General features: G+C 40.8%; 8 protein-coding genes, 1 long non-coding RNA gene and 23 other non-coding genes across 33 annotated transcripts; 4 read left to right on the forward strand and 28 right to left on the reverse strand.

Moving 5' to 3' along the window:
* Positions 1–24,044: 24,044 nt before the first annotated feature.
* On the reverse strand, positions 24,045–121,421 carry LOC119479656 (ras-related protein Rab-26). The gene is made up of 9 exons (XM_037755484.1): positions 119,736–121,421; positions 115,790–115,900; positions 77,542–77,583; positions 75,908–75,974; positions 63,363–63,415; positions 31,489–31,554; positions 30,077–30,133; positions 29,176–29,252; positions 24,045–24,181 (listed from the first exon to the last, which is right to left on the reverse strand). The coding sequence occupies exons 1-9, from the start codon at positions 119,910–119,912 to the stop codon at positions 24,079–24,081; spliced, it is 753 nt and encodes a 250-aa protein (XP_037611412.1). The 5' UTR covers positions 119,913–121,421; the 3' UTR covers positions 24,045–24,078.
* Positions 39,119–43,678, forward strand: LOC119479655 (serine/arginine repetitive matrix protein 1-like). Of its 2 annotated transcripts, none has more exons than XM_037755482.1 (3): positions 39,119–39,257; positions 39,866–40,964; positions 43,279–43,678. In XM_037755482.1, exons 1-3 carry the CDS (start codon positions 39,228–39,230, stop codon positions 43,338–43,340), a joined length of 1,191 nt encoding a protein of 396 aa, XP_037611410.1. In that variant the 5' UTR covers positions 39,119–39,227; the 3' UTR covers positions 43,341–43,678. The 2 variants fall into 2 exon arrangements, with proteins under 2 accessions (XP_037611410.1, XP_037611411.1); XM_037755483.1 differs by having other exon boundaries at positions 43,282–43,678.
* A 6,134-nt stretch (positions 121,422–127,555) lies between the features above and the next one.
* lmf1 (lipase maturation factor 1) lies at positions 127,556–156,119 on the reverse strand. Its single transcript, XM_037755478.1, is given in 12 exon segments — positions 127,556–128,077; positions 129,019–129,131; positions 130,397–130,580; positions 130,714–130,867; positions 133,227–133,407; positions 133,932–134,099; positions 139,711–139,776; positions 150,010–150,158; positions 152,827–152,837; positions 154,266–154,302; positions 154,305–154,574; positions 155,881–156,119. Coding segments are annotated over 12 exon segments (1,743 nt in total). The 5' UTR covers positions 156,104–156,119; the 3' UTR covers positions 127,556–127,890.
* A 243-nt stretch (positions 156,120–156,362) lies between these two features.
* sox8a (SRY-box transcription factor 8a) lies at positions 156,363–161,112 on the forward strand. Its single transcript, XM_037755479.1, has 3 exons — positions 156,363–157,601; positions 158,877–159,124; positions 159,224–161,112. Exons 1-3 carry the CDS (start codon positions 157,216–157,218, stop codon positions 159,967–159,969), a joined length of 1,380 nt encoding a protein of 459 aa, XP_037611407.1. The 5' UTR covers positions 156,363–157,215; the 3' UTR covers positions 159,970–161,112.
* Positions 161,113–165,478: 4,366 nt separating this feature from the next.
* LOC119479893 (arf-GAP with dual PH domain-containing protein 1-like) lies at positions 165,479–211,372 on the reverse strand. Its single transcript, XM_037755868.1, has 11 exons — positions 211,065–211,372; positions 197,156–197,283; positions 192,570–192,661; positions 188,292–188,374; positions 183,778–183,890; positions 183,531–183,677; positions 180,642–180,725; positions 180,357–180,419; positions 179,637–179,708; positions 179,308–179,536; positions 165,479–166,523 (listed from the first exon to the last, which is right to left on the reverse strand). The coding sequence occupies exons 1-11, from the start codon at positions 211,153–211,155 to the stop codon at positions 166,495–166,497; spliced, it is 1,131 nt and encodes a 376-aa protein (XP_037611796.1). The 5' UTR covers positions 211,156–211,372; the 3' UTR covers positions 165,479–166,494.
* trnar-ccu lies at positions 167,150–167,222 on the reverse strand. Its single transcript has one exon. It is a non-coding gene; the product is annotated as a tRNA-Arg (tRNA).
* On the reverse strand, positions 167,584–167,655 carry trnam-cau. Its single transcript has one exon. It is a non-coding gene; the product is annotated as a tRNA-Met (tRNA).
* Positions 167,662–167,734, reverse strand: trnar-ccu. The gene has a single exon. It is a non-coding gene; the product is annotated as a tRNA-Arg (tRNA).
* trnar-ccu lies at positions 168,385–168,457 on the reverse strand. The gene has a single exon. It is a non-coding gene; the product is annotated as a tRNA-Arg (tRNA).
* trnam-cau lies at positions 169,053–169,124 on the reverse strand. The gene has a single exon. It is a non-coding gene; the product is annotated as a tRNA-Met (tRNA).
* On the reverse strand, positions 169,131–169,203 carry trnar-ccu. Its single transcript has one exon. It is a non-coding gene; the product is annotated as a tRNA-Arg (tRNA).
* On the reverse strand, positions 169,877–169,949 carry trnar-ccu. Its single transcript has one exon. It is a non-coding gene; the product is annotated as a tRNA-Arg (tRNA).
* trnar-ccu lies at positions 170,390–170,462 on the reverse strand. The gene has a single exon. It is a non-coding gene; the product is annotated as a tRNA-Arg (tRNA).
* On the reverse strand, positions 171,528–171,600 carry trnar-ccu. The gene has a single exon. It is a non-coding gene; the product is annotated as a tRNA-Arg (tRNA).
* trnam-cau lies at positions 171,911–171,982 on the reverse strand. The gene has a single exon. It is a non-coding gene; the product is annotated as a tRNA-Met (tRNA).
* trnar-ccu lies at positions 171,989–172,061 on the reverse strand. Its single transcript has one exon. It is a non-coding gene; the product is annotated as a tRNA-Arg (tRNA).
* Positions 172,641–172,712, reverse strand: trnam-cau. Its single transcript has one exon. It is a non-coding gene; the product is annotated as a tRNA-Met (tRNA).
* trnar-ccu lies at positions 172,719–172,791 on the reverse strand. Its single transcript has one exon. It is a non-coding gene; the product is annotated as a tRNA-Arg (tRNA).
* trnar-ccu lies at positions 173,232–173,304 on the reverse strand. Its single transcript has one exon. It is a non-coding gene; the product is annotated as a tRNA-Arg (tRNA).
* On the reverse strand, positions 173,962–174,034 carry trnar-ccu. The gene has a single exon. It is a non-coding gene; the product is annotated as a tRNA-Arg (tRNA).
* Positions 174,475–174,547, reverse strand: trnar-ccu. The gene has a single exon. It is a non-coding gene; the product is annotated as a tRNA-Arg (tRNA).
* On the reverse strand, positions 174,876–174,948 carry trnar-ccu. The gene has a single exon. It is a non-coding gene; the product is annotated as a tRNA-Arg (tRNA).
* On the reverse strand, positions 175,127–175,198 carry trnam-cau. Its single transcript has one exon. It is a non-coding gene; the product is annotated as a tRNA-Met (tRNA).
* Positions 175,205–175,277, reverse strand: trnar-ccu. Its single transcript has one exon. It is a non-coding gene; the product is annotated as a tRNA-Arg (tRNA).
* trnam-cau lies at positions 178,068–178,139 on the reverse strand. The gene has a single exon. It is a non-coding gene; the product is annotated as a tRNA-Met (tRNA).
* trnar-ccu lies at positions 178,146–178,218 on the reverse strand. The gene has a single exon. It is a non-coding gene; the product is annotated as a tRNA-Arg (tRNA).
* trnam-cau lies at positions 178,529–178,600 on the reverse strand. The gene has a single exon. It is a non-coding gene; the product is annotated as a tRNA-Met (tRNA).
* On the reverse strand, positions 178,607–178,679 carry trnar-ccu. The gene has a single exon. It is a non-coding gene; the product is annotated as a tRNA-Arg (tRNA).
* A 2,464-nt stretch (positions 211,373–213,836) lies between the features above and the next one.
* LOC119478968 (cytochrome c oxidase assembly protein COX19) lies at positions 213,837–217,012 on the forward strand. Its single transcript, XM_037754067.1, has 3 exons — positions 213,837–214,029; positions 215,833–215,944; positions 216,625–217,012. The coding sequence occupies exons 1-3, from the start codon at positions 213,948–213,950 to the stop codon at positions 216,716–216,718; spliced, it is 288 nt and encodes a 95-aa protein (XP_037609995.1). The 5' UTR covers positions 213,837–213,947; the 3' UTR covers positions 216,719–217,012.
* Positions 217,013–217,696: 684 nt separating this feature from the next.
* On the reverse strand, positions 217,697–221,790 carry LOC119479089. The gene is made up of 4 exons (XR_005204604.1): positions 221,614–221,790; positions 219,786–219,942; positions 218,385–218,466; positions 217,697–217,868 (listed from the first exon to the last, which is right to left on the reverse strand). It is a non-coding gene; the product is annotated as an uncharacterized LOC119479089 (long non-coding RNA).
* Positions 221,791–224,804: 3,014 nt separating this feature from the next.
* LOC119479573 (RNA-binding protein with serine-rich domain 1-like) lies at positions 224,805–231,301 on the reverse strand. Its single transcript, XM_037755338.1, has 7 exons — positions 231,166–231,301; positions 229,339–229,485; positions 228,894–229,070; positions 228,610–228,712; positions 226,492–226,645; positions 226,179–226,320; positions 224,805–225,721 (listed from the first exon to the last, which is right to left on the reverse strand). Coding segments are annotated over exons 1-7 (825 nt in total). The 5' UTR covers positions 231,168–231,301; the 3' UTR covers positions 224,805–225,621.
* A 214-nt stretch (positions 231,302–231,515) lies between these two features.
* Positions 231,516–236,668, forward strand: LOC119479572 (solute carrier family 2, facilitated glucose transporter member 11-like). Its single transcript, XM_037755337.1, has 3 exons — positions 231,516–233,274; positions 236,189–236,327; positions 236,441–236,668. Exons 1-3 carry the CDS (start codon positions 231,726–231,728, stop codon positions 236,442–236,444), a joined length of 1,692 nt encoding a protein of 563 aa, XP_037611265.1. The 5' UTR covers positions 231,516–231,725; the 3' UTR covers positions 236,445–236,668.
* Positions 236,669–284,703: the final 48,035 nt, after the last annotated feature.

Genomic DNA, 284,703 nt, shown 5'->3' on the forward strand with positions numbered 1-284,703 from the left:
GCGTGTCCAAATCGCACCAAATCCCACCAAATCCGACACTGCATGTCCTTGACTCCCCAGCAATATACCAGCCAAGTGTGAAGTAAATCGGAAATACGGTTCTGAAGATATGTGAAGGACACACAGACAGACAGACAGACAGACAGACAGACAGACAGACAGACAGACAGACAGACAGAGATTCCTTGCTTTGTAGTTACATTCACCCATACAACTGGGATCTACTGTCCATGACTGCCTTCAAAACACAAAACAGAAAAAGAAAGGAGAAGCTCAAGATGAGAGATAAGAGGAAAGAGAAGAAGGTGCTGATTCTTAAGAAAAATCACACTACAGAGGAACACACACATACAGCCTCTATAATCACCACCTGTACAGATGTTGCTATGACAACTGTCTATATTTATACCTGCAGCTGGATCCAGGCCGGAGATTTTGGAGAGGAGCACTGTCTCATTACCAGACATCTGCAGCCATACTGTCTGCATATGAAGTGATTCATGCCTTCTCTCACACCAGATCATACGTTCAGACCTGCACCCCGAGGTGGGACCTCACCAGCAGACTCTCCCTTTGATTTTCGTTAAAATAACGTACAATCCATTCTCTTGTTCAGCAGCACCCTGCTTCACACTCATAGATACATTGTGTATGGACAAGTACTGCCTGAAGACAACTGTGTGGACAAATGGGATTCTTCAAAGCAAAGTTCCAACATGTTTTCACAGTTGAATGTGCTGTATCTCATGATTGGAATGTAACATTTTATTGTTTATCTTAGTTTTTCCTGTATGTTTCATTTCCAACAAATCGGATACGTATATAGAGAAAAGTCTGTAACGTTAGTTTCTGTACACATTACATGTTTGGGTTGTTTTTAATTACTTAAGTTTACAAATACTAATTCATGTTGCTTATTAAGTTGCAAAATATACTGTGGTGCGTTATATGTATATCCCCTTACCACTCTAAAGGCCTGCCAGCGGGCTGACCGCTATCCAGTCTTTCAGCGGTAGTGGGCTCACTTTTCAAGATAGAGTGAAGATACTGGGATCATATGAAACTAGAAAACCCAATGAACCATGGTACCGACCATGTCATACTAGCTTGTCGGAAAGATCGCTAAATAACGCTACGAAGTTACAATAAATTTTGGCGAGGAAATACTTGCATGGCCATTTTCAAAGGGGTCCCTTGACCTCTGACCACAAGATATGTGACTGAAAATGGGTCCTATGGATACGAGGTCGTGAGTCTCCCTTTTACAGGCATGTCCACTTTATGATAATCACATGCTGTTTGCCATTTGCACATGCAAATCTGCATGTAGACATCTGACACTACATGTAGGTATGCATGGGTAGTCATCCATCTGCAGAATCCCATCTGCAGGTAGACATCCATAAAAAATATCATAGTATAGTATGCCATAAAAAATTTTTAAAAAATTGAAAAATACAGTATATTATACCATAACTAATATCATAGTATAATATGCCATAAAAAGATCATTGTATAGTATGCCATAAAAACTTTAAATATCATAGCATAGTATGCGATAACATATCATAGTATAATTTGCCATAAAAATGCCATAAAAGTTTTTTAATATCATCTTACATCCATCTGCAGAATCCCATCTGCAGATAGTCATCCATAAAAAATATCATATCATATCATAAATATCATAGTATAGTATGCCATAATAATATTCTAAAAAATAAAAAATATAGTATATTATACAATAAATAATATCGTAGTATAATGTGCCATTAAAAAGATCATTGTATATTATGCCATACAAAATCAAAGTATTGTATGCCATAAAAATGTCACAGTATTGTATGCCATAAAAATGGTATAAAAAAATATCACATCATATCATAAATATCATAGTATAGTATGCCATAAAAATATTCTAAAAAATAAAAAATATAGTATAGTATACAATAAATAATATCGTAGTATAATGTGCCATTAAAAAGATCATTGTATATTATGCCATAAAAAATCAAAGTATTGTATGCTATAAAAATGGTATAAAAAATAAAAAAAACATAGTATATTATACCATAAAAAATATCACAGTATAGTTTGCAATAAAAAATATCACAGTATAGTATTCCATAAATTCTTTTAAATATCACCCTATACTATGCGATAAAAATATCATAAAAGTGTTTTAATATCATCAGTATCAGTACATCCATCTGCAGAATCCATCTGCAGATAGACATCCATCTGCAGATAAACATCCATATGCAGAATTCATCTGCAGGTAGACATCCATCTGCAGAATCCCTTCTGTAAATGCCCCATGTCTGTAAAGGGGAGACTCGTGGGTATCCATAGAACCCATTTTCATTCACATATCTTGAGGTAAGAGGTCAAGGGACCCCTTTGAAAATGGCCATGCCAGTTTTTCCTAGCCAAAATTTTGCGTAAGTTTGGAGCGTTATTTAACCTCCTTCTTGACAAGCTATGACATGGCTGTTACCAATGGATTCAGGTTTTCTAGTTTCATATGATACCAGTATCATCACTAAAAATCGCAAGTTGCGTTAATGCGTTCTTATCATGTTAACTTTGACAGCCCTGATAAGAAGTCTACTCCAGCATCAGAAACTTGATCAATTGAATGTGCTTCTAATGGGGATCCTTAAATAAACAATAAACAATTTTAGGCTCTCAAGCAGACCCAGATATTTTGTCTTTTACAGAAACTTGGCTTAAGAAGAGCATTAGTAATTCTGAGATGGCCTTAAAAGCACACGTTGTAGAAAGTCTTGCTGAGCGTCAAATAAAAAAAGGGAAATTTGTGTCTATGTACACACAAAAATCCTAGAGTCACTTGTAAATTATCATCTCGGGGAATTTCTCACCACAAACTATGTTCTCTACAAAGTTTGGCAGACCCGTTCTGCATCTAGAGATGATATAATCCTTGTAACTTCAAATAATCATTCCAAAGTGTATTGAAAATGTGGCATATTCTAGTCAGGAATTCAAACTGGCAACTTTCCATGGACAACACACTTCTCTATCAACTAAATCACGCCTGATTTGTAAAGCTTTTGAGCTGGTAACTTCCCGCATGTCCCTCTGGGAATTCACCTAGAAGTCATTAGTGAAGTAAAAGGCCCCTGGAGACCTTTGACAAACCCAGGCTGATGAGATTTTTGTCTGCAAACAGCAACTTGTTCCAGTCTGTGACTCAGATTCCAACATTTCCCCGAGGCTGTGTCCACATCTAACTTTAGGCCGCATTGTGAGTGACGAATGCAACGAACTTGCCTGTGCACGACTGTAAGACGTTGCTCCATACTGGATCCCCTGAGTGTTTCTCCTGGTCTAACTTTAGCTGCTGAGTCATGTGGCTGCAGGTAGCGTTTTTTTGGCTTTTGGAAAGCAGGTAACGAGGTCCCTGCGGTTTTGTTTCCTGCTGTTGGGAAATACCTTAAAAGGATAATTTCGGTGCTTTGAAGTGGGGCTGTTTGAGGTACTCATCCATAATCAGTGTATTACATACAGTAGATGACGGTCGCCACACCCCCAGTTTGGTGAATCAGACAGGAGTTACCAGTACGGAAGCTAAGGAATGTACTGCTGCGGACGGGACCAGCAGCAAAACACATTTTAGACACCTAAAAGAAAAACAAAATTAATAAATATCAGTTTAAGTGTACACTATATTTAGAATAATTTTGCCGGTTTACCTTGCCCTGAGACAGCTACTGTATACAGTCTATGTTTTCCTATGTTGCCCTTATCTATGCTCTCACCAAACTCCATTGAAAAGAACGGTAATTTTGCACACAGAACACAGGATTTGCTGTTCTACCGGCTTTGATTAGTTTGGATTCACCAAAGTCACATAATAGCACAAACTATCAAGGCAGTGGTAGACCAGCAACCCCCGTGTTCTGCTGGGTAAAATTACTAGGTTTTTTAATGTAGTCTGGTGGCTTTGGTGAGAGCATAGATGGATACAACATTTGTCTGACAACAAGGTGAAGCGGTGAAAATATTCTAAATATAGCGTACAGTTGATACCTCATACAACCCCACTTCAAAACACCCAAACTATCCCTTGAAAGTATTTCCCAACAGTAGGTAATACACTGACTATGGATCAGTACCTCATACAACCCCTCTTCAAAACACCTGAACTATTCCTTTAAATCCACATGCTGACCTAGGTGATTACCATGTTCACTATCTTAGTTTAGTGTGTTAGCATACCAAACACAAAGTACAGCTGAGGCTGATGGGAAAAGCATTAGTTTTGCAGGATTTTGATCATAAACCAAAGTATATTGGACAGATGAAAACTTTGTTATATGGCAACCACAAATGTGACCTCAAGGTGGTGACAGAAGAAAAAGTCAGAGGATCACCAAAGTCAGTAGGATTCATTCGATGTGGACCATAAATGTTTGTACATTTTATGGTAATTTGTCCGACAGTTATTTCAGTCTGGGCTAAAGTGGTGACTGAAATTGTCAGGCTATTAAATAGACGTTATCTGTCACTATAAGCCCCATAGATGTGGGTCAATGGGGGCCTACTAGTAGGTTTTATCATCTACTCACAGGGTAGTTCACCGAAAGAAGGTATAAAAGAAGACGACAACGACCTCTAGCGACCGTCGTAATCGTGACTTTCACTTTCACTTTTACAACGTAGTAGGCTCCATACTGACCCACTTCTATGATGCTTATAGCGACTGATAGCACCTATTTAATGGCCTGATAATAGACAAATGATGCTAACATGGCTAAAAATAGGATTTTTGGAAGCAAACAGAAGAAAAGTTAAAAGCTTGTGACGATAGAGCCATTGTTATAGTTTTGTGCCAATAGCTCCAAACATTTAGAAGTGTCAAACTGAAATATCCCTTTGAGACAAATCAAAGGCCTCCAGTATGTGTGTAGAGTCCAAGCTTTTCCTGACGTTTGGTAGAAGTCAGGGAATGATGAGTCTTTCTGAAAATAACCCAACAAGGATGAAAAACAGCAGATCTGGGTCATATTGGCAAAAACTGTAAAGGAATTCCACAGGGACTGAAATGGGCGAAGATAAATACCTCACCTCAAATTGAGAGAAAAAAAACAATAGTGCATCTATTCAGTATTCTCTTTTCTGAATCATTTTGATCCCAACAGATACACCAGAATCCCCCCCCCAAAGCAATCATTCCTAAATCTGCTCCTTCATCAACTACAGACAAAGACGCATCATGACTCCAGTCATCAAGGGACCAAATCAACGTTCAAATGCGTACAGCGTATACAGTCCTCACCAAACGCAGGGCTAAAAATACTGGCCATGAAATCATTCCCCATTATCTCTGCTCTGAGCGATCATGCATTCCCCTCTGGAATCACGGCAGGATTGAGGCCCCACAATGGCACAACAGGGATTTGGAGGAGCAGCAGCAGAGACTGGACATGGCAGCATCGGCTGGACACAGCAGGTTTGCTGAATCCCTCTCTCTAAAGAAGGCATGAAAGAGAGAAGTGATGGAAGGAGCCGACGGGAGCTCGTTTTTGTAGCTGATTTGAAATGCAGGGCAGCAGCTGTGATTACATCATTCAACCTTAAGGCAGGACCAATTATTTATCCCTATTCTCCTGTCCCACACTTTTCCAACCTCATCTACATACACAGGTACACACTTTTCTGCCTAAAGATAAGATAACCTGCATCCATAAATCCTCCACCGGTGTTGAAGATGCAGACAGCAAATGCAGCCAATCTGGTGATTGATTTTTCATTCTCCTGATGTTTGCTGTACATTTAACTTGGCTGGCCTTTCTCTACCTGCTGATTCCACCGTTGCAGTTGTTGCAGTGACTGTTATGTAGTGGCCTCGCCCGCAATAAGTTATATAACAAAATGTCTTCAACATCATTTACAAGAATTAGCTGGAAACATATGATTGGATATATTGATTGTTTGGTCATTGTGCTCAATTGTAGCCAAATTGTTACACCGATAGTCTGCGGTGTCTATAATGTGATTCCTGGATATTAAACCTGCAGTAGGCAGAATGTTTTTGTCATCATTGGGCAAAACCTCCATAATAACCTTTCAGCATATTGTAATTCAAGTGTTCTGAGAGAAAACTAGACTTCTGCACCTCCTCATGGCTCTGTTTTCAGGCTTTAGAAAATCTAGCCCGTGACGGGAGACTTTGACCAATCACAGGTCATTTCAGAGAGAGAGAGCATTCCTATTGGCTGCTCATTCAACGGAGGGAGCTGTCAATCACTCGCAACCTATCAAACGGTCAAACTAAGCAGCGCTGATCAAATATGAATCAATATTCTGTTACTGTAATGCCTATTTCTCTCCTCAAATGTTTTCAGAAACATCTTGTAGTGTACAGTTTAGCTGTAAAATGAGAACGTTTGCTCCGGCTGGTTGGCGATGCTTGGTATTTCCTCAACTGATCTCAACATGGCAGCCGGGTCAGAAAAACAAACTAAACAGTACACTACAAGATGTTTCTGTTTTCATGAAGCCAAGTGGCCCGACTGCCGAGTTATAAAGTACCCGGATCATCCGGAAATCTTCCGCATCCATTGGGCCCGTAGAGCAGGCGCAGTAGTGTTTCCTTTGACTCCGCCTCCCAGCCCTCATTCACATGAACGGAGGAAGGGAAATAACGCTGGTTTCGGCTTTTAGTGGATTTTACAACTTTTAGGACCTAATGATTTGAATAGGGGCTATTCATGTTGGTATTCGTATTGGGAAGTTGATTTACCTTGTATTATCAGCTGATACACGGATGTCTTTTTCCCAATGTAAGTCTATGGGAAAAAGTTCCCATAGAAGTTCTCCCTGGGGGCTTGGATTATATACAATGTAGCAACTGTAAGGTACTTTCTCTTCCATCATGTGTGTGTTTTAGGTAATCAGTGACTCAGTGTCACATGGATCAAAGCAGAGGATGGGAGGGAGGAACATGTTTTCCTTTTGTCTGCATGGTTATCTCTCACGTTGCTCTGCATTCCCCCCCCCCCCCCCTAACAAAACATTCTCTGAGTACAGCCATTGTCAAACAATAAGACGACCACGTGAAGTGCCTCCTCCACATCATTTCGCTCCGAGCGTTCATTGTGTGCCTCTTCCACCTCTCCGTTTGTTGCCTCATCTTATCAGGTAAATGTCAGCGATCGAGGGTGGAATCTGTGGATGAACACACACAATACAGTAGACACACGTGGCAAGGCCAGACTACTCCGCAGTAAAGTAAACAAGCCGAGCCGAGCCCGTGTGTGTCGCAGCAGGAGGTCTTCCTCGCGGTTTGTTGACGTTCTCCGGCTGAGTGGAGAGGAGGCTTATCTTAATGGGACCGCATAGCTGGAAGGCCGGCCGTCTCCACAACAGAAGCCATAAACGCATGCGCGCGCACACAAATATGGAAACCGCTGTTGCTCCATTCACATGTGCAAACAATTACTTCAGCTCCCACATTACTGTCAGCCCCGTCGCACACCGGTAAAGATTAAGGAAGTGTTTATTTCCCAGTATTGATAATCAATCTGTTTAAATGAGGCCATTAGGCTTTGTATACAAATACTGGAACACGTTTCCCACATCACCACATTACGAAGAAACAGGAAGGGTCAGAATCGATGCACTGTGACAACACGAAGGCCAAAATATTCCCGCAAGAGATCCCAGAGGAGTCATTTACTGTAAAAATTTGAGAATTATGGATCACATTGAAACCAAACTATCAATATATTGTAGTACATCTCTCTCTCTTTTGTCTTTTTTTCCTGTGTTGGACAGTCTTTCCACAGATCCACTCACTTCCCGCCTAGTCCAGTCTATTTTAATCTTATCCAATACAATTTAATCCAATACAACCCATTACAATCCAAATATAGCCCAGTCCGGTACAATCCAATCAAATCAATTCAATACCAGTCCAGTCCCTTACAATCCAATATAGTCCAGTCCATTCTAATCTTATCCAATCCAACCGAATCTATTACAACCCATTACAATCCAATATAGCCCAGTCCGGTACAATTCAATCCAATCAATTCCAGACCAGTCCAGTCCTTTACAATCCAATATAGTCCAGTCCAATGTGACTTAATCCATTCTAGCCCTGTTCAGTCCAGCAAATCCAATATAGTCCAACCCAATCACGGCCCAATGAAATCCAGTTCATCCAGGTCTAGACCAATCCAGTACAATTCATCCCAATCCAATCTAGTCCAGACCAGTCCAGTGCAGTTCATTCCATTCTAATCCAATCCAGTCAAGTCCAGTAAAATCCTGTCCAGTCCAGTCTGAAATCCAGTCTGATGCAATCCAGTCTAATCCAGCCAGTCTAGTACAATTCATTCAAATCTAATTTAATTGTATGTCCTGTGCATTTCAGTCCATTCAAATCTAACCAAATCAGGTCAAATCTGTAACAGGCCATTCAAATCCAGTTCAATCCAGTCTAGTCCAATCCAATCACGTCCAGTACAATCTAACCCAATCTATCAACCCAGTCCAGTTTAATGTAGTTAAAATCAGTCTCATCCAGTCAAGTGAATTCCAGCCTGGTCTAATCAAATAGTCTATTGTAGTCCAGTCCAATCTAATCCATTCCAATCAAGTCCAGTCAAATCCAGTCCAGTTCAGTCTAGCCCAATCCAGTCTAGTCCTGTGTGGTCCATTCTGCTCTAATCCAATCCAGTCAAGTCCAGTTCAATCCAGTACAACCTAATCCAATCCACTCCAGTCTAGTTCAACCCAGTCCAATATAATCTATAACATGATGTGATTACAAACATGATAAATACAGCAAATAAATTACACCAAAAAAAAAAAAGAAAGTATTTTGGAATACATCAACACAGTCCCTGACATGCTGTGATATGACATGTGGTCACTATTACGTACAGTGTTCAGACTACGATGGAAATTAACCTAGGCTGTTGCGTTATTAATCCTCAAGGGAAGCCGCGCCTTTTATTATTGTATCAACAGATGATAATTATGCTGCTGACTTCACTGAGTGTCATTACAATAAGGTCCAGTGACTCAGAAGGAGACCGCCGCCGACGACAACGACAAGGACAACAACAATAACAACAACAAGCCAAGACATTAAGACCAATAAGACCAGCCTCCTCCTCACTTTGTACTCATTCTCTGGTCACCGTCTCATCCTAAAATAACCCAGAGCTCTGTCTGGTGGTGTTACAACATGTGGTGCTACTGCTCCAGGCCATTGCACTCACTGTGAGGTGGGATCGTTTTAAATAGCATAGACAGGCTGCTGTGTGTGCATGGTGAGTGTACACAGTTAGTACGGAACATTTAAAGGGATGGTTTGGGTGTTTTTAAGTGGGGTTGTATGAGGTACTTGTCCATAGTCAGTGTATTACCCACAGTAGATGACGGTCGGCACACTCCTAGTTTGGAGAAGCAGACAGGAGTTACTGCACAGGAGGAAAAGAAATGTACTGCCCACCTAAAAAAAAAATAAAAATCAGTTTAGGTGTACGCTATATTTAGAATATTTTCACCGCTTTACCTTGCTGTCAGACAGCCCTTTCCAATGGGGGACTGAAGACATTGTTTCCATCTATGCTCTTGCCAAAGTCACCAGACTCCACTGAAAAAAATGCAATTTTAAGTTGCAGAACAAGTGGGGTTGCTGGTCTGCAGCGGCCTCAATCGTTTAGTTTGTTTGTGTTATTGTGTGACTTTGGTGAATCAGAACTAACCAAAGTCACACAATAACACAAACAAACTAACCGATCAATGCAGCGGTAGACCAGCAGCCCCCATGTTCTAAGAGGCAAAATAGCTGTTTTTTTCAATGGAGTCTGGTTGCTTTGAATAGATGATGAATTCAGTTCCCCGTCAGAAACATAGACTGCATAGCTGTCTCACGGCAAGGTAAATCGGTGAAAATATTGTAAGTATAGCGTACATTTAAACTGATATTGATTTTTTTTAGGTGGTTAAAATACGTTTGGCTGTCGGCCCCGTCCCCAGCAGTACATTGCTTTGCTTCTGTGCAGTAACTCCCGTCTGTTTCTCCAAACTGGGTGTGCGCCGATCGCCAGCTACTGTAGGTAATGCACTGACTATGGATAATAACCTCATACAACCCCACTTCAAAACACCCGAACTATCCCTTTAAGGATTTTCCAGAAAGTGATAATACCTTCTCGACAAACTGTAGCTAAAGAAACCAGCTACACTACATTTCTACACGCACACACACAAATACACACACCACATGGCTTTGTTTGGGGTTCCAGGTCACTTTAGCCCAGTAGAGTGGACTGCTTGGCAACTAGTGATGGATGAGCACACACGCACATACAATCAGACACACATACACAGACCACTACAGGAGAGCCACCGGGGTTATGGTGCCCTCAGGTAGGGTTAATGACACGGAGAGCAACTGGTGCAACAGATGGCCCTCGCTAAGTCATCTGAGGGCCTCCGTGAGCAAAAGGCATGACTATGACTGTCTATTATTTACTTATTCACACCATTGCACACATTTACACATATAATCTGGCAGCACGGCCACTCCTGGACTCATTCTCGGTCTTGTGCTTGCCTCTCTGTTTCTGTGGATGGATGGAAATACAAATTGGGGAGCATTTATGTTCATATGATAAGGATCTATATATGAATAAATCATCATAAAAATGTAACAGTAAACCAAGACTTTCAGCAGAAAGACTGTTGAGACTAAGTCAGTGTGGAATCTGCTGGTGTGATTTACGCATGTTGGGGATCCAGGGGGGAAAAAATTGCTTCGAGGCCTATTGTGATTGACAAGTCGCTGCTACGGCGTTGTCCGGTGTGGGAGTTGTCCATGTTTTCGTCTTACAACTTTAACCCTTTCACAGTGTGTTTTCAGTTCATGTTACATTTTGGTCGCCTAAAAATGTCTTCAGTTGTAGCCTACAGCTTGTTCGTGTCTAGAAGGTAACACCCAAGTTGGGAAACTGTTGTGAGATGGTTAAGGTTAGGCATTGACCCCTTGGTTAAGGTTAGGATAGGTTGTCGGGCAACGAGTCTCGTGAGAGTTTTCAGACGTTTTCGCAACTTGGGGGTTAACTTCTAGACAGGACCATTTAGCTCCACCCTCTTGTATGACTTCTGGTTGCAAAAAAACAAGATGTTGACGGACAAAATCCAAGATGGCAACGGACAAAATCCAAGATGGCAATGGACAAAAACCAAAATGGCGACGTACAAAAACCAAGATGTTGACGGACAAAATCCAAGATGGCAACGGACAAAATCCAAGATGGCAAAGGACAAAAACCAAGATGGCGACGTACAAAAACCAAGATGTTGACGGACAAAAACCAAGATGGCAACGGACAAAATCCAAGATGGCAACGGACAAAAAACAAGATGTCGACGTACAAAAAACAAGATGGCAACGGACAAAATCCAAGATGGCAACGGACAAAAAACAAGATGTCGACGTACAAAAAACAAGATGGCGACGGACAAAAAACAAGATGTCGACGTACAAAAACCAAGATGGCAACGGACAAAAACCAAGATGGCAACGGACAAAACCAAGATGGCAACAGACAAAAAACAAGACGGCAAAGGACAAAAACCAAGATGGCAACGTCACGGTGACTACGTCCACTTCTTATATACAGTCTATGGGAGGTACCCTCCAAGTTTCCGTGCACACAGTAGACAACACATAGCAGCTTCATTATCCAAGAGAGCAACCACTATTCCTAAACTTGAGTAATGGTACCGGGCCCCAGGCTCTCTGTGTGCCAGCTTGATTGTGATCATTTCATTAATCACAGCACTATTTATGAAAATGCACCATGTGAGCACAAACTAGATATTGTTACAAGGCACGTCTACGACAGCGATCCCCAACCTTTATGGTTTATGACCCCTTTAAAAAGAAGCCATGTCTACTCGTGACCCCCTCATCATTACATAAACCTGACATAACATCACCTGACAGCTTGGGAACCACTGCTCTATTGTATACGATACATGGCCACGAAAGTAGGTAATGCAGGATCTCTCCTAGTTGTATGGTAATGTCACGAATTCTGTAACCAATTTGCAATTATTGAAATGACCAAAACGAAGCCAAAAACAGAGAGAGGTTGCCGCTAATTCAGATCTTAAACTTATAAAACGTCCAGCACATAGAGGAGACACATGAAAAAGTGAATGCAGACAGAGGAAAAAACGGCATTACGCCCTGCGAATGAGAACAGGCTGATACTTTAGTAGTAGGGCTGTAACGATACATCGATCTTGATCGATATATCAATTCAATGATCGACGATCCAATATCATCGATGCAAAGTGAAAACATCGATACTTATCATCACCTTTAACGCACACCTTTATTTTGAAATTCCCACTTTATTTTTTATTCTTTTTATTAAAAAAGAGAAGATTGGTTTTCATTTAAAATGTCTGGAAGAGCCAAGCAATAAAATTGCCAAATCATTTGACAGGATGAAATCATTTTCTGAGGTGATATAAATGTAACTGATTGAGTTGAATGGGTATATGATACCGTCTCATATCGATCGCAGCTCCCTGAATTTCATCAAATTGAAATCGTATCGTGGCAGACTTGACATATCAGCAAATATTGTATCGTTGTCCAAAGAATCAATATAATATTGTATCGTGATAAAACTTGTGATTTACACCCCTATTTAGCAGTCTCTTTTTCTCTGCAACATGGCCCTAACACGAACACTGAAAAAGGGTATAAAATGACACACTTTTACAGACGTAGGCAAAATCGTTGGTACCCTTCCGTCAAAGAAAGAAAAACCAACAATGGTCACTGAAATAACTTGAAACTGACAAAAGTAATAATAAATAAAAATTCACTGAAAATTAACTAATGAAAATCAGATATTGTTTTTGAATTATGGTTCAGCAGAATCATTTAAAAAAACAAACTAATGAAACTGGCCTAGACAAAAATGATGGTACCCTTAACTTAATATTTTGTTGCACAACCTTTTGAGGCAATCACTGCAATCAAGTGATTTCTATAACTCTCAATGAGACTTCTGCACCTGTCGACAGGTATGTTGGCCCACTCCTCGTGAGCAAACTGCTCCAGCTGTCTCAGGTTTGAAGGGTGCCTTCTCCAGACTGCATGTTTCAGCTCCTTCCACAGATGTTCAATAGGATTTAGATCAGGGCTCATAGAAGGCTACTTCAGAATAGTCCAATGTTTTGTTCTTAGCCATTCTTGGGTATTTTTAGCTGTGTTTTGGGTCATTATCCTGTTTGAGGACCCATGACCTGCAAATGAGACCAAGCTTTCTGACACTGGGCAGCACATTTCGCTCCAGAATGCCTTGATAGTCTTGAGATTTCATTGCACCCTGCACAGATTCAAGACACCCTATGCCAGATGCAACAAAGCAGCCCCATAACATAACCGAGCCTCCTCCATGTTTCACATTAGGTACAGTGTTCTTTTCTTTGGATGCTTCATTTTTGCGTCTGTGAACATAGAGCTGATGTGACTTGCCAAAAAAGCTCCAGTTTTGTCTCATCTGTCCAAAGGACATTCTCCCAGAAGCTTTGTGGCTTGTCAATATGCATTTTGGCAAATTCCAGTCTTGCTTTTTTATGATTTGGTGTCCTCCTGGGTCGTCTTCCATTAAGTCCACTTTGGCTCAAACAGTGACGGATGGTGCGATCTGACACTGATGTACCTTGACCTTGGAGTTCACCTCTAATCTCTTTGGAAGTTGTTCTGGGCTCTTTGGTTACCATTCGTATTATCCGTCTCTTCAATATGTCATCAATTTTCCTCTTGCGGCCACGTCCAGGGAGGTTGGCTACAGTCCCATGGACCTTAAACTTCTGAATAATATGTCCAGCTGTAGTCACAGGAACATAAAGCTGCTTGGAGATGGTCTTATAGCCTTTACCTTTAACATGAAGGTCTATAATGTTCTTTCTGATCTCCTGAGACAACTCTCTCCTTAGCTTTCTGTGGTCCATGTTCAGTGTGGTACACACCATGATACTAAACAGCACAGTGACTACTTTTCACCCTTTAAATAGGCAGACTGACTGATTACAAGTTTGAAGATACCTGTGATGCTATTTACAGGACACACCTTAGTTTAATATGTCCCTATGGTCAAATTATTTTACATCTTTTCTAGGGGTACCATCATTTTTTGTCCAGGTCAGTTTCATTAGTTTGTTTTTTAAAATGATTCTGTTGAACCACAATTCAAAAACAATGTCTGATTTTCATTAGTTCATTTTCAGTAAATTTTTATTTATTATTACTTTTGTCAGTTTCAAGTTATTTCAGTGACCATTGTAGGTTTTTCTCTCTTTAACGGAAGGGTACCAACAACTTTGCCTACGTCTGTAACATGACATAGCAGAGATAGCAGGACAGGACAGGACAGGACGTAACTTAACCATACTGTATGATGCATTTTGTGGTTTCAGAAATAATTGAACTTAAAACTCTGTCCAGACAAGAAAATGAATGCTCCTCCTGTCCTTGTTAATTAATCTTTTTCTCTTCATCTCTTACATCAGCTCATTCTTCGGCAGTGAGCAACAAGTGCTGCCTGTGGCGACTGAGCAAATCTGTGATACAAGTGTGACCCCTGCTGAGCATAACAGGCATTGCAGCTTGAGTTCACTGTTGACCAGATCACAGTGCTGGAAGACATATTCAGATCCTTTACTTAAGTAAAAGTTCTAATATCACACCGTAAAAAATACTCTGTTACAAGTAAATGTCCTGAGACTTTGACCAATCACAGGTCATTTCAGAGAGAGAGTGTTCCTATTGGCTGTGCTCCGGTTATGTGAGCGGTGCTTGGTATTTCCTCAACTGATCTCAACATGGCTGCCAGATCACAAACATTTTATAATTTTACAGCAAAACAGTACACTACAATATGATTCTGAAAACATTTGAGATGGGAAATAGGCATTAACGTAACAGAATACTGATTCATATTTGATCAGCGCTGCCTAGTTTGACCATTTGATCGGAGTTTGCGAGTGATTGACAGCTGCTCAGAGACGGCAAGGCTCCAGCTCGGCTCTGATTGGTTGTTTTCCTCCGGTCTGTGAAATCTTGCAGATGCCGTTAGAAGCATCGGAGGAGGACACAGAGGAACATGATTTTTTTTGTTTTGATTACCTGTCTCATGCACTACTGTCAGGATATAGTGACCGTTTTATAAAAATAACTTTTTTAATCATATTTGCTCCAACTTGCCTACTTCAGCTTTAATGGAGTAAGTGCGTATTTCCTAGTATTATGTCCTTTGAACAGAAATCAGGGTATTGCGCACATTTTGCAAATTTATGAGATCGTACTGTGGCAGAAAATATAAAGTATACGCTCATTTTGTGGCAGACTAGAGGTTTCTGGCAGCTTTAAAACAGCATGTGAAATGTTGGTGATGAAAGTGAATGATTAATGATTCACACTTTAAGAATTCAAGTTTAGTCAAAGTTTAGTTACAGTGCAGTTAGGTCAGCATGCCTGTAATTCACATTTAATAATTAAAGTCCTTGTTCCATGATACAATATGTGACGAAACTTCACATCATCAGGTCACCGTGTGCTTCACATCGCCCACCTTTTCTACTGAGTGCCACTGAATCTAGTAAACAAGAGAGACAGAGAGAGGGGAAATATTTGTGGGTGTCACTGTCATACTGTTCCAGACTGGGACATTTTAAGGAAATTGGAATAACTATTAGTCAGAGTCTGAGTCACGGTGTTGATCATGTATGTGTGGTAATGTATTTTCCACTCGCAACGAGGGACACGGACAGAAAGATGAGAACACTAGATTCATCAAAAGTGGACAGAATACAATGGAGATTCATTGTGTCTCCTTCACCATCAGCAGCAGCACATTATCTAAACTGAACGCCTGAAGAAATGCAAGCTTATTCAAATTTCTGGTGTCGAAAACTGAGCTCAAGACAAAACAGTTGGAAGATGGAAGTTACTATCAAAATTAAAAAATTGGCATATGAAACAAGGCATAATGTAATATGGATTTGTACAAATTAAAAAAGATATGATATTAAAACATTATTTATCTTAAAGGGACTGTTTGTAACTTTTTACACGTATAAATCTACCGGGTCGGGATCCCATGCGCACGCTCGCGTGTGGCCGGAGTCTCTCCTCCTCTGCCTGCCTGCTTGCCTTCACTCACACAGCGCGAGCGTTCTCGCTCTCTCGCTCTCTCGCTCTCTCGCTCTCTCGCTCTCTCGCTCTCTCGCTCCACCTCTACACGTGCATGCGTGCTCACTCCACACTACAGAAGAGTTAGTTTAGCTCTGAGAATATCTAGTAAATGTACAGTGGACGTTTGTGCAGAAATAAATGCTGCAGCTCCTCCAGACCAACAGAGGTTTCCAGTGTCTTGTGAAGTGACGGGGCTCTGCAGAGAGAAACATTATCATCTCTGACCGGGTGCCGGTGTCTCCCTGCGGGCGCAGTTGGGAGACGATAACATTTCTCTTCCTGCTTCAGCACGGCACCGATCCGCTTTTCCTGCAGTGATTCATGGAGAGACCTTCGTCTGGTCAGCTAACATTACTGCCAAGCAGGTGAAATATACGCTGACTTTCGTTGACTTAGCAGCCACAGGTGTCGCTGTTAACAAGCAATTTCTGATTCTTACAAACAGTCCCTTTAAGTTCAATACATTTTTCAATAAGATATATAGTGACATAAAATGCACTCTACCAAACAGTCGAGCAGAACATTAAAGTGTTATTGAAAATATTTAAAAAATGATTCAAATGTGCATGTTCTGTATCGCACTATGTCACTAGAGATGAGAAACAGTGACCTCCTTCATCTATGGTTGAATGAAAATACTGTTGTATATTGTTGTAAATACACAATGCTGTTTTGGTCAAACTGTGGAATTTAAACTTTGTTTGAATTCATAGGTTCTATATATGTACAGTATATATTTATTTATTAAAGTTCATTAAGCATATTAGAATTAATTTTAGCACCATGCACTGTTATATCTAAACTAAACATCCTTGCGCGGAATGAGATGCAGCATCCACGGTTTCCATGTCTCTCTTCATGGGGGGTTTAGTATTAGATGTTTCGAGGTCATATTTATTGTGATTTAAATGAGGCATGTATTTATTGTTATCTACAGTCGATATGTATTTAAACTTGACATTTTGACCTGATGATGGCGCTAGATGTAAAGTCAGAGGATCACCAGTTATTACAATTTACAATCTTCTATGTCTAGGCAAAAATTTTGAGCCAATCCATTTAGTAAATGTGAGATATTTCACAGGATACCTGAGAACTGCTGCTAGCGTGGCTGAAAACCTCATTATGGGGTCTGCATTCCCCTCTGATTAAAGCTTCAAGACTCTTTACCATTTCCAACTGCTTTTTTTCAGCTGCAGGCCGATGCTGTGAGCGTGCAAAAGAATTCAAGAATTTTCATCTGCAAAGGCTTAGAAAATAAAGGCTTAGAAAATAGATATATCAAAAAGATAAATTCCCTTCTTGCAGCGGGTCATGATGTTCTCTTGCTTACCTGTATGACATCTGCTTGTGTCATACTGTGTGACGTTGACCTGCTCCATTCTGTCTCCTCCTCCTCCACATTCTTCCATTTCCTTTCACTTTCTTCTAATCTGTTGCAGAACGTCATGGCGGATTAGTCATTGACCGATAATAAAGAGAGGCTCTCAGGTTAAGGTGCCCCTGCACCTGCACTGAGTCCTGCATTTGAAAAACAGGGCTTTTCCCTATGTTCCACACCCACACTGTTCCACACCATACCTCCAGGTTAATACGTCCTGGTCTCACAGTCTCTCCACTCTCCCTCCCACCTCCCTGCACATTTACGTTTCAGGCATCATACATATTTTTTGGAGGCAGAAATGATCTTACTGATTGTGTCACAGGGTGAAGTAACATGTAAATAGTAAGCAGGGCACATCAATTACAGCTATTACTCAAAGGACCAGTGTGTAGGATTTACTCTGTCATTAATACTGCATTTATACTGTACATTTCAAGAAATATTCTCATTTAAACCATTCTGGCATTAATATTTAACACACTTAATAGATCCCACTTCTCAGCATTTTGTATTTATGTTATATATTGCATGTCTTAATGTAAATATTTGTACATATTTCTTATATTCTCATTTCTTGTTTTTATTTTTTACCTATGTTTCCCTACATACAGTATATTGGGTTTATATTGTAGCATTATTTACAATATTGTAGCATCATTTACATAATTTACATGTTACATACTCCTTTATTTCTATTTTCTTACATTACTTTATGTTTATATAAGAGCAACTGTAAAGCCCCAAATTCCAATTTTCAAAAGTATTTTTGATTCTGATTAGGGGGATCTATTAGCAGAAATGGAATATAATATTTATAACTATGTTTATTTACTGTATAATCACCTGAAATTAAGAATCATTGTGTCTTCGTTAGCTTAGAATGAGGGGTAGGGTTAAAACTACATATGAAGCGGGGTCCTCCTCACGCAATCTGCAACCTCACCACTAGATGCCACTAAATCCTACACACCTGTGCTTTAAATAAGCACAATAAGCAATTTAACAAATAAGCAAACACCAATCCTAAATCTCTGTGAAACCTGGCATCCACTGGTGTAGACAGGTTCAGGTATGATTTCAGTGTTTGTACACATTTTTATTTCTATTTAGGGGTGATTAATCTTAACTCTTATTTTGCTAGCTATATCAAATTACTACAGATTTAGTAAAAAAAAAAAAATGGAAATCTCCACATGAATGATTTTGTTTATTTATATATGTATATATATATATATATATATATATATAGAGAGAGAGAGAGAGAGAGAGAGAGAGAGAGATTTTTGAAATGTTCATGGACAAATGTCAAGTTATGTCAATCCTGAATGAGATTCTATACACATCAGAGGCTCTGGCTGTATTGCCTTTTGAGTAGCATTATGCTGCCTTCAGGTGGTCCAGTCAAATGTTGAAATAAAAGTATATACTGTACGTCCAGTGTACTGGCATTCATAATGTCTTGTTTAAATTGCAGCAGGTTAATGCAGCATTGAGCAGTCATGTCAAGGCTATAAAGACTCAAAAGGTTAACAGAAAACTGTGAATGCACAAACTAGTTTCATAAAACATCAAATTAATTAATAATGTGGTTTGAAACTGTGAATAAAGAAAAGTGAATACACATTTAACTTCCAAAAGCTGTGGCACTCAGTATGAAAGACATCTGCACACACATGATAAACTACTTCTTCTTCCTATGTTTTCAATACACCCACCTGTATTCAAGCCACGAGTTTCATGTCCCAGTGCTGATGGTAAGACGTGCTGACCAGTGTGTCTATTCTCTGCTGATCCACAGTCAGTGTTTTGGTAGGGAGCTTTCCAAGAGCTGCAGGTTAACACCATTCAGGAGCTGAGACCATGAGGGAGTACGAGAGCTTGGAGAAAAAATGAGAGAAGGTGAGGGCAGCAAAGCAGGTCATTTGTTGAGTGTAAAATAACTTTCAAAGCACCACAAGAAGTTCCATTACATTTTACAAACCGGTCTTGATGTTCCAAGGCTCTGTAAAGAGATGGTGCTACATCAGATATCATTGTATTGCACAAATACAGTCAAGCTGTAATAACAAGACCCCGCCAATTGGTGGTGGTGTAGATACATGTGAGAGGTAAGAACAACTCATTCACTGTTGATTGATTTATTTATTGTGAACACTGGAGATTGATACAATACAAATAATTTCAGTTAAAGATACAGTATACAGATTACAAGTCAACAATAAAATTAATGACTTCTGATTCATACTGAAAATCTATTGTAAAATCTGTATATCAGTGTCGCCATTTAATGTACGCAAATTTAATCTGTATTTATAGTAATTCATGATAGAATTTATGGTATTTTTTAACGTAAGCAGAAAGCAGTATGAAACCATCTCTGATGAAACATCTCACAAAAAAGATTAAAATGCCAGCAAAGATCCAATAACAATGGCTACATATACCTACGCAACAACGGGTACTACAAAACAGAAACAGATTCAGTCAAACCTTCTTCTAGGTTTCACAAATGCTTCAAGCGCAAACACTTCTGGGAGTTTCAGTTTTCTACATTTTGTGACCTTGATTGAAAAGCACAAGACTGGCACTCTACGTATCTGCTGTGCTCATGTTTATTTGATCTTGTTTTGACATGTTTAAGCATTGAAATTAAGCCTGGCAAAGTAGAGGAAAAGAATCAAGATGTCTGCTGTAGCAGTTTTAAACATTTATACAATATTATGTATACTTGAAAATTCACTGTGTACGTACAAAAATTGGAGAATAACAGATCCTCTATACTCTATAGAACCGCTATCTCAAACCAGCAATATACAACTTCTTCGAATTTTAAAGGGGAAGTAAACCCATTTTCAAAATTCCTACATGTTATTCCTATGGTCTAAGATATCCAAAAAATATTAGTAAACATGAACAACTCTCTCCCAAATCCAAAAACTAGAGTGCTAAAACTGAAACTTGTGTTGTCATAGAGTATAAAGTGTGGAACCGCTCCATAGACAATGAATGGAGAAATATGTTATAGATGACAGTGAGATCACCCAGGGGAATGTTCTGAGTATATGGGGACATTTTCTGTTTCACAATTGACAACACTACAATAGAATAAAGCTGATTTAGGTACAAAAAAGAAAACAAACAAATAGTCCCATTCATTATCTATGGAGCAGCTCCAGATTTTAAACACTATGACATCATAAGTTTGAGACTTACTTCTCTGGTTTCTGGCTTTGAGAAAGAGTAGCTCATGTTCACAAATATTGATTGAACTTTACTAGGCCATGGAACTAACATATAGGAATTCTCAATTCAGGTGGTGTTCCCCTTTAACTCAAAGTCCACTTATTAGCTTTATCTGGATCTTTCAACCACATCTTGCTGTCTTCATCTGGGAATGGAGTAGATCTGTTAAATATCACATAGCTCAATATTGTTTAGTTTTGTCAAAACTGACAGAGTTGATGTTTTGATCTTCATCAGAAGATTGACTCTATAAAGAGAGTGAGATGTGGTGGAAAGCTCCAAAAAAATTTGGAGAAAAAAAAGTGGACCTTGAATCAAGATTGTTTTTTTCAATTTCTGTTTCCAAAGTCAAGAATGAACTTCACACTCAATATCTGACTTTTAAAAATCCCAGTTAGACCAGAATTCACAAGAACCTTGTTGCTTTGTGTCACAAAAAATATATTATTTGTCTCCCTTTCCCTTACTCAAAAAGGATTGAGTGCTACAAGTGATTTCTATAGAAGAGCAGCAACCTGCTCTTGTTTTGTGCCATAAAGCAATACAACTGATTACTCCCCAAATCTATAAAACGCAGAGTAGAGTCACTCTCTTTTGCCTATGATCTTGTCTTTTACATTTAATATGGTCTCATACAGGGGTCATCAACTACATTTCTCCAAGGGCCAGAATTTTTCTAAGCAGACACTGTGGGGGCCGGACTTTTAAATAAAAAAAATAAATACATTTATTTAGGCCTAATTAGCCTATCATTGTTTCATATTTTCACTTTCTTACAAAAATTCTTATTTTTATTAGCCTATATCAGTGTGAACACTCTCCATAATGATGGTTCAAATCTGAAATTACAGAAACGTAATTGTAGAATGCAGTCCTGATTGGCAGGATATATTAATCAACTTTAACTGGTTTTGATGCTATTATGCTAAAGTGTTAAAGGAACAGTGTGCAGCATTTAGGGGGATCTATTTGCAGAAATGGAATATAATTAGTATGTTTTCTTTAGGGTATAATCACCTGAAATTAAGAATTTGTGTGTTTTCGTTACCTTAGAATGACCCGTTTATATCAACACATGGAGCCGGCCGCCATGTTTCTACAGTAGCCCAGAATGGACAAACCAAACTATGGCTCTAGATAAGGCCATTCGTGTTTTCACGTTTTTGCGTCAGCCACCATAGTTGTCCTACACGCTAGGCACATGGGAGAAGTTTCAGTTGGTTGCAATCTGCAACCTCACCGCTAGGTGCCGCCAAATCCGGCACACTGCACCTTTAAATGACAGCTATGAGTTTGTCCCCATTCTTACATGAAAATATGGCACAACCATTTATAAAAGGAATTTGTTCCAGCTTCACCCATCCTAGGCGACTGCTATTCAGTGTACAACCAGCGAAGCAAGCACAGTTTTGTGAGTGAGGTAGGCCTGACTCCTGCATCGGGTTGTGTAGGCTACTCATTAATAATAATCTAACTGATGGATTTATAACATCTTTAGTACCTGTGGGTCAAACGCACATATTTGGGGTTGGTAAATCATTCCTAATAAGATCATTTTCATCTCAGTTGTTTTAGGGGTTGCTTTAATGTAGGAAGAGAAACATGCCAGAATACCAGAACGCATTTTTTTTCCTTCTCACATTTTCTGAATTCATAAATATTCTGCAGGCTGGATGGGAAGCTTTGGTGGGCAGTATGTGACGATGACGACCAGTTGACGATTTAGTAATCACTAAGGGAGATTTCTTAAAGGGCGAGTCCATCTACGTTCTGTTTTCCATTTTTTCAAATGGAAACACAAGCTACCAAAGTAAGCAATAAGGTTATGAATACTGTGAACGTTAGCACTAGTTGAGTCAAAGTTAGCTGTGCTAAGTTTGGAAATAACTGAAAGGGTTAGATTGGATTTTCTGAAGTGGGGTTGTATGTACACTCCCGTGTTCTGAGGCAAATTTACTGCTTTTGTGAATGTAGTCTGATGAGATATAATGGCTTCAGTCCCCCGGCAGCGAGGTAAAGCAGCTGTGAATGGGAGCAGCAGAAAAACGCTGTCTTCAAAGCCACCAGACTCCATTCACAAAAACAGTAATTTTGCCTCGTAGAACACGGGAGTTGCTGGTCTACCGCCGCATCGATCGGTTAGTTTGTTTGTGTTATTGTGTGACTTTTGGATCTGAACTAACGTGGCGTCCACACAGCAGTACATTGCTTTGCTTCCGTGTCGGTTCCCCTGTCTGCTTCTCCAAACTGGGAGCATGCCGACCTCCATCTTAATTACTGTATGTAATACACTGACTATAAGGATATATATATACGGTATACTGTACATGTAGCAGCGTCATCATTCAGAAATCAAAAGTTTTTAGAAGGACTTGGGAAAATAGCATTTTGAAGCTAAAACGTACGTACCAAAATTTGAATATTTGGATTTGAAAACATACGGAACACCACTGAGAAGCTACAGTACATAAAAAAAAACAAATAATGGACCCGCCCTTAAATGTTAAAATGCTTCACATAACAGCTTTAACCTCAAACTGAACAATCTGTGTATAAAAGGTAAAGAGCTCAAATTAAATTCCACACATCAGTATGATAATAGTCATGATCACAAGTATTAAAAACAGTTAGCATATGATATCCTGTACATAAACAGCACACAGTGCCATTTGGCAGCTTACATTAGGGTGCAACGGTGTATCTGTACAAAATGTGTTCATAAGATCTATTCATTTCTATTACTTTGACGGGATGGATTTAATATTCAACAAATTTGTGTCCATGTTCTTCTGTTTCAACAAGACGGGCATTTACAAACTACAAAGCTTCAGAGCACAGGATTTAAATTACATTTAAAAATATGTACATCACATCATCATCTTATGGAAAAAATGGACCGAACGGGCTGTGAAGTCAACTTAGCCGTGTGTGTGTGTGTCTATGTGTGTGTACATGCATGTGTATGTGCAAGCATGTAGATAGGAGTTATATTACATTCACAGTTGCAGAGGATAGGTGGGTTGGGAGAGAGCATATCACCACTGATAGAAATATTACCGTCAGTGAGAATTTCATGATAATTCCCAGACATACCAGATTAATTACCACTTTAATATATTGTACCTGTTCTTTTTTTCTCTTTCTTTCTCTCACACACACACGTATACACACACATAGGATAGGTCTACGTGCGGCAGCAGCCAGCAGTCCTCATTTCTTTGTCGACGTACTCCTGCAGCTGAAACTTTGGCTCGTCGGGCTCCTTCATGGTCCTGTGCTTCAGTTCTCTGAGAGAGAGACAGTATAAACATGAGGCCGTAATAACTCTGCTACCAACAGGTGGCGACAGAGCACAGCAGTATAAGGATGTCACGAGAACCGATACTTCGGTCGATGCCAAAATTCTGAAAATGTGACGGTATTCGTTTTTCTACAGTACCTCAGGCACCATTGGTACTTTCAGGGTTTCGAGACTAATGGCGACCCATTGTGCCGGGGAAAATATAAATGTTCCCTGATAATGCTACATTGTGAACAACAAATCTGTGTTGAAATCAGCAGGAGGCGAGTAACCTTAGCTGTTAGCAGCTGGGGGGAAGTACAGTCCTGCTTGGCTAAATAACGGAGCTAACAGCTAACGTTAACGGAGGTTGCATTGATGGTGCCTTCAAATGGGGTCGTGTTTACCGTGTTCACGAGAAGAGTCCATATGAATGACCCCCTCTTGTGGTTTTCAAGACCTCGTAAGTGGAAAGTTTCTGAAAGCTCAGAGTTTACGAGTTGTGCCGTGTTTGTTGCCGTTGTCAGAAATGGTGGAGGCCTTGGAAGTTCATTTTTCGGTGCATAATAAGTTAAAAAACAGTATTGTAATTTTAGTCATCTATCGTTTTTCTTCGTAATTTTATAATATGTCTAAGGGAAATGTTGATATTCCCAACGGCCTTATCTTTTCCCTCTGTCATTAAGCCTTTGCATTTCCTGCATTATGCTACCCACTTGCTAGCTTGCTAAATTGTTATCCTCTGTGGCTTCTAGACGCCGACAGTAACGTTAATATTGCCATTGCTTAGCAGCGGTGTTCTCACGACTTCTTGAACGCAAAGCATATTGTGTAAACTTCCCATGTTGTAAACACCAGCTCACACATTTGAAGGCACCATAAGTCAATGCCAAAATTCTGAAAAGATGACTCTTTTTTTCTACACTACCGAAGGTACAGTAGGTATTGTCAGGGCTTGAGGCTAATGGCGTCCCGTTGTCCCGGGGACTATAGAAAATGTCCCTGATAATGCTACACAATGTTCCCACAGTGAACAACACATCCATGTTGAAAACAGCAGGATGCGAGTAACCTTGTTACATTATGATGAATGTGTAATGTGAAGCTTTATTCAGTTAAATTCAGCAAATATTGGGCAGAGGTAAATTAGAACGTTATCATGTTTCAAATGTATTAAAAACAAGAAACTTGAGGGCGGATCATCAGGGATTAATAATAAATTCGCAAAAAACAATATGCAAACGGTAATAAAGGAGTGTATGCTGAAGTACATGGGATTTATTGTTTTGTTTTTGTTTTTTACCATGGTATCAAATTGGGTATCGAGAATCGTGGAATTTCACAGCTATTGGTATCGACTACTAAATTTCTGGTATCGTGATATCTCTAGACAAGGTGTCATGTGAAAGCACCATTGCATGTTTTAGACATAGACTGAGTCCATTCATTCTAAATTGAGAGCATGTTAAGCAGAATATTTTCCAAAGCATATACCTCTAGGTTTTAGCTCAACAAATGTGAAATTCCAGGCAGCCACAGTTTTCCATTACTTTCAGTGAACTTTGAAAAACCGACTTGAAGCTCTTTGAAACCTGATTGAGATAGTTACTGTACCAATGTGGGGTAATGCAGCTGCAAGTTGGTACTAAAACCATGTTTGGTGCACATTGTTGATGAATTCCAGGCTTTCATTTCAGCGAGAGGAAACTCCCAACTGTGAATTTGTAATTAAGTAGGTGTTAATTGTGTTGCCGTCTCTGCCATCAGCTTCAAATAAGTTCATCAATAACTGTTAATTGCTTCGTTAATGTGTGATCGACAGTTCATATACAGTATATCTACATATATGTACATACATACACTAAAAAATCCAAGCAACAAATAAAGACAAATAAAATAAATAAAAACAAATAATTACAGAGAACACTTAAAGCACATAAATATGATGCCCGTGTTCGTTAGTGATTCAATATCACAATTATGACCATTTGCTGTTGTCATGCCATCATTATCATTTCCATGTGACTCATGTTTTTATCTGTTTTTAGATGCTTTTCCTTTAAGCACTCGTGTGTTTTATGCAAATAAAGCACTCCCGAAATGAAATGAACAAAGCATGATGGCGTGGAAGAGATGAGAAAGTGGAAGAGTGGCAGACGAGAGGCGATGGAGAAGTTTGGAGAGATCAGAAAAAAAGTAAAAAAACTGAAAAGGTGCTAACACGAGCTGGAGGACGGCAACAAGAGACGAGCTGGTCTCATGCTCTGTATCTGCGCGGTGTTATGTGCCAGACTGTCATGCTATTCTTGGTAACACCCCACCATGCCAGCCTGTTACCATAACGAGGCTATAAATGTAAAGCAACTCCCACACAAACTGTCCGACACTACATCTAAGCCGGACACACAGTTAAAATAGCATCCTCATTATAAGGAAAGAAAACACAACCACAACTAATAGATGTGTTGCAGTCAAGATAAACTTTGGTTGAAATAAACAGCTGAATCTGTAATTATGTATCACTGTCTATTTGAATACTTAAGTTTGCATTATCATACCACGGCCGTAGGGAATAAATGCAAATGCACATCATAAAAATAAATCTTAATAACCCTGCCATCCTCTATAATTACCAGACTGGCCTTGTTTTGTAAAGACAAGTGCTTTTAAACTTGTTCAAATGGAGTAGGTGTTGCAAAAAAGTCCTCCATCCGCACCTGCCCTCCATTAGTGATGCAGAGTTTTTGAAAACAGAATATAAAAGATTTCAAATAGCTCCACACAAATATGTGATGCCTGTTCAGAAGTGTCGGGTGTTAGAGTAACAATGGAGGAGTGGTTCAGCTGTGAAGACCTCTACATCTGTGCAGCTGATGAAGCCATCGTTCTGTATTCTGTGTTTACGGAGTTTATCTGCTTTAGTATTGATAGCTCAGCTGGATATTTTCCACCAGATATATTCTGCAAGACAGGAGGTATTGTCCTTTCTTTAACAGTTTAAGGCATTCAGCTGATGATCTCAACTCAGACTCAAAATGCCCTACACATCTCACTCTAGCATCAGTTTGCACTTGTCAATTTCCGCTTGTTACACGCATACACCGTCTTTTCAAAATAAACTTGCGCGTTCACAGGAAACAATTTAGTTACGTTTAGAAAAAAATTGTGGTTTGGGTTAAAATAAGTATGTTTGTTACGTAATTAAAAGCAAATGGAAAACACAAATAAGTTAGTTTTTTTTAGATTTTGTTTTATTTGGCTTTATTTGATAGTGACAGTTATGAAAGGGGGAGAGAGAGGGGATGAAATGCAGCAAAGGGCCGCGGATCGGATTCAAGCCCCGGGATACTGATATCATATGAAACTAGAATGAACCTAAGGAATCCATTGGTACCAACCGTGTCATACTAGCTTGTCGCAAATAATTCTAAATAACGTTAAATTTTGGCAAGGAAAAACTGTCATAGCCATTTTCAAAGGGGTCTCTCAACCTCTGACCTCAAGATATGTGAATGTAAATGGGTTCTATGGGTACCCACGAGTCTCCCCTTTACAGACATGCCCACTTTATGATAATCACATGCAGTTTGGGGTTAAGTCATAGTCAAGTCAGCACACTGACACACTGACAGCTGTTGTTGTCTGTTGGGCTGCAGTTTGCCATGTTATGATTGGAGCATATTATTATGCTAAATGCAGTACCTGTGAGAGTCTCTGGACAATATTTGTCATTGTTTTGTGTTGGTAATTGATTTCCAGTAATAAATATATACATACATTTGCATAAAGCAGCATATTTGAGTATTAAATACTTGACAAATCTCCCATATAAGGTACATTTTGAACAGATAAATAATGAGAGATAAAAAGTACCTTTTTATTACTTCATGTTTTACTTCTGTGATAAAACCATTGAAATGTTTATCTGTGACTTGCTAAAGGCAGCAAAAGTAGAGAATTGTCACACCGACTCTGGAATGTTAGTTACACAATGATATCTATCTAGAGTTTGCTGACATTGGTTTTACATTGTAGTAGCTTGTGTTCCAGCCAGGTCAAGTAAGACTATAAGGTGCATAACCCCTGAGTGTAATGAAACTGAGGAGGGGTGTGTTTTAAAGGCACAGTGTGTAGCATTTAAGGGGATCTATTAGCCGAAATGGAAAATAATATTAACACGTATTTTTTCTTTAGTGTATAATCACCTGAAAATAAGAATTGTTTCTAAGAATCGTGCTTTCGTTAACTTAGAATCAGCCGTTTATACATCCGACAGAGTAGGCTCGCATTACCATGCCCCAATTTGGGGGAAAAACAATCCCGTGTCCAATCATATACGGTAACAGAGTAAAAAGTTGAAACATGTCTCCAAACTTCTACTTTAAACAAACCGGTAATAGTAATAATGTTATGCTGAAGAGTTGCTGTGTAGTTGGTGGCACAAACAATAAATAAAAAAGAACTGATCTACAATTTGTTCCTCTGCCATGTCCTAAAAAAGATATAATAGAGGGGCTTTATGGCTCCAAGCTATAGACCAGACGAGCATCGCGTCATCGCTGAGGCTGCGCTCCCTTTTGTGGGAAAGAAACTTGCTGTCACAGGAGAGAAAATGATGAAAAGCTGTTGTGTAGCGAGTTAACCAAGGCTTTCACACTGAGATTTGAGGCTCATACGAGACGTGAATATTCACTGTCGGTGTGGTAAATCGCTAAATGATGCCGGTGACAATGACTAGCTTGAGAAGGAGGCTGCTGCAGTAATACAGTCATACATTAACATCATAGCAGGTTGTGTAAGTGCTTCTCTCAAAAGTTACATATTCTTCAACACAATACTTGTCGCCTATACTGTTCATCATGGAACACTGGAGCTATTGAACTACGGGGGGACAGCACTGTTCCGGTTCTCATCACTTGGAGGTTTTTGAGAGTTTGTGTTGCTCTGCTATTGTGTGCTCCTTCACACTGTGGTGGTGTTGTGTGTGTGTGTGTGACTCACTTGGCCACTGCAGTGAAGGCCAGCTCCACATTCAGTCCAGATTTAGCACTCGTCTCCATGAAGGGCACTCCAAACTCCTGCACAGAGAAACATCTGTTATTCCGGGTACTCTTGTATGTCTGACGCTGACAGAAAAATAAGGTTTAATATTAATTTCAGGTTTGGGAGTTTATAGGTTCAAAGTACCAGGGGGGGGATGAGAGGGCTGGTGATCAATACCAGTAATTCAACAATAATTTTGACGGGTGCTGAGATTTCTGGCTCTCAAAAACTAATTTACTCCCCTCTTTGTTGTAACTTATAAGACAGAAAATGAACACAGTGTGTAGTCGATGAAAGATGCTCCCAGGTAATAGCAGTCTCATTCTGTGTATGTGTGTGTGTGTGTGTGTGTGTGTGCGTGTCAATATTCCCGCTGTGTGTGTCTCTACCTTGACAGCTGCAGTGCTTCATGCTTCTCCCTACCACTTCTGTTCGTATTTACTCTAACACGCCTCTCAGAGCTTATCTGAGCGAAACGGCCTGGAAAATTGAGTTAGCGAGCCCCCGTCATTTATTCCAAACAATAACAACATTATGCGCCTCCATGAATACGTAATTACACACACTAATCAAGACGCAGCAGCTACATGGGAGGGGGGGAGTTTTAGAGTCCACGTGGCTGCGTGGGCAGAGCACAGCATGTCTTCTATGCTTGTTACATATGTCAAATTGAATGTGTGTGTGTGTGTGTGTGTGTGTGTGTGTGTGTGTGTGTGTGTGTGTGTGTGTGTGTGTGTGTGTGTGTGTGCATGCGTGCGTGCGTGCGTGCGTGCGTGCGTGTGTGTGTGTGAGTGCGTGTGTGTGCGTGTGTGTGTGAGTGCGTGTGTGTGCGTGTGTGTGCGTGTATCATGAAGCTCACCTTTGCCAGTTTCTCTCCTTCCTCTCTCTTCACCATCCTGTCATGTGTGGAGTCGACCTGGAACACATCGGACGCACGGTATCAAGTTAGAAACTGTCGCTCACATCCCAAGTCCTGACACACACAGTGTCTGGAGAGTTCTTAATGAGGGAATTCACAGTAGGTTGTTGTCCATGTTGGACATATACATGGAAATCACTTTCATGTTTTACCAGCTGCTTTACATAAATTTTTAATTTTTGGTTTAGAATTTCACCACCACCTCTCCTGAAAAATTATATAAGTAGGGAGGATGATTTGGGCATAAATGTCACAGAAATAAGATGTATAGATGTATGAAATGTTGACTAAAGCTGCATTAATTGCATTTTTTTTGTTCACTTGGAGGCAGAGGAGCTCCATAGCATGCTAAAAACACAACATCTGACATTTCATCGCCTTGCAAAGCTGGTATGAATAATGTGCTAGCAAACAGTTACCTGTTCTCACTTTTAATAGACGCGGAGCAACATGTGGATTCATTTGGAGCAGTGTTTCTGGCTAACTTGTAAATGTAAGAGCAATATTCTCTCTTCTTTTAGCTCTGCTTTGGTCTCCACCAACCCCTGAGAAAAATATGTGGCTTTTTAGCCTGCTAACTTGGGATGGGGTAAAAATTCGATACAGCATAGTATCGCAATATTTTGCTTGGCAATACTGTATCGATACACGGACTAAATTATTAACCTCTTAACAATTTCTTCGACCCGCCGGCACGCCCGGCCACTATTCTTCTATTAGAGACCAGTGCTTAACTTTAACTATTAGAGGACAATGCTTAACTTTAACCATTAGAGATCAATGCTTAACTTTAACCATTAGAGGTCAGTGCTTAACTTTAACTATTAGAGGTCAATGCTTAACCTCAACTATTAGAGGTCAATACCTCAACTATTGGAGCTCAATACTTAACCTCAACTATTAGAAGTCAATGCCTAACCTCAACTATTAGAGGTCAATGCCTAATCTTAACCATTGGAGGTCAATGTTTAACTTTAACTATTAGAGGTCAATGCTTAACTTTAACCATTCAAGGTCAATGCTTAACTTTAACCATTAGAGGTCACTGCCTAACCTTAACCATCTTGTGAGAGTTTTCTCAATTTGCATGTTACCTTCTAGCCACTACCTTTGATAACTTTATTGCCACTTCTCCAACAGGTACTGTTGAAATGACCAGTAATCACTACCAAGACATGTTTTGTGATGTTTGCAATACATATAAAGTACAACTCTTTCCCTGCTTCCAGACACATCCATAAATCCGTCTTTAAACTCCGGCTCCCGCCATACCTCCCTCCATGATCCCTCCCTCCCTCCCTCTATGAGTCCATCTGTCCATCCATCCCCCAGTGTTGGCAACAAGGTCTCACCTTGTTGCCCAGCAGCATGACGACCACGTCCTGCTGGCCGTACTCATGGATCTCTGTCAGCCATGCCTGGAGACGAAAAGAGAGCACAGAGTGGTGAAGAAATCCAAAAACGAGGAAAGGAAAGAAGGGGAAGAGTACAGAGGAGATAGGCTCGATACAGGGGAGGGATTGGAGATAGATAGTGGTGACAGAGGAGATGGATGAATCCGCAGAGAAGGAGAGGGGGAGAAAGACAAAAGATTAATTTTTTGTTCACTGGCTGCAGTCCATCTTGTCCTCCCCTTCTCCCTCCAGATCCCCTTTTCCACCCTTCTTCTCTCCTTCTGCCTCTCTATCCATCCATCTTCTTACAATTACAGGCCAGTAGTGTCTTGTCTCTATTACCTGACTTGGTTAAAAAGCATTAAATGTCTCTGAGGGTCTTTGATGCTCTGATACTCTACTCACATGCACTTTCTTCATTGTTAGTTCATTACATGCAGCACACATGAAAACGGAAGCTGAGACAAAGAGCGTTTCCATCCCACTTTCAGACAACCTTTATGCAAACTTTAGAAATCCCCAATGACCAGTGATGCCAATGAGAAGAAACCAACAAGATGAGGATGATGTAGCTCAAAAAGGAGAGAGACAGAGAGAGAGAAATGGTTGCAGTCCTTCCAGTCCAGACCTGATTAGTATTGGACAGCAGTGTAACATCATTGTGATCGGCACCAGTGCAAATATTTTTCCTTGGGCCCTCCCTCGACCCAAACACGAGTGCACTCCTGTGCTTATGCACGGACACACAGCCATTCAACTCAGACAATTGCAAAGCAGACAATGCTATATCACCATGGAGAGGCTCACGAATCATCTCCCATCCTGCATAGCAGTCTTTGATCAGCACCACGGACAGCAGCCGAAGCGCCATATTTATCAACGCTAATTTAACAGCCTGCCCTGGATTCAAAGCACCACAGCCTGATTTCTCCTACTATCAAACATCTGAAATGACTTTAGCCAGCCTACAGTACACTAACAAATTAACACAAAGGTAGGTTACACAGTATGTCGATACGCATACATTACGAATGAATGGATGACGGTACCTGATCACAAAACCGCTTGCATTTATAGATTTTATCATGCATCATCAGCATAACAATTAACAGCTACATTGCTATAGATTTAAATCCTTGATCCCACTCCATAACTAAAAAAACTTGTACTCACACGTTAGAAAGTTCATCCTACGGGCCTTGTGCTGAGCAAAGTCATTAACAACACTGCTCAAGTCCAAATTCCTGGCTCTGCTGTTCTCTATTGAGAGTATAGCCAGTCCACTCAGTCTTTCTCGTTCCATGCTGCCTTAATCAATTTGAGCTTGGAGAATGAGTGCTCTGCAGTCACAACCGTGACAGGTATAGTGAGGTATAACAGCAATACTGTGCAAACATCAATAAACGTCGCCGCCATTGAGCTGTGATCCACAATGAGTCATCTGGGCCAGATCCTTTACAGTTGTCTCTTTTGCTATTTCTGTCTTAAAAAAACAGGCTCTGAATGCAAGGAGTTGGTCAGAGAAAGGATGAATCCCTGCTGTAGTGGTCCGCAAGGCAGTGTGCGTACTGGTAAACTGCGTCATTCACTGTACCGACTGTTCGGTGCTCCCAGTTGGATAGCCTGGAAATGTGTGTTAGTTTCATACACAGAAGTGAACCTCTGTGAAAGCTGGCCGATAATGATGTCCAGGCTGGCGTTAAAGACATTCATTCTGAAATGGCTTTTGCCATCACTAATCCTTTCCTGAATGTGAGAGGGCCTGCCTACATTATAAAAGTGGCAAAAAAAAATGCCATCCTACATGAGCCTCTGACAGCTTCAGGGCCATGGTGCGCCAATGATATGTTTGAGTTGATTTAGAAACGGTCACCATTACATTGTTTGTCTACCATGGAGCACTGACAAGTTTATTTTTCAACAGTAAAATTTCCTCCTCAGCACTTATCTCTTTACAATATAAAAATCATATTCACAATTCACAAACAAAAAGGGGGTTGCATTGACCTCTCATTCAGGAAATATTGTTGAAGCTGTTGAATTTGCAACTTTTTGGACTGCTGTTGTTAGCCTGCTAGCCAAGCTAGTTCCCACAGTTTATGCTTATAACCCTGCCCACGCTACTTCCTGTCCTGCCTGGCTTTACCACGAAATGTGGTTTGACTGCATCTTTAGACTGTGTTCAGACCAATTTTAGCCTTGCACGAAAAAACTCAGGCCAGTCCAGGGGACGCAGCAGCAGAAGCGTCAACGCAGGAGGCTCCAACGTAACAATGTAAACTAGAATTACTTCCTCGCCGTTGTAAGCCTCCGCCAACAAGTCAGTTGAAGTATACATCCATGTCTCTCCAAAATATCATCAATTCATTATTTCATCCTTTTAGACATTTCTGTGAAATTGTCAAAATTAGCATATGTATTCTTGGGTTATGGCCAAAAAAAATTGTTTTGTGAGGTCACAGTGACCTTTGACCAGCAAAATTGAATCAGTTCATCCTTGAGTCCAAATGGACGTTTGTGCCAAATTTTAAGAAATTCCCTCCATCTCGTCCTGAGATATCGTGTTCATGATAATGAAATGGACAAACAGACGGATGGACGGATGGACGGATGGACGGATGGACGGATGGACAGACGGACAACCCAAAAACATAATGCCTGATTCCATCCGGCAAGGCATTGGCCAACCAAATACATGCTGGAGTGGGAGATTACTTTGTAACATCAATACTGTATTTCTACTGGTTACCTCACAATCACAGTGACGCCATCCTTTGTACAGAGTCAGATTACAAAATGAAGTCTTCCAGAAGACAACTTTAAGTGTGAAAGCCTCCAACATGGAACACGAACAATCTCCACCGTCATCCAGACTAATACAATTCATTCAAATTAGCATTTGCTTAATGCCGTTAAAGAAGAATACAAACATGTAGCTTAACATTGTGGCTGTGATGATGACCATGTGTCAATATTAGAACAGGAATATTAATGCAGGCTACAATAATTTACATTACAGCCAAGTAGCTTGCCTACTTTCATGTTTCTGATTAACCCAGATGATTATGGAAATCATTTCAGTTATGGTAATTACTGTCCCTTTAACATTCTCTGAGCAGACACTGTATTGTGTGTGTGCTTTTGTGTGTGTGATTGAATCTAAATCCAATCTCACTTTCAACCACTATACATTAAAAAATCCTGAAAAGACGCATTTTTTTTGCAGTAAAATGAATTTCCAGAGAGTGAAGGTACTAAACAATAAGCCACAGAGGATCACAGGATTTGTATTAACTTTCCAGCCTGCCTCATATTTTGTTCACAGGATATCGTGAAGGACAGAGATTGTGCTACTAAGCCTGGATAAGAGTGAGAAGAAGAAGATGGAGGTAGGTGTAATGAAATGGGAGAGCTTATGCAAGAGTGAAGTCAGTGTTAGAGGTTCAAGGTTGTGTCAGAACACCTCTGCTCTAAGGGAGGAGAACAGGAAGGTTACGCTCTTATGACAGAGGACAATGGACATTTCATCAGTATTACAGTTGTTTACAGGAAGCTGGAAAAATATATCCGTTATATTAGAGGGTTATATCAGATTATAAAGACTGTAGTACAACTTGGCTGGTGATGTCACTGACAACCACATAGAAAGGTCTTATCATTGATGATTCACTATTTCCGCACGTATTTTAACCCAGACATTGACTTATTTTTCACGTAACTTCCGTATTTAAATAACCACTCCCGTACGTATTTTAACCCAAACGTTGACTTATTTGTCACGTAACTTCCGTATTTAATTAACGCTACTTCCGTACGTATTTAGACCCAAACGTTGATTTATTTGTCATGTAACTTCCGTACTTAAGTAACGTCAATTCCATAGTTATTTTAACCCAGACATTGACTTAATTGTCACGTAACTTCCGTATATGAGTCACGCCACTTCCGGAGTTATTTTAACCTAAACGTTGACGTATTTGTCACGCAACATCCATACTTAAGTAACACCACTTCCATTTTTGTTTTAACCCAAACGTTGACTTATTTGTCACAGAACATGCATACTTAATTAACGCCACTTCCGTAGTAATTTTAACCCAAACGTTGACTTATTTGTCACGTAACATCTGTACTTAAGTAACGCCACTTCCGTAAATATTTTAATCCAGGTGTTGACTTATTTGTCAGGTAACATTCATACATAATTAACGCCACATCCATAGTTAGCCTACCGCAATCTTTTCCTAACCCTAACCAAGTAGTTTTGTTGCCTAAACCTAACCAAGTTTTTTCCTGTGAAGACGGAAGTTTATTTTGAAAAGACTGTATCCATGTAACGAGCGGAAATTGACACTGCTGGTGAAATTGTTGGACATTCAAAGGAGAACGCACGAAAATTAGAAATATTGTACCTTCCTTGTATTTTTCAGTGTAGAATTACGCAAAATCTGGGACATTTCACACTTTCAGGAATCCTCCAAACTCTAAGCGTGTGACTAGCTATTATACACGGATCTCTGAGTCCTTCCTCAAAAAGAAAAAAAAAAATCTGAAGGATTTCTTTAATCATTTTTCTAGCAAACCTGAGGGATCAGGCTTCAAAGTTCTCCATTTTCCACAGAGCTATATTGTACATCTCTGCCGATCACTGCACTTTCCCATTGTGAGCAAATCTCTCTGTCAACTTCTGATTTAAAAAAAAAAAAAAAAAAAAAAAAGAAATCCTCCTCCTGCTTTTCAGACACTATTCCCACCCGATTTCTGAAACTTTACACCTCATATTCTTTCCATTATAAACCATTTTCCTTCCTTCTTTTAGACACATTGTTTTCATTTTTCCAAGATTGTAGAAATAAAGTAAATCTATACATCTTTTACAGCCATTTTCTAATAGAGCAAAATGAGTTGAAAAGTTCCCATGGGTTATAACAGTGATGTGGTATACAGAAGATACAGTATAACCCCAAACATAACATACATAGAGAGGGCCAGGTGGGCAGACAGCTGCTGTTAACATGTCAAGCATTAATAAGCACATATTGATCACTTCTGACTGGCAAGGAGCAGAGGAACAGTAAATATATCTCATTGCTATCTAGAGAAACAGCGAGAGAAAGGTCAGGTCTCTCTCACACTCACACACATGCTGTACAGTACACACATATTTCCTCCTGCCGCCCTCCATGCCTCCTCTCTCTGAGCGTATCATAACACGAGTAGCGCTCGGATCAGCTGTAATCCCCTCCCCTTCGTCTACAGGTTTACAGTATTCTGCGCTCCCTCCCCGAGGGTTTACATCACTTCATTACACAGAGATTAATGTACCGAGCCCTCACCTAGCAGATCCGGCTCTCAACAACATGCAAACCTGCCAATTACTCGCACAGCCTTGAAAGATCTCTGCGGTCTGTGGGTGGATTACGAGGAATTGAAAGCAGAAACGAAGCCTCGGTGCTGATCAAACTTCAAAAGCATCGCTGTCGACACTGAGCGTTAGAAGTCATACCCTATGTGGGAGCATGAGAGGAGCACACGTGAACGTGTTGGTCTACATGTGATAGGTTGCGACACGCGACCAGATTAACGGCTTTGGTGCAGCTTTTGATTGACACTTTGACTGTGGGAGACTGACGAAAGAGACTTAACGTCATGGCCGTGGGCTTCTAAAGGGGGCTACTGCTGAGTCACGTCATCAGTTTACTGGGTGCTTATTAAACATCCAAACAATTTAGGGTGAAAAAGTTCTATCGAACCAATTACAGACCGTGTTTGCGGCGGTCACCAGAAGTCACGAGAGAATGTCACATCCTAATTTGCATAGTTGCTACAGCTCTCTGAACTGTGTGGTTTTCTTCAAAACAGATAAGCGAGAAGTGTGAATCAGTCATGAATCTCCAAATGCCACAGAAGTCAACAAATAAATCTAGCTCGCCCTGGTTTAAAAAAGTTTCAACGAGAAAAAGTTCTCAAGAGATAATGTCATGAGGGTGGGCTGTAACTTCAGAAATTGAAAAGAGCATTTTCAGCATCTAAGTTGGTATTAAATGTTATATATGGTGAATAAAATATAAATTTAAAACTATAAAACTGTATCATAAAATAAACCAAGTAACATTTTCTAAATATTAACACAACTATTGCCCATTGTCTTTCAAAGTATTCTCATACATTTTTGAGTAAATTAGATGATCTGAATGAAAATACCACTTTGAGTCACCAGAGTCAGACAGACATTCAAATTGAAATCATACAAATAGCAGCTTTATGTCTGAATTAATTATCATGGTTATGCTTTCATCTTTGAGAACATCCAAATGGAAAATGCAGTTACATTCTACTTGCAGGTTGCCTATCTAGTAACAAGACTTGCACAATGTCTATACAAAAATACATTAGCAGAGCAGCAGCTAAAGGATGTGTTCAGGCACTGACTGTAGGTCACCCACGTTTTGGCAGAACTAACGTACTGCATACTAAGATTATGCATACGAACGTACTGCATACTAATGTACTGCATACTAATGTACTGCATACTAATGTACTTCATACTAACGTACTGCATACTAATGTACTGCATACTAACATACTGTATGCTAACATACTGCATACTAACATACTGCATACTAACATACTGCATACTAACATACTGCATAGCCTACTAACATACTGCATGCTAACATACTGCATGCTAACATACTGCATACTAACATACTGCATATTAACATACTGCATAGCCTACTAACATACTGCATGCTAACATACTGTATGCTAACATACTGCATACTAATGTACTGCATACTAACATACTGCATGCTAACATACTGTATGCTAACATACTGCATACTAACATACTGCATACTAACATACTGCATAGCCTACTAACATACTGCATGCTAACGTACTACATACTGACGTACTGTATACTAACGTACTGCATACTGACGTACTGTATACTAACATACTGCATGCTAACGTACTGCATACTGACGTACTGCATACTAATGTACTGCATACGACCGTACTGCATACTAACGTACTGCATGCTGACGTACTGCATACTAATGTACTTCATACAACATACTCAATCAGTATGTACTGCATTTTACCTACTAAAGTAACGATTAAGCAGACTGTTTACACTGAAGTATACTCAAGTACTTAGTACTTCTCCTCGGCACCACATGACTGTCGATCACGGCAGTATCAGTCCAAGCTACCGTTGAAGGAAAATTGTTCATCACAAATCAAAATCAACATTACCTCTTCCACTCAATTTAATATTTTCCTGTATTACCTTATAAGTCATTATAAAATGCTACTAAATGGCTACTCAGCCTGGGCAAAGTGGAAGAATAATGTTCTTTCATTATTTGGTGAACTACCCCTTTAATGAACTGGCTACACACTAAACACTGGTTAAACACTGCTGTTCATACCTGAAATAAGTTTCTCAAGAACAAATATCTACTTTCACATACTGCTCTTACTTCATGCTGTTGTGAAAGCAGCTGTTAATCAACCCTGACTGGTGTGCAGGTGTGTGTGTGTGTGTGTGTGAAATGGGGACTCTGGGTTTCTGGGCGTTAGAGTTTGAGGAAGCTGTGGTCAGACATGAGTGAGTTGCTGGGTGGGGAAATACAGAGAGAGAGAGAGTGATATCAAGAAAGAGATGTTAGAAAGGGATTAGTCCAGCTTGGATGAGAACTGAGATCAACACAGCTCTGCAGGTAAGGTTCTTCAGTCTTTGGGGTATAATCATTTCAGGTTTCAAGTTTTTAAGTAGCCAACTACATTTTAAGTTATTGACTGTTTTGAGAGTTCATGTTTAGTTATTTGGTTAGCATGTTTATTGATGAGTGAGCAATACATCATGGCAACTATTTTATGTAATTTGAAGCGAGGCTGTAATTTCCTCTCTCAAAATTTACATAATGTTCCTCTTACAAATGAAAAGCTGAATTCATAATACGTAATGAAATTCAATGCTCAAATGCAATGCTGCTACAGCCTTACTTGGTTCCATAGCTTATGTTATGTTAGGCTATTTTATAAAGAACATAACTGTCAGTTTGGGCTCGTGTCCACTTATGTTACAGTTACAATAGCTTAGCATTTTAGACAGGGGGTTTTCAGTTGATCAACCACCTTCACACGACTGCTGGGTGTTGACCGAGCAGCTAGTATCTCTGTTGTGAAAATACATTGGTTGTGAAACCTCTATTTGGGCGTCTCCTGTTCCTCTTTTTTTCCTGTTCCCCCCCCCCCCCCCCCCCCCCCCCCCCCCCACCCCCCTCCCCTTCGTCCTCTCACTTTCTACATGTTTCTCTTGTTTCAGGGTTGCTTATGCTCATCAGACCTGACAAACACTTCAAGCAAGATGAAGAAATGTTCCGCTGCTGTTAACGGCACTGCTAGCCCAGCTAGTGCCAACGGTAGCTACCTGTATGCCAAGTGCGGCCAGCTGAGTGCAAAAATGTCTGAAGCAAATTGCGTTAGCCTCGGAGCACAGAACAGAGACTGCAAGAACAGACGAGGACCGGGACGTGTCACAACACACAGCCAGGAGCCATCGGTCTCCACCTCGAATGTGACACCACGTTCTCATCAGCGGCGGTGGTCGGCCGACTTCTGCAAGTGTGGGACCTCCCCCATCATAACTGTGAAGAAGAACAAGAAGGAACCACCGCCTCCTCAGCGTGAAGTATCCCTCCTCCTACCCCACGCGGCAGCCCATTCTCCATCCAAACGCTACTCCTGCCCCCCCATTGGGGTCTTTAACTCGCCAACTCACTCCTCTTCTTCCTCATCATCCTCCACTTCTTCCTGCTCCTCTCCTCCTCCTGTCCCGACATCTGTCATCACCGGCCCCGATCCTCTTGGCTGGAAGTTGCGTCCCAAGTCCAGCTCCGCCTCCCGCCGGGCTCGAGCGAACAGGCTGTCTCTGCAGATTCCCATCCCCGTCATCTTGCCTGGACCAAAATCTAGTCCTGCTGCTAACTCTCAATCGGCCAATGCTAATCCAGATCCCTCTCCTAAAACCAAACCTCCTCTCATATCCAAACCACCCCGCCGCCGCCACTCCGACTCCTCGGCCTACCTCAGAACCCTGACGGCCCCTCTACCTGTGGTGACGCTCGAGGATCTCTGCGGCGTGCATCTCCGTCCGCTCACCCTGTTGGATGAGTCTGATGATGTCTTCAGTGGGGGGGATGAAGAGGAGGCAAATGTGACCGCTCGGCCTCGCAAAATACCACCGCCCGTTCCGGAAAAAACTTCCGTGGCGAGACAGATAGCACAGCTGCTGGCTCATTCACACCAACGCTGTGGGCCTGGTACAGCTGATGGGGAAATCATTTACAGCAGGGTTATAAAGCCAAGACCTAAACATTCCCAGCAGAGTGAGGACCACAACAGGCTGAATGCTGGAATAACTGGTAAGCACTCATGAAAATCTCCTAATAGTTACCTGAGATGAAAGAATAATGATTGATTAACACCGAAACAAAACAACAAAGCACACTGTAGCCAACTTCCATACAGCAATTTAGCATTGCATGTCTATAAAGTAAGAGAAGGGAAACTTCTCTAATGTGCAGACTCAGACACAAAATCATAACTCACATATTTTGGTGCAGCCCTCCAGTGGCACAGCTCTGAACCAAATACAAATACAGCTAAGGGAGTGTAGCCTAAAGGTACAACTGGACACACAGACTGTGCTAATGGCTGATTTTAAAAGTGTAAACGCAGTGTTGAGCATGACCATCCTGCTTGGAAAAATATTTATTTTCAACACAAACATGGAGAATGACTTCCATATTGAACTATTTAAACCTGTTATAAAACATAGACTGTTATATAGGAAGCAAACATAGTCACTATGACATCACCCATTGGTTTGTGGACTACGGTTTTGAAGCCTCGAAATCGTCATTTTGGCCAACGCCATCTTGTTTTTTTGGAACCAGAAGTGACACAAAAGGGTAGGCAATGCATAATCATGATAAATACTTCAGATCTAAAGTTGCTATTTGTAGGATTTAATAATGTCTGACTCTGATGACATAAAGTGGTATTTTCATCGGGATTATGTCATTTTCCCAAAAACTTATGCTGTGAAAATATTTTTGAAAGATAAAGGGTCATAGCTGCTTTAATATTGAGAAATGTTTTTGGTTCATTCATTTCATAATACCGTTTTTATATTTTTTCATTTCAATTTTATTCACCATATGTATTTAATCATAGACTGTATATAAGAAGTGGACGTAGTCACCGTGACGTCACCCATTGGTTTGTGGACTGCCGTTTTGAAGTCTCGAGTTCGACATTTAGGCCGTCGCCATCTTGGTTTTTTTAAACCAGAAGTGACACGAGAGGGTGGAGCTAAGTTCAACCGAACGCTGAATAAGACAATTTTAGGTGACCACATTGTTATAAATAACTTTCATGAACTGAAAACACACTGTGAAAGGGTTAAAGTTTTAAAACACAGACAACTCCCAGACCGGACAACGCTGTGGTAGCGACCTGTCAATCACAAGGTAGCCACGCCCCAAATCATACCCTTCTTTATGGTCTATGTGACTCTAAATGGGACCATAATCTTCTAAATGAACATCATGCTGTATTAAAAAAGACTTGAAACTAGCGATTGAGACCATAAACTCATGTTTACAATGTTTACTGAGGTAATAAATCAAGTGAGAAGTAGGCTCATTTTCTCATGGACTTCTATACAATCAGACTTCTTTTTGCAACTAGAGGAGTCGCCTCCTGCTGGCTGTTAGAGAGAATGCAAGTTTAAGGCACTTCCGCATTGGCTTCACTTCTCAGACCCGGAGGTTGCTACCTGATTATAAAACACAGCTGTACAGTAGAAATAATAATTGCACAAGCATAAGAGATATGCTGCTAGGGGTGGTGATAAATGAATGGAATCAACTGAAATAATTAACAGAGTTGAATGTTCTTTTGTGGAGGCTTGTTCTTCCTTTGTCCATTATTACTGAAGCATTGCATTTCAATTATTCCAATTCCTGAGGTTAAGCAGTAGGATTAGAGTAGAAGAGAAGGAAAATTGTCCTACAATGAGGGGGGATGGAGGTGGGGGAAGAAAAACAACTTGTGAGAGACAACTCTAAACTAAGAATGGTCACAATTAATGCTGCAGAGGCTGAGATATCCTGAGTTTTCAACCCGTTCTCACGCCCAACGCATCAAGTACGGCATCTTGGTCAGTGGCCCTCGGCAGCTGATACTGACGCACCGAGGCACCCTGTAACATCCGTAAGAGATGCACCGGTTTTCAACTAACTCCAATGTTAACCCATCTGCGGCATTATTAGATGGACAGAGCAACTGACGTAGTATGAAGAGAGAGAAAGTCCATGCAAGGAGGATGGTTGGGTCAAACGAACACAGGACTTTTACCCAGCAGACCACTGTTGTTGTCCCGTGTGAAACCAAGTCAACGTTGAATAGTACTCCTCGTGAGGGGTAAACTAAAGTAAAACTGTTGGTGATCCTTTTTTACACAAACAGTGAATTTAAATTTTTAAGAAATGAATTACTGTGTTTGAAGATGATGCACAACACCGCCCTTAAAGTTTGCAGAAGATCTAATTGTAGATGGCGGAGTGCCTTTCAACCTGATTAGCTTTTGATTGATTTCCTTTACCATGTGCTGAGAGGAGAGGAGAGGCGTTACGGCGTCGGTCAATAGTAACAGCATTTTCTGTGTTCCAGCAGGGCTGCGTGTGGATACCAGCTGCGACAGGGAGAGGTCCACTCCACGCTTCCCTGGCTGAGCAGACTCCAACACCACTAACTAGCAGGAACTATTGTACAGATTACAGTACATGTGCTGTATGTGCTGGGGATGGGACATCTTGGTCTACTTTTTACTTAAAGGTCTGAGATTTATCTAAGACTTTTCTATCTGCCCTCCAACACCAGTGACTATTCTCTGCCATACATTTGCTGTTACAGCAATATCTGTTGTAAATATTTGTAAATATGATTTCAGTATGACTTGAATTCAGACAAGTGTTACGTTCCCATACAACTACCCTGCATTCTCAATTATGTTTTTCGAGGGAAACATATTTTCTCCCCGGATCACAGTTGCAGTTTTAAACACGAGGTTAATGTTGTGGATTGAAACAAAACAAAACACAAACGCAACAAACCTACTTTCTAAGATCATGTTTTGGCTTAAAATAAGTACGTTTGTTAAATGACTTAAGTTACGTATGTAACATTAAATGTTTAATGTAACCTTAAAATAAGTCAACGTTGACTTTTGATTTTCTCCTTTAAGTTAATGTTGTATATTGATATAGTGTATGACATTTTTATGTATGTGAAAGCTCTGTTGACTGTTGGTTTCTTAAGATGACAGATATATTCTTTGTATTAAAATATGTTTAAAGGCAAAGAGCACTGATACTGTTTGATTAATGGATTAATTGATTTACAGGAAATAAACTGTAATAACAATAAATCATTAACCACCTCAGTTAATTTTGGTTTTGTTTATCAGATAATTTTTTGAAGATGGGTACCCTTGTTTATGGAAATGTGCAAATATGCTTGCTTTATGCAATTGTATGTATACTGTTATTAACAACACAAAACAATGACACATATTGTCCAGAAACCCTCACAGGTACTGCATATATCATAAAAAATATGCTTAAATCATAACATGGCAAACTGCAGCCCAACAGACAACAACAGCTGTCAGTGTGTCAGTGTGCTGACTTGACTATGACTTGCTCCAAACTGCATGTGATTATCATAAAGTGGGCATGTCTGTAAAGGGGAGACTCGTGGGTACCCATAGAACCCATTTTCATTCACATATCTTGAGGTCAGAGGTCAAGGGACCCCTTTGAAAATGGCCATGACAGTTTTTCCTCGCCAAAATTTAGTGTAAGTTTGGAGCGTTATTTATCCTCCTTCTCCAGTACCTTCCCTCTAGCTTTACAACGGAGGCCGCTACAACCTCTGAAATATTGATACCGCAAGTTGCATTAATGCGTTAAAGAAATTAGTGGCGTTAAAACAAATTTGCATTTTTGTCATGTTAACTTTGACAGCTCTGATTTTAATACATTTCTTTGGTCTGTGTATGAATGGTATTTGTCATTACTTGTGATATTCTAGAGATGATTCAACCTGTTATTAGATGGTACTAGCCCTAAAATGATTGGAGCCATGTGAGTGTAGGAATAGAATTACTGTTTTTTTTTTTTTTTATAAAGTTTGCGAAGAATTCATGTTTCTTTCGCTTGTTTTTATCAGTAATTCCCATGGTCTGATGTCTCCGACACTCTGCCTACAGATGAATTTCTTCTGCTATGCTCCACTTCAGGCTCGGCAGGCCCTTAATACAGACAATACAATTTTTTGCCTGACAGATGCACAAACACACACTCACAATGTGCAGCAGCAACTTGCTTGTGGCTGCAATGTGACTGGAATAGCATGCCGACTTCACACAGGTGCAAAGTGCTGAGAATCTCGCTGCTTATCTGGACAGAAAAAATGGGCTCAAGACAGCAAAACAGCTTCAAGTTTACACAGACCGTCGAATCACAAAGGAACAGCTGCTTACCGGGAAATCATTGGGAATATTGAAAAAAAACACACAACTATGTTATCACCGTGAAAATACTGGTTAAAACTACAAATAATAACTATAAATGCCAAGTAATGCTCATCAGACACATGGTGTGTGTTTTTAAAGCAACAACAGCAGGGGCACATTTGCAATTATAACGAGTGAGAGGATCCAACAGGACATGTTAACACGTTGGTCTAAATCCAGAAAGTAGCAGCCAAAGGCCAACACTTGTTTACCATTTGTTGCCACTGCCCGGGTTTAAAGACTTAAGCATGTATTCACATTATCAACTCGTGACAAACAAAAATAGGTTCAGACAGAATTAAGTGTTGCGGGAAACTGAACCAATGGGTAACACTTTTACAATTTCATGGGTCACAAAGTTTCCTATTCATCTTCTTGAAAAGAACTGACCGGGTAATTGGGAAGGTTCCTGGAAAGGACTTTGTCATTTGATACTACTAAAAGGAAAACGGAGACACTTCAGTACACTTCCAATTATTTATTTCCAATTAATTGTTGGTGTAACTTAAAGAGTCTCTTACTTTGTAGACATGCAGTAAGTCTACAATTAAACAAATATGGAAATATACATACATACATTTTGAAAAAAACTAATATCTACTTGGTTTTCAATGGCGGCCGGACACACAAAAACACCTTAAGTGTTTTTCTTAAGTATGACACTTAAGGCTTAACTTCTCCTTAGCTGAGGGACTTACTTAAGGGTGTTGCACAGAATCCCTTAAAATGTTTCCTTAGTTCAGGAAAAGGTGTTTACTGCATTTAGAGAGATTTTACAGCAGTAAAATTCTACAGTTTCCATGGACACTTTTTGCTTGCATTCACACTTGTGACACCTGTTATCGTCTCACAAAGTTGGCCTATAGATAGTAAGAAAATAGGAACTTCACCACGGTTTTCAGCAGACAGGTAAGGGTGTTTGAAACCATGTGAATGACGCGTCACACCGCTGACCTGTAGACATGAAATACCTCGCCTGTTACTGACTGGAAAGATCCCGTAGCATAAAACTGTTGACTCGGGATATCATTGATTGCAAAGTGGGTTGGAAGAGCACAGCTGCGGAAAGTAGAGTGATCCAACTCTAGATGGTCGGACAAATCATGAATTGACTGCCGGTCAAATCTACAGTGTCAAATCAATTGCTCATCGTTAAGTGTAACTATTGGGTTCTCCCGGTCGCGGAACATTTCTCAGGATGCATTAATTTTCTTAATTTATCGCCATAAACTCAGTAATTGTGGTTAAGACAGTCAGAGGTACTTTAGTTTTTTTTCCTGCCTTTGGTTGGTAAGGTCTTTTGTGTAACGGTTTTACTAACTTTAAGGGATTCCTTAAGTATAAGACCAAGATAAGGAGGAAAGCTTACATACTGAAGTGAACATTTTAAGGAAACCTTAAGGAGGACACTTAAACTTACCTCTGTACACCCACACAGTGTTTTTTTTCAGTTATTCTGGTTGATTAGATCTCTGCTCAGGTTCAAGGTGGGCCGGAGCTTTAATGGGAATTTATGAGGTCACAAATCTTCATCTACCAATAAGAACGATAAAGGTGTAATTTGTCCGACCCTAACAGGTTCAACAAACCTAACAGGAGACTCAGGGAAATGTCACTTGATAAGTCTGTTGTTTTGTGCCACCGGCCCCTGTTTTTCCAATCATTAAAGGGACACTCCAGTGATTTATTACTGCTTTGTCATACAGTTAGGGAACTCACAAGAGACAGCTGAAAGAAGAATGGTCAAAACAGAAGCAGCAGAGGTCGATATGTCCTGACAGTCGCTAGTGTGGTTAAAGCTCCAAAAACACTGGATCCTACAAATCCCATGATGCAACTCAATACTAGCCACACCTCCAGTTTGTATTTCAGGCTTTCACTTAAAATTCTCAAGCCAAGGCCAAGATAACATTTCATGGTTATTTAGTTACTTTAGTGTTTTGAGCATGAAAGTTAATTCTTGGCCATGAGTGAAAAATAATCTCTAGGCAAGGTCCACTTACTATTTTTTTCAGAGCTTTTAACAGCATCTCGAACCAAGACAGAGTTTACGATGTCCTGTACTCATTTGATAAATACAACCTAATTAGACCTGGTCTGCTATCTCTATTAACCTAATGAACACATTATCTTCCACAGTGAAAATATTTGGTCGTATTTCAGCAAAGAAATCTATATCTGTTCCAATATAAGTGAAAGGTAAAAAAGATGCAGACAGAGAAGTTTGGATGGATTCAGTTGTGTGAATCTGGGTTTGGTCCACTGAGATGAGCTACTGGGTGTCGAGCCGAGCGGAGAGAGATCTGCAGTGTAGGCTGGAAGCAACGCTGCAGGCAGGTGAGCAGTGGGACTACAGATCATCATACATACACATAAACACATGCAGAGACCCCACACCCGTACACACACACTCCGTGGCACAGCCTGCGCATGCAAATCTGAAGCTGCTGCATCTCAGAGAGGAAATACTCCACTAATAAGGTCGAAAACTAGATGAAAGTAACGGGATAAAAATACACAACTTCACACACTGACACGCATTGCACTCCAAGCCTACAGGCCGAACACTTCTTTCAAGTGTGTTGAGATCTCTTTCGTTGCATACTGGCGCTTTATCAGACCCCTCGGCGTCACTTTTTCCATCTCGCTAAACACATGCTTAACGACCCCTTGGCGTCACTTTTCGCCTAAGTAAACACATGCTTAATTTTGTGAATTAAAGAAAAACACTTGCTTAGGTTTAGGCAACAAAACAACTTAGTTAGGTTTAGGAAACAACAACATGGTTGGGCTTAAAACTACTACGTTTATACAGTGCAAATGTGACTTAACGTTGTGAACACAGGACACGAACAAGCAGCTGATTGTAAAGTGAAAGTGAAACTTAACGCACAGGATACAAACAGTGGACTCCTGGATGAAAGCCATGAGTTTGTTGGGAAGTGAGTGGTGAAGCAAGAGAGAGAGAGCGGCGGCAAATGTGTGTGAATGAACAAGTGAATGAGTGGAACAGAAGAGAGTCAGTTCAGCTTTGAGGATATCAAGTGAATGTACAGTGGAAGTTGCAGTTTGTGTAGGAATAAATACTGCAGCTCCTCAAGACCAAGAGAGGTTTCCCGTGTCTTGGTTCCCGGCGGCTGAGTGGAGTGACGGGGGGAGTTGACTTCAGAGTGAGTAACATTATTGACTCTGGACAAAACAGGAAAAGTTAACGGTGTTTGGTTTGTCGGTTCTGAGCTACTGTAGAAACATGGCGGCCGGCTCTGTGAAGAGGACCCGCTCCCTGTGTAGATATAAACGCCTCATTCTACAGTGACGAAAACACAACAATTCTTATTTTCAGGTAATTACATATTATAGTAAAATATTACATTTCTGCCAATGGATCCCCCTATTATTACACACTGTTCCTTGAAAGGAGTTTGCTACTTGTTTAACACAAAATCCCTGGTGCTTAGGCCCGGTTCCAGCCACAGCATGATTCTTTATATAGCCTTCCTATAAATTGTTTTTAAGCTCAATAAACACAGATAATATTTGGCCGGAATTTATCCCATTTGTCTGGTAAATTGAAATCTTCCAGGACACCAGCACCAATTTTTTTCTAATGGAAATCCTGCCCTGTACAAAAACACATTAGCACCAGCCCAAAAAAGAAAAGTTGGTGCATGAACATCTCCACTTATAGTTAGGTAAGTGTAGTGGTAGAATGATCCCAATCAGTTCTACACAGTGACATGTACTGAGTGTCGGTATCAGGAAAGGAAAAAGAGAGTTTGGTAAACCCCTGTTACAAACCACAGCATAGTCTTCTTAAGGCATCTTAGTGGTTTTTATTTGGATCCACCTGAGCTGCCAAATGAGCTGAAGGATCAAACGCTCCGAATGCACTCGGTAGATATACAGTGAGCTTTCCCCTCGAACTGAGTGATTAATAACTAGAGCTTGAAGGGTAAAAAAAAAAAAAAGCAAAATTCTCAGGAGTCTAGGTGGGATGCACTCCGCCTCTGATCAGGAACAAGAAGAAGAAGATGAAAAGACAGAGAAGAAGAGATCGTTTCCTCCATCAGCGAGGCTGAACCGACTGACACTTATTAGCCTGCTGCACTCTGAGTGTGTGTGTGTGCGTGTGTTTGGGACAGCATCAGGTTGTGTAAGCAGGAGTAGTATGAGTGTAGGTTTGTATAAAAGTGTACAAAAGTATCCATGTTAGTGGAATGTGTGTGTAACGGGTCCCACTTAAAGCACTTAAAGTAAGCTATATTTGGCTGCATAAACTGATACCAGACTGAGGTTACCTAAACATCATTCCAGAGAAGCTCAAACAACTTCAGTATGAAACCCTCAGACTAGAACTTCAAACATTTAACTGCATAATTACAATATTTACATTTTCCTTAAACAAGAATGTCTCTGTTATATAATATAACTGTTCTATGAAGTGTGTAGGAGCCCAAATAACAAAACTGTGCAAGTACTGTAAACGGCCGCTTTATAATCAGATATTATTTTTCTTCACAATACATGTGGAGAATAGAATAATGTTATTATCACTTCATGAAGATATCTAAAAATGTGTGTTTGGCTAATGATATCGCAATATACAGAAAATGTGGTCACTCAATTTTGGGGTGTACCGCATGTGCAAATATGACTCAGTGTTGGGGTTTTTGCACTTGTGTTAACTGGTATGTGTCTATTGTGAATGTCACTATGTGAGTCTGCGTTTAGGGTCAGGGGTGTCAAACATGCGGCCCGAGGGCCAGAACCGGCCCGCTAAAAGATCCAATCCGGCCCACTAGATGAGTGGGTTGGAGTGTGAAAATAGGCAAGTTCTGCCCCCCTTCTGGCTTTCTAGTAATGTTAGCTTTGAACAGACGTAGGTGTCAAAATTTGTTTTTCTTTTCAGCGTAGACAAGCCTAGCACATAGCGTTGCATAATATATAGGAAAGGAGAAAGTTGGCCGAGGTTCTGCCGTGTTCCGAGCTCGCTCGACTTGTTATTGGAGCACAGAGCGAAAGGGAGCAGAACTCTAACGGTGCACTCGGAGAGCGCAAACCTCCGCCAAGGCAAGTTTCATGTACCTCACTGCACCATTATCCACATGTGTTTTTGTTTATGTTGAGATGAGCGGTACACCAAAATCTAATGGATTGTTCATTGTGCCAAACCCCACCCCTCCAAAAAATGTAATTCAAATCCATTGCGGACTTTTGGAGTAATCCTCCAAATGGACAAACCACCAAACCAACAAACCAACGCCGGTGAAAACATAACCTCCTTCCTAGGCCTTTGGCCTTGGCAGAGGTAATAAGAGAAACAGGCCCTGTGCTGAATACGCTGTTATAGATCCCACATGCTCACGTACAAGCTACGTGACACAACACTGTCAGTTCCTATTTCTTCACAGAGGTAAATGGGAGGCCAATGTGCTTGGTGTGTTCACAGCACCTTTCAGTGCTCAAGGAATATAACATTCAGCAGCACTATCAGACTCATCATGGTGAAAAATACAAGAACAACTGAGAACAGAGAGGATACATGAATTGTTGGCAGGTTTGAGGAAACAGCTGTCTGTATTTAGTCGTAGCTGAGACATCAGTGAGATGTCTCAAGCTGTTCATCATCTGTTTTGTAAATGGATTGTTAATTGTGAATGTTTTCAGTATGTACTTGTACTTCTTTACACTAAAAGAAAAGGGAAACATTTGGAGGTTTTGTGATTTATAGGCTATCATGCAATGGTTTTACTGGTCTGGCCCATGAACTACAATGAGTTTGACCGCCTTGGTTTAGGGCAACATCACATGCAAAAGCAGGCGTCTGTGTGGACTCTTTCCAAGTCCTTCGAATGCTGCGATAAACCAATTATACAGATGGAGCCATTAAAGTTGCTGTCAAATCCCCTAAAAAGGCTGAATAACCAATTAGCATCCAACTACCACACGTCTTTCACATCTTAATCTCCTGCTCCTTGTCTTCTACATATTCATGAGACACACATCGGCCCTTTCAAGCTGTTTTCTTACGTCTTTCTGAAAAGCTGTGGCGACACTGGGAACGTTTTTAAGTAAACTGACTAAAAAAATAGAAGAGGAAATGCCATTGTTAGCGTCGGAGAAGCGGGTGAAAAGCTACCTTAGAGCCTTGACAGAAGGGAGAAAGCGTGAAAAATGAAAAATAAACAGACGAAGAAGAAGCAGAAATTGAGAGAAAGTGCGAGGGCTGGCGGGATGTCGCGGGGTAGATGGAGAAAATAAACAAATATGCTCCTGAGTTTGTGTGAGTATAGATGAGAGACAGACAGACAGACGAGCAGAGGGAGGAGGGAGATGGAAGGACAAACATTATTTGATTTCGTTCAATAAACAGGCAGAGAGCTGGAGAGTGTTTTTTCCATCGTTGATTTTTCTGCTTGAAAAGGACCTCGATGAGCAAAGCGTCACCACTCGCTCCTGCCAATCATCAGTGGGTTTTTGTTATTCATCTCAAATCTTTTTGGTGTCCCTGCAGCTCAATTAGACAAACTGGCACTGAGATTCATCAACGTCTATGTTGCTACTAGAGAGGCTGTGCTGGAAAATTATTTTACTACACTGTCAAATAAAAAATAGGGGATGAAATCCACGGTCCTTATCATGTGGCAAAAGGAATTCTTAAGTTCAGCTGAAGCTGATATGAAGCTTGGTTGTAAGTTTGTTACCGTATCTTACTCAAGGTGTGGTCGGGCCACTTGCTTTATCAGCGCAAATCTTACCGCTGGAGTGTTTTTGCAGTTTATTTGACAGAAATGGCCAGTGCAGCTGACAGTACAAGTCTATCTCTGGCTATAACAAAGAACACGCTATGACTTTGTGCAACGTATCCTCATACAATGGTTTCACAGTCACAGTCTTCACAAGAAACGATTTGGTTAGGTTTAGGCAAAAAACTATTTAGGTATAGAAAAAGGTCAATTTGGTTAGGTTTAGGTAGTAAAACAACTTAGTTAGGTTGAGGAAAAGATCGCCTTTGGGTTAAAATAACACCGGAAGTGGTGTAACTTAAGGAGGATGATGGCTAAGCTGTCATCCATGATGGAGAATGACTCCCACTTCATGCAGGACACCATCTCAGCACTGGAGAGCTCCTTCAGCGACAGGCTGCTTCACCCAAAGTGTGTGATGGAGCGCTATCGCAGGTCCTTCCTTCCTGCAGCTGTCAGACTCCACAACCAGCACTGCTCCCGGTAGACCACTTACACACCAAAAAACTGACATAACTTGATATTTTTTCAGGTGGAATTTCATTCATTCATTCATTCATTCTCACTGTGCAATATCATTTTCCATTTTCCACTTGTGCAATTTTGTTAATAGTCTGTTTATTGTCAATACTGGATATACTGCTACTATTTTTATACTATTTAAATGGTTCATATTTTGTTACACTTTGTTTAGCTCTTTTTTTACCGTGTTAGCTGATGCATCTTGTTTGCTGCTGTACACTGCAAATCCCCACTGCGGGACTAATAAAGGAATATCTTATCTTATCTTATCTTATCTTAAGTATGGAAGTTAGGTGACAATCTAATCAACGTTGACTTCTGGTTTCACACGGGATACGAACAGCGGCGTCCTGAGCGAAAGTCCAGTGACCCATCCACCCCGACCTCCTCCCTACACGGCTTTTCATGCTCTTTATACTTCCTGCTCCACCTGCTTACGTGGATTACATATGACTTGATTTCGTGGTGTATATATACGAATTACAATGCATTACTTTTCGTCGACATAGCTACAGACATGACTACAGACATGAGTTGCAAGAACAGCATGTGGTAAATGCAACAGAAAAAAATATATCTCTACTGATTATATTTGCACAAACACGCCGTAATTCTGCTCGCTACAGTCTGCTCTATTACTTTCCCCTCTCCAAACATTTAGCTGACCGTGCGCCAGCTGACCCCCGGGTGTACATCAAATTGATTTTTACTTTACTTGTTGTGGGAATCTTTTGAACAACAAAGCCTCCCTGCTGTGAAAAGGTTTTCAGTGATTTAACGATTTAATGATTTTCTTCTTTGTGGCCTCTGCTCCCAAGCGTGCTGGTCAATACCAATAAATTCCGTCTGTGTGTGCGTGCCAGGATTGTATATTCATATGTGTGTGTTTGGCATGTGAGTGAGTGCAAATCCGCAACTGAGGAATTGTCTTTAGCCGACATGGTGCATGGTGCCAAAGAAGCAGCTGTAAAGCCCTGATAAGAGGTTGTTAAGGGATTCAAGGGTTTAAAGTCATGAGGCTCCTGAAACATTATGACTATATTTACACGCATGCAGTAGCACATACAGACTGAATAATGCAACATGGGGAAAAGATGTCATGTTTTTTCTGATCATCTAGATGAAGTTGTTGGTAAGGTTATCATCATGTCTAAAAATCACACAAATGACCCTAGATCATGTGCTTTCTTTGTTTTTATTGTTTTATTATAACTTAAAGGGTATCTTTCAACCTCGACCCAATTTTCCCGTGTTTTTGTGTGGGAGAGCGCTAATTTACGTCCGCTAAAAGTGCTGTTTTTTGCCATGACAAGCTCTGAATTGTTATTATAAGTATCTGGCAACATTATAGAAAGAGTCTCGCTCAAGGAGAAGTCTCGTTCTGAAATCTGGCGAGGTGACGTGCTGCCGGAAGACAACGGTGGAATAGTGGAATACATCCGTGGTGGAAACGCGAGTGGCAACCGGGCAGAGTTTGTTGTGCTGGAGTACAGAAAGCGTAGCTTAGTGCTATCTAAACAGGCTGGTCTCATACACCATTCGTAGCTATACCTACGAAAAGAAATACACTGTCATTTGTGTATATCCCACAAAATCAATTTGTGTGTAATTCACGGAATTGTGTACCACTAAATAAAAAGACTGGCGAACGCAGCGCAGGGAGGAGGTCCGAGTGGATGGGTTGGTCAAAAGACATCGGACTTTCGCCAAGGAGACCGGCGTTCGTGTGAAACCAGAAGTCAACGTTGATTTATTTGTCACGTAAGTTACGCCACTGCCAGAGTTATTTTAAGCCAAACCACAATCTTTTTTACTAAGTAATTTTGTTGCCTAAACCTAACCAAGTCTATCTTTTCCTAAACCTAACTAAGTAGTTTTGTTTGCCTGCTCCTAAGGAAGTTGTTTCCTGTGAAGACAGAAGTTAATTTTGAAAAGACTGTATGTATGTAACGAGTGGAAATTGACTCGTGTTGCTGGACATTGGTAGGAAAACGAACGAAAAAGGAGGAATATCTTTTTTGTAAGATATCATACGAAATGTTGTACGAGGAAAGGTTGATTCAACAGATTTTCAATGTGGTCTTTGAATTTGATGGCCATCCGTTATACAAATATTTCAGATTTCACAGGGACACTTCTCCTTGAGAGGGACTTGGGCACAACAACAAGTAAAAGGTAAGAAAATGGTTTTATTTCTCTGTAAGGTTCCTTCCTATAATATTGGCAGATACTTATAATAACAATTTTGAGCCTGTTAGTGGCAAAAACAAGCACATAGTGGATGTAACGTTACACTGACGCGCGCACAATTGCACTTGCAGTTTGTTTCGTGGCTGCCGGTTACAGTGCTATCCCTCAATACTGGACCAATTTCAAAAACTGTTGTCCCTATTAGTCACTTAGACATAAAAACATGGGAAAATAGTGTCCAGGTTGAAAAAAATACCACAGTTACCCTTTAATTTGATTCCATTGTGGGTGCCATAATGGGAGAACATCATGGTCCAATCAAAAATGTTGAGGGTGATGGTGAAAGATTATTCCTGCATCGATGGTAAAAACTCGCAAAAATAATTACATATGCAATCATTAACCGGTTGGCATGACAACCAGAAAAGCACTAAATTATGATGAACATGTCTTTGGGGACCAATGAGAAACCTGAACGTAGTTACAGATTGCATAATCATGTAGGGCATTATGTTTTACTACTTGCATCACAACAGTAATGATAAAGCTTGATGAGATGTGTGTGTGTGTGTGTGTGTGTGTGTGTGTGTGTTTGTGTGAAAGCAGTGTAGCCTTGATATGTTGAGCGTGCTGCTCTATAGATACAACATCCATATAAATTTATGAAGGATTCCTTTGTTTCTTTGTTATGACAGGACATTACTGTCACATGGAAAGGAGCCAAGGTTGAGACTTTACGTCAAGACCTTTATGTGCTGTGCTGAACAGCACTCATTATTTTTTTTCTTTACTGTTAGCAATGTTGTAAATTGAACATGATGTCATTGGAGCAAATTGAGAATAGATTTTTGTGTTCTTAAAAAGGCAGAAGAAGACGTGTATTTAATTGTTAGGTTAATCTCACAGGAACCTAATAAAACTGTCGTTGCAACCACATGGAAGTGACCCGGGGCTTATTCGTACATAAGACCTACATTGCCAGCACATTTATTTAACAAGGTACATGCCTGAAATGGGCTTGAGAGGCCAAAGGCAAAATGATTATTGATTATTTTAGTTCCCCTCCTTACTTTAACAAAGACAATCCCCATTTATCAGAATTACTGCAAATACACTGGTCTTAATGTTCTGCTCGGCTGTTTGGTAGAGCACATTTTGAGTCACTATATCTTATTGAAATATGTGTTGACTTAACTCAGCTTAACTGTTATTCCATCATATATATGCTGAAAGAATTTAATTAGTAGGATTTCTTTTTACTGTCTAAAAATATGCTCGACTGAACAGTTGAGTTGTCATTTAGTGGTAAAGGTTGTAGATAGAAACGTGTAATTTTTATGAAATTATAAAAAAAAATGAAGATTCACTGTTGTTATTATCACATATTTAATGTTATTCCATTATATATTTGATGAACAAATTATATCAGTGGCCTTTTTCATCATTTCTGAGATGTTTTTAAAGCAGTTTACTGTAAATATGGTAAATATCTAGAATAAATACATGGGAATGACAGTAATACTGGTAATACTACCTAACCTATTACTAGCATACTAACAGTGTATGGTTCGTATTTTTCTTTTACCATGAAGCGACATCTCAACCGTTTGGTAGAGACCAATGTAAAAAAAAAAAAAAAAAAAACTGTGGGGTCTGTTTAAAAAAACAAAACACTGATTGTTATTATTTCCCCAAGGACATAAAAATGCAAAGGGAACAATTTTCCATTGCTTTTTTTTTTTTGTGAGGACACTAAAAGGTTAGAAAATAGAATGTTAAGTAGAAATACCATGGACTACTGAAACAGAAAGGCAGCAGAAGCTATAGATGACATTACATAGAGGCAGAGAAAAGAGTCAGATAGGAAGCAGCAGTGGCTGTGTGGTCATGGTTACAGATGGTATGGAGAGCGAAGAGAGAAGTGAAAGAGCAACAGAAACACACGGGAGACAGAATAAGCCAGAGAGAGGGATGGAAATCACTGGGCACGCTGTCTCCATCTCTTTATCATCCAAATGCTCTCCAGCCTTCACCCTGAGGCTCTGCTGCTAATGGATTTACACTATGGGAGACATCAGTGTGTGCTGGTGATACAGTGTGCTACAGTAGCCTTGAATGCATATCCGGTTAGAATGATGTGTGCCACATGTAGCCAATATTATATAAATATTAATACGCTCATCTCGGCAGTAGTGAAAGAAGTATTTTGATATTTTACTTGAGTAAAAGTAACAGCAATCTACCTGATCTCATGGAAAGGCGTATAAATAGCACAAGATTTTAAGGACATTCCATGTCAAGTCAAACAACCCTCTTTTGCCTTTTTGACGGATGCGAAAAAAACACCGAAAATCAAACGTGAGGTCCTATTTATTTTAAAAGATGCGACACTTTCGGATGAAAAATACGGACTTGGTGTGCAAAGGTCTTTAAAAAGTATATTTCACTCTAGAAGTAGGTAGTAAAAAAGAGCAATTGACCTTTTCAAACTTGAAAACATAAACTAGGGATGCACCGATACCGATACCAGTATCGGGTATCGGGTCCGATATTGTGCTCATGTACTCGTACTTGCAAAACGGCTCAGATACAACGGCACCGATACCACTTTACGGCAGCGTGACGTTAACCTCTCGTCACCATCTTTCGGGTCCTATCGCACGCGCTCATGCTCCACCTCCCCGACGATGCGGGCGAGACGGGCCAGTGGTGCGCCCGAGCCTGCGGGGCCGGGATCCCACCTCAGGCGGCACACATCGGCCCTCACTTTCATTGCGCCACGGGGTTTTGCTTGCACCCTCTGACTTGCGCTTGCGTTAGACTCCTTAGTCCGTGTTTCAAGACGGGACGGGTGGGATGCAGACATCGCGGCAGACTCCTGGCGCCCTTTACGTGGGCAAAGCCCCGTCCTGGAAGCACGACGTGGCTGGGGCGCATTAAGGACAGTCCGCTCCGGTGACTCTTTGGCCACGGCCCCAAGAAGCACCTTGGCCCCAAGCCTTTCCAAGCTGACCTAGAGCCGGTCGCGGCGCACCGCCCCGAATGCGGGACTCCCCAGCCTGCCATGTGTCGCTCACACCCTCCAGCTGGCTGTTAACGAGGGTCTTTTGGCACAGAGAAGTACTCATATCAGTACTTGGTATCGGCGAGTACCCAAATGTAAGTACTTGTACTCGGTCTGAAAAAAGTGGTACCCTAACATAAACTAAACTAAATGGGCCCCTTTGTATTTCCTGTTCCAATGGTTGTTAATGCAGTAGCTGACAGGAAGGAAAATTAGACCAAAGCTGTTGCCCTAGCAACAGAATGGCAATGAAAAGGTCTATACAAAATTACAAGTCCCTAAAAAAGTGTGATTAAGTACAGTATACTGTATGTAGTTATCTTCCACCACTGTACATAACATGTATAATATGTGTGGTTTTTGGAAAGGTCTACTTGGCTGCATACACTACGGTGACAAAAATGATACAAATATGAGTGGTGGCTGGGAATGTTGACACCATAACCTCAGTGCACTGCTGGATTGCAGCTACACTGTGCCTCTCCAGCCGTTGCGACACATGACAAGCCGGCAAATATATCACACAGGTGAAAGTGGAAAAAATAAAGAAAAGCACTGCTGCATCTCAGGAAAGAAGTGTGTGTTTGTGTGCACTTATGAGGCCTGCACAATCTGCACTTCAGTTCTAATTAGAATTGATTAACATTAACAAGCCCACAGTGATTTGCATGTGTAGGTTGCGGTTCAGCCCTGAGCTGAACAGGTGTGCTCTCTCTCACCCCTCCGAAGGGATTACAGCCCTTACTGTATATTCACTACACACACACACACACACAAACACAAACACACGCACACACACACACACACACACACACACACACACACACACACACACACTGGCAGACTGTCCACTAGCCTCCCGCTGAGTTTGCTTCTGCTCTAGAGCTGTTTTTTTATGCTAATGCTGTTGTGTGTGTAACTTAAAATGCTAATAGGCTAACATCCTCATACATGGAGAAACCTGTACAGTAAGAGGAGCAGGGTTGATGCATTAAAAATGTAGAGGATATGATCAATACCACATATAATGAAGACAAATGATCAAAGGGCCATTGGAGGAGAAAAAGCATGTCAGGCTAAGGAAGATTTATTTTCAGAGCCCAGATTCTGATATTTGAAACGTGAAGTAATACACGGGCAATACAGAGACTACAGAGAGTGCTACTGCTTCATACATTCAAATTTAGCAAAAAAATCGATCAGCAATCCGTGTACGTGCTACAGGTGCGTACTCCAGTGCTTAAATCCCCGTTCCAGTTTTAACTATAGCTTTCTGATTTCAAATCATCGACACTCCTACTGTTCCTGTGTTCTCTGATTGCTCCAAGAATACCTGGCAGTGTGATTGGGGGTGCTCCTGTGGTTCTCAGGAATACACTGGCCGAGGTCATAGTACATTTTTGAGTTCCATACAATGACAAACTGTCTCTGTAAACCATATTGTAAAATTAGCGGCAATACAGGCAGCATTTTAACACTCACCCATTAATTTCTCAGGTGGGAGGATAAAAGTCTTAGTTAGTGTTGTCCAAAAAATAGGAAAGGTTCTATATATGAGATCCACAGCATTAATATAGCAGCACATATCTATTTGCTATGTAAAGATATAGTGGAGTAATGTCTACCTGAGCAGAGAATTAAGTCACTCTCCCTCTGTGTGTGTTGTAATCCGCCGCTCTGCACTATGCAGCCGTAACCACTAATAACGCCGTCCTGACCCACAGCATCGTCGTGGAAACGTAGCACCCACCCTCCTGTTCCCCCTCATGTTAACACTGTAAGATCTGTCAGAGCTGTTGCCGTTGTTTGCAGTGTTTGTGCTGTTAGCACCGTTAGCTGCTAGCTGCCAGTGCAGCCGTCAGCATGTTGAGAGCCTTGTGGAGGCAATAGGTATGCTCTAAATTATGTACAGAGAACCTTTAAGAGATGGTAGAGATTTGCTTACACAGTAATGTGTTCTTAAAAATGAGGTTGAAAGAGTACAGACTTTTGTTTTAAAAAATGATTCAATGTTTTTTACCCATTGATGGAATTGGATGGACTTAGAGAATATTTTAAAAGGTTGATGGTAATATTATGTTCTGGATTTATGGGAGAATGATGACGACCGAAAACAACCGAAAACAACCTTAAAGGTATAATATGTAGGCAAACCGTTGTCGGTTGCTGCTTGTAAACACACAGCATTCAAAGTTGGCCCCTAGAATGAATGAAGAGAGGGAGCGGCGTTAGTGGGAATAAAGCCGTGAATCAGCATAATAAAACATTATTTTCTGATTGTTTCACGGCGGTTACTTTCTAAAGCACAACACACCCACAACTCCGCACAACCCTGCGGGATGACAGTGAATGCAGTCGGAGGGCAGGCTTCTGTCCGCTGTGGCAGCGCTGCTTTCGGTCAAGGGGGGACACTGTCTGGAGCACATGCACATAAGAACACACAGTCCGTTCTCATCTATGAAATACAGCCGCTTTGTAACTGACAGAGCTAAAGGGGGGACTTGTGCCTCGCTATTAGACGCCAAGGAACGTGACAAAGCGGTGGGATCTGACGACCTGGACGGGCTGCACACCCAGCGCGCTGTTGGGTCACAGTGATGATTGAGAGGGATTATTCTTGTATCAGTCAGTACATTGTTTTTAAGGAAATTCTTGCATATTCTACCTTTAAACACCAACTTCATGAGGGCAAGATAACTGAAAAATGTTTGGAGAATAAAGCACAGTGTAATGGAGAAGAGTTGTGCCACATGCTTTCATTTTGGATGGACTTTGCATTGAAGCTCACACCGGTCTGCCTGTCTGTCCTCTGTCATCCATCCCAAATAAAACCAAGGATTTAAATACCTGCTGGAGTGATTGACTGCAAACTATTAAGAGCATAATGATGGTAACCAGCTGTTTGTGGAGAAGCTAAGCTGTGTCTGTCTCTCTCTAGGGACTGTCCTCCATCCTCTGTTAATGAGGGCACCTGCACACACACACACACACCTGAGCACACATGCACATTCAGGTCACGCAGGCACCCCACACAGACATACCCATGAACACACACACACTCACACACACACACACACACTCACACTCACACTCACACTCACACTCACACTCACACACACACAGTCTGCTGATGTAAATGCATGAAACTTGACGGATGGCTATGGAGCCATTCCTCTCCTTGATGTGTGAGACATACACTTATATAATGGTCATTTTCTGCTCTTAACTCCACTCTGCGTTAATCAAAGGAGAGTAATGCACCTATAAAGGACGCAGGGAGTGGCACCAAATGGGGCAGGAGATGGCTGGCAAATCACAGTGGGAGTAGTTCAGAGGAGAGTCATGCGGCGACTACAAAGACATGGCTCCATTTGGGGTGGTGGAAAGTGAGGTCTAATCTAATCATTTGTTGCCACTGTGGTCATCCTCACTCACCATCCTCATCGTTCATCATCCCATCCCTGCTGTGGGCATGAGCATGGGTACTTTTACACATTACTTTGAGAACTTTTGTATTCATTTGCACATTTAGTGGAAAAGAGACTGCTGTATCCGTGAGCGTGAACTTGTGCAATCCAAATTATATTTCTGCTTTGTTTACAGGAAGGGAAAGCATTCAACAATATCCAAGATTCAATGTTACACTCCTCTGTGACATAATCTAAGGTAAGCATTCATGTAAAATCCCCATTTGAATGTCCAAAGAATTAAGTTGACCCACAATTTGTGTCAGACAAAACAAAATTCTAAAGAACTCTCAAACAAGCATAAAAAATATGCTCCAATCATAACATGTCAAACTGCAGCCCAATAGGCTACAACAGCTGTCAGTGTGTCAGTGTGCTGACTTGACTATGACTTGCCCCAAACTGCATGTGATTATCATAAAGTGGGCATGTCTGTAAAGGGGAGACTCGTGGGTAACCATAGAACCCATTTTCATTCACAGAGTGAACGCATAGTAACGTTATGAAGCGTAGAGAGCCAGAGTAATAAATGAGTAAAATTGAATAACTAGCTAGCTAACTACAAGCTAGTTAGTTAGCTCTTCGCCTAAGAGAGTGGTGCAGGGATGACATACTTTTGTAGGCCAACCAGGAAGTTAGCATCGCACGGGTTCCCTAAACAAAAAGCCAATTGGATTTTTTGCATTGCGAGTTGGATTATTGCTGAAAATAAGCTCTGTGGCAAACACATGTTTATGATACTTACACATTTTGTTCAGCAAGATAATATTTGCAAATGGACCCCACTTTTAGGATGTGAATGCAATCGCCAAAAGTAAAAAGCTAACGTTAGGCTTTAAACGAACTTCACCACGGTCGCATGACTTCACGTCACCACCACTAAGCTAAAGGCGACAACTAGTGTTGAGCGTGATGACGTTTAGTAGTCTCATTTAGCCACTGGTTAGCAACCGCCAGATATATAAAAGCTTCAAAATTCACGAGTGGGATATTTACTGACGTCTTTTATATCGTAGAACAAAATGTTAAAATCTCTTAAGCTTGTGTTAACCACAGACCTTATTTCAGGCCCATTGACTTCGAGACGAGGGAACCGGCAGTGCTAAAATGCTAACTCATTTCTGGGTTTTAGGATTCCTGCACCACTGTATTCCGCCATGCCTCGATGCTACACTGATTACAGAAAATGAACCGAACAGTTAGCTAGCAGCCAGCGGGCTAACAGCCAGCGGGCTAGCGGCCAGCGGGCTAGCGGCCAGCGGGCTAGCGGCCAGCGGCAGCTCCGGGTCTAACGGCCGTTCCGCCTCACTCCCCGCAGAGTGACAAGCTATCTAACAAGCCATTAGTCTCTTCCCGGTGAGCCCCACTGACGTGTGTTCTGTTGTCACCATAACAACTAACAGCAATCACCATTTTCTTTTGTACTAGTCAAATTACCATGACCTTTAATGACCTTTCTACTTCTATTCTATTTCTATGCCAGGACCATTCACCTGCACTTTCATCACTCAATGAGTAAATCTGGTTATTCCATCAACTAGCATTGAATTTGTACCTCCAGAGGGATCAACAGTGATTTCAAGCATCCACGAATCATTACACCTTTCAATTCAGGCAACCGGCCAATTTATTTCTGGTATAGAGAGTGAAATTAGGGTGTAATCTAACTCCTGAATCTTGTTAGGGTGCAAAATAGCCATTCCATTAAATTTTCTGCCTCTTATCTGGGTAGTCCAGACGTCCCTTTCCCAAGCAACGCCTTCCAGCTCCTCCCGGGGGATCCCGAGGTATAGAGATGAGATATATAATCAATCCAGCGCACCCTTAACTTGCTCCTTTCAACGTGAAAGGAGAAGCGGGCTCCCTCTGCATGTCTGAGCTCCTTACCCAATCTGTAAAAGTGAGCCCAGCCACCCTATGGAGGAAACTCATTTCAGCCCTTGGAATCCGTAATCTCATTCTTTCAATCGCTACCCAAAGCTCATAACCATAGGTGAGGGTTGGAAAGTAGATTGACTGTCTTCACCTCAACGCCCACATTACTGCCGACGCCGCACCAACCCCACCTCATTTAATAACTGCTAATTTGTTCCAGAAACTAATTTCTGGGGATTGACACAAGACAGCAGTGACTTATATGAAAGAAGGGAAGAAGGAGGGAAAAGTGGTCCAAGTGTGGTTGTTCTTACCCGGATGTTGTCGAAGGATGCTTTGTTGGTGACGTCATAGAGGAGGAGGAGAGCTGAGGAGAGGAGAGGAAAAAAATGTGTTAGTAATGTTCCTGTACTTAACTGTTATAACAAACCACATTCAGAAATCTGATTTAGAGAGTCGCTTTGCCACTAAAGAGACAGATAACTAACCGTTTTCACAGTTTATATCATGAAATCACAAACATATATTCCCATATAGCCACTGTCACTGTTCACTAATGTGGTGGTGCTGCTGTCAAAAAGCTGCTGCAGTGACTAACTAAACACTGATAATGACCAGTGTTAGTGCCACGCTGCTGTGGCAATGAGTGAGAAGAACACGAGGACAGAAGAACAAAATGGAAAACGTGCAACATGAAGTGAACACGGTTCAAGGTCGTGATGAATCATGGCATGACACAACATAACAAGTGAAGCTGTATCATAGTGCAAGAGCTCCATGCGTGATTGGTCAGCCAACCAAAATGACTGAATGCCTCCAGCCTTGCCCCCCCCACCTGCTCCATTGGTACTTTATGTGGATACAACACCGTCTGATCTGCTGGTGCTCTCATAATACGAAATCATCATTAAATGGGGATATTTTCTTTTACAGCATCATTTTCCAGCCACATGGCTATTTCTTTTAAAAATAAAACGCTCTATAATTCTGTCTTTCATCTCTGCCATTGTTTGTCATAAGCAGCAAATCTGTGAATCAATTTCTTTTCAGTCTCCTTGTAAATGTAAAGTATAATATTATACATAGCACAGCACAGCACATTTAGTTACTGCATTTAACCCATCCTAGTATATTAGGAGCAGTGGGCAGCTACTATACTGCACCCGGAGAGCAGTTTTAGGGGGTCGTTGCCTTGCTCAAGGGCCTCCTCAGCAGTGCCCAGGATGAATACTGGCACCTCTCCAGCTACCAGTCCACACGCCGTACTTGGACCGTGCAGGGATTTGAACTAGCGACCCCTCCAGTTCCCAAGCCAAGTCCATACGGATTGAGCTACTGCAACCTCCCAGCAATAATTATATGAATAGCTTTTGATCCAGTAACAGAGTTGTCTATAGAATATACTGTACAGTTGTGGGGATATTAGCTATAGAGACCATAACCGTCTTTTTGTACCAGTCTGTTTATTTCTGCTGTAATGTTTGCCATTTTAACATTGGGGTCTATGGGGATTGACTCGTTTTTGGAGCCAGCCTCAAGTGGCCATTTGAAGAACTGCAGTTTTTGGCACTTCCACTTGGGCTTGATTTCTCAGCATCGGGGGGTTGCAGCTTGGTGGAAGCAAAAGTGACATTGTTTTAGCGCTGCAATACATTTTACGGGGGAGGTCACAGTAAGGCATCTAAATGCATCCCGTCTCCTGCCAACTGTCAGCATTGGTTTCTTTGAACCATTACCATGACCTTGCCCTAAGTAGTTAAAGCGACTGAATGGACCTTGTGGTGAGATTGAAGAAAGAACTTTCAATCTTCATTTTTCTTTTTTTTAATAAAACACGGATGAGAAGTCCATAAAATGCTCAGAGGACTGGAAATTTGAGCATCGACACATTCAAAATCAAACTCAAATTCAAATCCAAAATTCTGCTGGTGAGGAAGATCACGTGATCCGATTGTAAGCCCAAGAACAACTATGGCATGGACCTCTTGGTAAGACTGTTGCAGTTGGAAGTAGTTTCAGTTTCTTCACCTGACCAAACCTTAACCAGGTGGCAGATCAGAAATCTCTCATGTGAATCATTGCTGTAATGGTTATTTGAATTGGAAGACCAACGATTTATTAACATTGTAAGACACATGTATCCCTTGATTGTCAATCACTATGTGTATTTTAATGTAGATTTCGAGCTTGTGCAGCCTTGTTGAAGGTATGCCTTATTCCTATTATTTTCCGTCACCCCAAAAACATTTCTTGGTTACGTATAACTGGGCCACTCTACATCACCAATGTGTGTATGTGAATGTGTTAAATCAGTCAACATGTCCTGGAAGTTTAACCATTGAGAAACAACTAAAAACTTTGTGGAGCACCGTGGGAATACACCATCCATCCGACCATATATAATTTGCTTTAGAATTCATGTGACAGCGATTTGTTTCATAATTTGATGTTCAACGAGAGCTATTGGATTTCACACAAGAGAAATGCACGGAGAAAAAACTTCTATAAAGTCTTCCGCTGTTAGCTGAGCAAAAGTGCTGAGCTCCACTATTTACCACAGCATTAGTATTACACCTGACAACACAACCACCACGCATGTGAATTCTAATTACCTCCAACTGCACCGTGCTGCCATGCAGGATAATATCACCTCAGGTAGTTTGTAGCACAAGCTGGAGGGTGTGCATTATAAAGCTCTGTCAGACAGAAAAACCCATTACACCTACGTACGACGGCAATTGTAACTCGTTTTCTCAGTTGGATCAACTTTCACCTGGAATAATTAGACTAAGCTAATTACCTCCACGGCACCACCTTTCTCCTCTACTTACATCACACTCCGCCCTCATTCCAACACTCGTTTCTAACCCCTACGTATATACCTCCTCTTCTCTCTCGGTCCCAGACCCACAGCCCCATTTTCACCAATCTATTTTGGATTAATCCCTCTATTTGTTTATTCCAGCCAGACAAGAGCGTGAAGGGTGTTTAATGAGTTGTAATCACCGTGAGCGCAGCCTTGCTCTGTCAAACTGAGAGAACACAAGAGAGGGGGAGAGAAAAGAGGGAGGTGTGAAGAAAAAGAGACAGAACGAGAGAGAGATGACCTGCCCCAGTTAATTTCCTCCCGCGAGGCTCCTGTGTTATCAGCCACCAGCAAACCAGAGTGAACCACAAGGAGCTGCTTTCTTTCACCCTCCCTTAATCCAATTACATCTCGCCAAGCGCACAAGACAGACAAAGCTAGAGAACTTTGTCACAGCGGTAGAGGCGCAGAAGAGTTTTTTGGCAACACAGGCAGTTACAGTGCGGTTGCAAAACAGTATTTACGAGACAGACGGAAATAGCTGTGAAAGATGGAGGGAGTCGAGAGGGCCGAGGAAGAGACGGAAAAATAAAGAAGGTGATAATGGTGAGAGAAAGAAGGGCAGAATATACAGACAGGCAGAGACAAAAAGGTGAATAAGATAAACCATGCAAAGGCAGATAGACATATTGATGGATCGACCTATAACCTCACCAAGAAACTGTGAAACGAGACCACCATGACAAGACAAATATGCTAATGAGAGAGGCTGACAGAGAATATAAAGTGCATTCATCTAGCGTTTTAGTAATAATGGCTGTCTGTAAGAAGGATGGTGGAAAAAAAGCACACTGGGTTGATGAGGTGATTAAGCTGTTACGAATGCTAAAAAACCAAAGTAACTAGAATTAACGACTCGAGGTTGTATGCCTCCAGTCAAGTAGCAGTTTGCATCCATGTCTGTCCAATATGTCATCACTACATCATTTTATCCTATTAGACATTTTTGTTAAATTGTTGACTTACTCAAGAATTCTTATGCTAACATAAAAATTCAAAATAATATGTATGTTATTGACTTATCATACGAGATATGGGCATGACCTCGATCATTTTTACGTTATTGACTTATCGTACGAGGTATGGGCATGACCTCGATCATTTTTACGTTATTGACTTATCGTACGAGGTATGGGCATGACCTCGATCATTTTTACTTTATTGACTTGTCGTACGAGATATGGACATGACCTCGATCATTTTTACGTTATTGACATATCGTACTTTATATGTACATGACCTCGATCATTTTTACGTCATTTACTTATAGTACTAGATATGGACATGACTTCGATAATTTTTACGTTATTGACTTATCGTACGAGATATGGACATGTCCTCATGTTTTTTCGCTGACCTCGATATTACCCATTGTGTTTACATGCGTGTTTGTTTAAATAGCAATGTCTCCAACAATTTAGCCAACATGATGTCAGAAAAAATGTCAGGGTTTTCCCTACCATTATAAGCATTGGGCATTGAACCGACAATTCACATTTTTGCAAACAGATCTTGTGAGTCGATTTTATTTATTGTTTTGGATAAGTGATTTTATTTTATTCATGTTTTATTCATTTAGAATATTTTCATATTTTCTTACAATGATCTTAAAATAACATAATATACTCTATCACAATTATTTCTAGGACAATATATTGTCCAACAAAAGTAGTTGCCTAGTTTAAGGCTGCTCCATATTCTTGGAAACAGAACAGTAAAACTTTCACTTCCACTGCATGACCCAAATGCAACCCGCCATCACACCAGTATTACACACAATCTCGACTATTTGACTTTGTGAGCCTCTACCACCTTGACTATTCAAGTTCCCACAAGAAACCCTGAGCAGGAAGTTATGGCGTTTGATGGAGTGAAGTGATCCATAAAGAGCACTTCCATCCATCATCTCTGAGATGATAATCTGCGTCAATAATTTCTGGCTGACCTTGGTTGCTCTCCTTCCCTTGAGTATAAGTCACATAAACAAGCCAATGTATGCAGACATAAGCACACAAACACACCCAGGCCTGCAATGCACTGTGGGTTTTTTATGATTGGTGACTTTTAGGTTTTGATAAATAGAGATCCTAAAATCATACCATCCATAAATACTTAAGTACTACACAGCATTAAATAGTTTTTACCATTATTTGATGGGGTGACAACATAGAGAGACAGGAAACACAGCGAGAGAGAGAGAGGTGAAGTTATGTTGCAGTTATATGGTATGCATCCGTAACCACTCAACACCCCAGCATCTTTCAAAAAGGGGCATTACAGGAAAAAAGATGGGACAGCTAAACAAGAAATTCCACAGAATTTGGCTAGTTATGTAATTATTTCCATTTATGTGCTGCCTTATACTTTACAACAGCTAAGACAAGAGGACGCATTAAACTTCCCAACAGTATATTAAAATTAACGACACATCGACCAGATACAACAATAAAATGCTGCTTACACATTAGCTCATCAGTAATAATAATTATCCAATAACATAATACCTAATGTTTAATAATTCTGCACCTTGAAAGAGTACTTCTTCATTTGATACTTTCACATTTTTTGAAATATTCTCGTTTTCTGTACACTAAAGATGAAGCTAAAGCCAAGAGGTGATTAGCTTAGCATAAAGACTGGAAACAGGGGGAAACAGTTAGCTTGGCTCTGACCAAAGGTAAAAGAATCCACCTACCAGCACCTCTGAAGCTCACTAACTAACATGTTGTATGTTGTTTTGATTAAAACATACAAAACCTGAAGTGTAAAAAAAGACATGTTCTGATTTTACGGAGGGTTATGTGCGGCACTATTTCTTGGCCGGGTGCAGTGACTTCCTGGAGTCTTGTCGCCACCATGAGGTTGCCAAGTAACTAGCAGAGACTCCAGGACACTGGCCCGGCCAAAAAAATTGTTCCAGCATGTAACTACATGAAAAAAAACATAACTTTTTGTTTTTACATACTTTGTATGCAGCCAGGCTAGCTGTTTCCCCCTGCTTCCAGTGTTTGTGCTATGCTATGCTAATCATGTGTACAGTCAGGCTGTTCTCATACAACGTTTGTAGCTATACCTCCGAAAAGTAGTGCACTGTAATTCGTATGTATCCCACGAAATCAATTTGTATGTAATTGTGAACCAGAAAGAATAAAGAATGCGTAGGGAGGAGGTCGGGATGGATCAAAAACCATCAGTCTTTCACCCAGGAGGCCGCTGTTCGTGTGAAACCAGATGTCAACGTTGATTTATTTGTCACATAACTTCCATACTTACAGTAAGTTTTGAGTTATTTTAACCCAAACCCTGATCTTTTCCTAAACCTAACTAAGTCGTTTTGTTGCCTAAAGACTATATGCATACATTCATAGGAAAACACACGAAAAATTAGGAATAACTATTCATAAAATGTCATACGAACCGCTGTATGAGGATATGTTGGCACAGAAGTAACTCCTATAAAGAAAGCAAATAAGCATATTTCCCAAAATGTATACGTCTATAACTATGTCTGACTATTCCTTTAAGAACATTTAGTTGACAATGCACGTACTTTTACCTCAGTAAAATATCAAATGCATTACTTTTACTCGTTATGGAGCATGTCAACATGGTAGCATTTCTAAGTAAAGCATCGGAGTGCCTCTTCTTCTGCCACTTGTTATAAGAGAGAAGTTCCCTATTGTGATGAAAATAAAGTTGGAGTTCAAGAGGTGACTTTTACAGATCGACTCACATGCACATTAAAAAAGCTGCCAGAATATTTCCATCAACTTGCAATTGACAGCTAAATACCAACAGTCCCTGCTCTGCTCCATTACTGCCTTGGAAATTAAAAAGCACACCTATGATTGCTCCGCAGCACATCTACTAATGAAAGGCCTATGTGTGTGTGTGTGTGTGTGTATGTGTGTGTGTGTGTGTGTGTGGGATATCTGACTGATGAGTTTCACTCCATCCCCTCAGGCAAGTTGTTGCCCCTGCATTGATGTTACTGTATGACAAAATGAGAGTGAGCGTCTGAAATTGCTACCGGCGTCCCCTCCTTCCATCACCTTCATTATTCCTGTGACAGTTCCAGCAGCGGTTGTCATTCCTACCTCTACTGCTAGCTAAGCACAGCCCACGGGGCTCCATTCTAACCGTTTCCATTTTAGAAAAGGGGCGGATCAATCACGGCGACAAGCGATTACTAAATTCCCCGGGTGTAGTGACAGCTGAATCCATTAATGTTTAAAGCCAGTCTCTTTCGGGTGAAAGTTAAAGAGCAATGAACAGGTAAAGTATGTGGAATATGATAGCTGGATCAATATTTGAAGACGATAAAGTGAGACGGATATTATATGGTATGGACAATTAGCTCAATGGAGTATAAGCGGGGAGATACATTTGCCTGCACACCCACACTCCCTTTTCCAACTTCCTCTCAACTCACTTCACACAGATGCACAAGAATAAAGCCTCAAAAAACGCCTTTGACTGTGACCTTGCAACATTTTAATATGCAGGAAGCTAGTGAGGTGTATGTGTCTGTGTATGTGTAGGTGTGTGTGTGCAAAGAAAAAGACACAGAGAGAGCTTGATGATGGATCGCACAGCTCACGGCTCTCCCTGTAGTGGCGCAATGCCTTCAATGTTTTGTTTCCAATCTCTCTTCTCCATCCATCTCCCTACCTCCCTTTCTTTCTTCTTCCCTCTACGTTTTCTTTTCCATCATTCCCCCTCAATCCCTTCATAAATTCTCCGCTCGACTCTTGATGAGCGTTCCCTCCGCCGCTGTCCATCCTCCTGCCTCAGATGGGACAGGCTTCGCCCCCACAAGCTGCTGCTGATTGAGGCCTCCAGTCGCTCATTAGCGATGAAAGGCAGTGACCCCAAGAAGACGGAATAGAGGGAATAAAAAATGATGCGGGCGGCATGGGATGAGGCGGAGCAGAGCGGTGACACAATGAGGTAATGACTGGTTTTAATATGCAATAGATGTAGTCTAGACTACTGGGTCCTACAGTTGTCACTACTTTTCTATGTTCTTGCATCCTTTCTGTTATAGCTTGTTTCCACCATGTTGGTGGTGTTGTGGCATTCAGAGTCAAGAACAGGTTGAAACACAGACACAACAGAGTGACGAGTAACTCGTTTTTGTAGCCCAATTCATGTGAAGAACCTGGAGTTAGCACCACCGCGGCACCCCGTTTTAAGACAGTAACCAGTTCCTGGTAATCTGTTTGAAATAGACCAGGGGTCTAATTCAGTTTTTTGGACCACAGTTTCCATGATGCTTTGGGGGGATGCATAATAGAGCACAACAGTGACCACCCACATTTTGAACTGCTCTGGTTCCGTAAGTGAATTTCTCATTCATTCACTCCACTGATGTTTCAGAAAATCCTTGTATGAAGCGTTTTAAGCATTGGAACCAAGCCAACCAGCTACGAGTTGAATCCTGACCATAAAACATTTGATGCGGAGCAAAAAAATGGAAAATGGAAAAAAGGCACAAGACTATGGACATAATTATTTTAGGAATGGAGGAAATACGCATCCCATAAACCATTGGGAATGGCGACTCACCGCCTCTGGGAACTGCATCCATTATTTCTCGCCTCAAATGTTGTCAGAAACAGGTCTCGGTGAACTAGTTTCATGACATCAGAGAAAGTTTACAAAGAGCCGCTATGTTGGTCCGGTTTGACATCCAGGAGCAGACTATGGAGCAGCACGTTCTAACATGTACCCTCACCAGCTGTTTGCGGGTGCAGTAAACATTTCCATGGCAACAGCGAACAGCTTCACCAATCAGAAAGGTTGCTGGAATATTTTTTACGCAACGTCATCACTAATTTTATGGAAAATGTAACAATATCTGACATTCATCAGGTAGGATGACCTTTTTTTTGTGCAAGATTTCCCTTTCCGATGCATCCGTCCAGCAGTTTAAACAACACTTCATTTTAACCAGAATGAAACAACATGTTTCATTCTGGTTAAAATGATGAGCAGTTCTTATTCCCACTTTAAAATAAAGACAGAAAAAACCCACGGAATATGTCCCATTTTTCAGAAAGATGATAAAAGAAACAACCATTGAGTTACAGCTGCTAATGAATCAGAAGCAATCTACAGTAAGAGACGGGGGTCGGACTTCGACTTCGATGAAGGCCATTACGGGGAAATGAAGCAGCAGAAGCTCCTCGTTCTGAGCAACACGACCCTTTTAATGATATACCACCGTTTGGAGCACTCGTGTGTAAGGCAAGCCATTTCCTGCACCATGAAATTTATTAACTCTGTCATTCTGTTTCTTTAAACCCATCACGATGGGTCTTTTTTTTGCGATAAGGTATGATGGGAGAGGACATTGGAGGAGTTTCATTTTAGGCTGAAATGTCCATCAATTGAAAAATGTGACATCTGTGTGACTGCTAGCACTGAGTTAATGGTTGTGACGGGGGCTTTCACTTATGATTCCTTATGACTACAATAATTCCAAAACTGCATTAAATTAAACACATTAAGTAGCACATCATTTGTCATAAAGGATAAGTGCATGAAGGGGCTGGAATAAAGCCGCTCACTCTCTTCCATTACCTGAGCACTCTTGACAACCTTGAATTCCATTATTCTCTAATTCCTCTGTTCCCGTTACAGGGTGCTGCCTTCTATTGAAGCAGAATGCCACTTCATTACAGGGCGAGCTTCTATTGAAAGCTCTACAATGATTTCTCTCTACCCTTTTATTCACGCTCTCTTTCTCTACATATTTTGTCAGCGAGCCTGGAGAGTTTTGAAGAATAGTTGTTTGCGTATTGGAACAGGTCTGACTGCTTTGTTCCCCTGGACCTCTTGTTTCCTTTCTTGATATGATAAATTATTATTATTAATTTCTCCATCTTTAACCCTCTCCCACCCACGCCTTTCAATCTAGTATCCTCTCTCTTATTTTACATCTCTGTCTCTCTCTTTCCAGTCCACCCCCCTTCGTTACTTGTCTCCCCCACTGAGTCTGCTTCTGTGGTTTGGCTCCATGCTGTGGGAATGACTAACTGTCAGCTCCACTGGGGGGAAAGGGAGGGAATCGAAAGTCTGCGGCTGGTTTCTGGACCCAGCTGGACCTTTGCGGCGCCTTGTACACCAGATGGGCCGGGCAGATTGCTTCTGGGCTCGCTGCAACCACCAGCTCATTTGCACTGTCTGCCTGGATCTTCTCGCTCTCTCATTAAGGGTTTAATGACAGCCCAGATTGGGGCCAAATCGGAATAAAATAATCGATAGCTGGTTAGGGGGCAAAGTATCACTTTGAGACATGCTATACTTTTGTTACAACACCGACTGAGCTGTCATTGGGCGAGGCATTTGCTGCTTTTTATAGAAATAGAATCGGAGTAGAATGGACATTGAACTGTTTTCCGTGGTCATTTGAAAAGATAATTTTGCAAGCCAAGAAAGTCACAGTTTCGTTGTAGGTTTGTCGAAGTAAAATGCAGTTTTGTGTGAAGCCGCTCAGTGAACTACATCTCTCGTCTCGCACAATACACGTCACCAACACTAGCTAGCTAGCTAGCTAACGTAGCTATGACCACGCACAAATGTAACATTATTTTACCTGATGTGTTTCATCCAGCGACCTAAGTAGGTCAAAGTCGAAATACAAATTCGGTCTGTAAACTTTGATGAACATTTACAACAAACATTCCCACATCTGAGCATTTAACAGGTTGTTAACAGCCAAAACTGCAAAGACAAGACCAAGATTTTATGAAAGCTGAATTTCCCAGTAACGTCCTAAGTCGTAAAATATATATTTTTTTATTTTTATTTTCATTTCTGCTGCAGAGCTTTCAGTACTGCGGTGATTTTTCTTACTAACTCGCTGCACGAGATGATTCATGCCAGGTATGACTTACTAACTGCAGGCTGATGCTGGGTATATATCAGCCTCCAACAGAGAGAAACAGCCCACAAAGCACACAGTTATTCATAGGAAATGACAACGGATTGTGACTCATTTGTTGTAGAATAATCTATTTTAGCTCGAGTAGTGACATAAGCGGCAGCCTGGAGACGTTCCTGACGCTGGCAGGCTGTTCACTTTTCCATTCAGACTTGTGGACACTTTTCAGTTTAGCACCTTATGTGCTCAAATCTTTTTTCTCAACTAATAGCAGATGGCGGTGGAGCTGTGCAGTGGCAGAAAACTTTGGCTATGGCGGCGAGGGGCTCCAAAGACTGTGACTGAAAGAGCACAGCATACTGTAGGTACTTGGCTAATGGCTTCATGATGAGAGATGAAAAAGAATACGAAAATACTAGAAAGCGAAATGTAATTAGTGAGGCAATTAAACGCACCATGCCACACACTGATCTTATATCGATTTATAAATAATAACTACAGACTTTATCCTCCGTAGAAGTATTTAAAGTTACTTTGAGGAACTTTTAACTCGTTATGAAACGGTCTCAATTTAATACTGATGCCTCTATATGACCGGCCCACTGCGGACGGACCCAGATCAGGCTTCGCTGCTGCATTCGACCTGCAGTCGGAGCTCCGTTGGGAGGTGGATAGCTCCGCGCCTGGCAGCAGCGGCTGCTCCGCCGGTACCCGCTGGGAGCCGACCACGCTGCTGGAGACCGAGGCCGTATTGCTGGGCCCGCTGGAGGGAAGGGAGGCAAGGGAAAACCAGAACCAGGACTGCGCAGGGCAGACTGTAATACCCCGCTGCAGTAAAATGAGCGGTTTTCTAAAGGGATTCTGGTGCTTGGAAACGCTACCGCTTTTGTCCACAGGGACCGCCAAAATAAACACAAAATTAAAGTTACGTGTAGAAGCTTTAAATGACAGACTTTAGGCAGTGTTTTTCTCCAAAATGGATGTCATGCTTTGGATTATAGATCTAATGTCGAGGCACTGTAATTGTTAAGTCTTTTTTAAGACATCGGACTTCCACAAACGAGGCAGAGCCCTCCAAGTGTCAGATCTTTGCATTTCAAAGTCGGAGTCAGGGAAAAACCATCCATTAGTTCACAGGAATTGACAGCCTCTGTGACAGCTGCATTCGGGCCGCTTCCCCTCCCCTGGTCCTGCCCGTCAGACTGAATGAGCTTTATTTGAAAGTCAGTAACAGACGGACAACTCGGGAGGAGTTGGTTTCGAGGCTCCCTGGGTGCCTTGTTAAAGATCAGCGAGGGTAAACTGTTGCACTGACGGATCCGAATAACACCGGGCAACTGGCCAGCCGCGCGAATGCACTTGCGATTCCACGGCTGTACGTACCCGTTAAAACACACATTTACACAAACCCGCACACACACACGCAATCACACACTCATACATAAAGATAACAACGGGATCGCTTTCACAACAACCACCCATTACGATGCTTTTTTGTATGCAGCTGAATAGATTCAGGTTTGAGATAATACCTCTACGGCGGAGTGTGTGTGTGTGTTTGTGTGTGTTCCAGAACACCTGCTCATTCAGGTTGGCCTGAGGCACAGCGCTGTCTGTACTCAGTGGGATTGTTTCGAGATATAACTGCTACACACACACACAAACTCATAGCTGTCCCGCCCCCCCCGCTGTGTGAGAGGCAGGCTCATTTTCCCACCCAGTGGTTAGCCTCTCTCGCTTAAGGGAACCTGCACATCACAGTGCCTCTGGCGAATGCCTGCCTGCACACACACACACACACACGCACGCACGCACGCACGCACGCACACACACACACACACACACACACACACACACACACACACACACACACACACACACACACACACACACACACCAGTCTATCAAATCAGCTGCAACTTGGGTGTTTTTTTTGCTATCCCAACAGGAAAGTGGGAGCAACGGGGAGAATGTCAATGTCAATCACAACGTTTTGAAGAAAACAAAGGCAATGAAACATCAGTCAGAGCAGTTTGTCTGTGTCAGAAGGAGATGAAAGACAGAGGGGAGGATGTCAGTCACAATCAAACGCAGAGGGATCCTACCGTTAGCATCGCGGTAGTAAGCATGAGTGACGCTCCGGAAACGCTCCTGTCCAGCAGTGTCCCAAATCTAAAGAGAAAGAACAAGAGCATATCTTTATCATCACAATATTATATTATTATTATTATATAATAATATTTAACATGTCACTGAACCAACTTTTATTTGATTAGCTAAAACAACATCGTCCGAGCAATTATTAATTTAGGCAGCACAACTACTTTGTTAGGTTTAGCAAAATATTGTGGTTTGGGTTTCATAAATACATTTGTTACATAGTTAAGTCAGCAACGTATCGTACGTGATGTAGTTACGTGACTATTATTGCGAAAGCCTGGCACTGATTGTGCGGGATGTGCTCGCCATCCTGGCATGGAGTGAGAAAGACTTTTCCTCTGCTGGATTTGTGATTCAAGAACAGAGAACCCAGCTAAAACCAACGATTGTAGTCACCGTGACATCACCCATTGGTTTGTGGACTGCCGTTTTGAAGCCTCGAGTTCGGCATTTTGTCCGTCGCCATCTTGACACAAGAGGGTGGAGCTAAGTACAACCGAACACTGAATAAGACATTTTTAGGCGACCAAAATGTTTAGAATTAACTTTCATGAACTGAAAACACACTGTGAAAGGGTTAAAGTTCTACCACGGACAATGCCGTGGTAGCGACCTGTCAATCACAAGGTAGCCACGCCCTAAAGCATCCCCTGCTTTATGGTCTATTTGACTCTAAATGGGACCATAATTTACTAAATGAACATCATGCTGTATTGAAGAAGACTTGAAACTAGCGATTGAGACCATAAACTCATGTTTACAATGTTTACTGAGGTAATAAATCAAGTGAGAAGTAGGCTCATTTTCTCATAGACTTCTATACAATCAGACTTATTTTAGCAACCAGAGGAGTCGCCCCCTGCTGGCTGTTAGAAAGAATTCAAGTTTAAGGCACTTCTGCATTGGCTTCACTTCTCAAACCCGGAGGTTTGCCAATGGTCAGGTCGCAGTACTTATATTAACATAATGGGTTGGTTCTGGTACTGAGCTGTGCAGGTTTGCAAAAATGGAGCCGTGCAATCTGCTGTAATGTTCCATTCTGTTTTACAACTTTTAATAAAGTTTTTTAAATTACAAAGTGCGCCTATGCCTGCAACTTTCATTAAACTCCTTCCTGAGGAAATCACCTGAAATATCACATTTGAGCGATCCATTACACAGATCTATTAAAGATATGAAAGATGAGAGAGTGGGAGAGAGAGCGCGAGTGTTGTGTAATTGATGTGAAAAACTCATCAGACAGTATCTAATGCTGTTTTTGAACGACGAGGATTCATCGGCATCTCTGGCTGTCTCTCGCTGATAACTTCCAGGCTTGGTAATCTGATGGAAAGTCTGTTATTCCCTCTTGTGTCTTCAGTCAGGCAGAGCAGCGGGCTAATTGACTGATGGAGATTAACCAAGGCCTCATTAAGTCATCGTATGGGCGGCAGTGAAGATGTATGGGAGGTATGTGCGCCATGGGAAGCTGGTGATTTCTTATTAAGGAGAACACACATACATCCTCACTCTGACTAAACTAAAGTAGACTCTTAAGCATTTACACAGAGACTTCTTAGAGATACATCGTTGTTCTTACCTGCAGTTTGACCTTCACAGCATCAATGCTCATTACTTTATTCTGAAAGACAAAAGAGAGAAAAAAATTAAACTAAATTACAACTGCAGACATTGAAAGCTAGGCAAGTGATAAAGATACTGAGCGCAAGTGAGTAAAAACAGCTATTCAAAACATTACAGAGGCCAAACTAAATGATGCTTTCAAGGGGAATGCTCTTTTCTAAAATGAAATGGAGTTTGTAAAGCAAGTGCAGTGGCATATAGCTTTATTATGATTAGCTTTTTGTGAATACTAAGAGACCGGCATCTACAACGAGGCTCTCTTTTCAACTCAATATCATGTTAAAGCTGTCCACCAGAGGATTGTGTGTCAGTGTCATGTTTTGCCTCACCAAATAGGGAATATTACATGAATGTATGAAGGTGCAGCATCAGCAGGGAGCAACAAAACCACTCACTTAGGTTTAGGAAAAATATCATAGTTGCGCTTAAAATAAGTACGTGAAGTACTTATAAGTAAAAGTAAAATACCTACAGAAACAACGCAACAAACATACGTAACAAAAGTATGGAAAACACGTCACAAATGTCACTAAAAAACTTTGGAAAAACTTTAACTTTTGCAGAACAAAACTGAAAAACTCTCGAAGAACTCTCGAAAACTGGTGTCCTGGTTGAAAGTCCTGTGTTTGTTGGACCCATTCACCTCCGCCATAAGCAGTCTTTCTCAATTTTTATTCCACGTTTATTGCATCATTTACCAACACTGAAGATGCCAAGCACACTGTAGCTTTCCAATACCTCTGCGGTATTTTCATGGAGGAAAATAATTGGTTCTTGGGATCAGAATGACACCAAGTTAATGGTCACCAGTTGCAGCAGCTCCTGCATTGTCTTCAACGACTCTACTAGATAGAGAGCTGACCTTAACTTTGCCATCCATCATTACACAAGGTGTGATACAATTGGCAAACAAGATGGATGAGCACACAGCCTTGGTCAGGACCCAGTGGGGATATCAGCAACCCTGCGTTTCACGGAGAGACGGGTTTCCAACCGGTGCTGGCGCAAAACATGTTTTTCTCTGCATTTTACGCCTCGTTATCCTGTTAGCATATAGTATGTACAGCTTGGGGACTGAAACTATGGTTGAATGGTTTAGCCTTTACTCTTATGGTCCTGTAGAGCCCAATAGAGTGTCAACATGCTGACATAGTAGTCCAATTAATAAGGCTGCACGATATTGGAAAGAAAACTGACATTGCAATTTTTTTTATGCACTATACAGTATATTGCGATATGAAAAAATACAGGACTTTTCACCCTAAATTATGTATCTTTTGAAAAAGGTTGATGCATCAATCTGGTGCACTTTGAGAGCAAAATTAAGAGGCTAGCTCTTTAGTATGTAGAGCTATGTTGAACTTTGTGCTCTTGTTAACAATTTAATCTTAAACCTGTGGTTGTTAACCTGACCTGTTAGATGTTTTGTTACACATAACCATCTGAGAAGCCGTCATTGGAAACTGCCTAGAAAAGGACAGGCATTTTCAAAAAAATACTTGGCAGGTGATTGGATGAACTGTCTGTCAATCAAACTCTTGCCGAAACCGGTAGGGAGAAGAGCAAAAAACATCTTTTCCAATGAGAAAAGCATTCGGTACCGTACTTTGATCTTCTGTCAATGAAGAAATACTCTACAAATATACCAAACCGAGTGGCCGTCCCTGACCCGCCTGGTTGAATTCTACGCAGAAGCAGACCACACCCCCAAGTTGTAGCATAACGGTATATTGTGGAGCCCAAGCTCCCAGGAAGAGCTCCGGGCTTTGAAGCAAATATTCGCAGTGGCCACGATGGGATTACAACTTCCGGGTGGGTCACATGATGTGATTAGGCCCAAAATGACTTTTTCCCATAGACTTACATTAGGAAAGAGACGTCTGTAACTCAGCTGATCTTTTTTTTTTTTTTTAGGTAAATCAACTACCCAGTACAAATACTTAAATAACCCTTATTTAAATCATTGGGTACTAGAAATTATAAAATACATTAATAGCCAAATCCAGAGTTATTTTCCTCCATTCATGTGAATGAGCCCAAGCCCGATGGTGGATCAAGGGCTGGGAGGCGGGGTTAAAGGAAACGCTACTGCCCTGTGGACCCATGGATGTGCAAGACCGCCGAAAGATCTGGGTATTTTTATCACTCGGCAGTCGAGCCATTTTGGCTTCACGCACCACTGAGCAACTTCTATAGGAATGAAGGGAGCCTGCCTCCAACGCTGTAATCAGTTCTCCTGTACATCCATGGTGGTGCTGGATGTTCATCTACATTTAAGGGGCCAAGACATGAGCAGGAGATGAAAACGGCAAACAAGGCTTTGTCTTTCAGGGAAGTCGGAAAGAACCTGGTACGGCAAGAAAGATGACTGTGACGGGAATAGCAGTTTATAGTTGACTGTCGTCAAAAGTGATGGTTGGTCAGAGAACTGCATGAAAATCCCAGATGAAGACCTTTTGGGTTCTAAGCAACACAGGAGAGGAGACGGCAGCAGAAAACGGCTGATCTGTTGGCCCAGTCTCAACAGCAGAGAAATTGAAGTTATGATTGCTTTTCACTCGCAGTTGAAAAAGCTTTTCATTTTTTTTTTTTTAAATTGAGGCATTTCCTCTTTCCAATGTGGGTAGGTTGGCAGGTCAGACAGCAAAAAGACCTCGGCATGAAAGAAAGCGGCTGAATACGGTAGCAGGAGGGTGAGCAGTCTGTGTTAAAAAGCATGTCAACATACACACACGGAACACGGAAAAATGCATTCCATTAAACTGAATTGAATACCTGCTGGCTAGGTTGAAGTGGATTGTAGAATAACTGAGCAACAAATCACGGGCTGGAGCGACCCTGCAGGCAAGTGGCTCGGCACAGTGTGTATGTGTGTGAAAATAAACTAATCACAAGAGCAAACAAAGCCTAATTTATTTGGTCACTCCGCTTAATGCTGCATCACCTGCACCCAAAAGTTCCTTTTGGTTTCCATCCAGTTTTCTGCTTGGCAGTCAAACTGTACAATCAGAGGCTGGTGTCGGTGAGTTTGAAGCCTTGAGCAATTGGCCCACTCTCCGACGACTTACTTTCCCTCATTTTTAATGCATTTCATCCATATTGCATGGGATATAGTGAGGTATTGTTAGTTTACCTTACAAATGGGAAACACTTAACATCATCGGAGAATCATTTGCTGCGTGTTTACTGCGCTTTACACCTGGAAAGAGTAACCGCCCAAGGGCAGCCTCTGGAAACAAACAGTGGTTATGTTTATGCCCACAGAAGCTCAGGAGAAGTCTTCTATGATGGCTGTTGACAGAAGGGTTACAGATTCTAACATGAATTAGCAATCTGAGAGACTCCCTGGGTTAGCTCGCTCATTCCGGCGGAGCAGCTCACTGGAAAAATATGTTTTTACATGTAGGGAAGGATGCCTCCTGGTACCAGCTATATAAATGTTTTTTGTACCCTAACCCCACCACCAGCCGCTTGAGTAGTGTTGAGTTAAAATGCTAAACTTTGTTCAATTTCTCTATAAGCCTTAGGCCGCTTTTAGACAGACAACAGCCCTGTGTGAAAAAATGCAGTCCCTTGATTCATTTCAATGAGGCCACTCACTTTGAAGCAGCAGAGTGCAACAGCATCAACCTCTTCCACTCCTCAAGGGCGCCGGCACCATCGGACGACTTTACGGTCTTTCAGAGGCTGTGGCGGGCTCAGTTTTAGAGCTAGAGAAGTTACTATCATATGGAGCTAGAAAAAAAACCCAAGGAATTCATTGGTACCAGCCATGTCACGCTAGCATGACGGGAAGGAGGCTAAATAACGCTCCTAAATTTTGGTGAGGAAAAACTGGCATGGCAATTTCCAAAGGGGTCCCCTTGACCTCTGACCTCAAAATATCAGAGTGAAAATGGGTTCTATGGGTACCCACGAGTCTCCCCTTTACAGACATGCCCACTTTATGATAATCACATGCAGTTTGGGTAAAAAACAATGCCATTTTTTGGTTTTGGTTTCTGCATACTGGGGTCCCTAAACAGTCTTAGAATTACATAAAGTGGGTATCACTGTAAAGCTGAGACTCTTGTGGATCCAAGGAGCCCAACTGTTTTCATGTGTGATGATGTTAGTCCCCATAGTAGCCATTTAATTGTCGTGAGACCATTTTTTGAAACTTGACCTCACTGTATAAAAATGAGCTGTGCTGAATCACAGCCTCATGAAACTTAACAGCCACAAAAATGCAGTCTCTTCATAGAGGCCTAGGGCATTCAGAGGATGGATGGCTTTCCTAGATAGATTGACAATAAAAAGGGTTTCTGAGCAGTTTCCATTACTGAAATGCTTACCACCAAGGAAGCAATACTCCAGCCACCCAGCCAGCAAATAGTGTAAAAGATATTTTCTGTGGTTAACTGTGCCTATCTTATCTGGATCTGATTTCAATATTTTAATTTTATTTCTAAAACTAGACATAATAACCATGTTGCTAAATAACACAACTACAATGGAAAAGGAGGAAGCTGAAATTGAATAAAAAAAAAATGACACACTGGGTGAGTTTTCCAGGTGCAGCCACTCCAAATCCATTTGCTACCACCATCACCACCATCACCACCACTCTGCCTGGGAGCAGATGTTTCAGGGCTCTCCACCATTATAAGTAACCAGTAATGCTTATTCTGAGTCACTGGAGGTTTGTTTGCAATATGCAGTTTTATTTGGTTCTGTTATGTAAGAGCCACAACTGAGATATCCGTGTTAATGTCTGATGGAAGCGGGACTAACAGGGACTGGTTTACAGTGTTACAGTGACACAAAGTGTTACTAATGTTTTACTTTACACCGGAGTAAAGATGTTAGCGGCGCTGCGTGTAGGCTGGGTGTTAATATAACTGTGAGTCCACAACACCATCCGGCAGAATGTTTCAGCTTTGATGTGAAATCTATCAGCTTTCTGTGATGAGCAGATATGTGAAGCAGGTTTTATGAAGATGAAGTCATAACTGGATGAGATAGGAGGCATAAGAGATCAAGTCTTGTCATATGATCTATAGCCTATTTGTCTATAAAATCCTGTTTATTATAGGCAATAAATAAACTTTGACTTGACCTTGTCAATAGGACCGGTCATTACCGTCTTTTACACCATCTTTTCCAGCTCCATTATTCTACGTTGTGAGTGAGTGTCTCAGTCAACGTTTTTTAAACGGGATCACTGATGAAACAAACTATTATACATAAAAATAATAATGATCTTCAGCTGTACTTGGCTCTTACACGGCATCTAAAGGCTCATATCTACTGTGTTGCTGACCTGGAAAAACAAACAGAAGCTGGGCATTTGTTTTTTAGGCTGTGTGACATACAAGGACGCATATGTGAACCAGCACACCTGTACTCACTCAGACACAAACACACACGAAACAAAGACTTGGGCGTGTATTTGTCAAGCGTCTCAGAGTGGGAAATCAGTCCTACGCCAAAAAATTGTCAGAGTAGGTTAACTTTATTAACCTAGGAAATGAATTTCCTAGGTTGGCTAATGACTAATGAAATGACTAATTCATATATAACCCACGTAGTCGTGAGCCAGAACGTGCAGGACAGCCTGTAGGTGACATAGTAAAAAAGGCCGACAAAGTTTGCGTAGGGAGGTCGGGTCAAACAAACATGAGACTTTTCCGCAGGAGACTGCTGTTAGTGTCCCGTGTGATATACCAAAGGTCAAGGTTGACTTATTTTAACGTACTTCTGTTACGTAACTTACGTACTTAACTAACGCCACTTGTGTAAGTTACATAACAAACGTACTTATTATACGTAACAAACGTAATTGTTTTACATAACAATCATACTGATTTTATGTAACAAACATACTTATTTTATGCAACGAAAGTACCGATTTTAACGTAATTGTTTTACATGCTTATTTACTGATCACTTGTGTTGCTGGGCATTCGTAGAAGGCATGAAAAATGAAAAAAATAACTTTCCGTAAGATATCATACAAACCGTTGTAGTAGGATACAAGTTCTGTTTTTTTTAGCCACGAGTTGCTTGCCAGTTTTTAGTTATAGTTATGCGAATGACTGGTAAATATCATTCTGAGATTTAAGCTATTTATTTATAACTTAGTCATGTATATTATTTGCCTATACATATAAAGCCAACAAAAAAAGTGGTACTATTTTCTGCATATTTCAAACACAGCAGTACACTGCTACATGTTATCTGACTTTCAGCTTTGCGGCTTTGAGTGTCATAAAACAGTCATGTCACACTCCCCAAGGAATAGTCCTGAAAGTAAGTGTAGGTGGCTTCATAAATGACTCAAGTCCAACTCTGAAGTGTATTTAGTTGTAGTTTAACTTTCAGCACATATACTGGGACTGATTCTGAGATGCTTGATAAATAAGGACCCAGGTCCCACCTCCTTTATTTAGTGCTTCTGAAAATGGTTCCCCAGTCAAAGCATATCCAAATACTGCAGCTGCAAGTCCAATTATTAGCCCTGTTAACACATAAAAACATGAACATGCATGTAGTAGTAGACACTGTAGGTGTTACAGGTGTTGGTTCCTTAGGTTTAAGACGAAATTCCATCTTTGCGTGCACAAACAACCCTCGATTATATTAACTGCCTAAAGTCAAAACCAAATACTAATTCTAATCAAGATTCATTCAACTTAAACCAAAGTTAAAATCCAAACTTCATTCATTGAGCATTAAAGCTTGTTGTGTTGTTGCTTCAATGTATGCCTTTCTGAGGCACGTAGCTAAGTAAATTAACTCAAGTACTTATGTAAAATTTAGAAGTACTTGCACTTGATTATCCTCTATTTTATGCTAATTTATGGTTCTATATAATGAGCTGTTATAGTATTAAACCACCCGATAGTAGAACAAACAGTCCACCTGGACCAGCTTCAGCACCTCTTCCACTCCACCCCTCTTTACCATAGACCCAGTGGGGGACAAAGGGTCTTTAGGGGGAGACAGCAGGTCAACAGTAGATGTCACATAAAAGTGGAGTACATCATCTGAAAGCTGGAACCTGAAGATTAATTTGAGCTAAATGACTTGTTCAATGTATCAATTTTACTTGTAGAGTGTATTGGGACTCAGCTGCACTTTAAAAGGTGCTATTGATAACATTCGGCCACTAGATGTCGCATTCTCCCTCCCCCGTTCTATTGCATTAACTTCACAACAAGTCGTTGCCAGGCAGACAACGTCAATCTCAGCCGTTTATCCCTTTTTTCCACACTAACTGACGACACAGAGACACCACGTGATTTTACAATTGGCTCCCAAGCCTGCATCCTCTGAATGCTCTAGGTCTCCAGTTTGATCCATCCATCCTCTGAATGCTCTAGGTCTCTAGTTTGATCCATCCATCCTCTGAATGCTCTAGATCTCTAGTTTGATCCATCCATCCTCTGAATGCTCTAGGTCTCTAGTTGGTGGCTGTAAAGTTTCATGAGGCTGTGATTATCCTAGAGGTCACCACAGGTCCTTTTATACAGTGACATCAAGTTTCAATAAAAGGTCTCACTACAATGAAATGGCTTCTATGAGGACTAACATCATCACACATGAATACAATTGGGCTCATTGGATCCACAAGAGTCTTTCCAGTCATATCCAATTTATAAAAATTCCAAGACTGTTTAGGGTTCATTTAGAATAGGCGAAAATAACACATTTATACTGCAGTCAAAAAACTGCATGGTTTTTGCCCAAAACTGCAAATGCTGCCATGCCTTAATGCATCAGTAATAATATTCCAATATAATATAATATAAGATGATATGACACTTATATTAGGGGAAATTTTGCCTGCTAAACATGTGTGACGGTATGAAGAGAATTATGATATTGACGTTCAAGAAATTGTATTGGTTGGTTTGTTTTTAATCGAACCAGCTACCGAAATTTAAAAAACAAAACCTGCACCTCAAAATACCAAAGTTTCAGAGCACAGATAAAACTAAAAATACAGAACACTTTACATGTAGGGCCCCATAGCCACCATGCATACACTCCATCATGCACTGGTTGTTTAAACAAAATGTCAGCTCTTCTAAATGGTGCTCCCTTTCGCACTTCATCCCCAAAAATAAACTAAGAAGGTTCAATAGGCAGCTGAGGAAATCAATGTTAAAAGCTGACACAAACAAGTCATATTTCCGAAGGTGTGTGTGTGTTAGCTGATAAGCGTGGCAGCAGTAAAGTGGCAGATTGTGGAATGGGCTTTGACAGACTGACAATTTTTGTAGATTGCTGTGCAGTGTGGACACCCACACGTTGCCACACACACACACACACACACACACGTACATGCAAACAACGGTAAGTAAGGAAGCCAAACACATACATATTAGACAACAGCCACACATACTGAACACTTATTAAAACACAAAGACAATACACACACACACATACAGTATAAAGGCTATGACTAAACACACTAACGCCTACACACGGTGCTGAGCTATTGACAAATGACCATTAATATTCATCAGCAGCCTTAAGAACTAGACAGCTCTAAGCTATCTGTCAATCAACCTGCCAGCCTGACCAGCACTTACTTTGAATATATATGAGTAATCAGGACCTCCAACAACAACAACAACATACATATAGACTAGGACTATCAAAGTTAATGTAATAACGCGTTAACGCAAATTCGTTTTGAACGCCACCATTTTTTTAACAAAACTTGCAATTTTTAGGTTGCAGACGCTCAATTCTAAAGCTAGAGTGAAGATACTTGTATCATATCAAACTAGAAAAACCTAATGAATCCATTGGTACCAGCCATGTCATACCAGCTTGTCACGAAGCATTAACACAAGGCAGAATTTTAACCTCTTCCACTCGGATGTCGGCGTCCTCGGCCGACTTTACTGTCTTTCAGAAGCTGTACCATGCTCAGGCTCAGGTTTTATGGTACATGTCCACAGGGGCGTTTTTTATCGCGAGGGATCGCCTCGCTTCCCAGCACGCTTGATGGGCTGCTACTATAGGCACTGGGCACCTGATTGGACGAACACTTTCCCTCATGGGCTGCTGCTCCCAACTTTCGAAACTGGAACCAACATGGTTGGTTTCCAAACATCGTTTCTTCTCTTCTCTTATATAACAAAAAATAGTTCACTGAAATGTATCTCTGATAGCATTTTATGAGAGAAATAAGCCATGCACTGGCTGAATCTGTCTATATTTTGGAACCACAAAGCTTAGTTTAAAAGTTTCTTGGGAGTTTCCATAGGCGGTGAGTTGCGTCGGACGTCCGTGATTTGCTTTATGTAACTTTATGTAAATGAGGAACGGCCAGTGTGACGCCCCGTCTCTCGAATCGCACCGCCACGCTATCAGAATGCATTGCACGGCTGCTTACGTAGACAATGAATGGGAAGCGTGGAATGGACGGAGGATGTGGACATGTACCAATAGAGCTAGAGTGAAGATACTGGTATCCTATGAAACTAGAAAAGGGGTTCCAACCCTGTTATGTCCCAACAAGCTAGTTGGGAAGGAAGCTAAATAACGCACCAAACTTGTGTTAAATTTTTAAAAAAAACTGGCATGGCCATTTTCAAAGGAGTCCCTTGACCTCTGACCTCCAGATATGTGAATGTAAATGGGTTCTATGGGTACCCACGAGTGTCCCCTTTACAGACATGCCCACTTTATGATAATCACATGCAGTTTGGGGCAAGTCATAGTCAAGTCAGCACACTGACACACTGACAGCTGTTGTTGCCTGTTGGGCTGCAGTTTGCCATGTTATGATTTGAGCATATTATTTCTGCTAAATGCAGTACCTGTGAGGGTTTCTGGACAATAGTTGTCATTGTTTTGTGTTGTTAATTGATTTCCAATAATAAATATATACATACATTTGCATAAAGCAAGCATATTTGCCTACTTCCATGTTGATAAGAGTATTAAACACTTGACAGATCTTCCTTTAAGGTTCATTTTGAGCAGAAAAATGTGTGATTAATCACGATTAACTATTGACAATCGTGATTAATCGCGATTAAATATCTTAATCGATTGACAGCCCTTGTATAAACATTTTACTATGGTCTTATGATACTGCCTACATCATGCTTTGGATAACAGCAAAGGACAGAACCATTGGAACAGTTGCTGCAACAGTGTATCATGTATTCCGTTTTTGAAATGGAGTCTATTGGCCGTCATCTAAAACTGTAGCAGGGTTTTCCCACTCAATTGTGCTCCTTTGTTTGTCCTGGCATTAAAAAAAACTGCTGTGAAGTTTCATTCATTAATTTTAATCACTCGCTGTTTTGATTTCCAAAACAGAGTGCCAGCAGTGAGGTTTAAACACCAGAAATCTCAACAACCCCGCTAGTAATACGAGGATGACTCGCTGATATTGATCAATCCATTTCAAATGCTGAACTAATGCTGTGGCTCGTTCCCAATAGGCATTATGTTTTTCCATCTTTCTGACACATTTGATGTGTCACAACCAACCAAGTGTTCCAACAACAGAAACCAATGCAAGGCAGATGACAGATAAACATCTTGAGGTCAGGAACAGTGTGGTAGATTATATGACACTTTGTCTGTACTGGCTGCTTAGCAAAACAGCACATCAGCACCTGGAATCTTGTCGTCGCCGTGAGGTTGCCAGGCAACTAGTCAAGACTCCAGAAAGTGACTGTGCCAGGCCAAGAAATAGTCCTGCACATAACCCCCTGTTTAACTACAATGTGTCATTTTTACACTTGTTTTTTTGTACGGATTGAATAAAACAAGATATAACAGGTTGATTAGTGTAGTAGTAGTATAAATTGTCTCATCTAAAGACCTTTACACACCAGGGGCGTGATGAATAAACAACACGCAAATGCAAGATACTCGCCTACGAATATTATGTCTAGGGCTTTTATTGTGAAAGGCAAGAACGGAAGGAGTGGATCTGCTCTTCACCATCTTTGTCAAGGTACAAAGGAGTAATAAAGGTTGCTGTCTTGGTTCGTACGAAGCCTCCGTATTGTTGTTTCATAAATATAGGCGTCACTCAACCCATTCCGCACAAATTGATAGGTTGATGTCTTTATTCGTGGTGCAAAAGCTCAGTAAAATTGACCTTGTTCGGAAAAAAAGTAGACACTTTTTCGGGGTCCAACAAACAGAGGACTTTCAACCAGGAGATGGGGATGTTCGAAACTGGTGTTTTTTTTTTGTAAGTTACGTTAGTGACATTTGTCACGTGTTTTAGTGATGTTCTTTACGTGTTTTCTGTACTTATGTTATGTTGTTTCTGTACATATTTGACTATTTTAAGCCCAACCATGTATTTTTTTCTTAAACCTAACAAAGTGGTTTTGTTGCCTAAACCTAACTGCAGCCATAACCATAGTTTTGTTGCATGGTGTACAAAGTCGCAAAAGGCCTCGTATAAATGACATGCGAATAGCCTTAAATGCGTTCTCATGACATGCGGTATATCATTGTAATGCGAATAGCCTTAAATGTGTTCTCATGACATGTGGCATATCATTGTAATGCGTGCTATTTATACGCCTTCCCATGAGATCGGGTTGAAAATAAGACCTTAAGACCAATGTTGTATTAAACCAGAGTTTAAAAAGGTTAAAAGGGTCATTTTATTTAAATTCTCAAGGTTTTCCTCTAATGAGCCAAGCCAGAGGGGTTTTGTGTGGGTTGGAACGTAAAAACAGCCAGGTGCTTTTCTGACAAAGTAGCAGACCTGACAAACTTTACAGACACAAAGAAACTGTCAGCATTTGGCTTTCAGCTGCTGTTAATTTTCTCCCTGGCTTCCACTTCACTATCAGGAGGTAAACAGAAAAACTGCCAGCGAACTTTATCAAAAAGCTTTTACAACACACACACACACACGTCTCAACAGCGCTCTCTCTAATTAGCGCTGACTTAATGAGAGTTAATTATTTCAGTATGCTGGCTCTTCAAGTTTTGGGGAGGAATCGAGGGCTCAGGTAAAGACAAATTACGAGAAAACCCTGAATGGTCGTACGAGAGATGAATACAGAAACTATTGTAGGAACTCATTTGACAATGACGGATGTGCTATGTAGTGGTTACTGAAATCAAAAGTTCAGAAATAAAAAGGAAATAAAAGAAAGTAATTTCCTCTCGCTGGCCTTGGGTTCAAATAAAGCACTGTAGCATGAACACCCACGATGAACACCCACTTTGCCCCTCTGTCAAAGAAACTGGTCCCACACAGCAACGTTGGTAATGAAGGACCTATTTCTTTGACGAGAGGAAAATTAAATCAATGAATCCCTGGCTTCTTCCACACTGTAATCAGCATAATATGCCCCGCTGATTTCGATTGGGAACTTTGTTCTCTTAACTGCTGCATTGTCAAACCAAAGTTCATAAAAATATAATATTACCTTATCTTAATGTGCCACCAGTTCTTCATCGAGTCAAAACCAAATGGTAAAACTTTCACTCTGGACTGATGGTTGCAATCCGAGGTGCAAGACTAGACAACAAAAGTGCAACTTAGTTGGCAAGTAACAAAGTAAGTCTTTAAATAGTCTTAAAGCAGCATTCATTTACTTTTGTTGGCCACTTGGAGGCAGCGAAACAAGCTACAAACACAAAACTGACATTACTTCATAAAGTGTTCACAAAGAGTTGCCTATTTATAACTCCAGCAGACACGGAGCAACATTAGCATTCATTTGGAGATGCGTATTTCTGGCCACCAGATGGATATACGTCCAATATCCACTCTGCTTTCAGCTTTTTTTTGGTCTCCACCAACTGCTCAGGGAAATATCTTGCTTATTAGCTGCTAAAATGCTCCACTTTGTTCACCAGCTAGTCGCTAACTTTGTCTGTTTATGGATTGATGCTGGACAGGTAACGTACAGTGGGTTTATCAGAGATTTTTGTAGGTTCTCATGAGGTTGTTGAACCAAATTACAAAAATTGCGGCCCTAAAAAAAACAAACAAGGGGCTTAAAGATGCTAACAAGCTCAGTAGAGCGGAGAGGAACCATAGAGATGGTGATAATTCTTTATGACACTATGAGAGGGTTGTCTTTCAAATTACAAATAGTCATTTGATCCCTTATTAAAAGTGCAGTGTGTAGGATTTGGCGGCATCTAGCGGTGAGGTTGCAGATTGCAACCAACTGAAAACACGAATGGCCTCATCTAGAGCCAGTGTTTGGGCTACTGTAGAAACATGGACCTGTTCCCTATGTAGATATAAACAGCTCAATCTAAGGTAATGAAAAACTCTTATTTTCAGGTGATTATACACTAAAGAAAACTAACATTATATTACATTTCTCCCAATGGATCCCCCTAAATACTACAAACGGTGCCTTTAATATCAGAAACATTGATTAGTGCAGCTTTAATGTCGCTTGAACGCATTAAAAGAACAATGTATTGATTAATATAGAATGCTGTAATATACTACAATTGCTTGTTTGTATCGAACCATGCTTCCTCATTTTGTCTGCACACACATATACGCACACACACACACACACACACACACACACGTCTTAAGTGAGCTCTTCAAACAGAAGGAGCAGCCTGCCGTGTTAGCTTAGCAGTCTAGAGGAAATGGACACTGGTTCTCGATGAAAAGCCAACACAGCCTTCAATAAGAAAGCACATTCATTCAGACGAAAGGTACCACATGAAAGACACAGAGGCATGTGTATTTGTTTTCTGGTTTATCATTAACTGGAAGATTGTGTCGTAGTGCAACGACTGACACGAGTTACAGCAGTTCTGTTGACACCCGCTATGCTTTGCTGCTGCGATGTTATTTTGAACAGCACTCTCAGAGATCATCTGTCAGTCAAATACTCTGAGTGGTATTGGGATGTTTTTCCCTTTGGACTTTCTGTAGATTTAATTGTGGTCTATAGTTGGCGCAGTTTTCTTTATATATTCAGCATGGTGTTTATCGCTGCTCATGCTAAAGATTAGAGATGTTGCGATACCGATTCTGATACCTGAACTTGCGGTATCGGCCGATACCAAGTACTGATCCAATACCAGTATGATAAAAAATATATATATAGTTATTATTATTATTTAACAGCTGTTTCCTACTGACTATGTATGGATATGATATGATTGCTATCTTTACACAATACAATACAATTCTATATTCTCTTAGCTGTCTCCTCAGTGGACAGCCTGTGTGCTAATTTGTCCTGCAGGGTGCAATATTCACACACCCTACTAAGGTACTGCCACCCCTTGAAACGGACGCCTTACATACTGCACATATTACTGTTTACTTGTTGGATTTCTCTGAAATATCTCAACAAATATCGGATGGATGTTAGCATTTAGCTCGAGATACGCTCTGTTCACTTCCAATTGTTGATGACATCTAGCTCTTGTTCCTATGGAGTATGAGGGCATGACACCTTGGACAAAAAATGCAAGTATAATGTAAGTATAGCTTCACAAAGTGGCTAGCGTGGCTCTAGACTCTCAAGGTGCTTTCACGTCTAACCCGTTTGGTTTCGGTAAAACAAACTCAGGTCCGTTTGCCCAGTTAGTACGGTTCCTTTGGACTGGTGTGAAAAGCTGTCAATCGAACCCTGGTGCGGACCAAACAACAACCGGTGTCGGTCTGCTTCCAAGCGGACTCTGGTGCGGTTCGTTTGTGGTGTAAAAGCAAACGAATCAAACACAGGATTTTATGATAGCACAGATGTGATTTCAACATGATTTAAACAGCTAAAATACTAATAAATCCATCTGCTGATCGTGAAATCTGTTCAGGAAGTGATCACGTCAGTGCGGGTATTTTCCCTGATTAATAGGTCAAAAGCTGTTAAAACTGCTGTGCGTGTATCCGACTCTGTGTACTTTGTCAATTTCATGAACACCATTAAAAAGTGTGTGACAGCGATCCCACAGTAATACGCCTCATGCGTACTAAGCACTAAGCGATCGCAGCAGTCACCTGGGAGCGCGCAAAGAGGTTTTTGTACAGTCCTTTCTCTACCATTATTCATCATAACACGCAGTCAATTTGCAGTCTAATAATACGAATAATGCTTATAATCAGTTCTTACTCAAAGAACATAAATATACACATCAGAGGCATTAAAGTGCTGCATAAACCTCTGATGTGGGTCCTGATGATGCAGGATGACAATCGTTAAAACTGTCCAATCTGTCAGTCTGTATAACTTAATGTTTACTCCTCTGGTTCGTTTGTAAAAAAGTCAGCGTGAACAGGAACCAGACCAGAACTAAAATGCAACAATGTATCATTTTTTCCCCTTGGTCTGTACCAGATGATCCCAAGGTGTGAAAGCACCCATAGTCTTGATCCAAGGTTAACTTTCCTGAACAGACTGAATAGTGTATAGAAAAGAAAATGTGAAGGTTTGAAGCTCCAAGGATAATTCAAAATGAAAGCTAAGGCAGCCAAGAGAGTGGTGCACTTGTATAATTACTGTAGGTTAAACAAAGCATTTATCAATAGTCTGTTGTTCAGATTGACGGCCGACACTTATGTGAAAACTGGCTAAAGACTGATCCAATAGGCTACAAATCGATTTCAGTTAACACAAATAGCAACACAATTAACCCACGTAAATGCACACTGAGCCTTCCCAGACCAAGCCCTAGTCTGCAAGCCCTATAGTCCTACTGAACCCCTCCTCCTCTCCACTCATCTTGCAGTGGTTTGGCACAGAATTGCTAACACCCTGCATCTGGCAATAAGACCAGCTAATCCTGGATTTGTCACCCTCTCTGGCTCCTCTTTCTTTCCCACTTGTTCACTTTCCCCATCTGTTAATTTCCTGTACGTGCCTCTTTGTCTTTTATAACCCCTTGCTTCCCTTTTCAAAACTTCATCTCCTCTGCTCAGCCTCTCTTCTTCCTCCCTTCCTAGAGTCTTGTTCCCTCATGCTGTGCTCTGGCCTGACCTCTGTGATATCCCTGCCGCTCCATCTGTCCATCAAAGTCTTGAAATCTTTACCCTTGTGTTCCTGTTCACACATCAAACTCCTTAGACCTTACCATTTTTCTTCATCCTTCTCTTCCCGTATTACACTACAGGTCTAACCTCTCCTTACGCTGACTATTCCCATAGCTGTACCTAATATGAGATATGTCTCTCTGGCTGTCTCTAAGAAGTCTGGCTTACGGTTTGGATAGCTACCGACCCATGAGGGCTCTCTCCTTCCCTTTCCTTCTTTGTCTCGCTGTCACAAATCTCTGCAAAGATTTAGAATCGGGGGCAGCCAACCACGGCGAGTCTGACTTGTCCACTTTAAAGCTTGGTCCGTTTCGCTTGTCTTCTCTTTCCATCTCTGGAGAGGGCATTAACATTGCCCTAACCTCTGCTTTTACACAGGTTCCCGGTGGAAATCACTCGCCGCAGCAGTAAAAGGATCTGAATGGGCACTTATATCATGGATATTCCATCCATGCTAATTTTATTGAAGCACAATTGTATTTTATGGGCCTCCGTTACAATGATTACGGTACGAAGTCGGCAATGTTTCTTTTTCATGTCTTTGTCCCTCATATGTGCGGTGCGTATTGATTGTGTAAGCCCTCTAAAGCTGGGCATACACTGTAGGATTTTAGAAATGTTGTTGTAATTCCTACTTTTACTGTACGGGTAGATCGTTTGCGATGTAAAGCCAAAGCTCACGATTTATGTGCTCACACTGTACGGTCCGATCATCAGACATGACCTGAGTGCTCACACGTAAAATAGACAAAAAAACACATCCCGTCGGCCCCTGAAGGCCGTTCTGGCTGTTGACAGTTGTCAATAAAGATTCATTTGAAAGCTCTGAGGCAGGTAAAGTTTTATTTGCAGTAGAGGTCTGTACAGGTCACAATGCTAACTAGGCAGAAACATGCTGCCTTGATCATCTGTGCCATCCTGCCTGCTGAAACGTCTAAAAAAAAGAATCGCCGGCATATATAGACTCGCAGGTGGCTAGGATGCTAGATGTGGACAGTATGGCTTCTCCATTTTGCAGAGAGAATTGGAGGTAAGCTAGCTATGTTTTTTATCTATTTTACATTGTTATTTTGATAGCTACGCTCGGATTACTGTAAGAAAAGCAGAAAAAAGGCACTGACGTTGGGGAATCGGCTCGTGGCTCTGCTTCAACTGTGCGAGAAAATTTCTGACACCTCAGAAATTAATCCAACTGTCCGACGGCCGGTTGGGAGGAGTTAATCGGTCCTCATTCCCCCCTGTACACTGCACTGCAAACACTAAAATGAAATTCGGGCCAGAAACTGGTTAAAATCGTACAGTGTATGCCCAGCTTAAAATATCGTAATCTTTGGTTCCACTTTTTTTCCTATATAATTTTATATTTTCCTGTATGTGTTCAAAAGCAAGTGCAAATCCAAAGAACAAGAAACAAACTCAAATCTGAAAAACAAACCAGCAATTATCGGTTATCGCCAGAGGTGCCGCCAAAGAGAACGAAACGGAGATCTTCGAGATTTTAACTTTAAGCTTTGAAATCCTCCATGTGTTCAGCAGCCAATTTCAAACTTTGTCAGTCTGCCATGTGGGCAGCCGGTTTATCAAACCTTTTTGCAGAAAACAGCTGTCTGCTGCAACTGGAAACAAGGTTGATGATAGCAGTGAGACTGAATCAAAATCGTAAAGCTGCGGGCCATAAAACCATAACAATGAGCTGAAAGATGGTTAAAGGCTCAATAGAGCTGAGGGGAACTGTAGTCAGGTGATAACTATCTGAGGGTTCATCATCACAAATGACACCTTTTACATTTTTTTCCGTTGTTAATATCAACATTTATGCATCTTTAAAGTTACAGTATATACTTGGACAATCACATAGAAGAACGAGGAAGTGCTCATCCCCAACGAATTGATCTGGAATATTTTTTCCACAAGCTTCCTGGCTCTGTCTGGACATTAGAATAGACTCAATAGAAGCCCTTATTTTAACTGTACAGGATGTAATGCCCCTAAAAACCATTCAATCCTTGCCCAGACATGATAGTATAATCCAAACAATAGGCTGGAAATCCTATTACGGCATGTCGCATTCTGGGAGAATAAGTCATGGGCTTTAAAACTTCTGCTTAAGCCCGAGTGTTATCTCTCCGTATTTAAAGGACACAGTGTACAAGCTCTTTTAGTTAAAGTATTCTAGGGAGCACTGTGTTATACTACGGCATTTTGTTGAGGCTTTGATATTGTCAAGTAAAGAAAGTAGGGGCTGACAGCTTGATGAATAGTCACCGCGTATCTCTGCGATTTGACGAAGATGAGGGACTAAAGGCTGCTGTTTTCTAGATGCAGTCCTGCTTGGCTTGTATGTGTAGGAGGGAAAGTGTTTGCTTATGATAATCAAAAGCTGGAGAGTAAATTAGTTTTTACCAAGTAGTACATCTTGGCAGTTGTTGCCTTACTTCATCCTCTCCGCCTTTATTTTCTTGGAGACTAGAGTTTGATCATTGTGATTACTGAGCGGTACTGACATTTGTTTTCGGAAGATGGAACAAGGAAAGGATGGAACGTGAGAGGGAGGGAAAGAGAGATACAGCTTAAAAGACTGAAAATGAGTAGAAGGAAGTGAAGATATGAGAGGATAGAAGATGGTAAATGGTGTCTTGGGCATTTAAAACTCTTTATTCTGTAAGTGCAGTCATGCAGTCCATTGCTTTCTTGTGTACATATAGAGTATGTATGTGCGTACGCCGCTCCCCCCACCCCCACCCCCACCCCACGGCCCAGCTGTTCATCCCTCACTCTCCGAGGTCACTCATGAGAGGCAGTGTTGCGTTGTGATAAAGGAGTAGAAAGAAGAGCATTACACTGCAGTCAACACACACACATGCCCTCTTTGTGTTATACAACTACTTCTGCTTGTGCATGTTTCCCAGAATCCAGTGCAGTATTTGAAAATATACAGGGTCCACCTGGAGTTCATCTGAAATGGGTATTTTTTTAATTGCACTTGAATGTTTTTTGAAAAGCTATCCGGGTTTTTGAAGTCTTTATAAAGGAGTTCACCAAGGAGCCTCCTGAGGTCCTTTTTCAATAGTTCAAATGAGCCCTTGGAGATTTTATTTCAGACAGTCTGTTTTGTCCTTGGACACTAATCCAGGATGACCATACTCACTGCGTATACTAATGTGGTTTCATTCAACTTAATATAGTTATGGCAAGGATGGCCCGAGAATTTAACTGGAAAAGTTAGATATTTTTTTAAGTAAAAAACATCAAATTGTCATTTATTGGGTGGTAATGTGCCAGACTATTTCTTGTTTGGGACTAGAGGGCAACCTCCTGGTCTGAAAAGTGAAGCCAATGCAGAAGTGCCTTAAACTTGCATTCTTTCTAACACCCAGCAGGGGGCGACTCCTCTGGTTGCAAAAAAGAAGTCTGATTGTATAGAAGTCTATGAGAAAATGAGCCTACTTATAACACATTAAACCAAATCTTCAATAAAATGTACACCTTTAGTGAGTTTATAATTCAATTGTGCTCAAAATCATTACTGTGGATTACATACTTTTGTAAAATCATAACACAATACTTTCACATCATTTCAAGACGATTCTACTGAAAGTCAAGAAATCATAATTAGGACTAATATTTACAATTATTTAATTGTTATTGTAATTTCATTATGTTAACTGGTCAATTGTGAAGAACTGTTATTAACAGTGGTTAATAATGTAGATTTTGCTAATAAACTATGTTGATACTAGTGCCATGATTTTCTGGGGACGGTACTCAGCTTATCTTCGCTGAGGCACAGTGCTACTTGCATACCACTATACTGTAAGTTCAAGCCTTAAAACAAAATGTGATTTTTTCCATGTGAGCATACATTGAAGGGTACATAGGACGTTGCTATAGCCACAGAGCACAGAAACAGTGATTTGCAGACTGACAGAGTTCTGTGTTGTATTAGCCTTGAAATAGCTACAACGCAGAGCAAACTATTTTCAGCAGCATGTTGACGGGCTTGTCAGAGCTTTGAGCTCCAGTCCTTGTTGTTCAGATCAAATACCTTGTCCTCTTTTTCCTGTGTATAATAGCTGTGAAAATGTACATGCTGTTGTTGCCATGTGAGGTCTGTAAATCTTAGTTTACAAGGCCATGCTGCCATGTTATCATCAAATTTAAGGCTACAATGTTTAACGTTTTTCTCCTTGACAAAATAATAGTTGAGTTCTGTGCTGTGGGAGACTGGATTGATCAGAATATAACATGGGAAAAAGGATAACGTTATAGAATACCAAACCCAGCATTACATAGATTACGCAATGTCTTATTGTGTGATAGAGGAAGAGGCAATAATGTCTTGTCATCCTTCCAACGTGGTGTTCTCATCCTTGTAATCAATGTCAACTACTCTTCAAACATTCTGTGAGAGGCTATTTCCTGCTACCTGGTTGTTTTATTTTAGGATCACAACCTTGAAGGACGTCATATCCTAACATGGGGTCTTAAAGGTAATAAGAAATGAATTAGTTTGGTGAGCGACAGCTTAAAATTCAATTAAAAAAACAAAACTGTTATAAAGCCATGAAGTTGTTTTTTGACAGAATGCTATAACAACAGTGATTAAAACTGCAATTTACTTAGTTTATGTAAACTGAGATATAAGCTGTTGCGAATACATTGTGTGTGGTCGATCTTTCTTTACATAAATCTTAATGATAACTTTAACTAAAAGGAAAGGTACTCATACAGAGGATCCTGAAAAAGTGCGGTATTTTTTGTAGTTATTTCACTACAAAAACCTCCGACTAAAGAAAAAGCACCATCTTCATCATAAAGTTATAATATTACGAGAATAAAGTCATAGGTTTTACGAGAAAAAAAAGTCGTAATATTATGAGAATAAAGTCATAGGTTTACGACAAGAAAAGTCGTAATATTATAAGAATAAAGTCAGAAGTTTAAGAGAAAAAAAGTCGTAATATTATGAGAATAAAGACAGACGTTTACGAGAAAAATGTCGTAGTATCATGAGAATAAAGTCATAATAATATTAAGTAGTATTTTCACGTGTTTTTTTTCTTTTTTTCTGTAAAGTTATGACTTTATTCTCGTAATATTCAACTTTTTTTTCTCGTTTAGTTATGACTTTATTCTCATTATATTACGACTTTTTTTCACGTAAAGTTATGACTTTATTCTCGTAATATTACGACTTATTTTCTCGTTTAGTTATGACTTTATTTTCGGAATATTATGACTTTTTTTCCTCATTAAGTTATGACTTTATCCTCATAAAATTCAGATTTTTTTTCGTTAAGTTATGACTTTTTTCTCGTAATATTATGAATTTATTCTGGAAATCTCAGATATTGTTTTCCCTCAATGTGGCCCTAACACTCCGTCATACATTTGCACTTTGGCCCTCACTGCATTAGACTTACAGTATATATATACTTAGACTATAAACTGTGTTACTTTCGTCACAATGATCAAATGTTTTGCGGCTCCAGACAGATTTTATTTTTATTTTTTTGCCTAACATAGCTCTTTTGACAGTAGAGGTTGCTGACCCCTGGTCTAGATGTTCCCTGAAGGAATATTATTGTTATCTGACGTTCTAGCTACTCTCCTCAAGCTAATCCTGACACAGTGAGTAGTATGTAACCATATTAACTGCTCACATCAAAAGATGGCTACAGCTGAATTTGTATGCCTAAAGAGACTAAAATTTCACTTACATAAACTAGACCCAAAAGTCTTTAATAGCTTATTTGTTGACTAAAACAATACTGACTGGAATGTGAAACTAATTTATGTTTTTTTACAAAGGACAAAAAGATGAACTGCAACCCACACGCTGAACCGAACATCAATATAGCTTTTTCCAAAATAGATTGTGTGTATGCATGTTTGTGTGTGTGAAGGTACACTTTGCTCTCCTAAAGTGGAGGGAAATGAAAAAATAAATCTGTGCCAAATTCAGAATCACCTTCACATTAAAAAGAGAAATACAACCCAGCTGCCGTCTTCAGCTGTGATTTGTGAATATCATTGTAGTGGGATTAGAGTTGATTCATTATGGTTGGCGGAGTGGTGACTATATTATTTCCACAGGAGACGCATCGCAGGAGCATTAATTAATCACCTCGGTACCCCCTCACCCGACCACCACATTATAATGATAAGGATTAAATATGAGGGAGTTTGATCTACGACATGAAAAGGGCACGCACACATTCGCTTCATCATCATCTCGCTCTTACAGTATATAAAAACTACATATTGGTTTTATTTGGTGAACTCCGTCCTTCCTTTCTCATTAAAAGTACTTTATGGTTGTTCTTTCGATCCAAGCACATTATATTTTGTCTAATTTATCAGAGGATCTCACAAAGCTGCATAATAAAGCTTTCCAAGCAGAAATTTGCTGATTGATGAAGGCGCATACCTGCTCTTCTTAATTTTGAAGCCTGAAACATCTGTTCTCTTCAAGTCTATGAATATGCATGATTGTCGTGCAGATGCTCGCTTACGGGTCTGCTAGTGTGTTCTGTGTACTTTTTACTTTTGGGGTTAGTCAAGGTAATCCTCAAAGTCTTCATTTTGTAGATTCAAGAAACATAAAATCCCTCATTTGAAGAACTCTCCCAAGAAGTGTGCGGTGGTTACTCTGAATTAGTAATCAGAAGAAGCACTAAATGTTCCTTGAAGCCCCTGGTCCACTACAGCCTGACATCACCAGACCAATCACAAATCCTCTAGTGTCACTTCTGGTTGTAAAAAAATGATGAACTCGAGGCTTCAAGTCCACAAACCAATGGGTGACGTCACGGTGACTATGTCCACAAGTCTATGGTATGGACAAGACTTCCTACCACTTCCTTAATAAATCATTCCTGATCAATTCTGAATCATCTTGCTGTAAATACCAATACAAAACTACAGCGTCATCTCAGCCTGTGTTGAGGGTTTGGATGTATTTATTCAAGCGCTGTTTACCGTGTCAAATCATTCCATCGCTTGCTCTGTTGGTCTACTATTTTTCTGACTGAGCTCCTGAAAAACTCCCAAGTGGCAAAGCGTGTCGTCTTAATATGACAACCAGCAACCGTGAATTGTCACGTCATTAGCTGCAGCATAACTGCATATTAAACACTTCTTATTACAGGGATTTTGATATTTATTGCTTTCTTTCTTTTCTCCTGTTTTGACATGTTTGAATACATAACAAAAAACGCAGTTCATGTAATTGTCGGCAATTTTGTTTCTATGTAGTGAAACCATAGACTATGTATGAGAAGTTAATGTGGTCAACGTGACGTCACCCATTGGTTTGTGGACTACGGTTTTGAAGCATCAAGTTTGGCATTTTGGCGGTCGCCATCTTGTTTTTTTGCAACCAGAAGTGACATGAGAGGATGGAGCTAAGTACAACTGAACGCTGAATAAGACATTTTTAGACAACCAAAATGTTACAATAACTTTCATGAACTGAAAACACACTGTGAAAGGGTTTAAGTCGTAAGACATAAACAAGGAGAACTCCCAAGACTGGACAACGCCGTCGTAGCGACCTGTCAATCACAAGGTAGCCACGCCCTCAATCATACCCTGCTTTATGGTCTATTTGACCATTGACCTCTAAATGGTGAGGTGGGGGACTCGAGTCACATCAATCTCGAGTCTGACTCAAATCAATTTTGTCATGAGAGCTTCTTTGTGGGGGTCGATTTTGGCTGTTTTTCTGCTGTTTGTCATTCTTCTGTTTAAAGGTCCCATATCATGCTCATTTTCAGGTTCATACTTGTATTTTGTGTTTCTACTAGAACATGTTTACATGCTGTAATGTTAAAAAAAAACTTTATTTTCCTCATACTGTCTGCCTGAATATGCCTGTATTTACCCTCTGTCTGAAACGCTCCGTTTTAGTGCATTTCAACAGAATTGCAATGGAATTGTGTTGCTAGGCAACAGTTTGGGTCCATGTTTACTTCCTGTCAGCTGATGTCATTCACATACACTGCAACCAGGAAATAAACTGGGACACATTTAGAATGTTTACGTTTAAAACTGTGAAATGGTCTATATATATTTTATATTTGTGACATCACAAATGGACAGAAATCCTGACGGCTTGTTTCAAATGCACAATTTCTGAATACGGACTGTGTGTATTTCTCCGTATATTGAGCGTTTTGATAGTTTAACAGTATTTATATATCACTTAAACCTGCTTTATAATATAAAAGACATGAAAATCTCACTTTTTACAATATGGGACCTTTAACTAGTGTGCTTATGTTGGCCTGAAGTCTGCTCATCTATTGTAAAATTAATTTCCGAGTAATGTTATGCCGTGTATAAAAAGTCATCTAGATATACTTATTAAATCTTTTTCCCATCTAAAAGATAATTGAATTCCTTCCATCCTTTGGACAGAGATTAAGGATATCTTTGTTTTGAATGGGAGGAAATGTGATACGATTTGCCACTCGTGTCCCTGAAAGCCTCAGTAACCACTTTCCCAAATATTCTGGGACAGCTCAAAGTGTTAAGTCTCTGTAAATAATTTGCGGAAACCGATTGAAAAGTACTGTAGTGTAAAGCCGAGCACTGGTGAGCCGAAGCGGCAAATTCAGATGCAGATGGAGAGAACAGAAGTGAATACAGCTGTGTTGTGATTCCTCATTACTGTGACAAATTACAGACTGAGACACAAATTCTTTCCCCGCGCGGTTTCAAACGAAGGAGTTTGTTAACAACATTTTTCTGTCCATCCGTCTTTCACTAATTCACTCACACACGTGCAAACACAAACTCGCACACACAGAGACATCATCTGTCATCTTTGAGCAGAGCGAGTTCCAGACAATACGAGCTGTTGTTAAATCGGAAAGCAATTCTTTTGATTTATTTTCTGACACCGCCTCCTTACTTTAAAATTTCTAATTATAAAATCTCGTCTTCACCCGTGACGACAGTAACCCGAGGTGCAGCGGTAGACTCCTCAAAGTCAGATTTATTTATAAAAACACATTTGAACGACTTGATCAAAGACCTTACAAGGCCAATACGAATATAAACTCACAGGCAGAACGAAACACTGCCAGTTGCCAGTTTGGATCTGGCAGAGAAAAGGTGCACGGGGGGAAAGTGAATGAGCAGTGTGGTCCTCTGCTTCAGTTGTGGTGCGCTCCAGCAAGGCATGAATGTGTGTAATCGAATTGGGAAGCTACCAGATGTACATTTTTATTAACTTCATGAAGTGGAAGCAGGAGGATTCTTAGAAAGACAAGTATATTAAGAGAGAACATCAGTGATAATGCGGGGAGCTGATGTTTTAAGAGAGCAGACAAAAGATGAAGGTTGGGCAGGTGTTGTTTTGTCTTCTACACTAATGGTATACAATCACATCCCGTGTTATAGCGCTGGCCTTTTCTAAAAATGCAACTATGATCATGATCTTTCTCCAACCTTAATCAAGTCGTTTTAGTTGAGACGCATTGAGATCTGATCGCTCAGACCACATTCAGAGGTGGTCTGGGCTGCATATGGCCTCATTCTTTTAGCAGTGTGTACGTGAATGTGTCCCGGGCCACAATAAGGGCCGCTTACTCTACTGACGTCCCGCTTGGATCTGCGGGGTCTCACTGCGCTCCTCATGTGAAAAGACAGACAGACGTAATTGCTTTGTCTACCTCACAGCATGGAAACAACTGTATTTTATTAATTGGGCTGTCAAATGATTAAAATATTTAATCGCAAATTAATCACACGTTGTTTTATCTGTTCAAAATGTGCCTTAAAGGGAGATTTTTTGTCAAGTATTTAATACTCTTATCATCATCGAAGTGGGCAAATATGCTTGCTTCATGCAAATGTATGTGTATATTTATTATTGGAAATCAATTGACAACACAAAACAATGACAAATATTGTCAGGAAACTCTCACAGGTACTGCATTTAACATAAAAATATGCTCAGATCATAACATGGCAAACTGCAGCCCAACAGGCAACAACAGCGTTAAGAGCGTTATTTAGCCTCCTTCGCAACAAGTTAGTATGACATGGTTGGTACCAATGGATTACTTAGTTTCATATGATACCAGTATCTTCACTCTAGCTTTAAAAACTGAGCCCGCTACGAAGTAAAAATCGCAAGTTGTGTTAATGCATTAAAGAAATTAGTGGCATCAAAACGAATTTCCGTTAACACATTATTATCACATTAACTTTAAGAGCCCTAATTAAAATATATTTCATGTATAAGCTATATATCTACAGACTATCAGATTAGGCAGGGGAAGTGCATTATTTTCATACGATTGGTGATGCGTCTGTGTTTTTGTCCTGGAACACAGACACAGAGCTGACACCCGCCCATTTAAACGGGATCATGTTAACAACAATCTCCCGCGGGCATTACAAGACAATACTCTGGCGCCACCACGTGTTGTCACCACGATTTGTACTGCACGTACCATAATGACGTCATCACGAGCGTACAACGTGATGATGCGAAAGACAGACCCCTTACCTTTCCACTGCACAATCATCATTAATTAATTGTAAATAATGCTCTAGCTATTATGGTTTTTATATTAGGTCAATTTAAACAGGATCATGCAAACAATGCCCGCCCGCGGGAAGTGCGTTTTTGAAGGGTTAAACAACTCACCATGTGGAATTGGTGTTTAACTGTGGAATGTAAACTGTTGTTTGTTAAATGGCCCTGATATCACCAACTATCCAATTATGCTGTGTCATAGAAAGAAATCTGTTCTCCATGTGAAATCTTGTGTGGCGCACAGATCGACACTTTAACGCTGACTTGCTCCAGTGGAGCTGTTCTGTGGAGGACTCTGATTGAACTGGAATGCTCCCAATTCCGGGCGCACTGAACTGTGCGAGTGTGAAGCAAAGCAATTGCTGAGCCCAAAAAAATGAACACCGGCTAAAAACCCATCTGTAACTTTGTCACAAAATGCAGATTTTGGTCATGGCTTGCTATATGTGTTCCGCCACAACTAAACCCTCCCCGTTCCCAGCTAAGGACCTCAGTCCACCCAGAAGCTCAGAAAAAGCCTGAGAGCCATCTGCCAGCCAAACGAGCAGACTCTGGTAGAAGCCGTTTCCACGCATTCATTGCTTTGCATCGTTGTCATGGTTACTGGGCCGTAACAACCGTCTCCTGGGAACCCAACAAGCACTTGAGGAGTCGTGTGACGAAAAGGGAAAAAGGTAAAATCAAAGCAGAGCAGCACGCCTGCCTCTCTAGGTGCTTTTGTCAACTAGAATATCTGTCACCAGCTCTTCATGTCTACTGGGCCACGTCACTACTAACAAACCTGGATCCTATTACATATTGCAACAAGAATACTTCACCAAGCTCAAAAAGAGGGGCAAAGTAAATGTAAATGAAACCCTACAGTAGCAGAGAGGATTAGGGATGAAGGGGAGAGGAAGTGGAATGATGGGTTATGTAAGAGTAGAGAAAATGTGGCTTTGACTTTGTACTGTTCCTGGTGTTGTTTGTCCCGTGGCGGCTTATTAGCATGAGTGTGTTTCATCATTCTGCTTATTCATGAATACTGAAGTGCATCTGCATATGGCTTATTTTCAGCCGACACCGCAGGAGAAGAGCAGACCATGTGGTGAAGACCGACGGGATGCTTTTGATGGCGATGATGCTGATGATCCATTCTGCACTTTGAGTTGTTTGCTGTTTTTTAAGTGACGTTTGATTGTCATTTGATCTTATTTCCACTTGAGAGCATTTTGAGGTTTTTCATCATTCGTGTCAAGTTCAACTGAAGGAAAATGATGATGATGGTGACGATGATGATGATGTAAAAAAAAACTAAAACCTCTGCCAACACTGAGCAGTTCTCCAACTTCCAACACCACTTTTGAATGTCAAGATTATATTTCTACTCGGGCTGTCAAAGCAATAACAACGCATTAACGCAAATTTGTTTTAACTCCACTAATTTCTTTAAAGCATTGACGCAACTTGCGATTTTGAAAGTTGTAGCGGACTGAGTTTTAAAGCTAGAGTAAGATACCGCTATCACCTAAAGAACCCATTGGTACCAACCATGCTAGACTAGCTTGTCGCGAAGTAGGTTAAATAACAGTTCAAACTTACACTAAATTTTGGCGAGGATAAACTGTCAAGGACATTTTCAAAGGGGTTGCTTGACCTCTGACCTCAAGATATGTGAATGAAAATGGGTTCTATGGGTACCCACGAGTCTCCCCTTTACAGACATGCTCACTTTCTATGATGCTGTATTGATGTGATGTATTGTATTCCACAGCACTTCACCAGAGGTCGGTCTCTATAGTCTAACAGACAGCTGAGCTCAGAAAGATGGCGACTGAGTGTTCAACTGCCAATGTGCCAATGTGTCAGTATCGTAGATACCCGCTGGGTGTGGCATAACATCAGCGAGAGTGAGAGACGACCGTCATTTATTACACGGCTGCGTTGAATACTCGATTCTGATTAGTCAATCACGGCGTTCTGCGGTCTGTAATTTCTGTATAACAGACCGTTGCCATGGGCGCAGTTCAGATATCGGACTCTGGCAGACCGTTTTTGTGTCAAAATATTGATTTCTTCAGTAAGTAGTTGTGTAATAAGCGGGGTAATGTACAGCTAGCAGGTCATTGTTGTGAAAGAAACCCCTTCAGGGCGAACAAACACAGGACTTTCACTCAGGAGACCACTGTTCGTGTCTCGTGTGAAACCACAAGTCAACTTTAACTTATTTTACCGTGACATTACTTTTGTAACTTACTTATTCAACTAACGCCACGTACATAAGTTACATGACAAACATGATTATTTTAACCCAAACCTTTAATCTTCCCCTAAACCTAACCAAATAGTTTTGTTGCCTAAACCTAAAGTTGTTTTGTTTCAATTCACTGCGTTGTGTTTCACTTTCACAATGTGGTAGGTGCAGTTTGGAGCTGTCTGAAGCATTAGAATGGTAGTGATAATAAACACTGATAACGCCCATTCAATCGGCTGATAACATTCGAAATTGGTGCTATTTCACACAAAAAGCTGATAAGATTTGAAATGGGTGCTATTTCACACAACCTCGTGCTGTCTAACCCAGACACATTTCACAGCACTGACACAAGCACACAGTGTTACGCAAACTGATAGTCACGAGTGTCCTTATTTGAGAAGTACTGTGTGAGTAGATCCTGGATAAGCAGGTCACAGACAAACTGTACACAATTCCAAAGATACACGTATATAAAACATGGATGTACAGTGAGGCCCTGAAGATATCAATCATTCATCCTACACTAACAAATAAACCAACTAAACAATATGGAGCTGATGACAAAAGAGCATTAGCACTGTGTCCTGATGATGTGTGAATAAGAGAGTGAATCTGTGTATGCATGTCTGTGCCGGTGCATGCATAATGAAGACTACCTTTCACCCTTTTCATATTGCGGACTGAAAATTGCCTTCGGTGTACCTGTGCATCGTTACTATGACAACCGCTGTTGTCCAGTGTGGTCAGCGGTAAATCACAAAGCGGACAGTCGAGCATAAAGATATTTTAAAAGAAATCATTAGATTTGCCTGCAGTCTGAGCATATAGCTACGGTCATTACCAGGGGAATTAAGATTCACAGCCACAAAAAAAAAAAAAGGGCGTTCCGGGATCGATGGACGACGTCTGGGAGCCTGAAGAGCCACTGAGGGACTGCAATCATCATCAGTCCTCTGCTGACTGATTATAGTCTGTTGATCAGGACACTAAGGCTGCCCCATTCCACTATGCACACACACGTGTTTGCACTTGTACGTAGTCATGCATAAAAGGCAGAAATGCAGATGTGCACGCATGCAAGGTACAGGTAGGTATAAAGAGGAATGAGCTATCTAAGCAGAATGCAAATACTGAAGATATAATTTATAAAAAAAATCAAATCAACTGATTTAATTACGGAGCCCATGGCCAGGACAAGCTGTTTCTATCTCACAGCAGTGGCATTGCCAGCTCTAAAATTAACACATTTTCCCATGAACACTGTTGCTTCCCAGTCTTGCAAAGCAAGAGTAAATCTCACAAGCTTTATGTTCACTGCAACATTTCAGTCTTGCAAAACATCCTCTGAGAATGTACTGGGGCCAGCAACCAGACTAATCAAGGAAGCTATGGGGAACAGTTTGGATGATGACAACTATGGCAAGCCGTTTTAACATTTAACAGCTGAGCTTGACTATCCAGAATTATTCAAGATATCTATGACGTCATTCTGACTAGTCAAAACGACAGTTAGAGATATCTGTAATTCAGTTCTGACTATCCTAAATAACAGTCACAGATATCTCAAACCTCATTATGGGTAGTCAGAATTGTTGTCATGACGTTGCACATCAAGGCTTCCCGTTGGATATCGGCCCAACAAAGCGTCTGAACAGTGTCAGCAGAAGCTTTTGTTAACTTGAATAGTTCGGTAAAGTGTGAAAGATATTCACAGATTCAAACTTCCCGGCACAATAACTCGTAAGCGAAACATTGTTAAAACACAAATGACGGCTCTTTCTAACCGTAGTGAGGTAGACAACGAGCTACAACCTCATTTTCATCAAAACGGGCCTTTAGTCCTCCGAGCTGGACACATCACATCGGTCTCTATGTGCAGCCGGCTGTGAGACGAGTGGTCAGGAGACCGCTGTGGATCAGATAGTTAGAAAATGACATGAAATAGAAAGAGCTCATCATCAAGGAATCTGTGGCCAACAAGAGCTTTGTTCGCTAGAGAGTTGTAGTAGAAGTTTACAGCGTATTGTAGATTTATTGTCTCCAGACACACTTTATAAACCCATACGGCTGCAGTGCAGCAGCCATAGTATGTTTGAATAGCTTCACCTCCCACTTGCTGTTGCTGCTGATGTCATTTTGCCTTGTCAAAACTCTGATTCAAGATATCTCGCATGACATTTTTATTATCCCTAACTCCAGTTTGAGATATCTACAACGTCATTTTGCCTAGTCATAATTTAATTTAAGATATCTGAAAAGGACAGTGTAGATATCTTAAATTGAGGGGAATTAAATATATCTTGAACTGGAATTACGACTAGTCATAATTCAGTTGCGGATATCCGCAATGTGAATTACGGATACTGAACTGAATTGTAGATATCCGTAATGACAAAACCCCATACACATGAAGGGCAAAAGTAGTTTGAATAGTCAAAATGTAATTACGGATATCCAAAATTAGAGTTTTGCCTAGTCAAAAATCGCATTCGGGATATCTTGAATTAGAGTTTTGACTAGGCAAAATGACGTTGCAGATATCTCTAATGAATATCCTGTCTAGCTATTAAATGTTAGAACGGCTTGCCATAGACAACAACAAGCAACTGAATTCACTGCCTCTTAAATCTCATGAATCTCATCATAAACTACCAAACTAAACTACATTAAATTAATCCTTGACTTCTGCGTGCCACAACATTTTCACAAAATCAATTACAGTGAGAAACGGGACATTTTGGGATCAAGGGTTTTTCCTCTTTGTCTTTCCTGAAGAGGATAAACAGGTTGAACATGATTTCTTTATTATCCCTTCACTCCTTCCGCCATCTGGCATCATCACCACAAACTCTGAAAGCTTTAGCTCCATTTGCTCTGGATGAATACATACCTATTTCAGTTCTGTGCCATAAAGCAATAAAGCATTTTTTCTTTCTCCCAATCTAACCCTGTGGCTCACAAAGTAAAATGCGCAACAGAGGCTGACTGCCTTGAACTATTTTGATGAGTACAGTTTAAGGGACATGTAGTTGCAGTTTGATGAGCCTGATGCAAACCCAGGGCCCACAAGGCTTTCTTATTGCAAAGTTAGTCCATGGCTGCATCCGAAACCGCCTACAACATACTACTGACAAACGTTCCTCAGTAGTATGCAGTATGAAATGGTTAAAATGATTTATTTTGCAGTAGGCTAGGCCAGACTTTAGTCTTTAAACAAGCTCTTAAAGCACTGGACAAAGAGCTACATTCACGATCTGGCTGGTTAGAACTTTGAAATATTCTGAGTGAAGATGTAGGTAAATGTGACTCAAGCCAGCTGTTTCCCCACAGCTGTTCCTCCTGACAGAGTAAGCCGCTAGTGGTGGCGCGCGCACACACACACACACACACACACATATAATGCTGTATATGTGTCACACATCTACACATGGCAATTAGTTTTAAAGGGCAGTGAGGGTGGTCAATATGATCCTCCCGTCATGCTCTGGCAGGTTGTTGCTCCTTCCAGGGCCACACACACACACACACACACACGCACACACACACACACACACACACACACAACACACACACACACACACACACACGCACACACACACACACACACACACACACACACACCCACACATACACACACACACCAAAAAAACATCTACATCATTGCGAGCTGTGCGGCTGTTTGTTTAATGATTAACTGGTCCGGTGCTGTGCTGCATCATTTCAAGCAGAGTGAATACGTGATGAAAGGGAGAAAAGCCGTGCTATGGAAATGAGAGGTAGCACATGTAATTAAATGCACACACACACACACACATCATGGACAGTGGGGAGGAGAAGAAGAAATACACCCTGCTCTTCTTATTACGTGGAAACAGAGAAATCTCATCGGCAATTCTAACAAACTTCTCCCAGGGAAAAAGAAGTCTGAGAGCAGAGTTCGAAGTTTGATTTCTGACTCATCATTTCATTGTCAGGAGAAATATCAATACATGGAGAAAATCTGAAGTTAGGATGCGCTCTACCCCCAAAAACTTTTCTTTTTTTTCCCCACGGGGCGCTGACTCCTATTCCTCATTATCTCAAGAATAAAAGGTCACACTGCTGCACATTCCTGACGTTGCGAAAGATGCAGGTTTTTAACGCCGCTGCACTCACGGCTACAATATATCAACTTTTTAGCTAAAGAGCAGCACATTACAGCACGTCTCTATCAGCCTTCCTTCCCAGTATCTGCTCAGTGCTGCTGCCTGATGGACCGAAAAGCTCCAGCAATTAAGTCTGACCCCACATCCACACTGTGAGATACATCCAAAGTCAGGATGGAGGTGCGTTTATTTCCTACAAAGCTGAACAGTTGAGTAAATTGGTCGAAGTGTGAACGGATAACAAGCTTGTTTTCTTCCCCTACTGATAGAGTTTTATACAGTCAGAACTCTTCGGTGGAACTTTGTAGCTTCAGCTTCTCACACTGCCCACGAACAGTCAGAGAAAAAGGACATAAAAACTAACGACCAAGTAACTTAACAACATGAGGAAAAGCAACAAAGCAACAAATTAGCCTTTTCTTCCTGTTGACTTTGTAGCATATTATCTATATCAACATTTTACATCAGATAAAAAAGATTTTTTCTCCGTTTCAATTAAGCACAGAGTTAGAGTCAAGTGGACCTCTGCTGCACTGTGTTAGCGGCAAGCTGCAAATGCAGTGCCAAAAAAATAATTACATCTCTTCAAATATCAGTGAACAGAGTGAATTAAAGAAATTCACTTAGCTTTTGGTATATTTGTCCACTGGTTAAGTAAGTTAACAGAACAGAGACATCCAAATCATCCACAAGTCCCTGGTACAGTAGATATCTGGCCCCAGGAGTTATTTCTACCTATTTCCGGCGATCCCGACAGACATTACTGTTTTTAAGAGGCTGTTGGAGACTTAAAGCTAGAGTGAAGATACTGGTATCACATAAAACTAGACCATGTCATGCTAGCTTGATGGGAAGGAGGCTAAATAACACTCCAAAATTAGGCTTAATTTTGGTAAGGAAAAACTGCCATGGCCATTTTCAAAGGGACCCCCTGACCTCTGACCTCAAGATATGTCAATTCTAAACCCGTAATTAATTGATTAATGTTCATTTCTGATTTATGACTGGAACAACTTAATCTTCAGGTTCCCAGCTTTCAGGTGATGTACACCACTTCTATGTGACATCTACTATTGACCTGATATCTCCCCCTGTACCTCCCTAAAAAAGACAAAAACGGGTCTATGTGGGTCTCTTTGGGTTAAACAAAATTAACTCAACAAAACGAATGTAGCCAGGTTTGTTGTTCACAGATGAGAATCCACATTCATCATCACACATGGTCTTTCTCAAGGTAGGTAACGTACCGTGTGAAAGAACAAGTGTGGTAAAAAAAAAAACATTATTAAAAAGTCATTCAAAAGAGCTGTGTGCACCTTCTGTTCTGTTCTATCTGGGACATTAATGGCGGCGAGCGATTTAACCCTATATGTTGATCACGGAGACTCGTAATCATCCGCTGCCTTTTCCTTTTAAAGAAACACAGAAATGAGTTCTGCTATTTAAAAATAGCATAATTTTTAGCAGTGGAGCACTAAACTCCACTCACATTTTTGGAGTTAAAATCCAAAATTATTATTACAAAACATATGGCATATGGAAGTGTTAACCATGCGGATTCATGTAATGTCCTTTATCATATCTTAGTAAGTAAGCAAGCTGATGAAGCAGAGCAATTTGAAAAGACTGCGAGAGTGTTCTTCAGTCTCAATAGCCCAGATATTGAAGTTTCTAAAAATAAAACTCTTTCAACTAACAGATCCATTACAAAGTGCTCTACACATCAAAAATGTATATACAAAGCAGGAGATTAAAGAGAAGGGGACTGAGCAAGCACAGTGTGACTGTGTATGTATGTGTGTGTGCGCTCTTGTGTGTCTATCTTTTTGAGAACCTACTTGACTTTTAGACCTTGAAATTGACAGATAATCCTGCTTATTTACTTTCTTGCCAGAAGTTAGGTGATGACGAAGATGGATACCACTCTGTCTGTAGGCTAAATATGAACCTACAGTATAGCCAGGAGACGGCTTAAACAAACATGTCTCTTAGTGAGCTTTAGAGGTGCTGGTATGCAGATATGTTGTCTTTGTTTTCTATTTTGGTCAGAGCCAGGCTAGCATTTTATGCTAAGCTAAGTTTTTTAAAGGCCCACTCAGCCATTAGCAAAAAAAACGTGTGGTAGGTTACCCCAGTAAGCTAATCAATAAGGTTATGAATAATGGGAATGCGAGCACTAGCTGAGTCAAAGTTAGCCATGCTAAGTTTTGAAATAACTGAAAGGGTTAGTTTGGATTTTTTGATGTGGGGTTGTTTGTATACTCCTGTGATCTGCGAGGTAAAATTACTGTTTTTGTGAATGTAGTCTGGTGGCTTTGAAAAGAGAAATATAACGGTTTCAGTTCCCGATGGAAAAGGCTGTCTGACGGCGAGGTAAAGCAGCTGTAGAAAGCAGAAACACGTATTTTAACCACCTAAAAAAGGCCCATTACATCAGTTTAAGTGTACGCTATACGCAGAAGTATTTTGCACAAAATGTTAAACTATTCCTTTACGGTTAGAATTAGACTCAGGTTAAGGTTATAGGGTAAGGGATGGTTAGGGTTAGAGACTAGGGAATACATTATGTCAAAAAAAGGTCCTTGCAACTTCAGAAGTACAAATATGTGAGTGCTGACGTGACTGTACACCAGGAAATAGAGAAAATGACAAAGAAATTGTGTGATTACAATTATGTATTTTAATTGGTGTGGCTTTGAAATGACATCTCACCTCTCAGTACCAGGGAAGACGTCCCGCGGTAAACTGGAGTGATAATGAGGGCAGAAACAAGTCAAAGCAGCTGTACCAATAGCTTCCATCTAATTTAATGAAGTAAACATTTCACAGAGATTTCCACGAGGCTTTGTGAGGAAAAACAATAAAATCTTTTGATCCAGATGCTGTAAAAGTTTTTGGATGTGCACGCTCAATACATTCTCTTTGTATATGGAAGTGATAATGGCCAGTTCTTCCTGCAAAGTCTGCAAAGACTTTCCCCCCACGAAATGCAGATGAAAGACAGTTCTTCTATTCTATCGCCTGCGGTGCTTCTTGTGAAACGACTCAGTGAGTCTTTAGTCCAACACACAGTCGTGGCTGTCCAATGCTGTAGCCTACCACTGTCCTAATTTCCCAGCCACTGCCACAGGAAAGCAGCATTTGTTTCAAAGTCGCTCCTTTGCTTCGTACATCCTGCTGGTGGTACTTTTACCTCTACTGCTATAGCTGATATGTTACTTAAGAGACTGGCTTCCCAGGTGAGGAATCAGGTTAACTAACAACCAAAAGGCTCCTGATTCCAGGGCAAAACACCAAATTACGTTGCATGCTTTATATGTGGTCCTGTTAACATACCACGCCGTTTTGTCAATTAACACACAGCCTAAGGCATCCTGCTGGGCTGCATCAACAGTGCGTTTTCAGCTCCTGCACACGTTCCTGCTAGCAGAGTTAATATCCTGGAATTGAACCTCTTACACTTGTTCTACTGTAAGTCGCTGAGGATGACAGCATCCTAGAAACAGGGCTGAGAATGCCTCCTACGGGGAAGGTTTTTCCCAAAGAGCTGTGTCAGATTCTGCAGTTATATAGAACTTGCTTGGTAACTAGCAAGGCAGTAAAACACTGAAAGGGTCACCACTTCTAGTCCACTGCTGTGGCGCTTACATTTTTTTTTTCTTACCACCACTGTAACCCTCGTCTGCAATTTCCCCCAAGGGCACAACAGACGGAAAATGGGTTAGCCATTAGCAGTAAAAGAAGGATTAGAGCGTCAATAAATAACCTCACTTTAAATTACCTTTTTAATTTAGCTTCATTCAGTTCAAATGCGTTGCGTCCCAGAGGGGAGATCTAGGGCTGCTGGCAGGGTTAAACACCGTGCAAGTCACCTCCTTATACAGTGCAGACACATACAAAGGAAGAGAGCCAGCACATAAACTTTTAAAGCTCTGTTGTTACAGCCGCAGGTCATTTTTTTTAAGGGGATGTACTCACTTCTTATCATAGTATAAAAGCACCCATCCTGTCCAGTTGCCCTGTTGGCCTAACTTCATCTCTTTATGGCTATTATAGTGCCAAAAAGGAGGTGTTCGAAGTCAAACTGTCTGTCAAACAGCAGTGACAAATTTAGACTCCCAAGTTTGTATTTTTCCTCCCATCTTTCTTGAACGTATTAGTTATATAAATTGTCAGACTGGCACGTTAGGGAACATGAGTGTGCTGTGTAAATGCCCCAAAAGATACTTCAAGGTCTTATTGATTGATTTTTATGTAGACAATTAAAAAAGAAAAAATTGCTTTTAGAAAGATGTTGAATAAAAGTATTGATTTTCCTTAAAAAAAAAAAAAAAAGTTGTTATGATTGTGAAATAATCATTTTAAAAATTTTGACAGGTCCAAAATGAATATTTTGTTTATCTCTGTGGAAGATATCTGACGTTCGTTTCCACTTCTAACAAAGGCTTGTGAGTCAATAGTATAAATACGTTGGAATCACGTGGTGTCTGTGTCGTCAGCGATGAAGTTGTCAGTTAGTGTCGAAAGAAACGGAAAGGCTGAGTTTGACGGTAAGCTCCATGCTTCACTCCGGTACCAATCCCAAGTGCTCGGCAATAAAAGGAGGCTGCCTCCGCCATGCCTGGCTGCACAGACACTGGTCTCTCCATCAGGCTTCAGAATATGTGAATATTTACCGTGGAAACAAGTGACAACTGATGTTAGCGCATATTAGCTGTCTTAGCTTAATAGTCCGAACAACAATATCCCATAAAATGACAATTATCATATTTAAACTAAACTAACAACAACTACCAACGGCCATAGTCTTTACAACCTTAACTGATGTGTTGTCATCAGTTAGATTGTCAAAATGAGAAAAATAACAGCCTCAATCCCTGGGGAGCTCAATACCATGTATAATGAAGATGCGCATCAGAGGGGATTTAGAAGTGGGTGGCCAACTGGAAAATGAGTAGGTATACACCTCATACCTGAGTATACTGTACGCTGCACTACACCACTACTCAGACGACAAGATAAATGTTACCAAAAACTAGATATATCCTCAGATTACCATAGATACATGTTGCAAAATGACTTCAAGAACAGAAAGCTTAGTGAATGGTCAGTGATGGGTGTCAAAGTTTCGATATCTCAGTTTCCTTGAGCTGCAACTTGGGGCCGACAAAGCATGAAGTTTGCTGCTAGAGCAGCCATGATGAAAACATTCATACACCTTCATTTCTTTACTTTGTCCACTTTTCCTCTGAGCATATGTGTGCTTACCCTGAAGTCGATGCCCACAGTGGAGATGAAGCTCCCGGCTAGAAAGGCTCCGTCTTTGAAGCGAACCAGCAGACAGGTCTTCCCAACGCCTGAATCTCCCACCAGCATCACCTGAGACACCGACAGACAGACACAAGTCAAAACCGTGTTTGTGTGTGTGTGTGTGTGTGTGTGTTTGGGAAGGTGTTTGAGGTAGGGAAGGGAAACAGCTCAGGTGAAAACGTATCTACAAATACACAGGAGTTTAGGCAAGGCAACACAACACACGTATACTGTATCTACACACACTCCCCAAACTCCCATTTACAGAGGAAACAGAGCGTCACACTCGCTCCAGTGGGAGAGAGCAGATTGTACCGACCAATGGGACGCAGGCAGAGGCGGGACCAGAGTTTGTTTGTTCCCCTTTTCCCCATCAGACAACACAAGACTGTTCACTTTTGTACAATAAACTGTTGTGTGTGTTTCATAAAGTCAAAGTTAAGCACAGAGCAGTGATTTTGGAAGGCCTGTCACAGGAAGAGAGTTTAATCAGGGTGCGCAATAAATCCCAGCTGACATGATGAGAATTTAGATTTGCATATGCTCAATTCAGATTATCATTAGTCTTCATCATCTCCATCTCAAACTTTCATAATTACATTCTATGTGTCATTTCTATATAGCCAATGGGGCTGCAACTAATTCATTATTTTCATTATCGATTCATCTGTCTGGCTGTATTTTTTTCAATTTCAATCATTTAGTCTATAAGAATTACAACTAAAATGTGACAAATGCAAGCCCAAGGGGACCAGCTAATATTTGGCAGTTTTTGGTTAATTAAAAGACTGAAACAATTACTCAAGTTTCGAGAAATCTTCCCTGGATTTGATGTGTTTTACTGATAATTATGATATTATAATATTCCTGCAGAGACATAGAGTGTTTATTTTGTAGGCCACAAACAAGCTAAGGGTGACTTTACAATAGAATGGGATACATTTCTGACTTGGGATAGGTCAAAGGCTGTATATAAAGATGGACGACATGACAGCTCCCCAAAAGGGAAGCCAAAACATCTGGATCGCCCCCTGGTGGCTGGCTGCAGTAATATATCCCGCCCCCTCATGTTAGCGGATGGGACATGAGCCAAACTAAAAAGTCAACGTACACGTCAAATACATTTTCAAAAGGGGGTGAGACGTCATGATTGACAGCTGTGATTGACAGCTGCTCTGAGTGAAGTCGTCGCAGCCAGAAGCTCGGGAATTTTATGAAAGAGGAGATGTAACTTTAACTTTCCATAGCCGTCACGAGTCTGTGTAATAGAACATGTGTCAATTTGATCATAAGTTATCTGATATTATGGTTAGTTGTTGTCTTTCTAGCCAAACCGCTAACATAGCAGCTAGGTGGCTCACGCTAACAAGCTGCGGCCGTGCTCGGCTCCTGATTGGCTCGGGTGGGTGTGTGGGCGGGACATCAATAGTGATCGGGGGCTCCAGGCCCCCGATCACTACTGTGCAGACTCCAGGCTCCAAATGATGTCAAAATCTCAAGATGGCAGCTCCCGTATCCGGGATATTTTGGCTTCACTTTTGTACAGTGGGAGGAAGTGGATATCCACACAGACTATTTGATACATTTCATGTGTATGTACATAGCATCCTAACAAGTAAAAGGATTACTTTTATTTATGACATTTTTCATAAATAGAAATTTAAAGTTCTGAAAATGTGTTGGTTTGGTAAAACAATGAAATTGGCTGGTGCATTTTGGGATGTGTAGTAGCAGCCAGATGTTTTGTCATTATGTCCAATGCTGCTATAAAGCCTCCTCCTGTGCTGCTGGTTATTGATCTCATACATAACAGAAACCCCTCTCCGCCATCTCTTTCACGTTATTGCACTGGGCTAAAGCTGTGGCGCACACCACTTAATGTTCCTGTTGGCCAATAAAGCTGCTGTAGTTCCTAATCTCTTTGCATTTGCAGGGACCAGACTAGAGACACCATGGATATACTGTAACTTGTTGTATTTCATACATGCATGAGGAGTTTTGGGATTAATTATGATGAATTTAAACAGCTGGGGGGAAATTTACCTATAGGACAAAAACAATCTACCTTAGTATGCATTTTGAGACTGTGCCTTCAGGGGGAATAATGGTGAAATTAACGTTTTTTTATTGCAAGCCTGCAGAAAAAGATGCACAATATCCACCTAATTATCCACATAGTACTGCACAGGCACATTTACTGTATGGAAGCCCATTTCCGCCAAGAAAAGAAAAGAGATGAAAAGCTATGCAAAATAAAGAATAAAATCACCGAGGTTGTAATAATTTTGAAATTTCAAGTAGTTAATATTATTAATATTTATTTTAGTTTTGACTTTTCGATTTAATTTTAGTTAAGTTTTAGTTTAGTTTCAGTTTTTAGATTTTATATATTTAATTTGACAGTACATTTTAGTTTGTTTTTGTTAGGGCCAGCTATAATGTCTCAGAAGTACGTAGCTGCATACATACAAAATACATGGTTGGAGAACTGTGCAGGAATGGCCATGATGTTCAATATATGATCTTCGTTGTACTTTAGTGTCTGATGTGAAGCAATTGCGGCATATAGCGCCTTCTCCTGGAAGGGACATAACATATATAGGCTATATTCATAAGACTTACTGAGTCGTAATTTGAATTTAATTTGAATCAAAACTATAATAATATAAGATAGTACGTCAAAACTTTCACTTTCTCAGACAAAGTTATGAGATGCTAATTCAAAATCTTGACTTACCATGACTAGCAATTTTTGTTTTTATCATGCCAAACTTTTCATAAAGCTAGCCAATTTATTTTTTGTTTTTTTTTTCTTGGCAGAAATGGGTTTCCATACACCTGTCTCACATGTCCCTGAAAACGCTTATAACTCTCACTTGGTAAGTCAAAATTATGAGAGACATAGTCAAATATCTAGCTTACTGAGTCAAAATTGTCAAATACTGAGTCGCAATTTCAATTTACTTTGTCAAAACTATAATAAAATTGTATAACAGAGTTACCAAGTCAAAACTTTCACTTACCCAGTCAAAATTATGAGATACTAATTAAAAAATCTCGACTTACCATCATGAGTAGCAGTTCTTGTTTTTATCATTTCAAACATTTCATGTAGCTAGACATTTTTTTTTTTTCTTGGCAGAAATGGGTTTCCATACACCTGTCTCACATGTCCCTGAAAACGCTTACAACTCTCGCTTGGTAAGTCAAAATTATGAGAGACATAGTCAAATATCTAGCTTACTCGTCAAAATTGTGAAATACTGAGTTACAATTTCAATTTTTACTTCGTCAAAACTATAATAATACAGTTTAAGAGAGCTACTAAGTCAAAACTTTCACTTACCCAGTCAAAATTATGAGATACTAATTCAAAAGCAGTTCTTGTTTTTATCATGTCAAACATTTCATGTATCTTAGAAATTTTTTTTTTCTTGGCAGAAATGGGTTTCCATATACCTGTCTCACATGTGACATTTTACAAGTGTCTACAAAAGGACAACTGAATAAGCTATGAAACCTAACACACCATCATTTTATGAAAGACATGGCCATGCTGTTACTTTCCACTGCAAATCACCTTGCTTCAATCCTTTCCTTGAATTCAGATCAACAAATTACAAATTACTTTGCAAATTTACACTTCGAGAAAAAGAAGATATAAACACCTCTACTTAATTTTAAAAGTGTCTATTGAAAAGTCTTTTATTATTGTGTAATAAAGTGATTACAGAACGAGTGAAGAGGAGTACAGGGACACATAAACAGCCAACTGAAAGGTGTTTTTATTGGCTGCTTCAACCTCGCACCTGTGCTCGTTTACTAATTGATTGATTGATTACTTGATTGAACGCGAGCTCGTACAGTATCATCTCTCACTATAGTCTTTAAGCTGTCAGCTCACCTTGAAGGCGATGTCATAGAACTCCCCGCTGTTGCTGATGGACGGTCTGCTGGGATAAACCAGCCCGGAGGACGGAGCTGCGGCGGCGGCCAGACCTTTGGCCATCCTCCCGCTGCTCGGAGACGCCTTGGGGCTCCTGGAGCTCCCTTTGCCTTTCACTGCCTTCTTCCTGGACATCTTCTCTGGACAGTTTGCAATACACCAAATGGGTTTTATATCAGTCTCAAAACACTTTCTTCTTTTCCTTGTGGAGTTGTGGTCGAGGCGCGTTGAGGAAAAATAAGTTCACCTGTGCGTGGAAATCATGACTGTGCGTAAAAGCGTCAATTTGGAACGATTTAACGGACAAAAAAGTGTGTATAAAGCGAGCCAGCTGTTATCCCGGTGGTGCAGCTGGATGACTGTAATAAATCTGAGGTCTGGTTCACAATGTAAACAGCTCTCACTCCTCCCTCTCTCGTATTGTGATGTTGGGAGCGCATGAAGGAAGGCATGGGTTGTTTCAGTGCGTTTATGGGAGAAATCCACCCTAAAACAGAAATAACACACTCTTCCCATACCAACATCTAGTTAATAGCAACATGTGTGGTCTCTCTAAGCTGGAAATGAGAACACTCCTCAGACTGATGATGTGACCGGTGACATTTATGATGATCTTAAGTGAAGACTGGATCCAATTTATAATGTAAAAAACTGAGTTGTACACAGTAGAAATTAAATGTGAATTGTAATTTTAGGGTGTATTTTCCTTTTAAAGGTGCAGGTCTTTATGGCAGCTTGTAAAAAGGAGGCTTCACATTTTCTCCACTGACAATTTCGGTCTGCCCAATATCCACACAACCGCTCCTTCTGGGTTACAAGTGCAGGCTGGCATGCTTTAAAATGTGTCACTTTATTGCTGCCTAGAGTGTGTTTTCACAGTGTGGCCAGCAGGTGCATGTTTTTACATAAAGCATTTGGGATTCAGAGTTGCTCTCAAAGCAGAAAAAATTGCATTGGTTAAGCCTCAGTGGCTACAGGTAATGTGATTGAAGCCCAGTGGGGGGGAAAAAAGTCATCTTTTATCAGTGTAGGTAGTGAAATGAATGGAGTTAGGCATGGACACAGTCCACTGGACTATAGAGGACCGAGGGGGTGTTTTGAAAACTGGGACAGAGGCCTGGTGGCATCAAAATATAAACACAAATGTCAGCCTTCAAGTGAGTACAAGGTGTCCACATCTGTTTTTTCTTTTTAAATAAATGTGTCCACCCTCTACTGTAAAACCAAAAAAACAAAGTTTAACAGGGTAAAGCCTGAGAGGAAATGATGTGGCATGAGCAAACAAAAAACACCATAAAAGCATAATACACCAGGCAATCCAGCACTAGCATGCTAATACAGATTTAGATCTCCGTAAAGCAATTATAATCAATATTTTGATATTAGCAATGGATCTTACTACTTGTACATGACAGGAGTCACACATAATGACGAACCCGCAGTGCTGACAGAGCTAATAAACTTACCTGGGCGCTATGCTGCAGCGTTGATGGTGTCTGACGCAGGACGTCAGACAACGCCTCCGGGTGAAATACCAAGTTTTTGGGGAATCCCCTATGAGCACAGTGCAGAGCGGCGGCCATGAGTTAACCAGTGGGGCACACTCACATACACTAACATGCACTATACGGCAGGAGCAGGCGGCTGGCTATGGAAACAAAGCACAGAGAAGCTCGGATTACAACACACACAGAGGGAAAGCGACTTCATTCTCAGACATTAGACATTACTCCTCTATATCATTACATATAAATTGCTGTTTTTTGCTATATTAAGGGTGGATATATATATATATATATATTTATACACAGCTATATATACACATATGTATATTTAGATGCATATATATTAAATAATATATTTTTTATCTGTTCAAAATGTACCTTAAAGGGAGATTTGTCAAGTATTTAATACTCTTATCAACATGGGAGTGGACAAATATACTCGCTTTATGCAAATGTATGTATATATTTATTATTGCAAATCAATTAACAACACTAAACAATGACAAATATTGTCCAGAAACCCTCACAGGTACTGCACTAGCATAAAAACTGTTTTTGTGAATGTAGTCTGGTGGCTCTGAAGACAGCGATACAGTATAACGGCTTCAGTTCCCCGTTGGACAGGATGGTCTGATGACAAGATAAAGCAGTGAAAATATTCTAAATACACTTAAACTGATATTGATGTTTTTTTGAGTGACTAAAATAAATGTTTCTGCTGCTCCCATCCACAGCAACTTTACTTCTCCATCAGACATCCCATTCTGACGGGGAACTAAAGCCATTATATTGCTCTCTTCAAAGCCACCAGACTACATTCAACGGTAATTTTACCTCGCAGATCAAAGGACTATACATACAACCCTACTTAGAAAAAACAGAACTAACCCTTTCAATAATTTCCAAACTTCTAATTTCAGTACAATGCAACGGAGCCAGCATCTAGTGGCCATTAGAGGAACTGCATAAGGCAACTCCACATCAACTTGAGGAGGGTGCAGCATGTTTGTACGGACACAGAGAGACCAGAGTGTAAATGAATAATTTTAGCCATGTGAATACATGCAATTTCAAGCGAGCCATTCTGGTTTGACCTATACCAATAGCATGATTAATATCATGGTCATAAATTAATAGCAAAAATGTGCGTACAGGAGAAAGTTGCTATATGTGGCAACCGGATTATGTGAAAATACGACATGACTCACTCCTTATGTTAAATAGAGCTCAATATCTTTCAGCAAGCAAACAGTGACTGTGTCCACTGTGATGATACATACTCCACAAAGCATTTTACGTAACCACGAATAGAGGATGATGGTGACTCAACTGAGCTTCTTCATCTTCTGCAACAATCTACTGTAGTTAGAAACGTTCACACCTGAGAGCTGCCCAGTACAAACCAGTAGCCATCGGGCAACTGACTGACCATCGATTTGTCTTGAGGTCTGTGATGTGATTCACTCGCTTCTACCGTCCAGACTTTCCCATCAGAGAATCGAACCAACAACCCACACCCCCTTTTGGTCATAATCAGTCTTTGAGCATTGCTGCCGCCCCCTCTTTAATATTATATCAGAGGACAACAGGGAAAATGGCATGAGCCAACCTGGAGCTGTAGAGATGAGACAGACACATGTCCCTGCTGTCCGTTACACAATCAGAGCTCCAAAAAAAATGGACGGCTATGTGATCCGGCGCACAATCTGTAAGTTAACCATCAAAGTCACATAAAACTGCAAGAAAAGCTGCGAAAAGCGATTCTGCGGGGAAATTTATTTGCAGTCCGAAGGCGGGGAAGACAACAAACAGGATGCAGATACGTTTGATGAGGAGACTATTAAAAACGCCCATGCTGTGAGAGCCGTGCATCGTCAAAACCAATGAGCTGTGAACAACAGGAGGAGCACGCACACCCTTCGACCACTGATGTTATAATAGAGATCCTACCTAGCTGTTTGTTTATCCCGTCAATAATTTCTCACTTCATATCAGCCAAAGCACATAATTATATGAATTCCAGGTCTGAAAGAGATGTCATATGAGGAGAGCTACTGTAGTATACGCAGAGGTGACATGATTAATGTCTACAAGCTTATTCACAGAATATATGATATCGCAGCCAAGCCTGTCATTCACTTTTGGAATAATTCCTTAAAAGTATTCCTACTAAAGTGTTTCTCTGAAAGAGAAAACACTTACTCACACTTTGTGCTGGAAAAGCTTGGAACGAGCATCCAGAGCATGCGGTGCAGGCTCCTTCAGTTAACTCTTTACAGAGGATATTTTGTACAACTATAAAGCTGACTTGTGATTATTTGTTAAAATATTGTTATTTTAAACTAGTATATTGTGGTTTTATTTTTTGTTTTTGTTTTGTTTTGTTGTTGTAGTTGGTGCAGCTGATAAGACGGTTATCAGGTCATTAAATGGGCCTTATCAGTGGTGATAAGCCTCATCGATGTGGGTCAGTAGGGGCCTACTACACCCACTAGTAGGTTTTATCGTGGATTCACATACGCGTTCACCAAAAGAAGGAATAAAAGAAGACAACAGCGAACTCTAGCAACCGTAGTAATTATGACAGAAGCAAAAGTGAAAGTTAGGCGCTGTAGTATAGACAACGTGAAACTTTAACACAGTACTTTCACCCAGGAGAAAGGGGTTTGCATCCTGTGTAAAACTAACGTGCAGTTGTCTTTGTGTTCACAACCTTAAGTTTCACTTTCACTTTTCAAATTTCATTCTAAGCCTAAACACAATCTTTTCCCCTAAACTTAACTAAGTGGTTTTGAAGTAGTATGTTTTTTGCCTAAACCTAAAGAAGTTTTGTTTGTGTCCAAAACGTCACTTTTCAATCAGTTTTACAGCGTGTGAGAACGTGTTGCTTTTATGTTTTGCTGTCACTTTTACAATGTAGTAGGTGTAGCAGGCCCCTACTGACCCACAACTATGAGGCTTATAAAGACTGATAACACACATTTAATGAGCTGATAACAGTTGAATGCTTGGGGAGTCTGGTGTGGAGGATTAATATCCTGTACCAGACAATTTTCGATAAATTTCAATAAATATTGGAGCCCTAAATAGTTCAATATTGAATAAACAACACATTAAGAAATACAGTAATCATACATAAACTGTGTAAAATATAGAAATGAACCAATAAGTTCTGAAATAATTGAAGAAATCATTCAAACTCAACCTCATTCTTACCAAAGGTTATTTAATCATTCTTTTCTTCTTCTTTTTTTACATTAACAGTTTTATTTAAGTTAGCCTCTCTTAAAGGAGCAGTGTGTGGGATTTGGCGGCATATAGTAGTGTGGTTGCAGATTGCAACCAACTGAGTTCCCCTCCGCTCACTCCTCCCTTTCCAAGACTGCGGTAACGTGAGCCGCTCGTCTCGCTCAGAGACCATTTGCGGCTTACATTACTGCAGTTTCACAAGTGTGTCAGAGAACTATGGTGGCCTTCACGAATGAAAAAATGTGAAAGGCTCTCTCTAGAGCCGGTGTTTGGTTTGTCTGTTCTGGGCTACTGTAGAAACATGGTGAAGCAACATGGAGGACTCTGTGAAGAGGACCTGCTCCTTTAGATATGAAGGGCTCATTCTAAGCTAACAAAAACACAATTCTTCAGGTTCTTATACACTATGATTATACACTAATGAAACCCTTGTTATGAATATTATATTCCATTTCTGCTAATAGGTGCTACACACTGCTCCTTTAAGCAAGCATGATAGCTAGCCAGTTAGCTCCCGTTAGCTAGAGCAACAACGTCAAAGTAATTCTGAGTTAACTGTGAGGCTGCTGCTGTAAATAAACAGAACACAGTAAACCCCCCCTCTCCTTTTATTTGTATTAACGAGACAGTGTGACTGCTCAATCTTCAAAAAGACAGATCCACTCTGTCACACAAACACAAACAAATCACCAGGTTAATATATTTTTTTTTTATTATCAGTAGAGACAGATGGTTTGTTTGTGCTGACACTCACATGGCCGGTTCTGGATTTGAGAGCCAACAATAATGACTTTGCTGAGTGTTTTTCCATCTGCTGTTGCAACTGGATCACACTCTCACACGAGGGGGTCAATAAACGTCTCTGTGCTGCGTGATCTCTGGCACAAGAGACGCAAAGGCACCGGGCGACGAGTAGAATAATTCATATTTAAGATGCGCTGCACGTACTAAATTATAGTGTTTCAGGCAGCTCTTTGGAAAATATTTTTCATCAGATTGGTAGAATCCAAAGACAAAAACAGGCCCAATTAATCAAAGACATACAAGAGTCAGAGAAGGTTTTGATAAATTAAGAAGACAAATAATCCAAATATATTACAGTTCATTTGTCACTGACGAAGATAAATGTTTTTAGTGGGCGTAGGGTGCAGTCAGTCTGATCAGTCTTCTGTGTTTTTGAATTCTTTTGGCACAAGAGGAGGCTAAATGATGTTATTGGCTTACAGACAGGAGGGGTGGTGTCACTCAAAAACCATGCCGAGCACAACACCTCGGTTCAGGTTGGTTAACTTTGAGGAAAATGCAGCTGAAGTGGTGAATCAGGCAGAGTGAACCACCAAGAACAGATAGTATGAATTACCTGGAGAACAGCACCATCTAGTGGCCTCTTTGTGTTACTGGAACTCCTACCAGAAAGCCATAATCACAAGTTTGTGTTCAGCTATAATATCCAGTGCCAGCATGGTGTGCCAGTGAGGAGGACAACTGGGTATATGTATCTGCTCAGCAACAAACATTTTGTACTTATTTAGGAGTATACTTCATTTTATATTAATTTTAGTCAAAGTTAATATGATAATGCGTTAACGCAAATTCGTTTTAATGCCACTAATTTCTTTAACGCACCAACTCAACTTAAAGTTTTTAAGGTTGTAGCGGGTTCAGTTTTAAAGCTAGAGTGAAGGTACTGACATCATATGAAACTAAAAGACTTAAGGAATCGGTACCAACCATGTCATACAAGCTTGTCGCGAAGGACAATAAAATGATGCTCTAAATTTACACTCGATTTTGGAGAGGAAAAACTATCATGGCCATTTTCAAAGTGGTCCCTTGACCTCTAACCTAAAGATATATAAATGAAAATGGGTTCTATGGGTACCCACGAGTCTCCCCTTTACAGACATGCACACTTTATGATAATCACATGCAGTTTGGAGCAAGTCATAGTCAAGTCAGCACACTGACACACTGACAGCTGTTGTTGCCTGTTGGGCTGCAGTTTGCCATGTTATGATTTGAGCATATTTTGTATGCTAAATGCAGTACCTGTGAGGGTTTCTGGACAATATTTGTCATTGTTTTGTGTTGTTAATTGATTTCCAATAATAAATATATACATACATTTGCATAAAGCAGCATATTTGTCCACTCCAAAGTTGAGAAGAGTATTAAATACTTGACAAATCTCCCTTTAAGGTACATTTTGAACAGACAAAAAATGTACATAATATTTTAATCAATTGCCTGCCCTAATTCATTTCTAATTTATTTTCGTTCATATCACCTTCAACAGTTATTTTACACATTATGATGTTAATGCTGTAATTCATGTTTGTTATATATTTGCAACTTAAGGTCTTATGTTGAAATCTTATCATGAGCCAACTCTTTAGCAATGTTTTCATTTACTGCATTTGTTTTTTATATACATATCTAATTTATTCTTTCTTTCAAATTTGGTTACTCTGGATAGTGTTGATGAGAAAAAATCCCTTCGTGGAGCCATTTCAGAGACAATTCATAAATCAAAAAGCTCAAAGATGGAAATTTGAATTTGAGGAATAATTCTGCAAGAAAGGAACCAGCTAAAACTAACTCCAGCTATTTCAGAGTTTGTATGAGAGAGATGCACAACAACAACAACAACAACGATAATAACAATAGCAACTATATAAATAACAGAAATATGACTATGACGACGCTGAAACTCAGCTTTCTCTGTCAATACCGAGGAATTTATTGCCTCAAGTGGCTTCATTTACCATCAACAGTGATTGAACATCCACATTAAAGGTGGCGGATTTTCCCTTTATGTAACATTTTGCTGGTTGGTTATTGCATGTGAGAAAAAGTGCAGAGCATGCAAACAAAGCATTTGAGCATACTAGTGTCTGCTCGTGTCTACATGTCTGATCACTCTTCAAAAACGGTTTCATCCTTGATTTAAAATGATCCTAGGTATGAGTTCCACATATTGAACTCCGCATTGAGAATAGAATAGAAAGAAGGAAAAGCTAAATATAAAATTGAAGCAGTTTTAATGTTGAAGTCACATTCAATGTTAGGCGTTCACTGAGGTTGTTTTATGAGATACAAGAGGCAGTAATTACCTGTGATACATAGATGCATCCCTAAATGAAACCTTGAAAAGTGTCACATTGTGATTAAATATCAGGAATTTATCAAGCAGTTCTTCATGAAACATGGCAACCTTAAAAAAACTTGATGGTCCTTTGAACCCGGAGTTCAACTCCAGCAGCATCACGACTGAAACTGACCTCTTTCCAACCTCAAACACCTGAAGTCCTCTGATGTCTCCTCTTGGTGCTGTAGTGAAAAGGTCAAAGGTCATGGCTTTAGCTCCTGTTTGTTGGTATGTGAGGGTGGGGCCAGCTCCTGGACTGGAAGTAGCCCTTGAGTCCTTCCAGGTCCACTGCAGGGAAGTAGGCTCCGATGCGTTTCCTCAGCCACCACTTCCCCTGAGCTGCGCTGGTGGTGCCCGGCTGGCTGAACTTGTATCTGAAATGTTCCCCTCGAACCCACCTGAGGAAGAGGAAGAGGAGGAGGAGGAGGAGGAGGAGGAGGAGTCCCAGTTCACAACGAGCAGTTTTTTAGCCAATCATGCTAGCGGCAATGTCGGTCTAAAATGACAGAAACCTACCTTGGGAAAAATGTATTTGATGTGTACTTTGACTTTTTAGTTTGGCCTGTGTCCCATCCACTAACATGGAGGGGGCGGGATTTATGACCTACACTGCAGCCAGCCACCAGGGAGCGATCGAGATATCTTGGCTTCACTTTTGGGGAGCTGTCATGTCGTCCATCTTTATATACAGCCTATGTTTAGAACATGTGGTAGTGGTGCACCTCAGCCTATTGTGGCCAAAATGAGTATTACAGCAACAAACACTTAAAAATGATCCTGACAACAACAACGAAAAATCTTTTTCCAGCTGTTTCATAGATGAAAAAAACATGTAAGGAACTAAGAAAGATTATCCTGGCAAAACTTGTTTTACCTGTCATAAACAGAGGAGAGAAAACAATTTAAATCAGACTTAGAAAACGGATCACCAGATTTTTTTTTCTCACTTGCCTCTCAGGACCGTAAATTATTACATTATTATTAATATTATAATTATAATAAAAATACAGTATACCGTCAAAAAAACAAGTTCATTGTGATACACTGGTCAACATCTACATATTTCATTTTTTGTATTTTAGCAAAACAAAGATTATGTGCTCGTTGCTCCACCAGAGGGGGCTGTAGCACAGAGAATAACTACTCATGGGGAGTATGGGATTGTCATTTGATTGACTCATGCCAACACATTTAATGACTAATATATTTCTCTAACCGGAGCTTGATTATTAATATGACAAATATGTGCTTTGGTGAAGTCGATGTCCACATAAAATGCTTGATGCTAATTAAAGTTCATCATACAGTATCACCACCCTGCAGAAGGATCTGTGTTTACCTGGGAGTTTCTCTGCCGTGGAAGGGGTTGTGGTCGAGCAGGGACAGGACGCTGCTGTCATTGGACAGCAGACGTCCTGCTATGTGGATCACCCACTCACTCTGCTCGTAGGTCTGTGTGAAGACATGGAGACGAGGTGTTAGAAAGGAACAGAAAGTAAGAGGAAGAGACGAAAATAACACAGGGTGTGAAAGAGAAGTGAATATGGACTTACAGAGGCACAGAGAGAGATGGAGAGTGTAGTTAGAGGCTCTGAGGCAAAACAATAAAGATTAAGACAGAGAGACAAGGATAAAAAGGGACAGGTGTGCAGACAATAAGAAAATAAACACAGAAAGAGACACGAAGAAAGATTTGGAGACTAACAGAAGATAAGAAGCAGAGAAACACAGACCAAAATTCATCTTATTTAATTGAGGTACATGACACTACTGCCCTCTAGTGGCTAAACACACATGCAGGACTAAACAGCTGAGGCTCACAACTCATTTTTGGCACACAAGCCCTAAAAATGAAGGGATAAACCAGCTAAAAGGGAGAATTCTTACACAATTAACTGATGTCTCTATATGTGTTTTGGCCTTCATATTATCAGAGGTGACTTGTTTTTCATAATGAAAGTCTTACATGTACAATGATACTGATTAATCACACTAAATCCTATATTCACACAAAAAATACATTCATCGTGAAGACAGTATGTTTCTATGCTGGTAGTGTACTTCGCTCCCCGGTCCCTGCTAAGATGCCTAATCCTGATCTGACGCGCCAGATGCATTTCATGAGTAGGGAGGGCAAAAAGTGTGTGTGTGACGCTGTAGGCTACATTTAATAACACAAGACAACTCTACAGTTAATTTCTTCTCTGCTTCGATCGATCGCCAAACAGCTGATCTGCTCTGAGTGCATCTCTCCTCCATCTCTGTCACTCGACCACACACTCGCTACGCACACATTACATTACGCTCTTCTTACTGTATAGCAACGAAATATGTACAAATGTGGATTGCACTTAAACACAGTCTTGGCTATTTTCACACGGTAGTACTACGAGCATCAAAGCTTGGCGTGGCGTGGCATTTTTACACGTTGTTTTTTCTTCATCTACACTTGTTCGCAGTGCGCCTCATCGGACTCAAAAAAAAAAATGATGCACCTATTCCAGTTTAAAATAATTAACATGATGTGTAAAGACTTTTAAGACACACTTAAAATGTATTATTGCGGTGCCCAAAGTGCGCAGTGAAAAATTTTGGGGTTCACCTAAATGATGTGCTGGTGCACCTAAATGAAAAAGTGAGGCGCACCAGTGCAACCAATGTAAAAAGTTAGTCCGGAGCCCTGTGTCCTCCTCTCCTGCAGTTGTTCAGTATCTCACCTGGAAGGCAGCAAACCACATGAGCCAGTCCAGCCGGTAGTGGTACGGTGATATGACGCATGGTCGTCGGTAAACGTCCCCTGGCTTACACAGGAACTGGTACTCCTCCCAAAGCGCCTCAGGGTCCTTGGGATCCTGGCTCAGAGTGCCCTGGAAGATCACCTCGGTACGCTCCTTGGTAATGCTGGACAGGGGAGAGGGAGGGAGGGGGGGACATCTTAAGGCCTTACATTTAAACATGAATTCAGCAGCTCTTGAGCTGTTTTAAGGATCCACAGATACCTTGTCCAATGTCATGACCCCTGACCCTGCTATACCTGCCAAAGGCCCCGTAGGTGTTGACGATGCGCAGCGGGTCGAAAGAGGTGTTCATCACCTGCTTGGAACTGTACAGGTTCATCACCACGGGAATGCTCAGGTAGCCGATCAGAACGCCCAAAGAAATGTTCACCACCCAACGTATCGTCATACCTGGATCACATGAAAAAACAGCACAGCAATGGAACACTGCTACATCTGTTTACATTATCAGTTACACACTATCTAGACACTGCTCTTTGAGAGACACATTTGATGAAACTGCTCCTGCTTTTTGCCTGAAGGAGCTGCTACAGCATTTTGTTTACTTGTTCAATTTTGTTGACTTTTAGAGAAATAATACTTCTCATGTCTCCAATCCAGGATTTCAAAAATAACACTGAGTGGCTCAGGGGAAAACAGTAATTACAGCTTACATCAAGATGACATTTTTCTTAGTGTCTGGCCTGGAGGGGGATTCATCCTTTGTGGGGGACGACGTGTTTACTGGTTCGTGTGGAGAACAGAATCAGGCTATTCTTATACCCCATTCGTAGGTATACCTACGAAAAGTAATGCACTGTAATTCGTATATATCCTACAAAATCAATTTGTATGTAATCCATGTAATCGTGAACCAGGAAGTATAAAGAGCAACAAATGCCGCATAGGGAGGAGATCGGGGTGGATAGGTGGGTCAAAAAACACCTGACTTTCGCCCAGGAGACCGCTGTTCGTACCCCAGTCAACATTGATATATTTGTCACGTAACTTCCGTAGTTATTTTAAACCAAACCACGATCTTTTCCTAAACCAAAACTAAGTTTTGTCACATAACGTCCATACTTAAGTTCCACCACTTCAGTAGTTATTTTTAACCCAGACGTTGACTTACAGTATTTGAACACATAACTTCCGTACTTAAGTTACGCCATTTCATTAGTATAGTTATTTGAACCCAAACCGCAACCTTTTCATAAACCTAACTAAGCAGTTTTTGTCAAGTAACTTCCATACTTAAGTAACGCCACGTCCAAAGTTATTTTGAACCAAACCACGATCTTTTCCTAAACCTAACTTAGTAGTTTTTGTCACATAACTTCTATACTTAAGTAACGCCACTTCCCAAGTTATTTTAACCCAAACCACAACCTTTTCCTAAACCTAACTAAGTAGTTTTTGTCACGCAACTTCCGTAATTAAGTTACTCCACTTCTGTAGTTATTTTAACCCAAACTATGATCTTTTCCTAAAGTTAACTAAGTAGTTTTTGTCACTTAAGTTACACCACTTCCGGAGTTATTTTAACACAAACCGTAACCTTTTCCGAAACCTAACTAGGTAATTTTGTTGCCTAAAACTAACCAAGTCGATGTCTTCCTATTTAAGTAATTTTATTTTGAAAATATCAGAGTGGAAATTGACACGTGCGTCACGTGTTGCTGCACATTCTTTGGAAAACACTTGTAAAATGAGGAATAACTTTTCGTGAGGATAAGTTGACAGAATTAGTGCTATTAAGTGCGTAAGTCTATGTGTGTATGTGTGTGTGTGATGACTTCAACCCTTCCTCAGTGGAGGTTTGACCCGTTAGATCATGGGACGGCTGGTATTGACGGATGTTGGCTGAGTCCACATCAGTTCCTACCTGTGTCTGCCTGCTTATCCCACGCATGTTAAACCCATCAGCATAATCCAACTAAAACTTCTCACACTGTTCAAATGTTTGAAACATCCTCACGCTCCAGGTAGGAGCCTATTTTATATTCCAACATCCTACGATAAAGCAAAGACACTAACGGGTCCAATGAGACCAATTAGAGAGGGGCCGCTGTTGCTTTGACCCCATTTGAAGAAGTCTGTATTGTAAAAATGTAAGCCACGTCGCATTAAATTCCAATAAACCATATGTCATACTTTTCCCAGCTTCTCAGCTGTCCAAGAGCTAATCCCTTTTCTTCCCATGATTCCCTTTCTGTTCCATAATTCCCTTCCTCCTGTACCCATTAGCCTCGACCGTCAGAGATACCGATGTCTATACAAGAGTACAAGAGTCTCTGGACCCATTGTGTGTATTAAAGTTTAACTCCAAAATGAGATACCAACCATTTGAAAAACAAAGTGAAAAAAAGTCAAAAACACTACACGGAAATGTGTATTCATTTGCAATACTGTACCATAGACAGAGCATATGGCCATGACTCATTATGACTCATACATTTTTCTGAGTCTGGGGTCTTATTACAGTAACAAAGGATCTTATCTCACCTCCTGAATGGCACTAAAAGTTCATAAAATCTATCTATGCTCTCGTGAAAGCCACCAGACTCCTTTGACAAAAACAGTAATTTGACCTCACAGAACACGGGAGTTGTTGCCTCGATTGGTTGGTTTGTTTGTGTTATTGGTGTTTTAAATGGTTAGTTCAGATTCACCAAAGTCCCTAAAGTCAGGACTGACATGGCCTTTATTCTGAGGAGTTGTCTCTCTACTTTTAGCCTTAGGATGTTTTGTGAATGCGGTCCCTGAATACCTTTGGTGGGTTTGGGGGTGCGTCCAGCTGCATCCTCGTTCTGTATCTCGAGCACAGCCTTCTTAGCTCCACCTCTAGAGTTAAACAAGAAGCCCAGCGATGCGTCGTCAAAACAGGCCAGACTGGGAACAATGGTCAGCCAGTTAAGGAAACTGAGGTTCCCACTCACTATCAGAACCACCTGTAGCACGAGAGACAAGGCAGAGTGAAAAGACACACAGGTGGTATAGAAAACATTAGAATTAAACTCCTGCTGGACTGATTGTATTGCATCACGTTAGTATATCAGCATTTTAAGGAGTTCAGCCAACATGTGGACGTTGAGCACTGACTTATTTTGAGCCGACTACAGTAACATACAGCTCTAACACCCACTGCACATGATGCGCAAATTCAATTTAAGTTCACACAAGTCACACATAATTCAATAAAACAGATAAATTTAATAAAACATCTCCTTAAATCAGCCAGTAAACATGTTTAATGTAATAATAACATGTCATGCTATGACTGGCCCAAAACCAATTCAAGAACTAAGACATTCAAACTACATTGGTGTTGGCACCCTGATAGCCAGAGGAGTAAAACTCTAAATTCAAAATCTGGATCTGTAGAAGTACAGGCTTTCATCACGAGGTGCCACCATTAACAGCACCACTGTTTGTTATCATCGGCTCCTGTTAGTCGGTGAACAGTGCGAGTTACCTGGAAAAGGATCTGGATCGCTCCGTTGAACGCGCACATCTGCCTGCCCAAGAAGGTGAAGAGCGGGAAGATGAGCTCGATGAGGTGGTTGGACAGCGTCTCGAAGCGATGGAACCACCACGGGGAGCGGTGCATGTAGTAGGACATGGGGTTAGGAACTGGCTGGGTCTGGTGGGGAGAGATGGAGGACAATCAGAGGTGAAAATGTGAAACCCAGATCAGTCAGAGCATGGGTCAGAGTGCATAGATTTATATGCTAGCCAGCTAGCTGCACTTCAGTCTCCATTCCTGGCTACGTACAGCAGGTCGTCGGCCTGCTTCTCCCCCGGGAGCTGCCTCGTACCGACACAGGTGTGCAGGGGAAATAAATAGGGGTGAAATGCATGGATAAATAAATAAATGCATAAATAAAAAAAATAAATACAATTAAAAATAAATGCAAAAATAAATAAATGAATAAAAAAATTATGCAAAAACAAAATACATAAATGAAAAAAAATACATCCATTTAAAATCGAATAAAAAATAAATACATAAATAAATGGAAAAAATTAAACAGAAAAGTAAATAAATAAGGGAATTAATACAAAGATAAATAAATAAAGAAGCAAATTAGAACAGAAATATCAATTTATTTAAGTCACAAAACATTTTAACATTTAAATATTATTTTTGCTCTATTTAATGACATGTTTATTTATTTATTTATCAAGTCATTTATTTATCTATTTATTTATGTATTTTTGATTTTGGCAGGTTCTGTCCTCCATATCTTTAAGTTTTTGATGATGCCAGAAGCGGTGCTTTGTAGCAGCAAACGTGTCAGAACAGAGGGGTTTGCCAAGATAATCCTGATCTTTAATCAATTGATTTTTGTTCCATGCATTTATGCATAAAAGGTTAATACTTGTGCCAAACATTTTCTTGAACACAGACTTCTTCTGCTCAAAATGCATGTTTTCTCTGCTTTACTTTGGCACTAAAACCTCGTCTGAGCCCAGGATGGAGAGTAATTTATGGTGCCACGCCTTGGGGGAAACATTTCCATGTCTAAATAAAGGTGGAACTTTATTTAAATGAAGGCAACCCCACCTACACACAAAAAACACTTGCACAGAGCCGTGCAGTGTTTGTGTGCGTATGATTAAGTGTGTGTGTGTGAGAGGTGGTCGCATACAAACCGTGTAATAGCCGAACATGCAAATAGTGTCAGGTGAGGTGGCGGAAAATAAATACACCACTGAAATAGGTGGGAGGAAAAGAAAACAAGGCACTGGCACACTCGTCTATACTCTTATTGTTTTCTTTTATGGAATGGAATTAAATAATTGGGGGGTTATTTAACCTGTAGCTTACCAAAACGCCCGTGGAAATCCAAGGGCAAGGAGCCTGCAACCTCAGACAACCAAACAACCCCACCTGGCCTGCGAGCTAGCTGCATTACAACAAACAAACCGGAGCAAACAAAACACCGACTATGCCGAAGAAACACCTACGTGGCCCCCTGAGAGTGAGGACAGAAGGCGATCTGCAGTTTTTCCTGCAGGATTGAAAGAGAGCAGTGTGTCAGAGGGGGTTAATAAGGCTTCACTTGGCGCCAGTGGCTTCCGGTTCTCTGTATGTGTGTGTATATGTAAATCTATATCACCCCTAAGGCTGTCGACAGCTCAGGTTAAAGCAAACTGACCCAGCGTGGAATAAGGTCCATACTGTAAAATGATTTGTCAGGTGACAACATATTTTCTGATCCACTACATTTAATTACATTTTAAACACCTGTCAGCATGAACCAAGAAGAATCCCATTTGCAAGCATTTTCTCCCATTTAATTACCCGACGAACCCTGCCTTTAAAAACTTAAAATGCTTAAAATAAAATGCTGTGGTGGTCTTTTTTACGACTTGTTTCTAAAAGGCGAGGCCTTAACGCTAATAAAACAACACTCCAAGTGTATTTTGTCCAAACAATGTTTGTTTGGCAATGATTTAAATATTTTAATTAAAAAATCAACGCACAAGAAATTATATTTTTACTTTAAAATTGACCATTTTTATATTGAATGTACATACTTGACTTTGGATCATTTTTTGTTATCTTATTTACATTGTTATTGATCTTATGTGTTATTATCTAAGTCCATTATTATAATAAAACGACTCCATTTGGAGTCAAAATTATACAATTTAGTTGTTTTTTTATTGATTTTACACTGTGCACAATGGTAGAATGTGATGATGCACAGGGTAAATGTCATGGCCAACGACTCCATTGTGTGCACATAGCCTCCTGTAGTGGATATCAGTAGTATTTTATAGCCAGATTCTCTCTCAAGAGGTAGAAAACCCATTTGGCACACTTTGGGTGGCCAAAAATAGAGTCGGCCTGGTCCTATCCTGACTAAAACCTTTATAGAATCTATGTGCTTTGTGTTATTTATATCTGCTTTGGCACAGTTGTAGTCAAGGAGTTGCTGAAAGAATTCAGTGGCATCTCTGTGCATGACATCATCGCTATAATGGTGTTATCCACAGAAAACATTTTAGGCGAGGATAAAAATGTTAATTTTTCCTTTGGTTCATCACAATTTACTCCGGCATAGTAACAGTCACAATGTTACTGACACTGGGGATGAATTCTCTGAAGTCTTACCTATCCATAGAGACCAAGATCATGTTATAGACCTGCTAGTTGTGGAGCTATTCTTGATTTATTTTTGGGTATGTCTGTCTAGTCGAACCACACCTTCCAGCACCCTATAGGGCTTAAGAGGTTAAGAGTTGAATTTGGAGTTCAGTTAAAGCCAGATTATGCAGCTTTTGTTAGCCAATGTGGCCACACACGTCAGCTCGAGGATAAGGGTAAATGCTAAAATGTAGACTAATAGTAGCACTAGTAGAGGAGAGTCATAGTTGTTTGCAAAAGCATCCATCGTTGCCTCAGCGATTATTTGACGTATATAGCTGGATTAAAAATAGAACAGAAATGTATAAGGACACAATAAAGAACCGCATACAATTAATTGATTTAAAGCGTAAAGGGCACACGCACACGCACATATAAGGAAGACCGTCACGGAACATAGATATATATATAAATCACAGTAGCGTACATTGGAAGCCACACCATGTTGATTTATGTGAAATTATCCAGCTTACATTTAGATGTTACACATGATTCTCCTCGTTTAAAGTTCATCAAGTTCACATGCTGACACTAGTGGGTCCACATTTTCCTGCATTTTTGTCAAACTGCTTCTGCCCCTTTTAAAATATGAACGGTGTAGACAATATAATTAAGACTTTGGTTCTTTAAAACCATTGGAATCTGCAATCAGTGCATCAATGAATTGCTCAGTTACATTTTGTGTTTTTGTGTAACTGAAAGGCTCAATGTGTCTCAGAGTTTAATTCCTTCCCCACTGTATAATTATAGTGGCTCACTCTGCATTAAAGAATTACATTTAGCCTGGTTTCAGAGAGGGGTTTTAATATCCTCAGACATTCATGGTCCCCAGGGGATGAATCCATCTGACATTAATGATCTACTTTTTTTTATAGCACCACCATGAGGTTGACATTTTAGTTTTTCAACAAAATGTCTCGACAACTACAGGACGGATTGATGCTTTTATTCGCGGTGCGAAAAATCAACCTTACCGCGTAATATTTGCGTACTGTCATGACAAGAACAACGTTTAAAAAAATGATATTGACGTGAGTATTGATCGCACAAAAAAAAATGCTGCCGGTGTGTAAAGGTCTTTAAAGACAAAAAATTATATATTGTAATTTGTGATAAAATTGTCATTTCTAAGAGCATAAGATGGTTATTTTGCACTATGGAAGATTATAATCTTTATGCTTCAACTTTGTTTCAATGCAGAACTCCATGCTGACAGATAGACACATGTCACCCAGCGCTCTCAGCCATTGCACTGCAAATTTGAACATAAATTCAAAATTGTATTGCTGGGACTTAAAAATGTCCGTAGCTGCAGAAACACCATCCATTCACATTGTATTTCAGACTATGTGAGTATCTATATTGTATTCTTGACATGTGTGTGTGTGTGAGTGTCATCTCCAGTCATCCAGTCCCATAGGGGCCGGTGTATTCCTGTCTATGTTAATTACAGAAGACGGCCCTCCTCCCTCTGCGGCTTGCTAACACAGAGCAGTGTGGGTCAGAGCGGTCGAGCGTCCCACAGCGGAAAAACAAACATGGGATTTGCACAACCTCACGGTCTGCATAGGAGACTGATTTATTGAAAGAGCGGTCACTGTAATGTGTTGCCCTGGTGTGGTTAGCCTGATGCGAGTTCATTGCTGTCTTGTCATCATTCAGGAGACAAAGCCATGGCGCAATGTTTTCGTACATCTGGACCCGTCTTAAGACGTTCAGATTGTTAAATAACAGGTCTTTGGGAAATTTAGAAAGTCGTTCCCTAAGCTATTTATAATGTGAAATCATTGGTGCTGTTTTCTGCACTGCACTTCCCAGAAGTCAACAAACAGCTCTTGATACTTTATGTTGAGAAGATCTGAGTTTCTCTTATTTCCTTTGTCACTCATAATGATCACCCTGTTCTCTTTCTCTGTTGCTGCAGCTACAAACGTCACATTTCTTGTGCACCAGCAGATTTTTTTCCCATGAAGGAACAACCATGTACAAAGTGTTCTGCACTGAAAACACTAAACGTTTCATGAACTTAGTATATCTTAAAGGGGCTCTAATCAATATTTGTGTATTAACAATTGGTCAGATGACTAAGTTTATTCTGGAAGGTGTCGCTCGTAGTGATGAACCAAAATGAAATGGCACGACTCAGCAGTTCCTCTCAGCTCTATGGAGCGTTTTAACATCTTTAAGCACCTTGTTTTAGTTTTACAGCTCATAACTTTACTGTTTTGATAGAGTCACACCGCTCTCATTAGTGTAATTTCCAGTTTTCAGGAAAAAAAACTCTGATAAACCATAGACTGTATATAATAAGTGGACGTAGTCACCGTGACGTCACCCATTGGTTTGTGGAATGCCGTTTTGAAGCCCCCAGTTCGGCATTTTGGCCGTCGCTATCTTGGCTTTTTGGAACCAAAAGTGACACGAAAGGGGGGAGCTAAGTAAAACTTTACGCTGAATAAAACATTTTTAGATGACCAATATGTTACAATTAACTTTCATGAACTAAAAACACACTGTGAAAGGGTTGAAAGGGCTCATTTTCTCGTAGACTTCTATACAATGAGACTCCTTTTGCAACCAGAGAAGTCGCCCCCTGATGGCTATTAGAAAGAATGCAAGTTTAAGGCACTTCCTCATTGGCTTCACTTTTCAGAACTGGAGGTTGCTGCCTGTAAAGAACTTGCCTCTAAGAAACTAAATTGAGCATATATCCTCATTTATAAAAAGAAAATATTAATTGCTAAAATAATCGATGAAAATAATCAGAAGTTGCAGCTTTTATGCAAATGATGGTTTCCTGGAAAGTAGTAGTAAGTAATGGACTGTTTGCTAACTTTTCCTTGTTGTATCAGGCTTCTCATTGAAAGTCTGAATTCATGAAGACCTTAGAAAGAAAGCTGAAAAAGCTCCAAATGTCGAGGAAAACATCAAGCTAAGCTGAGCAGCCGATGAAAAGGTCAGTCGGTTTAATCAATTTACAGCTGCAGAGCAGGAGAGCGATCATCTGCTTCATGTACTGTAACGGGCCAACTCAATAGACAGGGGAACACACACACACACACAGCACATTAAATACACTAACATTCTGTACACACACCTCGTAGTGATAGTCCATGCAGGTGAGGTCTCTCCAGCATTTGTCGCCTCTGATTTTAATGAGACCCTGAAAAAGACAGAGAACATACAAACATGTTACAGTTTATGGTTTATGAGTACTGTTGTATATCAGCTCAAATAAGCAACCATCAACAGTCCATTAGAAGATCAGATTACAGACTGCATTCATTCAAATCTCATAACTGACTGAAACGGTCTAAGGAATAATTAGGATTTACCCTCATCCAGGTACATAGAGCTACGCACATCTCATGGAGTCATAAGAGTGCCATAAAAAAAATGACTCTGTAAAAGAATAAGAAAAGAAATATGGAAATATAACGACAAATAATCAAATATAATAGAATGATTATAAGCATTTTCATTTATTTTCTCATTTATTTCTGTATTTATTTATTTATACATTTTTAAAAATATATATTTACTTTTTTGCGTATAAATTACTAAATTTTTTTAATTTAAAATAGAGTATATGTGTGCAGGCATTGACTACTCAGTCTGGGCAGGAAGGCCTGCCCAAAGCCAGTTGATTAGTTGATTGACAGTTTAGAACTTCCAGAAAAGTAAAAGGCATAAAAATAAAAAATAAATAAATTACATTACTGTATATAAGAATAAATAATTACAAAATACAGAAAATAGATTAATTTAAATGCTAATAAATAAATAAATATATATTTAATATTATAATATATATTATAAATTATAATATATTATAAATATATAATATTTATAATTACATAAAGAAATCAGTGAACAAATAAATGTGAAAATAAATGAAAATGCTTAATAATATTCTTTTATATTTTATTATTTGTCTTCCACATGTATCTATTCTTTTATTTATTCATCTTTATACTCCCACATTTATTTGCTTATTCTTTTACAGATTTATTCTTTTTTTATGGCACTCCTATGACAATTAAACGCTGAATAAGACATTTTTAGACGACAAAAATGTTACAATCAACTGTCTGAAAACTGAAAACACACTGTGAAAGGGTTGCAGCTCTAAGACGAAAACACAGACTAAACTTGTGCCCATTTAAATTAGACACATGCTTGATCCGACTTGTGCTCTCTTGCGTATAAACAGGATGACTTGACCATATAACCCCTTTGAAAAACAGGAAGGAGCCAAAGAGAGGGACGGGGGTGAGAAAAGAAGAAAGAGCAAAGAGATGGAGCCATAAGAGGAGATAAAAAAAACAAGAAAATAAAGGCCATGTCTGAAATCCGTCCCTGTTTACTACGTAGTGCACCATATTTACTGTTTACTATATAATGCCCTCAAAATTACAACAATGGAATGAAACAAGACTTGTGTTCAATGTGCTGAATTGCGGCCACATTGTTAAAGGGGATGGTCAGCGGTGTCTATAATGTGAATTCCAGGATATTAAATGTTCATCTGCAACTTTCCGTACTGGTCCCAGTAATATTTGTTCATAAAGTGTACTGAAACATTATATCACATGACATGGTTTAGCTACGTTTCAAACCAATAACTGAGGACCGCTTTAATTTAATAAATTCAATAATATGATTATTGCTATTTTCAACAGTTTGTTGTTCTGGATTACTCAAGTGTTATTGTCTTATTTCAGTCGCCAGCGCACAGTGGACAGGCGATGGCTTGCGTTACTTTTAATAAACATTCCAGGTCGAGGCTGCGTCCCATGACAATTATGAACATGCCCACACCCTCAAATGTTCCACGCCGTGGTCGGGAAGCACAGGGGAGTTTGTTTACTTTACTCGGGTCTTGAGGAGCTGCAGCATCTATTCAGAGTCAAACTGAAACCTATACTGTACATTTCCTAACCACTTGACTTAACCTTACTGTTAATGTCTCCTCTGCTCCTCCTCAGAGGATGCTGTTACTATAGAAACAGTGCCCTCATGCCAGGGCACGGTTAGTAGCAGGATAAAGAGCAGTGACATAAATCCAGCAGCCCTTATCAGTGATGAGGGTCAATTTTGCTGTCACATACGAGGCCTTTTTGAAGGATAATCTTTATTTTCTTCTTGCGGAAATAAGTTGTTATATTGTTGACCACTCTTCTTTAGTTCATATTACCACACCAACTCTAAACACACGGATCCATTTCAGTCCCCTGACTTGACTAAACTACAAAGTGGACGGTCTGCCTTACAGAGCAAATCTAAAAAGGACAAATCTAATTTGCTTGCCGTCTGAACACATCATGAGGTGTTCTGACCTAACAGCTGCACAGACGTCCCACTTACAGAGAGCTACACATGTAGACAAGCAATAAGCAATGATAAATCTAACTATATAGGGTGTTAGGAACTGAACAGGAACGCTCTCCCTAAAAATCATATATATCGTGCAACATGAAAAAAAGAGAAATGCTTCTGTAGCCTGTTTTTGACTGAAAAAAATGAGGAAGTACTCTGCTATCAAAGCATTTTGGGAAATGAAGGAAATCACTAACTGACGCAGGTAATAACCCCCCATACTAATCATAAAATTTCTCACAGAATTCACTGGGAAACACTGAAAGTGTCCTCTGCTCCAAGCCTGTTTTTCACCAAATGAACTAAGTAAAGCTATCCAGGACACGGGACTGTCAATATTGACACATCAGCCCGCCGCATGGAATGCGGAAAAAATCGTCCGCTAACTTCTCTAACCAGATTTAGAAAAAGCCAGGACATTTCACTCTGATTATGAGCTCGGCTGCTGACTGCTTGCTGCTGGCTGTTTAGATGATGCGGCCGAAGATGTTGCTGATAATCCAATTCAGTCATGAGATCCTGAAATGTCATCAATTACAAGCTGATATGCAGACCTTGACATAAACAGAGCCCTGCAGAGCCCTGGGGAGAGGATACTGATGTGAATTTAGCACTTTTCCAGGAAGAACACGGAGCTTTAATTAAGAGAATAACAAATACAATTTGTACACTATTTCTAGACAAGCTAGAAAAAATGGTAAATTCACCATCAACTTCACCACTAAAAGAGACCATGACAAATTCTGTCAGCATGTTATACCAAATAAGTCACAGTGAGACTGATTCGACTCGCTAAAAAAGGAACTTCCAAAGCAACTGAGGTGAAGACCACAAGCTCTGTCTTCCAGGTACAACGAGACTGACAAAAATACATATGACATGAGGTAGACGGCACCATTTCAAAGGGAGAGACTGGCAAAGCAACGCCTTACCCCGAATCCCAACAATAAAAAAAACAGGGTTTCAAAAAGAAAGAAACAGGAACCACGGTGGCAGCACCACAGCAGGGCCTCATTTTTAGCACTGTGACGGACACGGGTATGGCTTTTTTTCCAGGATATCCTTCATTCAAAAGGAATTCATATCAGCACATTGTGACAAACCCACAACGAATTATCATCCGACTCTGCTTTTCCCCTCAGCTCTACAGGTAAAGGGAATCGTGGGGCACTTCTGGGGTGATGCCACCATTTCTGGAGGATAGCATACGTAGATTCAGAGGCAGAGTAGGGTGGTTGGTCATGACTTTGCTATCCTAGGAAAAAAGATTGGGCCTACGGTAGCTGTCATTATCTGTCACCTGTCAATCGCCATATCAAGAGAAGAGGCAAAGGAGCGCTATATTAAAAAATTGAAGTTAGTTAATAATATTGATCCAGGTCAAAAGACCTTGACAGCTTGCCACCCGTTGCGGTCACTGATATCCATCTGGTGTTTGGTGTTAGCGCCTAATGTTACACCTGTCTGCGATTCAAAATATTAAAATCTTTGCAGGCCCATGTCCAATGTACAAACGGGTGTGTAAAGGACCTTCAGATCTACAAGTCAAATGCCAATTACACAATCATCCAGACAAAGGTAAGCTAGCTAATGTTATGCTAACTAAATGCTAACAAAACATTTGCTACTCATATGGGCTATCAATCGATTAAAATATTTAATCGAGATTAATTGCAAATTAATCCGTATTTTTTTATCTGTTCAAAATGTACCTTAAAGGGCAAATATGCTTGCTTTATGCAAATGTATGTATATATTTACTATTGAAAAACAATTAACAACACAAAACAATGACAAATATTGCCCAGAAACCCTCACAGATACATAAGCCCAACAGGCAACAACAGCTGTCAGTGTGTCAGTGTGCTGACTTGACTATGACTTGCCCCAAACTGCATGTGATTATCATAAAGTGGGCATGTCTGTAAAGGGGAGACTCGTGGGTACCCATAGAACCCATTTTCATTCACATATCTTGAGGTCAGAGGTCAAGGGACCCCTTTGAAAAAGGCCATGACAGTTTTTCATTTTCATAATGAATCTGCCGGTGATGACACAGTCCCATTTCCAATTTGCTCACTGTTGTTTTTTTCAGTCTCACAGCTCTCATCTGCGTTTTCGGCCAAAGTAGACATCTGTTTTCAGCGAAAAAGCTGTGATAAACTCGCTGTGCGCTACCTACCGAGCACTTAACAGCAGGCAGACAGCAGTTAGCGACTAGCTGATGAGCATAGTGGAGCGTTTAGCTGCTACACAGCCAGATATTTCCCCCAGGAGTTAGTGGAGAGCCAAACAGATCTAATGTAATCATTTCAGATTATTTCATAAAGAGGTTTAGGAAATCAATTCAGGTTTTGTATTTCAAAACATAGGAGAGTAGGGGAAATGGGGGAAAGAAAGGGTCACCTATTTCAGACGTAAATTTTCTGTAAGCTATTCAATCCTGCTTGAACATTAGAAAGAAGAAATTAGAGCACCACAAAACAAAACTCTTAGTAAAACAGTTATTTACCAGACTGTTCAGTGTAACAGTAAAAGAAAAGAAAACTTTCTAAATAGGTCAGAGCCACTGTGCAGCAGCAGTAAAGCAAGATCATAGGACCTCATCATCAACCACACTTGTACACCTCAAAGTCACTTTCACCACAGATCTTTATCATAAGAGTCAGGGCGAACCTATTCCAGTCGGCCAGTTGAACACCAACACCCTGGTGAGCATGCCAGCAACACTATATCCCAAGATCCTTAGCTAACAGGCAAACCAATCTGATCTGCACCCACGAAACACATTCTCACGCTAACTCTAATCCCAGTTAACACCCAAAACTCCACACCTAGCATAGCACTTCCAACTGTTATGGGAGTGTTTCATAGAGATGTTCCTGCCAGCAGTGAAATGTGTAATCCAATTCACAATCTCCATGCCAGCACTTTAAACAGGAAGCTCATAAACATTTAGTAGAAAACCAGAGAAATGAATCATTTAAGAGTTTCTTCACAAGAAATGTGCCTTGTCCCAAGGCAACTCATTCTGTGACAAATTAAATATCAAGAAACCTCATATTCACTGGCTTTATTATTTATTAAACAACATGATTCAGCTGACAGGGTTTCATTAAGTAGAAATTAATGCTAAACACTCTCCGTGGTTAGAACTGTAGACACTAACATGGACACCACCCAGGATACTAGTTTGCTTGGCTAGCAGTTCCCCCCCTGATTCCAATATTTGTGCTAAGCTAAGACAATGCTAACCACATTCTGGACATATCTCTATACCTTCTTATGTGATGATGGAAAAAGCCAGGATACAAGGACATTTCCTAAAATATTTTTCGCTTTGCAAATGCTATGCTATCAGTTAACTGCTAGCAAGTAAAGATGGGTGCTCCGTTATCAATTAATTTAGCCTGTTTTAAATATTTTGTTGGGATTTTAGAAGTAAAGCCCCAGTACAAAGACTAGTACAGGTTAAAAAAAATACTTCCACATTGATGTTTTGTTCGGGTCATACTGGAAACCATTATCTCGCTGTAGCATTAAGCCACATGGAATAGACTGAGCCATCAGAGGCTGCACGGACAATTTGTGGAGATGCTAAAATCCTTTAAAGGAACATTGTGCAACATTAAAGGGGATCTATTGGCAGAAATGGAATATAATATTAATAAGTATGTTTTCTTTAGTGTTTCAACTGAAAATATGAATCGTTGTGTTTTTATTACCTGAGAATGAGCCGTTTATATCTACATACGGAGCAGGTCCTCTTCACAAAGATGGCCGCCATGTTTCTACAACAGCCCGGAACGTACAAAACAAACACTGGCTCTATAGGGCCATTCGCATTTTTACGTTTTCGTGTCGGCCACTGCAGTTCTCCTGCATGCTTGTGTTCCTACATGCTTGAGAAATTTCAGTTGGTTGCAATCTGCAACCTCACTGCTAGATGCCGCCAGATCCCACACACTGCACCTTTAACTTTTTATGAAGAACTACAATGATGTGGACAGAGGTGAGAGTCACCTAAACAGACACTCTAAAATGTATCACCCTAAAATAATACTCAAACAGCATAACCAGATCTTACAGCCATTGAGGTCCACTGAAACCTCAACGCTAATTTATTTGTAAGGAAAAGGAAATTAAAGAGGGCTACAGGGCTGCATGTGAATCGCCACTACTTTTTCGCTCTGCCCTTATGTAAACATGGCTAATTGTATTTCAGAATATTTACTGTATTTCACAGTTTGTGAGCCAACATGGTCCGATCGGATCACATTAGCTACACTTTTTGTAGCTTCTCGCCTGATTAACCCGCACAGACTGCTGATGTAAACAACCTTGGTGCAGCACGAATCACACCAGCTGCTTAATGTCCCAACACAATCTGCATGATATATTGAACACATCCAGCTATGCTAATGACCACACTAATAAGGGCAATTAATCTATTAATTAGCAAATATTTCTATGTCAACAATCTTGTTTAGCATAACAAATGGTCATCTGACTTTTATTGTATTTTTGCAGCCATATGTTGGAAGTGATTATGTTTGGGCGACCTACTGTGTGTGATGAAAGTTCTATTTGTTCTAATGAGCCAATTACTTCCCATATGAGGTGGTGCTTTATGTAGCTTAGCAGAGTCTGTTGTTATTATAAGGTAACCAAGAATACAGGAGCATTTGATTCCTTCTATATTAATGGGATTCTTTTCAACAACACTCTCATTAATGTTGATATTCTAAAGAAAGATACTGTGTGTCTTAAAGGGACAGTGTGTAGGATTTAGTGACATCTAGTGGTGTGGTTGCAGATTCCAACCAACTGAGCACCGCTCCGCTCACTATGCTATCGGTTAAACGGTTAAAAGAAATATTAATTATTAAATAAAAAGCTGAGCAAAACTCAGAGGAGCGGCTTGTCACTTAAAGGAAAATAGCTGGTCCACCTTAACAGCCCACCTTAAGTGAGTCTGAGCCGGTGTTGCAAAACACGGGAACCTTGCTTGGGTCTGAGGAGTTGTAGCATTTATTCCGGCAAATACGACCGTATGTGTGTGACAACGGCGAACACGAAGCCACCGGCAACGATTCAGCTGTGAACATAGCACATACACACGCGGTTTATTAGACACTCGCTAACGTTACGCCGGGCTGACACACAGACTATACAGTATTTGTATTGAATTATTGCAACAGCTGGCTAGAAGGATAATAACGGGAAGATGCAACATCAGTATTGGTCGTATAAAAGCACATGAGCCCATCCCACGTATTAATATAAGTTACCCATCTTAAACCCAAATATTGACGTGACAAATGCCACCATGACAGCATGTACCATGATGTGGAGACAGAAAAAGAGGCATCCCAGATTAAAGCGTGTAACCAGAGTGTGACCATTTGGGTCATTTCTTAGGCATGCCGTGAAACTACACTCAACAAGCATGATGGGTGGGCTCATGCACCCCATCTCCCACTCGTTTCCTACGACCGTGGGGGCCTTTGAAGCGTGTGCTGCTAAGTCATGTCATCCTCACAAGCAGAAACTGTAGAGCACTTACAGAGCAGCGGTGAACCACAGGCTGTCAGACAGATAAATGACAGTCACCGGGCTGGATCAAACACTGAGGGACTGTGGGCAGGGGCTGGACTGGGCTTCACACTGCTGAGCTGCTACACAAACACAGTCACTGTGACGGAGTCTTTGCTCTTCATAGTTTCAAACAACTTGAGCTCTCTCAACGTATTATCATGTAATCTGTAATGGATTTGTCTCTATGAAGTATACGCAAATGCAATTTCGGGGAATTACATAGTTGCACATTTTCACACAACACCTCACGTAGTGTCGGTAAAGATGAGGAAAAGACATGTAGCTGAGTAGTTGAGAGAAAAACGTAGCCTCGGTGACATTCTTGTTTCCTTTGTTTATTGTTTGACGTCTGGATTTGATTTCCTGACAAAACTTCCCAAGTTCTGGATGTCTGACATTCTTAACAGCACTTAAATGCAGCACTGTTATAAATTACCAAAAAAATTCAAATCTCATTATGAAAATAGATCTGATCTGGATAATCGCCCAAATCGTATCATCTGATCAAATCAGGTTGAAAGTGATCTGTTCAGCAGATTTTAGAATATGTCGGGGTGACTTCCTGAAATACTTTGCACACAGTCTGACACCATCTGCTAATTTCGCTGGAGAAGATTAACCCTTGCAAACATAAAAAAATCTAAAAACACTTACATAGTAATGCAATATCTATTAAACAATGAAGTATAATGTTGGGTTTAATTCGAACTAGGAAACAATAAGGATAGTAGCCAACTGCCACGAACAGATTAAGTGAATATCATGCTGAAAAAGCCGACATATGCAGAGTACTACGGCTGCAGCAAAAGATTATTTTCATTTTCGATTAATCTGTCGAGTATTTTCTCAATTAAAGGAACAGTGTGTAGCATTTAGGGGGATCTAATGGAAAAAAATGGAATATACTATTAATTACTATGCTTTCTTTAGTGTATAATCACCTGAAAATAAGAATCGTGTTTTCGTAACCTTAGAATGAGCAGCCTTTATCTACACAGGGAGCCGGCCGCCATGTTTCTACAGTAGCCCAGAACGGACAAACGCACAAACTTTTTTCATTTTACAGCTTATCAGTACACTACAAGATGTTTCTGAAAACATTTGAGGAGAGAAATAGGCATTACAGTAACAGAATCTTGATTCATATTTGATCAGCGATGCCTAATTTGACCGTTTGATCAGAGTTTGCAAGTTTCGCGAGCAGTGATTGACAGCTGCGTTCAAGTCTCCTTGGCTCTGATTGGTTGTTTACGTTCGGGCGCGGTGAAATCTTACAATGCGGGGTACAGGAGGACACAGAGGAACATGATTTTTATATTATCTGTCTCATGCACTACTGTCAGGATATAGTGACAGGTTTATAAAAATAACTTTTTATCATATTTGCTCAAAGCTACCGACTGCAGATTTAAATATGTATACTTGTAATGTCACGAGTTCTGATCCAAAATTTGATGAATATTTCTGGTAACCAATACATTATGTCATGGGCCAAAAATCATAAATACAAAACCATTAAATTCATAATTTTTGTCAACCGATACTTAACGTTTCCTTCTACTCTTTAGAACATAAATGCAGTCCAACATATCATAATTCGGTAAAAATTATATTTCTTCAATCACCATTTCTGTAACAGTAAGTGTAGACGAGCTATAAGAAATGGGGGCTATCTAACTTTACAACTAAACTCTCAACATTGTGGTGACTTTGCATATTACTGAATGAAATGAGGTCTCTACAGTTAAACAGGGCTGAGGTGGTTCCCCTTGTGTTTCAGCTCTCTTCATGGTCCTAATAGGAAAAACCCTGCAACTGCAGTGATTGGCAGATAAAAACCAAGCCGGTGGTCTAAAATTTACCATGGAAACTGTCAAACAACCAGACATGTTGTTTAGCCGACCATATATTTGGGTTGGATTTCTAAATACTGGCAGTGTTTTACAGCGAAGCACTGCTCCAAAAGTAACGATCTAAAATGAGGAGGACAAACACTGGAATATCCCGTGGAATCATACCGTTCCAAAATGGTTTTATTTCTCCATTTTAGCTTGCTGGATGTATTCAGGTGTGTGTGTGTGTGTGTGTGTGTGTGTGTGTGTACGGTACATGCCTTTCTGCTTGAATTTACAATATCTGCTTCGTCCTAGAGAGGAATGTTATCAATGCCTGTTCAGGGTCTCCCGACAGGAAATGTGTTAGTCAAGGTGCTGCTGGCATTAAATTAAGTCAACTCCAATCAATTCAATTTGATTGTGTTTGACAAGTTAGACTGCCGCTACGAGAAGTTACATGCAAACATGATCTTGTTGCTATTTTTTGTTGTTTTCTGTCAAAGTTAGTTGTACTCTCTAGTTCCGGTGGTCCGAGAGATGCAGCAAAACCCTACTTGAATGTATTTGTAAAGTGTTTTACTCACAGCTCCCAGCATGATGCGAACAATGAGCCATCTGAAGGTCCAGATGCAGATGAGGGAGGGGGGACAGCGGCGGGGGACCTGGGACAGACTCCACACTGGACACAGGAAAATGGCCAGAAACCCTGTCTCCAACAGCTGACTCTCCCAACCTGGACAAATCATCAGAGGGGCATTTGTAAAAAAAAAGAAAGTGTTCCTCTAAACTAAGGGGCAATGTGCCACACAAGAGCAAACAATGCTTAATGCTATTAGCTGCACGCAGAACACTCGAGCTAAACCACAGACCTACATTTGTGGGCTATGAGTCGTTCATATCTCAATCTAGAATATCATGTAATCTAAGTCAACAGGATATGGTAAGCAGTGTTGGAGAGACCTCTCTGAAACAGACTCATTTTTACACAGAAACTTTGTTTGGTGCTGCTTAAAGCAGTTGATCATTTCAAGCATGGTTACAGGTGCTGATTTATAACTTATTTTAAGCATATTTACTGAGAGCATAGACTGTATATATATATAGTTGGACACCGTGGCTCCACTTCATCCCTCTGTACAAAAGTGAAGCGAAACATCCCAGATACGGGAGCTGCCATTTGAGATTTTGACGTCATTTGGAGCCACAGTCTGCGTAGTAGTGATCGGGGGGGCCGGAGCAGCGGTACCCACACACCCCCCCAAGCGAATCACGAGCCTAGCACGGCCACAGCTTGCTAGCGTGAGCCACCTACAGTAGCTGCTACGTTAGCACCACAGGAGATGTTTGGCGAGAAAGACACAGCAACTACCTATAATATCCCTATAACTGCATGCATGATCAAATTGACACATGTTCTATTACACAGACTTGTGACGGTTATGGAAAGTTAAAGTTACATCTCCTCTCTCGTACAATTCCCGAGCCTCCGGCTGCGACTGCTACACTTAGAGCAGCTGTCAATCACAGCTGTCAATCATGACGTCTCATCCCCTTTTTATAGCATCAAATAACTAAATAAAATCAAACTTATCAGAAAAATTAACACTTGAACATACATCAGCTTGATAAGAACTACTTAAAATGATAGAAACCATCTTTAGGAAAAAAATATTTGACGTGTACTTTGACTTTTTTAGTTTGGCCCATGTCCCATCTGCTAACACAGAGAGGGCGGGATTTATGACTTATACTGCAGCCAGCCGCCAGGGTTTACCATGTTCACCATCTTAGTTCAGCATGTAAGCATTCTAAAATTTGCTAATAAACACTAAATTGTGCTAGAAAGAAAGAAAAAAAAAGTTAAGGGATCAACGAAATTCATCCTGATGGGGGCATGAATGTGTGTACCAAATGTCATGCTGATTCACACGACAGTTGTTGAGACATTTCACTTCAAGCCACGAATGTCGACCTTGTTGTGGTGCTAGAGAAAAGGTCAGGTGATCATCATAGTCATTAGGATACATCCTATAGAGACCATGAATGTCTGAACAAAATTTTGCGCCAATCCATCTGGTGGATGTTGAAATTTTCTCCAAGAGTGAAAACTTTGACCTGCGGGTGAATGAAAAGTAGATGAAAAGTCAGGGATCACCAGAACCAGTAGGCTTCATCCTCTGGGAACCATGAAAGTCTGTATAAAATATCACTGCTATCTATCAAATTATTGTTGAAATATTTCAGTCTGGACCACAGTGATGGACTAACTGACCAACATTGCCAGCCCATCCCTATAAAGCCATGATGCTAGCTTGGCTAAAAATCTCACTAAAAGAATGGAGAGTTTGAAATCTGCAGTTTGATGACAACTGAGCAAACCTCATGTACTGATGAAGACCATGTAATATGTTTAAAAACTCCAGAGGACCTTGTGTAAATATTGTTTAACTTATTTTTTGAGTTTTTCATTATTAAAAAGGACTGAACAATGTCTGTCAGTCATATATTCCAGACACTAATGGCCCTAACAGGCCTCTAGACTTGGGAACAATCAGAGGAGCTCAGTCTGCAGACTTGAAGCTGCACTGTCAGCTACAGGGTGATAATAGGACCAAAAGAAAACAGTTAGTGAGGGAGAAAGACAGTGAGAGTGAGAGAAAAAGAAAAAAAAAACGTTTTTAAAAAAGCAAAACAGAAGCCACAACTCCCAACCACAGACACTGGCCTGGCGTCTCTGACTACAAAGTGTCATTAACCAATCACAGAGCTGCCACTGACCTCGCCACTTATCTGGGCCGGAGCCCTTCATACAAACTCCTATTTATACTTTCTCCTTTCTGTCCTCCCCCCTCTTTATTATTACGTTCATGACAGTTTATTGGGTTCACCAAGTAAGGAGGCAATACTGCACATCAGTAAACCGTCATTCTGTCAGTGACTGTGTTTTAACCCAATAACTGTCTGTAAACAATCATGAGAAAGCTGGGAGGGTTACTCACAGACATAAGCAGAAAAGTAGATTCATGTGCTGTATTATGGTTATGATCCATGACTCTATAGCTGCATGAAGATCAGTTCCCAATAGAATCACACTGGGGGCTCGTCTCAACCCTCCTTAATTAAATGAAATAATATATATCCATTTCTACTCTAAAAACATCAGTCTAACTATTTACAGTACATGCATCAGATGTGCCAAAAGAGTTCAGCTCACATACAGGTTTGGTTTAAGGGACTTAACCACGTCGGTTTCACTATAAACAAACTACAATGACATCCAAACCTGAGTGTCTCACATAAATGCTTTGCCTCAAACCCACTTCCTCTATTTGATGTGGAGGAACAAAAGAAGGATTTTGTGTTAAGGTTGAAAACTGGCGTCGACAGTGAAGTTCACTTACCGAAGGAGTACCTAGAAAGAGAAAAAAAAAAGAAAACAAAAAGGACACCTCAGTATAACAAATAAATAAAAGCATTAATTTGGGGGGGTTTTGTTGTCACTTAGGGGCAGCAGAACAGGCTGGAAATACAACACTGATAATTTATAATCTTAAAAAGTTGTTTTAAAGTTGTTATGGTAAACCAGTCTTTTCGAGAATATTCTCATATCTCATATATTTATGGCAAACTTATTATGTTACTTTCAATATGATTAGGATTTGTGTTTCTAGCAGAGGATGACAAGGGTGTGTGTGGCCATCTTTAAAGGGGACCTATTATGCTTCAATGCTTTTCCCCTTTCCTTTAGAATGTTATATCGTTTTTTGATCATGCAAAAGGTCTGCAAAGTTACAAAGCCCAAAGTCCACGCCAAAGAGAGTTACTCTCCCCCACAGAAACACTGCTCCTGAACTGCCTGAAACGCCTTTGCTTCAAGTCCCGCCTTTTCTTCCCTAACGTGGTGATGTCACCAAGTCACATATTTGCATAATACCTGCCTAGCGGTTAGTTTGGCACGCCTTCAAACAAAGCTAGTTAGAGCGGCGCTGGAGCGGAGTCCGAAGAGTTTGGTTCAGTTAACCAATCACAACAGAGTAGGCTAGCTGACCAATCAGAACAGACTGGGCTTTTCAGGAGGTGCTGCAGCACTGACGGTATGAGAAAATAGTGTTTTTTTTTATTTTTTGGGTATCAAAACTGAGGGACTAGAAGGAAGTAGCTAGAATGAACTAAATTTGACAAAACTGGAGATTTTCTTTAAGTAATAATACATTTTTTGGCCACTTGGGGAAAGGGGAAAATGCCTAAAATGCCAGTTTACACATCCAGCAGACACAGAGTCACAATATAAGCATTAATTCAGAGTTATGTCACTGTCCACCTGATGAATGTAAATCCAATATTTCTCTAGCTCTGTTTTTGGTCTCCACCAACTCTGGCTCTTTGGCTGCTTAATGCTCTGCTACGTCCACCAACTAGTTGCTAACTTTGTCTGCTGTTTGGTGCTGGGCGGTTAGTGTGCAGTGGGTTTATCAGAGGTATTTTGATGAAAATAGCTGCCTTCTGTGGCTGGAAACAATGTTGAAGAGAGTAGAGTAACCAAAACAGTGATCCAAAATAGACTAACAGCTGCAAACTTGGCTGATAATGCTCTGTGGGTTCGTGAAAACAACAACCTTTCACGCTTTTAAAGTATAAAATATTGATTAGTGTAGCTTAAAAAGATCATTATGATATAAGGACCTAAAAGCAAAACATTTAAAGGATAGTAACGAGTTTTTAAAAGCTGAATCTGATCATTTTATTTTGCAAAATTGTATATATAGGTTTTTCACAACACAATTTGTCATATGCATATAATCTCCGTTGTATGGGAGTATTTATGTATGTGCACACTCACCACAGCTGTCCCACGCTGACCAGGGAGTGGTAAAGCACCACAGTGTAACCATGATCACCATGTTGGCCATTCCCGTCACCAGGACAAACCCAGACAGCGCCATCCCCACCAGGGCGATGCCATCCAGGTTGGCATCCATGTCGCTCCAGTCGAAGAGCCAGAGGATGGAGGGCGTGTAGGCGAAGGCGGCCATGCCTATCTTTCCCCCCACATAGCGCTTCACGCTGTTGAGGTAGTTCTTGCAGGGCATCAGGCCGCGCTCGCCTATCAGCTGCTTGTTCTGGTTGTAAGCAACGCTGAACGCCACAACTACAGAAAAAGAGAGGAGACAGCAGGGGATAAAGGAACAAACACAAATACGATTCATTGCTAACCAGTAAAACAACACACAAGTACTGCACTCAAGTACAATTTGGAGGTACTTGTATTTTACTTGAGTATGTGCATTTATATTTCTACTCCATTACAATTCAGAGGACAATACTTTGTCTTTTACAACCCTACATGTTACTGTCACCCACAGGTAGGAGACCAGGATTTTACACAGAAAACATATGAGCAGCTTATAAAGTATGATGTATTGCTATTGAAACCACCAAACAACACACAGTATAAAGCAGTAAAGATTAGCTCCAAGTTGACCAGCTACAACATTAACATGCAGATTACGATTATTGTATCAGTAATAATCATATTATGAGATAAGATAAGATAAAATAAGATAATCCTTTATTAGTCCCACAGTGGGGAAATTTGCAGGATTACAGAAGCAAATGGGGAAAGTGTTAACAACAAGAGGAATCAGTAAAAAACAAAATCTAATAAATAAGCAAGTAAAAAATAAAGATATAATATAAGTAAACAGTAAAAAACAAGATATAAAAAATTGACTGAATGAGTGGTTGGGTTCACATTATTGCACATGAATATGAAATGCTGAGATTGCACAGAATATCAAATACTGATATTGCACATGAATGAATGAATAAATTATCACTCTGAAATTGGTCATTCTGCTACCTAATGAGTAGTTTTACTTTTGATAGCTTATATATATTGGTTGCCAATGGTTTTGTACTTAAAATTTAAATACAGGACTTTTACATAGAAGTATTACAACTTTATACCTAAATAAAAAATATCTAATGAACTGTGAAAGATAATGAAAATCCACACTTGCATCACTCAGTGACCAGTGGCAATACTGGTGCTACAGACCTATTTCTCAGCACAAGTGTCACTAAATTACTCTGTTAACACATATTAAATGGTGCACTGTTACTCTGTCATTACAGAACATGGGCAAAGGCAAATGTTGCACCACTGACACCAACTTAAATATCTCACTTTAAGGTGTTTAACCTGTTTTGTAGATGTTAAAGACAGAGAGTAAACATTAAGGCTACAAATGAAGACAGTTAGACACAATGTCAACACTAGCACACTAAAAGGAGAATATGAACAAGAGAGCTATCATTTCAAACTAAACTAACTAGCTAAGCTTACTAACGAGCTGTTAACTAGCTATAAACATACTAATGACTGACTCCAGCTGGGAAGACTGACTGACAGTGAATGACCGCCTCACCACCACACTGAGTGTGAACCTGCTTACAGTAGATGAAGGCGACGCAGCGCAGCAGCAGGATGCGAGTGAGCCAGTAAGTTCCGGTCTGTAACGACCGACTCTGTCTCTTTTCTTTCTCCGTGTCCTCGCTGTTATCTGCTCCATGTTCTTCACTGCTGTCGGGACTCTTTGACTCCGTGTTTCTGCTCTCCACACGTCTCTTCCTCACAGAGCTCTGTGACCTGTCAACACCACCACCGGCGGACGCCATGTCTGAGGGCTACACGGTCACGTGACTACTACAGACGCGGAAGTGCAAATTATTTTAATAATAATTATTATTCTTATTATTTATTTTTCTTCTTTTTCTTCTTCTACTTCTTCTTCTTATTATTATTATTATTATTATTATTATTATTATTATTATTATTAGTAGTAGTAGTAGTAGTAATAGTAGTAGTAGTAGTAGTAGTAGTAGTAGTAATAGTAGTAGTAGTAGTAGTAGTAATAGTAGTAGTAGTAGTAGTAGTAGTAGTAGTAGTAATAGGAGTATAAAATAAATCTGAATAAATAAGAGAAGCCTGATTCAAGAAACACATGTGAAAAGTTATCTCTATCTTGCGGGGTATAGGTGTATAATAATAATAATAATAATAATAATTAAACTATAACATATTAAATTATCAGAATATTATTACTTATGCATTAATATGAAAGAAGAATTGTAATGTTATACTATACTATACTACTTTGAAGTAGGTTACTTGTTTACACTGGTCGGCAGTTTAGTGTATAAGAATGTATGAATTATGATATAGCCTATTATATATTATGGAGACTCAAAATAGTCTCTAGCGTCAGATAAATGTATAGAAACAGAAAGTAGGCTAAATGATTTGTCTCTGAACTGTAGTGAGGTAGAAGTATCTATCTTAAAATAGCATGAAAGTGTAATACTCAAAGTAGAATACTTGGGACAAACAAATCCAACCCAGCTATTGGTCTGACTCTTATTGCGTAGACTACTATCCGAACCATCACACAATTTTGTTTTAAATAACTTTAATATCGACTATCAACAAGTATCTGCCTCCTCCTGCTCCGTTATGCCAAACCAGGAGGACCTGGTGCTGAGGAACTGTGACTGTAAAACTTTGCCAAAGCCAATAGGACACGAGGGGTGGAGAGATGCGAGTAAAGAGAAATGTTAATGTACTCAAAAGAAAATAGAGGCTGACCAGTCAGTCACACGTTGTCTGGCTGTGGAGGAGGACGCGGAGAGGAATACTTCAAGACAAGAAGTTTGGGATTTTACTTGACTTCCTCCAGAGCCGTGCGCATTTACGCATTTGGAGAGTTCTAGCAACTTTTTACCCGCCAAGAATGACAGAAGAGAGCAAGTCCTTGCTAGACCATCCTGTGAGTCCAGCAGCAGGCAGCGACAGCTCCACGTCCCAGCAGCATGGATCGGACTCAGAGTCTCCGACCTCTCCAGCTCTCCAGCCCGGGATTACGCACAACAAACCGGAGGAGGCTGAGCGCTTCCCAGCCTGCATCCGAGACGCGGTGTCGCAGGTGCTGAAAGGTTACGACTGGTCGCTGGTACCGATGCCCGCTCATGGAGAGAGAGGGCTGAAGAACAAGCCTCACGTGAAGCGGCCGATGAACGCCTTCATGGTTTGGGCGCAGGCTGCGAGGAAGAAGCTGGCGGATCAGTATCCTCATCTGCACAACGCCGAGCTCAGCAAGACGCTGGGCAAACTGTGGAGGTGGGTACTGGAGCGACTACACTGGACTCTCAACTTTAGTATTGTATGCAACTGAAGCCTGAAGACTACAACAATTAAATTAAGATTTTTTTCCTTTTTGAAACTCCTCTGATAAAATTACAGCTAACAGTATTTATGAAGTATATTGAGCATTAAAATTATCACTATTAATTGGCCTAAATTTTGCATTACTTCAGGTAAAAAGAGTTGCAAAAAGTGATATAGAATTGGAAGGCATACAGAGAGTGTTTTTTCCTGCATGTGCAATAGAAACACATTTTTAACTTTGCACTGGAAATGTCACATAAGTAAATGTATGTGAGTATTATTAGCTAAATGTACTTAAAGTATCAAAAGTAACAGTACTCATTATACAGAAAAGTGAACCTGTGTCTTATACTATATTATATTTTTGGATTATTGTTAATGATGCATTAATGTGTAAGTAGCATTTTACTGTTGTTGAGGTGGGACTTATTGGTTTAATCTATAACATCATATTTTATATGATTGCGGAGTTAAAAGTACAATATTTCCTTTTGAATTGTAGTGGAGTAAATTGTACAAGTGCACAAAATGTCATTCAGTAATAAGAATTATTTTAATTTGTCATTTCCTGTCTGGTAATTTAGAGAATTCTAACCAGTGAGCAACTCTGCTGAAATACCTTCAACTTGCATTCTTTCTAATAGCCAGCAGGGGGCGACTCCTCTGGTTGTATAGAAGTCTATGAGAAAAGGAGCCTACTTCTCACTTGATTTATTACCTCAGTAAACATTGTAAATATGAGTTTATGGTCTCAATCGTTAGTTTCAAGTCTTCTTCAATACAGCATGATGTTCATTTAGTAAACTATGATCCCATTTAGAGTCAGATAGACCATAAAGCAGGGGATGATTGACAGGTCGCTACCATGGTGTTTTCCGATCTGGGTGTTGTCCGTGTTTTCGTCTTACAACTTTAACCCTTTCACAGTGTATTTTCAGTTTATGAAAGTTAATCCAGTTAATTATAACCTTTTTGGTCACCTAGAAATCTCTTATTCAGCGTTCAGTTGTACTTAGCTCCACCCTCTTGTGTCATTTCTGGTTGCAAAAAAACAAGATGGCGACGGCCAAAATGCAGAACACAAGGCTTCAAAATGGCAGACACAAATACAGAACATATGGAAATGTATATCCATTTTGGAATTAATATGCATTGCATAGCCAATGTACTTGCTGGTGTTTAAAAGGACCTTCCATAATCCAATGACTCCTTCTCTCTCGTCCTCAGACTTCTCTCTGAAACAGAGAAGCGTCCCTTCGTCGAGGAGGCCGAGAGGCTGAGGATGCAGCACAAGAAAGACTATCCGGACTACAAGTACCAGCCTCGGAGACGCAAGAGCACCAAACCGGGACACGGGGACTGTAGACCCGGACTGGTCCCGCAGCAGCAGCAGGGCTTGTTTAAGACAGAGCCAGGGGTGGCCAGGCTGGCGGGTACGGGGGAAGTGCACCATCATTACCATCCAGACAGGACGGGTGAGATAATATATACTTTACCAGAACATGTGTCACAACCTACCTTTATTGCTTTGGTATGGAAATATTGATTGGTGCTTCCTTGCTTTTGGTTTCCAGGTCAGTCTCATGGACCTCCAACACCTCCCACTACCCCTAAAACTGACCTCCACATGGGGAACAAACACGAGGGCCAGCGGCCTGCGGACAGCAGCACCGGCTCCGTTCCCCCCACCGGCCGCCAGAACATCGACTTCAGTAATGTGGACATCTCAGAGCTCAGCACCGACGTCATCGGCACCATCGATGGGTTCGACGTCCACGAGTTCGACCAGTACCTCCCTCCCAACAGCCATGCCTCCACTCTCCTAACCCCGCCGGATAGCAGCCACGGACATAGCAACCCTCCTGGATCCTTCATCCTGCCCGGCATCCACTCTCACTCCCACACTTGGACACCCAAAAGTGGGGCCACCGGAACGCCACCGTCGTCTTCCAGTCGTGACACACACAGGCTCCACATCGAGGACACCGCCAGACAAAAACCTCAGATTAAAACTGAGCAGATGAGCCCGGGTCACTACAGCAGCTCCTCCTCCTCCACTCCACCACCGCCACAACCTGAATACACCTCCACTTCTTCCACATCCTCCACCAACCAATCTGACTACGCTGACCTCCAAAGCTCTAGTTTCTACAGCGCCTTCTCCGGGTACCCTACCAGTCTGTATCAGTACCCGTACCTTCACTCCTCTCGCAGGCCTTACGCCGCACCTCTCATCAACAGCCTGGCCTTGGCACCACCTCCACACAGCCCTCCCTCTGGCTGGGAGCAGCCCATCTACACAACACTCACCAGGCCGTGAAGATGGAGGAAACACTACTCAGATTGGGACAGAACAGTGGCCTGCTTTAATGACTTCTAAAACAATGTCTAGAGATTAATCCCTAAGGCTTTGACCAGTATGGATTTCTGAAAGACAGTGCTGATATCTGTTCATATTGTGCGTCAATATATTGTCACATTTGTTCATTTTCATAGAAAAAAAAAACATAAGATTACCAAAGATTCAGGTTTTTTTTTCTCTTTTCTGACTGAAAAGGACTGAGGCATGACATTTAAACCTGTATTGGACTAAAACACTCCATTTAAACTCCTCACTAATGACATTTTGGTATGTAGCACCTATTTAAGACAGGGAGTCTCAGGTTTAATAGCAGTTTTTCCACTTAGAGAGTAAAATCTTTACCCTCACCTTCACATCAATGGGTTCCAAAGTCTACTGTGTTACATTTTGATTAAATCTGATGGTATTTTTTTTTCTTTTTTCTTTTATAGGCCATAATTATGTAAAGGGTCTGCGTTATTCTGTAAGGATGTTTCAGCCAACAAGAAAGTGTTGTCCTTTGAGCCATATACACGTAGGGACTGAGAGATTGTACCTTTGTCTTTTGTCTTATCTAATTAATGTAGGGTATCAGTGTAGACTCTGTATAACAAGCAATAAGAACGAAAATACAAGACCTGCTTAACTTGATATGACAAAAAAAGTCCCCAGCAACCTGATAAAGGCCTTTCCACACCAGGGGCATTTTTATGTGCAATTGATTCGCACGTCAAATATTTTTTTCGAACAGACTTTGTTATTACACAGCGAAAATACAACATAATTAAAAAAAAACAAGGGGAATTGTTCGGATATTTCGCACCGCAAATAAAGGCATCAACCAATCACGTTGTGCGGAACGGGTTGAGTGACGCCTATATTTATGAAACAACAACACGGAGGCTCTGTAGTCCGAACCAGGACGGCAAACTTCATTACTCCTTTCAACCTTCACAATAAAAGCCCTAGATATATAATATTTGCAGGCGAGTATTTCACATTTTTGTGGCGTTTATTTGTCACCGAAAACATTGAAAACAGCTGCCTGCTGCGGCCGAAACGACGCGGTGAGAGTGAACCAAAAACAGGAACAATGCGGGCCGGACAGCTTAACGATGAGCTGAAACTCACTATAAAGCTCTGTAAAGCCGAGGGGAGCTACAGATTCAGGTGATAATTCTCTGTAGGTTCATCACTACGAGCGACCCCTTACACATTGTCATTTGATACAATCAATCAATCAATTATAGACGCTTTAAACTCACTAATAAACAGGCTATATCTTGTTTTAGTTTAATCCACACAAAAAACTAACTGTGTCAGGTTAGTACTTGGCCGGGCGTAGCGACTTCCTGGAGTCTCGTTATAATCTGAACCCAAATGTAAGTCCTCTTTGAGGGTAAAATGGAACTTGTGTATGAGCCCTTTAGCACTTTATCATCTTGTAGATATGTAAAATGTATCAGTATTCAGGAGAAATGCCATCAAAATGTCACATACTGGGACCGTGTGTGTGGTTTATCCATCCCAGTTATTTCACAATACATTTCTGTTTCTCACACATTAAGGTGACACCCGGTGCGGGGTTCCACCAACGACACGGTGCCACTGTAGAATAATCGGAAATTTGTAGATCACAACATTACAGGACGCTAAAAGAAAGGAATGTAAGGGTCACAGTCACAACACTCAGCGGACACAATGGATTCAAAAGTGATATTCTTGCTCTTACTGCTGACCTGTTCCTCTCTCCTGCTGCATTTCCAGTTGCTTTCCAATCCAACAGCTGCTCCTGCTGGGCTTCCTGTGAGGAGATTAGCTAATTTCACAGCCCCGGCTCTGGCTGGAGTGTCGGCTGCCGGGCCTGATGGACGGGACAGCTGGATTGGGTTTTCCATGCACTGTAACAAGAAATGCTCCGTTGACTTATGACACAGAAAAAGCCTTCGACTTATTGTCATGAATGTAGTCTGACTTTAATGTGTTTTTAAATGTATCTAAAGGGTTTAAAGGAGAACAAGTCCTACACTCAAATCATAGGAACATGTAATCCCCAAACGGTTAGAACATATAAATGACCAAAAAGTGAATGATTCCTATAACATTCAGGTCAAACTACTGTGTACTGAAGCAGCAGCTTTACTATTAATACATGTTTGTTACACGTGCCTGCCAGCACCTCACCAACCATACTCTCTTCAGGATAAACACGGTGGCCGCTGAGCCGGCGTCCCACCCGCTTTTAAACACTTCCTGTGTGGGTCCGACCTGCCTGCTGCAGCTCAGTGGCTCACTGTCTGAGCAGTTTACCGTGACAACCTGGTTGCCAATGACAACAAGGAGGCCAGACAGAAGCAACATTGATTTACCCATAATTCCGTGAGGCCCCGGAGCCAGCGCAGCAGCGTATATGTGGAAGTTTGTGTAAGAGTGGCGAGATCATCAGGTGACATTTCCACCACCAGACCAGTTCACACTTTGTCCGACACATAGTGATCTCCTTATGTGACTGATGAGCGCCATCTACTGTCATATAAAATAAGTGAACAGTATTAGGCCTTTATAAATAGGAAAATACTGGAGTACTGCACCGTCCGTAATGAGTGTTGCAGTTTGCCTTGTGTGCCCTGTATGGAAGCATCTACATTTATTATGTCTCCACTAATTTGTACAAGTTTTTTTTCTTTTTTTTTCCTATATGGGTCCCACATTGTAAAAAGTGAGATTTTCAAGTCTTTTATATTATAAAGCAGGTTTAAGTGCTATATAAATACTGTTAAACTATCAAAACGCTCAATATACGGAGAAATACTCACAGCCGGTATTGAGAAATTGCACGTTTGAAACAAGCCGTTAGGATTTCTGTCCATTTGTGATGTCACAAATGTACAATATATATAGACCATTACACGGTTTTAAACGTAAACATTCAAAATGTGTCGCAGTTTATTTTCTGTTGCAGTGTATGTGAATGACATCAGCTGACAGGAAGTAAACATGGACCCAAACTGTTGCCTAGCAACGCAATTCCATTGAAATGCACTAAAACTGAGCATTTCAGACAGAGGGTAAATACAAGTATATTCAGGCATACAGTATGAGGTAAATACTGTGTTTTTTTTAACATAACAGCATGTAAACATGTTCTAGTACAAAACACAAAATACAAGTATGAACCTGAAAATGAGCACGACATGGGACCTTTAAAGGAATAGTTCAGCATTTTGGAAAATACACCTATTTGCTTTTTTGCTCAGAGTTATAAAAAAGTGAGATGTTCATGTTTTTTTATTATAAAGCAGGCTTAAGTCCTATATAAATACTGTGAAAGTATCGAAACTCTCAATTCACAGGGAAATACACCCAGCCCGTATTAAGAAACTCTGCATTTGAAACAAGCTGTCAGGATTTCTGCCAATTCGTGATGTCACGAATATACAATATTTAGACCCTTTGACACAATTTTAAATGTAAACATTCTAAATGTGTCCTAGTTTATTCCTGGTTGCATTGTATGTGAATGTCATCAGCTGACAGGAAGCACACATGGACCCAAGCTGTTGCCTAGCAATTCTGTTGCAATTCCGTCAAAATGCACTAAAACGGAGCGTTTCAGACAGAGGGTGAATACAGGCATATTCAGTGTGACAGTATGAGGAAAATAATGTTTTGTTTTTTTAATTACAGCATGTAAACATGATCTAGTAGAAACACAAAATACAAGTATGAACCTGAAAATTAGCATAATATGGGACCTTTAAGAACTTAATTTTTTTGTAATTAGCCATACAACTTATTCCCATTCTTCCAGTCTTCATGCAAAGCTAAGCTAATCGGTTCCTGGCTCAAACGCCTCTAAAGCTCACTAATTAACACATATCTTGTTTCTTTAGTCTGCAAACTAACAGAAATGTTAAAAAATAACAGGCTATGGTTTTAAGGGGTTAAAAACTTTTGTAAAGAGTCAGGCTAGCTTTTACCCCCCCCCCCCCCCTGCTTCCAGTCTTTATGCAAAGCTAAGCTAATCGCCTCCTGGCTCAAACTCTATACTTAGAGCATGCCGATTTTACACATCAAAGTCTGTTTACAGGTTTTGGAGAGTACTACTGCATATGTATGTGAACAAAAAAAGTTGCATGAAGACTTTAGTTGCTCCAGAGGGAGCTGCCTGAAGTCTACTGAACAGCAGCAGCTGTAGCTGAAGACTAAAAGTTTAAAAAAAGAAAAACCCAGGGCGTGAAAGTAGAAAGAAGTGAGCCAACCAGACCCGCTCCTCAACTCTGCTTGAGGCTTGCAACTTTGAGGCTACATTAACCACTACTAGCATAACACCTGTGATTCTCTGTCTGCGGTTGAGTTGCATTGTGGGTAAAGTAGCTGCCAGGTTTTGGCAGGGAAGAAGAATGTGTGGAATAACACAGATGATATCTCTGGTTGTACAGTGTCAATTATAATACTTTTTGTATTGTCCATTGTACTCTTTCAATGCACAGACATGCATCAGTTTAGTGAAAAAAAACTCCCTTTTGGATAGGAGAGCTCCATCTGCTGGATAAATGGACGTAAGTGCACTTTCATTATAGCATTGCCTTTAAGGTGCTCATGCTCGGAAATAATAAGAAGTTCTGGTTAAACTTGGGTGTTGAACCACATTAATTGCTGAGATCTGGAAATGGCATGACTACAAAGTCAGAGTTTAACAAGGCAAGAGACAAAAGGCTAACTTGGGGCTTTGGTTGAAATTAACTTAAAGGGGAACTTCGGTATTTTTCAACCTGGACCATATTTTCCTATGTTTTTGTGTTTAACTGACTAATAGGACAACAATTTTTGAAATTGGTCCAGTATTGAGGGAGTGCGCTGTAGCTGCTCACGGGCTGCAATATGGTGCTATTGGGGCAAGCTGGCACCATCATTTACGTCCACTAAAAGTGCTTGTTTTTGTCATGACAGGCTCTGATTGTTATTATAAGTTTCTAACATTATGGAACAAATCTCACTCAAAGAAAAGTCTCGTTCTGAAATCTGGCGCGGTGACGTGTTGTCGGAAGACAACGGTGGAATAGTGGAATACATCCATGATGGAAACCAGCTGCCAGCCAGGCAGAGTTTGTTGTGTTGGAGTACAGAAAGAGTAGTTTTGTGTTATCTAAAAGATTTTCAATCTGATGGCCGCCCATATTTATTTGAGCCGGAGTATATGGATATTCAGATTTCACAACGAGACTTCTCCTTGAGCTCAGACAGAATAACAAACAGACCTTAAAGGTAAGGGAAAGGTTTTACTTTTCTGTAGGGTCCTAAAAAGGGCACCAGCTGCATGCGGTGGGGCACCAGCACGCATAGTTTTCTAGCATGTAGGACAGACTATATGGCACTACATCACCAACCTACCTAGAGTATCATATTTGTACAGTGTGTAGTCCCAAAGAAGACAAAAATACGCAAAAAATGTCTGAAACACTGACGACAAATCAAACACCGCCACTTGATTTCAGGTTCATCTGTATTCATGTTAAGATCTTTATAATGAAACAAACCGTCACTGTGATTTAAGGGTCAACACAACAATGTGTCTTTAAAACAAAATATGCACAACGTAAATAAAAACAGTTGTAGAGTAGAAGTGTTATATAAATTACAATCCCGTCACATTACAATCCTTTAAAGCAGCAATGACTGTCAACAGTACAAATAAATAAGAGAACAGCTGTCAGATTGAGGTTGTTAAAGAACCCTGCATGCCTGGATGCAGATCAGCCACCTCCAGCTACGTTAACAGCTACGGTGATCACTGAGAGTTTGTGTGTGTGTGTTTATGCATAATTGTTGTTAACAGCACTTTGTAGGTTTCAGATGTAACAGGGTCTCAGTGCCCAGAGGCTTCAACCTCACAGCGTCCTCAACGAAAAAACGTCACGATTCCACACACACACACACACACACACACACACACATACACACACACACACACACACACAAGGTAAGCCACTGTCATCAAAACTGTACATTCAATAAATTAACAATGCATTGTCTTTGTTAAGCAACCAGTGAAATGACTCTAGATTACATAATTACATTAGATTACAGGTAGAATGAACCGTTCACGAGACGAAATTTGAGAGAGGGGAGGTTGTTGCAGGGGAAGGGTTCCACATGGCTGAGGTAAGGTAGGATGATTATGTATAGCACAAGGTTGGTAGGCGCAATAGTGATGACATCATCTACCCTTTGGCCTCTGATCACCAACGTTTCAACCTCCCATGATGGGCCTTCAGTCCCATCAGAGTTCAAGTTTTCTACACATAGATAGGCTCGAGTCCCGCTGTCTCCTTTCTCTTCTTTTTCGTCATCATCTTTTCTCATCCCAAAACCCGCTCCTGTCCCCCCCAAACCCCTCCCCACCCCACCGCCTCCCGCCATGGTCTCTGGTCACACGTTGGGATTGTCTCTGATCTGAACGAGACTGGGCCGGTCCAGCTGAGTTGTGGCTTCCTGCGGTCTTCAAGGCTTGTGTTTAAAATGGGCCTCCACTGCAAAGACACACAAAAAAGGCAACGTTATACATGATGACAGAGAAATAGTTGTGTTTTTCAACAGCTTTGAGGAGCAACACTAATGGTTTTGCATTAAAGCTGCTGAGAGCTTTGTGTTAAGAGTCAAAGTTGTCTTGAAGTAGAAAATGCATTCACTGTTTCCCACTCTTAATTTCCTAACTAATAATAACCTTTACTGAAACAGCGCATTTATTACAAACACATGCCATACAAGAGATGAAATTTAAGGTACCCTTTGACTTTTTTTGTGAGTTTGTAACCCTTGTTTCAAACCAAAACATATTGTTTGTCTTTGAGGCCTAATAATATGCATATCCTTCCTCAGGAAAACATTTGCAGAATTCACTTTTGAAAGAATTTTAAGTCAATTCTGTCTTCTTCTTCTTGGTTTGGTTTGTACCATGTACGTTACAAGATACAAACCAAGTGGTTTGGATGCTGATTGGTCTTAGAATATGGACAATAAACCCCAAGAACACACTTCATTTTTGACAGATTGAATGAAGTTACAGAAGGACATGGAATGGACGATGTGACGTAACACAGGGCCCCAGAACAAAGAGTGGCCCAGCACACTTCCGCTGCGCCACTCTGCTGTCAATCACCCCAGATGGGACTCGAACCCACAATCCCTGGCTTAGGAGGCCAGTGCCTTATCCATTAGGCCACTGGGGCTTTACATCCACCAGTTCACCAGGACGCCACACACTAAAGTCTAATGATGCAGTGAAGCGTCAACCAATCCTACCTTTTTGTTTCACCCTGTTCAATTCCATCTAAAAAAACGCTGTCAGACAGTAATAATACCACCTTTTGCGGGCGATACAACCACATTTTCATGCTGGCATATCACTGTTTCATCTCATTTCAAATGAAGTACTCACTCTGTGATATAGGTCCCAGGGTGAGGATCATTAAATCTTGTTGGATTAAGCTGTTGACCCTTTCAGAGTGACTACAAATGTGGCTTTACCCATGTCAATGTGTCAGTGAGAAAGCAGTGGAAGAGACCACCCAACTGCCAGTAAAACACTATTAGCAGAGGATGGTTTCGATCCATCGACCTCTGGGTTATGGGCCCAGCACGCTTCCGCTGCGCCACTCTGCTGTCAATCACCCCAGATGGGACTTGAACCCACAATCCCTGGCTTAGGAGGCCAGTGCCTTTTCCATTAGGCCACTGGGGCTTGACATCCCTCAAGTTCACCAAGGCGTGACGCGCTAAAGTCCAATGATGTGGTGAAGAGTCAACCAATCATATGTTTTTGTTTGACCAGGTTCGGGTCCATCTAAAAAAAAAAAAATGCCGTCAGTCAGTTTTCAGTGCTATTTAACGTCATAATACGTTAAGGAGCACTTGAGCCACACTTCAACAGTGACTCGCCTACAATGTCGCTGGCCACGCTTTGCCGTTTTGTTGCCCATAATGTGAACACAGCATTAAAGGATGGTTTCCTTACATCGCGCACTAGGTTATGGGTATGGGTATGCTTCCGCTGGCCCACGCTGCTGTCAATCACCCCAGATGGGACTCGGATCCACAATCCCTGGCTTAGGAGGCCAGTGCCTTATCCATTGGGCCACTGGGGCTATATGTACCACAAGTTCACCAGGGGCGGAACCGCATAAAGTCCAATGACACGGTGACGCATCAACCACTCATATGATTTTGTTTCACTCTGTTCCATTCCATCTGAAAAGTATCCCAGTAGCGAGTTTCCAGTGCTATTTAATGGCCTAATAGTTCAATGAGCACTTGATCAACACTCCAACAGAGACTTGCCATGAACTTTGCTAGCCACGCTTGGCCATTTTGTTGCTTTTTGTTCCTATCCATCACCCCAGATGGGACTCGAACCCACAATCCCTGGCTTAGGAGGCCAGTGCCTTATCCATTAGGCCACCGGGGCTTTACATTCTACCAGTTCACCAGGGCGCCACACGCTAAAGTCAAATGATGCAGTGACGCGTCAACCAATCAAATGTTTTTGTTTCACCCTGTACTGTTCCATCTAAAAAAATGCCGGTAGCCAGTTCCCAGTGCTGTTTAAAGACATAATACGTCAACGAGCGCTTGAGCAATACTGCAACAGGGACTCGCCAAGAATGTCGCTGGCCACGCATTGCCGTTTTGTTGCTCATAGTGTGAACACGGCATTAGAATTTTTCAATTCAATTCAATTCAATTCAATTCAATTTATTTTTGTATAGCGTCAAATCACAACAGAAGTTATCTCAAGACATATATGGACAGTAAACCCCAGGAACATGATTCACCTCAATAATATCACTTTTTGATGGTGATATAACCACATTTCCATACTGGTATACCACTGTTTCATCTAATTTCATATTAAGCACTCACTTTGTGATACAGGTCCCAGGGAGAGGATCATTATATCTTGTCAGATTACGCTGTTGACCCTTTCAGTGTGACTACAAATGTGGTACATGTGTACAAATTCAGAAAGCAGTGGAAGAGCCCGTGAGACATTAAAACACCGTTAGCAGAGGATGGTTTCGATCCATCGACCTCTGGGTTATGGGCCCAGCACGCTTCCGCTGCGCCACTCTGCTGTCAATCACCCCAGATGGGACTCGAACCCACAATCCCTGGCTTAGGAGGCCAGTGCCTTATCCATTAGGCCACCGGGGCTTTACATTCCACCAGTTCACCAGGGCGCCACACGCTAAAGTCAAATGATGCAGTGAAGCGTCAACCAATCAAATGTTTTTGTTTCACCCTGTACTGTTCCATCTAAAAAAATGCCGGTAGCCAGTTCCCAGTGCTGTTTAAAGACATAATACGTCAACGAGCGCTTGAGCAATACTGCAACAGGGACTCGCCAAGAATGTCGCTGGCCACGCATTGCCGTTTTGTTGCTCATAGTGTGAACACGGCATTAGAATTTTTCAATTCAATTCAATTCAATTCAATTCAATTTATTTTTGTATAGCGTCAAATCACAACAGAAGTCATCTCAAGACATATATGGACAGTAAACCCCAGGAACATGATTCGCCTCAATAATATCACTTTTTGATGGTGATATAACCACATTTCCATGCTGGTATACCACTGTTTCATCTAATTTCATATTAAGCACTCACTTTGTGATACAGGTCCCAGGGAGAGGATCATTATATCTTGTCAGATTACGCTGTTGACCCTTTCAGTGTGACTACAAATGTGGTACATGTGTACAAATTCAGAAAGCAGTGGAAGAGCCCGTGAGACATTAAAACACCATTAGCAGAGGATGGTTTCGATCCATTGACCTCTGGGTTATGGGCCCAGCACGCTTCCGCTGCGCCACTCTGCTGTCAATCACCCCAGATGGGACTCGAACCCACAATCCCTGGCTTAGGAGGCCAGTGCCTTATCCATTAGGCCACTGGGGCTTTACATCACACCACTTCACCAGGGCGCCACACGCTAAAGTCTAATGATGCAGTGAAGCGTCAACCAATCCTATCTTTTTGTTTCACCCTTTTCCATTCCATCTAAAAAAACGCTGTCAGACAGTAATAATACCACTTTTTGCGAGCGATACAACCACATTTTCATGCTGGTATATCACTGTTTCATCTCATTTCAAATGAAGTACTAACTCTGTGATATAGGTCCCAGGGTGAGGATCATTAACTCTTGTTGGATTAAGCTGTTGACCCTTTCAGAGTGACTACAAATGTGGCTTTACCCATGTCAATACGTCAGTCAGAACGCAGTGGAAGAGACCACCCAACTGCCAGTAAAACACTGTTAGCAGAGGGTAGTTTCGATCCATCGACCTCTGGGTTATGGGCCCAGCACGCTTCCGCTGCGCCACTCTGCTGTCAATCACCCCAGATGGGACTCGAACCCACAATCCCTGGCTTAGGAGGCCAGTGCCTTATCCATTAGGCCACTGGGGCTTGACATCCCTCAAGTTCACCAAGGCGTGACGCACTAAAGACCATGGACACAGTGAAGAGTCAACCAATCATGTTTTTGTTTGACCAGGTTTGGTTCCATCTAAGAAAAATAAAAAATGTCGTCAGTCCGTTCTCAGTGCTAATTAACGACATAATACGTTCACGAGCACTTGAGCAACACTTGAACAGTGACTCGCCAACAATGTCGCTGGCCACACATTTCCGTTTTGTTGCCCATAATGTGAACACAGCATTAAGGGATGGTGTCGATCCATCGCGCAATGGGTTATGGGTATGGGTATGCTTCCGCTGGACCACTCTGCTGTCAATCAGCCCAGATGGGACTCAAACCCACAATCCCTGGCTTAGAAGGCCAGTGCCTTAGCCATTAGGCCACTGGGGATTTACATTCCACCAGTTCACCAGGGCGCCACAGGCTAAAGTCAAATGATGCAGTGAAGCGTCAACCAATCAAATGTTTTTGTTTCACCCTGTACTGTTCCATCTAAAAAAATGCCGGTAGCCAGTACGTCAACGAGCGCTTGAGCAATACTGCAACAGCGACTCGCCAAGAATGTCGCTGGCCACGCATCGCCGTTTTGTTGCTCATAGTGTGAACACGGCATTAGAATTTTTCAATTCAATTCAATTCAATTCAATTCAATTCAATTTATTTTTGTATAGCGTCAAATCACAACAGAAGTTATCTCAAGACATATATGGACAGTAAACCCCAGAAACATGATTCGCCTCAATAATATCACTTTTTGATGGTGATATAACCACATTTCCATGCTGGTATACCACTGTTTCATCTAATTTCATATTAAGCACTCACTTTGTGATACAGGTCCCAGGGAGAGGATCATTAACTCTTGTTGGATTAAGCTGTTGACCCTTTCAGTGTGACTACAAATGTGGTACATGTGTACAAATGTTTTTCATTCAGAAAGCAGTGGAAGAGCCCGTGAGACATTAAAACACCATTAGCAGAGGATGGTTTCGATCCATCGACCTCTGGGTTATGGGCCAAGCACGCTTCCGCTGCGCCACTCTGCTGTCAATCACCCCAGATGGGACTCGAACCCACAATCCCTGGCTTAGGAGGCCAGTGCCTTATCCATTAGGCCACTGGGGCTTTACATCCACCAGTTCACCAGGGCGCCACACGCTAAAGTCAATTGATGCAGTGAAGCTTCAACCAATCCTATCTTTTTGTTTCACCCTGTTCCATTCCATCTAAAAAAAGCAATGTCAGCCAGTTCCCAGTGCTATTTAATGGCATAATACTTCAATGAGCACTTGATTGACACAGGGTGAGGATCATTAACTCTTGTTGGGTTAAGCTGTTGACCCTTTCAGAGTGACTACAAATGTGGCTTTACCCACGTCAATGTGTCAGTGAGAAAGCAGTGGAAGAGACCACCCAACTGCCAGTAAAACACAGTTAGCAGAGGATGGTTTCGATCCATCGACCTCTGGGTTATGGGCCCAGCACGCTTCCGCTGCGCCACTCTGCTGTCAATCACCCCAGATGGGACTCGAACCCACAATCCCTGGCTTAGGAGGCCAGTGCCTTATCCATTAGGCCACTGGGGCTTGACATCCCTCAAGTTCACCAAGGCGTGACGCGCTAAAGTCCAATGACGTGGTGAAGAGTCAACCAATCATATGTTTTTATTTGACCAGGTTCGGTTCCATCTAAAAAAAAAAATGCCGTCAGTCAGTTTTCAGTGCTATTTAACGTCATAATACGTTAAGGAGCACTTGAGCCACACTTCAACAGTGACTCGCCGACAATGTCGCTGGCCACGCTTTGCCGTTTTGTTGCCCATAATGTGAACACAGCATTAAAGGATGGTTTCCTTACATCGCGCACTAGGTTATGGGTATGGGTATGCTTCCGCTGGCCCACGCTGCTGTCAATCACCCCAGATGGGACTCGGATCCACAATCCCTGGCTTAGGAGGCCAGTGCCTTATCCATTGGGCCACTGGGGCTATACGCACCACAAGTTCACCAAGGGTGGAACCGCATAAAGTCCAATGACGCGGTGACGCATCAACCACTCATATGATTTTGTTTCACTCTGTTCCACTCCATCTGTACACATACATGTGTACAAATGTTTTTCATTCAGAAAGCAGTGGAAGAGCCCGTGAGACATTAAAACACCATTAGCAGAGGATGGTTTCGATCCATCGACCTCTGGGTTATGGGCCCAGCACGCTTCCGCTGCGCCACTCTGCTGTCAATCACCCCAGATGGGACTCGAACCCACAATCCCTGGCTTAGGAGGCCAGTGCCTTATCCATTAGGCCACTGGGGCTTTACATCACACCACTTCACCAGGGCGCCACACGCTAAAGTCTAATGATGCAGTGAAGCGTCAACCAATCCTATCTTTTTGTTTCACCCTTTTCCATTCCATCTAAAAAAACGCTGTCAGACAGTAATAATACCACTTTTTGCGAGCGATACAACCACATTTTCATGCTGGTATATCACTGTTTCATCTCATTTCAAATGAAGTACTAACTCTGTGATATAGGTCCCAGGGTGAGGATCATTAACTCTTGTTGGATTAAGCTGTTGACCCTTTCAGAGTGACTACAAATGTGGCTTTACCCATGTCAATACGTCAGTCAGAACGCAGTGGAAGAGACCGCCCAACTGCCAGTAAAACACTGTTAGCAGAGGATAGTTTCGATCCATCGACCTCTGGGTTATGGGCCCAGCACGCTTCCGCTGCGCCACTCTGCTGTCAATCACCCCAGATGGGACTCGAACCCACAATCCCTGGCTTAGGAGGCCAGTGCCTTATCCATTAGGCCACTGGGGCTTGACATCCCTCAAGTTCACCAAGGCGTGACGCGCTAAAGTCCAATGACGTGGTGAAGAGTCAACCAATCATATGTTTTTATTTGACCAGGTTCGGTTCCATCTAAAAAAAAAAATGCCGTCAGTCAGTTTTCAGTGCTATTTAACGTCATAATACGTTAAGGAGCACTTGAGCCACACTTCAACAGTGACTCGCCGACAATGTCGCTGGCCACGCTTTGCCGTTTTGTTGCCCATAATGTGAACACAGCATTAAAGGATGGTTTCCTTACATCGCGCACTAGGTTATGGGTATGGGTATGCTTCCGCTGGCCCACGCTGCTGTCAATCACCCCAGATGGGACTCGGATCCACAATCCCTGGCTTAGGAGGCCAGTGCCTTATCCATTGGGCCACTGGGGCTATACGCACCACAAGTTCACCAAGGGTGGAACCGCATAAAGTCCAATGACGCGGTGACGCATCAACCACTCATATGATTTTGTTTCACTCTGTTCCACTCCATCTGTACACATACATGTGTACAAATGTTTTTCATTCAGAAAGCAGTGGAAGAGCCCGTGAGACATTAAAACACCATTAGCAGAGGATGGTTTCGATCCATCGACCTCTGGGTTATGGGCCCAGCACGCTTCAGCTGCGCCACTCTGCTGTCAATCACCCCAGATGGGACTCGAACCCACAATCCCTGGCTTAGGAGGCCAGTGCCTTATCCATTAGGCCACTGGGGCTTTACATCACACCACTTCACCAGGGCGCCACACGCTAAAGTCTAATGATGCAGTGAAGCGTCAACCAATCCTATCTTTTTGTTTCACCCTTTTCCATTCCATCTAAAAAAACGCTGTCAGACAGTAATAATACCACTTTTTGCGAGCGATACAACCACATTTTCATGCTGGTATATCACTGTTTCATCTCATTTCAAATGAAGTACTAACTCTGTGATATAGGTCCCAGGGTGAGGATCATTAACTCTTGTTGGATTAAGCTGTTGACCCTTTCAGAGTGACTACAAATGTGGCTTTACCCATGTCAATACGTCAGTCAGAACGCAGTGGAAGAGACCACCCAACTGCCAGTAAAACACTGTTAGCAGAGGATAGTTTCGATCCATCGACCTCTGGGTTATGGGCCCAGCACGCTTCCGCTGCGCCACTCTGCTGTCAATCACCCCAGATGGGACTCGAACCCACAATCCCTGGCTTAGGAGGCCAGTGCCTTATCCATTAGGCCACTGGGGCTTGACATCCCTCAAGTTCACCAAGGCGTGACGCACTAAAGTCCAATGACGTGGTGAAGAGTCAACCAATCATATGTTTTTGTGTGACCAGGTTCGGTTCCATCTAAAAAAAAAAATGCCGTCAGTCAGTTTTCAGTGCTATTTAACGTCATAATACGTTAAGGAGCACTTGAGCCGCACTTCAACAGTGACTCGCCAACAATGTCGCTGGCCACGCTTTGCCGTTTTGTTGCCCATAATGTGAACACAGCATTAAAGGATGGTTTCCTTACATCGCGCACTAGGTTATGGGTATGGGTATGCTTCCGCTGGCCCACGCTGCTGTCAATCACCCCAGATGGGACTCAAACCCACAATCCCTGGCTTAGGAAGCCAGTGCCTTATCCATTGGGCCACTGGGGCTATACGCACCACAAGTTCACCAGGGGCGGAACCGCATAAAGTCCAATGACGCGGTGACGCATCAACCACTCATATGATTTTGTTTCACTCTGTTCCATTCCATCTGTACACATACATGTGTACAAATGTTTTTCATTCAGAAAGCAGTGGAAGAGCCCGTGAGACATTAAAACACCATTAGCAGAGGATGGTTTCGATCCATCGACCTCTGGGTTATGGGCCCAGCACGCTTCCGCTGCGCCACTCTGCTGTCAATCACCCCAGATGGGACTCGAACCCACAATCCCTGGCTTAGGAGGCCAGTGCCTTATCCATTAGGCCACTGGGGCTTGACATCCCTCAAGTTCACCAAGGCGTGACACATTAAAGACCATGGACGCAGTGAAGCGTCAACCAATCATATGTTTTTGTTTCACCCTGTACTGTTCCATCTAAAAAAAATGCTGTCAGCCAGTTCCCAGTGCTATTTAATAACATAATATATCAACGAGCGCTTGAGCAATACTTCAACAGCCAACAATGTCGCTGGCCACGCTTCGCCGTTTTGTTGCTCATAGTGTGAACACAGCATTAGAATATGGACAGTAAACCCCAGGAACATGATTCGCCTCGATAATATCACTTTTTGATGGTGATATAACCACATTTCCATGCTGGTATATCACTGTTTAATCTCATTTCACAAAGTACTCACTCTTTGATACAGGTCCCAGGGTGAGGATCATTAACTCTTGTCGGATTCTGCTGTTGATCCTTTCAGAGTGACCACAAATGTGGTATATGTGTACAAATGTTTTTCAGTCAGAAAGCAGTGGAAGAGCCTGTGAGACATTAAAACACTGTTAGCAGAGGATGGTTTCGATCCATCGACCTCTGGGTTATGGGCCCAGCAAGCTTCCGCTGCACCACTCTGCTGTCAATCACCCCAGATGGGACTCAAATCCACAATCCCTGGTTTAGGAGGCCAGTAACTCATCGATTAGGCCACTGGGGCTTCACATCCCACAAGTTCACCAAGGCGTGACGCACTAAAGACCATGGACACAGTGAAGAGTCAACCAATCATGTTTTTGTTTGACCAGGTTTGGTTCCATCTAAGAAAAATAAAAAATGTCGTCAGTCCGTTCTCAGTGCTAATTAACGACATAATACGTTCACGAGCACTTGAGCAACACTTGAACAGTGACTCGCCAACAATGTCGCTGGCCACACATTTCCGTTTTGTTGCCCATAATGTGAACACAGCATTAAGGGATGGTGTCGATCCATCGCGCAATGGGTTATGGGTATGGGTATGCTTCCGCTGGACCACTCTGCTGTCAATCAGCCCAGATGGGACTCAAACCCACAATCCCTGGCTTAGAAGGCCAGTGCCTTAGCCATTAGGCCACTGGGGATTTACATTCCACCAGTTCACCAGGGCGCCACACGCTAAAGTCAAATGATGCAGTGAAGCATCAACCAATCAAATGTTTTTGTTTCACCCTGTACTGTTCCATCTAAAAAAATGCCGGTAGCCAGTACGTCAACGAGCGCTTGAGCAATACTGCAACAGCGACTCGCCAAGAATGTCGCTGGCCACGCATCGCCGTTTTGTTGCTCATAGTGTGAACACGGCATTAGAATTTTTCAATTCAATTCAATTCAATTCAATTCAATTCAATTTATTTTTGTATAGCGTCAAATCACAACAGAAGTTATCTCAAGACATATATGGACAGTAAACCCCAGAAACATGATTCGCCTCAATAATATCACTTTTTGATGGTGATATAACCACATTTCCATGCTGGTATACCACTGTTTCATCTAATTTCATATTAAGCACTCACTTTGTGATACAGGTCCCAGGGAGAGGATCATTAACTCTTGTTGGATTAAGCTGTTGACCCTTTCAGTGTGACTACAAATGTGGTACATGTGTACAAATGTTTTTCAGTCAGAAAGCAGTGGAAGAGCCTGTGAGACATTAAAACACTGTTAGCAGAGGATGGTTTCGATCCATCGACCTCTGGGTTATGGGCCCAGCAAGCTTCCGCTGCACCACTCTGCTGTCAATCACCCCAGATGGGACTCAAATCCACAATCCCTGGTTTAGGAGGCCAGTAACTCATCGATTAGGCCACTGGGGCTTCACATCCCACAAGTTCACCAAGGCGTGACGCACTAAAGACCATGGACACAGTGAAGAGTCAACCAATCATGTTTTTGTTTGACCAGGTTTGGTTCCATCTAAGAAAAATAAAAAATGTCGTCAGTCCGTTCTCAGTGCTAATTAACGACATAATACGTTCACGAGCACTTGAGCAACACTTGAACAGTGACTCGCCAACAATGTCGCTGGCCACACATTTCCGTTTTGTTGCCCATAATGTGAACACAGCATTAAGGGATGGTGTCGATCCATCGCGCAATGGGTTATGGGTATGGGTATGCTTCCGCTGGACCACTCTGCTGTCAATCAGCCCAGATGGGACTCAAACCCACAATCCCTGGCTTAGAAGGCCAGTGCCTTAGCCATTAGGCCACTGGGGATTTACATTCCACCAGTTCACCAGGGCGCCACACGCTAAAGTCAAATGATGCAGTGAAGCGTCAACCAATCAAATGTTTTTGTTTCACCCTGTACTGTTCCATCTAAAAAAATGCCGGTAGCCAGTACGTCAACGAGCGCTTGAGCAATACTGCAACAGCGACTCGCCAAGAATGTCGCTGGCCACGCATCGCCGTTTTGTTGCTCATAGTGTGAACACGGCATTAGAATTTTTCAATTCAATTCAATTCAATTCAATTCAATTCAATTTATTTTTGTATAGCGTCAAATCACAACAGAAGTCATCTCAAGACATATATGGACAGTAAACCCCAGGAACATGATTCGCCTCAATAATATCACTTTTTGATGGTGATATAACCACATTTCCATGCTGGTATACCACTGTTTCATCTAATTTCATATTAAGCACTCACTTTGTGATACAGGTCCCAGGGAGAGGATCATTAACTCTTGTTGGATTAAGCTGTTGACCCTTTCAGTGTGACTACAAATGTGGTACATGTGTACAAATGTTTTTCATTCAGAAAGCAGTGGAAGAGCCCGTGAGACATTAAAACACCATTAGCAGAGGATGGTTTCGATCCATCGACCTCTGGGTTATGGGCCCAGCACGCTTCCGCTGCGCCACTCTGCTGTCAATCACCCCAGATGGGACTCGAACCCACAATCCCTGGCTTAGGAGGCCAGTGCCTTATCCATTAGGCCACTGGGGCTTTACATCCACCAGTTCACCAGGGCGCCACACGCTAAAGTCAATTGATGCAGTGAAGCTTCAACCAATCCTATCTTTTTGTTTCACCCTGTTCCATTCCATCTAAAAAAAGCAATGTCAGCCAGTTCCCAGTGCTATTTAATGGCATAATACTTCAATGAGCACTTGATTGACACAGGGTGAGGATCATTAACTCTTGTTGGGTTAAGCTGTTGACCCTTTCAGAGTGACTACAAATGTGGCTTTACCCACGTCAATGTGTCAGTGAGAAAGCAGTGGAAGAGACCACCCAACTGCCAGTAAAACACAGTTAGCAGAGGATGGTTTCGATCCATCGACCTCTGGGTTATGGGCCCAGCACGCTTCCGCTGCGCCACTCTGCTGTCAATCACCCCAGATGGGACTCGAACCCACAATCCCTGGCTTAGGAGGCCAGTGCCTTATCCATTAGGCCACTGGGGCTTGACATCCTTCAAATTGTCCAGTTCTGTACACATACAGCGAGTTCCACTATAAAGCAACACTATAGAAAGCACAGTGTGTGGTTTGAATAACAAAACAATGGCCCCTGATGCTACTGAAGCAGCAACAGAGAGAAAAAAAGAGAAACAGAAAGAGGAGGGGGGGAGACACATGGAGACAAAGCCCTGACAGAATAGAAAACTAGAGACAAAAACTGTGACATTGTGTCAAAATGAAAAACATTTCTCATAAGCCCCAGACATTCCCGGGCTAAACGTCACGGCTCGACAGACAAGGCAAGTGCATGGGTGGATGGATGGTGGTTAGCTCAGACATGTGTGTGATAACAGCAGGAATGAGAGGAGCGATTACAGCAGAGATTACAGCCTAAAAATACAAAAAAATACTTTAAAAAAGAGCGTTGGTGGCGTCTCTGTTGCTTGGTTTATGTCATGTACGTTACAAGATACAAACCAAGCGAGTCCCAATCTTAAAAACATTGCTTCACAGTGCTACTGGAAAAAACTCCACAGGGTACCTTTAAACATCGAAACATAAAAACTAGAAAAAGGGTTCCCTTACTGCAAATAAATCCTTTCAGTATTCAAACGTTTGGAATTTTACACACCTGCATATTCCTGCGGCCTCATTGGTCGATTGATGACCCTCTGGAAGGCAGATATCCAATCCCGTTGCTCGGCCTCGGTCTCGCATGCAAACAGGAACTTCCTGTCCGGCGTGACGATGGTGATGCCGTTGTTCCAGTGGTAGCCCTGTGTGGAGGAGGGCAAGCCGGACAGGACGGTGTAGCTGTTCTCCTTGCTGCCGATGAAGACCTCACCGCGGGCGTAGGCATCCTGGGAGAGAGACAGACAGACAGAGAGGAAGTCCTGTGAACAAGCTAAGTGATCAGTCAGAACCAAAGGAAAGATAATGAGGGCGTTGGTCTCTTCTTACCAGAGGGTCTTTGAAATACATGAGTCTCCTGTCATCCATAGTAAACCACCTCTTCTTGAAGCCCTCTGTGTGCTGTGGCAGAGAAAGAGAGAAGAGGACTCTGAGGAACAGGATTTCTTTCACAGATTATCTGTCTCATGCACTACTGTCAGGATATGGTGACCATTTTATAAAAATAACTTTTGTGCTAATGTATTGAGGGAGTGCAAGTAGACATTGCATCATTTGAAGTTGTCATAAGGCAAAAAAGTTGAAAACCATTATACTATTCGTGACCTGCAGACACTTTGGTCGGATTTGGGCAAATGTAACTGCTGGTTTGACTTTAGAGGGGTGGTAGGATCAAGTGAGTATAACCACAGTACTAGAGATGCGCCGATCTGATACTCAGTTATCGGTCACTAAATTGGATATCGGAGGAAAAAAAGTATAATCCGATCCGACCCATTTCTGTCACATACGCTCTTCTATGTCGGCATCTGTGGAGCTCATGTTAATGACTTTATATACTGTTGGTTAGTTTAGTCTATAATAATACGTCAGCATTTATGAGTTCATTATATTTTGTATTAATAAACTGAATTTGTGAATTTATTAAACTTAGTTGTTTAAGAGAGGATAAAAAGACGGTATCGGATTGGTATCGGTAGCGGCAGATACTCAAGGTTGCAGTATCGGACATTAAAAAGTGGTATCGAGCCATCTCCACCCAGTACAAACCTTTGGACCTGTTTTCTCCATAAAGCCTTCCTTCATGAAGTTCCGGGTCAGTTTGGGCACCAGCTGGAGGCGAAAACAAGAGAATCACATGAAATAAAAGCATGCATGTAATAGTAAAAAGAACACTTGTTATTCAAAGGTCAAACCATGAAAATCCTCTATCTGATAGTGACTGAATTATACGTAATGTTCCGTGAGGTTCCATTCTTGGTTTAGGAACGCTTCGTGATCAAACACCTTTGACAATTCTCCATAAAAAAATAAGTTGTGTGATTAAATCCTCACCTCCTCGTCACTTGCTCCAGGGAAGGCCACCTGTAAGTAGTGGAACCTGGCCGCCCTGATAGCGTTGAACCAGTCGACCATCTCCTGTGAAATGCAAACACCGTCAGTTGCACCATATCCTGCTGGGATTCACACAGTATCTTTTCACAGCATGCATTTTGGGCTCAGAGTGAGTTTTTCTTTTTTTTCTCCGATGCCAGTGAAGGCATCAGCAAGGTGTAGTCAAAAGGTGTCTGTGCTGTGTGGATGCTGCAGTGCTGTCGATAACTCCACCACAGAACAAGAGTGGCTGTGACACTGAATGAACCCAATGAACTCTTTTTCTGTCACAGCCTTCAGTAGCACGACTCAGCCAGCAGAGGGAGCAGCGCTACTTCAGTCTCAGGCTCCACTCAGTCTCAATGGCTATTCATATCTGTCCATCTTCTGTCTAATAGTCTGCTTTTTCATTAACTCTCTCTCTCTCTCTGGAGAGACAGAGGTCACACACACACACACACACACACACACACACACACACACACACATATATATATATATATATACTGTATATACATATAGAGTTTGTAGAGTTTATAAAATCGACACAAATATGCAACAATTTCTCAAAAAACTAAATAAACGAGTGGGTGTATTGTCTCTATTCCTCTAAATCATTAGTACTAAATTACATCGTTCTTTCCAGGAAACTTCCCATTAAATTATATGGAAATCATGGGACCCATATAATAAAGTGCTACCATACCATTTACAAAACATTTCCGAAAGGTTTGCTGTTGACCCTACAAACTAAATAATGTAAAATACTTTAACCACTACTTTATTGTAGATAAAACAAATGATAAAAGATGCATTTATCTGTATTTCAGTCAGTCTATTCATGTGGAACGGATTAAAATGTGAATATGTACAGCGCTGACATTTGGCGTCTAGGCTCTGAACTCATCGCTCCCCACGAGGAAGCACCAAGCTGAGCGCAGCATGGAGTGGGGAGTGACGATAATACCCCCCTACAGGTGGATGCTGGGGCGAATGTGGGGCCTTTCCATGATTTAAATTCAAATCCATTTAAGAAAAGAAAAGCCCCAAAATAATAAAACAAAACTTGCAAAAACAACATATTTCACATTAGACATACAGTGCAGTCTGTATGTTGTAGGACTGTGACACATTTGCAATTGTGTTGATTTTGTTCTTTGAAATAATGAAACAATTCCTATATAAGGTTAAAGGTGCTAAATGCGAGATTGGGAACATTTCTATTGCCTCTGCACGGCTCTCAACATGGCGACGGCTGAGCCGGTAGCTCGCAGCTAATGGTGCTAAGAGTGAAAACAATGGCAACAGTGCTGATAGAGCTAACAGTGTTAACCTGAGGGGGAACCGGAGGGTGGGTGCTAAGCTTCCACAATGGCGCCATCGGCCAGTAAGGCGTTGTCAGATGTAACCGCCGTATGAGAGCAGTGCAGAGCGGCGGCCATGAGCTAGCCAGTTGGGCACGCTCATATACACTAACATGCACTAAAAGCACAGGCGGCCAGCCCGGCTATGTAAACAAAGCACAGAGAAGTTGGATTACAACACACACAGAGGGAGTGCGACTTCATTCTCTGCTCAGGTAGCCTTTACTCCTCTATATTCTTACACTGCTACTAGTTGTTTGCTGCTGTATGAATGCTCTGGATATCATATAGAGCAGTCATTCCCAAAGACTGTGTCTGGACCCACAGGTGTGTCGCAGGAGATTTTATTAGGGTGGCCAAATAAATTTGCAGAATTTCTTCCATAGTCTATTAGATTTATATCTGCAGTACACCTTTGAGCCACATGAGGGAGCCTGAATGTCCGTATTGTTCTGATAATTGTTGCCTACTTATAACATTGAATCTAATATGAAAGGCTCTGGTTGTTTTACTGATGAGAGGAAAAAAAACGAGAGCCTGTTAACTTGCATAAATGCATTCTCATTTATAGTATTAATTATTAATATTTATATTTAATATATAATATAATATAATATAATGTAATATATAATATTTTTTATTAATTAATTATCTAGTTTTCAATAACACTCATAAAATAAAGCTGTGATTTATCAAACGTATATCTCTTCGAAACGCAAACAACTGAACAAATAAAGAAAAAAGAAACACATTTTTCACCGCTGTAACTCTCGTTGTAGTGAAATTGACTAAACACTTTTAAGCCAACAATATCAGGTACCAAATGTTTATTTATATAATAATAAATACAGTTATTCATGAATATAAAACAATACATTTTTGTCTTAAAACCATTGTGGTGTCTGATGTGTGTTGCGGTTTACGGGGCTAGGGTTAGGGTTCTGGTTGGTTGAACCCTAGGGCTGGCCTCGGTAAAAATGGTCAGGAATGTTCATTTCCACACAAATTCGCTCTTTGCGATTGACATTTTTAAAAAGTGGTTCCCCAGAAAAAACGTTTCAAAAACACTGGTATAGAGCATCTTTAAAGTGCTGACTTTCAGCTGTTTGAGGTCACTCACGTCCATACTGGTTGTACACTGGAGCAGTCGCAGCCCTTTTTTTCCATAGCCCTCCAATTTTTTAAACAGTAAGTCAATTCCTACTCTTTTCCCTGAATGTAAATGTAGACACCTTTGAAATAAAGCCAAAAGTCAGCACTTCACCCTCGTAGTCATTGTCTCAGAGCCAAAACAACACAAACTGTGTCACTATCTGACTGCACTGGAGCTACTGAAGCCACTGATACTACAAATGGACAGATACAGAGAAAAAAAAGCCAAAAGGAGATGAATTATTAAGGGACATTTCCAAGTCCGAGTGCATTTAGTAAAGCAGACAGCATGCATATTATACTACTGACCCTGTATTAGTGTTAGACGGTGTACCTTAGCATCGCTGTGGTAGACGAAGATGTTCCTTGTGCTGTTGTCTTTCAGGTAGGTGATCTGCAGGCCGCAGGGGTTGCCGATCTTGGCCGGTTGGAAGGTGGCATTGAGGGTCTCGATTTTCATCACCGCTTTGGGATCCCTGGCCTTGGTGGAGGAGGGCGTGAACAACAAATAGTGAAAGTCTCATATTCCTGAGTGTTGTTATAAACACCTTTTTAAAAATCAGCTGCATCATCTCGCTTACATCCTGCTTGTTGAAGTATTTCAGCGCCCCCTCCCTCTCAGACAGGATGAACTTTCGGCTGAGAAACTGACCGTTGTCTCTTCCTCGTTTCCATAGAAACCCCTCTCGGTACCCTGGGCAGAGAGAGAGAGAGAGAGAGAGAGAAAAAGAAGTGTTTGAGGTTGGGAGGCTGTTATCAAAAACCCATCGGAGCAGATGAGAGATTAAACAGAGGAGGCATTTATAATGGTAATGGTGAGATGTTGTAACTGGTTTGTGGTAAGATGATACATGAGTTAAACAGAAATCAAAGATCGTTTGAAATCGCATTTAGAAGACGGAGGAAGACAAAGGAGACGGAGAGACAGAAAACATCCAAGAGGCAAACAGACAGACAGACTGGGAAGGATTTAGCAGGAAATGCAGCATGAAACGACACACAGAGAGATATGATTGTCTCTAAAAAGCCCAAAGAACATCCATTTCCATGTTAATGATATGCTGTTCTATTTATAGCCTGTAATGCTGTCTATTTTTGGTAAAAAACAAAAAGCTCTGCCTACACAGCCTCCTTTTCTTGTCTTTTCTTTTCTATTTTGGTCACGCTGTGACGTGTTTTCTTTCTAATCTGGATCTATTTCTGTGCCTTAATGGGTGGAAGATGTCTAAGCATAATCAGGTGACTCATTTACATTTCAGCCGTTTGACTCATGATGTTATCCAGAGTGTTTTATAATGAGCACCAATTGTAGAATAAAGTTGCGCTGAAAATAACAAGAATGGGATGAAAGAGGAGTTCATTTGCCCTGAATGATTACGTAGAAAAGTACAGGATAAAAGAAATTACATGATAAGTTTAGAAGAAAGATTTCTCATCTAACTAAAATGGAAGGAGTCTCTGTCTGTCTGTCCTTCAATTATCTTGACAACGTTCATCCGATCGACTTCACACATAGCGGGTGTGTTGCTGAGGACCTCAAGGAAGTGCAGAGTCGCTTTGGCAATATTGTCCTTGTTATATTCATGCCAATAAAGCATAATGAATTAAATTGAATTGTCCAGTGTGAGCTCTTGATGTCTACAGGACATATTTAATACTAGTGCGTTATGTGCCCACTGTGTAGAGTATTGAAGGATTCCTAGTGGAGAGCTGCTTCTGGAACGCTTCTGAAACGCATTGTGGCATGTCGCAAACATTGTTTAGAGCAGCCGGAACGCTATCTTCTTGACCAATCAGAGTCGGTTCTTCTTCTTCTTTTTTGTGTTTATTGGCAGATCGCATTCGCAAAGCCAATTTTAAAGGCGCATACCAACCGCCACCTACTCTGTCGGAGTGTGTAGTCTGTGAGTGAAGGCCTTTAAACACTGAGGCATTTTTTCTGTGCGATTCATTTGCATATATTCCATATATTTTTCCGAACTGTTGTTTTTGTCATGAGTTCTTTCACACAGAATGCAAATATTAAAAGCATAGTCAATTTTTCTTAGCTTTTACGCCGCGAATAAATGCACCAACCAATCAGGTTGTGCGGAACGGATATATTCAATATGTACACTATAGTAAACAACAACACGGAGGCTCTGTAGTCCGAACCAAGAAGGCAAACTTTATTACTCCTTTGAACCTTTACAAAGGCAGCGCAGACCAGACCCACTCCTTCTGTTCTTACCTTTCACAATAAAAGCCCCTTAGACATATACACTGCATAACTGTTTACCAGAGGCAAATTCACTCAGAGCATTTCGCTAAAAGGAAACCAAAAATAGCTTACAGTAGTTTAGGCTATATGTACAACACTTCACCTCAGACAGACTGCCAGACGCTGCTCTGGGTCAATAGCACACCGGTAGTTGGTCCTCTGCCTGCGCAAATCTGTTCAAACCTTTTATTGAAAAAGTGTCGCAACTGTCACAAATTTGCATCACTGCTGGTATGAATAGTTTCCCCGTCGACGTTTGCGTGAGCTTTTGCACCCCAAATGCCGCATATATACTCTCGCATTGCTATGGAACGCAACTATGTCATGGCACGTGTATTGCTCAGGAAGCGCAGTGTCAAGTCAAGTGTGAAGTTGTTTGGATGGGCAGTTCTTGAGAAAGCTGCAAGCAGCAATACCGGAGGTCAAGCAATCGGCACGTTCTGAACAGGCATGTTTTAAAACGTGCGCTGCACTAGTGTGTATAAAAAGAGGAAGGAATGGATAAAGGGGATATCAATTAAAACCAAAATACAATACTTTCAGTATCATAATCTAATCCTTCACACACAATTCCTTTACTCTATTGCTCTCTTTTACATTCTCCTTATTAAATGCCCACCATTGATTAGCTCTCTCATGTCTTCTCGTCCATTGGACTTAATCAGCTCCATCTTTGTGTGCGTACGTGCGTGTGTGTGTGTGTGTCTTTGCGGCTGTGACTTTCTGACATGAAACATTCACCTACACTGGCATTACCTCATTGATCAATAGCCCTCCTTGTCCCCACCCTCGCCTCCTTCCCTCACACTCTTTTTCTTCTCTACTATCCTTTGCATACCAGATCAATATTAACATTGGCCGCTGTGGAGGCCAGGTTACTGCCTCAGCCATAGTCAACCTCTGCCACCCACACACACACACACACACACACTCACACACAGATGTCATGCACCACACAATGAGTGATGAAGAAAGCATGAATGCACAAATAGAAATGACAGAATGACTCATATTATTACACTCTGTCTGCATTCGTGTGTGTGTGTGTGTGTAACAATAAACGAATGAGGTCACTGCAAGCCAATCAGTAAGCTCCATCTACAACAAGCGTGAAATGTATACTAGGTGACACACACACATCCACCCCACACACAAATGCTGCACACAACCAACCAAACACGCACATTGTTTTAATGGCACCTCTATTCATCGGCAGTGGCAATTACAGTGTCACCGCTTGAATACAACGGTGGCGCTTTAAACTGCAAACATACCCGCAACCACTTAGGAGACGAAGGATGAAAATGAATGTTTGAAAGTCGGCGATGGATGTTTCAGGATAATTGAATTCCTGCTACCGGCGTCCACTGGGAGATGTTTGTCCGAGGGGTTTTCAAGGTTCTGCTTATCGAAGGGTAAACAAGGCAAGATTGGCAACAAACAACATGCCGGACATTTTTGCTTCTTTTTAAAAAAATATATATATATATGAGTGTGTTTGTGCATGCATGAATCTGTGCGCGTGTTTATGTTCTTTCTATACTTTTAACTGGGCGAACGCATCTACTGCTACGAAAACATTTTTTTCACAATTGCAGCTTGCGACATTAGAAGACACTGGCGATAACAGCCATTCAACTGTCAAGCTCATTTTAAGCAAACTTTTGAAATGAGCGAATTAACCGCAGCTACAGTGTAGTTTGGTTGGCGCTATAGGCTACACATGGCTGTAATCCCACCGGTAACCGGAGTAGAAGAAGTAGAGGTTGCGAACCAGAAACAAAAAAAGTCGGCCATCTAACCATCTACGAGAGAAAAATGGAGAGAGGTTTTCAAGAATTTGTTGGGCAAAAAATTGGGCAAATGTGAATTGTTCTTTCATGTCAGATAGTATTGGTCATGTTTCATGTTGTCTGGAGACAAAGACAAGCATCACACGTTATAGGAATATCCAAGAAGACGCCGACAGCCTAATCAGCTGATCAGTCATGTGAGTTAAATGTTTGCTACATCAGAATATATTCGGCAAAGGCGTTTCCACATCCCGTTTGCACTTCAACTCTTTTTCGACGTAGGCAAAAACCACCTCAAGCGAGCGTAAAATCGTTTTTCTCGCAGGAAATTGTATTGAATTTTGGCGTTTCCATACATCTTTTCTGATGCGATACTTCAAAATGCGCATACAAATATGTGAACGGAGACACAGCTAATGACATGCAGCAACAACACATGTAACAATATCTCCATTAGGTGTTATTTGGTGTCTTTGTATTCAGAAAAATGTGGACGAATATTAGATATTGCACTATATTTACAGGCCAATTACAGAAAATCATGAAATGACAACACCGCAGCGTTTCAGCCGTAATAAGGTTAGATGAAGAGATGATGAAAGGGCATTTTGCTGGTATTAACTCTTAAGGTTAGCTAAGCGCAGAGGCGTTTCTGAGGTTTTCTCTGAATGCTGAGCCATGACATTTTAACATTTTTCTTTGAAAGCTGCATTTGACATTTTGGGAAATAGGCTCATTCGCTTTCTTTCCCAGAGTTAGATGATAAGATTGATACCACTCTCATATCTATCCAGCAAATATGAAGCTACGAAAGTTAAGAAAGCGCACAAGTGTATTTACCAAAAAATGACAAACTAGTCTTTTAATAGTGTTTTTACATAGCTGAGACCCTTTTAATGCACATGTCATCATTACATATTCAAGTTATGTGGCCATGTCTTATTTCAATCAGAGGGGACACTGAATCTGCTTCAGCTTGAAAACAAATCAGCTCTGATGAAGGTCCTCACAAGCATAATAAAACATGTCGGTGTGCACGTACCTGCAGAGTAAGGTTCCTGTTTTTCGATAAACTCAAACTCATTCCTCTCGTACTTGGCTCTGATCCACTGCTCTCTCAGCATCCTGGAGACATACAAACACACACAGTTAGCTTTCACATCAGTTACGAATTATGAGTTATGAAACCATTTCTACACAGTATTATCCTTTACTTTATTACACAAACATCATAAAACAGAAATAATATCCTATAGTTTTAAGTCAAGTGACCGACAGTAAGTAACCCAATGCCATGACGTAGCCTTATAGGAAGATAGAGGATTGCTTATAATGATGTGAGGAGCAAGCTATGTTCAACAAATTAAGATGAAAAAGGGGATTGTAACATCATCCCCTCTTGTTTGACAATGTGTAGAAAACACCAAAGTGCTCGTGTCTTTCTTTCTGTCGTCACTGATCCAACATGGTGATGTGTCCCTACAGTAGGGCTGCACAATATATTGTTGTTTTTTTAATCTCCATCGCAATGTCAACTTGCACTTGACTGCACTTTAAAATGTACCTATCATTGATTTTTTTGTTATTGGTGCCTTTTGTGTTCAGTTCAGTGTTCAATTTGTTCAATAAAAGAATATTGGATATCATTTCCTTTCATTTTTTTAATTCAACAAGCAATTTGCTGTATTTTAGCAGTATACTTAAAGCAGCAGAAAGGCAGAACTGAGTACACTTTAATATCTGTTCAGTTATCGCAAGTAATATCGTCATGGCAATATTCAACAACTAGGGATTCACCGATACCGATATCGGATATCGGGCGATACTGACTCAAATAGCTGGATCGGGTATCGGTGACAATGGGGCTGATCTATTCAGTTCAATTCTATGTTTATATACTATATACATTATATACTGGGATTTTAATTCCTGTTTAAGTTGTGACCAATTTGTTGCTGCATTAAAAACACTCAAATTGTAATTCCTCTTCATTTTGAAAAATTTTTACCAAGTTGCTGGTGTTATTATTTTAATGATAAATAACAATCAAGTAAATTTATATCTCTGTATTTATTTTTTTACATTTTGTTTTACAAAGTTAGGAAAGCAATGTTTAAGTCAAGCCTGATGTTGCCTTACACGTAAAAGAATGATCCCAGTCACTCCCTTCAAACACTGGATCGGTATCAGATCGGTACTCTGTATCGACAGATACCCAAAGCCCAGGTATCACTATCGGGACTGAAAATGTATCCCTATCAACGTTATCGCATATTGCACATGCTCCTCATATCGTGAAGCCCTATCCTATAGACATCCAAGAGTTAAGTATTACATACTCAAATGGCACTTTTAGTCAAATAGGACTAAATAGCATTTTAAGCTGTGAGTGTTATCATCTGCATTTATACCATTTGTAGAAGTAAAAATGCACCTGTGACGAGTCTCAGCTGCTGGTAGTCTACATTTACAAAACACAATTTACTGAAATTTTTGTAAGCAAATATAAAGAATGTGTGAGGATGAAATCACCCTTAATTATGTACACATAATAATATTTATTCATTTTAGGGCTGTCGATCGATTAAAATATTTAACCAAGATTAATCGCATGATTGTCCATGATTAATAAAAATAAAATGTATGTTTAAAATGTACCTTAAAGGGAGATTTGTCAAGTATTTAATACTCTTATCAACATGGGAGTGGGCAAATATGTGTGCTTCATACAAATGTATGTATATATTTATTATTGGAAATCAATTAACAACACAAAACAATGACAGATATTGTCCAGAAACTCTCACAGGTACTGCATTTAGCATAAAATATATGTTCAATACATGGCAAACTGCAGCCCAACAGGCAACAACAGCTGTCAGTGTGTCAGTGTGCTGACTTGAAATATAATATATCATATCTCTAGCTAACCTGTAGCTTCATATTACACATGCATACATATATGAGAGTGGTATTGATTATTACAATGGCAGAGCATTTCATATTTTTTTTAAATTTTTCTCTATTGTTACTTCAGGTCCTGATTAAACTGAATAATGGAATAGTCCTTGAGCTTATGTTCAACAACATGCCTTTGTTTCCACAGTTTCTACCATACAAAGAAAGCAATCTCAATTTTAGACTTAGTCTTCCTCCTCAGTGTGAGGATGGCAACAGTCAGCACATCACCATGCCAACAGTCTCTCTCATCCCGTTTCCTTCTCTACCTCTCCGTCTCCCCTTCAGGCTCCAAACAACCGTTCAGGAGGTAAAGTGTCGTACTCTTAGCGGATACCTCTTTGAATGACATCTCCTAGTGACACTGGACTGGAACTAAAGCCTGCGGTCCTCAGGGGAGCAGAGTGAGTGAACACAAACAGACACCGTGGCGCAGACACTGAGGAAGACACTTCTCTTTCATCTGAGCCTCCTCTCACTCTACCTGTCTTAGCTCGGTTTCTGTCTATTTTAATCAAACCCTGTTGGAGGGAGGCAGAGAGAGATGGATGGACAAGGCTATAATGTCCAAGAAAATCTGTGTCCACTACCTCAGCTTATACAACCAAAGTGTATGAAGAAGTAAAAGGGAAGATAAAAAAAAATATTCCTGGAGGCAGATTCAAAAATATATATGTTTGTTGGTACAGAAAAGTCTGTACTATATGCAGCCGCCTCCACATAAAACTCAAATGTATGCGTACGGAACGGTGAGGTTGTCAAAAAAGTTTCCACTGTGATTCAAAGTTGTAAAACAATAACACCTGAAATAGTCCACAGGGGTGTGTAAATACTTTTTATAGGCCTTTTATACACACAAAGAGGAAGAGCTATTTAAGCACAGGTGTGAACCAGTACATTATATCTTCTTTCACAGTAATAAACTTCACAACGTGGTATTAGCATTACTTATGCACTTGTATCAGCATGCAGTGTAACTGCCTCTGCATTCAGCATTTTCTTTTCACTGAGGCTCAACAAGGGCCAACATTATGCTACATACAGAAATAAGACTTTAAAACTGCACTAATCAATATGATTATATTACAATAAATCAAATGACTATGTCAAATGACATGAAGAGGTTGCTCCTAGTAACGTACCCACGGATAATTAACACCCGACTCTATAGCATGGATGTATTATATATACAGTAAGAACTGGATACTGGACTCAAAGAGCGCATAAGCCGAGTTTGCTTCCGTATTGTGCGCACGACGCATGTGCATTATGCCTCGTTTCCACACAGTTTCGTTTTGTGTCCATAAATTCGTGGTCGACGCAAGGATGTGCATCTCTTCACTGATGGATGGAAACGCCAACACAGATATGGGGAGAAGTTAAGTTTCATTTTTTCTTAGTGAAAAGTTTGATGGCTTATTAGCTAACATTACGGTTAACATTGGTGGCATACTAGCTGCGTAACATATAGTGTGCGTACATAGTGGTTCATACGTTTTAAATAAGATATTTCACAAAACTGCTAAATATGCCGTCGAATTTTGCACTTGGGAAAAAATTATAAATAGAGCAGCATTACATTCATCAATCAATCAATCAGTTATTAATTGGCTAATTTGCTAACTTCCTGTGGCTCCGTTATCTGCAGCAAAAGGTTACATTTTTCAACGTACACAAGGCAAATTATGGACCAAAAAAACAGAGGGATGAGTTTCGCAAACACATCGGAGATCACAGAGGTTCCCAACGGAAAGAATGAACTTTGACTCGCATACGTACACAGAGCTATGTGGAAATGAGGCGTTCATGTTTCTCAATGGCCCCATCCGCATATTGCCCATATAGACTTTATAAAGAGTTTACTTTGAGACGTCACGCAAATAAAGATAGCTTTTCTAAGCCCTGGGGAAGTTTTACAAATATAAAACCTCCATAAATTTAAAATTCATAATACAAATATTAATAATAGAGTTTGTTTGTGCGGTGTCTTGTCTTTTCTTGTAACATTAAAACCCATATCATGAAACAATCATACATGTTATTGTTTATTCCTGTGCTTTTCATACTATGAAATACATTTTTAGCTACATGTCAAGAAGATGTCTTCCATGAAAAAAGCACTCATGCATTGCTAACTGTTAGCAATGCCAACCAAAAGAGGACACACCACTCTCTACCTCTTTATTTATAGAGGAAACAGTTGTCAAAATAGAAGTGAACTTGAAAATCATCTGTGATATTTTGTTCATTAAAGGTTGTATTACACATTGACACAAAACACTGACCTTTATAAAAATCATACTGGCTGCACCTCATGTATTTGTGTTTAGTGAAAGAGTCGAGTGAAAGAAGGAGCACTTACTTGCAGTCAGTGTGTGTTGGTCTGTAGTAGAAAGCAGGAACCTTCTGCTCGTATTTGGCCTTGGCTGCATTGTTTCCCGTAGCAGCCATCAACTGAGAGGGAGACAGGACAACACAGCCTGGTCACCTAAATACTGGTCACAGTCACAGTCAAATATTCACTTCAATACAATATACAGTAGTTTCCACAATGCTACTTTTTACATGTACGGGGTGAATGGGTATGGAGGACGGAACCTGCCAAAATAAAAAACAAATAAATAAATGACTCGATAAATAAATAAATAAATATATACATTTGCCATTAAATGTACCAAAAATAATATAAAAAATAAACGGAGGCAAAAATTAATTGATAAAATGTAATAGAATTGTAGTTTTAATTTGCTTCTTTATTTATTTACTTTTTGTATTAATTCCCCTATCTACTTTTTTATTTTATTTTCCCTTAATGTATCTATTTTTATTAATGTTTTAAAAATATATATTTATAAAATATATATGTATAAGTAAATAAGTTAGGGGAAATTAATAGAGGGAAAATGCATTATCGAGACATTTATTTATTCATTTTTTATTTTGGCGGCTTCCGTCCTCCATAAATGGGAAGCCAGATCAATTTGATCTAACAGCATATCTAACCAGCCACAGTCTAAAGGTATTTTATTCTGAAAACCCTTTATTCTGAAAACCCTTCTATCATACCAGCCAAGGAAATAAAACCTGAAGAATGGTGACAACAACACTACAATATGAAAAAGAAAATAGCATTAAACTTTAAATGAGACATCAACAAATGGGCTAAAGCAGAGAAAATCCTAAGTGTGACAGAACTTCTTCAGATATGGGATTAATTGTGGAATTGGCTACACTGCATTGGGACGTGTCTGCCCTCTTCCCCTCGTTCTCTCCATTGTGCGTTTCATCCGAGGATAATCCCTGAGCCCAATCCAGCTGGCTGAATCCCTCAACACGCCTCTCTTATCCTCTGAGGGGCTCTGGGAAGACACGCAGCACTGTGGCGTCTTATTGTGAAGGTCAAACAGCAGCAGAAAATTCAAACCGAAACACAAACCTCTGAAGAAAGTCACGGAAATCAACATGTGACACATCTGCTGCCAAAATGTGATGCATCTGACACCTAAGATGTGACATTTAGAGCATGATATCAGTGTCGTCAAAGCGAAAGCTCATGCAGGAACATTTTGGTGCCATTTCATAATCACCCCTGCTCTTATTAGGTATGCCTTCCCTTTATGCAACATGCTCACTGTTCCAGACAGTGAGTTGCAAGCATCTGCAGAGCATGACATTCAGTTACTGTTCAATAAAATAACCAAATATTATCACGAAAGTCCGATTTTTCTTCTCTACAATGACATCATATAAAACGAAGAGCTGGGGCCTCATTAATCAAAACATGCATACTCCCACCTTCACGCTGTAACAATGATGGATCTCATTTGTTCTACAACCATCTGCTCGTGCACATACAGTACATGTACATACAAAAAATGTGGTCAACCACATCCTTTTGAAAGTCCCAGTAGCCTTAATATAGTTACTTGTTGTGTGGCAACTGTACACTTGAATGATTTTCTTCTATTTATTTTATTGTTCTTAGTTTTGCAGCTGTCTGATAATACCTTTCTCCAAACTGCTCTTTTCCATTGTACTCCTTCACCCACGGCTGTAACAGTGAGCTCCTATTAAGGCTACTATTACCCTGTTTGGCAGTGAAAGGCTTTCACAAGCCATAAAGACATTCCTCAAAATAAAATGCTGATTTGCTTGAAGAAAAGTTCATCTCAAGATAGTTTCGGGGACTTTCCTTCAGTCGACACATCAGAGGTGGGACCAAGTCGTTGTTTTGCAAGTCACAAGTAAGTCTTAAGTCTTTGCACTCAAGTCCCAAGTCAAGTTTGACAAGTCCAGGCTGGCTATACCTACAAAAGGTAATTTGTGTATATCCCACAAAGTCAATTTGTGTGTAATTCATATAATCGACGACCAAGAAATAGAAAGGTGGTGGAGGTGGATGGGTGGGTCTAAAAATAGCGGACTTTTGCCCAAGAGACCGGCGTTTGTGTCCTGTGTGAAACCAGAAGTCAATGTTGATATATTTGTCACATACTTACATACATACTTACAGTAAATTTGGCCACTTCCGGAGTTATTTTAAGCCAAAACACGATCTTTTCCAAAGCCTTACTAAGTTGTTTTGTTGCCTAATCCTAACCAAGTCGATCTTTTCCTAAGTCTAACTAAGTAGCTTTGTTACCTAAACCTAAGGAAGTTGTTTCCTGTGAAGATGGAAGATTATTTTGAAAAGGACAAAAGTGTCTCCTCTGATTGTGGATGTTTTATTGGAGTGGGACCACAACAGCTCCAGAAGTCTCAAAAATAAAAGCCTAAACTCTCCCAATACTACAATTACAGAAGGGGAGATATAATACAAACCCTTCACTATCCTTTTTACAAACGCTGCAATCAAATCTAGTCGTCCAATCGTCAAATACTCTTGCTTGTGTTAAGGTGTTTTAACCTCCAAACACTCACCACATTTTACCTCTTACAACCTCGCTCTCCTCTTAAGTCAAATCCCCTTTACATCCCAATTTAAAATATTGTCCTCCCACATCCCCAACCTCTGGGATTTTCCTCGTGACTCACGCCAGCATCACCTCCTCCAAAGTCCCAAAAGTCCCTTTTGTCACCCAGTGGTGGTGTTAAACCGCTGACATGATTCATTCGAGGGGCAACTTCACTCTTCCGTAGCAAAGCAAAAGCAACATTTTACAAACCTCAGAATATTTATTTCTGTGTTCACAAATTTGCACAGCCGTCATGTTTCTTGCTGACATATTTCTGAAGGGGGCATATTTGCAAGGCACGCGACAGCTCAGCTTCTTTTTTACACACAAGTGTAAACAGTCTCACTAATGGAATGGGACTTCATTGATCACTGTGAGGAAATGTTCTCCTCCCAGAGGGAGGTCAGAGGTCAGGGTCAGCTGAAGAGCAATGTTGCTGAATTCATTGTCTTGCAAGGACTAGAGATGTGTTGAGGTGCTGGTGTCAGCCAATCAAAGCATTTTGAACTCTTTAATATTGGCTGTTATTAAGCCGGATAAAACTTTTCTTTATTTCTGTTGTAACCTATTGTTCTCCAGTTTCCTAAAACCCCATCTCTGACCTACAAGTACAAAAAAAGAAACAGCAGCCAGCAGTTTGAGTTAATGAGATCTTCACATATAGCTTGTGTCAGCAAGTAGAGCACTTTGCCTTTAGTTCAGAGACAGGTTTCCTCATCCTGCTTTATTTTCTGTCATATTGTTAAGAAAAATGTCCCCTGACTAGATCGTTTCCATAGAAACAAAAAAATATAGTACAGTTAAATTGGTCACAGTTGATGCCATTATATCGGGCCTCATGCAAGAACCACTTGTGCTAACAGATTTGTTCTTAAAGGAAGAGTTCCAACATTTTGGAATTTTTCCAAAATGTGAGCTTCTTTGCTTTCATACTGAGAATTAAATTAAAAGATCAATACTAGTAACTTCCTGGGGTCTCTACTGGTTGCAGAAACCGTCTGGCGCAAAACCCCCCGTACAACCGTTTTTACACTTTGTTTTTTGTCAATTTAGTTACCTTTAAAATAGAGCTACAATAGCTGTTTCTAATCTTTATGCTAAGCTAAGCTCTAGAGCTGCAGGCTGTTGCTTCATATTTACCAGATATGCGAGTGGTTTCAAACCTCTCATCCAATTTTCGGCAAGAGTTAAGCGAATTTCACAAAATGATTCCTCTGAGTGGAACGTAGGAGTGATTTAAAGTGCCAGTTTGTGCCATGGTTTTGCACTCTGTGGCTCACGTTACCGCAGTCTTGGAAAGGGAGGAGTGAGCGAAAGGGTACTCAGTTGGTTGCAATCTGCAACCACACTACTAGATGCTGCCAAATCCTACATCCTACTTGTACCTTTAACTTGAGAATTATAATGCATTAAAGGGGACCTATTAAGCTTTTGTGCTTTTTCCCTTTCCTTCAGTGTGTTATATAGTTTTTTGTGGATGTAAAAGGTCTGCACCATGCCAAAGGGAGTTACTCTCCCCCACAGAAACACTGCTCCTGACTTGCCTGAAACGCCTCGCTTGAAGTCCCGCCTTTTCTACGGTAATGTGGTGATGTCACCAGGTTACACATTTGCAAATACCAATACGGTTTGGCACACCCTCAAACAAAGCTAGTTAGAGCAGAGCTGGAGCGGAGTCCGAAGAGTTTGGTTCAGTTGACCAATCACAAGAGAGCTGACCAATCAGAGCAGACTGGTGCTTTTCGGGAGGTTGTTTTTAAAGTGTTTTTTTTTAACATTAAAGCACATAAAAATGATCTAGTCGAAACCCAAAATACAAGTATGAACGTGAAAATAGGCATAATAGGTCCTCTTTAAGCTGAATAACTTTGGAATAAGAGAAAGGGGAAGTGCTGTTTTATTTAGGATGTGCACATGTTTACGATGGATATAATGAAGTGGGGGGTTTGCGATGCGAGTATGATGCATGTTTGCTATTACTGCCCTACTGTACCTCCACGTCACTGGCATCCCACGTGTCCTGGACAGACTTGACCCGGCTGATGTGAGGGATGCTCCGGTGAAGGAGCGAGCAGGCCTGGCAGACAAACACACCCAGAGTCAGCGACGCCCAGTCCGGCTCTGCAGGAGAGAGAGAGAGAGAGAAAGAGAGAGCGTAGAGAGCACGGAGGTGAAAGGAGGGGAAGTGAGTTTGCGGAGCGAGAGAGAGAAAGGAGGAAATGAAAGCGGTACAGAAGGGACGATAGAGAGAACGGTGGTGGGGTTGAAGAGAGATAAAGGAGAAGGGGTGAGAAAATCTTGTCATAAAAAGCTCTGCAACAAAGAGAACAGCAGCTCAGGGTTTAGGCTATAAATACTGGAAGTGCTGATGCTGGTGCTGTTAAGGGGTAATAGGAGCAAAGTAAATGAAGCAAATATTACAAGGGACTCTGGTTGAGTGTGTCGCTGCTCATAAAAGGAGAGCAGGGCAGCAGAGCAGGATTTTGGGGAAATCCTATTTAGCTTACCGACAGGAAGCAGACTGCCTGAGATCTGATCAGAACTCAGCCGAGGTAGTTATCAGGTTAGTTACATCACCAGACTCCAAAATACACACACACATGTATGCACCATGCAAAAAGACAGATATGTACGCCCATGCAATATCTTATACTTTAAAAGAAAAACAGATAAGAACAAACACACACATCCTGACATGCACACACACACACCTGTGCATCACCTCTAAACAGACCGTATGCTGCTTATTGCCAACATGTGACTAAACACACACTTCTGCAGCTCTACAGTCTCATCAGCAGTCAGACTGAATGTGCAAAAAAAGAAGCGTTTTTTTTTCTCTCTGCAGCGTGATACAGCAGCATCCGTGGGTGTTCAGCAAAGGTACATTTGAGTCACTGCATCACACGTAGACTTTGATTCTGTCCTTGCAAATGAAGCCGTCAAAGCCGGAGACGCAGAGTGTCAGAGAGGGTGACAGAGAGAGAGAGAGAGAGAGAGAGAGAGAGAGAGAAAAAGACAGAGTGTAGTGAGAGCTAAGTGTCAGAAAATGAGGGAGAGAGAGAGGGGGGAGATGAAAATGCAGATTGGAGTTTTGCACTGAAGGCAGAAATAATTCTTTAACGCTTAGTGGGTATATTAAATCGAGCATTTCAAGAAGGCAAGTTAGCTAACTTTTAACAATAAATAATCATCGTTAAAAGTTAGTTAACTTTATTGGATTTTCAGTGAATCTGAACTAACCAAAGTCACACAATAGCACAAACAAACTAACCAATCGAGGCAGCGGTAGACCAGTAACCCATGTGTTCTGTGAGGTAAAATTACAGTTTTTTTCAATGGAATCTGGTGGCTTTGGCGAGAGCATAAATGAATAAAACGGCTTCAGTTCCCCATCAGAAACGGCTGTCTGACGGCAAGATAAAGCGGTGAAAATATTCTAAATATAGCGTACACTTAAACTCATATCGATTTTTTTTCTAAAATAAGTTTTTCTGCTGCCCCCGTCCACAGCAGTACATTGCTTTAGTTCCTGTCTGTTTCTCCAAACTATTACTGTAGGTAACACACTGACTATGAATAAGTAACTCATACAACCCCACTTCAAAACACTTCCCTTTAATGATGTTAGAAAGTATAAGGCTGCAACTAATTGAAAAGATTACTTTCACTATCAATTAATCTGTCTATTATTTTTTGTTTTCTAAACAAAAGGATACAGTTCACTACCCTTATGGATAAGAGGTCAATCTACAGGGAGATGGTCTACAGCAGCGTAACATAGGCTGTTAAAAACGTTTCACATTTCCAGAGTCCGAGGTGACATCATTAAGTGTTAAACGATAAAAGAAAGATATTCAATTCAGTTCAAGACTGCAATTCCTCACATTTGAGAAGCTTGAAGCAGTGAAAGTTTGCTATTTTTAGCCACGCTAGCGGTGTGGACTCTAGGGGAGGGCAATGTCAGTCGGCCCACCACTTTGGTCCAGACTGAAACATCTCAACAACTATTGGATGGATCGCCATGAAATCTGTCAGAAGCCTGCCGACTAGTGATCCTGACTCCTGACCTTCCATCTCAGCAGGTCAAATTTTTCATTCATCCAGTGAAATATCTCAACATCTACAAGAATGATTGGCACAAAATTTGGTTCTCACCTTCATGTTCCTCTCAGGATGAATTATAATCACTTTGGTGATCCCGATTTTTCATCTAGCGCCATTGTCTTGTCAAAATGTCATATCAATACTTTGATTTATGACCAAATTCTATGATGACACTCCCATCAGCCTCAGCTGCCCTCTGTGGCAGTTGTGTCAAGAAGGTAACCCACAAGTTGCGAAACTCTTGTGAGATTGGTTGAGGTTAGGTATTGACCTTGAATGGTTATAAGGTTAGGGGACTACCCGTTGTTCCGACGGCCCATTGTTCCAAAAGCCCAATGCTCGAAAACACGCTCTAGATGCAACAAACAGAAGCACATGGCTAATTATTATGCAGAATGACATCATCGGACCTTCCCATCTTGTTGAATTGAATGCTTTCGTTGGTTGAGTTGGTTAGGGTTCAGGCATGAGGAGTGAGATTAGTTAGGTGTAGGGTAAGAATATCAATGTAAGCCAACCACAGGCAGAATAGGGCGGGTCATGCTTTCGCCATGCTAGGAAAAAAAAGTATTGCAACTGGGAAGGTCCGACGTCATTTTGCTTTTCAATAATTAGCCAAATACTTCTGTTCACGCTGTCGTGACATTTTTTGGACTAATGGACCGTCGGAACAATGGCATTGCACCTAAGGTTAGGCATTGACCTCCAATGGAAGGTCGCCCAACAGCGAGTCTCGTGAGAATTTTCAAACATTTGTGCAACTTGTGGGTTAACTTCTAGACACGTCCCTCTGTGGCTTAGTGCTAATAAGCAAATGTTAGAATGTTTACATGGTTAAACATTATACCTGCTAAACATGTTTGCATTGTCATTGTTAGCATGTTAGAAATAGAGAAGAAAACACTGCCCCACCCGGTATCAGACTTAGCACCACAGCCTAGCGTCACTACGGACTCTTAGACTCATTGCTAAATAAATCACAACTGATTAATCGATTAACAAAACTGATGCTGATTAATCTTCTGTGGATTGACTTATCGATCAATTGCTTCAGCACAAATGTCTATAGAAATGCCAATGTCTTCTTTAGTTTCTGGTTCGTGAGCACGCCACTCATTAGAGCCTCGTCAATGCTGCATTTCTGAGGCCAATACTGATGTTATGCCAGCAATTTGTCTTTTGGTTTTTTAATTAACAGCTAATATAAATATTATATCCCTTTAATGTGGTTATTTAAGAGTTGTGACAAAGATGTACATTTACTGTTGAGTAATAACACCACAATATAAGCCAATACCAATATAACTTTGACAAGCTAAAATCAGCCTTGGGCTCGGCCATGCCAATGTATCATTCAGGCTCTATTCAGGACACTGGAATATGTGTGTATGTGTGTGTAGCTGTATTGTATTTGCACACACATGCTAAAATGCATAGTGTATGCATGGCCACAAGCGACTGAGAGTGCCATGTCCTCGACGGGCAACACTCAAAAAGCCACCACATTCTCTCTCCATCTCGTTCTCTCTGCAGCTGCCATTTCTCACCCAGGGAGGCCCTCGGCGTGGTGCACCGCAGCCATGTGAATACATGTGAATACATGTGCACGAGAGCAGCGAGAGTGTGTAATACTCGAGGGGATCATATGAGAGCCAAAGGAGAGAAAGAAAGGGAGGGTTGAGGGGCAAAAAACAAATACCACTCTTGCATTTCTCTGTCCTCTTGAGGCTGGAGAAAGCCTAGACGGAGATGCCACAGAGCCTGATGGCAGGGGAGAGGAGATGAGGAGGAGATGGATGAAGGGAAGGGAGGAAGAGTGTGGGTTCTTTATCGTGCAGAAAGATGATGTGAGCCCCCGAGGGTGCTACTGGCATCTACGATAATCTTCCATCGATTTATCTCTTTTAACCCGTGACAAGTAGGCAATATTTCTTTTAGAAATGTCAACTCATCTTTTAATCATTCTGGATTGTGATGGAGCACAAGGCACCGGAGATGGCGCTTTGATGATGAGAACAAATCAAACCACTTGCTGTTTTTAATTCGTTACATCTCCCGTTTTTGCCAGCGACACACAAATACACACCTACACACAACCCTGCTGACACAAAAACACACAACCAGCCATTCAGCGGTGAGGTCATCGCCGTCTGAGTCAGGCCTTATGGAGAAGCAGACAGCACTCATGGAGATTACTGTGGCCGCATGACTGACTAACCACATACACACACACACACACACACACACACACACACACATACACTGGGCTTCCTCCTCTACATGTTCACAGAAGATGTTTCTCAACAGGATTCCTGTGAACAACAGATGCACACTCGTCGTAGCGAACAGGAGGTGGAAAACTCCTGATGTAGTGTGACTCTGCTGTTTTGTTTCGTTGTGCATATGCTGTTTGTTAAAGAGCTGCTGCTCCTGTCTCCGAGGAATTGTCGAGAGAAAAAAAAAAGTCAAGTTTCGCGAGGAGTTACGGGGCTCGTTTTGGTAGAGAGACAACAGAGCTTTTGATTGGACCGCACAAGGTTGAAGAAAGAAGTGCCTGTGGCGTTACTGCAGGGCAGATGCGGGATAAATGAATGAGGAGAGGTGGGGGGGGGCATTTACACAATGGCAGACCCTGTGTCTGTGAGCATTCGCAGGCACTTTTGTGCATCTGCAGCAGTTTATTTGTATGTCTGGGTGTGTACACATCAGTCTTCATGGTGGGGGTTAATGACAAGACAGCGTGGCCAGCAGAGGTTGTGACCCTCTCATGTCTTGGCTGAATCCCTCAGGCACTATAGCACGGGCTTTTATTTCTACAGCAGCAGTTACAATCTGATATTTTACTCAACTTTTGTTTGATTTCAGCCATGGATGGATTACTGAAAAGGCCTACCGGGCAGCACAGGTCCAGGGACCCAAAGTGTACAAACCTACAAAAACGTACTCACTCAAAAAGATGCACCAATCAGGAAAAAGACTCAACCAGAAAAAAAATTACCACAAAGTAACATAAAACGACCGGATCGGATATCTGACCGATACTGACTCAGATAGCTGGATCGGATATCAGTGACATTCAATTCACTTCTGTTTATATACTATATATGCAAGATATACTGGAATTTTAATTCCTGTTGAAGTTTTGACCAATTTGTTGCTGCATTAAAAAGGAGTGTAAAGGTTTTAACAGGTTCCTGTTCATTTTGAAGATTTTGTTACCTAGTTGCAGGTGTAGGATTTATTATTTCAATAATAAATAACGATTCAGTAAATGTATATATATATGTATTTATTTGTTACCTTTTGTTTTACAAAGTTAGGAAAGCGATGTTTAAGTCAAGACTGATGTTGTCTTACACATAAAAGAATGATCCCAGAATGAAACAGCTTATTAATTAAAGACTGGTATCGGATCAGTACTTGGTATCGGCCGATACCCAAAGCCCAGGTATTGCTATCTAAAAAGTCGGTGCATTCGTACCACAAAGACACATAAAATGACAACAACAAGACTCAAAATGACAACAAAGAGACAAAGCAACTACAAAAAGTCACAGAATTACTACAAATAACCACAAACCAACCACAAAGAGAAACAAAATGATGAAAAAGAGACCAAGCAACTACAAAGAGATGCAAAATGACCACAAAGAAGGACAAAACAACTACAGAGATGCAAAACAACTACAAAGAAACAACTAAAAAATGACCACAAAAAGAGGCTAAAGAACTCTAATGTCTGTGTGTCTTGTTCCTATGTAGGAGAGGTTGTGGGGCCTTTTGCATGTCTGTGTCCAGGGGCCCATCGTCTCATAATCCGCCCACGACTCCAGTGTGACCCTGGCTTTGCCCAAGGCTTTTATAAGAAAGTCATCGAGGTTTTCTTCATTTCCAAAGGCTGACTTTTCATACGGAATGTATTTGCCAGAGTGAACATTAAATATAGTTACAACGTCAAGGATTCCACTTGAATCTGTGGAGTGTCTGTGTATAGCTGCAATTTGTGTGATATCACTTGCTACCACGGAGAGAGACAGGTGTCCATTATTGGGTAGATTCCCTGACGTGGGTCCATGTTTTCCTCCTTCCCGTTCACACAGCTGAAAATTCATCTGTGTTGAAGCTTCAAGTGTCTTGTATTTTATGTTACACCCCGACACAGGCTCTTCAAGCAAATGTGCCAGTGTAATCAGAACTCAGAGTCCCTTTGGATTTCCTTTTTATTTTTTTTGCATATTATGCCTGTAGCCCTTGACAAGTGTCGTTTTAATTCTTCTTTTAAATCATTCCTTTTTCTACACACAGGATTTATACAGAAAAGACACGCTCCCTTTTTTTGATACGTTACGCGTATCTGAATACTAAATCATTTGAAAGCTACCATACAATCTTGGAGATTGGCGGATGCTTGAATGGAGCACTGCATTAGTTGAGGCGGAGCACTGAAGTCGCGCTTGCATTAGCTGATTGTCATCAGCTGCTTCATTCGTGCTTTACCCTCGGTGGCTCATTTTTCAGCTGCTTGGCAAACAGCTGACTGAAAACATATTCATAAAGGTGTACAGCAGTCATTATAGCCTACTACTCACTGACCACTCTCGTCTATACCTTCATTCCAACTGTACTACCCCAACCGCCGCCTTTATGTGCTGAGTTTTTGGTACTGGTGACTTCAACAAGATTTAATGTTCATGTATACATGTATGTATTTGCAGGATCGTTGTTGCTGCTCAGATTCTTTGAGAACTCCCTCAGTCAGCAGAGCCCTTTCCATCAACTCTTTCTGTGTAACCTTGCGCTATAACATGTCAAAGTCTTGTCTCTGACTGAAACTGACAGTTTGAAGGTCACTGGCTGGAATCTTGGAACCTTTCATAAAGTATGTGTTGACCTCAACTTCCTTCTTTCCATCAAAGTGCAGAATTTGATGACATATTCTCCTTTTTCTTCTTGGAAACTGTGGCATTCGTAAGCTGGCGTTGTTCTCATTCAGGTCCATTCTAGCAAATACATCACACTTCCTCTTTTTGGTTAATGATAACAACTCATTCTTACACTTAAAGTGGCAGTAGTCAGTATATTTTTGGCATCATTGGGCTAAAATTACATAATAACGTTTCAGCATATTGTAATTCAAGTGTTCTGAGAGATAATAGACTTCTGCTATAAGTAGACTAGACTTCCTCCTTGTATCATTGAAAGTGCCTGAGTTTACCACTGGGATTCTCCACTCTGTCGCCAATTTGAAGGGAACTTCCTGGTGGTAAACCACCATCAGTACCATCAGTTTCGGTGTCCTTGAGGCTATAGAGGCAAAAAAAAACTTAACATGAAGCTTTTTTAAATCCTCTGTAGATGTTGGGTGCATTCAGTTCCAGGTAAAATGGTTACTTCAGGATGTTGTGTTCCTTCGAATGAAGGGGGAATGCTCAAAGAAAGATTGCTGCCAATAAATGTGAAATTTCATTCCAATTTATATGAAACAGTATGTAACTGAGGCAGTAAAAGTCTCCCTCATTCCATTGTTTTTCCTTTGAGCTTTGAGTATGAGGCACCACAATGTATTCTCATACAACGGTTCGTATGAAAAAAAAGTAGGAAAAGTTATTCTTCCGTCTTCACAGGAAACAACTTCCTTAGGTTTAGACAACAAAACTACTTAGTTAGGTTTAGGAAAAGATCATGGTTTGGTTTAAGATAATTCCATAAACGGCGTTACTTAAGTACGTAACTTACGTGACAAATAAATCAACGCTGACTTCGGGTTTCACACGGGTAACGAACACCAGTCTCCTGGGCAAAAATTTTGACCCACCCATCCACGCCAACTTCCTCCCTACGCGGCGTTCGCCACCATTTATATTTCCTGCTTCACGATTACGTGAATTACACACAAATTGATTCTGTGGGATATACACAAACTACAGTGCATTACTTTTCGTAGGTGTAGCTACGAATGGTGTATGAGACCAGCCTGGGTACCACATCATAAAGGTTGAATGCTGTAGTGCATGGCTGTGAATCCTATGCCTAAAAATGTGAGCTGACATTTAATTTTCTTATTAAACTGCAAATAAAACAAGACAAAACATCTGTGTGAAAGACTCTCAGAATAAAAGCCTCCGTTTGCTCAGGAAACACAATGCTTTATTAGTCTGGGGCCACTTATTCGCGATGGGAAATGCAGAAAAGTTTTTGTTTTCTCCAACTTTCACATAAAAAGACATTGAAAAATAGTGTGAAAAGCCATGAGCGGGCTGCTATAGGAGCCTAAACCCCCTTCCTATCTCATCATAGTTCCTGCTGTTTTTGCCGTTCAACAAACACCTTCCTCACACCTCGGAGGACTGCTGAGGCTTCTCTCCGGAGGGAATTACTCGTTTGTGTATCCTTAGCGAAGGGCAGCACTACGCTGAACGCTGCTGAGCTACAGAGAAACCCTGCCGTATAAGCTCCCGGCTCAGCCTCTGAGCGGTCTCATCTGAGCACACCAGCAGTGAAAAGATAGGGGGGAAAAAGCGCAAAGGTAAGGAAGGGCAGAGTAACAATGACTAAGCATAAAGAACGCACAAGCGGTGTTGCCACTTTGTGTGTTTTCAGACCAATTACGGCAGGCTTTCTGTCCAGTTAATGGATGCTGTGTGTGTGATGGGGAGATAAGACAAGAGTTAAGGGAGGACAGCCAGGGTCACTGTTGATGATGTGATAGTCTGTCTTTACTCTGTAAGCCTGCAGATTCACATGCAATAGAGGGCTTTTATGTGATGTAATGCAGCAGCCATATGGGAGGTCATTCCATTGTCTTTCTAGTTATGCAAAATTGGTAAACTTTGTGTATCATCATGATATATCTGACTGCATGTGTGCCTCGGTAATGACACCTTGATAGCTACAGCAAATCATGTTGGCTATGGGGGTGCTTTTGTGTCTTTATTATGCAGTCAAGCAGAATAGGTTTGAGAGCAAAACTTTCCACACTGCAATCAAAAAAAACTTTTTTTTTAGCAAGAAAAATATTTTTTTTTAAAAAGTTTTCGTTGCGAATCCAAAAGGGAATTTCTTTAGATTTGGCAAAAACATCAACTTGGACTCAAGGATGAACTGATTTTGTTGGTCAAAGGTCAAGGTCACTGTAACCTCACAAAAACACGTTTTTGGTCATAACTGAAGTATTCATATACTAATTGACAATTTCACACAAATGTCTAATAAGATGAAATGATGAAGTGATGACATTTTGGACAGACATGGATGTAAACTGCAACTTGACTGGTTGGCGGAGGAATACAACCACAAAGTGGTAATTCTAGTTTTACTTTTCAGATGATTTCATCTACATATTTTTAGAGGCAAACAAAAGTAGCGTATAAACATGTAATTTGGGGTAAACAAGTGGTAACTTTCATTAGCCCCAATTAAAGGCAACTAAGTATTATATTAACTGTGACTTCAGAAATGCCCAATGAATGAGTAATCCATGATGTCTTCTCACAATGGCAATGCTAACATCTGTCATTTATCAATCAAATATCAGTATACCCACCTAGATGGCTCATCAGTATACAGTATACAGTATACACTAAGGGTGTAACGATTCATCTACTACATTGATGTATCGATTTATATTCCTACGATCCAACTACATCGATAGGTACTCGGCAAGATGTCTTTCGCGGGAGACGTATATCGATATAAAATCGATTTGAAACGCAAAAATCGATTGTATCTATACTAAGGATTTGCACCTTGTATTTAAGGATGACAAACGTTATATGAAAGTGTTTTTTAGCACTTGTATTAGTAAAGAAATGTTAAACTTGATTACTATAAGCAAATTATTTAAACAGCGTTTGTATAAGAATGATTCTGTCCCAAGCTGTTTGATCACTATCAGCGGTTGATCTCTGTATTATTGCTCTACCGTTTATATTGAAAATGAGAACAGAAGCAGCAGGTTAAACCACTGTTCATTTAACTTGAATAGAAGTTGGTTTATTATATTTTTTGTTAAATATTGCACTGCCTTGTATCTTGAGAACTGAAGCAGCAGGTCCAGCAGTTGCACTTTTTATTATTTTCAAATAAAAGCTGTATGTATTTGCCATTAATCGTTGTTTACTTGTTTATATCCGTGATTCATTTATCCCTGATTCCCTTACAAGAAAAACTTTGAGGAATCCTGACCTGCACTGTCCAGTATCAGATATTTATTTCACACTGATTGAATTTTTGGCAAAAAAAGTTACTGTATCGATTTCAAATCATTGAATCGTATCGTATTGTATCGCTCTAGATGAGCCAAATATCATCCTTGAATCGTATCGGAACCATGGAAATCGTATCACATCGTTGTAAAAACGTATCGTTACACTCCTAGTATACACCCATAGGTCTACACTACCTACATATTCCAAATGTTTGTTTGTTTCCTTTGCTGTGCTGAGATGATATGTGGTGTTTTGAGCTGTAATGAAACCGTGATGTTTTTCTGAAAAGGCCACTGAGATAAGATCCTGTCCCCATCTAGGACGCCGCCGCCGCGCCAGCATCAATAATTCATATCTTGACCATTATGAGATGTGAATTATGAGCCTGGGAATGCCTGATCTGGTAGCACGGGGATGGAAAAAGATAAGTTTGGTTGATGGATGGCTATCCTAACGCTTCTCATCTGTGGTACCTGCTCTCCTGAAATTTCATGAAACGAGCCCGGTGCTTGAATGCAAATGTGGGAGAAAGCAGCTGTTGGATACATACTGTTGACCACTAAGCAGCTTCTACAAGCGGTCATGTTTACAAGTGTGCCTTGCTCAAGGGAATCTGAGCGCTTGTTGAGGGATAAGAGAGCATGTATGAGTCACTTCACCAGCTGAGGTTTTCATCGCTGTGATCATTCAGTCACCCTGCAATTACCAGCTTCTCTGACTATTCAGCAACTGCCGCGCAACACAGAACATCTGTCCCACCTTCGCTTCACTGAGGCTAAATTTGATTATGTAACGATTGCAGAGGTGAAAGCGGCATGCCCACCAGGCAAAACTGATCAACAATCTCAACAGGGGAACAATCAGAGCCAATGTTTCCAATAGGCACTGTGGATCGTTGCAGAACAGTTTAGGTCAAATAAGGCCATATGGGGGATCAGTAATTGTGCCAATTTCCCCCAAAGCAAGGCCAGCAGCCATCTCTGTGAGGCTCTACTTAGGCATGGTGGTATTGAGCGTATCTATTGCCTCCACAAGGCTCGCAACATGGCGACTGCTGAGCTGGCGGCTTGCAGCTCACAGCAAAGGATGTATATTGGCAAAAGAAGTGAAAGTCAATTGTTGGTTCCATTGCAACATCAGCGCCCAGCATCAAAGCTATGCTTCCGCCATTTTGGACTGAAAGCCACTACCAGACAGTCAGTAAAACGTCCACCTAAAAAGTGCCGTACAAAAGTAAAACAAAATTATTTCTATTCTATTGTCATATTCTACCGAAATGGCCTGTGTTGAACAATAAAATATTATAAATATAATAGGATTTTTCAGCACAAACAGTGCAAATAACGGCAACAGTGCTGACAGAGATGACAGTGTTTACCGGAGGGTGGGTGCTTAGTAGGTGTATTACATACAGTAGGAGTACCAACACCGGAGCAAAGCCATACAGTGCTGAGGACGGGGGTGGCAGAAAAACTAATTTCAGCCACCTAAAAGGAAGGCTGACCTAATAAAAAATGTATATCCGTTTAAGTGTACACTATATTTAGAATATTTTCACCGCTTTATCTTGCCGTCAGACCGCCGTTTCCTTTCTTGTGATGGGGAACTGAAAGTGAAACGTATCTATGATCTCTCCAAAGCCAGCAGGCTCAGATAACAAAGACGTACAGATAAAGTTCACTTTCAGTTCAGTTTACCGTCAGAAAATATTCTAAATATAGCGTACACTTAAGGATATATAATTTTTTTTTAGTTGAGCCTTTCTTTTAGGTGACTAAAATATGTTTTGCTGTGGACCCCATCAACAGAATTGTATTGCTTTGCTCTGGTGCCGGTGTTCCTGTCTGTTTCTCCAAGCTGGGGGCGTGCCGACCGTCATCTACTGTAGGTAATACACTGACTATGGACAAGTACCTCATACAACACCACTTCAAAAGGGATCACCAAAGTTATTCATCCTGCTGGGACCATGAATATCTGTACGAAATTTTGTGCCAATCCATAGCATAGAGGTTGAGATAAATTTACAGGATAAGTAAAAACCTTGACCTGCTGGTGGAGCTAGAGGAAAAGTGAGGCAATCACCAAAGACAGTAGGATGCATCCTCTGGGAACTATGAATATCTTTAAAAGAGATTTTAGACCAAGTTTGAATGAGCTGGCTACGAGCTTAACTGAGTTATGTATATTGGTAGCAATCTCGGAACGGTCTTTAACGACGAATGCAAGGTGCTATATTTTTGGGTTTCCGGTGTAGCCAGCGGATATCCGGGCCAAGATTTCCTTTTCCGTCCAGTTAGCAACTTGAGATGCGAGGCTGGAGTTGGGAGTTGAGAGACGACATTTACGATCAGATTGTTTCACAAGCAGACAGTTTACAGGCTAATTTTAAACCAATAAAAAGCTAAATCATCGTCGGACGATAGCCGGTTGGTTCCAAGATTGCATTTCAGCCGACGCATTCCGTCTCTTCTGCCGACTGTTTACCTGCATTCAACCAAAGCTTGCTCGAACATGATCGGTCAATACTACTCGAACTGCAAATGGAAACCAGAACGCTTCCGATACCAAAATCAATATCCCGTTGCCATAGAGATGAAGTTCGTGGTACTGAGAAGCAAAAGGTCACATAAAAATTTCAGTTACTGCTTGTCAACACACACGCACACACATACACACACACACATACACATACAGCACCAACCATTGTGAGAGCCATTTCTCTGCTTATTTTCTCAACAAGATAACACCCTCCTCTGGTCAAAATGAAATCCCTCTTTTCAAGTGTCAGAACAAAGCTATCTAATTTTTAGCGAGAGCGCCTCATGGCTCCAAAAGCTGCTCCCGAACAGCCAGTCCTCGGAGGAGCCGTAACCAGGGCCAAGGAACAGGCATCCTGGGCGGGCTCGGCTCCAAAGCACTGGGCGTACGGCCCGGTACTGGAGCCTCTGTGGCCACTCACTGGTTTATTGCCATTTCAGTGAGAAGAAAGGAGGGGTAGGAGAGAGAGGAGGATTAAAGAGGGAATGCATGTGGAGAGAGGCTGGAGAGATGAAGAAAGGGATGAAGAATAGCATAACCCTGGTGAAAGATTTGGGCCATTTAAATGAAACCAAAATGCACACAGCAATAATGAGTGAGCGAGCTGCATGTATGGTGTATGCTGACAGTGTAGAATATGATGACACCAGACCACAACACACACACACTGTGGACACAATACTAGCTGTAGAGGGGGATAGTTGACATGTCTTTGTGCACCCTCACACACCATGACAGCCACACACACACACACACACACAGGAGTGTTTTATGTGTTTATGGCTCAGACTTTAAGTCCAGAGTCCAGAGTCTCTAGGGCCTCATTACACCTGCAGAAAAGAAAAGGGTGTTTTCAGGTAGGGAAGTCCTCACCAGGCCTTTACTGTCATCAGATCTGGACCCGATTCACTCAGACTTGTTGGGTTTTTGAAGCACCAGTTGGTGATCCCACCTTGATGATCACAGCATCTCACATGCATTGCTGCAGCTGCATGCACTGGCTATAGATGGAGGGTGATGGGGGATGAGGGAGGGGGGGTTTCTTACCTGGATTGCCGCAGTCCGCGCACGTTCCGTTGCCCGGTCTCACCAGCACGTCTTGCAGGAGCCGGTTGTTCCCCTCCGATTCCAGCGCCATGAGGGAGTTTATCCGTCCAGCCTCTCCAGAAGCCTGCTGCCAGAGAACATCCAGACACACCGACCGACCGCTCGATCACCTGTCACCTCCGATCTGAAGTAGAGAGGAGACTGGATGATCCGAGCCGGTGCTGCTGCTGCTGGAGGAAACCTCTCTCTCTCTCTCTCTCTCTCTCTCTGTGTCTCTCTCTGTCTCTCTCTCTCTCTCTCTCTCTCTCTCTCTCTCTCTCTCTCTCTCTCTCTCTCTCTCTCTCTGTATTACTGAGTCTCACTGACTGCATAATAATCAAGCCTATATGTTCCCATCACCTCCTCCTCGTCTTCTCTTCTAGTCCCTCCACCCCTTGTCAAATCTTATGAAAGTGAGACACCCAGCGGTGGACAACCAGAATTTAAATAGAATTTAAACCTGCATTAGGGAGAATATTTTTTTGCATCATTGGGCAAAAATTCCATAATAACCTTTCAGCATATTGTAATTCAAGTGTTCTGAGAGAAAACTAGACTTCTGCACCTCCTCATGGCTCTGTTTTCAGGCTTTAGAAAATCTAGCCTGTAATGGGAAATTTTGGCCAATCAGAGGTCATTTCAGAGAGAGAGCGTTCCTATTGGCTGTTCATTCAACGGAAGCAGCTGTCAATCACTTGCTCCGATCAAACGGTCAAACTAGGCAGCGCTGATCAAATATTAATCTTTTTTTTTTTTTTATTAAATATTTATTATTCTGTTACTGTAATGCCTATTTCTAGCCTCAAATGTTTATAGTTCTCATGTAAAATGAGAAAGTTTGCTCCGGCTGGAGGGCGGTGCTTGGTATTTCCTCAACTGATCTCAACATGGTTCACAAACCGGGTCACAAACTTTCTCATTTTACAGCTAAACAGTACACTACAAGAACACATTTGAGGCGAGAAATAGTCATTACAGTAACAGAATATTGATTCGTATTTGATCAGCGCTGCCTAGTTTGACCGTTTCATCGAAGTCTGCGAGTGATTGACAGCTGCTCAGAGACGGCAAGGCTCCAGCTCAGCTCTGATTGGTTGTTTTCCTCCGGTCTGTGAAATCTTGCAGATGCCATTAGGAGCACCGGAGGACACAGAGGCACATGATTTTTTTCAGATTACCTGTTACCTTTTATAAAAAAAAAAAAATTAAAATCATATTTGCTCCAATTCTACCCACAGCAGCTTTAATATGTCTTTAAAATTTGCAGTGCCCATGCTAAAAGTTAAAATTAATGTTTAATATATATATAACAATAAATCAATTAGTAATACATACTAATGACTAATGCACAAGAGGAAAAATATATCAGAGATATTATATTTAAATATGAATATTATTATTGAAGCTGAATTACATACAAACAATAAAAAAAATTGCGCGTGTTAATATTGTACTTGTATTTTTGAACAGGTTTTTTTTTTTAACTTGCTGTATTACTACTTTTATTTTGTGGATTTCAACTGTAGGTTTGCAATTCATGGTAAGCATTTTATTAATACGCTATAATATGATAACAATAGTCATTCCTGTTATGCAGCAGCATCTCAGCCTCATGACTTTTGAAAAAAATATATGGATTTTTCATCTTTTTTTTGCATTATAAAAGAATAGGGACATGTTTAACTGTCAGGAAAACATATTGGCCAGGCACTCAAATAGCCTACATTAATTAAAGAATATCTTGCTTATTTTATCATTTTATGGCTTATAGTTCTTGTAGACGTTGATAACTTTGCACTGGGAGACATACAAGTGGGTACATGTACCAAAAAAAGCCCAGTAAAGTGAAAAAGAAGTATTTTTAATGTGAATTATTCTTTGTTATGTTATAAAGAAGACCATAATCTAGAATTTAAGTAATTTGTTATGAATATTTGACACATTTTAATGAAAATATGAGGAATTAATTCATGGGGACATAAATGTTGCTGCATAACAGGAATGACCCTTTACATATTTCTAGAATATCACATTGCATATTATATTATATTTAGTATTAGAGGTATATATTGTGTCGTGGGCTATATTTTGCAGGACTGTCCTCTGTTTATATACTTTAGGTATCATCAGCTATTTTTATCTATTTGGTTCTTTATCATGAGATAGTGTCCACCAGTTTATACGTTTATTATTTAAGTTATTAGTTTATAAAGTGAAAAAAAATAATCCATAGATTTTTTAGTTTGTATAGTAGGCCTAGAGCCTAAGTTATCACTAAGTTACTTTTATTTTGTAGGCCTAGTTCTTGAGACAGTATTTGGGCTGCATTTAATGGTAATATATATGTTTTTATTCCTATGTAGGCTATGACAGTATAATACTCCTATTTTATCATTGTGCCATGTTGTGTCCTATGCATTATCAGCAGGCTTACCCTTCATGTATATAGAGCTATTATTTATTTATTTCCCTAGACTAGCTGGTTCTCTCTCATCAGCATGTGAGCAGGAGAATGTGCGTTTATTATACACAAGACTATTTTATTTATAAGTCCAATATCACAGATCACAAATTTGCCTCGATGGGCTTTATAAAATTATTAGTTTATAAAGTGAAACCCGATTAATTAATATTTGGTAAATAAACACGTTAAGTTATCAGGACTTAATCGAAAACCTGATCGATCGTCAATGCGATTCAATCGACTACTAATGTCTGTTCGCGACGGCAACGAAACCAAACGTCATCTTGACGCGACAGCAGGGTCATTTGTTGCTGTTGTCTTCGGGTGATTTTACACAGAAGACTTTTAAGAGCAGAAACTATCACTAACTAAACAGAAACATGTCTACCGCCATGAACTTCGGGACGAAGAGCTTTAAGCCTCGAGCTCCTGATAAAGGCTCGTTCCCTCTGGATCACTTCGGTGAGATAATATAAGACACACAGGCTGTCTGTTAGTTGAGTAACTCTGTAACACTGTTAACACTCAATCTGCTGCTACAGCTCCTGCGTGTGTTTAGCAACATGTATTATATGAATTAGCTAGTAATTCAAGCAGAGGCAGACTTTGTATTGTGCAGCTGTTAAACAGCGACCTGGAGACATCCAGCTGTTGTTCTCTGGGTGAAGTGAGGAAGCACATTGAGTGATCAAACTGTCCTTTCTCCTACAGTAGTTTGTCATTGTTGTTACATTTTAATGTAGAGAGATGTAGCTCAGCCCTGTGACACTGTAACGTTACATCTAGGGTTGGTAATCTTGAGGAACTAGCAAGAGTAAACTAGATTAAAAAAAGTATCCAACTGAAAACCCAGCCCAGTGTTGACAACTATTATCCAAATGTAAGTAGCTACACATAGCAGCACTAGCTCCAACAGCAGCTACATGTAGCATTAGCCGGTGTTGTTGTAACAGAATACAGCGAGTAAAGTAAATGACACTCTCTCTTCCTCCATCAGGACTAATGTTGGAGCACCTCAAGGATGCATTAGTTCACCTGTGTTGTTTACTTTGTACACTGCTGATTGCACCACCAGTGTGCCCAACCAACTTCTTTTAAAGTACTCTGATGATTCCACCTTCATTTCTCTGCTGACTGACAGCGATGACCTCAGTGTGCATCAGTGTAATGTCGACTGGCTGATTGAATGGTGTGACAAAAACCATCTTATCATTAACAACTAACAACTTATCTACTAACAGCTAGCAAGAAAGAAGAAATTATTTGTGGCCTTCCTCCTGACTGTCAGCTGCCTACAGTTACAATTCATAATGTAACAATTAAACAGGTCTCTTCATACAAATACATGGGAGTTATGATGATAGACTCCACCCTATCATGGACCCCTCACATTGAATTTACTTGTAAGAAGATACAGCAGCACAGTCTGGCTCAGTAGTCGCTCTGTAAAACGTAAAAATAAACTTTATAGTCAAATCAAAATCTGCATTAAGATCATTGGCCAACCTGTGACAGCCTCCTTTCAAGCAGCTCACAACAAGAGCATGCTCAGACTGGCCAACAGCATCTCTTCTTATCCCTTACATGTTTTAAATGGGGAATATCAACTTCTGCCCTCCAAGAGGCGATTCAGAGTCCCTACATTTAACCCCATCAGGCTGAAGAACGATTTTGTCCATCAGTCCATCTTGTTGCTAAATAATAATGAATGTGCTGCTAAAGACATGTAAATCCAGAGGACAGATGGTACTTTTGTAATGGAGTATGTATGAATAATTGTGATGTGTTTTGTTTTTGTCTGATGGGTCTTACTTGTCTGTCTGTCTATGGTAACACTATGTCTATGGTATGTGTACTTTTTCTCAAACTAAGCTGCCTATGGACGCAAAATGAATTTCAGTGCAAACTGACAATAAAGTTGTATCGTATGGTATGGTATCGTACCGTATCGTATCGTACCGTATCGTATCGTTGTGTCGAATACTGTTTCCCCGTCGTTATGTGTCCCCTTTGCCTAAACCTGAACCAATCCTTATCCCCCTAACCACCGAGAGGGGTGCTATCATTTTAACAGGAGGGAAACACAATTTTTTTTACACTATTAAATTATCGTTATGAACATTAACAACGAAAATGGCTATTGTTAGTACAATCTAGCAGCAGCAGAGTGGGTACAAACACAGAGGACATTTTCAATCAAGGAGTAATAATGAATGCTCTGGTACATGTCTGTACCTTCACACTGGATGTGCCTTGTTATTTCAGGAGAGTGTAAAGCCTTCAAGGAGACCTTTATGAGATGCCTGAAAGACAACAGCTTCGACAACTCCAAGTGCAGACTGCAGTCCAAAGACTACCTGGAATGCCGCATGGAAAAGTAAGAAACCTCATACAAAATACAGCTCTTCATTAAGTTTGAATTGTGTAAACAGAAATGACTACTAACAGTTAATTTGCCTATTTGTTCTTGATGTCACTGAGCTTGGTACTTATGAGACGACTGAACGTATCTTGTTTGAAGCAATGAGTATTTGATGTAAAGTTTATCAGCCTATTTCATCTGTAGTTTGGGATTCATCCTATAATTATTATTACTGGCAATGTGTACATTATTTATTTCATATTTGTTTGTTATTTTCTTTTCTTTCTTTTTTTCTTTTTTTAATTTAACTTAGTTTTTTGTTATTTATGTGTACTTTATTTATTATTATTTATTTAATATATTTTTTTTAATCTTCTTTTTGCTCTTCTTTTCTTCTTTTTTTAAATTTAACTTTGTTTTTTGTTCTTTTTCCTTTTTGCATCAGCAGTGGGGGAAAATACCACAATAAGGAGGGACAATCATTCATGTTTATGCTTTATTTGTATGTTTCTATAAACCTGATGTTACTTCCAATAAATTATTATGGAAAAAAAATACAATACAAATACCAAAAAAATACAATTCTTATAATCCTTATGTCTGGTGGAGTAAAGTTAAACACACTCTAGTTATACTTTTAAACAAGAATTGTCATTTTTCATTAGATAATTCCCTTGTTATCTTGTGTTTTCCAGTCAGCTGATGGCCAAGGAGCCTCTGGAAAAACTGGGTTTCAAGGACATGATGGATCCTCCTCGCAGCCAAGCAGACGGAGACACTAAACCCTGACACAGACAGCTGCTGTGTCATAAAAGCGAGGATGGTGTTGCTGTGAACTTAACGTATCAAACAATTTGTTGTTAATAAGATGACAACACAAAGCAAAGACTGCTGTGAGTGTGAAACTGAGGAGAATGGCTTCAAAGAACTTTGAGGATGCGGGCCAGCAAGAGGACATTGGGGTCTTAGTTTGTCACAGAGAACAAACTAATTTTATCAATCCTTTGTGTACATAAGATATAATGTGTAATATATGGAGATGCTGTTTTGACAGGTCAATAAATATTTTGTATTTAAACTAAACTGTGTGTAGATTGACTCTAGCATGTGATACTGTCAAAATGGTGACATCTGCTGGCAAATTATTGGTTCTGCATTTGTATGGATGGATTTAATCCACGATAAACAGTAATACAATTGGTCTATATATATATAGATATATCTATATCTAGATATAGATATATCTCTATCTCTATATCTAGATATAGAGATAGAGATATATCTCTATATCTAGATATAGAGATATATATATATACAGTATAATGTATTTTTATATAAAAATCCCTTTTTTCTCTTCCTGTTTTCTCATCTTGAACTTGGTGGTGGTTACATAAAGTATCCACTCAAATGTGATTTAGAGTGACTATCTAACCCGCCCATCATAAAAAACACAGTTTAGAATAAGCTATATCTTGGTTACATAGAAAATACTTGTTAGGACCAATTCACTGTTGGCCTGTTCATGAGATTTACTCATAATAAGATAAGAAAAATATAAGATATCACCAGACTTATCCTATAAGGCTTGATACAGTAAAAAAAAAAAAATGCCTCTTAATGTAGTGAAAATGTTAAAAATACTGCTAAAGCAGAAGTCTAGACATTTATTTTTTATTTTATTATATTTAACAAAATCCTTAACAGATGTTCAAGGTTTGTGTAAATGCATATCTGCGTACCAATGGCTGCGTATAGTATGAAACTTGGTCAAAATGACTCCAGTATTTAATATCTTGATTGAAACAATAGACAAATGAAGTTGTAAATTTAAGATATTAAAGAGAAGAATCATGCAACTGTGAAGATTTCTGCTCAGAAGTCGTGATGTGTCATTGTCATTTTGGCTGTTGAAGGCCTTTCAGTGGCAACATATCCCTCTCTGTGGAGAAATACAAGCTATTGATTAATCTGTAGAAAATTAAAGGTGCAACATTTAAGGAATTCACAGTTCCCAAATTCATGACACATTTGATTTTCTGTAAATGTACAACATCAATAAGAGTATTGCTATCCTGGGAATATGGAATATGGGAAAAAAATATTTTAAAAAGGAAATTATTAATTAAAGGGGAACTACACCCATTTTCAAAATTCATACATGTTATTCATATGGTCTAGGACAGGTCTATACTTTATACCCCATGACATCACAAATCTGAGTTTTATCCCAGTAGTTTTTGGATTTGGGAGAGAGTTGTTGATTTTTACTACTATTTTTGGACTGTTTTAGACCATTTTGAAAATGGGTGTAGTTCTCCTTTAATAATTGTTATAATACTAAGTGTTATTAATAGTTAATATAAAAATAACAAAAATCATGAACAAGATTTGCTCATTACTTTTTAACACTTTCAGCTTTGACATTTCTTCCTGAAAGTGGATCTTCCAAACTTACTTTTTGTAACCTTTGGAATCTTCTACTGAGCCACTGGGCTTCTGGATCCACACAGAGGTGAGTTTTGTTCGCAGTGGTAAAACTGTCGAGACAAAGAGGGGACAGAAACAATTCAATTAGGGCTGTCAGAGTTAACGCGATAATAACGCATTAATACAACACATTAACACATCTGTTTTAACGCCACTAATTTCTTTAACGCATTAACCTGACTTGCGATTTTTAGGTCGTAGCGGGCTCAGTTTTAAATCTAGAGTGAAGATACTGACATCATATGAAACCAGAAAACCCGAGGAATCCATTGGTACCAACCATGTCATACTAACTTGTAAGGAAAGGAGGCCAAATAACTCTCCTATCTTACTTCCTTATGATGAGGAAAAACTGTCATGGCCATTTTCAAAGGGGTCCCTTGACCTCTGACCTCAAGATATGTGAATGTAAATGGGCTCTATGGGTACCCACGAGTCTCCCCTTTACAGACATGCCCACTTTATGATAATCACATGCAGTTTGGGGCAAGTCATAGTCAAGTCAGCACACTGACACACTGACAGCTGTTGTTGCCTGTTGGGCTGCAGTTTGCCATGTTATGATTTGAGCATATCTTTTATGCTAAATGCAGTACCTGTGAGGGTTTCTGGACAATATTTATCATTGTTTTGTGTTGTTAATTGATTTCCAGTAATAACTATATACATACATTTGCATAAAGCAGCATATTTGCCCACTCCCATATTGATAAGAGTATTAAATACTTGACAAATCCGCCTCAAAGACACATTTTGAACAGACAAAAAAATGTGTGATTAATTTGCGATTAATAACTATGAACAATTATGCGATTAATCGCGATTCAATATTTTAATCGATTGACAGCCCTAAATTCAATATTTAGTATTTGCTCCTGGCCACAAATTATTTTTCAGCTAAATGCTCAGGTTATATGTTGTCTGTGTACAGTAGATTTATTGGATATTTTCTCCGAAAACAGTCGCTGCGGCTGGAAAACGAGTTCAATGAGAGCACTGAGACTGAGCAAAAACGGTAGTGATGTGGACCAGAAAAGCAAAACAATGAGCTGAAAGAAGCTAAAAGCTCTGCAAAGCTGAGGGAACTGCAGAGTGAGGCGATAACTCTCTGTGGGTTCATCACTCCAAGAGACTCCTTTCACATTACACACCGACCGCTTATCAGGGAAACATAAACATGGGTCATTTTAAGCAGTTTAAATAACAGCTGCTGCTATTTTTCCTGATAAGGACGGACAGTGATTGTGCCAAAGCTATCTGCTCCACATTCCTGGTTCATCTGCTCATGATTAGCTTTGCATGAGACACACCACACCCCTTAACACAGACACAAAATGATGCTTGCGTTAGAGTGAATAATTTTCCTTACATGAATGCGTGTATTCTACAATGAGAAAAAGTGGTTTCTTTCTGTTCAAAGCAGGAAACAATGGGTTCTCCAATGCGGGCCATTGAGACTCGCATACAGCAGGGGGGCAGGATAGATCCTGGACTCCTGGGCCAAGGGTGGTAACACTGAGGACGCCCTAAAATGCAGCACACACAAATATAGAATAACATCGGGAACATTAGTGTGTGAGGGGAAATATTCTTGAAATCCAGACAGAACACTAAATCTGGAAAGTGTATTGCTGGAATGACAACTTCTTAGATTCATAATCTATTCCCTTTTGACTATGTGTCTATCATGTGTTGACACATTTTACTTCAAAGTTCAAGTCATTTTTCATGATATTTTTGCATTTTTGCTGACACCACTACATCCCCATGCTCTATAGTGTTCAGACAGAAAGTGAAGCGAATTTTGGCCTTGCATCACGAGTGCAAATCTGATGCAGCAGCTATATCTAGTGCTTTTATTGTGAAAGGTATGAGCTAACGGCCCTTGTGAATGCGGGGGGGGGGCAATAAGCGTGTTTTCCCAATTTTCCTCCAGCACAATGCATGATGGTATAGAGTGCTCGATAGGTGACCATCGTTGTCCACTACTTTTCACAATGCATTGTGGGATACTTTGAGTCTACTATATAGGGTATAATAATTCTCACTATACATTCGGACAGCACTACAAAATGGTGAACTACTGTACATATATAGTGCACTACATAGTGAGTAGGCTACTGAGTGCTTTCGGACACAGTCAATAACTCTAAGCTAGCTAGCTCAACATGCACGCTGGCTAGCAGCACGCAAGCTAGCTATCAGCAAGCAAGCTAGCCTGGGATTCGTTTTTTTTTTCCCCTGTAAAAGTTGAAGCATTTTCAATCGTCTTTCCATCTAATCACGTCATTGAGGGCGAATGTTGTGTCTACTTGTGTCTTTCCATGACTTTGTATGCAATCACGCTGCCTCTTAAGTTAAATTAAAGGACCATTGTGTAGGATTAGCGGCATCTAGTGGTGAGGTTGCAGATTGCAACCAACTGAAAACTGCTCCGCTCACCCCTCTCTTTCCAAGTGTGTTGGAGAACTACGTTGGCCCTCAGGTAACGTAAAAGGACAAAAGTGCAGTGTTTTGTTTGACCCTTCTGGGCTACTGGAGAAATGGCGGTGCTGGACTCCGTGAAGAGGACCCCGCTCCCTAAGTAGATATGAAAAGCTAATTCTAAGGTAATGAAAACACAACTATTCTCAGTTTCAGGTGATTATACACTATTGAAAACATAGTTATATTATATTATATTTCTGCCAACAGATCCCCCGAAATGTTCCACACTGTTCCTTTAACATCTCATTCTGTTCTTAAGTAACTGAACTTTCTTGTTTTCCCTCCAACTACATGAGGATTTCTCAGAATCAGAGAAGCCTTTTTCCTGTTGTCTTATCCAAAGTCTTCTGCGGGCTTGAACCAGCATCTGTTTTTGATTTGCCTCAAAGTTTTTTGATTACTGGTGGACACTCCATTTTGCAAAGAAACATTTAACATAACATTTGATAAAAGTATTGGGAATGCTGAGATACATATTGTCACTGTATGAAAATAAAATATATTATCCAATTTTTTTATATGATATAATTTCATATGATCTAGGCTACCACACCATTTAAATTAGTTGAAAATGACTAAAGGTTGATAGATGAAAGTGATATATCTGGAGTGAGAAACATTTTCATTTGTATTAAATTCAATCTGTGCCTATACAAATGCTATTTCACACTCACACACAAAACTCTAGTAGTAGTCAAAGCCATACTCACCTCGTTCAGGGAGGATCAGCAACAGAGTTATGAGACACACTTCAAAGCTAATGTAAAAATGCATCCTGCGTCCAAAGTATGACTCTGTATAGTAGATACGTGGTAGTGAATAACGGAGCCTGATTCAGGAATCAGGAAACTCACTGAACAAACATGTCTTGAATCATGTGTACAGTATGAAGAGGCGGAGTGTTTGTTGTGGAGGGAATGTGTGCTCAGGGAGATGACATAAGAGGATTTGCAGGGCGCTGCTGTACAGCTGCTGAGAACGATGGCCAAAACATCTGGATTATCAGTTGCAGAGCCAACCTGCTCTTTTCTTTGAACCAGCTGACATGTTTATCACTGGTCCAGGTTAAATCATCTTGAATAATACAATGTATTGATTAAAATAAGAATTCTAAATGCAAAACAAATACTGGCAGCCTTCCACGTTGTTTTTGGTCCTGTTCCAAATTACAAAAATACTGGGAAACTGTCCTGTTTGAAATGTTGGGAACTGAGCTTGAACTGGATCCAGTATCTCTTCGTGGTTCACCAGTGAAAACAAAAAAAAACACCATAATTATATAGGCAAAGTAATGAGCCTCCAGATGTTTCTTTTCCATCTATACATTCTCTGAAAAATTTGAAAACCTTAAAACTTTCTATGAAAAAATAAGAACATGTTGCTTCATAACAGAAGAAAGGACTTTAGGAGGGACTACCAGCAGTAGTCCATTCCAACTGGTTTCCTACGCTGCACAGATGGACAGATCATTCTCCCATGCTGCACCAAACCTTTATTTGCACTGTATGTGATACAATGTTAGACTCATTTTAGCCACAAGAGGTCAGACGTGCACAGGTCTAAAGTCTTCATATGCTCTTAATTTATCAACGGTACCTGCTTTCAGTTAATTTCTAGAAGAAGATGAAGATATGCTTCATTGATCCCCTTAGGGAAATTCTATGTTTTTCACTCTGTTCTTACACAGCCAAGTCACAAATAAGCCAAAAAACTTTTGAGAGGAACCAGAATGAACACACGAGTAATAAATAGACTGCACTATTCAAGCAGCCTATAGGACGTGAACTATGACTGTAGCTGAGAAAATGATCTGGCTAAGAAGCGGCGGGTTGATGCAGCGTTGGGGAGCAGGTGATGTGCAGCTTGGAACAGGTGAATCAGCTTGGCAGCAATCAATGAGTCAGGAGAGTGAGCGGAGGAGCAACACCCACAGCAACACACACACAGACAGAGAGAGCGAGACAGACATATGAGGGGACGTACAAGACATAATTCATTCTTGCACTCACACACACATACATTCTCCTACACAAGAATATATGTGTGTGAGAAGAATATAAGTATGTGATGATGTGTGTCAGTGTGCTGACTTGACTATGACTTGCCCCAAACTGCATGTGATTATCAGAAAGTGGGCATGTCTGTAAAGGGGAGACTCGTGGGTACCCATAGAACCCATTTACATTCACATATCTTGAAGTCAGAGGTCAAGGGACCCCTTTGAAAATGGCCATTACAGTTTTTTCCTCACCAAAATTTAGCGTAAGATAGGAGTGTTATTTAGCCTCCTTTCCTTACAAGTTAGTATGACATGGTTGGTACCAATGGATTCATTAGGTTTCTTAGTTTCAATTGATGCCAGTATCTTCACTTCAGCTTTAAAACTGAGCCCGCTACAACCTAAAAAGTTGGTTTGCAAGTTGCGTTAATGCGTTAAAGAAATGAATAACGTTAACACATTATTGTCACCTTAACTTTGACAGCCCTTATAATATGTTCTTATTCTTCTTCTTCTTATTGAATATAAGAGTAGCAAGGCAATGAGACAGGAAATTCCCCAGTGTATGGGAAATATTCAACCTTGCAATACAGTTCATTTTTCTCACTAGGTTGGGTCAAATCAGTGGGTAACATCCGGGTCTGAAAAGTGAAGCTAATGTGGAAGTGCCTTCAACTTGCATTCTTTCTAATAGCCAGCAGGGGGCGACTCCTCTGGTTGCAAAAAGAAGTCTGATTGTATAGAAGTCTATGAGAAAATGAGCCTACTTCTCACTAAATGTATTACCTCAGTAAACATTGTAAACATGAGTTTATGGTCTCAATCGCTAGTTTCAAGTCTTCTTCAATACAGCATGATGTTCATTTAGTAAATTATGGTCCCATTTAGAGTCAAATAGACCATAAAGCAGTGGATGCTTTAGGGTGGGGCTACCTTGTGATTGACAGGTCGCTACCACAGCTTTGTGAAAGTTGATTGTAACATTTTGGTCGCCTAAAAATGTCTTATTCAGTGTTCGGTTGTACTTAGCTCCACCCTCTCGTGTCACTTCTGGTTGGGCCAAACCAACCCAGCGAATGTTCTGTCCCATAGTTAGACGTAGAGTATTGTCCTTGGACAGGTTTAAAAAAAAAAAAAAGACATAAAAAGAGTGTGGAAAAGAAAACATGAATATAAAGACACTTTCCTTGCCACGTTTCTTTCAGCTGTAAATGTCAAAGTAAGAGTGTGTTCTCCAGACTTATTTTGGTCACTCAGTAATAAAACTATAAGGTTGAAAAGACAGATAAGAGACCAACAAATTTGTTTTATATATAACAACTGTACCCTGAGCAGGGGAGGACTGGGACTGAAATTTCAGCCCAGGACTTTGAGATGGAGAGGCCTTTCACAAGAGCACCCAGAGGGCTGTCGTTTTAAAACTAATACCGTTTTTGTGGTACAAGGGCGTAGGTTTGTTTACAGCAACTCGTGTTTGATTTGTTTTGAGGAACGGATTACACATGACTAAATTCAAATATTTTACCGGGGCTTACGAGTGTCTCCTGATTGCCTGCAGCTACCAACATCTCTGAAACTGTTCTGTCTTTGTGTAGACAAACTGTCTAAATTTTAGACCAGTCAACATAAAAAAGCACCCAGTTTAAAAGGCACTAAAATCATTGCTCCAAGCCCCAGTGGTGTCCCTATACCAAAGCTATGCCCTTGTTGTTGTGGTATAAAGAGAATCTGATGATGCTGAAGACCTTCAAGACACTTTAGGGCAGTGGCTCCCATATTCTTGAACTTTGGACACGTAGGGACACACCCCTCATTGCTCACCAGATTTCATTGTGACTGGATGAAGTAGATCCTGACTTTAATAAAGGTTTAATCTATTTGAGTCACTGACAGACAAAAATGTTTTTTTTTTTACAGATCAAATCATGAACTTTATTGTCAAGTTTAATAACACTCGGCCAGCTACATGAAAAAAGATTTAAGGGAGAAACAAGTCAAACTAAAAACCACAAAAGTATCTGGATCAGAAGATCACAGTGTGACACATAAAAAAATCTGAACAGAAATTGACCCCCTGACCTCTATGTACTGACAATGTAATAGTGACTATATGTCATTTTCAGATTCCTATTGAAGCTGACACATACTAACTGCTATTTCACTTGTATAGCTGCCCTTGTAAATTGTAATTTACCGCAAGAGTCCGTCGCAAATGAAGAGGTTTACAGGAGTGGGTTTTAAAACACAATACTGATTTAAACCTAAATTATGACCAGTAGCACCATTTAAAATCTGTAATTCAGTCATTTTTTTACACTGGACAGATATAAAAGAGAACATCTGGGCTCTGCCAGATGGGTTTCAGAGGACACTGGTTGCCATATTGTGACTGTCGGATTAATTTAAGACTGTTTTAACGTCATTGGTTAACTTTCTGTTTCAGTGATGAGAACGCAGACACTACAATCAATCATGTGACCCCAGTAGATGATTTGCTCCATGCTGACTTGACGTCAATATACGACGGTAGGTCGTCATGATACGATCAAGTCTGTTTCTGTTCACCTGTTTTCCCAAGATAATTTACTCGGGGAGCACAGTAATGACTTGAGTGTACACGCTCTCATCACTTAAATGGCTTATGATTAACCGTAATGTTTTGGTCACACTGAGGACACAGCAGAGGAGTGGATCCAGAGGGGAGGAGTTTTCATTTTCACTAGCGGGACGAGTTGGAACTAGAGCGTGACCGGTGACGGCGGCGGCCGGGCGATCGAGATCTGCGACGTACTGGAGAGCGCCGCCGTGGAGACCGAGACCTAGGAGGGAGAGAGAGAAAAAGAGAGCACGACAGAGTGAGAAAACAGGCAGAGTGACGGTGAAAGACAGAGAACGGCCGGAAAGAACAAGAGTAAAAAAAGAAACACCTATGGATTTTGAATGTCATAGCAACCGACAGTAAGCATAGAGCCTGTATTGACCCTTTTACAGCCGACGTCATGATTACGTCACGGTCTTAGCTGGAGGCAAAACAAAGGAAAGACTGGAGGTAAACATTAACAGTGGGCTAAAGTCCCACATCGAAAAAGCCAACAAAACTTGCTAGCCAGCGTTAACTAACGTGTTCAGAGAATTATTCTGCCTTCACCTACGCTCAGCCCAACAGGAAAGGGGTCTATGAGAGTAACAGTTGAGGGATCATCAGCATTATTTGTTTCCCCTAACCAAGCACTGCTGCATCATTTCCAGCACCGGGGCTCATCACATCCTGCTCACCTTCTCCTCATTCGAGGTGGAGTGCGTCGCCACATCGGTGGTGGAGGCGGCATCCTGCGGGGAGGGGACAGCCTGCGGGGGGGAGGGCGCACCGTGGGAGTCAGCACGGCTGTGACTGTGATCTCCTGACCATCGATCTGACCTGAGAGAAAAAAACATCCGGGGAAGGCAAGAATATTGAAGGTTTTGGCATTTTAACAGAATTAAAACGGAGTAATTTGAGACATTGTGCCACAAACAAACAAACAGTGTGCAGCCTCCAGTCTCATCTACACCGTAATCTATCCACTTTCGCTCCTCCGCATCCTCCTACCTCCGTCCATGTGTTTCAGCGCCTTCTCTGCCTCCTCGGGTGTCTCAAACTCCACGTAGGCGTAGCCTTTGGACAGGTGTGGGTGGATGCGGTTCATGGGCAAGTCGATCATCTTGATCTTGCCGTAAGTGGAGAAGATCTCCTGGATGTGTTCCTTCAAAAGGCACGACAGAGAACACTTTGGAATTTGCCACATCTAGGCACATTTATGTAAACAGGATCCTCATTTTATCTCTCTTTTCTCTGGAAGTAGAAAACATTTCAGCTCCCGAGTACAAAGGGAATTCATACCACATCAGAACGGGTTCAGGTAAATTTCAAATTGTAAAGCCAAGCTTCAAAATGTTCCCATCTGAAAACTCTTCTTAACTAAAGTTTCCAAATAGAATATAAATAATTATTCTGCTAAGGATGATAAGAATAATTACAAGCGTGCCTAACCATTTCATTATAAACAGATGAAGGGAATTACTAATAATTATTACATAACTCAAGTAACAGAGCTGAGCTATTCATCAGACTTTTCTTTTGTAATTACACCCGCAATTCAATTATGCTCATGTACAAACAAGGTAATGGAGCCTGCAAACATCACACAATGGATTCCCTCTGTTCTCCTTCTCTTATACTGTGTCGCTAATTGCTTCCTGTTGGCTCCCTTCCACGACTCTAAATCAAATACTCAGCTCCTGCAAAATAATTTAACCTCACTTTCCCCATCAACTTAAAGTAAAGATGAAGAAGTGAGGTCACTGCAAGCGATGAAAGCATCTTAGGGCCTGTGTCCATAAAGCGTTTTTGTTTGAGCGTCAGCGTTTCAATTGTTCCCCAATGAGGAGAGAAAAAGCGCCAGTCTTTTTTTCCTCCGCCTTTTTTTGTGCCGCCGCTCCCAGCGCTTCTAGTTGAAAATCTTTGGTAAAGTTAACTGGTGATGTCACCGTAGCAACTGGAGCTTGTTTTGGCCACGTCTATCTATCTTGACCTTTATATGTCAGACAGACATTACCATAACAAAGACCAAAAAGCCCATTTGTGGAAGCAGATCAGCTGGGCGGACAGTGACTGTTGCTGGTGAGTGTTGTGCTATTATCGCCATGCAAAGTATCTCCGACTGATTGTCTTCCTTGTTCTACGGCTGTCAGATTGAGCGGTGACAAGCTCATCCATACAGGGCACGCATCCTCCGGTTGGTGCTCATGGTGAAAAAAAACAATGTCAACCAAATAGATAGTAGCCCAAATGGATTATAAAAAAAACAAAAGGGGCGATGCTAGTCTATCATACAACGTTGGTGATATGTTGTCAAGATATTGTCGTCATAAAAACATTAAAAAAAGTGCTTGGAGCGCTTTTCTATGAAACGCTGGGATGAAGCGCTCCCCAGCACCATGTGGCTGCTTTTCTACCAGAAAAAAGATGCTATATAAACTAGAGCTGGGACAATTTACCTATCTCCCGGTTCAATACTCTCACGATACGATAGCGTTCCCTGTCTGTGACAGAGTTAGCATGCAGCTTTAGCCGTGATGTCTAACTCTGCTTTTCCTGGCAATGTGTGAAACCCAAAGTGTTTCCTTACTTTACTGGATGTGTAGTGTTTACCACGCTGGATTTAACATGTGAGAGTGCAGGTCGTATCCACGCAGACCTTCCGCCGTGTTCTGCTTTCTCGTTTTGGCTCGCTGGGGCCGACTGTGGTTTGTTTTGGTTGACGGCTACTGAACGGATATGACGTCACGTTACTCAGACTACAACAATAAAAGCGGTAACTTCCTTCTACCTCCGCATCGACTCAAATGAAGCAAATATATCGTTTCTGGCATTAAAATTGATTTCAAAATCGTAAAAAATAAAAATAGCGATACAAAGGTGAATTGATTTTTTTCCCTCACCCCTAATATGAACACAGGCACTGATTCTTCAAGTTTGTTTTATGCTGGACTGCCTGGTTACTGGTGGTGTGTCGTCATTTTCAAATGCTCTGGTAAAAGCAGCAAAACCTGCACTACGTTTATCTGATTCCCAAACAACATTTAGTCAGTGAAGCATCACAAAACAGCTGCAGCCTCTCGCTCATAGAGATATGCCTCAAGGTCAGCAGTGTAGTAAAGCATTCACCTTGATAACATTTCTTGTCAGCCGGCCCAGGTAGACCTTGGTGGGTTTGGGCGTGGGGCTCCTACGCCGTCGGTCCCGGTCATCCTTCTTTGCTGACTTTGACCTTGAGTGACATTTACATTTCGGTTAATATTGTAGTCATTAATGAGCTGCTCTCACCCAGAACGTCATGTTTTAATTCATTTTCGTTCCAGCAACATTACTAGTGTTCCCTAACTGCAGTGTGAGACATTTATACATTCCTCAGTTATACATTAGAACAAACGTAGTGACTAATTCTGTACTTTGAGCGGGAGCGTCGTCTGTTGTTGTGGCGCTGGCGGCTGGGGCTCGGTGAGGAGGAGGAGGACGACGAAGAGGAGCGGGAACTGGAGGAGCCCGAGTGGCTGGAGGCGGAGGAGCTGGAGCCGCTGGAGGAGCCTGAGCTGGAGCCCGAGCTGCTGCTGGAGCTGGAGCTCGACCTAAACAACAGCAGGTTTTAGGATGGGAAGAAGTGGATGAACCAGTTTGTGGCGTGAACTTGAACTGTTTATCTTCCACCGTCCAACGTAAATAAAAAGGATAAACACTACTGTGACCTTGTGTCAAAGTCAGAGCACAAAACACAATACAGAGCAGCTAGATATTGACAAAGAGACAATGATTTCCTTTTCATCCTATGAAAAATGAATTGATATGGAAAAATGAGAGTTCAGCATGCAGTGTTATTCTATGAGAAGAGACTCTAACCTGCTGCTCCCACTGGAAGCACTGCGCCGCGTGCGGTTCTTGTCTCGGCCCCGGTCTTTGTCAGCTCCTTCTTTCGTGGCTCCTGACTTCTCCTTTCCTCGAGGTTTACTCTTGTCATCCTCTTTCCTCTTTGTTGGGGATGGCGCCCTGTTGGAGGAGAAAAAAGTAAACAAAAGTCAGGATTTAAAGGCAGTGGACAACACCGAGCAGACGTGAAATCTAACATTTTGAGTGGGCATCTAATGTATCTGGTGTTTGCAAACAGCAACATCAAAACTCCCAAACTGACTGTTAATTAGAAGTAGGTATGCACCAATAAAGATACTGGATCAGATATCGGGCCGATACTGACTCAAATAAGTGGCTCAGATATTGATGACAATGGGGCCGATCTATTCAGTTCAATTCTATGTTTATATACTATATACATTATATACTGGAATTTTAAACTTATTATTTATACACTAGCATCGGATCGGTACTCAGTATCGGCTGATATCCTAAGCCCAGGTATCGTCATCGGGACTGAAAAAGTCAGATCGGTGCATCCATATTAATCTTACAAGTTACTATCTCAGATTTAAACGCAGAGGTATTCGTGTACGGCAGTAATAATGTAAAAATATCTACACTTTTGAAACAATGAGCAATGAAATGTTAGATTGTTTACATTTGTGCTTAAGGGGCAGCAGTAGCTCAGTCCATAGGGCCGCTGGTTCAAATCCCCACATGGACCAAGTACTGAGTGTGAACTGGTTTCTGGAGAGATGCCAGTTTGCCTCTAAGCTGCCCTTGAGCAAGGCACCAAACCTGGAAGGTCACCTGGAAGGGGGCAGCCCCTTCGCTCTGACATCTCTCCATTAATACAATGCCTGTATATAGGTCCCGTTTGTGCATGTGTGTGTATTTCGGGGCTGTGTGTACCATGTAATGTGAAAATATAACAGAGTGAAACAATTGAAAAGAAAGTGCCTTTCTTCTTCTGCTAAACATACAAACATGGGTTTAATTTGGAGAAAAAAATAAAAACAGATATAAAGTGAGAAATCAGTTGACATTCAAGGCATTTAAGTACGTATGCTAATTAATTTCAGTTTCCATTGCAACTGAAAACTCAAATATTCTAATAATGTGCACCACACTCAGTCAGTGCTGGCATTTTCAATGAAACCCTTTATACCCATTTATTTTAATCTATTTCATTTGGGGAATCTTTAAAGGACGGTAAAAGGAAAAACAATATTTCAGTTTCCTTAATTGTTTATTATTGTAGAGGCATTTGTTAATTATTATTATTATTATTATTATTATTATTATTAAGGAGGCATTTTATTTTGTATTACTGTGGATGGGAACTGGTTTTCAGACTTCTGCAGTACCGCCACATAATTATATAAAATAAAATGCCTCCTTAATAATAATAATAATAATAATAATAATAATAATAATAACTGAGCTACTTGAATGCTCAGTTTACTCATTCAATGTCCCAGAAACGACTCAATAAGGGAGATGAAACGCAAATACATCACTTTATACTGAAAAGACACAAATGGCTGTAGATGTTCTTCAAGTGGTTGCTCTAGAGTCCCCTGCTGGAATAAACAGCGGAATAACCCGTTAACGGAGATCAGCTCAGAACCATGTTAGCATTAGCATGTGAGCTAATATTGACTTGTTGTGTCGCGCTCAGATTCAAATGCACGTATTAAAAAAACAAAATACTGAACTTAGTACGACTTTGACGTTACTGCGTTGCTATTTATTGGCCATGCATGAACATTTTAATTGAAGTAAGCAACGCTGGCTGCGTTTACGGTTACTTACATCGCTTTACCCACAGCTTTTCCAGCTACCCGCGACACTAGTAGTCGCACGGAGATGACGTAATGTTTGAGGAAGCTGTAAACCAATCAAAACACAGGCAGAGAAAGGCGGGTACATAATGCCCTCAATTTGGGTTGTCAGGATATGTTTTTGTCTATTTTGGCGAATTATATATACATTTTTATGTCTACTAATGATAGTGATAGTCAACGCAAATATATGCTCTAAAATTATAATTTGAACTTTTCCTATTGGCTTGGTGGTGCAATTTGCTGGCGTGTTGCTGCCGGGGCGATTGGCAAGCAACTGCCTGACAGGTTAAATGAAGGTAAAATAAATACACACATTATCAACCGGCTTTCAGACGAGAATGTCCGTTTCCGACCGTTAGCTTAGTTACAGAACACCACGGATGCTTTCCATGTGTCATATGTTATTAAACAAGAAAGTTATCTATTAAGCTCACGGTATATATGAGCTAACGGGAGTGCTTTGGATTTAAATGACACGGAGGGAGGGACACACACGTCTGCTTCTCCTCTGGGACAGCCAGGCTTCAGATGAGCTCCTCGGTAGAGCCAGTGGAGGAGACCAGCAGCAAACCCTCCGGCGGGGGCGGCGACTGCACGCTGGCCTTGACCGTGTGCTCTGCCGCCATCGGAGGCACCTTCCAGTATGGCTACAACATCTCCATCATCAACTCTCCCACCACCTACATCCAGAGCTTCATCAATGACACCTACGTGGAGCGCTGGGGCGTTGGGTTGGAGAGTCCTCAGGTGACCCTGATGTGGACTCTCATCGTGTCCGTCTTCTCATTGGGGGGTCTGCTGGGAGCCCTGCTAGCGGGGCCCCTGGCAGTCCACTTTGGCAGGAAGAACTCACTGCTCCTGAACAACTCCTTCCTGTTTGTGGGTGCTGTACTCGTGCTGTTGTGCAGGGTGGCGAGATCCTTCGAGATGATCATCCTCGCTCGCTTCCTGGTGGGGATGAACTCAGGCGTCAGTATGAACGTCCAGCCAATGTACTTTGGGGAAAGCGCCCCCACACACCTCCGGGGTGCCGTGGCCTTTTCCTCCGCTGTCTTCACCGCATTCGGGATCTTCTTGGGTCAGGTTGTGGGAATCACCGAGATCATGGGCGCAGAGCCCCATTGGCACTACTTGCTGGCTAGTAACGCTTTGCCCGCGTTGATCCAGCTCCTCACCCTACCGTGGTTCCCAGAGAGCCCCAGGTACCTCCTCATCGACCGGGGGGACAGGGAAGCGTGCCTCCAGGCCCTCAGGAGACTCCGCGGTGGGGAGGCTCCTGCCTCGGAGATGGAGGAGATGCTTCAGGAGCAGGAGCAGCAAAAATCCGCAGCCTTGATTTCGGGATCCACAACTAATGCCAAGACGCCCTGGTCCTTGTTCAAGGATCGCGACCTGCGATCCCAGCTCCGAACGGTCATGGGTGCCAGCAGTGCCATGATGCTCTGCGGCAATGACTCCATCTACTTCTACGCGTATTACATCTTTCTCGCGGCAGGGATCCCCCCGCAGCAGATCCAATATGTCACCATAGGCACGGGGGCGTCTGAGCTGACCGCGTCCATACTGAGTAATCTGCTGATTGAACGCGTTGGCCGCAGGTACCTTCTCGTGGGAGGGTACAGTCTAATGTCTTGCTGGTCCGTGGTCTTCACTGTAGCTCTTACCCTCCAGAGCCGCGGGGTGGCCTGGATGGCCTACCTCAGCATGGCGTGCGTGTTCGCCTACATCCTCAGCTTCGGCTTGGGTCCCGCAGGGGTGACGGGGATCCTACCGACTGAGATCTTCGACCAGGCGGCTCGGCCGGCGGCGTACATGGTGGCCGGCTCGTTCATGTGGATCAGCCTATTCTCGGTGGGGATGCTGTTCCCCTTCATCGTCAAAAGCCTGGGGAATTTCTGCTTCCTGCCGTTCTCGGCGGTGTGCGTGGTGTCTGCGGTGTTTTTGGGGCTCACCTTACCGGAGACTAAGGGCAAGACGCTGGCGGAGATCACGGCGGAGTTCGATAGGAAGAACGGCGTGAAGAAGGAGAGGTCAGATGTGCAGATGGATGAGCCCATTAGGAAGGACTACCATCTGGGTAAAGCCTGCTCCTTCACCACCCTTACTCAAGAAACTGACCCTGAACCTGACCATAAGAATCGGGACTGAAATTTGACATCCTCTAGTAATAGTAAAAATGAAACAGTGCCTTTGTGGCCTCTTTATGCACTTTCACCGACTACGTTTACATGCACATGAATATTCCACTATTATTCTGAATATGACGATGTGATACGTGTCAAGTAAACAGCATATCCTGTTTGGATATTCTTAATTAGGCCTTATTCCGCATGGTTGGAGGAATGAAAGAGGGAGGCTGTGCTCGCAATGTCCAACAAGTCCTCCAGCGGTTACTTTAATCAGAGTATGCACAGCTGCATGTTAACGGGAATATTAGTGGAATATTCATTTTCATTAGCCAAACAACTTAGTAGGAATATTGTCTATTTCGGAATAAGGGCAAAAACTGGAATATTGTGTGCATGTAAACGTAGTCAGTGTTGGATAGATTACTCCATAGGTGAAATCATAAGTGTCCTATTTATGAAAGACGATCTCTGTGTAATGACTGACTATTTAATTTAATTCTGGTTTCATGATCGACCTCACTAGAAAGTATTAGAACGTGTTGAACTTACTCAAGCGAGCGTTAACTTGCGATTTAAAAGAACACATGATGCTCTTTCGTAGACTTCTCTGTTAATAGATGACACGATGATCTTTTCTCTACAAGAAGGCTCTTTCGTAGCATTGTAGTGTAACTGTAAGCTGAATAACTGCCTTACCAAGAGTAGCATATACTGTATAAATGTCCACTGAATCTCTAGTGAAAGTAAAATACTGGATTTTTTTAAAGAGGACCTATTATGCTTTTGTGCTTTTCATCAATCAATATTAATCACAATTAATCACAAATTAATCACACGTTTTTTATCTGTTCAAAATGTACCTTAAAGGGAGATTTGTCAAGTATTTAATACTCGTAGTGGACAAATATGCTTGCTTTATACAAATGTATGTATGTATTTATTATTGGAAATCAATTAACAACACAAAACAATGACAAATATTGTCCAGAAACCCTCACAGGTACTGCATTTAGCATACAAAATATGCTCAAATCATAACTTGGCAAACAGGTAACAACAGCTGTCAGTGTGTCAGTGTGCTGACTTGACTATGACTTGCCCCAAACTGCATGTGATTGTCATAAAGTGGGCATGTCTGTAAAGGGGAGACTCGTGGGTACCCATAGAACCCATTTTCATTCACATATCTGGAGGTCAGAGGTCAAGGGACCTCTTTGAAAATATCCGTGCAATTTTTCCCCGCCAAAATTTAGCGCAAGTTTGGAGCGTTATTTGGAATCCTTCGCGACAAGCTAGTACGACCTGGTTGTTACCAATAGATTCATCAGGTTTTATAGTTTCACACCAGTATTCCAGCTTTAAAACTGAGCTACAACCTAAGAATCACAAGTTGTGTTAATGAGTTGAAGAAATTAGTGGCGTTAAAAATTTGAGTTAATTTTGACAGCTCTAGTGTGTTATATCGTTTTTTTGTGCATGTAAAAGGTGTGCAAAGTTACAAAGCCCAAAGTCCACGCCAAACATAATCTGCCTTATGTTCCGTAATGTAGTGATGTCACCAAGTAACACATTTGTGGTCCCAGCTGGAGGGTGAAAAGAGGTGCTGGAGCACAGCTAGTAATAGAAAAATAAAGCTTATTTTTTTACATTAAAGCATGTAAACATGTTCTAGTAGAAACCTAAAACACAAGTATGCACCTGAAAATGAGCATAATAGGTCCTCTTTAAATCGGTCCCATCCCCCTTTCATTCAGTACACCCCCGCGTAAATCAGAAAGCAAAAGCAGCGTGATGAACATTATGAATTGAAGAGAAACATTCCCAAAAAAAAAAATTCACTCTTCATAATACCCCAATCAACTTCTTTTCTTTGCTATTCTTTTTCCTCTCCCTCATAAACATAAACATGACTTTATACCATAGTTTTGATCAACATTTTGAATTATGGTACCTTTGTGAAATCCAAGATAACACTTTATGGAAGCACTGTGTGGTTCCAGCATCAGTGAAGCAGTCAATCAGCAGCACTCTTGGCAATAATAGAGGTGTTTGCTGTCGAGTGGGTGATGATTTGAATTGTGTGTATTAAAGGATTAGCCACTCACTCAACACGTCTGCACTGGGTAGATAACAGTGCTTGTTTATTGTGTAATCTGATGATATACTCTGTTTTGTTGACGCGTCTATTCACTCCAGTGATCCATGCTTGTTTCATTTTACCGTTCAGTGACTCAAAGTGGGAATATTGCCTCTCAAAACTCTGGCAGGTTTAGTGATATGTTCTATTCAGTTAATTTCACAGGACTACAAGCCTTTGTAATTTATTGTAATTTATTGTAATTTATTGTAACTGTAAGTTTTTTTTTTTAATTATTTATGCATCAAATGGACTGTATGCATGTTAGTTGGACTCCCACCCTAGGTATTGTATTAGTGCTACTAACAGAATGGTTCCATTTACTACTCTTGAAATGTTTTCTGTGTGCAATGAAATTATGAATAAGGGCTGTCCTCAACCAAAGAAATTCTTAGTCGACTAACACTCATACGATTTTGCCAACTAATCGATTCGTCGATTTCATCGACAGATCTGTAAAACTGAGTTTCTCCACAAAGATTCACAGAAAAGCACCACTTTAAATCTTGTGTTTACCAGAGATGTGCTCTTGGAAATGAGTCATTCAGCATGAAAAAAGCTTAAAAACAACTACTTACGAAGGAAATCTTCATCGACTAAGAGAAAAACGACTGATGGATTAAGAGGGGGGCAGCCCTATAATATGAATGCAGCGCTGCCAAGCAGCCAGTAGATGTCGCCACTGTTATCCGTCTTTGCTTGTTCTCCTCTCTCTACTCAAATAGGAAGCTGTTTAATATCAAAACGACCCACAGCTGTAACACCAAGCGAAGATGACACTTTTAAATCCAACATCTGTCAGCTCACAAACCCTGCAAGCCTCCTGTTGACCATCTGTCACGACCTCTCCCGTAACTTAAATAAGTAAGTTAGATTGATTCAAGATGCAGCATATATTTATTATTATATATTCAAGGTGCTAGTAATCCAAATCACCCCTCTCTTATTCCCTGAAAACTTTTCTTGCTGTATTTCAGGTAACAACCCGCTGCTGTAGCACGTCGAAGATGCTGAATGAAATATTGTTATTGTATGACGCTGTCTTTTCAAAGCATGACAATCCTCGATGATGATAAGGACTGTGTATGATCCTCAGGCTTTATTTTGTAGGAATCTATATTTTGCACATTCAAATTATTTATTCAATGGTATTTATTGAATGAGAAATGTACAACAATAAAAGAAAAAATCAAAGTGCTGACCTACACCGTCGTCTTCTTTGTGATTCTGTTAGATTGACTGATTACGCCTGTCTGAGCCAACTGCTTTCTTAATTACATTTAATCACATTACTTTGGTTCCCTTCGCTCCTCTGCACTTTAATCCTTCCCACTCCCATTAAAACCGTATGAGTGATGCTATTTATTTATGGGGTTGGAGGCAAGTTCATTGGACTCTATTGCATCATTTAAGCATAATTGAGCAACGTCTCCTAGCTGTTTTGATATATGATTGAAAAATGGGATTTATATTCAAGTGTGTGCCCGACACAGGTATAGGTTTTGTGAGTCAGAATTGATGTAAAAACACTAGGAATCCGAGCAAAAAGCGTTTCTGCTGCAATTGCAACAGCAAAACCGAATATTTCTGCTCTCGCCAGCCTTCAATTCGGCCTCCAAAATCCATTAGTTGTTTCTGGTAAAGCAAACAGCCAAAAATAGTGCTCCTGTTGAAGTTGCGGAAAGATTTTGAGATAAAGGCGTCAAAAGAGATTCTCTATACCTGCAAAACCGGTCAATGTTACACTCCAGAGATGCAATAAGTGGATGTCATCTAAGGACAGGTTTCACATACAGTGAAAACAATGACTCACCGTTCTAACCGGGGGGGGAGATCCAGCATGACATTTATTACCTACGCTCTCTCTCCAATCTCCATTTCTTTGAGAATGGGAAACCTCTGAGCCCAGTGGTGGAGTGCGGCACAAACTTTCTCATTTTACAGCTAAACAGTACAAGATGTTTCTGAAAACATTTGAGGAGAGAAATAAACATTATAGTAACAGAATATTGATTCATATTTGATCAGTGCTACCTAGTTTGACCGTTTGATCAGAGTTCATAGTGATTGACAGTTGCTCAGAGATGGCAAGGCTCCAGCTCGGCTCTGATTGGTTGTTTTCCTCCGGTCTGTGAAATCTTGCAGATGCCATTAGGAGCACCGGAGGACACAGAGGCACATTTTTTTTTCAGATTACCTGTTTCATGCACTACTGTCAGGATATAGTGACCGTTTTATAAAAATACCTTTTTTTAATCATATTTGCTCACTTTCTACCCACTGCTGCTTTAACATGTGTATGTGTTTTCAATAACACGCATTAATCAAAGTTGTGATCTTCAAATTGGCTGGTTTACCTATTCAAGATAATATAAGGTGATGTGGAAATGGCAGTAAAAATGGTCCGGATCTTTCAGCTACAACAGCTACAGTATATTGTTCCAATTCATTAATAAAGTGCAGGAAATTTGGTTCCTTACAATTTGTTCTTATGAATATGGATTTTTTCCCAAATGAATAAATGGATGAATTTTCAATTCTTATATCGACTAAAATATTACATCAAACATAAAAATTCTGGAAACAGTTCCATTCTATCTGCCTCATGTGCAGAGGTTCACAGTAACGGCTGTTCTTTAAAGGGGACATATCATGCTCATCTTCAGGTTCATACTTGTATTTTGGGTTTCTACTATAACATGTTTACATGCTGTAATGTTCAAACAACACATTATTTTCCTCATACTGTCTGTCTGAATATACCTGTATTCACCCTCTATCAGAAACACTCCGTTTTAGCACATTTCATTGGAATGGCAACATAACTGTTCAAAAAAGGGGGGAGTCCAAGGCACTCTTTTTTTCTAGAAGAGTGCCTTGGACTCCCCCTTTTTATCCTTTGTGTAACCCACCAAATGGCACCTTCATCACACTGATTTGAACTTCCGAGCCCTCTGGACTTTTTCCCTTTTTTGGCAACATAACTGTGTTGCTAGGAAACAGCTTGGGTCCATGTTTACTTCCTGTCAGCTGATGTCATTCACATACACTGCAACAGGAAATAAACAGGGACACATTTAGAATGTTTACATTTAAAACTGTGAAATTGTCTAAATATTTGTGACATCACAAATGGACAGAAATCTTGATGGCTTGTTTCAAATGCACAGTTTCTGAATACGGGCTGTGTGTATTTATCTGTGGATTGAGCATTTTGATACTTTCACAGTATTTATATATCACTTAAACCTGCTTTATAATATGAAAGAATGAAAATCTCACTTTTTACAATATGGGACCTTTAAGTTTACATTCTAGGGGTGTAACGATACGTTTTTACAACAATACGATACGATTTCCATGGTTCCGATACGATTCAAGGACGATATTTGGCTCATCTAGAGCGATAGGTTATGATACGATTCAATGATTTGAAATCGATACGGTAACTTTTTTTGCCAAAAATTCAGTCAGTGTGACTGTGAAATAAATAGCTGATACTGGACAATGCAGAGTTTTTCTAGTAAGGGAATCAGGGATAAATGAATTATGGATATAAACAAGTAAACAACAATTAATGGGAAATACATATACCTTTTATTTGAAAATAATAAAAAGTGCAACTTCAGGACCTGCTGATTCAGTTCTCAAGATACAAGGCAGTGAAATATTTAACACAAAATATAATAAACCAACTTCTATTCAAATTAAATGAACCGTGATTTAAACTGCTGCTTCTGTCCTCATTTTCAGTATAAACAGTAGAGCAATAATACAGAGATCAACCGCTGATAGTGATCAAACAGCTGATAGTGATCAAACAGCTGATAATGATCAAACAGTTGATAGTGATCAAACAGCTGATAATGATCAAACAGTTGATAGTGATCAAACGGCTGATAATGATCAAACAGTTGATAGTGATCAAACAGCTGATAGTGATCAAACAGCTTGGGACAGAATCATTCCTCTACAAACGCTGTTAAATAATCTGCTCATAGTAATTAAGTAGTCCACCTACAGTGGTCATTTGGGGTCTTTTCATACATGAAAACATATGGAAAAACATTTTAAAACTACTTTAGACTAACGTTAGTTAAATTTCTGTTTTGTTTTTTACTTTACTCCCGTGATAATTTGCCTGGCGGACCGTCTGCTCTCCGGCTGGATACGTGAGGCTGATGCTGCATGTACATAGATATCTAAACTGCTCAATTGTCTGTGGAGTTCCTTTCCTTGGGAATCCACACCCCTTCAGCATACTTCAACTGCTTGGCCATGATCCCTCTGCGCCAAATTGTTCGCAGGAGCTTCCAGAGAAGTTGGAGTAGCTCTGGACAGCGTTTGTAGACCTTGTAAGGTACTCTGCTTGGTCCAGGAGGCTGAGCTGGCTCTGGCTGCTTTCACAACCTCCTGCATCTCTTTCAGGCTTGTTTCCCACATGTCAAAGTTGACTTCTGGGGCTGGTTGGTCAAGCAGGGGGTTCTTTGGTGTCCCAAGTCCTGGTATCTCATGGGATCATGCATGGTGGCGTGGAGAAATTGATCTACTTCCTCCTCAGTGCATGTGAAGAGTCCACTGCGCTTGCTGCCAAGCAACTCCTTCGTGAAACCAAAGGGGTTAGCTATAAAAGCAGCTCGCTTCCTGGCTCTCTCTCTCTGCCCCGTCTCCTATGCCACTCTGCCCCTCCGCTGGGTCATGAGCTTCCTCCTGAGGATGTTATGGAGCTCAGCAAGTGGTGGTTTCTCCTCCTCCTCTGCGCTCTTGTACTCTGCGGTTCTTGTCGCAGCTGATGGATCTTTCCTGCTCTTCGATTCATGATGTAAAGGTGCCTTGCCGGTCTTCTCCTTCTCCAGGCCGAATCGCTCTGCTCCATAGCTCGCAATGACTGCAGACGATTAATTAATTAATTAATTAAAATATATTGTGAGAATGTATAAAGGTTTAGAACATGATGATAGAAGTATATGATGGCCATCCCCATGCTCTATTATGTCTCATAAGTTGTTGCAAACATTTTTGGGTTGATACCATTTGTTACACAGATTTGGTGCTAAATTTAACCATTTTTTACCAATCGAGAATTGATAAAAAATTATCAATAATCCCTCCAAAATACCACATTAAGACACCAAGACCTCGAGGAACACCATAGAAAAAGCCATGCTGTGATTTGGTATCAAAAACTTTTGACATTTGGAGATTTCTGCAAGAATTGCAGAATTTTGTTTGCCATTAGATGGCGAGCACTTCTGTTCTGGAAACGGCTTAGAAACCCTCTTATTGTCAATCTAGCTAGGAAAGCCATCCATCCTCTGAATGCTCTAGGTCTCTAGTTTGTGGTTGTAAGGTTTCATGAGGCTGTGATTATCCTAGAGGTCACCACAGGTCATTTTATACAGTGAGGTGAAGATTTAAAAAAAATGGTCTCAATACAATGAAATGGCTACTATGGGGACTAACGTCATCACACATGAATACAGTTGGGCTCATTGGATCCTTAAGAGTCTCAGCTTTACAGTGATACCCTTATTTATGTAATGCAAAGACTGTTTAGGGACCCCAGTATGCAGAAATATTCAAACACGATGTAACCCACTCAAAATCTTCATCAACATTATCATCATAATCATAATTATCATAATGTGACATGTAGTTTAATTTTACAAGCTCACTTGAATTTAAGTTTGGAAGAAAAGTGTTGAATTGATTTATGAGTTTTCTATCTCACTGCCTAATCAGACACAGATAGACCAGGCTAAGCCACAGTGCGCGGTGTGTTTTCTTTTCGATGCATGCTGTAGAGGGAGAAGACGATAAGTTAGCTCTCTGTAAGAAAAGGAACATAAGATCCAGAGCTGGGGATATTACAACGTGGTGTCTGAAAACTATATTCTGTTGAAATAGCCCGGACATTGAGAGAGGTGTCGTGGTGTGAAGGAGGAGAGGAGCCGTTCCACTCTACATAGATTCCTAAAGCCAGGAGCGAGCGTGGCTGCTGGATTGCAGATCTGGATTCTGGACTCCAGGCCTGAGAAGGACTTGGCTTTCATTCCTACATTACACCAGTAAGATCTTTCCATCATTTGGGATTGGGAAGACCACCTCTAAAATGACTTTTGGACTAATCTAAAATAAGGACTGTAGTTGTGCACAACTAAATGAAGAGACTAAAGCTGCAGCAAAACTTCAACATTTTCTGGCTAGATTTTTTATTTTAATTTTTTTATTCATTTGTTATTATTTTTCATTCTGGGTTAATGTTGGGGGTTGATTGTGGAAATTTTCAATAATATTGTTACAGAAAAAGAATGATTGTGTGTCTGTGTATTATTTCTCTGAGTGAAGTCAATCATTATCTACAGCCAAAGACCAATTAAATATTCAGTGTAAATACATTGTCTTTATCCTCGAACCAGGATATCACTTTAAGATTTACTGTGGTAATCCCAGACCTTGAGATTTATTTTTTTTTAGTTATTGTTAGAGGCATATTTAGACTTGGTTACAACACCATTTTTAGAAACGGCGAAAAATAACACAGTTATACTGCAGGCAAAAAACTGCATGTGATTATCATAAAGTGGGCATGTCTGTAAAGGGAAGACTCGTGGGTACCCATAGAACCCATTTTCAGTCACATATCTTGAGGTCAGAGGTGGCCATGGCCATGCCAGCTAGTATGACATGGTACAAATGGATCCCTTAGGTTTTCTAGTTTCATATGATATTAGTACCTTCACTCTAGCTCTAAAACTGAAGCTGCTACAGTCTCTGAAAGACAGTAAAGCCGGTGTGATCTCAGAGGGTTAAATAGGACATTGGCCTATAGGCTACCATTTTTTTTAAATGGATGAATGGTTTTGTCATAGTGTTGGAGATGGCAGACAATACTGTATCATGTTTGACTGACAGCTTGATCTGAGCTTCATACATCTTACAAGAAAGAGTCACATTCAGCTTTTATGAATGTATTTTAGTCGTACGCGTTCAAAGAGGCGCACCTGTTCATTTCTTTCCGCTCCGAACGCTTCTGGTCCCAAGTGGTGCTCCAGTGTCTTTGGTCTTTTTTAGGTGAAAGTCGGGGGGCTTGGAGAAGTGGTTGATAAAAGACGAGAGAAAGGACGTGTTTCAACCTGCTGCTTCTTTCTTTTTTTTGTGCATCTTCCTCATCAGATGAAGAGAGCGGGTTTCCTTTGGCAACCAGAAGTGGAGTGCAGAAATACTGGGGGAGTTGAGAGCCTTACCTCTTTAATTTGCACTTCCTGTTAGTTTCTATGAAGACATGAGAGGATGTTGCCAGGGAAAGTGGGCTGTAACATGATTACATGGGCACCAAAAAAAAAAAAAAAAAACTGCAGAAAGACAGAAAACAATATCATATGCTTTTGTCTCACCGCCTCTTGAGTGTTGTGTATATGAATATGTTTATAATAAAGGCTTTGTTGTCTCTGTATTGTCCCTTGGCAACAAAGCAGGCTGATTATGCTATTATGAAGCAGAGAGTGGGTCACAGTGGACTTGCCAGAGAGCCTCATCACCATCATCACCATTGTCTGCAACACAGGCTGGCCTGTATACCTCCGATATGAGCAGATAGCATGGAGAAACTTATTACAGTTTGACCTTTTGTCTTAGGAAGGAGGAAACGGGGAGAGACACACGTTTCTGCATGTTATTTATTTAACAGCTGAGAACAAAAAGCACAGCGGGCCATCAGCCTTTTTATTAAAAACTGGACATGGTTCAATAGGTGTTGTCCAACTCATATATAATGTTCAAGTTCATTACACTTTTATTGTAGAGCAATTTCCACTAGTATGTTATCACTTTAATTGGTACTGGATTATCCTGGATTCGCTGAGATTTAGTGCCACATGATGGTCTGGCGGTGCCGTTTCCTTTCTAGAATGATTTATAAAGAACATACTAATGCATTTTAATTCATGGTTTAAAGGAAAAATCCACCATGAGAAAGAATTTTGTCAAGTATATTTATTAGTTTATTTGCTTTCTGTCCCAAGAGTGAAATGAGATGATTGAAGTCAATCTGTGTTTTAAAGATGCTCTAATCAATATTTTTAAGGGCTGTCAAAGTTAACGCGATAATAACCCGTTAACGCAAATTAATTTTAACGCCACTAATTTCTTTAATGCACTATTAAAAATTGTGATTTTTAGGTTGTAGCAGGCTCAGTTTTAAAGCTGGAGTGAAGATACTGGTATCATATGAAACTAGAAAACCTAAAGAATCCATTGGTACCATGTCATACTGGCTTGTTGATAAATAACGCTCCAAAATTACTTTCAAAGGGGTCCCTTGACCTCTGACCTCAAGTTATGTGAATGAAAATGGGTTCTATGGGTACCCACGAGTCTCCCCTTTACAGACATGCCCACTTTATTATGATCACATGCAGTATATTTCCCACATAAGTATATTTACCACTTTGTTGAGCTATTCCTTCAATCACTATGACAATCTATGGGGCTAATTTTGTCTGCTAATGAAAACACAAACAAAATAACTGCAACCCCAAATTATTAGCAGTCCAAAATGTACATGTAGTACCCTCCCAATTATGTTTGCATATTGTTTCTTTGATATGTTTTTCCATTGACAAATATACAGTATATTTTAAAATATTGGTTCAATTAAATGTATAGTTTGGTAAGATATTGAGATGTCCTTTGTTTTTTGTAGCCCCTTGAATCTCTCAGGTCATTTGTCTCTGTGTGTAGCCTATTGGTTGGCCAGGTGTCAAATTTGTTATTAGCCAATCAGTGCCAATCAGAGGGGCGGGACTAAAAAGAGCCCAGACAGTGACGTACATGAAAGCTGCATTGGCGGAGTTCTGCGCTCTCCGAGTGCTCTTCTAGTTGGCTAATGCTAGCAGCCTAGCTAGCTGGGAGGAGAGAGACCGACAGGGGGAAACCCTTTAGCCACAGAGCTTCAGAGTGAGTATGGACAGACACAGACAAATGTAATGATATGGACATTTATAATTAAAAGATAAAAGTTCATTAGTGTTTGTGAATCTCTGGGTAGTGTGCGTCGGGTACTGCTGCAGTAGAGGAGCACAGGACTCGCAGTTGCATGCCAGAGGAACCAGAGGCTCAGGACGGATTTCTTCATCGCACAGCTCACCGCTGAACAGGTGCTGAGTTCCGAGGAACGGTGAGTACAGACAATATTTTCCTTGAGGATTTCAAATGAGCTCCAACAAGCGCGCCAACGTTGTGGTGCCACAAACTGAATTCTAAAAGCCCGGGTATTCTGTTCTTTTCTTTGGGTCACCATGATATTTTAGAGGTGTGAATCGCCTGAGGCCTGTACTACGAAGCCAGTTCAACATACCCAGGGTATCTTCTCGTTATCTGGTTTAACTAACCCTAACAAACGAGATCAGGCTAAGCGGTCCTAAGAAGGTGGTTATCAACTCGCTAAGTCAACCCAGGGTTTCTCAGTCTGGCTGTGAGCGCTTTCACATGAACAGGGCGGTGTTTGCAGCATCTGACCAATCACAGACATGGACAAGTCCACAGATTTGCAAACAGACAGACAGAGGGGCACATTTAACAAAGGAAGAAACTATATTAGACAAATACGAAGAAGTTAAACACATAATCCAGACTAAAAGTAACACAGTTGAAGCTGCCAAATGCAGGAAGGACAGCTGGCAAAAGAAAGAAACTCCCGATGTGTTAATGCGTAAATGAACAGTTATTAATTTAACGGAACACTCAAAAGTCAGACATAGTCGTCTAGATATAAATAGTTTTTAAATGGATAACAGATGACTGGATTTCACCCAATCATGCCCAGTAATGGCAATGCGGCGTGTATGACTATTTCAGCCTTCTTTCAGCTGCGTCCCCGTCTCAGGCGGTGTGAAACGGACTCAAGAGGAAGTTGAAACATAAGTATGAAAATATAATTCAAGGCGGTAAGCACCTACAGCATACAGCCAGTTGTCCTTCCTGCATTTGTCAGTTTAAACTGTGTTGTTTTTAGCATGAATTATGACTTAAACTTCTTCATATGTGTGTAATATTACCATACGATCCACGCACTGAGCTCTGATTGGTCAGTAGGCGGTGCTTTTATACGAGTTGATCACTTATCTGGAACATAACCTGCTCCGGAGCAGGTTAGCTGTTCAGCATAAGTTACCATGGCGATCTACCCCGGTAAGAAGTGATCCACCTTCGTAGGACGGAAAACCCTGAGGTAACCCTGAAGTTACCTCACTAACGCCAAATCCTGCTTCGTAGTACAGGCGTCTGGTTGGTTCTATAATAAACATCCTATGTTTTTGCATTCAATCACTATGGTATGATGTTTTATAGTAATGTGATTCATGTGGTAAAATAATAGTGGCTAAGTATGAATGCATGCATGGGAGTTTTAAGGTCACAATAACAGTATGGCTATACAATTTGCTAACTTGGGCTGTATCCGAAACGCATACTATACTAGTAGGACGTACTGATTTGGCCAAAATGTAGCATGTAGTATGCAGTATGGAAACAAAAGCAAAATCAACAATATGCCAAAAATACATGGATGTCATACTGATTTGGAAAAAAATCTCCCGCATGCATCGGACCAGTCTACCTCGCCAACTGTATCCCACAATGCAAAGCGCTGAAATGGTATAGGTTATGATCACAACAACAACAGCAGCCAAAAATTGCATGTTTTTTTTTTTTTACATTTTTCGTAGCTATTTCATCACTAAATTCACTTCTGAGAAGTTTTGAGACAAGAAATAAACTTTGTAGCGTTTGAATATTGGCAGTTTTTGCAATGTTAGATGGGGAATTAAACATTTGCTCAAACGTTAGCGGAATTTAGAAGCTTCACACGCTAGCTGCCGCCTGCCGGGGTCGCTACCTCGCCAGCTGGGTATACACTCTCACAGACCGCTATGAGCTGGCTGGAGCTCTCTCTAGAGACTGCTCTGTAGACAAGAGGCTTTTATTTGCTTGTTGACGGATGGTTTGTTTAAATATCACAACACACGTTTCCATCATAAAATCGACGGGAACCTGTGATTATCTGCATTTTTGGAGTTGAAAAACTCCACTATTGCCCGCGGGCGTAGCTCGCTCGCCAGTCGGCCAGTCATGCTCATAGACCGGCTACAGAGCAGCAGGTAATGGCGAGGGAAAGGGCAGCTTCTGACGGGGCAGAGAGATACCTGCTGAGACAACATGACCCTTTTTAACATTACTCTAATATCTGTAGGGAGATCATTCCACTGTTTATTTGCTGTAACTGAAAGCAATTTTGTTGAGCAATGTTTTATATTTCCCTTCTCCCCTCGTTGATGATCCTGTTTGTCTCACTTCACCATGAGCTGTTAGAATAAATAGTTTAAGGGGTGGTGGAGCTAAACCTGCAGTATTTAGTTGTATAAGTTAGTCAGTAGGCTGTAACGTAAGTTGTATTTTTCGATAAAATTGCAATAGTGGTACGAGTTAGTTTTTTTTGTCTAGTGCTTTAAGAGCTTGTTTAAAGACTAAAGCCTGGCGTAGCCTCCTGCAAAATAAACCTCTTTAACTGTTCCATACTACATACTACTGAGGAACACAGTATGCAGTGTGTACTGTATACTGCGTTCGTCAAAAGTATGTAGTTGGCGGTTTTGAATACAGCCATCCGTTTGTTATTGCATTCAATCATTGTGATATGATGTTCATTGCATGTCTGATAGTAATGTGATTCATGTGGTAAAATATCAGTGGCTAAGTATGAATGCATGAGAGTGTTAAGGTCACAATAACAGTATAGCTTTACAATAAGCTAACTCGGCCTCTCTGCACCCTAGCCAGAGTCATATCCCCAAATTTGTTAGTTACTGTGGGCACATACTAATTTTATGTTTAAGTAAACTCTCACCAATTCACCTCCCAATGATCCCGTAACAAAACTGGAATTCAGTGGGTGGGTTTCACACAATGTGAAATGGAACTCTGGGATGTGACCAGTAAGTCAGCCAGGGGCAACCTGTTTTTAAGACCTGTGTCCCTAATGTGTGTTGTAAATGGCAAACACTGAATGTACTGAAAGTAATCAATGAAATTGATTTGCAATGCAGCTGCCTGCTGGCAATATTCTGCTGTTTTGTGACTTGTTTTTGTCATGTATGTTAAATCGGGCATGTATAGAAATCTGTTCCTCGAAGTATTTTGGCCAAGTGTGCAACTCTTGATTTGATCTTTTAATGATAGACCAAATGATTTTGGAAGCATTATACAAAAAGTAGCCAACTACCTTTTACTATGTCATTGCCTGGGATGTGCCTTAAACGTGCAAACGATTTGTGCAGATTGTTAGTCAAGAAGTCATGGCAATAATGCAAATTCCTTGCATTGATTGATGCCTTGCAGGTTGCCTTTGGCATATTGGCCAATTCATTTGCAGTTGGTGGCAAAGGAGAGAGGTCAAGGTCAATCTGTAAAGGCACCATCCCCTGCCATGGAAGCAGTTCTTATGGTTGTCCCTGGTGGTAATGGAACCCATTTGCACCAGGGTTCTGGTGTAGCCAGTGGATATCCGGATAACGGATACTCCCTCTTCAGTGTGCCGGTCATTTTTTACAGTCCGATTAGCAACTTAAGATGCAAGAATGGATTTGGAGTTGAGAGACGACGCCTACGGCTAATGTCTATACACAGATATCTGCATATGAATAAAATTTCAAAAAGCTAATGAGAAGCTTAATCATCGTCATATTCCCAGATTGAATTTCAGCCAAGGCTGCCACTTTTGCTCTCCACACAGACTGTTTACTTGCATGGAACCAACGCCAGATCTGATTAATTTAGCGCAGGGATTTCAAAAGTGGCAGATAAAAAATAAATACTCTCCTGCCACAGTGGCAGGCAGAGAAAAAAGTTAATTTCAGACCCTGTCAATGCTACTCAGACTACAAACTGACTACAAACGGAAACCAGAATGCTTCCGATACCAAAATCTTGTCCCGTTGTCTACAGATACTGCATTCAGATATGTTTATAGAGATTTGTCCAAGTATGGCCCTGTCTAAACCATGTGTGCTTCCATTACCACCGGTTGGAAAAATGTAAATATAAGCCCAGTAGAAGCTAAGGAGAAAGCACTATTATATTAGCTAACACCTTTCTTTAACATCTTGTACATTTTCCATTTTAAAGTACTGTGTGAGCGACAGTGCAACCATGAAAATGACACTGCACCTTAAATAAAAGCAACTAATAGAGGGATAAGAGGCGGCCTGTAGATTGTGAAAAATATTTTGATTGCTGTGGTGTGTTACCTCGTAGGTCAGGTCCTCAGTGATTTCGAGTCTCCTCAAACCCAACCCTTGCCATTAGGAGGTTCTGTCCCTCTTGATGAGACTGTGTAATGTCACTGTTACTAGGTAACAGATACAGTGACAGACTGAAAGGTTTCCACACTCTCTAGATTTTGAGAGGCTGATTAGAGGGATCGGAGGTGTTTTCTTTTCCCATTTATTTATAGCATGTTTGGAAGCTGTACTTACTTGAAATGTTGTAGTGGTGCTCTATGCTGCTTCCTGAAGTTTGTTACAACGCATATGTGTCTGAACTTTGCCTGTTAAACAACTTACTTTTACTTCTAGAGGCGACTTTGTGTTAGTTTTAATGAGACTTTGGATAAAGGGAATGCATTTTCACATTATAATCTCCCCTTTCATTGTGCCATTCTGCTGTCACAGCTGTACTTTCCATCTATCATTTGTCTTGGTAAAAAAGAAACCCAGTTACGCATATATATATGGACAAGATATTAGCTTTCTGCAGGGGAAATCGGGTTTCTCTAATCCACCACCTGAAAAAAACTGAGTTTCACGTTTACATGACATTTAAAGGAACAATATGTTGTACTGACAGCTAGTGTTTTAAAATGGGTACAGCAGTCCGAATTCAAAACATTGGAGCCATGGCCTGTTTGCTTCACCGGCTGTGTGTCTCAAATACTCGCTGCCTTGATAACCCAGCTGCACACGGACCACAGAGAGATGTGCTGAGGCTTTTCAGGTCAGGTAGAATCTAATGTAATGTTAACTCAGTTGATCCAGTTCGTTGGCTTGCTTCTATGGCTGCAGAAGGCTGTTTGTGTGCCAATTTGTTTCATAAGTTTCAATAGTCGGTGTCGAAATGGGCAGTGGATGGGATCACACCGGCCAAGCTTAATACGGGTGCAAGTGGGAGAGTAAACATTGAAAATGTTGTTTTTGATAGGCTAAACGGCAACAAATATGGATAGATTGAGTTTTGAGTGTTCATGTTGTGAATTTTGGAAATAATCTCTCTTTTTGCAATAAATTTAGATTTTAGACTGAGGACTGAGGCAATTACAGAGACGGACTTTTGAGAGAGAGCAGGGAAGAGAAGGTGGAAGGTAGGCTAATGTTTCTGTAAGTTTAATAATAATTAGAATGTCAACGTTATGAATGAAGCTTCGAACTACTTGGTGTAGCCCTACTTCGTCATAGTTTCTTTTGATTACCATCGGATGAGCACGTTGTCTTGTTCGCCTCCGTCTGGTTTCTTTTTGTCCCTGTCAAATATCTGTCCGTTCTGTAAACCTACAGACTACATGTCTGAATGAACACCACTGCTACCATGGATGTATAAATTATAATATTATTTACTATTCCGTCGTGAAAAAGATTCCGACGTCAAAACATTCATTCTGCATCACATTTTACCCCGGTCACATGCACCACACATTTTGGGAACCACTGGTCTATGGGGAACAGCTTCAGAATTTGTCATTAGATGACATCATCGCCACCGTCCATCCCTTTGCCATTCAGCTTTATGAGCTACTTTTCAAAATCAAATAGTCTTAGCTTTATCTAAACAAAAGTGTTGGAGTAGGTTTCCTGGAAGATTTTCCTGGCAGAGTCAGTATCTTTGCTTTAAGTGTCAGTTAGTTTAATAATGTAACAGGCTGAACAAGCCATGAGATTTAGAGTGCTTTATTAAACTGCCTGAAGCTATGTTGAGGTGTCTGGATGATTGATTTTAGTGGACACCTGCCAGCCAATCAAATGCAAGAATTTTCTATGGCCATAATAAAGACATACGGATGGATTCTGAAAGTTTTCACTGTTATTTGGCTCCTTTTAGTGGCAACAAGACTTTTATATATGTTTTGAGATAAAATAAAATCAGTGCTGCTTTATCAAACAAGTATGCATGAAGTTTGAAACTGAATCATGCACACCACTACACCGCTGAGAAACTGTGTGTGTGCGTGTGCGTGTGCGCGCGTGCGTGCATGCGTGTGTGTGTGTGTGTGTGTGTGTGTGTGAGGGAGCGACACTTTCATCAACAGCTCTCTTTCCTCGCGGCCCCGATCCGTGTATCTGACAGTGGCGATGTCAGCAGGCATCACTCAGGGACTTTAGTGGAAATGTTAAATCTTATTTATCCAGAACATTGATTTCCTGATGGCCTTATTGACCTCTGATGAGAACAAGATGGAAACGGATAAATAGAGGAAGAGAAAATGAAGATGAACGAGGAAATACTGTGACAAAAAAATCCAACAACAAAATAAGCATTTTCCTAAATTTCACCTGGAGGTGAATACTGTGCAGGGTAGGTAAATCGACGCTTACTCACTCTCACAACGTGACTGACAACCAGGGGAGGTCCATGTCTAGCAATTCAAGGGACATGATTGATGCTGGGCAGCCAGCGAGAGGGCAGGTACAGCGGGGAGGCAGCTCCTCTAGACAGCCCCCCTGTGGGTTCCCCTGGATATCATGACAGGATGATGGAGAAAAATCACCTCATCTCTCTCTCTCATCACCCCTCACTGGGAGAGAATGCATTTAGCAGTGAATGAGAGCCATTGCGAACATAATGAGGCACCTGGCAAGCACTCTAACAGCAGATTTTCATTCAATTTGGCCATAGCTGTCATCAGCTCAACATAATGGAGAGTCGGCCCGTCTGTATAGATTGAGAAAGATGTTTTTTGGGGGGACCCAAATGTGTTCATCTCTGCTTTGGAATTGTAAACGCAGAGAGGTCATATTCTGCATTTAGACATTTTTGTGATGTAGTTGATGTTCTAAGCCAGTAGTGTTTGACCTTAAGCGGCAACTGGATTGTTGTGATGTCATGAGATCACGCGAGAATTGTGGGATCACATATCAAAAATCCATCATGCCCGGCTTCAAGTAATGCGTTTGTGGCCGGCAATCCAGATCACGGATCAATCGGCGTCCTGTGAGGAGCTACTGGCAGCTACGGGCGTGGTTTAGTTGTGTGTGAGATGACAGGGAGTGGCGACTGTTTGTTCTAAACAACAATGGCGGCTCCTGAAGAGGTTAGCATAGATGCTGCAAAAGCATCAGTTATAGCAGAACTGGAGAGTGTTTCTTTCAGCCCGTTCGCAGGAAAAGGCATATAAATGCCACGATAATGTGCAAGGCGTTTAGCGCGCAATAAGTACGGCTTTATTGATTTTCGTGTGTCATTTGCGCGCCATGTATCCTGTACTGACTGCAATGTAAACGCATCCCCATATAAATGCTACGGTAAGAGGTAGTGACGTCGTATAAAAAGTACGAAAGGCCACTTATGGTGGGGCCCAACAAACACCGGACTTTTAATCAGGTGACCGATGTTCGAGACCGTTGTTGACCGTTTTTTTGTTTTGTAGCTACGTTGGTTTATTGATGTTTTTGACGTGTTTTCTGTAGTTGGGTAACGTTGTTTCTGTATGTGTTTTACTCGGTTTACAAACTTATTCTAAGCTCAACCATGACATTTTCCCTTACCCTAACTAAGTGGTTTTCTTGCCTTAACCTAAGTTAGTTATCTGTGGACGTTTGCGTGGCGTAAAAATCACACTCGAAAAGGCTAAAATGCGTGCTCATGACACGCGGAATGTCCATAGAATGTCGTGGTATTTATACGCCTTCCCGTGAGACGGGGTTGATTCCTTCATTGAAAGAAGAGCAAAGAACCCCACTGAAGGCTTTTCTTGATAGAAAAGATTTTTTCGATCTTCTCCTGACTGGCTTCGGCAAGAGTTTGATTGACAATTGGTTCATCCAATCACCTGCCAAGTATTTTTTTAAAGTGCCTGCCCGTTTCCAATGACGGCTTCTCAGACGGTTCTGTGTAACAAACCATCTGATGGGTCAGGTTAGGTAGTAGTACCCTAGCATTACTTCCAAGGCCAAGGAGCACTTCATACTACATTTGTTTGTAGGGTTGAAGGTTTCGTGTGTATATATAAATTATATATACTGTCTATATCTATAAAAAAAAAACCTCTTCATGACAGCTTACACTCCAGCAACCCCAGCCAAACTCATTATTTGAGTTTGGCTGAGTTTGGCTGGGATGGCCAAACACATTGGCCCTCATCCTAAAAACATTTTTTCTTGGAACATAAATATTGATCAGGGGTGTTGTTTTAATAACTGGTCAATTTGGATGATTTTGAATTTTTCTGATATATTGAAGGATTAAATGGTCCTTCACTGGATGAGAAAATTATACTAATTCTGAAGCTAAATAAACACTTAAAAAACAAAACATTTTTCTTCCCTTGTGAAAAGTTCCATGGTTTCCATAGGACAGCAACATAATGGGAAAAGGCTATTGAGATTTAGCACAAACAGAAGCTGTAAATGAACGATTTTAGGTCTACAGTACGTATGTGAAGCTTCCGTTTAGGTTTTGTCACAGTGATTTTCTGTCTTTTTTGTAATCTGCTTTTCGGTATCAGGAAAAAGGAATCCCACTGGAAATTGAACCATTATCATCTAGGACACAATCATTCTTCACCGTCATCATTTCCATAACAGAAAACGATCCATAATGAGGAATAAATGGGATGGGTGGTGTTCATTTATATACGTGAATTCACACAGAACTCGGCCAAAAACTAATGAAAATCTTTCTCCAGCTGAAGCAGCAGCTGTGGTACAGAGGAGTTACTATTCAGTATCTTGGCAGCCAAGACAGAGGTATAAAATGATTGTATATTGTGCAATTTTTGGCTCCAAGATATGCAAGTTATTTGCCTGATGTTTTAACTTTCTTTCTCCCTGCTAAAACTGCCTTCTCCTTAAAAAAAAAAAAACCTTTTTGCACGGCTGTACGGTCTAGTCCCAAATGACTTTCCAATGTGTGGCTTGTGAACTGACTTTGCATCAGCGAAGGACAGCATCAAAGAAGGGAAAGAAAGAGAGTCTACAGGCGAGGGTGGGCGCATAGAGACAGAAGAAGAAACGTGACATTTCAAACTTTTTTTTATGAATGTCACCACCTCTAACAATAACAAATACCAAAATAAATTCACAATTTAGCCTTGTGAGAAATGTAGCCTGTTAATTAATCCACAACTAAATATGTGTGATTAAGTGAGTTTCAGCTTTGACACACAGCAAAAATGATAAGAAGGGCATCTGAAGTGAATGGAAAGTCATTGCTAATTGGCCCAGTTATAAGACAGAGATTTACAAAGCACTAATTTAAAATGAGTTGCACTACAGAAAGTAGTTCTTACATAGAGATTAAAGTGGCAGTAGGCAGTATGTTTTTGGCATCACTGGGCAAAAATCCCATAATAACCTTAACCTCATCATATTGTAATTCAAGTGTTCTGAGAGATAACTAGACTTCTGCTCCTCCTCATGGCTCTGTTTTCAGGCTTTAGAAAATCTAGCCTGTGACGGGAGACTTTGACCAATCACAGGTCATTTCATTGAGAGAGCGTTCCTATTGGCTGTGCTCCGGTCATGTGACTGAAACCTGCCGTTCCTTCACCAGACTTCACAGTGGTGGCGGCGTCACAAACTTTCCAATTTTACAGCTAAACCGTGCACTACAAGATGATTCTGAAAACATTTGAGGGGAGAAATAGGCATTAACGTAACATAATATTGATTCATATTTGATCAGCACTGTCTAGTTTGACCGTTTGGTCGGAGTTTGCGAGTGATTGTCAGCCGGCTCTCATAGACGGCAGCTGGACAGCAGACCTCAGATCAGCTCTGACTGCTTGTTTTCCTCCGGTCTGTTAAATCTTGCAGATGCCGTTAGGAGCACTGGAGGACACAGAGGCACAGGATTTTTTTCAGGTTACCCGTTTCATGTACTACCGTCACGATATATTGACCGTTTTATAAAAATACCTTTTTTTAATCATATTTTCTCCAATCACGCCTACTTCAGCTTTAATGTGTTATTATCTGTAATTAACTGATATACACTCAGGAACTGGCTGGTGTCCCCGTCGTGCAGCTAACTGAAGCAACTGACAAAACTATCGTTAGCTTGCCACTATATGACCTGTTTACTAGTATACTATACCTTTGTATACATTAACATAAAATGTTACAATATTTACAACACTAAGAGCAATATATATATATTTTTCACATCTCTTTCTCTGTTCCTTATTTTGTTGTTTAAACAACTCTCTAACCAGAGTTCCACTAAAACGTTTAAATCACCATTTTTTCACCATGACTACATTGATGATTGTAGCGCAGTTGTGAAATGACTTTATTGCAGCATGCGGCTCTAATTGTCTTATAAAGGCTATTTATGAAATAATTAAATGTATGCAAAACATCTAATCAGAAGGAAATGAAAATGCGTAGGAGCATGCAATATAGCTAATCAGTGTCGGTTCCTGTATAATCCGGAGTGTCTTGCCGAGTGAGAAAGAAATAATTCTATATAATGTGATTAGTTTTCTGGCTGTGCTGGCTCACTGCTCTTAATTTTCATTATTTAGAAAATATGCAGAGAGGAGGGCTGGTGGCTTGTTAGAAGTTACAGTGGCTGAAAAACTTGTATTACTTGTTATGAACTACTGGGGTAATAATAGTTCATTCAAAAGCTGTCTTCAATACTTCAACACAGTTTTTTGGGTGGTGTTTTGGAGTGGCATGGTGTTTCACCCTTATTTTTGCTTGCCGGTCTGGCTGTCTGGGATGTGGACAGGCAGACTAGCCAAGCATGCATAATAGAAGCAGGGAGCACAGCAGCCTAGATACTGCAGAGATTTCTTTTACCAGTTACGACAGCGAAACTGGTATTGCTTTCACCTTGTGAGTCTGTGTGTGTCACATAGACTGTATATATATATAGATGGACGAAGTGTCTCCACTTCCTCCCGCACTGTACAGAAGTGAAGCCAAAATATCCCAGATACTGGAGCTTCCATCTTGAGATTTTGACGTTATTTGGAGCCAGAGTCTGCGCAGTAGTGATCGGGCATTGGAGCATCGGTATTGAGGTCCCGTCCACACATCCACCCGAACCAATCAAGAACCAAGCACCGCCACAGCATGTTAGCGAGAGTCTTGAAGCCTCAAGTTTAGCATTTTGGCTGTCACAATCTTGTTTTTTGCAACCAGAAGTGACACGAGAGGGTGGAGCTAAGTACAACATGAATATGACATTTTAGGTGACCACAAAGGTTATAATTAACTTTCATGAACTAAAAACACTTTGTGAAAGGATTCAATTTGTAAGTTGAACATACGGACAACTCCCAGACCGGACAACGCCGTGGTAGCGACCTGTCAATCACAAGGTAGCCACGTCCTAAAACATCCCCTGCTTTATCGTCTATTTGATTCTAAATGGGACCATAATTTACTAAATGAACATCATGCTGTATTGAAGAAGATTTGAAACTAGCATATTTACAATGTTTACTGAGGTAATAAATCAAGTGAGAAGTAGGCTCATTTCCTCATAGACTTCTATACAATCTTTTTGCAACCAGAGGAGTCGCCCCCTGCTGGCTGTTAGAAAGAATACAAGTTTAAAGCACTTCCGCACTGGTTTCACTTTTTCAGAACCCGGTGTTGTCCCCTGGTTATAAAGCATTTCATAAATGTCTCACTTCATAGCAATTATGTTCATTTTTATGTTCTATCCAGTCCTACTGGCTGGCTCCCTCTCTACCCTCACTGACTTGCAGGTAAAGCAAGGCTGTCTGCTGGTTTCTTTGCTGTTGCCCTTGTGTGATCCACCCCCCCCCCCGCCCCCCCCTCCTCTCCTCAGTCACCAGCCATCTGGACCCACTACTATCTGTGTGCATTACAAGTAACCTCAAGGAGAAACGTGCTGAGTCATTCTGCGTCCTTTTGAAAGCATTTATCCTGGGTAGACAGACCACCACACTTGCGGAGGAGATGGTAAATCGAGCAAGGGAGGGCTTGACTGAGCAGGCGAGGATGAGTGGGAGGCTGCGGGGAAGACGGGGGGGGAGTATGGGGGGTTAGAGGGAGGAAAGAGTGATGGGGGGGATAAAAGCAATGACTAGGGAAGATGGTGGAAGAGTAATTAGCCTGTTCTGTTGGGCATCGATGTAGAAACCAGGGAAAGGATGAGACGGCTGAGGGGGAAAAAAACAGGAGTCCTGGGATGAGTCACCAGAAAAGCCTTTGGTTATCTTCAATCTGCAATGTCATCCTTTAGCTGCACCGTAGAGGCAGGTAGAAATTTGATAAAAGATGATGGAAAGGGGAACACTTTCTATGTGCAGAAAAAGAGCAGCTGTCAGGATATAGTTACGGAGCCCGAGGACGGATACAAAAACAAAAAACAGTCATGTTTCAGTGCTGCAAAAGCAAACACAATGGAGCAGGAAGACAAAAGAGTCTAATCACGGTGTGGAAGAGGAGTTTAATTCTGAATAACTTCATTACAATTGTGAACACTATTACAAAGGTGTGGCAAATTACCAATTAGCAGCATTTGTCAGTTGAGTCAGAGACACTCGGGTCAAGGAATTGACCAAATATAGCAAATGATTATGCAGTTAGACTCGGCAGAAAAGGCTCTGCTCTGTGAGGGACCGCTCAAAGAATCTAATCAGCTACAGGGATTCTGCTGAGAGCGCTAATTGCCTGTTACAAAAGACATACATGAATGTGAAATCATTGCTCAATCAACAATACCCAAAACCAGGGCTGTCAAAGTCAACGCGATAATAACGCATTATGCAAATTAGTTTTAACGCCACTAATTTCTTCAACGCATTAAGGCAACTTGCGATTTGTAGGTTGTAGCGGGCTCAGTTTTAAAGCTAGAGTGAAGATACTGGTATCATATGAAACTAGAAAACCCGATGAATCCATTGGTGCCATCCATGAGGGTAAATAACGCTCCAAACGTATGCTAAATTTTGGTGAGGAAAAACTAGCGTGGCCATTTTCAAAAGGGTCCCTTGACCTCTGACCTCAAGATATGTGAATGTAAATGGGTTCTATGGGTACCCACGAGTCTCCACGTTACAGACATGCCCACTTTATGATAATCACATGCAGTTTGGGGCAAGTCATAGTCAAGTCAGCACACTGACACACTGACAGCTGTTGTTGCCTGTTGGGCTGCAGTTTGGCAGCTTCAACTGTGTTACTATCAGTCTGGATTAAGTGTTTAACTTCTTTGTATTTGTCTAATATTATAGCTTGCTCTTCATTTGGAAAAATGCGCCGCTCTGCTGACAGCAGACTTGTCCGTGTTTGTGAACGTGGTCATAGCCAGATGGAGAAACCCTGGGTTGACTTACCGAGTTGATAACCACCGTCGTAGGCCCACCTATAGCGGAATCATGGTTGTTAGGGTTAGTTAAGCCAGATAACGAGAAGATACCCTGGGTATGTTGAACTCGCTTCGTAGTACAGGCCTCAGGTGATTCAACCAGATAGCAGAAAATATCTGGGAATGACACATCGGGCCATTTCGTTGGATCATTTGTGCAGTATTTTATAAGATATGGACAATAATCTACTCCGATTCTGTGTTCTTTGTCGAGTGAGGACAAGGACTCTATATAAGACATGGCACTTTTGTACGTAAATTTATGATATTAAAAACCAAGCTTTCCTAGCATATCCGAGCGGGGGAAAAGGATTGTTTTCGCCCAAGGTGACACGACACCGACTGTATGTATCGCTGTGGTAGCGACCTGCCAATCACAAGGTAGCCAAACCTTAAAGCATCCCCTGCTTTATCGTCTATTTGACTCTAAATGGGACCATAATTTACTAAATGAACATCATACTGTATTGAAGAAGACTTGAAACTAGTGATTGAGACCATAAACTCATGTTTACAATGTTTACTGAGGTAATAAATCAAGTGAGAAGTAGGCTCATTTTCTCATAGACTTCTATACAATCAGACTTCTTTTTGCAACTAGAGGAGTCGCCCCCTGCTGGCTGTTAGAAAGAATGCAGGTTTAAGCAGTTTCACATTGGCTTCACTCTTCCGACCCGGATGTTGCCCCTTGGGTTGAATCAGCTAATGTAAGCGAGACTTTTAAACCTTGGAATTGGAAAGAAAGAGATTTGTGATTAAAAGTAAAAGGGTAATATATACTGTGTCCAAACTGCGGGTGTATCCATCTAAAAAAAGGGAAAAGAAAAATGACTTTTAGCATGTATAGGGAACACGCTGTTTAATTTGATTTGTGGAAATGGAAACACAGCGTGACACTCGTCTCGTCCAGCAGCGACCAGGCCCGGTGCAACCCGACAGGCCAATAAATAACACCCCCGCAAAGCAAAAGCAGAAAATAGAGAGTCAATCTCGCACCATGGTGTGTGTTTTATTGAGACTCCATCAAAGCGGAAAAGATATCGACAATATACAAACTTTGCAGCTGTTTTTTTTTTTTTTAAATGACACTGTGACAAAGTAGACAAACTTGCATCAATCCCATGGGTGGTATAATTAGCTGAATTCTTTGAATTTCCTTTTCAATGTGAAACGGGGAGAGCAAGAGCGAGCAAGAGGAAACAGAGTGAAAGGAGGAGAGGACAAAGACAGACCTTTCTAGATCAATAACACACTTAGCAGGCTTTTTTATAGTGAGACTGATTCAAGTACTATATATTTTTAAAGAGCAGGTCCTTTAGCATTTCAGGGCAGATTTTTTTGGCCTTCTACCTGACAAAGTACTGAACTGAACCGAAGACCCATATGCTGTGTACACACTACGAGCAACAAAACAACAGCCTACAAGTCATTTTCAATGGAAGCCGGTGACATGAGGCTACAAACTGAAGCCTGACACTTGTTGCTGCGTGACGGTCAGGACGCTCACTGTTTATAACGTTTCTAAGAGACTGAAGTTTTAATAATGTATACAAATCTAAGAGCATGGGTTAAGTAGACATGAATCCCACAATTTGTTCTGACAATAGGTCATTCTCACTAGTAACTGGAAAAAAAATCAGCGGCAGAAGATCTCTTTTCATGAGACAGCAGGCATGCAGTGACTAATATAGAAAATGAACAAGCCTCAAGTAGTTGCAGTTAGCGTTCAATTTGAGTCACGATTGTATTCACCGCTTTGACGTCCACCAACGAGCTGATATATAGTCCGCTATGTTCACCAGTTAGTTGCCATCTTTGTCTATTTGTCGTTTGGTGCTTGTCAGGTAGTGTACAGGTATCATAGCCTTTGTGCTGAAAACAGACGCCTGCTTCGGCTGTAAACGACGTTGATGAGAGCAGTGAGAGTGAAACTAAACATTGAAGTTACCGATCGTAAAACCGAAACAATAAGATGCTAAAAAAGCTCAGGGAACTGCAGAGTCTGTAAATCTACAGCATATAAGGACATTTTAGACAATAGTGTTCTTTATATGGAGGATGGAACCTGCCAAAATCAAACATAAATGAATAAATAAATAAATTACTCGATAAGTGAATGAATAATTTATGTCATTAAATGTAGTAAAATAATATAATAATATAATAAATTGATAAAATGTGACCTGTTTCTGTTTTGAAATTGTTTATTTATTTAGCTTTGTATTAATTCCCTTATTTATTTACTATTCTGTTTACTTTCCCTTTTATTTCTTTATTTATTTGTTTACATATATTTATTTATTTATGCATTTATTTATAATTTATTTATTTATTTTGTATTTAGTTTATTTTACAGAAATATTAATTCGTCACATTTTATCAATTAATGGCTACATGTATTTTTTATATTATTTTTGCTACATTTAATGACATTCATTCATTTATCAAGTTATTTATTTATTGATTCACTTTTTTTTATTTTGGCAGGTTCCGTCCTCCAAATCTTCCAACTTTGTAGAAACAGTTTGACAAAGACCCTTTCCTGTTTTAACATGACAATGTCCCTGTGCACAAACGCAATGGTTCCCAGTACGGTGTGGAGGAACTTGACTGGCTCTGAACCTTTTAAAAAAAATTTTTATGATACACCAAATTAAAATTCCAATGTCGGCTTTTCTTTTTATGCATTTAAAATTAAAGTATACAAATCAGTGTGCCTTAATTCACGAGTTTGGACGAAGCCATCTGAGGATTAAATGTGCAGGATATAACACATAACGCACACTTTATATTCATTGAGAATATTATTTATTAATACTGGGGCAGCGTTAGTGTTTCTCCGCACAAAGATAAAACATAAAAGCACTTGTTGTGGTCAGACAACCATAATGGGTGCTTTCATCTGACAGAAGCACAAATGACATTTCCGGGATGTCTTGGTGGACGGACAGCCTTTGACTACAAAGGTTGCCGTATCACATTTTTCAGCAAATGCATTTCTGTCCGTTTTACTTTTTCATCATCAAAGGACTTTCTTTGTGTCTACCATGTACAAAAAGCCTTTGACATATGCTGCTATCAAAGTTCATCTTTTCCAGACTCCAAGTCCATTTTGTTGCTTTATTGTTCACATAGAATGGTCTGGACAGAAAAACAACAAGTGGCGCGGATATTGCTTGTGAAATGGCTTCAAGAACAGATAACAAAATGAGACTTTCTCAGGAACAAACAATAATCTGTACGTATATATTTCTTCGGAGGTCTCTGTTGAGAGGTCAGGGAGAGTGTAAACGCCGCGTGGCAGTTATTTTGTTCAGAAATGGTGTGACTGCCAACAAATTGTGTTTTCTTGTCGGCTAGATGAAAACAATCGTGCAAAGGCGGCGAGATCTGTCAGCGCTCACCTGCAGCTGCGACTGCAGGCATTTAACAGAGAGGGAGGTGCATGCCTGTGTAAAGCAGATGCCTTATCACATCCTGTGCATGTACACACACACACGCACCACCACGACACATGGCTAATTTCACACTTTCATAGTCCATTACATTGTGAAGGTAAACAGGCGAACAGATACACGCAGCTGTTTACCTTTCTCGATCCTCATCCCTACTGTCTCTTTTCTTTTCTTTCACACGAACACACACCACGACCGTTATGTTGAATTATTCATGACATCTGGAAAGTGACGCGCAGCAAAAGATTTCTGTGAAGGAAAAAAAAAAAAAGAAGCCCATTTGTCCATCAGCTGGTCGCATATATGAGTCATCAATCATAGCTGATAGCGGGGAACTCTTTCCCATGTATGTCTCTCTCTCTCTCTCTCTGCAACACACACACATGGACAAAAATCACTGCTACGTATTTACACTGTTGTGTGTTTTTCTCTTTTATTTGCTTCGTCTCTTGGAGAAAATCTATTCCCAAAGCAAATTATTGCCACAGACAAAATGAGGATGTTAATAATAGAGGGAAGCTGCGGCTGTGATGACCTGAAAAAACACCTGCCACTGTGTCTGGATGTTTCTGTTTGTGTGTGTGTGTGTATAGCACAAATGCCCTCACAAGGATAGAAACATGAATATGTGGATATTTTGCATTTGGGTACTCGCCGATACCAAGTACCGGTACGAGTACTTCTCTGTGCCAAAAGACCCTCGTGCCCTCTAACCCCTTGGAAAGGCTCGGGGCGAAGGTGGCTCACGGCCGCAGCTTTACAGCGTTCCCCACCCAGACCTGGCCGCACTGTGGACAAAGTGCTCGCTGCGCCCTCTCTCCCCGCCAGGGAGGGACGGGGCCCCCTGCTCCCGGTGCGACTGTCGACCGGGGCGAACTGTCCTCAGTGCGCCTCAACCGCGTCGTTTTAAGGGTTAAAAGACATATATGTCATATGTCCTCTTACTGTTTTTTAAAAATAATAATCAAACTTCCATCTTTGGTTCAGTGGGTCGTTATGCTACAATATGTAGCCTACATTTGTACTATCTTGCCCAATTATCCAGGTACTTGTTACAGTCCATATTGTGAAAGTGCAGACCTTTTTATCAAAGTACTCAATTACTCAATACAGACCATGTAATCAACGTATTCATAACAGACCATGTTATCCGAGTACATCCTCTCTGACTGTTTAAAATCACTGCAACTCATTGTACAGCTTTAATAATATTTAATAATATTACTTATTGATTTTATGCAATAGCAGATAATATACGGTTGTGGCTCAGGAGGTAGAGCTTGTTGTCCTTTAATCACAAGGTTGGCGGTTCGATCTTCCTGTCTGCATGTCGAAATGTCCTTGAGCAAGACACCTCCACCACCTTGTCTCCAGCTGCAGCAGTTAGCTGTTTTCAGTGACAAAAAGCTCTGATAAACCCCACTGCACTGTTACCTGCTCATCACCACACCACATGCAAAGTTAGTGACTATAGCTGGTGAGCTTAGTGGAGCATTTAGCAACTAAAGAGCCAGATAGTTTTTCTTAGGATTTAGTTGGGACCAAAATAGAAACCAAAGAGAGTTAATGGTGAACTTGAATTCACTAGCTGGCCAGAAACTGCATTAAATAAATGCTAATATTGCTTTGTGTCTGCTTGTTGGATGTAATCCTGTCACTATCATGTTTTAGCATTTTTAGCAAGCTGTTTCTCCCTGCTTCCAGTTTATGTTAAGCTAGGCTAAGCACGTCGCGACTCCAACACAAACTAAAGTACAACGCTGTAATAGGGCCAATTGTAGGTAAAAAAAATAATATTGTATAATCGTTGCAAATGTGTTTTTTTTTTTTTTCACGTAAATTTGCCACTTTAATCTCAGAGAATATCCAAGTTTTTTTTCTCATAAATTTAATCTCTATTATTACCCACTTCCCCCGGCTCTATAATTTTTTTTTCACCTACAAAGGCCGTTGTACTAAAGTGTTGTATGAAGCAATATTATCGTCTTTGTATTCCTGATAGGACTTGTTGTTGTTGTTCATATTTACTTCAATATAGTCTGTAGAGTTTTCTTGAAGACACCGTCGAGTGACCATTAGACAAAATTGAGTCAACAGAAGTCCTCACAAGTTCAGTAACACACACCTCGGGGCGTGTGTCTCCCTATATGCAAGAGCCTGCGTCGACGATTACCTTGTGTTCGTATTGAAAGTGGGTCGTACCACTCATGGATGAAACATGAAGGCAGGGAGAGAGAGGGGGAGATGGTGCTTCAGACAGCAGAGGGGCGGAGATGATGGAAAGAGGAGAAGCAGCCTGAAGAGTTGCTGAGCCTGGCTGCATATATACATCCATCTTACTGACAAGGAGGTGTGATTAACTATGCCACCTGCTTTCTCTCTCTCTCACTCTCTCTCTCTTCTAGCCTCACCTGGAATGCCTGAGGGACCATTTGGTTGCAACTACCTTGTATTTTCTCATGTTATTGAGAATTAAACCCAAAAAATCTCAGGTCAGCTTACTGCTTGTTTCCCTCCGGTGTGTGAAATCTTACAGATGCCGTTAGGAGAAACGGAGGACACAGAGGCACATAATTTTTTTCAGGTTACCTGTTTCATACTGTCACGATAGAGCTACCGTTTTATAAAAATAACTTTTTTTAATCTTATTTGCTCCAATCTCGCCTACTTCAGCTTTAAGTAGCAAAAACATATATATTTTTTTAATTAATTTGATATACAGACTTTTGTATAAATTATCCAGTAAGTGTGTTATTATGATTATGATCTAATTTTGTCAACCTCAGAGCAGATAAATCTTGCTGCACGCTCTGAGATCTTTTGGCACCCCCCCCCCCCCGAGCCCAGGGTTACAACACCAACTAATCTACATCTGCTGTTTCATTTATGCTCCACGATCATTGGCTCATACAGCTGACTGTCATTGAAGTCATATTCATCAGTCATATTCATTCTGGTGAGCAGTCTTTATGACTCACTCGGCACAATGCTTATACACTCTTGTCAATGCCCGTTTACGGCTGCAACCCCCCCCCCCCTCCTTCTTAAGTGCTGAAGCTTGTGGTGTTCTTGATCTAATATTCATGTATGCCTTTGTTATGTTGGTAGTTCTCCCATCAGAATCCTTTTTGAGAGCGCCCTCAGAGTCTTTCCCACCAAATGTATTGCCATTTGCAATAATTGGCGAGTTCTTTGATGTTAATGTCTCTGAATGAACACGTGTCAGCTACAGCCCATCTAACTACGTTTGAAGTGTTCTAGAAGTCTGCTAGCTTAAATCAAGCCACTATTAGCAGGCAAACACAGCTAGCCAACCAATGTATCTGTCAAGGAAGTCTACAGATACATTGTGCTAAATACTAACTGTTAGAGGTGGAAAAAAAATGTATTCACCTATGTATCACAATTTATTTTTTTGTTTTTACGATTTTGAAATAGATTTTTTAATGCCAGAGTCAATATACTTGCTCATTTGAGTCTATGCGGAGGTAGAACGAAGTTATTGCTTTTTGTTGTAGTCTGAGTAACGTGACGTCACATCTGTTTCAAAAACCAAAACAAAGCCGAAGCAGGAGAGCAGAAATTGGTGGAGGGTCATCGTGGATACGACCTGCACCCTCACATTTTAAATCCAAAGTGGTGAACACTACACATCCAGTAAAGTATGGAAACACTTTGGGTTTCACACATTGACAGGAAAAGCAGAGCTAGACATCACGGCTAAAGCTGCATGCTAACTCTGTCATGGACAGGAAACGTTATCGTATCGCGGTAACGTACGGTCAAGTCGGCCGTCACTCTCATCTCCGTGGTCAAATGGGCCGACGCTACAACTGTAGAGCACCCATATACTGACATTTATGTTAAATGTATTCAAACGGCCCCGATGGAGCTGACCATGGATGTATAAAGAGAATGGAGCTGACGGGGGGAGCTAGAGACGGACTTGGCGAAGTTAGCGGAAGTATACACGCGTGACTACGTTTTCAAAATAAGGTGCTAACAAAGGGGATTATAAGATAAGATAATAAGATTAATTTCCTTAATTTCCTGACAATGACTGATATATTTGACTTCAGGACATCTCTGACTACATACATGCTGAAAATCAAACATTTTTACCGTATCAAATTAGAGATTTTCCAAAGTAAAAGTCCCCTTCTCCCATGACGTAGTGTTAAAAAAAAGTTAACTTAAATTGCACTAAATTGTAACATCAAATCACAATACTGAATCGGCACCCAATTATGATAGTATCGAATTGGGAGATAAGCATGTTGTGCCAGCTCTTCCTATACTTCTAAAAAGACTCCTTTGCCAGTTTCAATCTGCCCTGCTTCTGGATAAGTGCCATTTAGAGCTGTTAACGCCAAGAAAATAAGATACTGGTTGCTAAAAAGGTCAAAAGTAGTTGCCAAGTATATCAGCTAATACAGTATGTGATGTAGCATCCCAGTCTTGGCAAAGAAAGGAGCATTATGCTCTAGGGGAAGTGCTGCCATTCAAAAGCTTTCTCCAGTTGTCAATAAAATACCAATCCATGACTAAAGTGAATAACAGTCAGGGTAGTATATCAATGATGTGTGAGGCAAAGGTCAATTCACTCAAACCACTCTATTTTACATCTTGTACTCATCATACAATGAGTCACATTGGATGAAAGTGTCCATTAGATGGTACACAGGTACCTTTTAGCCCCAGCCGGCTGAATGAAAAGCGACGGTGAAAAGCGACTGAGGACTGAGTAAGAGATATGATTCAGCAATGAGTGTAATGAAACCACATAAAGAAGGTTTCAATGTTTCAGCACCGTCCCGCGGGTAACCTCCCACGACCTCCTCACCATTTAGAAAGGTGATCCTGCCGTGCACTCTTTATGAGAGCTACTTGAGGTATCACAAAGAACGGAGGGTAGTAGGTGGGTAGGAGGCAGGTACGTGGCAGAGAGAGAGATGGTAGCTGGTAGCCACTTGTCAGGAGTAGATTGCAAAAGGTTAAACTGAGCAGCATTAGTGCCGAGTTACTGAAAAAGAGCATATGCACACCAGTCCTTAGATAAATACAGTACAGGTAAAACTGTCTGAACTGATACTTACTGAAGCAAGTTTATATCATGATTAGGGCTGTCACTCGATTCAAATATTTAATCATAATTAATTGCATGATTGTCCGTAGTTAATTGCAATTCATTTGTTTAATTGAATTTAAAACAATTTAATTAAAGTATTGCACGCATCATAACATTTTATACATTTGTTAATGATTATGACATTATTTGTGTAAGAAATTGTTTGTAAAACACAATTATTTGGATGGCTATTATAAAGTTACAACTGATGATTATAATACCTTGTTAAATGATTAATAAATACTTTGTAAAGCATCTCTAAATATTATTTAGATAGATAGTTAATACTTTGTTAATGGTTAATAATTGGTTTTCTGGCCCATCTATGTATGTAATGTTTGTAGATGTTTTACAAATGGTTTCTTAAAGGTTTACAAATCATTTGGTAATCATTAACAAACAATATAGTACATAAAATGTTAATATGTACATAATAATGTGTCCAACAGTAAACCTTTAATAGATAGTGTACTAATGTAATCAGAATGGAACTGCTATCGTCTCCTATCAGCTGTGATACAATATGGAATTTATAAACTAATTATTTATAATATAAATATATATACATATATAATACACAAACTAATGATAAATAACAAAAATTATAGCATTAATAATAATTCTTAATTATCATTGTTGGTAATTAAACTAATTATATTTAATTAAATTTATATATTTATTTTTTATATTTATTTAATGAATTAAATATCAATTTATCATCTATAAATAATTATTATGAAGTGTTACCATTTTAAACCCTTCATCCTGCATCATTGCCATCACAACCACCATGTTTCACAAGCAACTTTTCCACTCGTTCTGCTCACACCGTGCATACGGAGGCACCATCTGACACATATGCTGGCCATGCAGGCAGGCGAGGATCGGGGCGGTAATGACTGTTGATGTTAATTCACACCTAGCTCTCAGCGGCTGTGGGCGAACCACTGGAGACGAGGACCACGAGGAGAGCCGCATGAGATGCGAGTGTAGGTGCGAAAAAGACAAGGGCACTTCATGACAGACAAAGAAAGGAGTAGTGATCTCATTACACAACTCGCACAGCACCTGCCTCCGCAAACATGAGATTGAGCCCCACATGAACTGTCGTGTCGATAAGCAACAGTGTGTTTATTTCACTGGGAAGCCAATGACCTGTACAGTTTACTTCACAATGTCTCTTTCCACATCAATGTAAGGAAGAGGTCCAATGAGGCTGTGCATGCGTGAAGTGAAGCTCACTGATATTTTCATGAATCTCAGATCAATGCGGCGAGGCTGTCGACTTTTATCTTCTTTGCTTCCTGCAAACATTAACGTCACACACCATTTATTTGTGGTTTATTTTGAGCGCGCATTTCCCGCAGGAGACTGTAAGTGAAAAAGACGGTTAGCCATGTTGGCAAACCAATTTCCGCAGAGGATGGAGCACATTTACGGTGCAATCTCATGGGAGACACTCAAGATGATTAAAAAAAAAAAAATCATCTCAAAGCAAATTGGATGCTGTGCCACACAATCAGGTGGAACGCTCACACGGGCACATATGCAAAAAAGAAGGGACCACACACCTTAGGACACGCAGACGCACCCACACCCGCGCATGCCCCGTTGCAGATGAGTGAGTCATACAATATGCATCGGTATAAAAGGAAGATCAATGTCAACCCCATCGCTGTATCCTCCTCTCTATTTCTCTCTCTGTCTCCTGTGACATTTACCCAGACAACCCAGGAATGCACATCCAACCCACCCACACACGAGCTAGAGTGTGTGTGAGGGGATCGACGGCAAAGCAAAAGAGCAATTAAAGTAATAAAGTGAGACATTTTCATGGAAATAAAATAGTTTGTTTTGCTACTTTCGTCATATGAGCCACAATCAGACATTTAGCACTTGGGAGGTACTTCCCGTAATGAAGGCGGATAAGATAATTCAAACCCTCTGAACATAAAAATGGATAATGACCGTAACACGTACTTTTTGTGAGTGAAACAAAGTGAACATCTGTTTGAGAATAACGAGCTTCCATCCACTGTGATTAACCCAGACCTCTATAAGTATACAGGCTGAAACAAGAGGGTTTTGAGAAATTATATTTAGGGTGTTTCTTCTGTTTCCGCTCATCTTTTCATTCCAAATTTAGGAACGGTGACATGTCGGCCCCCCCACATGCCATGCTGGCAAGCCTGCAGGGACTGACGCACAACTGAATGTATCATCCGTCAAAGAAAGTTTTATTTTAAAAAAAGTCTCACCAATGGTGCAGCGGATGTTGATTGTATAAGTTTAGAATTCAGACAAGAAATAATATTTCTCCTCACTTTTCTTCATACTTATGTGACCTTAAAAATAGGGAAGATTTCCAAACCAAAGTGGGAGGGTCTGGGGGTACTCCCCCACAAAAACATTTAGTTTCAGAGACTTTGTTTCTTACATTCTGGTGACTTTTAAAGAATGAAAATAACAAAATAATAAGTACACTGCAACAGCAATTTTATGTTAAAGCTGCAGTGGGTAGAAATGGAGCAAATCATTTATGATTAAAAAAAGTTATTTTTTATAAAATCATGTTCCTCTGTGTCCTCCGGTGTCCTCCGATGCTCCTAATGCCATCTGCAAGATTTCACAGACCGCGGGAGAACAAGCAATCAGATCCTAGTTGGAGCCTTGCCGTCTCTGAGCGGCTGTCAATCACTCGCAAACTCCGATCAAACGGTCAAACTAGGCAGTGCTGATCAAATATGAATCAATATTCTGTTACTGTAATGCCTATTTCTCTCCTCAAATGTTTTCAGAATCATCTTGTAGTGTACTGTTAAGCTGTAAAATGAGAAAGTTTGTGACCCGGCAGCTATGTTGAGATCTGTTAAGGAAACACCAAGCACCGCCCACCAGCCGGAGCACAGCCAATAGGAACGCTCTCTCTCCGAAATGACCTGTGATCGGTCAAAATTTCCCGTCACGGGCTCGATGTTTTAAAGCCTGAAAACAGAGCCATGAAGAGGTGCAGTGGTCTAGTTTTCTCTCGGAACACTTGAATTACAATATGCTGAGTGATTCTTGTGGAATTTTTGCCCAATGATGCCAAAAACATACTGTCTACTGCAGCTTTAAATAGACCGACTTTTAATTTTACTTTCAATTCTCAGGAAAGAAAACTGAATGATTTGGCCCTCTTGTGTGAACTTGTGTGAATCTCTGGTATAAATTAGGCTAATATTCATCAGTTTTCATTCATTCACTTTTTGCCCCTGCTTGAGTATTTCTTTCTCTTAGTACTCTTCATTTCTCTCTCCGTCTCTCACTCACTGAAGGACCTTTCAGACACAATGCGAAAAACGGCACCACTGCAGCCCATTCTTTCCAATGACTTGTGCCACACAACAACAATGCTGTGATGCGGCTTCAAACAACGCCACGTGCCGCAAAAAACAGCTCTCCTCCGTCAGGAAAAGACATTTGGTGTAGCTCTGTTGCCGTCCGGGTGCAAACAGTAGGGCTTATACACGCTGTACAGCGCCAGAAACATGTTGACATAACGAAAAGGGAAAAAAAAAGATGTGAAAATTGCAATAAATTGGGAGAAACGCAGGAGAGTTGTGACCGCGGGAGGAAGCGGGGAGAGGACAACGAAAAACGGGTGTCTCCCGTAAAATATGCTTTTCGTGTAAGGAAATATAAACAATAATGATACTGCAGATTTTGGTCACACTTCTATTTTTCAAAGGATAAATCCTTTTGCGGATATATTTGTGGAAACTGTCTAAGCTCCAAACTCTGGATGGGCGTTTCCCATGGCAGAGGTTGACTGACATCTGAGAGCCGGTGTTGCTAGGAGACCCATAGACGTAGAGGAGATATCATATTACGTGGTGCGCTATACTAACTGGAGCACATTATTGCCCTGTATATTCTATGAATGTTGAAACAACATGTTTTTTTTTCTCCCCACATCGTGTTATTCATGTTAGTGATTTAAGATGTGTCCCTTGGGCCTTTACAACATTCAACATTTGGGAGGACCTACTGTGCTATTAACTTTGTATTTGACTTGGCAAGCTGAAGCTAGCAAACTAAGCCATAGCCTAGCACTGATTTCTCACAAGACTGTTATGGTTTAGTTGGTGGATCTAACAGATTTACTGTAATGTGCTTCAGAAGGCAGGATATGACTGGAGCTGGCTGGGGGATGGCAAGTTGGCGTGGTTGACAGAGGTTGCAAGGGAGAGTGAGTAAGCTGACAGGTAGCAGACAGGCTGGCTGGGATGCTGAAGCACAGGAGACAAACAGACATTGAATCAAGTGTCAGACACGAGGAAACTGACAAAGAATATCAAAATAGCACAGTGAGCCGGGGATTACCACAATGGCAGAAACAGTGATCTGGCACCAGATGAATGAAGAGCCGAGGATGAAATACTGGAGAGACTGTGATGAGCTGAGCGCTGGCAGGTTTGTGCAGAGCAGGGATGTCGGAGAGGTGATGAACTGATTGATGGCAGGTGTGCAGGTGAACATGGCCCCAGGGAGAGGGCAGGACAGGACAGGAACATCACACAACACTCGCACTCACAGAGAGACCAACAGGAGACATGGCAGGAGAGGGAAACACAGATAAACACAAGGGAACCATACTGAGGCACGTTCCAAGTAAGTTATTGATAACTTACAGAAACACTGCGTGCAGTCCAGCTTTTCTTCCTCTCTCTGTTACTCTCTCACACACATACACAGCAAGCGATGTGGGTCGGGTCGGCTTCAGGTGGTTGATTAACGTATATTTTTGCGGGTTGGGCGGTGCCGATTGGCTCTCATAACTGGACGGGTGGGTGTGGTATTAAAAAACCTTGACTCTCGCATCGTTACTGCGGAGGATTGTTTCCGACTTGTGTGATCCAAACATTTCCAATAACTCCAAAGCGGTGCAAAGTCCAAAAGTCAAAATTTAGGCCTATTGAAAACACATAGATGTGATGATTTCCAAAATTCACAACATGTTTTTATCTAATGAAATATTCTGCTTTAATACACATTTGTTGCCGTTTAGTCTTTCAAAAAAACATGTTTACAAAAACTGTTTGCTCTCCCGCTTACCATACAGAGTTGGATGCATGCACCTGTATTAATGGTGCAATCTAACGGCACCATAAATTACATTTATATAACCACAGTAACAAAAAAAAATCTATTTTCTTCCTTCTTTGTTTTTTAGGGTGATGACGTCATAAAATATCACTACAAGCAGTCCTGTTTACAAAGCACTTTGTATGTAACTTGTAGAGTCATGGAGTAACGTAGGGAGTGCCAAAGTCACAGATGACAACAGTCCCAAGCTGGTTATGTGCAGCTTTTAGAATTGAAGTCTTTTTTTTTTAGATATTGTACCAATCAAATTACAGTACTGACATCGTCAGTTGGAACCAAAATCGTATAGCCCCGAAAAAACACTAATGTTGGACGCTATCACAGCAGAAACATTGCAAAACTTAAAATTCTTCTTCTTGCTAATTATAATTTTGACCAAATAAGTACACAAGTCAAAACAAACACCAATGATGTACAATAGATTTCTTAGCAAAAATGTAATTTAAGTTCAGTTAATTTCCCCCTTTAATTCCACAGTTCGTCATACAAACGTGCATCTGGTGTGTTATTTGTGGACTATGGAGGCCAGTCTAGTAGACAATATAATGTCAAAACAACACTCTGCCCATATGCCAAGACGTGCCTGTGTGTCACACAGCACAGATGCCAGCTACCAGGCGCCGACCCCGGTGGCCTCCTCCTGGGTAAGCTGTCATTTCCGGAGCAAAAGTTGGAACTGAATGTCAGAGAAAGGACACAGCAGGGGGAGAAGAAAGCAGAGGAGTTTATCACCGGGGTAAAAAGGAAGAGGCAGGGAGATATGTATTTGTGAATCAGAGGAAGATTATAAAAGGCGAAAAAGTGGGGGAGAGAAGTCTGGATATGCAGACACTATCTTCAGCCACTGAAGGATCCATGGCAACCCTCCAACTTCAGCCTTCTGAACATCATCTTGAAACAGAAAGGCAACAGATGGTTTAGGAATAATATGTGACGCAAGCATAGCGTTATATTTCTGGTTTTCTTTGGACAAGTGTGTGATCACGTCATCACCTCCATCAACGTCCTGGGGAGGTTTATGAATAGCACTCCTGGGCACCAGTACTGAAAATCTGCCATTGAAAAAGGCATTTAAAGAAGGAATCCACCCTCTGATACCTTTACCAGACTTTCAGGAAAATTGGAGAAATGTTTAACTTCTTACAATTGATATATGACGTATTGCCATATCAATTCAGCCAAATCAATCATATAAAGCTTGTAGAAACCCTCACAGCAAGAGGGTTGCAGGTTCGAATCTGGCTTGCGGCCCTTCTGTGTGGAGTTTGCATGTTCTTCCCGTGTTAGCGTGGGTTTTCTCCGGGTTCTCAGGTCTCCTCCCACAGTCCAAAGACATGCAGGTTAGGTTCATTGATGACTCTATGTTGCCCGTAGGTGTGAATGTGAGTGATAATGGTTGCCTGTCTCTATGCGTCAGCCCTGTGATAGTCTAGCAACCTGTCAAGGGTGTATCCCGCCTTCACCCGCAATGTCAGCTGGGATCAGCTCCAGCCCCCCACCCCCGCGACCCTGAATAGGATAAGCAGTTACGGATAATGAATGAATGAATGAATGAATGAAAAGAACAATAAATTTGGATTTTTTACATGGAAAAAAATTCCATCTAAATAATACAGCTGCACTGTCCTGATTGTAGCTGAAGTTAGATGTGTGACCTAGGGGTTCCTCACAGGGAGCCCGTTTTGTCATGGCCGTCGGTGTTCAATACCATTGCACAAATCACCCTTTGGCATCGGTATGAGACGCATCAGGCTTTCCATTAAACTACAATGTAAACCCATCCGCGGCAAAGGTAAACGCTCAGGGAAAGTGCTGTGGTGACGTAGTTTAAAGAGCGAAAGATGGAGAGGATAATGGGTCCAACAAACACAAGGCTTTCATCCAGGACACTGCTCTCTGTGTCCCGTGCGTTAGGTTTCAGTTTCACATTGCAATCAGCTGTTCGTTTGTGTCCCATGTTCGTAACGTCAAGTCACATTTTCACTGTACAAACGTAGTAATTTTAAGCCCAACCATGTTATGTTTTATGTTATTTTTTTTTTAGGGTCACCAGCCCCCCAGAAGGTGGCGCCCTCAGTGACCAACTACAAGGCCTATGCCTTAAGCCGGCCTTGGCAAGTGTTTTTGTTAAACTCACAACATTTAGCGACCTAAAGTTGACGCCGAGGTGTCGTTAAGCTTGTGTTTACTGCAACGAAAAGTGATGCAGAGGGGTCTGACAAAGCGTCAGTATGTGACAAGTTGGGATGAGAACTTGTCGTCATGACAATAGCGACAATTTGTCCTTTTGTAGTCATTGATGTGCACAAACATTTACAAATCAACAACCAATTTATATCTCCCAAATTGAGTGTGGTGATGACTTTCTTGGCAAACACATTTTACGTCAACTGGCCTTAATACTTCTGTTTTAGCTAGTAATATGCTAGATTTCCTTTCAACAACATATTATAATATACAATGCTCTCACATGCATTTCAGCCACTAATGGTCTTCTTCAGGTTGAAGCAGTAATGTTCATGTAGAAAATGAAAAAATTGGCAAGAAGAGAGCAGTGTGTAGGCATCACCACCTCCTGTGTTTGCTTGACATCACTGATGAAGTTGGAAGTTGAAGGTGGAAATTTAATTCAGGCCCCAGCACAAGCAACAGAGAGATTCAATTAATAAACTTTATCACGATCACTGTTGGGAATATTTGAGTTAATATATGCACCGCAGCCTCATGATTTACAAAAAGGAATACCGGGGAAATGTCAAGCAGCACTATACTTGATGATGGTTTTATTATCACCGAGCATTTTCTGTGTTTGCAGGAGCTAACAGCTAATCCATTTCTAATTTGGTGACTTCAGATAGGCCATTTAAGGAATAGCATTAAAAAAAATTGATATCGATTCCGCCATGGGACTTTTGAAATTTCATTCAAGGGGAGACGGCTGCTTTACATCCATTTACCCTGGAGAAAAGTCAACGAGAGGGTAAATTCAGTCTTATTGCTTACACATTGCAGGAATTTAGACAGCGTACTTACAGAACAGGTACTCGTGAGTGCAACCAATAAGCCAGTTCCTTGTTCACTAAAACTGCAATATGAGGGCCATAGGACACGCTTGACATCTCTTGAGCTCGTAATGGAGGAACGTACGAGAGAAATAAATGACATTAACTATAAAGACTGAAAATGTGTCTTCAGAGAGCAATTACGTACTAGAAAGTGGCAAAGCAAAATTCAACGAAACATCTTTGCTAAATATTTGGTCTGTGTTTTTTTGCAAACCGTTATTCAACCATATTCAATATGTTGAATGTGGATATTTTTTGCATTCGGTCAGAGCAACGTAGTACAACGAGCAACGCGCAGAGCAAGTAATGTAGTATAAGAAAGTCCGCTAAGGGCGGTTGTTATTTATTAACGGTAGTTACGTTACGTCGTAAGTTTACGTTGTAAGGTTACGTTGTAAGGTTACGTTGTAAGGTTACACTGTAAGGTTAGGTTGTAAGGTTAGGTTGTAAGGTTACGTTACGTCGTAAGTTTACGTTACGTCATAAGGTTACGTTATGTCGTAACTTTACGTTATGTCATAAGGTTACATCGTAAGGTTCCGTTGTAAGGTTACATCGTAAAGCCAGGTTGTAAAGTCACGTTGTAAAGTCACGTTATGTTGTAAAGTCACGCTACGTTGTTACGCTACGTTGTTACGCTACGTTGTTACGCTACGTTGTTACGCTACGTTGTTACGCTACGTTGTTACGCTATGTTGTAAAGTCACGTTGCGCAACGTTGTTCTAACCGTAACATAATGGTTTTGTTGCCTTAATCCAACCAGTCGTTTCACACAATGTTAACCACATTGCAAACGTATTTATGAAACTTATTTATGGTTCAGAAATGTCGACATTCAACGTATCCTGTTGTTTGCAGAAACATACATTGCCAACATTTATTTCTTGTGATTGGGTTGAAGGGGGATCAGAAAATATGTGGGTGAGACCATGCTCAGGGGGACTATAAATCTTACTCCGGAAGGAATGAACCAAAAAACAAAAACGTATTAAAGCAAGCTGACTGCTCGGGCTGTCTGCTCTCACGAAAAAGAAGACGGATCTGTAATAACAGCAGATGGTACTGGGTTTTCATTGTCCCAATCATTTCTCTGCAGTCATTTCTTTGCCATATAATGACTGTGTGTTTTTTCCACACTGGCACACAAAACATAATGTATGCCTGTGACAAGAAAAGTGCATTGTGTTCTCTGGCACGTAGAATCGAGTCTCGAAAAACTTGTGCGATCATTCAGGTTTAAGACAGCTATCAGAAAAAGTATCAATTATTAAGCGTGATTATGGTGGTTAAGAGATGACTGCCATTGACTTTTGGAGAAGTGCTTCCTTTTTTGATGGAGAACAGAAGTGGATGTGTTTGTTCCCCTTCTTCATTTTTTACTGTTTGTTCCCTCCCAGCAGATAACATATTATTTTATTGCCAAAAGAAAAGTTTGTGAATGCTTTTGCTATAACTTTTACAGCGAGCTCACGCCTTCAAAAAGTAGAATGATAAATAACTTCTGGTTTACTTTTGTGTCATTTTCTTTTGACTTTACTTTATTCAGGCTTCCTAATTAGCACTTCTTGCATATCTTTAACTAAAGCCAACATCAGTGAAAAATATCTGATTTGCCTGTCCAAAGCATTGCAGCCGCAGATCATTACGTAAAGTTCCCATCTGCTTTTAGATGCGTTTTCTAATTTGCACAGAGAGGAAATCTTAGAAGCAAACAGAAGATGTTGTTCCTGCTACCAAGCAGGAACACAGCTGTGAGGCTGGAGTGGACATGCATGTCATCACGACACGGCTAGAGCAGACTGACCCAGGCCCACAGAAAAACCCTATTAAAGTGAAGATTCAGGTTTATCCCAGAAACTCATTTACTACAATCTTCCTTTACAGTTTCACACAGTGGAGAATCAGCCAGTAGATTGCTGTTGAGTCTTTGTCAGACTCTTCACGATAGATTTATTCACCGAGCGGGACAAAATATCAGGTACACCTTACACACAATGCAATCCAGTGCAAGGGCCAACCCTGTCTCTTACAAAAATTACATTCCCAAACAACTAAACTGCATCCATATTTTCTCACGGGTTACGGTCAAAGTTTTAAACACCGGGTTAACATTGTGACTTGAATCAAAACAAAACGAAAAACGCAACAAAACTACTTGGTTAGGTTTAGTAAAAAACATCATGGTTTGGCTTAAAATGACTGTTTGTTATGTTATTTAAGCTACGACAACCCGTTCTCACTCACAACTAGTCAAATACCACCGTTTGGTAAGTCCCCCTTGGCATCGGAAACCGACGCACTGAGACACCCTTTAGCAACAGTATTAGTCAGTATTGTATTAGTTAGTATTGTCAGTTCCGTAAATCGGTAGTCACGTGGATCATTAGTATTGTCAGTCCCGTGAGTCCCGTGAGTCGGTAGTCACGTGAGTCGTTAGTATCGTCAATCCTGTGAGTCACATGAGTCACTAGTCAGTGAAGTTAACTTCAACCATGACCGTTTCCTAACCCTAACTAAGCGGTTGTGTTGCCTAAACCTTAACCTGCCTAAAACTACCTGTGAAAACTGAAGTTTATTTTGAAAGGACACTATGCATGTAACAAGCGTATAATGAGTCATCGTCCCTGGTCCGTCCAAAAGTAACGCCAGTGGGGTACCCCGTGCTTCGGTCTCCTATGCCGAGGGGTACTGACAAAGCAGCGGTACTTGACAAGTCGGGATTGAGAATGTGTTGGCCACAGACGTAAATTAAAATAAGTGAACGTTGACTTTTAGTTTCAGAGTCTTTTAATTTTAGACTATCATTACAAAACGTAATTCACAATGCAGTTTTGTTATATGGGAACCTAATTTTTAGGAGACAGTGCTGCTCATTCAGGTCTGCTTCGCTGACACATCAGCAAATTGTACATTTAAGGATGTTTTTCAATGCGGTTGCCACATTTACGTTTGTGAGACGAGGCTGCCAGGGCACACAGCCTCAGAAATGACCCTAGAGTTCTTCTTAACAAAATTAACAGCCTATTAGTTGAAGGGCCATTGCACAGGATTTCATAATGTTATTGTCTCCTGTCCTTGTGTGTACTTGTACACGTCTGTGTGGCCATCTGTGCTGCGTTGGTGTGTCCCAGCCAGGGAAGAAAGAGCATCAATTGTAGGCAGTGATAAGGAAAAGCCGCCCTGTAATTGAACTGTCCGGTGTCCAGTGTGACTGAACGTGTGTGTGTGTGCGTGTGTGCGTGTGTGTGTGTGTGTGTGTAATTGAAGAGTCCATAGCAGTCAGCAGGGATGTTCATTGATTAGTGAGTCAGACATAGCCGCCCGCTCTCACATGGTATGGCCAGTCATTTATTAGCTTTTCCTACGCAAACGTAACACACACATATACACACACACGCACACGCATAAAACAGATTGAGATAAAGAACCAGATAGGAGATCCTATTTGGTCTCCTGTCAGTCATCCACCGAGAGGGGAACAAATGCTTTCTGCTCGCTCGTGACACATAGATCCAACAGAAGATTAAGGAGGACAGACCTGCATAAGAACACCAGAGAGACGACAGGAAATCCTTAAGATTATCAGGATAACAGTCAGTGACAGAAATAGAGAGGAAAGACATGAACGCACCGGTAACTGTCATGTGTGTAGGTGTGGTGTATAATGTATTTACTATGTTCCTATGTATGTATGGTATGTGAGGCTACAGACTGTGGCTACATCCACACTAATACGTTTTAATACGGATAACTGTTGCTACATTTAAGCCTAGCGTCCACACTACTCTGACGTTTTCGAGTCCCTAAAACTGAGACGTTTGGAAACGCTGCTGTCCCCGTTTCTGTTTTAAAACTCCAGGGTTGCATTTTAGTCTGGACTGGCAGAAACAGAGACCATCTGGAAACGATGACACGGACACCCACGTTCGCTTCTTGATTGGGTCTTATGAGTCACGACGTTTCTTTTTCGTAATTCGTCACGCCCCTAACACTTGAACCTTTTCCGCTCTGCAACGACTCCCTATCTGTGTTTTACGCCGCGTTGAGCGACTTACACTCGTGTGTTACTTTCAGTAACAGTTCCACCTTGTCGTCGGTCCAGGCAAAGAAGTCTCTGGTCTTATGGTACATGTCCACAGGGGCGTTTTTTTATTGTGAGGGATCGCCTCTATTCCTATCGCATTGAACACTTGATGGGCTTTCAAACTGGAACCAACATGGCGGCTCATTTAGAAACTTTCTTCCCTTAATTTATGAAAATAGTTCACCGAAATTTTTTTAAAACATTTGAGGCGAGAAATAAGCCATGCGGTTGCTGAATCCGTCTTTATTTTAGATCAACAACAGCTAGTTTAAAAGTTACTAGGGAGTTTCCAGAGACGGCGAGTTGTGCTGGACGCCCCTGATTTGCATAAAGTAGTCTTGACCTCAACTTTATGCAAATGAGTATGTGGATATGTACCATTACATTTTGCCATTTCTGTTCTTCCTTCAAAGTATTTTCTGCGACTGAAGAACCAACCGCACTTCTTCCTGTTTACACCGGCACACACATGCCCAGTGCATATCATGTGATATTTGATTTCAGGCGTAGTAGTATGGATGGAGATTAATTCTGAAATGGCCCCAAAACGCTCGTCTGGACAGAAGTCATTTTAAAACGAAACCATATTAGTGTGGATGTAGCTTATGGCAACAAATTTCCTTTGAAAAGGACAATAAAGAATCCATTGGGCTCGCTGTCACCAGTTATCTCCATGTTGGTTTGGATTTTTTTCCTAATAAATAGAAAAATGGCAGCTCACAGTGTGCTGGTGTTGAACATGTTTCACATGTTTCTCATTCACTTGTGCATTCTCAGTCATACTCATGGGACTCTTGAATTCAACTGAGTACCTTGGCCCTGTTCAGACCTGGCATTAACATTCGTCTTGGGTGATCCGATCACAAGTGGACAGCCTTAAGTGCGCCTGTTCACACATGCATTAGAATGCGTCTCCACGTTGCATCTCGAGTGACCATGGGATCTCATTTCCCAGCTCTATATGCAAATAAACACGTAACCTATGTAATTTCTGTTTGCAAAGGCCAAATGTGTTGTTGTTTTTAACCGTCGGGAGACAGCAGTAGTGATATCCTACATATGAATGAATTCAGTATACATTTTAGGAACATAAAAATATAAGGTTATTGTCTACCGACCGGGCTTTTTCGAGAAGGGTCTTAAAGAGACGGGCGCTAAAACGGAGCGTTTCAGACAGAGGGTGAATGAAATCATATTCAGACAGACACTATAAGACAAATAATAATGCTTTTTCAACATTAAAGCATGTAAATATGTTCTAGTAGAAACCCAAAATACAAAAAGTATGAACGTGGAAATGAGCATGGTGTGTCCCTTTTTAAATGATTTATCATGTTGTCCCCCGTGTATATTATCAATTACCCAATTGACAGATGTGACCTGTCATCACAGCTTTTCTCACACCCTCACCTTCACCTGAGGAAGACGTCATGTTCCCTTAGAATAAAAGAAGAACCGGGAACAGGAGAGCAGTGTGTGGATATTTTGTTGTCCATTTAGTACTGGCCTTGGCTTACAGCATTTAAAGTGGCAGTAGGCAGTATATTTTTCACATCATTGGGCAAAAAATCCATAATAACCTTTCAGCATATTTTATTCAAGTGTTCTGAGAGATAACTAGACTTCTGCACCTCCTCATGGCTCTGTTTTCAGGCTTTAAAAAATCTATAGATGGCAGCTGGACAGCAGACCTCAGATCATCTCTTACTGCTTGTTTTCCTCCGGTCTGTGAAATCTTGCAGATGCCGTTAGAAGCACAGGAGGACACCGGAGGACACCGGAGGACACAGAGGCACATGATTTCTTTTCAGGTTACCTGTTTCACGTACTACTGTCAGGATATAGCGACCGTTTTATAGAAATAACTTTTTTTAATCATATTTGCTCCACTCTCGCCTACTTCAGCTTTAAACACTGGCAGAAAAATAAGATGCATTCAAATCATTCTTCCATTTTTGAAATAAGGATGTCAATTGATTAAAATATTTAATCGAGATTAATTGCATGATTGTCCATAGTTAATCACAAAGTAATTAAACATTTTTTAGCAGTTCAAAATGTACCTTAAAGGGAGATTTGTCAGGTATTTAATGGTCATATCAACATGGGAGTGGGCAAATATGCTTGCTTTATGTAAATGTATGTATATGTTTATTATTGTAAATCAATTAATAACACAAAACAATGGCAGATATTGTCCAGAAACCCTCACAGGTACTGCATTTAGCATAAAAAATATGCTCAAATCATAACATGGCAAACTGCAGCCCAACAGGCAACAACAGCTGTCAGTGTGTCAGTGTGTGACTTGACTATGACTTGCCCCAAACTGCATGTGATTATAATAAAGTGGGCATGTCTGTAAAGGGGAGACTCATGGGTAACCATAGAACCCATTTTCATTCACATATCTTGAGGTCAGAGGTCAAGGGACCCCTTTGAAAATGGCCATGCAAGTTTTTCCTTGCCAAAATTTAGCACAAGTTTGGAGCGTTCTTTAGCCTCTTTCTCGACAAGCTAGTATGACATGGTTGGTTAGATGACAAGAGGTTAATTAAAAATGGCAAATTACGTTAATGTGTTCAGGAAATTAGTGGCGTTAACACTAATTTGCATTAACGCATTATTATCACGTTAACTTTGACAGCCCTAATTTGAACAGTTTGCAGTCAATTTAACACATGGTTAGGACGGCTTCATCAGTGAGAGTTAACTGGTAATGTCACGTGAAACAGATGAACTGTGTTACTAATTGAATAACGGTACTTCAGCTGTTCAATTCCTATAGGAAGAACAATGGCACCTAAAGTGGTGTCCTTCCTTTCTTAGGAGTTTCACACGGCTCAGACATTGCACCTCAGCTATGTGCTGTAAATTCTGATCATCTGAACTTTAACCTCGTCTCCTTCTGACCTTTCTCAGCTTCCCACATTACAATCAAGAAGCTTGGGGGTTGCATTCCTTTCACCTAATTATGCTTCTTTATATCCTCCAGCCTGCGACGTGGAATTAAATCAAGGTCCCCCAGCATCAAAGATGTTCCAATCCCTTAAGTGGGTCATGGAGGAGACATGAAGGAAGGTGATATGAAAAACAGTTGCTAACACCATCTATATTTATTTATAGAATAAAAACTATTGCTGAATGATGAATAAAACATAAAAAACACTCATTGTTTATTCAGGAAAAAAAATAGGCAGTCAAATATTTATCCTTTACAGCTGCACAGTTGTGGTTATGTTTCCAGCCTGAGCCTGAAAAGGACAAACTCCCTCTACCTGCATTCTTTCACAAACATATTGTAGATTTTATTCAGAGCATGTTTGCTTATATTATTGCTCCCTCGTGTCTGTTTTGTTCTTTCCATAATTTTGAATTGTCTATTGATGCTATCAGTCACATTTCATGACGTCCTGATGCCACAAAACATCTGCAGTCGAAGCAGCTGTCATCAGGCATCAGTTGTTGTTCCAACACATTATGGGGCAGTTGAGATGCATCACCCTCAAAATGATGTTGGAGAGAACGAGGACGTTCCATATGGCAAACACAGATCCTCCGTCCTCTGCATCTCTTCCTCTCATCTCTCGTCCTTGTTGGGAGGAGCTAGGATGCGAGTGATGGAAGTGTGGAGTCAAATGACCCTTTGCTAAGCCCCACTCACCCACCGCTGCTACACCGTCAAGCTCCGTCAATGACATTTTTGGAAAAACAAAAAAAGCGATTTCAGAGAGAAGCAGACAGAAGGATCTACAATATGTGTTTGAAGGATGTATCAGGATGTCAAACTGATTCAGCAGCGACAACAGGTTAAAAAGACAAAGATAGAAGTGTAAAAGTGTAAAAGTGAACCATGATGTCACCTGGCGATCGAGAAAGAGGACAATGAAATTGAGGAACAACACTGTTCCTTCCTCGTAAAGCCGGGTATAAGTCTTCATTCACTGTTACAATCATTAAAAAGAAAAAGAATCTGCTAGTGTAGCATTGAAGTGCTAAGGCTGGTTAATGATGTGCTAACGTACTCTGCTGATGTTAGCTCCACAGGGTTTTACGTTGAAACTAGGACTGTCAAGTCAACGGAAAACCTAGTGTGGTTCGTACCGGCGCTAAAGGGTGCCACGTGCGTTGGTATCACACTATTTTATTAATCGCTATTATGTTAAATATGACTACTTTTACGCAGATGAATAAATAAGTAGGGCTGTCAATCGATTAAAATATTTAATCACGATTAATCGCATGATTTGTCCATAGTCAATCGCGATTAATCGCAATTTAATCGCACATGTTTGTACCTTAAAGGGAGATTTGTCAAGTATTTAATACTGTTATTAACATGGCAGGGAGCAAATATGCTGCTTTATGCAAATGTATGTATATATTTATTATTGGAAATCAATTAACAACACGAAAAATGACAAATATTGTCCAGAAACCCTCACAGGTACTGCATTTAGCATAACAAATATGCTCAAATCATACCCACATAAAGTGGGTGTGTCTGTAAAGGGGAGACTCGTGGGTACCCATAGAACCCATCACATATCTTGAGGTCAGAGGTCAAGGGACCCCTTTGAAAATGTCCATGCCATTTTTTTCCATGCCAAAATTTAGCGTAAAGTTTGGAGCGTTATTTAGCCTCCTTCCTGACAAACTAGTATGACATAGTTGGTGACAATGGATTCCTTAGGTTTCTTAGTTTCATAGTATGGCAGTGTCTTCTCTCGAGCTTTAAAACTGAGCCTGCTACAACCCAAAAATCACAAGATGTGTTAATATGTTAAAGAAATGAGTGACGTTAAAACGGATTTGCGTTAACACGTTATTATCGCTTTAACCTTGACAGCCCTAGTTTAAACGTAACGTTTTAGAACCTCTCCGGGTAACGAGTATCACTATTACACGTGCCCCAGGCACAACTTTTAACCATGACAAGCTCAGAACTCTAAAAAAAACGTCCGAAAATGAAGAAAATCTGAAACGATAGCATGAGAGTATAGGAACAGAGCCATATAGTTGTCTGACCCTGGTAGGAGCCGGCCAATGATGATTGGCCAGTCTGCGTTCCAAGGGCGGGACTTAGCAAAGGGTCAATTGAAAAGCACCCTTTGGTATAATATAACATGTGTATTGGCTTCTATATGAGGACATATAAATGCTGATATGTCAATTGTAAGTACAAAATAGGCAAATATAGTATAGGTATCTTGATTAGAAGTAACAATTCCATAGCGTGTTATCCAAGTAGAATCGTTAAAAAAGCATTATGGGAAATGTAGTGAATCACCAACTGATGCGAGGAGGATAAAGGCAGGAAGAGAGCAAAGCGGTTACAGGGAGAAGTAATTTACAACAGTTGATCAGATTGTGCCACCCGGAGCGAGTGCTCCAGACGAGATGAGATCTATCAGTGTGAGAGGATCTGAGAGATGACTTTGGCTTTACACTCCATTAAAATGGAGTCATGTGGAGTGACTGACCTTACAACTTTCACTGTTAGCACTGTAGCTGCAGTGATATGTGGTCAGCTTCCATCAGCACAGATCCCAGCAGATTGGGATAAAACTTTACTTGGCCTTTTGTTGAGGCCGTAGACTGTATATATATATAGATGGATGACGCATCTCCACTTCCTCCCACTGTACAAAAGTGAAGCCAAAATATCCCGGGACTTCGATATCATTTTGAGCCAGAGTCTGCGCAGTAGTGATCGGGGGCCTGATGGAGCCACGGTATCACACA

This window comes from Sebastes umbrosus, chromosome 20 (assembly GCF_015220745.1).
Source record: "Sebastes umbrosus isolate fSebUmb1 chromosome 20, fSebUmb1.pri, whole genome shotgun sequence".
In the NCBI taxonomy this organism is placed as follows: domain Eukaryota; kingdom Metazoa; phylum Chordata; class Actinopteri; order Perciformes; family Sebastidae; genus Sebastes; species Sebastes umbrosus.

Excerpts from the sequence above, each read along its gene's own strand:
- LOC119479655 (XM_037755482.1), top strand. The coding sequence starts at position 39,228 with ATGAGAACTGAGATCAACACAGCTCTGCAG. Across the intron at positions 39,258-39,865 it reads AGATCAACACAGCTCTGCAG|GGTTGCTTATGCTCATCAGA; the intron begins GTAAGGTTCTTC and ends CTCTTGTTTCAG. Across the intron at positions 40,965-43,278 it reads GCTGAATGCTGGAATAACTG|CAGGGCTGCGTGTGGATACC; the intron begins GTAAGCACTCAT and ends TCTGTGTTCCAG.
- LOC119479656 (XM_037755484.1), bottom strand. The coding sequence starts at position 119,912 with ATGTCCAGGAAGAAGGCAGTGAAAGGCAAAGGGAGCTCCAGGAGCCCC. Across the intron at positions 115,901-119,735 it reads TCTATGACATCGCCTTCAAG|GTGATGCTGGTGGGAGATTC; the intron begins GTGAGCTGACAG and ends TCGGTGTCTCAG. Across the intron at positions 24,182-29,175 it reads GCCTTCACTGCAGTGGCCAA|AGAACTGAAGCACAGGACCA; the intron begins GTGAGTCACACA and ends TCTCTCTCTCAG.
- sox8a (XM_037755479.1), top strand. The coding sequence starts at position 157,216 with ATGACAGAAGAGAGCAAGTCCTTGCTAGACCATCCTGTGAGTCCAGCA. Across the intron at positions 157,602-158,876 it reads ACGCTGGGCAAACTGTGGAG|ACTTCTCTCTGAAACAGAGA; the intron begins GTGGGTACTGGA and ends TCTCGTCCTCAG. Across the intron at positions 159,125-159,223 it reads TTACCATCCAGACAGGACGG|GTCAGTCTCATGGACCTCCA; the intron begins GTGAGATAATAT and ends TTTGGTTTCCAG.
- LOC119479893 (XM_037755868.1), bottom strand. The coding sequence starts at position 211,155 with ATGGCGCTGGAATCGGAGGGGAACAACCGGCTCCTGCAAGACGTGCTG. Across the intron at positions 183,891-188,291 it reads ACAGGAACCTTACTCTGCAG|GGTACCGAGAGGGGTTTCTA; the intron begins GTACGTGCACAC and ends CTCTCTGCCCAG. Across the intron at positions 179,537-179,636 it reads TGTATTTCAAAGACCCTCTG|GATGCCTACGCCCGCGGTGA; the intron begins GTAAGAAGAGAC and ends TCTCTCTCCCAG.
- LOC119478968 (XM_037754067.1), top strand. The coding sequence starts at position 213,948 with ATGTCTACCGCCATGAACTTCGGGACGAAGAGCTTTAAGCCTCGAGCT. Across the intron at positions 214,030-215,832 it reads GTTCCCTCTGGATCACTTCG|GAGAGTGTAAAGCCTTCAAG; the intron begins GTGAGATAATAT and ends TTGTTATTTCAG. Across the intron at positions 215,945-216,624 it reads CTGGAATGCCGCATGGAAAA|TCAGCTGATGGCCAAGGAGC; the intron begins GTAAGAAACCTC and ends TGTGTTTTCCAG.
- LOC119479573 (XM_037755338.1), bottom strand. Across the intron at positions 229,071-229,338 it reads GCTTCCAGTGGGAGCAGCAG|GTCGAGCTCCAGCTCCAGCA; the intron begins GTTAGAGTCTCT and ends GCTGTTGTTTAG. Across the intron at positions 225,722-226,178 it reads CCACCTCGAATGAGGAGAAG|GTCTCGGTCTCCACGGCGGC; the intron begins GTGAGCAGGATG and ends TCTCCCTCCTAG.
- LOC119479572 (XM_037755337.1), top strand. The coding sequence starts at position 231,726 with ATGAGCTCCTCGGTAGAGCCAGTGGAGGAGACCAGCAGCAAACCCTCC. Across the intron at positions 233,275-236,188 it reads TAGGAAGGACTACCATCTGG|GAAGCTGTTTAATATCAAAA; the intron begins GTAAAGCCTGCT and ends CTACTCAAATAG.